This window comes from Spea bombifrons, chromosome 2 (assembly GCF_027358695.1).
Source record: "Spea bombifrons isolate aSpeBom1 chromosome 2, aSpeBom1.2.pri, whole genome shotgun sequence".
Lineage (NCBI taxonomy): Eukaryota > Metazoa > Chordata > Amphibia > Anura > Pelobatidae > Spea > Spea bombifrons.
This window is the reverse complement of record NC_071088.1, coordinates 94355245-94599037: the sequence shown is the minus strand read 5'-3', so window position 1 is coordinate 94599037 and position 243793 is coordinate 94355245. Positions and strand designations below refer to the sequence as shown.

Below are 243793 nucleotides of genomic sequence, written 5' to 3'. Positions count from 1 at the left end.
CTTGTAATCATGTTAAGTACTGCAAATAATTAAACTTGGGCTTTATAAGAGGTTGAGTGGTAAGGAAAGTTAACAAAAATATCTGCATTTAAGACTTGAGTGTGTACACAAACATAAGATCTCGGGTTAGAAAAAGAAAACAGGCTGTAATAATTGTGTTTTATCCACAAAGGGGTATAACCAAAAATACAATGCGCCAGGGCTTTTGAACAGATAACTTTATAGCCACTTATAAAGTGTACATTTACATAATTTCAGAGATTCTCTTTCTGGTCATCTAGTTCCCACGTAGAAACATTGCCTCTGTCCTTTAAAAGTAGAAAAAAGAGAAATGATTAACTATAATATATATATATATTTTTTCTACAACAACCAGAGCATTTTGGGCAGTTTTCTTGTGTCCGTTCTGCCATAATTTACCACTTTACGATTTGGTGCACTCTCTCGTTAAATATTAGTTCTACATGCCGGGACTAACATATTCTGATATGATAATAAACGCACACACAACTGAAGAAACCCCAAAATATATTCCTTTACTGTTGCTGATTTGGAAACTACCCCGTATACGCAGGATTTTCATCAATATTGCAAATAAGGCAAATACAAGGTGTATGTCAATTTGGTATCCTGGGACTGTCATTTCAATAGCTGTCACAGAATCCCACAAATAAGTTTCATGAGGATTATTTTACAACCACGCTCTTTGTGGAAAGAAAAAAAAATTGAATCTTTGATCTCCTGAACCAGCCAATATACACTTATTGTATTTGAGAAGCCGACCACAGCAGCTCCAAAGTTAAAAGCAAAACTGCTAAAAACCCCAAAAATTGGTGTTCAGCAGCATCCCGTGCAGATGACAGATGCCTCGCAGCCATAGGTTTGTCATGTTTTTGGGAATGCTACAGTATTTTCAGAGATTATTTTAATGTACCCATATCCTCTTTGGTGAAATTTAGGTAATATAAGCTATCCCCACCGCCTCAGCATTATATTGCCCTACAATTCTTCATTAAATAAAACTGAAAATATTTCAAAATGTTGTCTAAACTAATACTCCAAAAAAAAAAGAAAAGCAAAAGTCAGTACAGCAACTATGTGGAACATGTGAGAAATAGGTAGTTTCAATGGCAAACTTGCTTTAAGTGATCTACGGCATAAGATGCTTTACGATCACTGCTGGAGACTTAATTTTCAACACTGACTCGGCTGAATGAAGTGACAAGTGTGATTTGTAGATCTGCCTTAGTTCTGCACCAGAAACCAATGTACAGCACACATGAAACACGCCAGATGTATAAATTAAGCTCTATACTGCCCTGATGGTCCTAAAAGGGAAAGGCCTGTGGAAAAATGTTCTCTCTTTGATCATAAAATGCACTGCTGCATCCAGGAATGAGAAAAACCACTGAGAAAAAACGGTTTAACCCCTTGATGACCAGACCTATTTTTCTTAAATTGGTGCAGAAAGACCAGAGCTCTTTTTGACATTTTTGCTCTGTATGTGATTAACTGTAACTTCCCTCGTTTAGTGCACCCACAAAAATTATATATGTTTTTCCCCCACCCACCTAAAAAAACTTAAACCTGCCTAACCCGCCCATCACCCAAGCCATTTTAACCCCTTTAGTACACTAAATTATGTAGAGAGTAAAATGTAATTAAAAAGACTGTAGAGTCAACAATGTTTCTCAGCCTCTCTTGCCTAACAAAAGAACCGTGAGTAAGAGAGAGGGGTAGAGCTGCAGCGAAGTCGCACAAAGTTGATCGCGCTAAAGACGTTTAGTAAGGCTGTTCCATGCCGTCACGTGGTCGGCATTGCATCGAACTACATGACGGCAGGAAACGTCCTTCCGCCGTCAACAGGTTAATCTTGTTGCAATAGACCTCCTCTATCTGCAGACTTGGATGCTCTCATTTTGGATGACTTTTTCTGCACAATCACCACACTGAGCTGATCATTTATGAAAAATGCTAATGAAGTCCTTTATTCCATAGACTTTGTGTTCCACTGATAAACAATGAGCCATTGCATTGTCCACTACAGGAAGATATGGAGTCGGTTCGTCTAGTAGATTGGATGAGGTATGGGTTCTTGGCCCACACATGTGAAGTGTTAAAACTCTTCTAAGTGTGCAGTTTGCTACCTTAGCCATTCATTACAATACAGCAGTGCATTCAAGAAAAGTTTTAACTAACCTTAATATTAACCCCAAAGCCAGCAAGATCTTGGCGTAAAGCATCACAGGCCTGTAACAGAGGCTGTTTTTCCTTCAGTATCTTTCTTCTCCTCTCCTTCCATCTCTGTCTTTCTTCCAGAGACAGCATGGCTGCTTCTGTCTCAGTCACAGCGTCATCTGTACTGATGGCATAGCTGCGCACCTTGCTTCTAAAGGTTACAAGCTCTTCTAACACGTTTTCAAGAAGGGCAGAACTATTGTCTTCCGTAGCCACCTAATACAGAATGTGCAAAGAAATAAACATCAAGGTCCCATCTTCCCGCATAGTTCATAGGGGCTCATAGTTTTATCAGGGGCCCATTCTCCAAGAACAACGGTGTTAGGCCTGTATAACTTTATTTCAAATGTATAAAAGATTCTGGCAAAAGTATGGACTTATCACCATAGCAACCAATGTAATGCTCCTGCTGAAGAGGCTATTATATAGGCTGCTTTGGTGATAACAACAGTTCATACCTAAAACCCAGTGCTTCTCATCATATTTTGATGTAGCAGAATCTTCACAATCAAAATATAATGGACAACAAGCTTTGTTTCATTGAACAGCCTCCCCTCAGAAGCAGCAGAGCCTAATATAGTGGGGGAATTTAAACATGGCTGGGATGGGCATAAAGCGACCCTGAATCAAAGACAAGAAAGAAGACCGAGGGTTGAGTCTTTACAGCAGTACCAGATAAAATGTGTCATGCAGCAAAATAACATATAGGTTTACGCAATAATATAAGGGATGAAATTGCTCTTTGGCAAAAATCTGAGTATCGACTGTTTACCTGTCCCACCTATATAATCTACATACATAGCTTTACTTGGACTTGTAAAAAGATTATTGAATTAAAACATAGTTAAACCCCCTTACCGGTTTGTGTTTAAAGGAAATTCCCATTGTGTCCAAAAACTGCTCGATGTAAGAGACTATGGCAGCGTATACCAGAGTGCTTCGAGGAGCGTAACTGTCCTGTAACAGAAAACACGACAATAGTCAGCACCCAAGAGGTGTCTGAATGCAAGTACCAAAGTGGATTAACTTCACAATCCATCATGGGGGTCCAACATCTACTTATGCCTTAGGCAGGGTTACGCTGAGGATAAGACCTTTTAGGAACGTCCTCACTTTAACTATACATGGTTCAGGGTACTACAGCACTTCGCGCAGGAAGAGCTCACTGGACCTTCATAATGCTGAGCAAAATGTTCGACTTACCTGCAAACTGGGTGAACGCACCTATTCTTCTTACAGTCACCATCAAGTAATACACCGGACCTGATTCTAACATAATTTCTAAGCTTCATGAAATATACCCTGGCTTGTAACATAAAGTTCTCTCAATACATTTTCTATTTTATTATCCAGTATTTCCTCCAGGGTGTGTATGTCAAGGATGAATTCATGTTTTTGTTCAACTTACCTTCTTAAGAGAGAGAGAGCTTTTGAGAGTTTTCATCTCTTCTTCAGTCTTGAAGAGAGGAAAACTCTTGAACGCTTACCTTTTTAAATATCATATTAGTCCAATAAAAAAGGTATCGTTGCATACTGCAATACTGGTTTTTTTATATATATATATTTTTTTTTAATAAAAAGCATTATTAAAATGCTATATTCATCCCAACAGTGCTTTATCACCACTTGTGAAGCAGAAGTGAAACACTAGCAAACGCTGTGGGGGGGGGGGGAACAGTATTCACATCATAGCAACATAATTACCGAAAAATCATCATCCACATTGTTAGAGGATGGTGTATAATCGGACTCGGAATAATGTTCAAACTGTGGGGCTTTTCATGAAACGATCTCAGCTGCTAAAGCATATGACATGGCAGGAAGCAAAGATAATGTCTGGGTGGATGAATGCTCAAAATAAAAGGCATACTGGGTTATTTTGTACGTGTGGGGCATAAAAAAACACAAGTAATGGTTACAGTGCCTAGAAAAGAATTCATCTGCGGGCTGGATAGACACAACAGATCTACGAGTGCTCCCCCCTTCCAAATTACAGATCCACGGATGTTACAAAAGCAAAAAATGAATTCAGAGCAACATACGGTGTATCTTTCTGATTGCTGCCGAGTGGACAGCTGCCATCTTTAGATTATACCCTGATGGGTTACCTTGGAAACAGCCTTAAGCTGTCTGTTGCCATGGTGAATGAGGTCCATAACTGCATCGACAGCTCGTGGGGTGTCAAAGTCATCAGCAAACGCAGCCTTAACATTTACTTTTGTTTCATTCAGGCTTTGATGAGAAAGAGACATGGTATTAGCACGGGAACACCGGGATATTTCAGACACTGTGCCTTGTTATTGTGTAGCATTTTCAGTGATTGGCAGTAACAGCATTTTATTCCATAACTGGCATCATAAGGAAGGTAACGAGACCCGAAAAGTGCTTTGTAACTCTGGAAACTAATTGGGTATCACGCACAAATTGTGAGCAGTAAATCATTTCTAGCAAAATGTAATAAGTGGTTAAAGAACAAAACATAGCAACATGTGGTTACTCAGCGGTAACTCCAATTTGAATGCTGTAACCTAAATAAATAAAAGTTTTACAGAAATTAGTATGCATAATATGGTAAAATATTCAGTGTATGTGGCTGGTATGAATTCTGCAGTGATACTAATAGTAAAAGCCTGTTTCTTTGGTAATAACACATTTCTATACTATCACAGCTCTACAGATCTAGATATACTGATATATTTTGCATATAGCACACAGGCCAAAACTGCCTAACCAGTTTCAACAAATTAAATAAATAAGGAATATTTCATTAAATTAAAAGCTGATCAGGCTGCTTACACAATACAGTTGCATGCTAGACCTCTACATTCAGTAAAAGCGGCCAGGTGTAGGAACGTATATCACGGCTGGCTTGTACAGGTGGCTTGTACACACTGGCAATTTTGAGAATGGACAATGATGAACTCCATTGTCACTAGGCAAGGGAAATTAATGGTGCGTTAAAAGGTTCCTAAATACCGTGCCACACTTTTAAAAACTTTTAGTGGCTGGCCTTAACTTCTATCTTTCATATAAACAGATGAACAAACCTGGGGACAGACGACTATGGCACTTATGTGTTTCTTAAAATATTAGAGAAGGCTCACACACAATGGCTTATTGTGCCCAGACTTGGCTGAGGTGCTTTGCCTGATGTTCTGCTGAACAACACAACATTTTCACAGATTCAGTGTTGCACAGTAAGAAGTCTTTAAGCATTCTGTTGGTTCCATGGATACAGTAATTGATCCCCAGAGAAGGTGAATGATAAGCGGAATAGTAGAGGTTAATACAGTGAAATGATTGAGGTTAACACAGTGAGGGGATTTAAACATGCATAGGATGGGCATACAATGTCCTAATTATAAGACAAGACCAAAGATCTAATAAAGTTAGGCAACTTATAGCAGCAAGAAATAGGCAATCAGCTCTTTACTACCATAATGACCAATGTTTTTATCGTTTCTAATAGTGAAAGATCTAATAAAACCAGCCAGTGTTACATCTAAAAACACACATTTTTTCCCCATTCTCTCCATGCTTCCATTACAGCACTCTCATTACTCCTTTTAACAACTTTCTACACAAAAACAAGCAACCTCAATAAGTTCTCAGATGATAATCAACCCTACGCCCTCTATGTTTACACTCTGTTTCTCATGTTGTAGCTTCCGATTTGTTCTGTAAGATTTTCCTTAGATTTTTGTAAACTATGAAATTTAAACAATTAAACTGTTGTCTGTTATTTTGGGTTCTGGGTTAATATCCTACCCACCTTGCATTAAACAAACGTGCAATACTACACCTTTATGACTTAGAATTACCGTAGATGAAAATATAGTTCAGACACAAAAATCAAATTACAGAAATTTTAGCGTGGTACAAACAAAGGTTTAAGCACCTGTTACCTTTCCCATAGTATGGCTTCTTGTACAGGCTGGCACATCAGCTGGCCTTTCACATAAGAGCGTGCATCATTAAGAAAAGAGGAGATAGTCTGCAGGGTAGTTATTGAGTCCTGCATGGATTCCTTGCTGTACTCCACGGCTAAAAATACAATTAGAAAATATTCCATATACATTTTAATTAATGGTGGGCACATTTTTATATATGGGACAAGCATAATGAGGTCAAGGACAGCAGGGCTGAGTTTTAAAAAAATATTTCCAAACTAATGCACAATATGTAACTAAATGTTAAAAGAGAAAGTGTTTGAGCCATAGATTTTAATAATTTTTTTCTTGTTTTGTATATTATATATTATATACACACACTGTATATGCTTTAATGTTCTCTTATTCACAAATGATCTATTTTTGAAAGCTTGTACCTGATTGATATCTGGAACGCAGACAGAACATTCTGAACTGGTCAGGAGAAAATGACTTTAAATACTCCTGTAGAGAAAAAAAAACAACTTTAAAGCTCATTTGCTGCAGTCTTCTATTGCACACTTTCCTGAAAATGATCTGTTTCCATACATACTGAATGCTTGTTGCTCACTTTGGACAAATATTGTACTTACTACACACACAGTAAGTTCTGAACCATATGTTCAGCCGAAAAGGATTGCTGATCAATATTCTCATTATGCAATTATGCCAAATACCGTTAACGAGCCTAGCATCAAAATCTTCATTCTTTGAAGAAAAAAACTGCAGTTTGCACACAAACACACCAGCGTCTCTTAGGTTTTGCACTTATCTCGGATTTTAAGAGATAGATCCCTATTTGCTCTCCTTGACCCAGTATATGACCAGATTGTTATCATTATGTGTACGTATTTAAACATTTATTACTAATCACTCGTGAACTAATAAGGAATAGGTAGCCCTTCATGCTAACGTTGGCAGTGCTGGACTGCGCACAACACTGGGATGCTGAGAGTCCCAAATCATCCCTGGAAACTAGAGCTAAGGGTTAGACGAGTCCCATATTCAACACATTTATTGCTTACAGAAAACAGAGTTAGAAAGTGGTCTTATCACCATGGCAACCAATGGCATAGTCCTATTGACCAGGACTTTCATTGTTTTCTATGATGAGAGAATCACCTTTTCAAACATGACCTTCTTTATGAGATAAAATATAAAACATTAGTTAAGTTGCTCTCAGAAAACAAACTATACCTTAACAGTGATGTAGTTTTTCAAGGACTTTGACATTTTTTCTTCATTTCCCTTCAAATGTAAATGTCCTAGGAAGAAAAAAAAATATCTTCATCTGGAATAACATTAATTCTTTTTTAACGGCTTAAAAGTAAATTATACAGCGTTGGCCTTTATTCGAACAAAAGGACAAGTACTGGGAAACATTAAAAAGATGATAAATGAAAATGATATCATAGACTGTGAAAAAAGGAGAAAAATACAAATTAGAAACAAGGTAATGAAGGGTCATGAGAAAACACTTAAATGTGCAGTCATCTCAGGAACCAGGCAAAGAAACTGTGTCCTTGTTTCTGTCAAACATTGCTTGGCCCCATGATGGCAACATTTCTGTAGATTAATAATTTCAGTCAGGAGCTGAGGAGTGGGCTTGCCACTTGTGGCTGGGCCTATGTTAAGCTCGGTGGCACTGGCACCCTGTCATACAGATCTGCAGAGAATGGCGGCATATTGGAGCCAATGGATTTAACATAAAATGTGTTCCTTCAAGAAGCCAAACCTAACTGCTGCAGGAAAAAGACATTTAATGAAACGCTATTAACAATCAGGGACCTCATTAACAAACACATCTTAGTCCAGTGCCTGAGACTCAAACCTTTCTAAGTTTTGTAAAACGGATAAAATGCATACAACCGTTTGAGGCTCAAAGCTTCTGAAGTAAGACTGAGTCACACAACCGTTAAGCTTGAGACACCAGAAATCTTTTCTTCAAATGCAAAGATGCATACGTGTGGCACAAGTAACATCGCTGTAGTTCATATTATTACCATGACTTGGTAATAAACTATCTCCATAATGATAGCAACACAAGAATGATAATGATTCAGCTACTAAACAGAATATTCACAATCATTGCCCTCAGAGAGAAAATGGTTCCTCCTGGTGGTCACACATATATATATGTATACACATCAATTAAAAATATATATATATATTCTAGTAAATGTTACACAAAATACATTAAAGAGCAAATATAAGAAATATTAGAAGCAAGAAATACCGCCATCTTCTTTTTCTTCTCTTTAAAACGCTGTAAAAAGAACAGCCGAAATATTTTTACATACAGTCTACATGGCGGTTTGCATGTCTCTTTGTTATGCAATAAACACAAATGAGTTATAGATTCAATATGTATGCTAATTAGCAATGTAGATCATTAAGAACATTCACATGGACTGGGGTTTACTAATGTACCCAAAGGTACAGACTGAAATAAACAGATGACATAACATGTTATATCGGACCCACCGGTGTACTTACCTGAGTGAAGGAAATAATTCCCCCATCCCGTGCTCTGATGATAAGCCTCACATTGGGCAATCTCGTTTTCATGATGCGGGAATGCTAGATCGATCCCTCCCGTGTGAATGTCAAGATGCTTCCCAAACACGGAACTACAAGAAAGAAAAAAAAAAGTAAAACAAAAGAAAAGAATATTTATTTTTTATGCATGTCACACCAATTTGTGTAGTACATACATGGACTTGCTACCTGGTAGAGATGGCATGGCCAATTTCAGCATGAGAGGTGTTAATCTGATTGTATAGGCATGCTGGGGCTCCAACCAGGGCCCTCTGCAATGTGTGAAATGTTACAGATGAGTTGCCTCTAAGTCTAGCTTCAATGTAAACTGGTTGACTAATCCACAATATGCCTGGATCCCCTCATAGATAGTGGGTTCTTTTGATATGCTAAGTGACCATTTCTTCCAGGGCCATATCCAAAGCCTACATCAATAATAACCCAAACATTCATAATCATATCTCCTTTAGTGCACATCTAGAATGGGGAACGCACACCCCACAAAAAGAATACAAATATGGCTAGTGCAACGTAACCTGTTTGGAAGAAACTGTTAAGTGTTCCCTTGATGGTTGATCTTTGTTCTCCGATAAAACTTCACACCTTGCGGATTCCCTTGTGTTTATACAAGTATTTACTGTAGTGTTAGTCAGTGTGTAAATGTATCGTGCTGGAGTCAGTCTGTGAGTGTGTGTGTATACTGTAGCAGCGCCGTGTATGTGTATATATCAGTGTGTGTCTGAATGTACAGTGCCAGAGTCAGTATGTCTACTGTATTGTAGTCCCAGATTCAGTGTGTATGGGTAAATAGTGTTAGAGTGTGTGTTTATATATGTATGCGGTTAGCCTGTCGGTGTATTTTGTTGGATAGTGTATGCATATGTATAAGAGTGTAGCATTAGTGTGTATGGTGTTGTGTACGTTACAGTACGGCATTAGCATATGTGTGTGTATGACAGCATATAGTGTGACAGGTGTTAGTGTTTGTGAGCATAAGACGTTAGCATGTCTTGTTCTGTATGGTGTTAGTGTGTGTCTTTATAGTGTAAAATACCCCTTGTCATGAAGGGGTTTACTGCAGTACCGTAGAAAGCGGCGCAGCACTGAAAAAAGGTGGAATTTATGTTGCATTGTCCCAAAAAACATGCTTTAACTTCAAACAAGGAGGTAATAAATCTACATAAAAATAAGTTGCCTAACTCCTAGATCCAAATTTGTCAACTTCTGGTCTGTAGATTTCCAGCTTCAGATTCTTTCCTTTTGTTTTCCTTAAGATCATTTACCACTGTACTCCTTATGCCATCCATGCAATCATTATCTTTGTTGGTTATAGCTTTACTTTTGTAATTAATGTCAATGTGATCTTTCCCAATCCATACTGTGTTACTGTTAAGGCGTGCAAACCCCCAAATCCATTGCATATTTCCCTTACGGCAGAAGAAAAATCCCTTGCAGAAGAATTCTATGAGGCTTCTGGACAGCTGCTTTATTACAGTGACCTCAGTGCCATTGGAGTTTCTTTTATTTACGGCCAAAAATATGTTAAAGGCTCCTATCCTTACAGAAACAATTTATACTTATCTCAGTAAAGCATTTCAACACTAATAGTAAGTATTATGGTCCCTTCAAACCTAGGTTTTCGATAAAGTTGCCCAATGAAGGACAGAAAGGCATTCAATTGCATTGATTTATTAATCTTGCAACAACTAGATTTGTCTTTAATGTTTGGGTTTGTTTCTCTTGGTTCAGAACAAAGAATGCTTTAATCACAGATTTAACACTAAGTGAAAAATTGGTGCAATTTTTGCAACATTAGTATTATGGCAAATGTCTATTAGTGTTAGGAAGATGCAACCACTGCCATACTTAACAATGTGTCTAAAAGATGCCTTTAATTCTATCCCAGGGGCATGATGTTTATGATTCAGATCGCCATAGACAGAACTTTAAAGCTGGCAATATAAGCCCCAAGTGTAAAGGGATCAAAGCCAACAGAGATCCCATTACTGCAGATAATGAACACCCAAAGTTGCACCCGTAATTCTGTACTAGAACAGGCAATATGAGGGCATAAGCCAAAATGTACCACTCGTTACTGACCTTGCAATTGTGGAGCATTCAATGTGCCAACCAGGTCTTCCATTACCCCAAGGAGAAACCCAGAACGGCTCTGCAGGTTTTGATGACTTCCACAAGGCAAAGTCTCGGGTTTGTCGTTTATCACTTGTAACTGTTAAAAAAAAAAAAAATAGTTATAACAAGCGTTGTTAAACTGACAATGCTACTATTCCATTATTATTATTATTATTATTTATAAAGCACCAAGAGATACTCTGGAAGACTGTACAACAACCAGATCATAAACAAAAACAAAAAAAGAAACAAGATTACGCAGTCAAACGTACTTGGACATCAGCCAGTACAAAGACTGACAGGTCAATTCCACAAAAAGGTTTTTGATTCTATTAGTCAACTCCAATTATCCATGTTTCTTAAACTAGTGAGGTACCTATAGAAGCTTTGTCTATACAAACACAGAAGGGCGTGCTAAATGAGGAGGGAAAGAGAATAACTGCTCCTAAAATACTGCAGATAGAGACCAATATATCTTCCTGGCTTCTAAAAATAAATATAAATAAAAGGGAGCATAATACATTTATGCACAAATTAAAAGGACAAATACTGACATGTTTCTCCCGTAATGAAGGGCTGAGCAGGCCCCACATAATGTATGATTCAATCAGTAAGAAGACTGAAGAAATCTCACTGATTTAATTTTACATTGTACAGGGCCAGCCAAACTCTTCCTGCAGCAGAAGCTCACTGGGATTAGACCACAATAACACATAATGAAGTCAATGAGTTGAAACCAAACCCCTACCCCCACCCCCACCCCTTGGTAAATAAATCCCAATGAACGCTTAAACGCTCATTCGGATTATACCATTCCTAATTTTTTTTTTCCTTTTTTCTGCTTAATACCTGAATCATTTCCGCCACTGGCTAATGCACCCGGAAATTTCCCGTATCTTCCTCCGATTGACTCGACATCAAAATAAACATTCCCTGGAAAAGAGGTCAAACAATTGGTGATTTCACTTTTCTGATTTTCAATTAAAATATGTGAACAATAGTACTTCCTTCTTAAAGGAACGGACATAAAATGGGACACTTTAATGAATAATCTTTCTTCATGGTGAAGGCACCACATAATAAAGCAGGACCACACTTGAGAACCCATAGTCTCAACAGAGTCTGGAACAGATTCCTTAACATTCTGCAATGTCTTAATAGGAAGAGTCAAATGAAACCACTGCTTGAACACTGGTGCATTAATTCAGAATATCTTTACCTCTTGGCATGTCGTGGTTTTTGCTATGTGAGGCCCCCATAGTACCCCATGGGGGTAGTATTATTGTTGTGCGATGCCACACATCAGAATGGTGACGTTTAGTGGTATCACAAAGACATCTGCATTGCCGAATGTTACATTTATATACTCTTGCAGCTCGCTGCCTCATCCAGCCGGTGGCCGCACGCTACAGAACCCAACTTGTTGTGTGAGATGGCCAGTCTGGAGTAAAACAGGGTCACTTGAGGGCTGTCTGCCCCATACAGTGCTAGGCATGGCACATAGGGGCAGTGAAATTCTAGTTCAATGGCAGGGCTTGGCTTGTTCACTTGGGTCAGAGTAATAGTGGAGAAAAAGTAAATGAGGAAAAAAGGGGGCATTGTTTAACTATGAGATTGGTGCAAACCTGTTAGTTATTTCACAAATTATTTTGTGATGATCGCAGCCAATCATTGGACTTAATGTCATGCTCAGATTTATCTATAAACATCTATTTAACATGCATCAATTCTTTTTATTAAGCACAAAAAGTCCCAAATGTATCATAGTAGGTCTGGAGCCAGGTACACAAACATAGCCTCTGCTCATGGTAGGAGCTGTGCACAAGATGTCTTTGCCTATATTTACACTCAAAAAAAAGTGATTACTTGGTAGAGGTCTGGGAAAAGGGGTACACTATATGACCCCCTCCTAACTATTTCGTTTATGAGCTTATGTGTTTCAACCACATCCATTGCTAAGAGGAGTACAATGCACATAGGCAGCCATCCCTATAGACAAACATTGGCAATAGAATATGGGTCATACTAAAGACCTCAGTGACTTTTAATATGGCACTCTCATGGGATGCCACTTTTACCACAAATCAGTTTCAGTGCCTCAGTCCACTGTAATAAGTGATATTATTGTGAAATGGAAGCATCCAGGCATAACAACAGCTCAGCCACTAAGTGGTAGACCACTCACACTCAAAGAGCAGGGCTGCCGAGTGCAAACGTGTGTACAAACTGTCTGTCCTCTGTAGCATCACTCACTACAGAGTTCCAAACTGCCTCTGGAAGCAACATAAGCACAAGTACTATATGTCGGGAAAATGTCGGGAAAATGTCATGAAATGGGTTTCCACGGCCCAGCAGCTGCACACAAGCCGTAGCACCAGAACTAGCGTGCTTTCCAACTGTAATTTTGTGCCACTTGCCTTTAGAACACATAGTTCGAGACAATCCCCGCACCTTTTGTACCCTGCAGTCTAGGCATAACAAATGAGTTAGGATAACTGCAGTTTGAACTCACTCATTTCTTTTTACATTATAAGTTACCATCCCTGTCATGTTCCTCCTGCAGGAAGTAATTAGCTAGCCCTGCACAATGCACTGGACCATCACAGATGTTACTTGAGAATGCTCACGTATGCAACTATGAATTATACACTGCCAACCAAGCTCCTGCAATTTCACCTTCATAACGCACATGAAGAAGGTGAGTTGTAACATGTGAATGAATGAACCCCTTAATATAAACCTCCATGGAACATGGCACTGCTTATGTTATCAAAGATTACCTTCAGGGGTTGTGTAGGCATGCCCATTGGCCACAATTTGCTGTATAAAAGATATGATTTGTGGAATGTGCTCAGTAACTCTCATATATAGAGTGGGAGGGAGGACCTAGAAAGAGAACAGACAAAACTGGATGAAAAGTCAGCGCTGCATACAAATACACTCCATTCTTCTGGATTGTCCATTCACACACTGTGTGTACGTGATGTTGGCAAACTATCTACTTAGTTAAACAACATGCACTCACCAAATCAGGGTAATTGTGAGTAAAACTGGAAAACTTCAGAAGCCATAAACTGATAAAGGCAGTATGTGCCCAGTGCAAGTAGAAGTTTGGGCTGCTTTTGCTTATTGTTGGGACAAATTCCATTAAAGGGGCAATGTATTAGAGTCCATGCTTTAAAAAATAACAATTGCATGACAACTGCTGCATGTATTTAGTTACTGGGGTTAAATGAGGCTTCTGTCTCATGTCCTCATCCTCTTGGCTGTCTCTACTGAAGCCAGGAAGCGGAAGCATACTTAAGTATACTTCCTGCACATCAAAACCGATTGGAATAGCGTTCAATCTAGTTAAACATCTAAAAGCATGCATTTTGGTTTTTGTATAGAGAAAGCCAGGAGGAGAATGAATTATGTATTATGGTAGTTTGCAGAGATCTGTAATTGTTGAGATGCCAGGCATGTATACACAGTTAAGTATACACCGGCAGAATGACATTAAGGACGTCACGTTAGATGCAATGCCAAATCTCCAGAGCGTCCTTAACTCATATAGAGTAAATCAAATAATGGCTTTCATACATAATTTTGGATACTTATTGAAAATAAGAATTTCTCTCACAGTTTGGATAGTATCTTTGTATGGACTGTGGTAAGGCTGATCAGAATTACAGACCAGCAGAAATATTTGCACAGAAGCAAAAATATTAGTAAATATAAGTAGCTACTGCTAGATAATTCACACTCCACGTAGATCCCTAGGATACCTTCAACGCCGCCATGTCCTGTTTAAACTCCTGTTCATAAATACGAGCCAGTGCCACTGGGGATATATCCAGCTGTAAACAAAATAGGGATAGGATTATGGCATTAGTTACGCTGGTCCAAATCACTAATATTTTTACTCCTGAATACAGCATCAGGAGGCATAGATTATTTATTTATCCTCTATTAATTTAAACTGAATAATTAAAATTATTAAGGCAAGTTTTTCTTTGTTTTAATATTTGTCCTAAGATAAGAAATAAATATCCAGTGTTTTTATGTTTTCTTGCAAATTACTATTGCAAAACCATTTTTGTTTAATCTGGTCATTCTGTCCCCATGTCCTATTTGGGACATCCTTGAAGCAGGTCAGTTCAATTTACCCCCATCAAACCATATATGTTTGAAAACTAGACACACCAGGGTGCACTAATTCTACTACCAGCCTTTCTCAAACTTTGTGATAGTAATTTTTGTAGTTTTTTTCGCACACATTGTACTTCAGGTATGAATTTTAGGCTGCTGGTATATGTTACTATGAAACAACACCTCAAATTGCATTCAGCAACATCTCCCACGTACAGTAATACTACCCATGCATAGGTTTGTTTGGTTGTCTTGGGGCAAAAAGGCCAAATTTGGGAGATGTGCATTTTTTCTGACTTTTGACATCTGATCTTATCTGTGCCTATATCCTACATGGGACATCTTTAAACCTAGCCAATTCGATTTACCCCATCAAATCATAAAAGTTGTAAAACTAGACACCCACGGCTATTTCAAATGTCAGTATTTTAACTCTTTCCATTTTTTTGTGAAGATAAAGCACTAATTTTAGGACTTTTTTCATAGGAAGTAAGAGTACGTCCTAGGGTCGCGAAGTGGTTAAACCCAATCAAATATTTATTTTCCTTTAAAACAACCTAAAATGTCTAACGTTACCTCATTGGCTCTCTTGATTATTTTGTCATCAATATCTGTAATCACCATCACCATGACAACATCAATCCCAAAGACTTTGGTTAAAATTCTGTGAATGTTGTCAAACCGAACATATGAACTGAAAGAGAAAGAAAAGTATAAATAAGCATGTGTTGAGTTATGCACTTTTAATTCTATCCCTTCGTGTATCTTTAAATGTCAGCAAAAGACAGCAAATAGGGACTATTAGCCTTGGAGACTGCAATTTATTGGTGCAACCACTAAAATATTCTGCATTCATGTCCCCACTTCTTTGTATCCTGCAAACCTTATTATGCTCTACCTATAGATTTTTCCATGCCAAGTGCATTTTTATACATTTATCAGCATTGACTTATTGTTGACCATTCTCCTAAAATAGAGGTGCATGTTAGGACTCCAATTTTTTTTTTATCATTTCAGAACCTGTCATTTTCCCAGGACCTACATTTAAGCATTTTAATGCTTCTAATGTTTAAATCTCATTTTTGTAGAACATTCAAGGTATTGTGTATTTTCCTGGGTTCAACTCAGTAACCTTATTTGCATTAAATCCCAACTTCTGGCATTTAGTAGGGGGAAAAAAGAAAAACAAAAGAAACTTTTTCTTTACCGAACCTAAATGGCCTACCATCTTCTGGCACAAGCAGCACACTGCAACTTTATAACACTAACACTCACAGTAACAGTAACACCAAGATGTGTATATAACTCCCAATAAATCACTACATAAGGCTGTGTTTCAATTCACCCAAACTGAATACATGTATATTGTAAAATCATTTGTGATTTCAAAATTGGATCCAAGGCACAAACCATCTAATTACAACTTACCATGCATGTCCCAAGTGCGAGTGATCATACACTGTTGGTCCACAGCTATACCTATGAAGAGGAAAGAAATAACATGGTTCTTTAGAGTAATCTGGTTTCTTAGGCGTACCCCACCGTGTAAAGGAACATTGAATTCAGTCATTTTAGGCTACTGTATTACATTTATATAGCGTTTACATTACAATCAGTGGAATACTTTAAAGTCACACACATACTTTATATGATCACATGACAATACAATAACAAGTTGAACAGTTCCATTGAAACTAGGCACTGGGCTGCCTTTGATGACTTTACCTAAGCTCAAATGTTCAAATTAGTTTACAATTAATTTAAAAAATGAAACTGACATACATCAGTCATGCAAAGAGTAGTTTGTCTTTTATTTATGTTCATGGATACAGGAAAATGAATAGATCAATATATATATATATATATATTGTGTTCCTGTATGCCCAACTTGTTATGTTACACACAATTGTGACAATTGTTATGTCCTGTTTACCCATTGTACAGCTCTGTGGAATACAATATGTCTATAAAACAACATATATAAATACATATTATATGATCCTCTAGTTTTAGTCCTCTTGTTCTTCCTTGCATTCTTGTATGACTTTTTAAACAGTAGTTCTTATCTCATATTGTACTCTTTAAAAGAACTATTTAACTACTGCTAGTTACCCATTTAATAGTAATACACACTTCTAAATAAAGAATGGTGCAGTGCAATATACAAAAAAGACAAGCTAGTGTGCTGATGGGCTAACCATGTTGCCATGGACGGGTTCTGCAGTATTAGGGGCTCCTTCCTCCTGCTCAGGCTGTTGTACACCCGGATTCCCGTGTCATGTCCGCTAGGTGGCGCCCAGTGTCCTGGAGCAGAGGCGCATACACTATGGGTCCGCGTATTCCCACTTGCTGCCCCCCTAGCAGGTAATTTAGGAGCCGCAGGAAGCAGTCTGCTGCCGAACCGCACCAGCAGCCGCATCCTCCTGCCAATCACTGCTGGGCTCATCTGGAAGGAGCTCTACAGCCCCTCAGCCTGCGCCTGTCAATGACAAGAGGAGGCAAATCCACATGCAGTGAGCTCCAGCTCCGCCTCTTCCTATGGCCCGCCCCATACACCTCATCATGCGGATGCCTGCTGCTGTGGGCTTAATAGCTCCGGTAACGGGGCGAGCCGAGAACACGCTCATTTTTATTAAAAGCATGGTGTGCTTTATGATTCATATATATGTGATCATTAAAGCTATTTCTGTATTGGCCCCACTGACTAGATCGGCGCATCTCTCCCTGCAAGTGCCGCACTCGGTTGTATGTTTACTACAAGTGAACACAGTATGTGAGGCTGTCTGTGCAGTTGCAAGCCCCGCCTACATGTGGCATTTCAGAGCCGGTAATGGGCGGAGACAATGTGACAGACAGCAACACCAGACTCACACTGTAGCTACAACCATCTCCTGCTGTGGGTTTGTGATATGTGTGGCTGGAAGGAAGTGGCAAGGGAACTTTTACTTGTAGAACACTACCCACTGGACAAGCTCCAGTGATTGCAATAATAGAAATGTATAAGCCCAAAGTGCGGGGGAGCTATTGCATCTAAGGCTTCAAAACATAAATCTGCACATTACCATTTCTTTAACTTACATAAATATATGAAACTATTGCAAGAAATAGTTCTCAGCCATCATACATACATCCCAACTTTGCAATGCATACCCTTTAAAGTCATGTCACCAGTTTGACTATGTATTGTGCAGGGCCATGTCAACTCTTCTTGCAGAACAACCTCCCAGTGTGGGATGATCATGATGAATAGCATCCAACCCATATGAAAGCTATTCAGTGGATAGTGTGCAGGTAACCTAGCTTCTCTTCCAAAAAACCTCATGGGTTTAAGTCCATCTATAAGTTGCCCCTGTCATCATAAGATAACATTATTGCATTTGGTAAATTTTATATCCATTAGGAACTCAACCACAAAGGTTGCAGGGAATGCAACAGAGAACTGACCCCAAGTACAAGAGGGCCATGGCAACTTTTTGCCCTTTGCCTGATAAATTTGAAAGGTAAAAGTAGCAGTGGTGGAGACCAACATCTTGTGAGATACATGCCCCCTGTGCCTTAGTTACATTTATGCACATTAGCCGAATGACTACTTTACAGTTCCCAGTGAGTATTACATGAGGACCACTGTCCATAAAACAATGTCTTACCAGGCTTGGCCCTTCATTGTGCATAGGTAATACAATGAGATGGAATGTTTTTATCTCAGATCAGCTAAAAATGAGGTATTTTGCACTTAACCCCTTCGTGACAATGGCTGATTTTATTTTTTGTACCCATTGTGACAATTATTGAACCCACATAAGTTATATATTGCTTTTTTAGGACAAGAAGGGCATTTTTTAGATGTCGTAATTCTGATTGTATCATATAATTTACCATAGGAAAAATATGGTGAAAAAATGAGAAAAAGGGACTTTTTCTGACTTTTACTTGAAAAATATTTTTCTAGATATATCACAAAAGCTGCTAAATAGATTCTACTATTTGTCCCGAGTTTAGAAATACCCAATGTTACGGAGCTGGATAGCTGACTTGTGCTCCCCTACCCGGTTTCCCAGTCACTAGCCGAGACTCAATGTAAGGTATAAACAAAATAAAGACTGCTTTATTTTTCACACACATGGCTGGATATAGCCAGCAAAGCGCACATTAACATAAATCAAGATATTGGGATACAATAGGTACACAACCGCCCACTTAATATGCCTCCCAGAGACTAATTATTAATACAGGATTAATACAGTAGGGTCCCAACCTCCACTATCTATTACTGGCCGAAATCAGTTCCAAGGTTTGGCTGGGGTAAATGTCTGTAGTGGTTGAACTGGGGGGCTGACTTATACAACATATTATTGCACCATGGGGGGAGTCTGACATTAAACTGAAACAATGGCGGTTACTCCCTTGTTGCATATCCTGGCTGTCAGCAGATACATCCAATTCAATCCTGTAATATCAAATATTCCCAGGATAGATCCAAGGTTTAATATAAAAGGTATATGCAGGAACCCCTTGACAGGTAGGCTACAAACAGTTTTAGTGGGTTCTCTAGAGCTCTGGATGAAAATATAAATTGTCTAGCCCGGACATCTACCAATGGTGACTAAAGTGTTCCACGAAAATATATATTTCTCCCGTCAGTTAAGATTGCATTGAAATCCTCTTATGATAACTGATAACACAAATTATTGTATTGTTCTTTTCCACATTGAATACACAATTCAAGCATTCCGAGTGTGACATGGAAAATGTATGTGAACCCTTAGGCTAATCACTTCAACAAAAGCTAATTGGAGCAAGGAGTTTGCAAACCTGGAGTCCAATCGATTAAACAGGATTTGTGGTGTGTTTTGAAGCTACTTTGGGACATTACAAAAATAACAAATATTTTGAGTTTGCTATTCTTAAGAAGCATCAGCTAGTGTGAACCATGCCTCACAAAAAAAAAAAAATCACAGAAGACCTACAATCAAGTATTGTTGGTTTGCATAAAGCTGGAAATGGTCACAAAGTAACCTCACAAGTTTACATATTCATCAGTCCACAGTTAGACACATTGTTTAGAAATTGAGACAATTTAGTACTAAATGCCAAAGGAATCATTGGAACTGGTTAACATTTCTGTACATAAATCTATCATACGCAAATCATTGAACAGGCATAGAATCCATGGCAGGATTTGGCTGTTGCTTTCCAAAAAAACTTTGTTGTTCGCCTGATGTTTGCCAAAGATTGCCTAGACACTCCACCTATTACTGGGAAAATGTTTCTGGACTTCTACAGCTCCGCAGAAGTTGGGAGATGCAGCAGGACAATAACATTAAACACTGAAGTAAATCTACTACAGAATTGCTTAAAAGAAACAAGAAAATCTGCCTTTTGGAGTGGCCCAGTCAGAGCCCAGACCTTAACCCGTTAGAGATGCTGTGGAATGATCTCAAGACAGCAGTTCTCAGCAGACATCCTAAGAATATGGCCGAGCTTATGCAGTTCTGTAAGGAAGAATGATCCAAAATTCCTTATTGCAGACAAAATGCTTAAGCACATTGTGTTTGTCTATATCCTTAATTAAGTCATTAATGCAGAGAACTAGGTAATTTACTTTTTCTTGCCACTGTGTGTGTGTGTATATATATATATATATATATATATATATATGTATATATATATATGGTAAATTGAGCAATCACCCACTACAGTGCTTAAGGTGTCATATATATATATATATATATATATATATATATATATATATATATATATATATATATATATATATATATATATATATATATATATATATATATATATATATATATATTGGCCGGCTTCAAAGATGTCCCAAAAAGTACATGGGGCAGAATGACCAGATTTGGGAAAAAATGGTTTAGAAAATGCAAAATGCTACTTGTACTTATTGCCCTATAACTTGCATAAAAACATTGGGTATTTCTAAACTCAGGACAAATAGTAGACTCTATTTAGCAAGCTTCTTCATTAGCGTTTTATTTTTCAAATAAAAATTAGAAAAAAGGGCTTTTTTAAAATTTTCAGCATATCTTATTTTTTTTTATAGAAAATTAGATATAAAAAAAAAGTATCTGACAAAAGGCCTTCTTGTCCTGGAAAAAAAAACAAAAAAAAAAAAACTTGTGTAGGTACATGTAACGGGTTCACCAAGAGAGCTGTAGTCACTCCCAGAGATCACCTAAATGTATCCTCCGGTTGCCCCCGAAATTGCTTCCAGCACCAGTCAGCAGGGGAGGACTTGCCTGGGAGGCAAGTCTAGTCATCTGGCCCATTGCACCACCGAATCAGCCCACCATCCATGCCCATCTTTTCCTGATTTTCTAATGCATATTAATATTATGTGATGGGATTGGGAGAAATCAGTACACTTAAAAAAAAAAAAAAAAAAGTAATCATACACGGAATGCCTGAAGCACAATTTACTGCCACTAATCCTTTTTAATAAAATATGCAGATTGAAATAGAGTAAATAAAACAAAACCTTTACATTTCATCCCACTGATTTCTGCGCCTTGAAAGTTTTGTCCTCTGAAGTGACTACACATTCAGGAGGGCGTTTTATTTCTGGGTAACTGGGTATTTCTGAGTAAATTAAATTTGTTCAGATTATTTCTACAAAAAGTAAAGTGCCAGGAAACAGATGACCAAATACACACCAGGACAGGCTCTGCCACACCGACACCCAAACACACACACACCAGGACAGGCTCTGCCACACCAACACCCAAACACACACACCCTGGTAACTAGAAACCTCAGGGCCCCGGTGCAAGAATCTGTTAATGATCTGTTTATGCATTTATGCTCCAAAACCCTTGTGTATTGATTTATGTGATGTCCCCATCCAGCCCCCCCCTTGTGTATTGATGCCCCCTTTTGTACCGGTTAATGTGTCCTTTGTGTATTGCCCCCAGCCACCCACCCCTTTTTGTGTATTGATTTATGTGATGCCCCAACCACCCTGGTATGTACTTATACCCCCCAGCCACCACCTTTTTGTACACAACTATCTTGAATTGAGTACAGCAGGAATGAACATTTGATTGAACAAAATATAGCATATTTATTCTCAGAAACATCAAGACAACAGCTAGGTTTAACATTTAACAATGTTGTTACCACGCTCCTGGTTGCTAGAACGGCCCTCATGGGCCTCTGTCAAGCATCCCATCCACTCGGTGCATATGGGGTGAAATTCTGTACCTTAGGCTCTGATACTGACAACAATGCCGCTCTGATTACCTCCTTTGGAGGGGCCTTAACGACAACCTCACCTGCAGAGACCTTCCTGACAGTCTGGAGGAATTCATAACCATGTGTTTTCAACTTGATAACTGCATCCTGGTGCAACACGTTCAGAAGAAAAGGAATGGATGGCTTCCTCACCAGTCCTCTCCTAGTCACCCTTCCATGTCCCCAGTAAGTGTATTGTCCCTACTACTTACCTCATCTGAGAAACTTATGGCGTTTGTTAGTAAAAAACATCATACAGAGCATGACAAAAGACACGGGAAGGAGAACAGCCTTTGTGTGTTTTGTGGCGGAAAGGATCTTCGAATATGTCAATGTTGTCTACAGCCGGGAAACTACCAAGATTAGAGTAAAATGGGGGAGTAATTCTAAGCACATACCTTTTAAGTCCATCAAGTTCAACCCTTCTATCTATTATTCCCGCTTTTGATCCAAAACAAGGCAAAAAAAACCTCAAAAAGCAAATACGCTATGTTTCAAATTTTGTAATTTAGGAGGAAGTAAATTTCCTTCTTGACTCCAAATGGCAATCAGATTTCTACTTGGATCAAGCTCTAAAATATTGATGTTACCGTATTTGCTCGATTATAAGATGAAGTTTTTTCCAGAGCAAATGCTCTACGCGATTCGCGTAAGCTCTACCGAAAGGTGTGTACGCGAATTGCCTAGAGCTCTACACGCTGCCCGGACTAAGCACCGGGGACTCAGAAGCACCGGTAAGTTTGGAGGAGGGAGGGAGTGTTAAACGGGGGGAATAAGGCATTTCTAGACGCAGAGTGCTCTGTGAAATGCCTTTTAACCCCCTTAATGCCACTCTGCCTCCAGAAATGCCTTTTAACCCTCTATACGCCACTCTGCCGCCACTTTGCCCCATAATATGCCTTTTAACCCTCTATATGGCACTCTGCCCCCCTATATGGCACTCTGCCCCCCTATATGCCACTCTGCCCCATAATATGCCTTTGAATCCCCTAAATGCCAGAGTGGCATATAGGGGTATAAGGCAATTCTGGAGGCAGAGTGGCACATATGGGGTCAAAAGGCATATCATGGGGCACAGTGGCATTTAGAGGGTTAAAAGGCATATTATGGGGCACAGTGGCATATAGGGGGTATAAGGCATTTTTGGGGCAGAGTGGTAAGCCTGGGGGCAGATGTGCATAACTGGGGGGGGCAGGTTGTAAAAAAGGAAATAAAAAACAAAATATTTTTCTCAATCATAGCTTTTATTAACAAACAATTGTTCACATAGTTTACAAGAATTAACATTTACTGGTAAGGGTCGTCTTATATTCAGGCTTTTTCTTTTTTTCCTAAATTAATATTCAGATTTTGGGGGGTTGTCTTATCATCGGGCAAATACAGTATATTCCACACCAAACTCATCCAACCATGTCTTTTTGGATCTTGCTTTGTGCACTGGGGCACCCGCATGCTGGAATAGAAAAAGGATGACCTATACCCTGACTGGGTACACCCACAAAATCGTGCTTCCTTCTGTGGAGACACCAGTGGTTAACCCCTTTAGCGCTGGATGATACTAGCATTGGCAAGAGGAGGCTGGACCACAATACAATGGAGCCATGCTGGCAATGCGGCTAGCCAGAGCATAGCTGCAAAGCGCTAGTATTGTCCTGAAAAAGACAATAAGTTGTCATAGCAGCCCTCGTCAATCATCAGACAGAACTAATGTTGATGTGGAAAACACAAACTAGTCCACACTGTAGCTGGGAGTTCCAGAGCTGCAGCTCGGTAAACTCTGGTTCTAAGGATTGGTAATAAAACCAGGTTTCCCAAATGAGCTCCCTTTCTGTAACCACCTCCCATTGTGACCCACCCGCCACACAGTTCCATTGATTTTCTGCTAGGTCCTGGTCAGGCGAATGGAGCATTTACGGCCATCTAGAGCACCCATAGCCAGCTAGTCCATGGGAGTTGGTTAGGACAGGTTTTCTGGTCACCCTGTGCCCCCAATGAGTCTAAGGTGACTTAGACACAGGGGGACTGGACAGGCAAAGAGCCTCCCGAAGAACCCATCAGTGTACCTCCCAAACTCAAACCTACTCCCCATGCGTCCTCAGACTCAGGGGATTACCATGACAAGGACCTTCCCAAAACTGTTCCCACAAGGCTGGAAGCATAGCATTGTCCAAAATGTCTTGGTATGTTGTAGGGTAAGGCCCTTTTCTATTCCAGCCCCAGTGCACAAAGCAAGGTTCATAAAGACATCGTTGGATGTGTTTGGTGTGGAAGAATTTGACTGACCTGCACAGAGCCCTGACCTCAACCCCATCGAACATCTTTTGGATGGACTGGAAGGGAGGTCGTGAGCCAGGCCTTGTCATCCAACATCAGTGTCTGACCTCACAAATGCTCTACTGGATGAATGGGAAAAAAACCGACCAAAATCTTGTAGAAAGCCTTTCCAGAAGAGTGGAAGCTATTATAGCTGCAAAGGGGGACCAACTACATAATAATGTCTATGTTTTTAGAATGTGATGTCATAAAAGTCCCTGTTAGTAAATTATTCAGGTGTCACAATACTTTTGTCCATGTTGTTTATATGCTGTATTTTTATTGAACAATACCTGCCCATGTTGCTGGTGCACAGGGTGGAATTCTTTTTTCCTGGAGCGGCCGCAGGTCCTGCTCGAGTCCTGCTCTGGTATACTCAACCTCAGCCTGCCTTGACTAAGATTCTTACTTGCCCTACATTGTGGGTCCTTATCATGACACCTATACCTGGTGTGACAAACATATATGGGTTTGAAAGTACTGGAGCTATTTTTACGTCTTGTTTCCATGAGACTAAAGAGAGGATTCCGTAAAAAAAGCCCACATCTGCTCTACATATCTTAATATCGGTTTGCTTCAGTCAATGGTGACAAAATTAGCACCTTCACTGTGAACTGCAAGAACATTATTTTCATATACTGTATGCCGAGTGTTTAAAACATTAGGATTCATTAATAATTTTCTTAGCGCTAAACAGGCAATGTTTCACAGACAACACATCTGGGTCTAGTGTGCATACATATTCACAGCGAACACACAACTATGTGCTCCAGCGCATGTTAGCATAATGGCTGGGCCTAGGATTGAACTCCGTCACTCTAGCCTCATAAAGAGGTTAACAGGCCTTCACACTTACCGTATATTCCGGCGTATAAGACGACTTTTTAACCCCAAAAAATCTTCTTAAAAGTGGGGGGTCGTCTTATACGCCGGGTACTTACCAAGCCGGAGGTTCCCACGAAGCCACCAATCTCTCTAATCACTACGCGCCGGCTATTGATGCCGAGCGCAGGGATGCCGTCATGTCCCGGCGCCCGGCATCAATTGCCGGCGCGTAGTGATGAGGGAGCAGGGAAGCCGAGGTCTGAAGGGCCAGACCTCGGGCTTCCCGAGGTCTGGCACTTCAGACCTCGGCTTCCCTGCTCTCTAATCACTAGGCGCCGGCTATTGATGCCGAGCGCAGGGATGCCGTCATGTCCCGGCGCCCGGCATCAATTGCCGGCGCGTAGTGATGAGGGAGCAGGGAAGCCCGAGGTCTGGCACTTCAGACCTCGGCTTCCCTGCTCTCTAATCACTAGGCGCCGGCTATTGATGCCGAGCGCAGGGATGATGTCATGTCCCGGCGCTCGGCATCAATAGCCGGCGCCTAGTGATTAGAGAGCAGGGAAGCCGAGGTCTGAAGTGCCAGACCTCGGGCTCCCACAACTGGATGGAAGAAAGAAGACAGAAGATAAGGTAAGAGATGGGGAGAAGGGGAGAAAGGGGGGAGAAATATATATATATATATATACATATATACATATACATGTGTGTGTAAAGGCAGGGGTGTGTGGTGAGGGCAGTGTATAAATGTGTATGTATGGACAGGCATATGTGTAGATATATATATAGATATATATATTATATATATATCTGTGTGTGTGTGTGTGTGTGTGTAAGGGCAGTGCATGTATGTATATGTCAGCAAATCAACCAGCAAATCACCGGTAAGGTACATCGCTTGCCGTGATTGGCTGGTTGTTGTACGCTGGGTAGAGGGGTAGTCTTATACGGCGAGTATAGTCCAAACTCTATATTTGGACTGTAAAAGTTGGGGGTCGTCTTATACGCCCAGTCGTCTTATACGCCGGAATATACGGTAACTAGACAGGGCCCTGCTGATTGTTTTAATTAAGGTTAGGTGGAAACAAATAGAATTCAGCAAACAAAGCAATAACGGTATGTCAAATACATATATTAACAATTTTTTGAGACTACAGAAGCCTTCCTACTTTAGCATTTTCCCCCCAAAAAAATCAGGGCCGGAGAAAATGTAGTAAATAAAAAACTACATTCCTCGCTAAAAGGAGAGTTAGTGTTTCAATTCCTACTATTCTACTACTTTAATTATAGAGTACGACCTCTGGCAGGTTTCCCCAACAAGAATGCCTGAGCTGCCCCTTCATAATTCAATAGATGAGAAGACTTTGAAGAAATCTCATTGATTTAACTATACATTATACAAGGCAAGCAAAGTTATTCTTGCAGCAGAAGATTTCTGGGGTTGTAATGTATAGTAAAGACTCTCTTTTTTAGTAAATAGATCACATTGTGTAGTAGTTTATCTGAACATGATCTGTCCAGCATCTACTGCAGGTGATTAAGGACTTCTTTGTGCCAACTGATGAAGCTAAACCTAGGCAAATATTTACTTATTTTCTATTGATTATATATGTGTCAGGTTTTTGCTTATCACAATGTATAACTATATTTCAGTGGCTTTTGCACTGTGGGATACTAGCATGACTGAATATTTTTAAATATCAAGGTATAGTTCATTCTGGAGGGTTTGAACCAAACACAAGTGTGGCCCTTTCTTTAATTATCCAGTCTTGTTTCTCTTAGTCACTTGCACTTAGGGGCGCTCATGTAGGGTATAGATATAGGGAACAAGAATAAAAACAATGGTGATAGTTTTTGTTCTTGTTCCCTATATCTATACCCTATACAAGCGCCCATAAGTGGAAGTGATTTTATGTTTATCCGCATTCGGAAAGTGCTGTTTTAAGGTGGCAGCTGTGAAAGGGGAAGTATTATCTTAATTGTATACTAGTTGTATCACTATATCTTGTAAATACTGGTGCTCTTACCTCTTACTTTTTACCTTGTTTCTCTTAGTGACTGGCTGAATCTCTCCCTACAGCAGTAGACATGTTCATTAATCTCCGCCACCTGATGTGTCATACCTTCTCATTCAGATCAACATTGCTTTGCACCGAGGTCATCTGTTTAGAGGAAAGAGCTCTATCATTCCTATCTGCAACTACATTTGTGTTTCTGCATTCTGCATGTGCCTCAAAGTCTGTCTGAATCAAGTGACCTGGGTCTTTTGCTCAATATTATTTCTACTATAGAAATATTCAACCAAGCAACACTTCCAGTCATTAAGTTCCCCAAGTACACATGCTACATTACAGGGTTTTAGATCCCAGTCTCTCAATAAGCATGGTCACAAAGAAAAGGCATCAGGTGCTAACACTTTCCAAAGCGGAAAACTGTTTCAAAGCACCATTAACAGTGGAGAACACATCATTAGGATACTGTAGAGCTACAATATTATACATGTATCATTCATAATCAACACTCTCTAGTAAACAATGAGTGGTACACGTTGGGCCCCTTAGTACCAGTTGAGTATTGTTTAAACACGTCAGCCTACCCGAGAATTGTTGCTGACCATGTCCATCCCCTTATGACCATAGCGTACCAATCTTCTGATGGCTACTTCCATCAGGATAATGCACCATGTCACAAAGCTCACATAATCTCAAACTGGTTTCTTGGACATGTACTTCAATGACCTACACAGTCACCAGATGTCAATCCAATAGAGCACTTTTGGGATGTGGTGGAATGGGAGATTCGCATCATGGATGTGCAGCCAACAAATCTACATCAACTGCGCCATGCCATCATGTCCATGTGGACCAAAATCTCTGAGGAATGTTTCCAGCACCTCGTAGAAAGTATGCCACGAAGAATGAAGGCGGTTCTGAAGGCAAAAGGGGGTCCAACCCGGTACTAGCAAGGTGTACCTAATAAAGTGGCCAGTGAGTGTATATCTTAAGACACCAGTACAACTCATTACTTGATCTGCTCTTGTTCTTATATTAAAATGACAGTTATGCATGGTCAGCACCATAATCAACATATTTCACTCTCATGTCTGACAATAATAATTGCCCAGGAATCATGAGCTGCATCAATAAGTTTGTTGCTTGACCCTCCCTTGTCTTATATGCATATTATTGATCCTAGATATGCTTATGACAAGTACAGAATCTCTGCACATGTTCTTTCAACGTCTATTGAACATTGAGTAATAAATGTTCTTGCAGGCTTTTAATTGGAGGGCAGAAGGTTTTGATATTTTCCCATACTAGCAGTCTCACCTATACTATCCATTATAATTTTAAAAGAGATGCCTTTGTTCAGTGCTGGCAACCACCTTGGGGGGGGGTAACAACTTAATTTTGAAAAAATGGGTTATGGAGAATTGTGCACCCATATTTTCAATAACAAAAAATATGTCTGTCATTAATTTTGCTTTTAATATGAAAAACATTGAAGTAGAGGGTATCATCTAAGCTTCTGACATGACACAGAAAAATTATCTGTATTTATATTACCTTCTTATAAATTCCATGAAGGATCAAATAAAAAGAGTAACCAAGACCCCACTAACTCCACATTGACAGAGATCTGATGTCTAATGCCCAAGTAGTCTATGGCTACTTAAATATGCATTGTTTAAAAGATTGAAGAATAACAAAATAATAAAGCACTTACCTGAGGGAGAAGCTGAAGCTGCCCATACTCCTCTGTAATCCAACAGTTCTCACAACTGATTGGCTGCTAAAGGAAGGCACAGGAGCATGCTCTTGTTAGAGCCACAACCTTCACTAGCCAGTGATGGAGCCAACTAGCCTTAAGTATATCACACTGCAAGAAAAGTGTTCAGTCATATATATCTTGCATGGAGAATAAGGGGGTTACTAATGGACATTCTTTCCACCCTTCCTAAAGTATCTGACTCGGTTTTACATTCACGTTTTGTCTGGGAGGGGATGTTTTACTAAGTAAAAAGCTTTTCATAATAAATTACAATTATAGGCCTTCTGTAGCTTAAGAAGCATTGCCCAGTTACTCCTATTTTAGAACAGTTACGTATTTGGAAATATAAGGGCTACTGTTCAGTCTTGGGGTACTAAAAGTCAGTCAATTTGAGGTATAGAACAATTTAAATTGTTTCTGGGAATGCTTTTTAAAATGATAGGGGAGGTTAGCTGCTGTTATTCTAACCACAACAAAACCAACTTTGTAATCAATAAAGTTCCACACATGATACAATCAGACCAAACGGTTTAATTATTTTTATTGAGTATGACAAATTCTTACCAGAGTACAGCCCAAGGTTGGTATATGTGAAAAGGCATCCCTACAACCACAGCAAGGAATATTTTATTTCTAAGAACAAAGCGACAAAGCGGTTATTGCTTCACCGATGAGAATGATAAACAATGAGAAAAACAAATGGACCAAATTTCTCTTTTTCAACTAGTAAACAGACAGCTGGGCGTCAAGAATAGTTATGATGGGCTTGACATTATGAGTAACTGTTATAGTGGACAGTACTATAACGGTCTGACTCAAAAAAATTATATATTTTTTTTAATTTACAATTTAATGTGGTTGTTCCCAGCACGTCAGACATGACAACCCAGTAGTTGCTTGTTCTAAACAGTAAAGAAATAAAAATGTTAATAATACACTGCATTACACTGGAGCTCCCAGTACTGCATTAAAGCACACTGTCCAGGAACAGTTACTCCAATATAATCCCCAGATTTTGGCGCCGAGCATCAATTACTCATATCTTACATTTTAGTCAAAAGGCACCAGAGAAGCCAAACCCAAGGAGTACAGGGCAATGATCCCGCTTTGACACGGCAACTATTAGCCGTGTGACAGAAGGTGAGTGGTTAACGGAGAAGGCATTTCTACTCTATTTAACATGTTCACAAATAAGCCCAAACTCTGCATCGCCGACTAACAAGGAAACGAAAAAACATGTATGTAGACACACAATGACCAAACGTTTACCCCTCCGGCTACGTCATACCTGACTTAATCTGGCTACGCCCACCTTGCCAGAGCCCCTTGCGCACGACTCGTCTAATCGTTTAACTCGTACATATTTACTTACGACTCGTAAGTAAATATATACAAATTAAACGATTCGTATCGGTAAAGAAATTAAAAACCTCAAACGCCTCTCAGTTTGGAAATTAAACTTAAATGCCCACTTAAGGGAAGAGTACCGGAATCGACTTTCTCAAGTGTTTAGCACTCTTCATTTCTCAGCCCACACTAACGTCAAAAGCGCTCAATTCACGCGATCACGCGCCCTCCGAACCCGCCACAGAGCGGGCACGCGGACAGAGCTGTTGGGAGTTGTTGTCATGGATACAAAGGAGGTTGGAGAACCACGCCTCTCAAGAGTTGGATCACGCCTATTTAGCTTAAGTTGACTCCGTCCTTTCCGTGAGTCCACGCCTTTTCCCCTAACATAGCACCGCCCACTCGCGCGAGCGACATTTGCGCAGTTGGCTTTTCGCAAGGATGAGGTGGACCGCCTTCAAATACTTCCCCTAAAGTGGGCGCGGCGTTGAAATACGTCCATTTCATTGGCTCGGGTAACCACCGAGTCATTCTGGGACGTGTAGTTTTTCAGGTGACAGCAAACACCAAACGAACATTTCCTCCTAATGTGTGTATGTATGTATGTACGTACGTGTGTCTTCAGCGCACAACTAACAGCTGTGTACTGCATTGTCACCGAAACTCGAAAATCTGTGTGTAACTTGTACTGTTCACATCACACTCATAATCGTTGACTTGCACATGGCGCAGATTCTCGTAGATGGGTTAAATAACAGACCGTGGACACCAGTGGTAGTTACTTAGCCCACAGAGTGACGGGAAAGCGTACAGATCAGAGTCTCTGAGTGGCAGTTCTGATGATGATGATGATGGCTCCCTGTCCCTACTGCGCATGCTCTTGACCAGAGCTTAGCGACGAGGTGAATGTTTCCCCAAGTGTTCAGAACTATTATTTGTCTTTTCCACGTATTGTATGGGGGAGAATAAAGCATGTACGAGATTCACTGGGGCAAACACTGCGATCAAATACAAGCCCATCGGGTGTGGAGGTAGGAAGGGCACCTGTAAACCACCATCAATGCAGGAGCACAGAGCGAGTGGCCACATCGATCACCTTGGCCACAATGCGGGTACATTGTGACCGCTAATCCCAGCACCTCCCGCAGCACTTTCGTTTTTATTACCGGGATCGGTAAAACCACTTGCTCTTCCTGCCTGCTGCAGTTGCCAGTGTCTAGCCCCCACCTCTTTCCCCACCCCCCTTTACACACAGACTCACATCCCACAACCTCCTTTCACTGTCTTGTTCCCGAGTTGTGCAGGGAGACAGCCATTCAATCAGCTGCTGCTGCTAGACTTTTTTTTCCCTCCCCACCTTGAAGTCATATCAGCCTTGCACCTCTCTGCAAGCAACTCATCTCCTCGTAAACCTTCCCTTCGGCGAGCTTCATGCTAGACACACACGGGCTGTCATCCTCAGCCCCGATCTCCTTTGTTTTTGCCCCCTTTGCACTTCGTGTCACTGTAGACGCGTGTTTAGTGCATTTTTAGTTTTGGAGGTGGTTGGGGAGGGGGCATTTCTTTATTTCTTGAACAGGAGGGAGGGAGGGGGTGGTGCTGCTGCCGCCGCTGCTGCTTTGGCAAGTGCTTGCAGAGGACAGATCGTAGAACTGGCAGGAACCCGGTGGGTTTTGTGCTGGTCATAACAGCTGCACAGAATGTTAAACCCGGCTAACGGAGAGCACACTCACATGGTGAACTATGTAGAGGATTACCTGGACTCCATCGAATCCCTGCCATTCGACTTACAGAGAAATGTGTCCCTGATGAGGGAGATCGACGCCAAATACCAAGGTAAGATCTGTTGCCTCAGCATGCTGTGTCTTTGATCTTAAACCTAGGGTAACTTTCCACCCTCTTTTAGCTTTTGTATTTGTGATCGTCAGATCTCCACATTCTTGCCGTGTACCCCCCCCTTCTGCATTGTGTCCCCTGTCTGTGATCATCCCTCTCTACTACCGATCACAGACAAACCCTTGGCTTTTCTAGCCCATCGACCAACACAATACGAGTCTATTGTATTTTCATGTCAAATGTATGCAGTGTCGGGGGTACTTGTGCGTTTTGTGCAATGTTTAAGCTGCTTGTCATAGGGCGGAACAAAAGGTCCCCTTGCTCTCTTTTTTCACGAACAGCCCTTTCTGAGTGTACTATGGATGTGTAAAGAAATACAGAAAACACAGGGGGTCGTGGAGTCACCTGAAATAAACCCTTTGTCAGCTCTGCTACCTACAGGGGGAAAGCTTAGGGGGAGATGGAGGAGTGCATGTATTCCTTTATGTGTTTGAAGAGGTGGCTATCTGCTGTTGTTGTGTTGTAATCTCCGGGGCTGCTAAAAGGCAACAACACTGAGGAATGTACAGTCATCGGGATGGCTGTAGTAGTAACTGCTAGTAAGAAAAGGTTGTGCTGTAGTGGTGGGCAGGGTTTCCCTTTTTTCATTTTTCTCATTGTGATTGCTCTAATCTCATTGTAAAAAGAAGAAAAATACAACCCAGTTGCCTTGATCTCCTAATGTATTTATGTTGTTTAACAAACAGCTTCCACCCGCAGTGTAGCGACTGCAGTTGTCTTGTTCGCCCCCCTTCTCTCCTCTCCCGATCCATGTCGGTTTCCAGTTCCTGATCGGTGTGTGTTGTGATGCATCGTTTCCCGTGTATACATTTATCAGATGTGTTGAGTGCTTTTCTTGAGCAGTTGCTGCACTTCATGGTTTCTCCCACAGCTGGAGAGCTCTGCATTGTCCTACATAGGCGGAAAGTCAGCGGTACGTTTCCCACATCCCTCCCCGGTGGAAACAATCTGGGTGACAGGAACAGGCGGTGGACGTTACATAAAACACATCGGTTTAGTATGAAATGGGGGTGCTGTGACACACACTCCAGTAGACTAGTTGTTGTTGTGATGGGAAGTGTTACAATGGCACAGGCTGGTTTTGTTGATCAACCGGAGTGTGGACCCCGTGCCGACTGACACTTGATATATTTTGTCAGGGCCGCAGTGCGCTGCCTGCACCCCTCCTCCTCCTCCGCACCGAGTACCGGAGGAGGAGACACCGGAGACGGTCACTCGGTTACCTCACATCTGCTATCCTTTAACCTTGCTTTGTCGTTGGATTTTTGAAGCCACACTACAGCGGCTTGACCCGGTTCGATCTACTCGCTTTAACGCAGCAACTTTGTGGTTAAAGGACCGTCTGGCCAAGTGTAGAAGTGCCAATGGCGCACTTACTGGGTGTAATTAAACGTAAGCGAGCGGTGTCTGTAATATTTATTATTGATTCGGATGAATGCGGAAAGTACGAATAATGTTTATGAAAAGAGCGGGTATTTTGCTTTAGGAACACACACTCACAAATCAAACAGCGCCAGCCGCGCTTTAACCCGACTTGAGCACACACTCCATGTTTTATACTACGGGCCTACCTAACGTTCAATGAATGGCAACGCCTCTATGCTTCGATTGGTTGCTATACCTGGCTTTTGGAACGTCCCGGGCGCCGTCTGTTTTCTGATTTGTTGCATCTGTGTGACTCCGCCCTTCACAAGCAAGTTATCCGCCTCTACTTTTTTCATTTTGTCCACGCCCCTTTGGAGTGATTTAAATGTCTTTTCCCACCCGGTACTGCTGATAGGCTGTTGTTGGAATGTAGACGGTCATATTCTGGTTAGAGGCGTGTTTCACGAATAGCCACGCCTACTTAGGTGCTACCCAATAGGAATGCAGCTCTGTATTTACATTAGTCTATGCTAATGCTTTATCCTCCATCTTTGGTTTGGGCATGAGGCCGGCCTTTGATTCCGTGTTGGCGTATTAGTTTCGCACATTTATAGAACAGTCCATTTTATGGGTGCTGCTCTATATGACGCTTATTTTTACCTCTAAGTTGCCGCTGGTCATGACTGAACTAAGCATGGCTGCGTTTTTTCATAGGAGCCTCTGGTATGTTTTATTATTTTTTTGTGCCAACTGAGAATTTGACAGAATCGTATGTTAGTCTGCGGCCTTATAGTGTTGTTTTGTTTAATAAACGCACTGCAGATGGAAATTCGTCTTAAAGCACCGCCATTTCACATTGTCAATTTACCTAGATTAGGATCGGACATCCCTAGTGGTTCGGCCTTATGTATTGAGTTGTATAGCGCCGTCGTATTCCGCAGTGCTGTACAATAAGTAGTGCATCCTGACTTACAAACTGTAAAGGCCCTGTTCTAAGGAGCTTACGATCTACAAGGAGTTGGGGATATATTACTCACGAGGTACAAAAAGTGTGCTAACCCAAGTTGCCTAATGCGTAGATTTCAATTTCTGGTGAGCGTTTGCCCAAAGAGGATATCAAAAACACCTCTCTCCTTTGTGCCTTTGCATTGCGAATGGCAGTCTGGGCCAGGTAGATGGCAACCTTTTTGTACCAAGTTACAACTGCAGGCATCGGTCCATGCGATTAGGGTGGCGTCATAAGACTGGGTATCAGCATGTGAATCTGAGGCCAGAAAGACATAAACCTCTTCTATTCTGTGATACATTTCATGTAAAAAATATATTCTACCCTATCAATCAATTCCCTCTACCCGTCCAACTAACTAAGGGGGGGATCTGATTTTATGATGTCACATATGTATTATAACATATGATTATATTTAACCAATCCAGGACACAGAAAAGTAGTAGTAACAGCCTGAAAAACATCCATGAAGAACACGGGATGTTCCATTACCTCCTGTGTGCCAGTGAAATCTGCCTGCAGATCAGCAAATGCAAAGGGAATATGTTTAAGTTAATGATATATATTTCAGGTCATCCATGTGCGCCGCCAGCGCAGCAACCTCATCAAAAGGAGGTCTTTTGTGCCTGAAATCTAAAGTCCTATTGTATGCATTGACCTTGTGCCACCTTTCTGATCTGCATTGGGATTATAAAATTCCCAATGCTCCGCAAATATGCTGGGGGAGCACAAGCTGTGTTGGTGCTCATGATTCATTCAACACTTTTAACAAATTTACAAATCAGTTCTCCAGATTTCACAAAATCATAGTTTGCGTTGTGTAAATGTTACTTTTGTTTGGGTGAGGTAATGGATCTTACGGTACTAGGAAGGATGTTTCTAATGCTGCATTTGGTTACATTAAGATGAGCTTTAAGCAACATTGCCATACATCCTACCACCTATTGCAGTGATGGCGAATGCCAAGGCCTCTGTTGTGGCATGTGGCCAGGTTGCAGACTGACCAATTTATTTTTTAAATTGTACCCCCGCCAAGCATGTCAGCTATTGATGCTGAGCGCCGGAATATGATGTCTGTAGGAAGAGACCTTGTGCTCCCACGGTGGGCCATCCACGTGATGTAAAAAAAAAAAAAAAAAAACATCAGACCAGGCCACCTTCTTCCATTGCTCCGTGGTCCAGTTCTTATACTCACATACCCATCTGCAGCTACACAGCCCCATACGCAACAAACTGTGATGTTCTGACACCTTTCCATCAGAATCAGCATTCACTTTTTCAGCAATTTGAGCTACAGTAGCTCATCTGTTTGATTTGACCACAAGGGCCAGCCTTCTCCCCTAACGTGCATAAATGATCCTTGGCTGCCCATGACCCCTGTCCCCGTTCACCCCTTTTCCTTCCTTGGACCAGTTTTGATAGGCGCTGACTACTGCAGACCAGGAACACCCCACAAGAGCTGCAGTTTTGAAGATGCTCTGACCCGGTCAACTAGCCATCATAATTTGGCCCTTGTCAGCGTGGCTCAGATCCATACGATTGCCCATTTTTCCTGCTCCTAAGGCTTCAACTTTGAAGACAAACTGTTCACTTGCTGCCTAATATATCCCACCCACTTACAGGTGCCATCCTATAGATAGTAAGCTTGCAAGCAGGGCCCTCTAACGTATGTTTTTGTCTTAGTCTTTCGATATTCGTTCTATCATAAACCATTGAATGTATGTACTGCAATAAGCGCTATATACATAATAGATAACTGGTATAGAAAACTTCCCTGTGTTCCAGTTTCATTAAGAATATTTTTTTTCTTTCATTTTTTTTCTAAATTAGGCACATGGTGAGCAGTCTTTTCACTGGGTGCTGAAATAAATAGTTTTATTATGTATGTGAAATGGGCTGTAATAAATGTCTTACAATCTGCTTGCATGAATCCACCCTGATAAAACGTGTCAGATTTCACTAGCAGAGCATGTGTTTAAGAAATACACATCCTGGTCACGCTTAACCTCCGGTTTATTACTATTTGCCGTTACATTTTGAAAATGTTTTCTTATTTTAATAAACTGCAGATCTTATTACATCTAAATCCTTGGTAATGTTTTACAGTAATCTCTTATGGAAGGGGATAATCAATTTTGAAAGAACGTATTTTCTGGGAAAATAAATTTTTCATGCTTGGATAAATAAATCTTGGCTCTTTGGATCGGATAGGGTTACACCATTTTCTTTTAGAAATTCTGTTAAATCGGTTCACAACGCGATTGCGGGCATGAATATCCAGCCCTATCAGCAGCTGTATTGTAGTTTGTAATCTCTACCTGACCTTGTCACCTTGTACTCTCCTTCAACCTCCTATTAGAGTGTAAGCTTGCAAGAGCAGGACCTTCTTATATTGTTCCACTATGTCTTAAAGTGTGTTAATGTTATTGTCAATGTCCAGTTTCCACCTTTTGTAGCTGCTCTACAGAACTTACTGACATTCTATTAATAAAATGTAACAAACGTGTAAGAGAACCTTATGGCACAAAAAAGACCTGGTAAACTCTCTTTGTTCACATTTAAGAAAGCAATATAGTAAACCATAGATTTATACAAAAGGTACATTTTGGAGAATCATTGTGTGTCAATAAAAGAGGAACTTTACTTACCATTCGCCTATCCCACTGTTTTCTCTTGTTGGCAGTATCTATAACATGCAGTCTGTTAAACCCACCACCCAATTTGAATGGTTTCTTGTAGTAATTTTTGTATAGCATGTAACTTTTTGTATAGCATGTTTCTAGATTTACATAATTTCTGATTGAGACATCTAGTGGAAGATGATGTATTTGGGATTTATGTAAGCCTTTCTTTGTTTAACATACTTTTTTTTTTATTGTTGTAGATATCCTGAAAGAACTGGATGACTATTATGAAAAATACAAGCGTGAATCAGATGCAATACAAAAGAGGCGACTCCTCCAGTTTATCCAAAGAGCTCTTATTCGGAGTCAGGAGTTGGGTGATGACAAAATTCAAATAGTCAGTCAAATGGTGGAGTTGGTTGAGAACCGGACAAGACAAGTGGACAGTCATGTGGAACTGTTTGAAACATGCCAGGACTTAAATGACAGCACTAGTAACAGCAGCAAAAATAACCAGGAAAAGTCCAAAAATGAGGCTGTTTCTCAGACTGAAAAACCAAGCAATAAGAGATCAAGAAGACAAAGGAACAATGAGAACCGAGAAAATGCGACCATCAATCATGACCATGATGACCTCACTTCAGGTACACCCAAGGAGAAGAAGGCGAAAACAGCAAAGAAGAAAAAGAGATCTAAAGCTAAAGCAGAACGAGAGGCATCCCCCGCAGACCTTCCCATTGATCCTAATGAGCCAACGTATTGTTTGTGTAACCAAGTTTCTTATGGTGAAATGATTGGTTGCGATAACGAAGAATGTCCAATTGAGTGGTTTCACTTTTCTTGTGTTGGACTCAACCATAAACCAAAGGGGAAATGGTACTGCCCTGAATGCAGAGGGGAGAATGAGAAGACCATGGGCAAGGCTCTTGAGAAATCTAAAAAGGACAGAGCATACAATAGGTAGTTTTATAGAGGATTATCAAAGGGATGGGGGGAAAAATAAAACATATTTATTGTCCGAATCACCTTGTGATGGTGAAAGGATTGCTAATTGTATATCTTTTTTTAAAAAAAAGAGAAAACCGCTTGGTGTGACCCATTCTTATCACAGTGATAGCAATAACACCTTTCTTGAAAATGTGGCAAAAGAACCATTTATGAGCTAAGCTGATCACCTTTAGTTTCAAAATGTCCCATGCATCTTTCCATATTCCTATACTTTAGGGTGCACTGAGATCAAAGAACTATTATTAATCATGGTGAGTCACAAAATGTTGACTTTGAAAGCACTATGTCCATCAGAATATATGTGTTTTGGGGTTTTTACTGGCCCTCACCACTTGGCAAAGATGCTTTTTCAAGACATTTGCAAAAGTCATCCTGTAAATGTTTTTCTTCTGTTAATTGTCCTTTCAGTGGCAATGGAATGGCTTAATGATAAAACAAAAAATGAAGCAGATCGAATGCTCCAAAAAAAAAAAAAAAGAAAATGTGCAGATTGTAGTCCAACAGTTGACAACTGAACACCTTAAATACAGAGGAATATTTTTTAAGAGAAATGTAATGGGTTACATTTTACGTGGCAAATATTTTATACTGTATTCTGGCCTCTTGACCAAAGGAGGTCATTTTAAAACAACTGATTAATTTTTTTGTATAGAACCAGATAGTTGGTTTAGTACGTTTCACACAAATCAAGCTTTATAACGTGACATTTTGTTTGGAGCAATCCTTATTTGTATAAATGTACATTTTAAGTGGAATTGCACTTAATGTATTATAATTGGAAATGCAGCCAAATGCCATTGTATATCCAGTGTGCATTTCCTTCTGTATGTATGAACACTTGTACAGCTGTGATACTTTAAAATAAATGACAGATCTATGGCAAATCATTGGGGTTTTGGATTTTCTTGTATTCTATTTTAATTTGTGTAATTGAGTTTTTCAATAGCAGGTTTGATTTACGTTTACAGAAACAAAGTATTTTAGCACAGCACAGAAGAGTTTCAATAGTGCTGATAACCCATCTGTGCTTGAACAAGTTCTGATCCGACGTCAGACCAGTGTTTTAATGTACCGGTAAGTGACATCTGTAGGGTTCAGAGATGGTGGTAGATAAATATTCATTATAGCGGACCTAATTGCAGGATAAACAGCATCGGTAAACTACAATAAAAATTGTGTCCTGCTATGTAACTTTTATAGTACCTCAAATATATCTTGTGTATTTGGCATTGTCCGCCAATTCTATCCAAATATTGCTCTACGTTACATAACTCATAGTGGCTTATTGTTATTTACAAGAACACCTTTTAATTCTGAATGTGATAGGGAATATATGATTTCAATATATATGACTCGTTCATCTTCCGCTTTTATAAAGATCATTTTGAGAAAGAGGTAGGTAGGAGTAATAAAATTGATTTATTGGCTTGAATTAAGCCTTTAGTAACGCATATATACCATTTGCATTCGCAAAGCAGATTATACATCCACTAATAAGAAATACATAAGCAATGTTACCAAGCAGAGTCTCATGTCTGCCCAAGGTTAGAATACCTTATTACACTTCTTGGGTCATTGACATAACAACAGTAAACAGTTAACTCATTAAATCGATAAAAGTGAAATCATGACGAGCAGGATATAGAAGTATTTTAGTTTCATTGAACGGTATGTAGTATTCGAGAAGTCTCCAGAAAGAGGATTGAGAAGATGCCATTGGCATGCTCACAAGCATGAGGAAGAAAGCTGGCGTTAAACAACTGGATTTAGTACTGTGGTTACTCTCCCCAAACCAAACAAGATGACTCAAAGGGCACAATGCAGAATGCCCAATGAGGTAAAAAAAAAAACACTAAAGTAACAGATAAAGGCCTGAAGGATTTTTTGGAACTGGTTAACATCTCTGTTCATGAGTCTACCATGCACAAAAGATTGAACAGGCATAGCAAGACACCACAGAAGAAGCCGCTGTTCTTCAAAAACAGTGCTACATTCCCAAAGTTTGCCAAATAGGCACTCCACAATGCTAATGGGAAAATGTTTTGTGGACTGAAGAAACTAAGGTTTAATTGTTTGGGAAGAACAGGCAGAACTAGTATGCCAGCTGAATCTCGGTAGAAGCTGATTGATGCAGCAGGACAATGGCTTTAAAGTCAAAGTTTATCTACTACAGAATAGCTTAAAAAGAAAATCCACCAGGTCCGCTGATTTGCAGTTACGGGAAGGGCTTGTTTGAGGTTATTGCTGCCAAATGAGGTTTGACAACTTATTAAATCTAAGGGTTCACTTACTTTTTTCACCAGCGCTGTGAATGTTTAACGAGTATGTTCAATAAAGGCATTGATTGTTCGTCTATACTTGTGAGTTAGATGTACATCAGATCCCATTTTATGAACAATGAATGCAGAAAACCAGGTAATTCTAAAGGGCTAATTTACTTTTCTTGTCACTGTATCTGTAGGTCAATGTCTGGAAGCAGAGTGGCATATAAGGGGATAAAAGGCATATTAGGCAGAGTGACAAATATGGGTAAATAAGGCATATCTAGAGGGCAGAGTGGCATAAAGGGGGTTAAAAGGCATATTAGGGAGGCAGAGTAACAAATATGGGTGAATAAGGCATATCTAGGGAGCAGAGTGGCATAAAGGGGGTTAAAAGGCATATCAGGGAGGCGGAGTGTCATATAGGGGGTTGAAAGGCATACCAGGGAGGCAGAGTGCCATATAGGGGTGTATAAGGCATATCAGGGGAGACGGCGTGGCATATATGGGAGTACAAGGCATATCTGGGGGCAGATTGGCAAATATGGGGTTAAAAGGCATATTAGAGAGGCAGAGTGGCATATAGGGGGTTAAAAGGCATATCAGGGAGGTAGATGTGCATAACTGGGGGGTAGAAAGGCAAATAAAATGAGATAAAAAACAAAACAGTCATTTTATTCCATCATAGTTTTTATTAAATAAGAAAAAAAAGTTTACATGTGAAATACCGTATTTGCTCGATTATAAGACGACCCCGATTATAAGACGACCCCCCAAAATCAAAATATTAATTTAGGAAAAAAACAAAAAGCCTGAATATAAGACGACCCTATAGGAAAAAAGTTTTACCAGTAAATATTAATTCATGTAAATTATTTTTTCATGTTTAATAAAAGCTATGAGTGAGAAAAATATATTTTTTAAATTTCCTTTTATTTGCCAACCTGCCCCCCCCAGTTATGCCACTCTGCCCCCAGAAATGCTTTATACCCCCCTATTTGCCACTCTGCCTCATGATATGCCTTATACCCCTATATGCCACTCTGGCATATAGGGGGTTAAAAGGCATATCATGGGGCTGAGTGGCATATAGGGGGTTAAAATGCATTTCTGGAGGTATATAGGCATATCATGGGGCTGAGTGGCATATAGGGGGTTAAAATGCATTTCTGGAGGTCCAGAAATGCATTTTAACCCCCTATATGCCACTCAGCCCCATGATATGCCTTTTAACCCAGCATGTACTGGCTGCCTTGGCTTGATAGGAGTGTGATTGCTGTTAGCAGTTTGATATATATATATATATATATATATATATATATATATATATATCAAACTGCTAACAGCAATCACACTCCTATCAAGCCAAGGCAGCCAGTACATGCTGGAACCTGGGGATGATAGTAGTGGGATTACAGCCTCCCTATGCCATGCTACAACCCCCACCCCCCTTACACATCCATGCTATCACACACAAACACATTTAAATACTCATTCATTCCATTAATCACACATACTTCACACATTAAACACACATTAATCACACATACTTACCCAAAAACCCTCCCCCACCCCCTTACCTGAACTGCAGATCTCTCACTCGAAGACTTCTGCAGGGGACCGGCTGTAGAGCAACTTCTCTGGCCCCGCCCCCAGAGGAGGGAGGGGGAGATAGAGCTCTGTGAGGACGCTGCAAGCTTCCTGTCCTCCTGCTTCTAACAGAAGAGACGCTGCTCGCGACCGGTAAGCAGCATGGCCCCAGCAGACATTTTTTGGGGGGTCTGAGAAGACGACCCCGATTATAAGACGAGGGGTATTTTTCAGAGCATTTGCTCTGGAAAAAACCTCGTCTTATAATCGAGCAAATACGGTAATATTTATAGTCAGGCTTCCCCTCCCCCTAAATTAATATTCAAATTTTGGGGGGTCATCTTATAATCAGGGTGGTCTTATAACCGAGCAAATTCGGCAATGATGGAACTTTTTACTATATAGCAGTGCTTTGCGTGCTGGGGGGCATGGCACATTTTTTCCCTGGGAGCTAGAGCAATTTTCATAGTTTTGCTATAATTATTTTTAAGTGACAACTTTATAAACAGCTAAATATAAATACAAGAATAGGCTGCTTGACAAAAAAGTACATCACAGATTGTTTTAATACATGCAGCCATCTACATACAAGGAGTGACGGTAAAATAAACAAACACACACAATACATACCACTATCATGCAAGTGAAAATAGAGTAGATCCCCCACAACATTTCAGTAGCACCAGCCATAAGTGGGAACTCACCAGGTGAAGCACTGCTTTCCTTATTTTCTGGGTCACTATGTTCTTTTTCTGGGGTATGAGAATGGTGTTTAACCAAGCCCACTCACCACTTAATTCCCTTCCCACTCCCATTGCATTTTGTACTAATATAGGCTAGCTACATCACAAAGTCAATTCCCCACATGAGAGACAGCTCTGTGAAATTCCCAGGTGCGCCCCCGATAACGTTTGTAAAAGGTGAATCTACCCTGCTAAACTATGACACATTGTGTTACATGTGATCATGCTTATTATTGACTATAATGTAATGCAATATGGTAGGGCTGCAACAACTAATCAATAAAATCGATAATAATCGATAATGATCGATGTTGCCATCAAATTTCGATAATCGGTTAGTAGAATGCTCTGAAAAAATACCTTTTGTCTTATAATAGAGGTCGAATACTAACACTAAGATCCAGATCCCCCGCAGCGCTGCAGGGGACCCGGATCCTCCTCTCTGACAGCCGGTAGGCCTCTATGCAATGCGTGCAGACAACCTCCGCTACTGTCCTCCACTTCCGCCGGGGCTTCTATGACAGAGCACCAGTGTGACGTGACCTTCCGGTGCTCCACCATAGAAGCCCCGGCGGAAGTATCGGCCAGCACAGCGGAGGAGGTCTGAGCGCAGTTCGCTGGCTGCCAGAGAGGAGGATCCACCGCAGCGCTGCAGGATACCCGGATCATTCTCTCTAGCAGCCGGTGGGCGTCTGTGGATGCGTGGAGACAAACCCGCTACTGCCGGCACTTCCACTGGGGCTTCTATGATGGAGCACCCGGTCATAGAAGCTCCAGCAAAAGTGCTGGACAGAAGCAGAGGTTGCCCCTACTAGACACCAAGGAGTCTGGAGCACCAAGGAGTCTAGGGGGTGCATATCAAGGGCACAGTGGTATATAGAGGGTTATGTGGCATATCAGGGGGCAGAGTGGCATATCAGGGGCAGAGTGGCAAATCAGGGGGGTTAAAGTGGCAAATATGGGGTTATAAGGCATATCAGGGGGACACAGTGGCATATAACGGGTATAAGACATATTTGGGGGGGCAGAGTGGCATATTTGGGGGGCAGAGTGGCACATCTGGCGTATAAGGCATATCAGAGGGCACTATGGCATATACTATACTTACACAATTCACTATACTTATTCAGTATCCGCGATCATGGATGAGTATGTTCATCATGTAGTCATCATTTTTGTATTAATACACACATGAAAAATAAAAAACATTCTAATTAAATCTATTTTATCAAAGCAAATTATCTTGCAAATTGACAATATTGAGAGGTCAAATATCAGAGTTTCTCAAAAAATAGTTTGTACAGTATTTTTTTTTCAATCTATATAGCAATTAAGTGTTCACAGCATGAAGAACACACATTTCTCATCTGTGAATATGATCTGTATACGGTCATGATGTACCAAAAAGGTTAGACTGCTAGAACGTACGGACCATGACAACTGGCTTGTCAGATGACCTCCGGTCAATCAGTGATGTTTGTAAAACCTCAGTCATCAATGATCTAGCATGCCTCTGAATGGCACACTGCAGGAGACAGGGCTGCCAGACACTGGGACTCTAAGAGAAAATTACTACAATTTCTTCTGACAAGGAAAGATTGCTGGGAAAATCAAAGAGTATGGTGCTGTACTCACTTTCAGAAACTCTCTGCTGGGGATGAGAGATCCAGCAAGAGCCCTTTCACTCAGTCTCCACACATCTACTGGGCCCGTCAACTTAATGTGAGTGCACCAACGCTCCACCAGGGGCACCAAGGACAAATTTGACACCCAACTATATATGATCATCACCAGGTTATCCAAAGAAGAGCAGTTGATACTACTGGGGACTTCAATGCCAGGGTGGGCGCCGACCACGGCCCTTGGCAATCCTGTCTTGGAAAGTTTGACATTGGGAAAATTAATAAAAATGGGCAGAGACTTCTGGAACTATGCTCATAACAAAACCTCAGCATTAATAACTCATTCTTCCAGACAAAGCCTCTATCTTGGAGACACCCCTGCTCTAAGCACTGGTACCAACTCAACCTGATAATCATCAACTGTCTGCCTTGAAGTGCGTCCTGCTTACTCACACCTTCCACAGCTCTGATTGCAACACTTATCATTCACTGGTGTGCAGCAAAATGAAGCTTCAGCCCAAGAAAACTACTTCTGCAGTACACAGGGTAAAGCCCATATCGATGTAAGCAAGATCGTGCTCTAGTTCTCCTAATGGCTGTACCAAGGAGAGATAAGATCACATCAGGGACACAATACACAGCACAACCATGAAAGTCTTTGGGAAGAAGCAAAACAAATATCAAGTTTAAGGCCATCTCTGCTACACACATACAGCCATAGAAGAATGCTATGTTGCTCACTTGGAGTACAAGCATTCCCCCCAGGCAGAAGACTCTGCAAGCGTAGAGGCTAAGAGGTTAGCAAAGCAGTGTGAAAATGACTACTGGCTCCAAGTCTGCTAGAGGATTCAGCTTTCAGCTGCCCCTGGAATCATCAGGGGGGATGTATAATGGCATCAGGAAGGCCATATGACCCACAAAGAAGTTGACTGTGCCACTGAAGTATGCAACTAATACAGGGGAATTTCTCTTCTGACTGTTGTGGGCAAAGTGTTTTGTATGAGTTATCCTGATCAGACTGCAAAAGATTATTGATTGACACACTCTTATTCACAGAAGAGTGGAGGCTATTATAGCCACAAAGTAGGGGCCAACTCCATATTAATGCACATGGTTTTGGAATGGGATGTCCAGCAAGGTCATACAGGGGTGATGGCCAGGTGCCCGCATACTTTTGGTCATACAGTGTATTTCTAGGAACTGCATTTCTGACACTTGTCATCAGATGGCAGTAGTTTTCTATTTTTCCAATGGTTATTTATACTTTGTTCTTGTATGAATATATTTGTTTTATATTCTTTCATTCTCTAGATCCCACACCCCCTATGTATCTTCTTTAACCCTTTTGTGACCAGGGGATTTATAACCCCTGTCTCATTATGACTGGAGCATTTTTTGCCATTTGACTGTATTTTGGTTGAGTTGTGATTCCCCTTTTTCATGTTTTGCGTACTCATTTTTAATTTTATGTTCTTTCTTTTCACTTTGATCTACATTACATCTGATAACAAAGTGACCTGCATTTCTGAGGGTGAGGGTCTGGATAGATCTTCTGACCATTATTTACTTCACCATTGTTTTAGGTGGTTTCAGGCATCCAAAGCATGTGTTATAGGCATACCTGGGAACTTCTGAGCTCCGGCTACCCGGAGCCTTCCCTTGCAGGACACGGCCAGGACTGCCCACTGACGTCAGCAGAAAAACACCCCCATTTAAGGGGAAAATGGGCAGGGAGCAGGGCATGTCAAGAAGCGGAGAAGGTATAGGAGGTATAGGCATACCTGGGAACTCTCAGGTCTCACCCTGAGACTCAAAACTCCAGGTTGAGGGAGCAGCATTGTGACATGCCCTACTCCCTGTCCATTTCCTCCTTAAACAGTGCTGTGTCCCGCAACATCAGCAGAAATGGCCGCCATCAGTGGGGCCTCCCACGACATCAGCAGACCGCCCACTGAGGTCAGCGTGAATTCCTGTCTGCATTCCGCAAGGAAAAAGAGGGGGTTCCCGGGTAGCCAGAGCCTTAAAGTTCCCAGATATATTTATAGGATGTAATTGTATGTCCTATGGTCATGTATGTCCTATGGTCATTAATTAAGTTGGATGTGCAAAATAGTCACCTTGCAGACATACAGGCCTGATGAACCAGGTATCTCAAGCCACCTAGTGGCTTCCTTACACAAAACGATATTGGCATAATTATATTGACATACTTGAAGCCCCTCTAAAATACTTGATGGGTATACCAAATTGAGAAACTATGCTGTACAAGATAAGAGCTTCAAAATACACTATATGACTAAAAGTATGTGGACACCTGACTACAGTGGTGTATTTACCTTTTGGGTCCGCCCTTGGGCAGCCCCCCCAACCACTCCCCTCTCTGTGGTCAGCATCTCCAGTACAACAAAAGGCACTATGCGCCTTTAAGGAACCGCACTTATGCCGTTCTACCACCAATGTTTGTCTTTGGAGATGCCTGCCTATGTGCTTGATTTATTACACCCGTTAGCAATGGGTGTGGCTGAATCACCTAAGCTCAATCATTAGGAGCGGTGTCCACACATTTGGACAAGAGCTGAATTTGGAAAAGTGTGAGGTTTTATTTAAGATTATATGGTGGGTGGCTGATTAGATGGGTAAGAAATGACATGGGTAGTTGCCCAATGAAGGCCTTAAGAATGACTTGTTACAATTAATAACTTCTACATAGTCTTACCTGCAAATATAAGGAAGAGTTGCCAGGGGGTTTTAAGGAAAATTGTAGAAAACTGTGGAACCGTGGAACGAGGGGCACCAAAGAAGGAAAAAAGGAGACAGGAGTTCTGTTTTTACTCAAAAAATGGATACAGATAAATCTACAATTAAAGCAAGGATCTAGTCTATTGTTTGGTCCTGAAAAAAATCTGAAAATGTTGTAGTGTCCAGAGTAGCCGTCTTGCACACCATGCAAATACCTGGTGGGGTAGCTGGCCAACAGCACACCATGTTCCCAGATTTCCTAGCTATGGGCAGCAGGTACAAACAAGGACTAACCAGACCTCAATGGTTACATATTGCAAATGTTTTGGGCAAAGCACATTTTTTTGTTATTATTTTTTATTTAACTAGGAGCACATAAGTATGTTTTATGCAGCTGTTTCCTCAAGTGTGGTTAAAAAAATATGCATTTTTCAAAAAGAAATTGCAATTTCACTGTATAAATAATAATAAAAAAAAACCCTCACAATGTAACATCCTCCAAGTTTAGAAAAAACCCACATGCATAGGTATATAATGTTTATGGGACATTACAGAGTATAAATTGGGACAAAACCAACAAATACAAGTGTTTTCTTATCCATTCTAATAAATAGATTTTGGGGCTTTAAGAAAGCATATTTATAGTGTATAAGTAAGAATACATTTCTTATATTTGTATAAATTAGATCCTTGGGGACATTAATTTATGTAGATTATAGCCTTTTCACTAGATTACGTAATTTTATTTATCGATAATTATCTATTATCTTAAAAGCAAACATATACTAAAAAGAAAATTAAGAAATCTATTATTAGGACATAAATGTAGTTTAAATAGAAGAAGCCAGGAGTTTTTATGGACCTGTGTAATTTGTCTTTTTCTTTTTACACGAAGCTATTTGAGTCTCTACTTCCTGAAGTTAATGTGTGTGACAGAATGACCTGTCATACAGGGCCCCAAGGTACTCAGAGATGGCTCCAGCCTGGCTCTCATACAAAGATAGCACAGGTAGGAACTCCATTGTTTAACTAATCCCAATAATAGGATTGCTGCCAGGGGAATTAAAGGTTGGGTTGTATACATGTATCTGTTTATCTATGTTAATGCAGTTCTGTGGATATATGAGGCTATGTTTCACAAAATGTTAATTCTTGCTGTACTCAATTCAAGGTAGTTGGGTCTACTTTTTGGGTACACATAGCAGGGTTCCAAGTTGTCCATGCTGACTGGTGCTGGGAGTGATTTTGGGGACAACATGAGGATACATCTGGGTGATCCCTGGGAGTGACTACAGCTCTCTTGGTGAACCCGTTACAATGTGTTAATTGCATGGTTTGTGTTATTAGCATAGTGTAGGTATATTTATCTTCCTAACACACTTATACACACACATATATACTCAAACACACAAATATCCATGCTAACAAACACTTATATACTTCCTCACTCATTCCCTTACCCTCTCACTTTCACTAACTCCTTTACCTTGAACTTTCTTTCTGGCGGGTTCACTTAACATTGTGTTGCCTAACCCTTACCTGTGTGAGCCAGCTCTTTTTGATTAATTTTGCATCCTCTCTGCTGCCTGCAGAAAGATTCATTCATCGTTTCATACTAACAAAGAGATTTGAAGATATTTCTGGTTTCAAAGAATCCTACCATCAAAGGTGTGTTTTTGAAAATAAAAAAAAAAAGTATTTGTAACACTATTATTAATGCTTAATAAAGTTTAACATTCTCAATACCCTTCAACAAGCTACCGCTATCTTAAAAACGTCAATTCTCACAAGAACAAAAGTGCTCTTAACTCGTTATCTATATATGCCCATTATATATATATATATATATATATATATATATATATATATATACTCATTCCATAAATACATTTTACTTCTCACACCTAAAGCCTCGTCGTGGAGTTCCAATGATCATGAGAACGGTGAGGACTCAGAACTACATGGGAGAATCTCGTCAATGATCTCAAGAAAGCTGGGACCATAGTCACCAAGAAAACAATTGGTAAAACACTACGCCGTGAAGGACTGAAATTATGCAGCACCCGCAAGGTCCTCCTGCTCAAGAAAGCACATGTACAGGCCCATCTGAAGTTTTCCAATTAACTGAACAACTGGGTGAAAGTGTTGTGGTCAGATGAGACCAAAATCGAGCTATTTGGCATCAACTCAACTCAACGTGTTGGGAGGAAGAATGCTGCTTATGACCCCAAGAACACCATCCCACCGTCAAACATGGAGGTGGAAACATTATGCATTAGGTGTGTTTTTCTGCTAAGGGAACAGGACAACTTCACCCAATCAAAGGGATGATGGATGGGGGCATGTACCATCAAATCTTGGGTGAGAACCTCCTTCCCTCAGCCAGGGCATTGGAAATGGGTCGTGGCTGGGTATTCCAGCATGACAATGACCCAAAACACACGGCCAAGGCAACAAAGAAGTGGCTCAAGGAGAAGCACATTAAGGTCCTGGAGTCGCCTAGCCAGTCTCCAGACCTTAATCCCATAGAAAGTCTGTGGAGGGAGCTGAAGGTTCGAGTTGCCAAACGTCAGCCTCAAAAACCGTAATGACTTGGAGAGGATCTCCAAACATGAGTGGGACAAAATCTCTTAGATGTGTGCAAACCTGGTGACCAACTACAAGAAACTGACCTCTGTGATTGCCAACAAGGGTTTTGCCAGCAGGTGCCAAGTCATGTTTTGCAAAGGGGTCAAATACTTATTTCACTGAATAAAATGCAAACCAATTTATAACTTTTTTGAAACGCATTATTCTGGCTAAAATCACAGACTGATCATGTCTTTATCAGTGGGCGAACATACAAAATCAGCAGGGGATCAAATAATAGTTTCCTTCACTATATAAAGGTTTAATGAGATGTGAATGAATTAAATTTAAGCATGTTAATGCATTTTAACGCAAACTTTAATATATTAATAATTTGTCAGCTATTGGATACCAACTCAAAACCATGCACTTTTTTCTTCAACTCTGCAGAGACCACTGAATAAAAAAAATATTTATAACACTTCTAAAACTGAGGCCTCACCATAATTACAATGCACTCAAACGCATAGGGTTACTGCACTGTGAAAGTAATGCCAGCAGTAATGGCAGACTCTGGTCGAAGGCAAGCACTGTTAACATGAATGAATGAAGCACTGTTAACATGAATGATGTTTTGATTTGTGTCTTTTCCCCAGATATATATATATATATAGATATATATATAGATATATCTATATATATATATATATATATATATATATATATATATATATATATATCTAACGCCATTAAGCATCAAGTGATCATTAAATATGAACGATCACAGATCCAATGCTGAAAACTCATCGCCTATAAAATGCCTGTTTGTGGCATTGGATCAGGCAGCTGTTTGGCCTCCAGGTACTAGGATCAGCCCTGTTTTAAAATACTGATCATATTAATATCTATTAACCAGACGGCAGTAGCATTGAACAGGGTAAGTCAGGGGAGGATACCAATTGCAAAGATTTGCATTCTATCTAAAGTATATTGTATTCCTATTAAGTGCATAACAGACCAAATCAGGAAGATGATTCATGAGTCGTGGAAAGTTTTGCCTGCCAGGTTGCAGAGGTTAATATCTACTCACAAACAGACAATACAAACATAACAGAAATCACTCTTTGAAACAAACTGCTCTTAAAAGGCAACTTACTTTTATTTATATACGAAAACAAAAAAAATTGAGGGTACATGCTTTCCCTTTGTAATGTTTGAATAATGCATTTGACAGAAATAAAATAAAAATAAAAAATGAAATAAAATGAAAATTTTATTATGTCAACAAAAATGCTTGTGCCACTAACTCTGTGAGGTGCTAGGTGCGGTTCAGAATGGCAGTATAGATTTCAGACACCTATAATAAAGCTATGGGATAAAAAGAATTTGTGATCCACAGCAAAGAGTCAGAAGACTATTACCGCTGCACATCTACCAAAACGTAGATCACATTATCGCCAATGATGTTAATGGAATGTGTATAAATTAAACAATTTGGTCGCCAGGTTATATGCAAGTGCAATTAGGTTTTATGGACCCAGATCTATATACTAAAGAGCTTACTTTGCAGCTGTACTAGCTCCGACCTATTCCAGCATAGAGTTAGTGGCAAATCGCTTATTACAAAGCAGCGATGGCAGCAATACAGATATACAAGTTTTTTTTTTTGTTTTTTTTTTTACACAGTACTTGAAGCCTTTAACAAAAGCGAAGCACAACAAAACTTTAGTCAAAGGCAATTACAACGTTATCCATATGTAACTTGAATGACATTAAACCAAAGGAGCAAAACTAGGACTGTCATGCTCCATTTCATTTGCATTTTTTCTGTTCACACCTAGATAACGCTGCACATGTAATGGTGATGTGAAATCCCATCAACACTACTACGTATTTTAATGCTAGGTGTGATTTACGCTTAAATGATTAGCTGTTTAAACTTAGCAACCCATGTAACACTGGCCAGGAATCTATTTCACCCAACAACTATGATAAGAGATCACATAAATAAAAATAAGAATGCTAAATAGCGCACATGACCGTGTTTGATATAGTATGTGTATGGGGGGACAGATGGGAAATTAAAGAGCCCTATGGACATTTAAGTCTGTTCCCTCTCAAAGAAAACGTCCCGAAACATAACCATTTTAACAATTACATGTTTTTGTTTTCCTTGCTATGAAATACTGAATGGACAAAGAGGTGATAACTGAAAGCAATATAAAAACATCTGGGGACTGTCTAAAAACAACAAAACAAAAGCACTTTGCATAAGACAAAATTTAAGAAATACAAATGCCGATATTTTTGAAGCAAAATACAACTTTCACTTGTGTCAGTATTTTGAAGGTCCAAATCCTACTCTTGAAAGTATACCCTTTTCCTCCCAAAATTACTGGATTGATTTCATCCAGGGTCAATTATATATAAAAAAAATATTCAATTTACAAAAAACGTTCCTTTCAATAAGACCCCTATATATATATAGATAAAAAATGTTACAAAACTGCCATTTTGAACTAGAAGAAAGTGAAATATTGCCAACCATCCAGCGCAAATAATAAAAAAATGCAGCTTTTGAAATATAATTGCAACATAAAATTTATTTTTTTGTTACTTTAGCAACTGTTCCCTACTTATGAGCACATCTGTCTATCTTAGAAGCCCTGATACTGGTGGAGTGTGCTAATGAAAGCGCTGTTGTACGTGAGCTCAGCGCTCACAGATGTGGAATGCTCAATCACGCTACTGATCTCCGGCAAGCTCTCCGCTGTATCCCCAAATCCATGGTAATGTCCGTACTGTAAACTTTCCCCAACACCATCAGACCATGAAGGCCTATGAGATACCCAGCTAGTGGGACTGCCATTAACATGCAATGACCCGCACATTGAAGATTTGTTTTCGGTGAGATTTCCGTGGTCATCTGCATTTTCCCCTATCCCGTTGAACGCCTTGGGAGATGCGCGGCACTTGGCTGGGCTTGTTTCCATAGTGCCGAGCTGTGCCACGGCTCCATTTGTTGCTTGTCCATTTGTTAAAGTACTGAAGGGTGAGCTACCGTTCATATCTGTATTAAGAAATAATCCTGTCACAAATTTGGAAATTATAACAAAATATTTTTTTCAAGTCAGTCAATTGCGTTACTAAATTGTGTTTTCGATTAGCGCTTACATTTCATAAGCGTGTCAGAATTTCATCTACTAAAGCTAAACATCTGCTGAAATGAACACATTTTGTGTGTAAAAATGTTTGCTTTATTATACATACCTTTAATATTGGTGCAATACGCGATACACCCAGGGACTGTGACACATTAAATGTGTGTGTGAATTACCAGAAGATTTGACTATTTCAATTCCCAATATTATTACACCTTATAAACCCTTATGAGCTCCTCCTGAGAGGGTCTTGGGTCTTGCAGTTTATAGTACCATTCAAGAATTTCCTCCACTAACTTTACAATACAGAGGGCCAGCTCGGCTCAGGGCCGGCCCTTCTTAATGCAAAATGATACCAGGGAGTTTCTATAAATCCCTGATCTAGTAAAAACTTTAAAACTTACCATTTAGTATAATAGTCGTGGAGATACTTGTGGAGCTACGAGACCCATAACTTTCCATCAATTATATATTAAAAACATAAAATGTAGTTTTGTCAACTGAAGAGAACAGAGTGGCTAAATCAGATATAATTAAGTTACAAGCCATTAAAGTCACTGAGTAAAGTAAATGTGAAGTTTGGGAGAACTTTCTCTTTCAGGCCTATGGCAGCAACCCCAATAACTATACCACTGATCCCACTGTAGTTCGGACTTCAGTAACTTGTGCTTTGCTTATCATAAGTAATCATTTGCTGGAGTGTGCGTTTCAGAGAATGATCTGTGCTTATGTGGGCAGATCCTAAACATCTACAGCGTTGGTAGAGTCAGTGAAGAGGAATCTCTGGCATACAGACTAAGCCATACTGGTTACAAACTTACACACACATTAAAAGAGAACTGTAGTGAGAAAAGAAAATGTTTCTTTAAATTCATTAAGTATTAACACCAACATAAGTGCACCGAAATGAAAATTCTGGCCCACAACCGAAAATGACCCCCCACCATTAAAGAAAACAACCCCCCCAAAAAAAACAAAAAAAAAAAACCCCACCACACTTTTCTTAAAAGAAACATACCAAAATTGCAATAACAAATTCATATCGTTATTGAATTTTTCCGTCCAATTTTGGTGTGTTACTTTTATTAAAAGTGTGGTTAACACACCAAAATTGGACAAAAATATTTGATATATATCTAAGCAGCAATCACACTCCTATCATGCCCAGGCAGCCAGTACATGCTAGAAACCAAGCATGATAGAAGTGTGATTACGGGCTCCATATGCCATGCTTTTTTTTTTCCTCACTACAGTTGTCCTTAAATTAAACAATTAAGGAACAAAATATATAGATCCATAAGTCTGAAAAGCAGAAACCTAAGAAAAAGACACAAATTTTATTCCTATTTCCAAAGATACCAATGTGATTATGTTTGGATTCATTTATTTTTATTTACATACTACCATACATAAAAATTATTGACCTTTCAAACAATTTATTAAACTTTGTGAATAATACACAAATATAGTCATAACTTGCATAAAAAGGGTCTGTTACTGGTAATAAATCGGACCTGTATCAAATTGTTTTTATGTAGAGGACTAGACCAAGTAATCCTAAAACCACTAATTATTTTGTGTGTATGTTTCATGTCAAACACTAACATTACAATAATTTATGTAGTATTGTTTCACTATACAAGGAGTTCATATAGAAACAGGCACACATTTACTATATTCCATCCTTTTTCAGTAAATTATAAAAATTATATATATATTATATAGTACATTTAATCTACTGATCAGTAATGTAACATTAGATGCAAACCAACATTTAACGGGCCATTACTAGGGAATAGATAGAAAGATTATATATATATATATATATATATATATATATATATATATATATATATATATGTATTTATATGTGTGTGTGTATTTTAAAAATGTTAAAAGCTGGGATTATTTTCATTAAGAGTGCAATAAAGACTACGCCCAAACTATTTTACTTATTTGATATGAAGCCATGGTGCAATAGTTAATGACTAGGAAGGTCTGTACCACCCCCCCAACGAAAGGACATTTTAAAAATAAGCATATTGACTGATGCAACGAAAAGGAGTTTGCATTGCAGACAATTTGCAAATATCAGCATCTGAAGGTCTAATAGACACTGTCTCCTGTGGTTTCAGATCTTCAAGCATCTGAGTCTTGCAGCAGCTGTCAGCAAGCTGCCCAATCCCACCTGATATCTCCACCGGGTGATTTTCTACATGCATGCTCTCAACATCATCCTCCATGTGCCCTGTCACAAGTGAATATTCCACGCCATTTACTAAAGAGAAGGGAAGAAATATGAACAGTATGAAGGCAATCTTCATTTATCAACATGAGAAAGACTGCTTGTATCTGTACCATCAAAAACTAGTTTTGTTCTCTATATTATGCATGTTCTATGATACAATTTATTTGACATTAGTAGGGAAGACAGGTTCCAGAGAAAAAAAAAAAATGGATCTTACACAAAAACCTTTTTAAAATAAATACATATAAAATGAATGGTTGCCCCTATACCTTACAAAAAAGTACCATGATCTGCATTTGTTTTTAGAACTTTCAACATGATGGTAGCACTACGAACTTTATAAAAAAAACAAAACAAAAAAAAAACAGAAAGATCAACAGATAAACTAACACGCACCTTCAGTTCTAGGTTTCTTAACAGATGAAGCCTCCACAGCATGGAAAGACCTTTTGCGATTGGCTCCCCCATTGAAATGGTTGGACGACACACTCTGGTGCACCCCATTTAAGGAGCTACTAAAATAGAAACCGTTGAGTTGACTGTTCTGGAGGTTTAGGAGGAACTGAGCACACTCTTGAAAACCCTGGGAGTGTGCAAGGTCAGCTGCAGTCAAGCCACTGGCATTCCTAAAGCTGTGTAACAAAGACTTGAATTAGATGCTGTATGTCGCATGATGAAAGCCATCAGTGGCTATCTGAGAGCGAAGCGAAACAATAAGCTTTACAGAACTCTCCTTTCCTACTGGAGGGGCCTCTAGCCAAATCATCACTCATTAGTAGGCTCTCCAGCAGCAAAGGGGCCTAATTGCAACTGTTTTCATTAAAATACAGCTAGCACCTAATGCTGCAACATAATTTATAAAATTAATATGCTATTCTCCAAATTACACATAAAATCAAAGATTCATTAAAAAAGTTTGAAGACTTCCCCTAATATTCTCAAAGATGCCTGAAGTCCCTAGTTTTAAAACACACTTCAGACAACAGACATTATGTTTGCTTTGCTCCTACCACTACCTAGCTACTTACTAAGCAAACAAACACTTTGTATGCAGAACTGTTAATGGTCTATGGTATTTATATGGCTTTTTTTTTGTGGTACAATATATAGTCTTTGACATCATTAATGGGGGAGTATATGAGAGTTGAGCCGTCTTACTGTAGTAGCAGTGCAGAAGCGCGCCTCAATAGAAGATGCTGATTGCAAACCAAGCTCATTGCATTGAAACAGGGAAAAAAAAAAAAAAAAAAAAAATCAGATGGACAGAACGAAACAAGGAATGAACCAAAAAGATTAAGAAGCTTTAAAATTAAGGAATTTATCTTAATCTAATTTTAGTAGAAGCACAAAAACAGCCCCCCCCAATATGTTTAGCTCATTAAAAGAGAGACTGTCCATCTGTAGGGTAAGAGAGTTGATTGGCTTTTCACTGTTGGCACAGATGTGCCTACAAGATAAATCAATAAGATTCTTTGGCAAATATGGGTAAAACGAATGGTCAGAGATGAAACAGTAAGGAATGATGTAGAGCAGGCAGTCAGCCGATGCATGGATTCCTATTTAAAAAGGACATTGTCTCCACAGGGTAAATAAAGTTTTAGATTATGAGTTTTGCCCACAATCATAGCAACTGCGAACTAAAATCTCAAAGTAGATGACCGCTTATTATAAAGGCGGCACTAAAGGGGGCTAGGGCACAAAACATGACTTGTTACAATTGTAGGCTGAAAATGCAACGGGGGAAACGGGCATCTTCCACATGAACTGCTACACCTCGTGTAAATAAAATGCTCTATGGACTGTAGCATGGCTGCTTAGGTCCTGGCTACACCCGTTATCGAGTGCCTGGTCATATACTTTCATTTCATCTTAAAATAGTTAGTGAACATGAACGTTTGCATGGTTGGTACTGCTTCATGTCACTGTGCTGGAACAAAATCTCAGCACGTCGTGGAATTTCCCTTTAATATGAAGACAGGCGTAAAAGAAACAAAAAGTAAAACCAACCCTAAGGCTTTATTTCCTGGACAGAATGAAACCTTCAGCAACTGAACATCTTTTAACGGAACCTTAAAAGACTGTAACTGCAGGTTCAGTTCAGATTATGTTGCATTTCTCTACTCCGCAGGTTCACAAAATTCTCCATTTCAGGGTCCACTGGAAATACAGAAACACTTTGAGAAAAGCCCAATTAAAACTATTAAACACTATTGTGTTATAAAAGGAATTGCACTTGTTTTTGCCTAAAGAAAATTCTTGTGTAACCCTGAAAAATTACTCAATGTCCTTAGCAATGGAAAATATCAAAACTATTTTGGGGGCTCCAGGTAATGGGGTGACTGCCACAGGAAGGAAATAGACTAAATCCATCTAGTATTGCATGACCTTACAAGACTATGAGCCCTCAAGAAAAAGAAATGAGTGAATCTTCAACTAAAACGGTTTAAAATGGACATTAAGAATGCATGATGGGTAAAGATTGCATGTGCCAATTATAAATTGATATATGGAATAATTTGTACAGCCATCAAAGCAATAGTATCAGCATACACCCCAAAATAAAAGAAAATATTGGCCAATCAACAAGCTCGTATTCTGTAATTTAATCTAGTGCCAATTATTTTTGTAGTATACCATGCACTAGTTGCTCGGTTTTACCGGAATATTTGACGTAAGCAATCATTTGTCTATTTTGTCCTTCCAATAAAGTATAAGTAAACTTAGATTTTAGCAAGCATACAATTCTATGTTTTCATTTTTCTCTCTCCAAAGGGGAAGCTTAATTTATGCACGGTCAGATTTTTGCAGCATAAGAAGGAGAGGTTAATAGTGAATTTAACATGCACGGGGTATCCGAGGACATCTTAAAATTTGAGTTTGCCTTCAAATCCCATTTCTATGTAATTACAGAAAATACAAAGTCGGTGGATGAAAAACAATTGAGACTCAGTAAGACAAACAACTTAAAGACAAAATTAACGGCTTGAATTTGTGGAAGGATTTTGAAGGTGTTTACATTACAAAGCATCAGCATTTTTTTTTTTATTTGCTTGGCTGTGTGCGTCTTAAAAGCAAAAAAAATTGTTTATGTCAATCAGAATAAAGCATGTCAGGAAGATATTATGGCCAAAACAATGGTCTGGAGTGTCTTATTGAAATAGGGAAGCGAGCAAAGAGTTAGATTCTCACTTTTTACAGCAAATAAGATGGCTTTGATCTCTAGATCGGTATAATAGATGGATGTAGATGATCTAATGAGTTAATGAAGAATTAAATGACTTTGATTTGGAGTACAATACACGGATGCAGATTATCTAACAAGCAAACATCTTTAAATCACAAAGATGAAGAAGCTTCAAGCAAGAAGTAGTTTTCACATACAAAACCCCCAAAGGACTGGCATTCTTGCTTGCAGGTCATTAGTAGCCAGGCCAAGCTGTCAGACCATAGTAAGACTGTGAAATGTACATATTTAACAGGGCGTCCCTCATTCATGATGTCAAATCCACATACCCAGAAACAAGGTAGACCACAAAGAAAGCCAAATCAGAACTCTTGTTAAGTTTTATCCCCCTGCCGTACGGACCTCGTAAGATATGAAATAGTTACACATTAGTGCATCCAATATTAAGCTTCATTTCATTATATTGTATATTAACTTCAGGAAAAGGCAAAGGGGAGCAAAGTAGCTCTTTTCAGTCTGATTCAGGCATGGATCATTGCTCACTAATGTCAGCGAATATTTCTGAGTGCTTTCAGACAATTTAAATAAAAATGTACCACATTTGCCTGCTTTTACATTAAGAATCAACGAGATAAGGCTACTCTGACCTTAGCAGTAGTTAGTTTAACTGATACAGTGGAGACTGTACTGTATATTAGGGTAACACATGCATGCAAAGTCTAAATTAAAATTCTAGAATGGAATTCCTAAATTAGCATTAAAACCAATCACCGCAACAAATACCTCAACAGTATGCCTTGTGTGCAGAAAGGAAGCGATACTGAACACTCATTGCCACAACTGTAAGGTTTTCGGATGAGCACCTGTGGCAGTTTCAGCAGTTTCTATTTGGGATGCTCCCCTTTCTAGGATTACTTGAAAAAATCAAGTCAATTCGAATTACGTAGCTGTAAAACATTGACACGTGTAGTTTTCACAGTTTAAAAAAAAACCTCTAGTTTAAAGAGGGACATGGCAAGTTACAGAAAAAATAAAACAGGAAACTTATCATAGAAGGGATCACATCATTCCAGGTAACATTACGATTTCAAAGCACATCTGTATACACAAAGAGTGCCCGGGTACAAGCAACAATTGTGTCTAGTAGTCCAATGCGACCAACTTAAAAAGGTACCCCCCTCCCCTTTTTTGGGTTTAAAACACTGGAAACGCTTGTGTTAACTGAATATGTACATTAACAATTAAGAGCACTTGCTACGCTTGGAGCGTTCATTGTTTTGGATTAAGGAAAAACACAATTCTACCCTGATCAAAGCTAGACTGTGGAGTTAGCAGGATATTCATAGGGAATTGGGGTTTATTTCAACGGAGATATACAGAACAGTGATTACTCCTGAGATTAATGCTGCAAACACAGTGTACGAGTTATTTGGTGTCAAAGTAAGCGTGATGTAAATTTGACACAGACCGTGTAATATTAATGCTGGACAAGCTGTGTAAGAGAACATGGCTGCATCAGGAGGAATGAAATAGCCCCGGGAATAACGAAGATATGTACCAACACGACCCAGCCGCACCGCGCGAAAGACAATGTTGGAATCAAAAAGGATGTTTAGGAACTTTGGATGAAGAGTGAAGAAGGAAAAACCCAACGGGTTATATAAATGGTGCGCTAGTTAGCTCTTTCTGATTTAGTGAACAAGAAATCTTCGTGCCAGGAATAGAAAACTACCATAAAATGCAGCAGTTCAAAAATGCCAAACTCCATAATATATGAAATTACGATGAAAATAAAAATATTGTAAAGAAAGCAGAAAATTATTTGCTTTTTTTCCCCTTTTTTTGGCACCAAGTAAAGGTGGGAACAAGATTTAGATTTTAGTGTAAAAGGACAAGATCAAGTGAAGATAAAACAGACCATTTTATGGATATAGTCTGGTCAAAACCATGAAAAATAACAGTGTTTAGGGCAAAGACACAGAGGAATCCATAGCCAGAAGATGGGATGACTTGGCTTGGAAGACGAAGATGCAGTGAGTAACAAGGAAGTGTTCTAACATCTATTCAGAGGAAGTAGTTCACAAAGAAACCACTGCAAAAATGCACACTAAGAGTGTAAGGATTAGTCTCTACACTGAAACAAAAACAAGAACGTCCTCATTAAGAGGCAGGGATTTAACCTGCAACAGCCATGTCCACCTATTGGATGAGCCTCTGGATACTCAGATGCAGCAAAGAGTTTGCCAACTAACAGACAGTAGGAGTCTACAAGCGAGGAAGTTCTAGGGTCAAGACTAGTTAGACTGTGACATTGGTAGTTTCCTAACTAGACTGTTCCAAAGGAGCGAGAAAACTTGTAGTCAACGAAACCAAGCCCAAAAGAAGAATAGCTGGAAGGCCAAACCAAGGGAGTCGGAAGGAAACTAAAATTGCAGCCAAGGTCAAAATGTAGAACGCCATAAAATAGGACAAGAGGCCCTTGATTGGGCACCAAAAATGAAAAATGGAGACCGAGTCCTGAACAAAAAAAATGGACAAATCCAATCAAAAACCATCCTGATTGATGGACATGAGAAACATATGGCATAGGTGTCCCACGTTTGTCCTCTGCATGCTTCTGATGGTAAAAAGCTAAAGCCGCCAGCCAGCAACAGATGGGCATATTGTTGTCCACCTTGAGAATCGAGTAGCTGACCTCTTTCGCAGCTTAGTGGTAAGCAAGGGTGGGAACAGAAAGTAGAGACATTTGCCCGGGTAAGTACTCAACAGACTAGTACCATAGCATTCGGTTTGTAGGGGTACAAAAAAGGCTCGCAAGGGCAAGAAGAAACTGCAATCAACAAACTGATCTGAATCGGGCAAGGATAAAGAAAACAAGGGATATAATGAGAAACGCTAAACCAGAGCTCTCAATTAGAGGAATCCATAACATAGTAAAATTCAGAGCTTGGTGGCTGAAAAAGTGCTTTCTCACAAGAACAGAGACGAAATAGAAACAAATAAAATTAGATCTTTGGTTACTTTTTGTTTTTCTTTAATGCAACAGAGTATATTTCTAAAATGAGAGTATTTGCAAGTAGAGACAAAGTTGTTAAAAAGCCAAACAAGGGTGGGGAGAGTTTATATTCCCGCGCCGGTTGTTTTAGTCTCTGCAAATAAGGCCCTTTTTACCATTTCTCCGTTAATGATAACTTCTATCTTGCAGGTGTACATATTTTTTGAAAAGCACACACAGCATATGTTGTGGTGGTGGTGATGGAAAATCACCCCCTATATATTTTATGGAAAGTATCATTAGTGAAAAGGTATTTTACACCTTAGTTATAAAGATTTATAAAGATTTAACATTTGCCATGGGCATTTTAGATGGCTTTCATATTTAGAAAAAAAATTGTGTAAAATCAAAAGAAAACCAATAAAAAATGTTACGATAAAGGAGAATAAAAATCTCGAAAAAAAAATAATAGAATGCTATGCAGATGAAGTTCTTGTTTTCACTTGTAATTCCTATAATTTCCCCCCTACCAGAAATTTCCAATAAGTAATCAAAATTTACTTGAATTCTGTGACATCAGAAAGAGCATAATATAGAAGAAAAAAAATTAATGGAAATACAACTGGGGAAAAAAAATATACCGCAGCCATCATAGATGGTAAGTAGAAGTCCAAGAACACAGAAGTGAAGTTGTTTTGAAAACGTTTCCAGGAAAAACAAATTAGAATGAATTAGGCGATTTCCAGATAGGACAGCAGCAGCCAATTCTCTTAAATTAAGCTATGTGCAGCATTATTGCTACAGGAAATGCATACGACCTGCGTGTTAAACAAAACAAACAAGAACAAAAAATGACTCAAAAAAAAGTCTCCAAGTTTTTGGTTATTATGTTCTAAGAGAATACAAAATAAAGGAATTTCGTAAAGCGCTCACAGCAATTCCTGAAGCCTCCGTTGCTTGGGAAATATTTGTAAATGGCGTAAAACAATATTATCCAGTGTCCTCATGTTAATATAAATCACTATATTAAGCCTGCCTGTGGACTAGTGAAATTAAAGGTTCCAAAGATCTCTTCTTTGAATGGGTCAGCACTACAAATTAAACAATTAAATGCATAGATCGAATAAAATACAGGATGAAAGTTTATTTCAAGAGGTTTTAGAAGCTTAACATAAGCACGTTTTTAATTTATTAAGTGTGTGGTGGATAAGTGCAACAGTGTCCCAGCAAAAGTGGTAGAGCCTTAATACAAAAAAAGGGATTTAAACATGCATGGGACAGGCATATGGCTACGCGGAATCTGAGACAAGAACAACGGCTGATTAAGGTCCGAGTCTTTACACGTCTGGAAATAAACGGGCAGAGTAGATGGGCCGAATGGCTCTTATCTGCCATCAGATTCTATATTTCTAATCTTGTCAATAACACTAGTGTGACAGCACAACTGCATATAGGTTTTACAAATGATATTATTTTGAGAAGGAAATTTGGTTCCTTTTGGTATTTGGCACAATGGCCCCTGCCCTAGAGTTCGACATCATCCTATAGATAGACTTTTTATTATTGACAGGGTGGTGTTTATATCAATATAATGATTTATTACGCAATCCTCATTAGGGGGGGTATTATTCACAAAATAAATCTTGTTGCCTATTGTCATTTACCAAAATGTGACAACACAGAAAGCGAGACCGTGCACGTCAACTGTCAATAGTGATTTAAGCACTTTTATTATATATATGCTTAATTCATTAATAAAAGTGCAACGTTTGGATGTTTTATGCATGAAAAGGTAAATATAATCACCCAAATTAAAGTACTCTGAGATTACTGAATTACAGTAGGTTTCAGAGCATCAATAAAAAAAATCCCTACTAACAGTAAAAGTGAGAGGCTGGAATTGCATGAACACTTCAGAAACGCAACGCTATGCCCACCCAATGGACCACAGATCCAAACCATGAACAAATACAAAACAGCTCACTGTGTGCCGGTATTCTTCAAATGTTTGCAGCATTAATGAGGAGAAAACATGCACTGTGGTTCTATCAATATTAATGGTGGTGTTCACAAATAGGTCTAGAAACCGGTCACTATACAAGCTGCTGAAGGAGAAAAGCACATGTAATGTGAAAAAAACACATAGAAAATACATCAAGATGACAATGCTTAAACAATATATAGATATATAAATATAAAACACATTACTTATACAGTAATGCATGTATCCTAACTATTAAGGAGATCGGGGGACTTATTTTAACTCCACTCCATGTTGGCAGGAGGAGGAAAGGGCTACAATCCTATCTATAAACAATAAAGGACAGGGATGTCAGACTTCGGCCTTAGTGTTTGATCAATCCCCTGTTTGTATGATCAGCTAGCCAAGAAAGATGGCACTCGTAACCCAGAGACAGTTGAGTGGCCGCGGTTGGCTAGCGATATACTAGAGACATTATACACTATTTTATTAGGTCCAAAACCTTAGTCTAAATTCAGGGGGAGAAGTTACGTGCATCTTAATGATAATAAATATCTCTGTGTGTTTAGGCTAATTTTGGTAATATAATATAAAAGAAAAGGAAAAAAAAATTAGTAAATCAAAAATACATACTTGATTTGTGCTCCATTTGCCACCAGGGCCTTTAGGCAGTCCATACTACCAGCCCTTGCTGCTTTGTGTACAGGGGTTTCCCCTACATAATCCTAAGAAGAGAACAAAAAATATGCAAGGTGTAAATTTGAGTCTATTCACTAAGGGGAGAGTTGACACGATAGTTCTCAGTGCAAGGACTTCATTACACGTTAAGGTACAAACCCAATGAGATTTTTTATGCAGGAAGAGCTTGGCCGGCTCTGTATCAAGAGATAGTACATCGATAAAGTTCCTCCAAAGTCTCTTAACCCATTCATGTATGCATTATAGGGCAGACTCGGTCCTTCTTATTGGAGAAACTCACTAATGTTGGCCCTTCACAATAGCTCTCACATTTAAAACTACATAGTCCACCATAAGCTGCCAATTCTTTCAACATAACAAGAAAGGTTGATATTAATCAACATGCAAAAGGGATGAGTAACAAACTCTAACAAGACAGCCTACTTTCGATTAACATCACAGCCAGTTTACTGCATAGTATTATTATTATCTTTTATTTATATAGTGCCAACAATTTACACAGCGCTTAATACAATACCTATATTCAAGGGGTATGACAAGACGAGAATTGACAGACTCACCAGGTTTTCACTCACTCAACCGCAGCAAAAAGAACTGCCGGTTTAAGTACAAAGTATCTTTAATATTATCTGGAACAATATTACCATATAGTGCAAAATAAAGGCTTAAATCATGTACAGAGGCAAAGATCCAAGGAATATTGTCAGCGGTACTAGTTGTAGCACTCCATCAAAATAACAGTGAGTAGTGACAGCTCATCAAACACGTAAACATGGAGAAAAAAGCATTTCAGTGCATTATCTCAATCCGATTATATATATATATATATATAATGTTATATGCAAATATACAGTTTAGTCCTTCAAACTATTATTTTTTTAAAATACGAGCTTGAGTTCGATGAGACTGGGGCATGCATTCTTTAGTCACAGCACTCAAAATATTCCCTGGGCTGGGGGTATTATTATTATTATAATAAGAAGATGCAGCTGCTGTTGTGCAATATAATACCAAACAGATGATATACTCCACACTCCCAATAAACTACAGGTGCAACTGCCAGATTTAACTGATATAACATATGAGAAGATTCTCAATGCACCTTGTCTTGTTATTGAAGTTAGAAAACGAGGCTTCTGTCTCATGTAACCCCTTGCCTGGCTGCCTCTACTGAAATGAGGAGGGGATAGTCCATACCCCTCCTGCACATGCTCAGTAGCACGCCCTTTGAAATGAGTAGACGTAGCAGCAGCCAATCAGATGCAAAATGGACTTCTGTAATAATTTAACATGAAAAATAAGGCTAGAGTGTCCGTTTAACAACATTAGAAGATCCTAAACATCTGCATTAATAATGTACCTGTTTATTTATAAGAGCGCCAGCTTGAATCAGCCACAAAAGGCAATGGGGATGGCCTCCAAATGCGGCGATGTGTGCAGGAGTTTGGGCAAACCGTGTGGTGCTGGCATTAACCGAACAGCCGGCTCCGACAAGTTGAATAAGGCACTCCAACTACATGAACAAGACAAAATGAATTAATTGATAGGGCTATAAATGTATTTTCTATGCATACAAAGGACAGCTGGACTCCTACAAATTGGGGCCAACAGTAACATTCCATTACCTTTTCCCTGAAGGGCATTTCAACTGTTACCATCTCAAACATTCAAATTTATTACATAAGTGTTTTTTTTTTATGAATACAATAAACAACAACATGTAGGATTTAGTAAACGCAACCAATACTTTCTGCAGAAGACTTTGGCTAAGAAAATATATCATGTTTAAAAGCAGAGGTAATAGTTATAATATTAACCGTATATAACCCACCAAAGCCAATTGTTAAAAACCCCATTATTTGGGAGACAGGTGACAGATGCGCTATGATTTTACTTCTATAGCATGGAGTTAAGAGCATGTTGGTTCTTGGACTTCTGAATAAGATTTTCATCAAGTGTGAATGCTGTTTTAATCTGGTCTTCCATCAATATGGTAATTGAGGAGAATTAATGGTCAGGGGGAGTGGAGGCAAACATTCCTGTGAACGGAGGAGGACTGGAAAGCCCCGCTTGGAATTTTAGTAAATACAGACAGGAAGCCATGACTAAACTGGCACAGGTCGAAAGCTTGTAGGATTCCTACTGCCACCGAAGGTTCAAGATGTTAATGCCACGCGAGCTCTCCAAACATAATAAAGTCGGTAGCACATGGGTGGAGATTTTCCGCAGCTTTTGTAGCAAACCTGGGGCTGCTTTAACGCTATACAGCATGTAACGTAATAACATAGATCCTGCACAGCCACCATCTGCAATCACAGAACACTTTATTGGGGCAGCGAAGACATTAACCATCGCTCGTCTATTCTTGTACTGCACCGATCACGCTCATCGCACATTATCCTCCCCCAGGGCCACATTTTTGTTTTGTTTTTCATTCCCTCTGAATAAAACCCATTGACACTAATATAGTAACAGATTTGAAAGAAAATCATAACTTTACAAATGGGCCATACTCAAATGCAAAATACAAGAATAATTAAATGAGGGCACTAAAATAGAAAGACACAATGGGGTCTATTCACGATAGGAAGAGTTTACAGGAAAGAAAGATGCTTAGCTGTGATTTAAGTTATCCTTTACTGAGAGGGTGGCAGAAGAGTGGAACAGCCACCGAGCAGAAGCGGTAAAGGTCCGAGTCTCTACATGAGGAACAACGGGCAGACTCGAAAGACCGACTGATTCTTATCTGCTGTCAAATTCTATGTTACTGTTTCTGCTCGCTGACTTTGTGACATTAAGGTCCAGTTACAGTGAGCTTCATAAGTTACAGTGACGCGAGTTAAACCCACAACTCTCCTTTTAGTGAATAGACCCTAAAGTCCCTCTGCTTTAATTACCATCACGCCTTAATTACAATCACACATCTTTATTTCCCTATAAAGAATGTATTCCCCTACTTTGTCTTAAGTTCATCGATACTTAGACCCCCCCCCCATTTTCATTGCCTAGAACCCCCTTCAACACACCCATTAACGCTATTGTCCCAATCCATGCCAGCTAGCAGTCTGCCTTTGTCTCCCATCCCTCCTCCTTCCTCCCCAGCGGCTACTGAGCCTGATCTCACTCCCAGTACATGGCAGTGGGAACACGCCCCTCCTTGGGCCACGCCTCCCTCTTCTCTCCTCCTACTTTTCTTTGTTTTACTTGACCCTGCTCACGGCCCCTCCCCTACTTATAACTGTCAGGATTAGAACCAGAAAAAATGGCGCTAACTCCGCCTACTCGCCCAACTATTCCCGCCGCCACCGTCTTCAGCCTCTATAACCTCAGTATCCAGTCTACACCCAAATCCCGGTGGTCACCTTCCCGAAGTGCGCGGCCCAGTGTATAGGGGTCCAGCCGTAGCAGGAGTCCTCCTTGCCGAGCTGCTGCGCCGTGTTCCCAGGCGGGCCTTGCAACAGAGAGGTGAGGCAGTGCAGGTCCCCATCCCGACAGGCTCGGTGCAAGGGAAAGCGGAGGCTCAGAACCTCCTCACTGGAGAAGCCTGGCTCCGAGCACACAGACATCATGACTACCTGCAACGGACCCCGAGCGCACACTCACACACACCGGGGGCGGGAGGTGGAGCGCTGCTGGTAACGCCCCCTACTGACTGTAACCCAATCACTGCCAGGGCGGGAACATACACAGCTCGGGAGTAAACACAGCCACAGTCTCGGCGTGGTTGTTGGCGCATGCGCATTAGTGATGGGAAGTTCGGATCATTAAAGTGAATCGGATCATTTCGATTCGTTCACTGAAATGATCCGATTCATGATCCGGATCTTCGGATCACTCAGTGTGTCTGCACGGAGTTACTGTTTTCCAGTAACTCCGTGCAGGCACACTAACGATTGGCCCCGCCCCTTTCATTATGAATCCTCCCCCCTGCCTCCAGTGATGTCAATGAAGGCAGAGAGTCGTTCAAAGATTCGGATCTTACAGGGATCCGAATCTTACAGTGATCCGGATCACTGTAAGATCCGGATCATTGTAAGATCCGGATCATTGTAAGATCCGGATCATTGTAAGATCCGGATCTTTGAACGACTCTCTGCCTTCATTGGCATTGTAATCATTCAGAGAATGTCACCATACTGTTATAAATAAATACATTCATAATCACTGCCCCCAGGATTTACATTCCCCTTTACCTGCAACTGCACCTTAAGCTAACTTTATTAAATTAATTAAATTAACTCTCACCATTAAATTAACCCTAAACACCCCATCAACCATGACTGCCCTAAAATTAACCCTTAACACCCCATCAACCATGACTGCCCCTAAAATTAACCCTTAACACCCTATTAACCATAACTGCCCCCAAATTAACCCTAAACACCCCATTAAGCATAACTGCCCCTAAATTAACCCTAAACACCCCGTTAAGCATAACTGCCCCCAAATTAACCCTAAACACCTCATTAAGCATAACTGCCCCTAAATTAACACTAAAGACCCCATTAAGCATAACTGCCCCTAAATTATCCTTAAACACCCCATTAAGCATAACTGCCCCCAAATTAACACTAAAGACCCCATCAACCATACCAATTTATTAGGTAATTTATCTGGAGTACATGCAATTAATTTAGGGGCAGTTATGGTTAATGGAGTATTAAGGGTTAATTTCAGGGGCCGTTGTGGTTAATGGGGTCTTTAGGGTTAATTTCAGGGGCCGTTATGGTTAATGGGATCTTTACGGTTAATTTCAGGGGCAGTTATGGTTGATGGGGTATAAGGGTTAATTTTATGCTGATGATTGAGGGTTAATTTAATTAATTTAATAAAGTTAACTGTAGGTGCAGTTATAGGTAAAGGGGGGCAAACTCAGGGGAATCTAAATCCTGGGGGCAGTGTGAACATTATTAATGTATTTATTTATAAAAGTATGGTATCAGTGATTTTCTCTGAATGATTCGAATCTCTGTAAGATTCGGATCCTTGTAAGATCCGGATCCCTGTAAGATTCGAATCATTCGACTCTTCGGTTCATTCGACTCTTCGGTTCATTCGACTCTTCGGTTCATTCGACTCTTCGGTTCATTCGACTCTTCGGTTCATTCGACTCTTCGGTTCATTCGACTCTTCGGTTCATTCGACTCTTCGGTTCATTCGACTCTTTGAACGAATCTCTGACTCTATGAGTCATCGTTCCTGTGAGAATTAATGAGCTGTAACCTGACCCCAGAGTGCTCTGCAGATGACTCACAGCTCTAGGATCAGGTTACAGCTGCATGATGATTCACAGACTGAACCGCTACAAACGAATCGTTCAGTCTAGTGAACCGACTCATCCGGATCACTAAAAAGAACCGGATCAAATGAACGATTCGTTCATGATCCGGACATCACTAATGCGCATAGCACCGGACTCCATTAGCGTGATGTGTGCGCTGTGTATGCACGCAGCTCGACACCGTGCACACACACGCACAATGTGAAGACGGCATGTTCCTGAATGCAGGACGTAAAACTATGAAATTGACTATGCGTTGCATTGAGGTTTTTTCGCTATCCGTGTGATGAATGTTTGCAAAACCATTCGTTTCCCTGCACTTTGACTATGCCATGTGGCCGCGGGCGTTAAATGATTTTTACGTTTTATAAGGAAAAATGTTTAAAAAAAAAAAATCAGTTTCCCATTAATACCGTCATGGCTCTCCACACTGGTACCTGTGTAGATTTTGTAGATTCACAGCCGAAATGGTGTTGAGGGTCCTGTAAGTATAGGTCCACAAAACCTGGTTTTTGGTTTAGTGTTAACAAAATGCTGGAAATTTTAAGTTTTTGAGCATATATTAATAAATTTTATGGTATATGCATTGGCTATTCAGTTAGGTGGAAGCAGCGTCAAAGGTGGAACATATAAATCTGGATTCAGTTATGCCTTTATCTGAAATGCCACAGTTCTTTAAGTGCATGTATATTTTATATATATATATATATATATATATATATATTTTGCGCCAGGGAAACAGAATTTTACCTGAAAGTTGTAAAAAAAAATGTTAATGTTAAGAATAGCTTTTTATTAATTTAAAATATTAAAATAAAAAATAGCTTCAATTATTATGGGCGGGTTTATCGGAAATGAGATCGCAACAGGAGTTAGGGTGTGGATGTTTGCATAATAAACTTGTCAGTTGACTCCCAATTTACTGACTACTTATACCGTAACAATATTTATATTCCCGGTTTCATTTTAAAGCACGCCTGTTATTGAAACTTTGGCATATTGTTCTAGCTGACGGACAAGCAAATGTATAGGGGACATTCAAATTACTTCAAATCCTAATTCACCCTTGATAATCCTCAAAGCCAGCATAGAAATAAAGACAGGTCTGAAGTAGTCATTGGACACACCTATCCATAATAGTTAAAACGGACACAAAAAGTGTGTTTTGTAAAGGATTTTAAGCCTTTCCTTAAATTATAATTGTTTTTCTTTCTCAAGAAAAATAGGACTTTCGTTGAAACAAGGCTACGTTCATCTCTTATCTCCCTATAGGGTAGTATTTTTAATGGGGTTTACTGGTATTGAAGGCGGGTTAAAGTTTTTACATGTAGTGCTAGCGCAATGAGATGTCAGGGATTTTATAATTTTTATTTTTTGAACTGTTAGTGCAATGTGGAACGATATCTTGTACATCGTGTATATCAGATGTCACAATGACATCACTGAGCTCACTGTCTTGTCTTATCTTTTTTCCTTTGTTGGAAGAGGGAGGACCATTGTTTGTCACTCTCTTCCCTCCTTTCTCCCTTGCACTGATCACACTGTGATCAGCCAGCAGGGGGAGTAATCGAAAATCCCAGCAGAGTCTAGAAAGACCCTGCTGGATCTCTCATCTTCTCCAAAGAGCTTCCAGTGGATGTCCTTGTGTAACATGGTACCTACAAAATGGGCTACCCTGTCCCCTCCTATTCCACGCTTCTGCTGCCCAGCCCCATATTTCCAGTTCAAGCCACCCAGCCTTTTCCTTGGATATGGGCCCCCAGGCCAGTGACAGATTCAAGAAGCCAGGGCTCCCTTTTTGCCAGGTATTGGTTGTAACATTAAATTTATATCTCACATACACACTGATATATATACACACACATAAAAAATAATTGATTGTGTATTGTTATTTCAATGATTCAGCAGGCAAATGCGTAATTAGTGGGAAATTAGTGGGAAATGCAGCCCTTAAGTCTTTAAGTAATAATTTTAATATTAAAGGTATACGTCAGTGTTCAATTTAGCCATTTAAACAAAGAATGTGTATTAAAGTGTTACATTGGGAGCACTTTCTGTGCATGCACATGGAGGTCATATTAGATCCCACTGCAACTCTCACTGAGCAAGTAGTGACTGGCTGTAGGTATACCATGTGTCAGGAGAAACACATTTCCTGGTAATTAGCTGGTGATGAAAAAGGGGCAGATGAATATTGAGGTTCTCTGCAGAATCCTCCCATGCATTTTCAATGTGGGAATCATGAAAATTTAAATTTACCAAAATGTATGTTATGGCTAGTGTCCCTTTAAGAACTGTAAATATGAACAGACTTTTTTTTTTTTAATTTGGAGCTTTTACCTACATATACAGCTAGGTGGGGCTGGAGGGCTCACAATTATTTTCCGCATGCTCCTCATTTTCTGGTTTATACTTCTGAAAAGCTTAATCAGTACACATGCGTATTTAAATCATATTCATTACCCATGTTTGAACAAACAAGACAATTCCGCAAGAACTGGACTGTAGTATGGTAAAACGGGGATCCCAATCGGAGCCTCTATTCTGATGGCTGCCAGCTATGGCTATAAATAGAAAGTGGGTATGATGTCATCCCTGCAGAATAAAAATCCGACTGCTTGCTAGTATTTGGCCAGCAGGTGGCTGCTGATGTGCAGCCTGGTATTTGCATAGGCATTAGATGTAATTCTTTATGAATGCTTCAAAAATAGACCATTTGTAGATGTAAATGTTTTATTATTTCTTGATTATAATATTTGGTATTCTGAAGATTACGTGAAGCATCTTTTTATACAATCCGGGCAGACGCGTAAGGACACGTATCAAAATCAACACTTATGTAAAGGTTGCAAAAAGCCTTTTTATTGACAAAGACCTGAATTATTGAATGACTGCACAAGATAGTGTGAATTTCTTGTTTAAAATTGAGCCATAACGCATATGTGTGCCTTATCAATGGGCACTAATTCTTAGTCCATGTTCTAACTGAAATGTCTTTTGATGATTGTATTTGATTGTCATGAAATTGACACAAGGACAAAATTAAGCATGAATAATAAACAGAGACAGCATTAAAAGTCTGCAATAGAGATGCAGGGTCATGTTTCTAGACAGTACTAATGCCAAGAAACTAAAGCTTTCATTTAATACAATGCAGATTTAGGGAGTCATGAACATGCACAGTCGTGTGAAAAAGAAAATACACCCTCTTTGAGTTATGTGGTTTTACATATCAGGGCATAACAACCCTCTGTTCCTTAAGTGGTCTAAAAATTAGGTAAATACAACCTTAGATGAACAACAACACATGACTTATTACACAGTGTCATGATTTATTCAACAAAAATAAAGCAAAAATGGAGAAGCCATGTGTGGAAAAAGTACATCTTATGATTCAATAGCTTGTAGAACTACCTTTAGCAGCAATAACATGAAGCAATCCTTTTCTGTATGACTATCAGCCTCTCACATCATTGTGGATGAATTTGGGCCCACTCTTCAACGTTGCTGCAGCGCCGGCCTATCGGTATTTCAGGGGGGGGTTGGCAAAAGTGGCCAGTTTACAGGGGGGGTCACGTAATGCTTCCCTTTAGACATATAGCTCACCTATATGAGCTTGTCAGACACCCTATATCACAACCATTGTGAATTAACATAAAGCGCATGGTGAGGTCATGTTGGATGAGAAGGCCTGGCTCATATTCTAATTCATCCCAAAGGAGTTCAGTGGGGTTAAGGTCAGGGTTTGTGTTTGCATTTAAATTATCATATGAGGGAATGTCTAAAACTGGAGGGTCAGAGGTTAATGTGTAATGTAAGTACATTTTACTTACATTTACTATGCATTAAGCTATCTTGAATCTAAGACAAGACCAAAGACTGAGCAAAGTCTGCATCGCTACATCAGAAAAATGGACAGACTAGATAGGCTGAACCCTGAACACTAAACTCTATAAATGTTCATCAGCCAACGCTGTGATGATGGATCAGGCATTATCAGCAAAATTTAACAAAACAGTAGACAAACATACACAAACCTGCAGTACTAATGCACACTGAATGCTAATAGTGTGGTTAGATGGGAAAAGGAAATGCAGCTCTATTAAAACATTTCCTGTTGATTGACAGTTGGGCACCGAGGACGGTAAAATCGGTTCACCAATATGTGACAAAGCATCAACATCACCGCTTAAAATAGACTACAGAATCTTGAGTCTGTAGACAGCCCGTGAGTCATAGAAGCCTCCCCTTCCTGAGCAAACTTGTGCAAGATGGGAAGATTGCCTGTTCCAAAGGGAAACATGATTCTGATAATCTACCATTGAGAATTTTAATGATGGTATCCTGTTAGAGATCAAAAAATGCTAGTAATGTGGACATGTGCAGTAGCTCAAGGATCCATGTCTCACATTTGATGGCATTGTAAAAAAAAAAATCTAAATGACATGGTCCAAAGTATTTCATATAATCCAAGACATAACTGGATTGACAAATCCATCACTATTACAGACTGCTTTATTGCATTTACATTTGCAAAGATTAATGAAAAAGGATAGAATTTTGATAATACATATTTTTATGGCTCTTAAAATCATCATTATGAGGAAATGGAGACAGAATGCTGAAACATATAGGATACATTTTGAAAATCAAATCCAGTATCAATGCACAATGGAAAAGGGATATTATTACAGCCTAAATAATTTAAATGACTAAGCAAATTTGGACACCATAGCTAAATTGGTTATTTTTTAAAAAAAGACCTAACCACTCTTATTACAAGTACATGTCTTATGTGTTGTATGTGTTAATATAGTCTGGGATAACATTACGGGGATATTGTGTGAATGTTTTTTTATGATCAGTCATAACATTATAACCACTGACGGGTGAAGTGAATAACGCTGATAATCTTGTTATCGTGGCACCTGTCAGTGGGTGGGATATATTAGGCAGCAAGTAAACATTTTGTCCTCAAAGTTGATGTGTTAGAAGCAGTAAAAATGGGCAAGTGTAAGGATCTGAGTGACTTTGACGAGGGCCAAATCGTGGTGGCTAGACGACTGGGTCAGAGCATGTCAAAAACTGCAGCTCTTGTGGGGTGTTCCTGGTCTGCAGTGGTCACTACCTACCAAAAGTGGTCCAAGGAAGAAAAAGCGGTGAACCGGCGACAGGGTCATGGGCAGTCATTGATGCACATTGGCGGGGGAGGGGGGGTTGAAGGCTGGCCCGTGTGGTCAAATCCAACAGATGAGTTACTGTAGCTCAGATTGCTGAAAAAAGTTAATGCTGGTTCTGATAGAAAGGTGTCAGAACACATAACGCATTGCAGTTTGTTGCGTATGAGGCTGCGTAGCCACGGACCAGTCAGGGTCCCCATGCTGTCCAATGCCGAAAGCGTCTACAATGGGCACATGATCATAAGAACTGGACCACGGAGCAATGGAAGAAGGTGGTCTTGTGAAGTTCCCTCTTTTGCCGGCATCCACGTAATGTGAAAACGTGATTCATCAGGCCAACGGATCACATTTTTTTTTTTTACATCACGTGGATGGCCGGCAAAAGGGGGACCTACACAATATTAGGCAGGTGGTCATAATGTTATGGTTGATCTGTGTATATTTATATAAAAATAAAGGAAAACATGCCAGTGATGCCCCTGGAATCCCATAAAGCACCCAGGCCCCAACACCAGGGAAAACATAAGGGAGCCTAAGTCTGCCCATGACGTGTCATCTTGTGTGGGACTGTTTGGGCTAGAGAGATCATATTTAGATGCTCTGAATCCATATGACCACAAAGGGATATCTTGTTTTTAAATAAAGATTTTATGTAATTACTGTTCCATTGACTATATCACTTTTAGGAAGGAAACATGGGTGCCATGTTTGTATCTTGTTCAAGTGGCTTTACTCAAGCTGTACCACCAGAGGGAGCACCCCAGTTACACTGCAGTTTCTCTGATGCGTATTGCTCTGATTAAAGTTTTTATAATTTCACATAGGTGATGCTAACATTATTATTATAACTGTTTTCTATAGCACCATCGTATTCTGTAGTGCAGCATTAAACTGATTAAGTAGCTGTGTAGGGCCCCTAATGATCTCTACCCTCCCTCCCTTCCAAGTGGGAAAAATCTCTGCAAATATGCCACACATTCCTATCATTGCTGGATTGTGTTTTTTTTTTTTTTTTTTAAAATAAAGATATCTTTTGGGATCCTCAAATTGGCTAAAATGTAATCTACACATAGGTAATCTAAAACCCGTACATTGCTCTAGAGCTAACTGTGCATCTACAGGTTGGCTATTCCATTCATTGGAACCAGATTTGACCTACCAGGACACCAATGCCTTTGTTGCACCCAGCAGTACATTGTTCTCCATAAATACGTAATCTGGTCACAATTTGTTATCCGCAAAGCAATTTCAGGTTTCTTGAGGCCATAAGCAAGAAGATTTTATTCAAGTCTCAGAATTTACTATATTATGCTAAATCCTAATTCTTTTACCTATTAGGGATGCACCGAAATGAAAATTCTGGACCGAAACCGAACATTAGGCATTCACTTGGCCGAAACCAGAAAATGACCCCCCCCACACCTTTAAAAAAAAAAACGAAAAACAACCCCACTTTGATTGAAAATAAGTAACACACCAGAATTGGACAGACAAATTCAATAACAATATTATGTATATAATATAATATAATATATATGATTGCTAACAGTACATGCTGAAACCAGGGCATGCTAGGAGTGGGATTACAGCCTCCCTATGCCATGCTATCCCCCCAAGTTACACATCTATGCTAACACCCACACACATTCACAGTTGCCAGGGAGGAGGGGATCAAGGGAGACTAACACAGAAGTGAACCGAAGAACCCATATGGAGATGCCGGACCAAAAGTATATTTTGTATGCAAAAGTACTGCATATTTTCCCACAGAAATTAAGATCAGAAGAAATATTGAGGTATATTGATAGAGACACACATATGTATTTGTATCTTTATAAAAACATTATGGGTGATCAATAACTTAACACCCTTTACCACTTGATAGATTGATTATAATTCTGTACTGAATGATTCTGACGAGCAGATTAGATGAACTCAGCCTGTTTATAACACTAAGAATCATTTTACATCCAGTCTGTGTACAGCAGGAAAGCACTGCAATGTGATATTTGCAATACATTTGCCATTTCAGGTCCTCCCAACCCGCCACTATCCATTGCCATGGCAATATGAAGATTAGGCTGTGGTGATGACATATGTGGCCTGAATGCCTAATTTGGATCTTTTTATTTATATATATATATATATACACACATGCAAAATGAATATAGTCTCTTTTTTTTGGACAATATATACATATATATATACACACACACATTGATTTCAATGGGAGTGCAATCCTGAAACGGATTGGTTGCTTCAAGCAACCAATTAGTGGCAACAATTTTTGGACCATGGAGGAGGTAAATGCCCTATTATTTTTGGTTTTGTGATTTAATATGCATGCTTCTTTAGTGGGGCTGTCCCTTTTAGCAGTTCAGCTGCCTGATACGGTTATCAAGGGCATAGAGTAGAGGGCATCTCCTGCAGGAAGGTCTGAGTTACCAGAAAATGCAGAAGAGCGGTGGAGTGTCCCTTTAAACTTAGTGATTCCGCTAGGCATTATAAAGCACTAGAGCTTGGCCCGTCTTCCAAGAGGAACTCACTGTGGTTTGCTTTTCTGGTGAGGTAAGTTAGGTAGCTCTTCTGAGTGCCCCCCTCCTCCAATCGAGTATTCCAGTGGTCCGAACCCTTGTGGGGAAGGACCAAGAAGATCCGGCCATCCTGCAGGCCTTATGGCCGGGGAGGGAAGGATGGGGCAGGATATCCGTTGGGAGTGCGACCCCCGAAGAAAGCGAAGAAGGGGACCTGCTGTCCACTGTGGCCCTATGGTACTTTGGCCCCGGCACTTTTTTGTTTTTTCTTCATAGCGAAGCATGAACCTCGGAGCTTCAATAAAAAGTGATATTAGAGAATTGATGTTCCATTCTACTGCAAACTTCCTCTTTAGTGAATAGACTATGTTGTATTTTTGTTTATTTTCTTATGTCAGGAACCTATAGGCATTATACCTTTGGGGTCATCTTCTGAACAAATCCACACAATCTTAATGCATAGAAAATAATATTTCATGAATTTCAATGTGTAGTTAAGTTGCTATTATACAAGAAAACAATGTGTGTATCTAATGTTACCATTTTTTCTTTCCCTTGTGGTGGAGAAAGGGATAAGTTAGCAATTATGTTGGCATATGATTTTGGGGGCCCATAGTTTTTTCATTACTAAAATAATCCTAGTATATTAACAGTTCCCAAAATTATTATTAACCACTTAATAATTTAGACCACTTATAAAATGCCATTTACAGGGGAAGAAAAATCTAGGTAATAAAGCAAAAGTAAGCAGTTAATCTTTGGATCAAAGTTTGATTTAGAAATGGTGCCTTTTTATTTGTAGATTTTAAGCTCAGTTGGGCAGGGCTCTGCTTACCTATGGCGTCTTTAAGTTAAAATTCTTATGTTATGCACTACTGTCCTGTGTAAAGTGCTGTGGAACATGTTGGTGCTATTTATCTTTGTCGTGTATTGTTGTTCCTCTGTGTACACAAAACCCAGCAAGCTTATTGTATTCATTCATCACACTGCCTTATAAGGTTAAAACACTTTATTTTTTGGGGCAATTCCCAAGAGCTTTCTCTCCCTCTAAATTTAGAAGTCATTAAGCCCTTTGTTCAGTGTGTGTGTATTGTGACTTAGTGAGGCCGAGCCCATTCAGTGTGTGTGTGTGATGTCTGCTTCCTCCTGCAGTGTCTGTGCCTTGTAGCAGCTCCAGTCTCATAGGATGCTTGGCTGGTCCATCCAGTGGATGCAGTGCCAGTGATCTCTGGACTGGGCACTGCATGCTGCCAAGGCTTAGGCACCACTGCAGGCTGCGTGTGCAATCAAAACCCACTTGACAGCCTGCCAGAGAGCCCAGCACTGAGAGAAGGGGAGGGGGGGAGACAGGAATAGGAGGAGGAGGAGGGGGCCAGGGGAGCGGACCTGCTGCATTTCCTACAGCAACGAGGCGTCATCATCTGCATCTACCCGGGGAAGGACGGGCCAGCAGACAGCAGCAGCCTGAGCTCCAATGTGAAGACACGGGCACAGCGACACAACCCATAGCGATCTCATCCACACAGTGGGGGAGGGGCTTTATTTAGGGGGATCTGGTACTGGCCGCCCCTGGACCCCTTAATTCTCCCAGCCTGTGCATCGCTGCTGAGCCATGAATTCGGCAGAACAGACTGTAACATGGCTTATAACACTCGGGGTGCTGGAGTCTCCAAAGAAGACCATCTCGGATCCAGAGGGCTTTCTGCAGGCGTCTCTGAAGGACGGGGTGGTATTATGCAGGCTGCTGGAGAGGCTGCTCCCTGGCTCCATAGACAAGGTAGGTAGAGGCTTGAGATATATATATATATATAACCTACCTTGCCAAGCTAAGAGAGGGGGGAGGGGTGGTTACAATGTTTTGGTTTAGGTCTGTCCAGCAGATCATGGGTTAACGTGATCGACAGCTGGAGAAGGAGGCGTCCTGCTCATATACACAGGGGACACGGCGCAAGGGGCCAACTGGTCTGGGTCACTCACTCAAGGAGAGGAGGCGGTCTGTGCCTTCTGTACACAGCAACGTGCTGCACCCCCATAATCATCTGCAGCCATCATAATCAATCCAACAGGCTTATTATATACATGTACATGTGAATAAATATATTATATTATATTATATATATATATATATATACATATATATTATACACACTATGCTACAGATGTACATACACATATAGATATATCTATATCTATCTTTCTCTCTCTCTCTCTATATATATCTATATATCGACAGACCTTTAACTAGGGAAATATATATATATATATATATATGTCTCTTTATATATATGTCAATCTTTTTATAACCAGAACACACTGTTAGTGACCTAATGTTGGGTTTTGGTGGCAGTGTATTTTGGAATAAGATATGGTATAGATAGTAAGCTTGCGAGCAGGGCCTAATGTATCAGTTTGCCTTAGTGGGTCAATTCCAGTTTTGTCATTCCCTTTGTATATATGTGTTGTATAAATTAAAGATAGTAACATTAATAATAACAGTAATAGTAACAGTAATTAGTAATAACAATACTTTTGGGTTGCCAAGCTCCCCAGGCAGCTGATAGCGTTGACAGCTTCTCCCAGTTCTTTGTCAGTGTGGGAACTTCACAGGAAAAGGTTCCAGTGCCCGCCTTTTATTCTTATTGGCTGGAAGAAAATCATCCAGCCAATAATGACGGAGGATATATAAAGTCAGCTCTGTGGCACATGCTCACTTGAAGTAGAGTGTGGAAACTGGTTTGTTTCTTTGATAAAAATCCAAATCATGTGAATCTTAAACATAAAATATTGTTGCGTTTATACATACATAGAGTATGTAGTATACATATAGTATGCAATTGCATGCTGTGAATCCTACTCTATCTCCTGGCAGCTAAATGCGGTGTACATAAGTGACATTAAAAATGGTCCTAGACCTCGGGTTTGGCACCTTACTTCCTTGGACAGAGGCATATAGGGATCAGCTTTATGGCGGAAGATAGGTAAAAAAAAAATCTTTACAATTACACAGAAATGCTCTACAGGAGATAGAAATGCCAGACAGGAGATGGTATACAAACTCCTTACTAGGTGGTACCAGGTTTTCTCGGATCTACATAAGATATTCTCCGAAAGATCAAATAGGTGTTGGAGGTGTCTGGTGGATCGGGGATCGTACTTACACATCTGGTGGGGTTGCTCGAAACTTAGATCCCTTTGGGAAGTTATAATTAAAGCCCTGAAAGCGTTGGAGACCCTGAGTTTGAGGCAAATCCAGCTTCGGTTTTGTTGCACAATTATAAAAGATTGCCGACAGTCCACCTGCTCAATGCGGCAAAAGCTGTCATACCTAGACATTGAAAGCAGACCTTGACCCCCCACTGTGGGAGAGTGGGTGGAGGAGGTGGATAGGATATGGGTGATGGAAAATATGGTCCAGACTTCAAGAGGTGCGGGGGGGGGGGGCAGATAATGAGATGAAATGCCTTGTGTGGTGTCAATTCATGGGATCGGGACAACTAGAGATTATCTAAGTAGGACACATAGGAGGGGCCGGTGGTGTCCTTGGAGTTGGATGTTGGGGATGTGGATTAGGCCATCCAGTGTATGATGTATACAGGGTAGAAGATGATTTGGGAATGTTACGACATTCAAAAGGCAACACAAAGGTTTTCTGTATTTTTTGGTTTTGTTTTATTATTGTTTAGTTTTCATGAGTATTATATAAGTGGTAAGCTCATGAAAGAATATTCCGGCAGTAAAATGTGATGTATAATGCGTGGTGCTCACCATCAAGGAGTCATGTCTTATGCTGGTATGAATATGATGAGAACAAAATAAAAAGATATAATAAAAATGATCCTAGAACCTTGGGGACTGGGTGTGCAAGTAGCAGATGAGGTTCAATATAGAGAAATGCAAAGTTATGCATTATGGTAAAAATAATAAAAATGCAACCTATTCTTTAAATGGAATATACTTGGGGGAAACTACCAATGAGAAGGATTTAGGAATAACGGTTGACAACAGACTTGACAACAGTGCGCAATGCCAGCAAGCAGCTGTGAGGACCAATAAGGTTTTGGCATGGATAAAAAGAGGTATTGATTCAACGGAGGAGGATATCATCTTGCCCCTTTACAGGTCATTGGTAAGACCTCACCTTGAATATGCGGTACAGTTCTGGGCACGGGTCCTTAAAAAGGACATTATGGCATTAGAAAAAGCGCAAAGGAGGGCTACGAAATTAATAAGGGAATTGGGAGATACCAGTTATGAAGAGAGACTAAAAAAGTTAAAATTATATACGCTAGAAAAACGGCGTCTCTGAGGGGATATGATATTATATAAATATATGCAGGGCCAATGTAAAGAGCTCTTCAGTGACCTGTTCATTAACAGAAATATACAAAGAACAAGATGTCACCCTCTGAGACTGGAAGAGCGCAGGTTTCATAGACGACAAAGGAAGGGATTCTTTACAGTGAGGACAATAAAAGGTATGGAATTCACTTCCAAGGTAGGTGGTGTTATCCAATACATTAGATACCTTCAAAAGGGGCCTCGATATTTTCTTAGAAAGGCACGATATACAGGGATATAAATAGAATAACATTAATATTTTAGAGCTTCTTGATCCAAGGAGAAATCCGATTGCCTCTTGGAGTCAAGAAGGAATTTTTCCCCCTGATGGCAGAATTCGAAGTAGCTTAATTAGGGTTTTTTTGCCTTCTTTTGGATCAAGAATACGAAGGCTAGGTAGAAGGGTTGAACTTCATGGACTTAGGTCTTTTTTCAACATTATGAACTATGTAACTATGAACTATGTTACTATGTAACCTCAAGTTAAGTTTAAAGGAAACTGTAACCCAAGGGCATGTGACCTCAAATGAATATATAAATCTGACATCTATAACAAATACACCAATTACTATGCTATATTTAAAATTAAAAAGAAATAACAAAATGATCAGATAACACCCAACATAGTACTCATAAACCATAAATATTGCTATATAAACTACACTGGAATGTCCCTCATGATCAAGTGTACTTCAAATGGCTCTTTGGGAAGTAAACACCAAACATCCTGCAGAGACCCTGTGATTATCAATTGAACTCCAAACTAAGAATGGGTGAAAATTATATGCTCTATTTAGAATGTCTACATTATATATATATATATATATATATATATATATATATATATGTTTTAGACTTTCCTTTCCAGGATCAGGTCACAACATTACCATTGGCTCAACCTCTTTTATTTTTATGCTTTATTGTGTTGTGGTGATAGAATATGGAATGATAAATCATATGCTGTTTCAGCTAGCTAGTGTGATGACCTATACTGCTGCAACAAGGGTGTCATAAAAGCTAGAGATACTGTACATATGTTACACGCACAACAATGTGATCTTGTTATTGTGAATTTGAGATTGAGAAATTATGAGAATCCTCTAGGGCTGCAACAACTAATCGATAAAATCGATAATAATCGATAATGAAATTCGTTGGCAACGAATTTCATTATCGATTAGTTGAATCGATTATTATCGATTATAAAATGAGGGTTTTTTCAGAGCAAACGCTCTGAAAAATCCCCCTCATTATATAATCCGTTTAGTCTGACTCACCGTCTCACAGCAGCAGCTCCTACTTACTCCCCCTCCCTGTAATCACTGTGACAACTGGCCCCGCCCCTTCCTTCTCCAGGCCAGAACCACATGGCTGTGACACTCATCTAACTGTAAGTATATGTATGTATATATATATATATATATATATATATATATATATATATATATATATATATATATATAATGTGTGTGTGTATATATATATATATATATAATGTGTGTGTGTATATATATATATATATATATATATATATATTTGGGCTGCTGAAAGTTAGGGGAGGTGGGGGTTAATTTAGGGGCAGTTATGGTTAGTGGGGTGTTTAGGGTTAATTTAGGGGCAGTTTTGGTTAATTGGGTGTTTAGGGTTAATTTAGGGGCAGTTATGTTAATAGGGTGTTTAGGGTTAATTTAGGAGCAGCTGTGGTTAATGGGGTGTTTGGGGTTAATTTGAGGCAGTTGTGGTTAATGGTGTGTTTAGGGTTAATTTAGGGGATGCTGTGGTTGATGGGGTCTTTAGGGTTAATTTAGGGGATGCTGTGGTTAAGGGGGTGTTAAGGGTTAATTTAGGGGAAGTTATGGTTAATGGGGAGTTTAGGGTTAATTTAGGGGAATCTAAATCCTGGGGGCAGTGAAGTGACATGTGGGGGTATAAGGCATATACAGTATATAAGGCATATGTGGGGAGGGCAGTGTGGCATGTCTGGGGAGGACGGAGTGGTGTATCAGGGTGTATAAGGCATATTTGGGGGTAGAGTGGCATATCTGGGGGTAGAGAAGTGGCATGTCCGGGAGGCAGGGTGGCATGTCTGGGGAGGATGAAGTGGGGTATCAGGGGATATAAGGCGTATCAGGCACAGTGGCAGATGTGGGAGGCAGCGTGGAGTGGCAGATGTGGGAGGCAGCGTGGCATATGTGGGAGGCATTGTGGAGTGGCAGATGTGGGAGGCAGCATGGCGTGGCATATGTGGGGAGGGCAGGGTGGCATGTCTGGGGAGGATGGAGTGGTGTTTCAGGGGGTATAAGGCGTATCAGGCACAGTGGCATGTGGGGGGTAGAGTGGCGTGGCAGATGTGGGAGGCAGCGTGGAGTGGCATATGTGGGAGGCAGCGTGGCGTGGCAGATGTGGGAGGCAGCGTGGAGTGGCAGATGTGGGAGGCAGCGTGGAGTGGCAGATGTGGGAGGCAGCGTGGAGTGCTGTGGTAGGCAGTGTGGCATATGTGGGGGGGCAGCATGGCATGTCTGGGAGGCAGCGTAGCAAGCCTGGGCTCAAATGTGCATATATTGGGGGGCTGGTTGGGAAATAAAGACAAGAAATGTATTATCAAAGTTTTTTTATTCTGCTGTTTGTATTTAACATCATTTGTTTAGTAAATTATTTTAAATAAATGAAAAATTTACATTCATTTTTTTTATACGATTAATCGAAAAAATAATCGGCCAACTAATCGATTATTAAACTAATCGTTAGTTGCAGCCCTAGAATCCTCAGAATTAGAACAAGTTACCCTGAGCATGGGAGACCATTCTCCTACTCATGTTGCCACCAGGAGGGTCTGTGGTCGCTGGGATTTCTCCTGCCCCCTGCTATCCTTCTTCAGGTTCCTGACACACTTCTGGCCAATCTTGTAATCAGTGGCATTTATATACTAGTGTTCCTCCCAGCTCAAACATTGCACTTCATGGCCTTGCAGTATTATTTGTGGTGCTACCTGATGTGTGCATTCTGGTTGTCATCCCTGTATCTGGACTGGTTTTCATCCCTGTCTCTTGATGTGGCATTGTTTTTGGATTATTGATCATCGGGTTATTTGACCTTGGACCGTTCATAGTTTATGCCTCCCTTTCACAGTTTGACCTTACTGTGTATGACCTTGACTTGCCAGTCTCCCCAGACTCCGCTGCCAGTTTCCTTAGTCCGTCTGCCAGTCTCCTGACTTTGACCTTAGTCCGTATGCAAGTTCCTCAGTCTGTCAGTCCTCTTGCTATAGATAATGCCTACAAGAAACCTATAGCTGCAGCAGAGAGCCGTCTGCAACCAGGCACATCTATACCCGCCTACCTGCCTCACACAAGTTTTTGGGCCTGAATCTGTCCCTGCACAGAGACTCTCATCTACCCTCAGAAGTCACAGTAACAAAGTGCTCCAGGCCAGACCTCTAATCACACACCTTAAAAAAAAAAAAAAAAAAAAGTATCCCACTGGGCTTTGCTAAACCAGATTCTGGATGGAAAATTGGAGTGGGTCAGAAGTCAGGTCCCATTGGCTGAATAGAGTGGTCTCCAAGCTCACTTGCATGTTCAACAAGCTTCCTCACAACCTAGGAATCTCTTTAGAAGATGGTCATGTCTTCTATGTAAAGTGTCGTTCTCTTTCTGGTGCAACGATCCCTCTGATCTCAGAGCACAATGTAGTCTGAACCCAGAGGGGAGTAGTTCCTAACACCATGCTGCAAAGATCAAGGTATGCAAGGTTAACATAGGGGCAGAACATCTACGAATACCTGGCCCATAAACACATGACAGAAAAAGATGCTTGCTTCTGCTCTAGGTAGCTCAGAACTAGTGGTTTGTGTCCGTGAGTCTGCCATTCTGTGGCCTTGGAAGGTTGTCAGCACCTGGAGCCCTACCTATCCTGATGTATTTGGCATCAGAATGCAGATCCTTGGTTGTCAAGGGGTCACCAATTGCTGCTTTGCTTGAGGATCAATGGGGTTAGCATGATCTGATATCATTGGGGGGAGTAGGGATCTCAACTATAGTACATGACCTCCTACTTCCCCAGATGTACTACACCTTGGCTATTTTGCAGCTCCATCAGTGGTGCTTGGGTAGAGTGGAGGTTCACCCATCTGCATGTTCTCCACCTTGGAAATGTATTACAAATTGTTTTGGATTTTCTTCCACTTGCTGATCCACGTCCAAGCAGCACTGTTGGAGGCTCAACAGAGGTAGTGTTTGTTGATGAGAACATTTCAGTCTAGACTCAAAATGTATTTAAAAAAAAAAAAATTGTTGAGGAAGAGTGTCCAAATGCTGCTTGGAAATTCTGTCTAACAGAGTGGCGAAGAAAAATAAATGCAGTTTATTTTATCGATTCCTGAAAAACACTCTGGGCATAGCGGTTTCTTTTAAAAAGAACAGTAAAAGTCCTCTGTAAGTGGGAGAAGCAGTGCCATGCATAAAAATTAACTTGATTAAAATCAAAATATCTCATAATAAGAAGAGGGTCAGAACGACTTAAGACAAGTGTTATAGTAAAGGTTGTGGAGAGTAGAAGATAATATGTTGAGTAAGGACTTCTCCAATGTCTCATGTCTAGTGTCCCCATACAGCCGCTTTTCACAATATGGGTTATGCGTCATGACTGTTGGCCAGGGAGATGCAAATGGAGAGGCTGAGAGACGCTTCTCTCAGAAATATTTTTTACTATTTAATATTCTGTCTCTGTGTTAGGCTAGGTTTCCACTTGTTTTTTTTTTGCTAAAAACGCCCATAAAAACGCCAATTCAGCCACACGGCGTTTTTTTTAGTGAAAAAAACGCTGCAGCCAGATGTTAGCTGTTCTTCAATACGAAATCGCACAATGCCATATCCACTTGGCGTTTTTCTGTTTGGCGTTTTTTCAGTCCTCTTTGGCGTTTTTTTGCTTTTTTGGGCTCTGTGGCAGTTTTTCAAAATCGCAGCATGTTGACACTCTGGCGTTTTTTGTAAGGAAATCTTGGCGTTTTTCTTCAATAGAAGTCAATGGGAGAGAAAAAACGCCATGAAAAAGCCATGTGGGTTTTTTGCCTTGGCGTTTTTTATGGCGTTTTTTTCCACAGTTACAATGCAGAGGATGGACCCAGTACCTGTGTGTGTCCTACGAGAAATAGGCTGGAAACAAACAGTTTCACACAAAACAAAGTTCATATTGAATTTTACACCATTTGGAACAAACATGCCATTACAAACAAACATACCCAACTGGATCCTGCGTGCCAAAAGCAACAGCAAACAATTTGCACCATCATTTGGGGCCAATCTTCCTAGAGGAGCAGATATTCGGAATAAAGCATGCCTTAAAAACCACAGAAAAGAGACAAAAGGGTCCGCCGGGGCGTTTAAGTAGAACTCTACCAAGTAAATGACATCAGGAGGGGGCAGATACTTGCCATTTATCCGAATCCCTTTTAGCTGGGTGAAACTTCTAACTTGTAAAGGCTGGAAAAACTGCCTAAGGTAAAAAAAAAGCAATTTCCACAGAAAGGCTAAAACGCCAGAAAAAACTCCAGAAAAAACGCCAAAAAGCAGGAAAATGCAGTGGCAGTTTTCCTGGCGTTTTTCATTAAGAAAAAAACGCAGGACAAAAACCCAAGTGGAAACCTAGCCTTATAGTAGCGCCATGATTTATTTGGCTCAGTTTTTTTAATTAAAGATGGAAGGCTGCTTTGCTTTATGTACAGCTAAAATATTTTACTTAATTTATTACTTTACAAAGTTTCCTTTGAGGTCCGATATGTTGAGCTTGGAAAAGAGACAAGGTTAGGAATGTTAAAGTACGTTAAGTGATTCAACATATTTCTGGAGGGACATATAGTTAAATGAAGGAGAAATGCCAGGAAAACAGGTCGCAGTCTGAAACTGAGAATCCTTGATTTTACATGGAAAAAGTATAAACTTAACTGAAAGGGGGAGGGCAGGTAGAATAATCTATACTATGAGAATATACACATAGGTCTGCTAAAAACATAAGAAAAGACCTGTAACCAAATATGTCTTTGGGCAGTGCCCGGAGACCTCTGTGACTTTTTTCTGTCTCCTCGTTCCAGTTCATAATCGTTAAGAGGCCTTTTCTGACCTTGACCGAGCCGGTCCAGTTTAGAAGGGCCCTTTCTAAACAATTTTGACCTCGCACAGAGAGACAGGAACACAGTGATGTCACATTACAGTACTGTACCTAAAGCTGCAGGAGAGGTAAGGGGGTGCGGGCAGTATGGGGGTTTGTGTGCATGTGAGCATGAGTATCTATGTATAAGCACATGTGAGCATGAATGTCTGTGTATAAGCATGTGAGCATGAATCTGAATGTGAAAGCATTTGTATGTACGAGTATGAAGTGTTGAAGTTACTGAAGTGTAATCATTAAAATTCTGCAATCACAATATCAAGTAGTACATTTGCCTCATTGGCAATATGAGTTAGTTTTAATGTCACCCTGTATTGCTTGAGGAAATACTACCAAAGGTGGAGTTCCTGACTTCCTTGACTGGATTTCCTGTCTTCAAGCAGAGACTGCTGTCTTAAAGTACAGAAAATGCTGGTGCATCAGCGCTATTAACATCAAATTATTGTAGAACTTGATTTTATGGGGTTAATATTTTAAGAGCAATTATAGAACTAAGTGTTAAATATGATGTAGTCACTATGACAACTGATACAACATTCCTGCATATTCATGTTTTACTAATTTGTACCAAAAATGCCTTTTTATTTTTACTTTTTCTCACAACGCTCCATCCCAGTACATGAGAACGGGATCATTACCCATGACTCCCCCTTATCAGATTTACCAGGTTCATTGTGTTTTTGTCATTCAAGAAACAGCATTTTTGTTCGCTCTTAGTATCTGAATTAGAGTCTTTCTTATTTATGCATTTCATTTTTGGCACACATTGTACAAGTTGTCACTGTATGTTGTGATTCATTAACAGCCAAAGAACCCCAAAATTATTTCCAAAACAAGTTAAATATTACTATGTTGCAAAACAAGTTCTAATGCCAGCCTAACCCCTTGAAGATCCAGTACCCACCTTTAAACCAGTATGTTGGCTTGCAAAGTATATGATGTTTACAAAAAGTAACTCCATACAAGTAGAGAATTTAATAAAATCATGATCTCCTTCTTTATGCCAATGTACTGCCCCAAACATTTTCACCAATCATAAATGCATGTTATAGTGAGTATTTTTATTTGCATAAAAACTGTAAATGATGTTTCCTTGTTACAGATCAACTGCTTGGAGCTTCAGTTGTAACAAAATAAAGTACAGAAATGGTAAAAAAAAAAAAAAAAAAAAAAAGATAAACCAACCATGAAATATTATTGTAAAAATATATATTTTATTCACATTTTTGTTACAAAATATTCATTAACAGTTATGGCAATATACTGTAGTAGCAGTTGGAATTTTTTTAAAAAAAAAGAAAAATTGGGTACTAAATCACTATATATAATGTCATTGTAGCTTTAGTAAAGGATAGGACCGGGGGGAAATAGCCACAGGTCCCAGGTTTCGGTGTCAGAATGCCCTAATTGAATACGAGCAATGCAAACTACTCGTTTTATATTTAATGTCCTTGAAGCAGCAAAGTGTAAATGTAGATGTATAAATGGTTCTAATAAAATAAGTACTACATATATTTAAATTTTTCCTAATTTGTCAAACAGAGGTAAACATCTAGGTGTCATTGCTAGCGGTGGTGGGACAGTGACTACATTCAGAAGTATACTGTATCCACCAAGGGAGCAAAGCAAGAGAGAACATTTGGGTCTCTCACCTGATTACCATAAAGAGGGTATCAGCAGGGCTGGTCCTCCAGACAAGAAGCCTTTTTGTCGCCCCCTGTTTCAATATGCCATGTTTTTTTATATATTTAGAATGCCTATGTAAATGTACATATATTTTCTATAGTGGCTGCTGGTGCTCCAAGGTCCAAATACCCCAGGCAGCTGCCTGACTTGCCTGGCAGTTAGATCTGTCACTGGGTCATATATTACACCCAATGCAACTTCAGTGGATGGTGTATATGGCAACAAATTGAAAGAAAGAAAGAATGGAATACCAGTTTTCTTAGGTTTCTGGGAGATGACATATCATGCTTACTCATTTTTTTGATAAATACCTAAACAGTCTTTGGCGACTGTCTATGATTGCCTGACCTGTGATAGCATGGTACCTTGACAATTGCCTTTGGGTAACTATTTGGCACTCTTAATCTCATTACTAATGTCAATGAGGAAAGTGCACTTAAAAATAACAGCCCCAGAATTGTAAAACATGATCAGCAAGAGGTCAGCTATGCTGTGGGGGATGGGGTGTGAGTAGTGCCTTTCATGGACAGAGACAAATGTAAATCAAGTATTTGCCCTTTTATTGCCAGGTTTAGTGGAAATCATATCATGTGAACATATTGTACGAATTCTTACAGTAGGGTGACCACATGAATTGTTTTTTTAAATATAGAAGCATATGTGCACGCACGAACCTTGAGGTGCTTGATAATGCCAGACTGAGTATGTGTGTGTGTGTATGTAGATATATATATATATATATATATATATATATATATATATATAGATATAGATATAATACTCGCATCTTATGGTGGGCATAACAGTGCATCCTGCAAGGCAGCTATGGTTTTGCAATGCGGTATACATTTTTCTTATGGATCACCTAGGAAAAAAGGAATCCCTGGTCACATAAAAGTGTACGAGTCTGGTTTTAGCTGCTACTTTAAAAACTAAATGTATGTAAGGGTTAATCGAACTGGAGCATGCACAGTGAGCTATTGACACTACTCTGTCCTCCCAGTGGGAGGAGGAACCGATGCTGTTCTTTATACATCATTCCCTGAGCATTCTACTTCCTAGTAGGAAAAAAAAGATCAGAGCTGAAGGGAAAGATACAAAAGTAAACAAATAAGAGGTGAGAAAGAAAGTAAAATGAAATAGCATGGTAATTAATCACCTTGCCTTTCACTATATGACAGTATGTGCGGACTGTACAAAGTTGCATTGGGTTAGGAGTTCTGTTACTTTTGCCCTGTTTACCTGTGACACCCCCAGTGTAAATATGTGTTTCTGTTTGCTTGCAGGTGTATCCCGAGCCACGGAGTGAGGGAGAGTGTCTGGGAAACATTAGGGAATTTCTGAGGGGATGCAGCGCCTTCAATCTGGAAGTGAGTCCTGCTGGTTTTGCTTGCATGCCCTGGTTACATCCTTATGTTATATTCTATTGCACTACATGAGGAAACTGGAAAAGGATGCAAAGTCTAAACATTTGATAAAATATACCCTGTGTTGCCTTCACATTATTGTTTTTCCTTCTTACAAATTCTGCAGAATTCTCACTATGCATTTGCCTCTTTCTCCATCCTAGGCTTACACGAGATGTGGAGTATTACATCTTCTGTTTGCCAAAGTGCATGTATAGTATAGTATGATATGGCATGTATGATAAGCTCACTAACAGTCACACATGCAATGAGAACACTTTCCCTTCCACTGATTGGCTGCTACAGCTCTGGAGTTGCATGTTCTCCTGGAGACAGGAACTTGTAAAATATGCACATATACACACTAGATCATGGAAGCAGGCAGCAGCTGTCAGAGCAAAAAGAAGGGCATCAGCGGGGCAAGCACTGGTTGTCTGATGCCTGTAAAAAATATGCATGTGGACAGATGCAGGTAGCAGAAATCTGAAACCCCTTCCTGAAGTACTAGTGAAGTGCTTGAGTGTTTACATACTTGGTGATTCTTGACACTTATATATAAAGAGAAAGCACCATTGACGCCAGTGGAATATGCCTGATGAAAAATCCATGCTAAGAACTTGCCGATGGACTGCTCTTTACAAATTCTGTTTTTAATTAATAATAAATATTTATTATTATTATTGCACATCTACAATTTAATGGGATATTTATGTATATATATGCGTGTGTAGTTCCAGTGCAAATGGTATAATGGAGCAATCACCATAGGAAACGATGGGATATTTGTGCCGTTTGTACCATTTTGCGCCTGAACTGCTATTTTATGCATAACCCCTGTAGTCTCTCAGCCGACGATATCCTGCCGATTAAATGAGTCACGAGTCATAAGAAGTACTTGATACTGTGTATCGCTGTAGATTTTCATATTTACAATAACTGCAAAGCCACATAGAATACAACATTAACTTAATAAATTAAGAACTGTTAGATTTGCAACGTGGTTTGTCTGATGTAAATTGTTTCCTAATAACTCTTTTGGAATTTCATTAATTTAGAAAACTGCTTTTGATGAGCAGAGTTAACACAATAATTACATATATACACATATTGTATTAGCTCTGTGACCTAGGTTTATGCTTTAGTAGGGAATTGGTGGTGTTGATATAGTTTTTCTTATGCAAGTGAATTATTTGATATTGATATCAAAATATTGCTTTTTCGTATTCTTCTTTGGGGGGTATGTAACGGACAGCTCTTAAAACTGAAACTACATCTCCCATGAACAATTCTGTATACATACTCCCTATGTCATTTGTTGGTAGACCATTATTAGCGTTGTCTAAAAGACGGAGATCTAGCGACCTTACGGCTATCAATGTGCTCTATTTATTTATGTACATATATTGCCAGTAGAAGGATATATGATAAGGCAGTAGAATTAAAATATAAACTGTAGAACTCAGATATATGTCAGAAATGTCCCTGTTTAAACATAGCCCGTGAACAGACTGTTCCCCCTGGTTAAATGACGTTTCAGAATGTAAATGTGTATATATATATATTGTAAATTTGGCTTGCGTCGGGGTAGTGCTTATTAACACTCAAAACCTTCATATGTTTTAAGTGGTTGCCCTTGCTCCCTGGTGCATGGTTTTAGTATACGGGATGGAGTAATGTTAATACTTTTCATTGAACCTAAGTGAGTCACCAGAACAATAGTTGAAAATGTAACCTATATCTTAAGATTTAAGGTTCTTCAAATCTTTAAGGTTATAAGGTTTTGTCTTGACCATGTAGTTCTAAATGTATACATATATGAAATAAGTATTAGATTTCATTGTGTTTTGTAGTAGGCGACAAACTGTTAGTTGTGCCTGTGGATATCCAAAAGGTTGTCTTTAATATAAGGCAAAAGTGGCAGCTGTTGGACCAGGCTAACCTCAGGGTCCCACGGCAGCCGTCCCTTGGGCTTTCTCAGACCACAGATGGAGATCCGTGCAGCTGTCAGCATAGAACTCTTCACTAATGCTTTCTCCTTCATGACCTGTGCACTGCCTGCTGGTACAGAGCTCCGTGATATGTCGTCATATTCCGACACACAGCAATAGTTGGCATGCAGAAAGCGAAGGAGGAAGCTTTAGGGGGGAGAACTGTGATGACAGCTGCACAGATGGCCACCTCCATCGAACACCGCATTCAGTTGTGATTGGGACGGTGGTGTGCCCCATGGAGGGGGAGGGGTCGCCTTAGGCCCCATTATTTATAAAGATGGCCCTGATTATCTAAACTGAAACTGGTGTTTACTGAGCAGGATAAGAATTATAATGAAATGATCTCAATATGTAGAGCTTGGAGAAGAGAGATGTGATAGAAATATTTAAATACATAAAAGGGATAACAAATTGCAGTAGTTAAGTTTATTTCAAAGGAGAGGAAATGTTAGAACATGATGTCATAATCCTAAACTAGAGGGTCAGGGGCTTAGATGTACAATAAGGAAGTTTTACTTTACAGAGAGGGTGGTAGAGAAATGGAACAGTCTCCCAGCAGAAGTGGTAGAGGCTAATACAGTGAAGGAATTTGATCATTCATGGGATCCTCTAAACTCATTTGGGGAGGGCCCTCATCACTTGTGGTTCTTTAAGTCCAAATTGTTGTTTTATACTACTTGTTATGTCCTTTCTACCCATTGTACAGAACTGCAGAATATGATGACACTACATAAAACAATAAATAATAATAGGCATAAACCTATCATGAGTCTAAGACAAGACCAAGGACCGATTAAGTCTTTACATCGGGAAAAATGTGCTGACTAGATGGGTAGAATGATTATTATTTGCCATCAATTTCTATGTTTCTAAATAGGACAAAAAACACATGTATATAGTTTTGTACACTAAATAAATGAGAAGGAAGCAATAGTACAGCACTGTATAGTATAAAAATATAAACAATTTACTACAAATGCACTCACAAGTAAAAGATCCAGCTCAGGTGCAAAAAACGCTTTTGTACGCAGGTCACCGGTACACTGTCTCTTTAAACAGAGGTATAGATGTTTCTCAAATAAATGCCTCACAAGCCATCAGTGTCCAGTGGAATTTGAAGCAGGAACCATGCATACAAATAATCAAAGTGGTTTTGCAGGGTTTTAAAAAGTGCTGGATCTGCGCCAAAACAAGAAAATCATAAGATCAATGCCCTACGCGTTTCATTAGTAACTACTGACTTCCTCTACACAGGTTGTGCTACAATACCTGAGAAACCTCCCATTTGTCAAATCCCATCCGTTACGCAGTTGAAAAACGGGTGTTTCTTATTCTTCTTGCGAATAAGATAATGTATTACTGGTTTCCATGGGAACATTATACGCATTCTCAAGACTTACCGTCTTGCGGGATCTTTCATGTTTCGTCTGTTCAATATAAGCGAATTAGCGTTTTTTCAGGCAGCTTGTGTATAAAGGCGATAGGTAGATATGCTAGTTCTACCAACTCTTGCCACCAAATTTGACTTCCCTTAGGTAAAATAGCTTTTCACCTCCAATATAATTACATATGTTAACTATAATTAATTCTATTTATATAAGAAGCACTCAAAAATAGATAATAAGACATGTACAGATTGATTTTTAGTACGGAAGTATGTTTGCCGCGAGCGCTTAAATGTCATGGGATACAAAAGTAGGTACCTGACACCTGTAGGTTGTTGCCATATAAACTAAAAACGCCCCCCCCCCCATTCCCATTGAATTATGTCGAAAAAAGACATATCTACCCACATTAGAGAATCAGATTCTAACGAGGAATAAAAATTAGTATTGCTGGTTAGGGATTTGTGTAATTAATTAAGCAATATGTAGTAATCTCAGGGAGTTTTCTTTGGTTTGTTCCTGCTAAAGGCATAAGAACGAGATCTGTCACCAGACTCTGTGGAAGCAGCGTAACTGGAACATTTTCTGCATACAAAGCAGCATGTTTCGTTCACACACATTCACTATTACCAGAAAGCAGCTACTCGTTTATTCCAAATGCTTCCTGAGCGCTCAGAACGCAGGACAGATCCTCAGAGCAATAAAATTCTGAGCTATTAAAAAGGGAAATCATGGAAAGCTTCTGGGTACAGAAAAAAGACGCAAACTACCCAACACGCGTTTCCCTGCTAAAACGTGAACACGATTCCCCTTACAAAGCTGGCATTTTGCAAGCCGAATGCGCGTCGAGTAATTTGTTTCTTTTCTCCCTACTTTTCTTCTAGGAAAGAGGCGTTAATCCACAGAAGTATGCCTCTCCAGATCTCTTCAGCTCGTAGGCTACAATTTATATGTTTGTACCCAGAAGATTTCACTTTTTAGGCAGACAGGCAGGGATGGGGCTTAGGTTGCAGGTATATAAGTGTATTCACTTACCCCAACCCCTAAATACCCCACTCTCTGCCCCATTTTTAACTTCTTGTGTGCCATTTACTCTGTTGCATATCCCTTATATTGCATATCCCCATTTTTAACTTCTTGTGTGCCACTTACTCTGTTGCATATCCCTTATATTGTTTATAAAGGGCGATCAAGTTTGTTTTTTATTTCTGTTATTTTGTTTACTATACCCCAGATTTTAATTTGTATCTATTAAAAGTTAGTTTTCTATTCTCCCTTTTTCCTTTCGATATTGGAATAGAGGAGGGCCTTCGCCAAACTCCACAGAACACGTTTCCACTACTCCAGAGCTCAGTGGCGGCGTGCTTTACAGCACCCGATCCGATGCTTGGCATTGTACTTGGTGATGTGAGGCCTTGCATGCAGATGCTCTTGCCACACATTTTTTGCGCTGATATTAATGGCAGTGGACGTTTGGAACTCCTGAGCTATGGAATCAGCAGAGCGTTGGTGACTTTTACATACCATGCGCCTCAGCACTCAGTGACACCGCTCTATTACTTCACGTGGACTTCCGCTTCATGGCTGAGTTGCTGCTGTTCCCAAATGCTTCCATTTTCCAATAATATCCCTTACAGTTGACCATTGAATATCTATCAGGGATGACATTTCACAAACTGACTTATTGTAAAGGTGGCACTGAGCTCTTTGGGACGACCCATTTTTTCACAAATGTTTGTAAATGCAGACTGCATGGCTAGGTGCTTGATTTTATACACCTGTGCCAATGGGTCTGATTGAAACCTGAATTGAATAATAGAAGCGTGTCCCAATACTTTTGTCCGTGTAGAGTATTGTCTATAGTCGTATATGTGAGATTTGCCATCTTGCAGATGCTTGGAATCATTGTATCATTGTATTGCTCCTAGATTTTTGCCAATAGCTTCATCAAGGAACTGCATGACTATCTATATGTAGAGGTTATATATCTCTACGGAGTAGAGTTGAGGAAGTGTCTTACAGTGTCCTGTGGAAGCCGCTAGGAGGATTCGAATGCAATCTCGACTGAATAGTCATGGCAAACGATTATGTGGGCCGTGCCTTTGTTGAATGCAGATAGGATGAATGATTATTATTTATTGTTTTCCATAGTGCCATCAAATTCTGTAGCGATGATAGATCCAATATGGGAGAAACCTAAACCAAAATGCTATAACTGCCTGATACGTAGCTAATGATTCAAGGGTCATAGAGTAGCGGTCACATGGGTGGGTGTCCATGCATATGGCTAAATAAAGTCGGACTGTAGCCTACTATTTGGTACATAGATACAGTATTGGGTTCACCGCCATCATGATTAGAAAAAGTTTATTGAAAAAAAAGTTGCCTCCAACTTTGGATTTTTTATTTGCGATATTGGCAACCCTGGACTAATAATGCCGTAGGATATTAGCTTACGCCTGCTGCTCTTAACTGTACGCACGCACAAGAAAACGTACGAAGAAAACAGTAACTCCTACTGTGGTTTGTTACTTTTTTTGTATTTCCTTTCTCTCTTAACCATGTAACTGCGACAACATTTTTTTTAGGGAAAACCCCCAAACTTTGCAAACGTTTATTATCTTGTTCCATAAATTACAATCAGCATTCAGCACTGGTTAAAATGGAGTCAGAAATACTGGGGGTAGCCATGTGTATTTCGTTCAATGAAGCCAAGTATGTTCTGTGATCCTAAATCCAGGAATCAGAAGAGCTTGACAGGCCCTGTATAATGTATAATAAATTCTCCCCCAATGAATTACCGGTATTCATTATGAAGGCTCTTGCCAGTGTTGGCCCCGTATAATGAACAGATCCAATGGAGAGAAAGTAACAGAACCTACTGGTGTCATTTAGTCTATTCAGATGTTTTAATATGATAACAAATCCCAGCCATTGCTTTATAACTTTTTGCTAACCTCTGAGAGGCGGACTAGCCTGCTGCAGAACTCCTTGGGTGTTGCTGGGCTTCATTTGGCGCTTGTTTTGCATCTGGAGACGCAGGAGGCCGGGCAGACATTCACCTGGATACGGCGTATAATATGGCTTCACGGATATATTATTGGCTTTAGACAGGAAACGAGCCCAACCTGTAGGCTTCAGGGCTAAATAGGCGGTGACGTCACGGCACCTCGCTGTAAGGCCAACCACTTGTCCCAGGGCTCCGATAGCAGGAAGTGAGGTAATGGGGCATCAGCCCGTCACTCCGGAGCAGGGCTAATTACGTCACTTCCTCCTATCGGAATCCCTACCGGCCACCGTCAATTGACCCGGTGAACGATAAGGCAGGTTCTAGTTGGATGCTGGAAGCATTGTCAGTGAGTGGAGGACGTGCTTTGTAACGCGCCGTAGAGCCCGGGGGGAGTCAGGCGACAGGTCTGTCACCTGCATGCACAGGAGTCCCCACAGATAGGTACGGATGTGGGCTCTGATCACTGGGGCGGCGCACTGGGGCGGCGCACTGGGGCCCCACCGGCAACTCAACCCAGCCCTGTGTAATGTTTACAATAATAAATGCCACCCGCCTCCTGTTCGTTTCTTACGGGGGTTGCTTGTCTCGGCACAATCCCTCACTTCCTTTCGCATTCTACACAGTCCTGCTTGCAGGCTTTGGCGATTTGATAAGCAGCTGAGCTGAAAGCTTCCTTTTATTGTTAATGGATTCCCTGAATCTTTGGGGAGTAGAAAAATCAAGAGCTGGTTCCATGGCTTTACAATAGGAACACCCACAGTATGCATATGCCCAGTTCATATACATAATGTGCATCTCTATATATCTTATATATATATAAAATATACAGGTGCCTTAAGGGCTGGTTTCCACAGAATGGAGTGCGCTCTCCACCAATTGCGTCGCTCCGTATAAACCAATCTTCCTGTCAGGAAATCCCAGAGAGCTGGAGTATCCTGTTATTCATTTTATTGCTGGACGCAAATTGGTGAAGAGCTTCTCCTCATGTCAAGAAAATCCACAATGAAGGTCTAGTGACATCAGCTTAGCTTTTATATCTGCGCCGTTACGTTGTTTCCATTTCCTGCTTTGTATTGTTTTTCTGTAAATAGCTAATGACTTATTATAGCTCTCACGTAAAGTGTCTATCCAAGTTTTCTTTTCATGTTACCTTCGTTTGTTTATGTTTATGTCTGAAGGCACTGTTGGTAGGGCTACATCTTGAGTATAATGCACTTGTATGGTTTGATGCTTGTGTAATAGAACGCGGTTCTGTTTGTAGGTCTCAAGGGCTGGCCTCATGACTGGACAAATGGCATGAGCCACGTATAGATGGCTTCTAAGATTTTGTTTTTGTTTGTTTCTTTGTTAGTCTCAGTAGAAAAATTCCTGCCAGAATCCTAATAGCCGCCTGCTAGAATTTTCTGTCTAGATCTGGAGTTCTGGGTAGGTTTGCCCAGCCGCGTATAGTTATTCACACTTGATTATATCATTTTGAATACCTGTAAAGTCTTCTAATTTGCTTAAACATAGAACTTGACGGCAGACAAGAACCATTAGGCCCACCTAGTCTGTCCCTTTGTCCTGCCGTAAAGATTAAGTGGTCTTGTCGTAGATCCAGGATCTCTTTATTCCGACACCATTGGTGTTTCTATTCCCTCACTGTATCCGCCTCTACCGGTTTCGTTTATCTAACGTTCTTGCTGTTATATGTTGTCTCTGAAACGTAAACGCTGCAAAATAATAACATCATAACGTTGTTAACGCCTTAATGACAAAGCCCGTACATGTACGGGCTCAAAATGCATTGCTTTCAATGGGTTTAGGGACCACCCATTGTCCTTAAGGGGTTAAATGGAATCCTTAGTAATGTTTCTTTTTGTGAAGAGGCAGACTTTGTGTTTTTACTATTTCGTTGCACCATCCACTCTCACACGCTCTTACCCAAGTTAGGGATTTGCTTGTGGAAAATGGACTAAATGAACTTGCTATTGTATTGTATTTTTATTTTATTTTTTTACAAAATGTATGCCTTTTCATCATATCCTTGACTTATATGATTTTGTTTTTCTTTCAGACGTTTGATGCAAATGACCTCTATCAAGGGCAAAATTTCAACAAGGTGCTAAATTCACTCGTTCTTCTAAATAAAGTCACAGCAGGTAAGGCATTACAATACTTTGGGATAGACCATTGTTTGTAGTAGAGACTGAGTTGACATAGGCAATTCTGAAACGGACAATTCCATTAGGTATCCACGCTAGTTAGATTAACATTAAATTTAGTCATACGTGTTCTCCGCTTCACAAAGTAGTAATTGCATATTTAATTATTTCTGTGTTAAAGAGTTGATTTTTCTGTGTTGTCAAATCCCTCATATGTCATAAATGACTCTGCTTGAATGTCTGCTTCTTGTGTAGTCTGTTTTCTCTGTGCTAGTATTTGACTTCTGATAGAAGACACTTGGACATCTGATCTCGGTGATTTGCGTTATTTGGGTCCCGATTCAATTTAAGGTTGCAATTTAAGTTTTTCCGGGGTGTTCTGAAATATATATTTAAAAACATGTTTTCCAAGAACTTTTTTAGTGTACTCATAATTTTGATAATGTAAGTCACAGGCTTTTTTTTTGGAATTGCTCATCCCCATTGGGCATTCCTTTGAGCGGTTCATTGTTGCTTTCCAGCTGTTTCCTCTTTGAGCAGCAGGACTTCACTAGTTGGAATACGGTGAACAATGTAAAGTAAGTCAGGGCAAATTGGGCTGGTGGAAAACGGACATCCTTTTCATCTACTTCCTTAGAGAACGCTTTATCTGTCTTACTGGACATGTTAACTCTTTTGTTCCTTTCCATTGTTCCGTTTTGGAGTAATATGGTGTTTTAGGTAGTTTGGGGGAGGACTTTCCTTATATTTATGAATATAAAATAGTTTTCACAATATACAGTACTTAATAATGAATCCTTTGCAGTAAATATTAATTTAAGGCTTAACCTGATTATACTGTTATTATATGGGTCCTAACTACTTTAGGAAATGGTGTATTTGCTACCAAGATGGCAAATGTTTGTAGTTAGCTAGTACTTGACATTTAACATAATTTCGAACAGTTCAGGAATTGGAACTCAAAAGTGTGGCCACTGACATTAAACAATATGGTCTCACCTCTACAAATTGGCTTTACATTGTTGTAGAGAAGTCATCACGTCGACAAAATATGCATATGTAGTTAAGAAAGAAAAAAAAAAAAGATAACTGTGGAACAAGAAACTGTAGTTTAATAATGTTTACACTCTTAAGTGTGTTGCATCGCATTCTAAGATTAATAGTTTAACCTTTGGAGAGCCTCCACCTTCTGCAAAGCTGAAGGAGAAACAATAGACCAAAATAGGATTTAAAGTATTTGGATTGCAGCTAATAGCAAAAATATGTAGGCAAAATAGTAGTTTATTACAGCATACATTTTTTCCTCCGGGTCGCGGGAGCGGGGTCTTGACACGCCCCCCTCCCCACCCATTTTTCCTTTAAATGGGCATAGTGCCCGCTGCCACGTCCCGCGAGGGAAGGCTCCAGGTAGCCAGAGCCCAGAAGTACCAAGGTATGCCTCTCATCCTTTGCACCCAAGTTGGTAAAGATTTGTGGTTGTTAGTAATGGAAGAGACTCTAGAAGTCTTTGAGAAATCAGTAGCATGTAGTGTACATGTGTGTGTGTAGGATCTAATTTGCTTTTGATCCATATCACTCCCTTGAAATGCCAGATTGAAAATACTGCCTGTAAAAATTATCATTTGGTAAAACTAAGAAATAATGGCATAACAGGCTCACTGAGCAGGCATTTCAGTTTGGAATCATTAACTGGTAAGGATACGGAGAATTTCAGACCAGTTTGGGGCCATCAAGACCTGGAGTTGAACACCACTGTCTTTCTAGAATGTTTTGAAGGAGAGAACATATGGGTAGTTTCATTGGCACAAACAAGGGCAAAAAAAACCCTTGTAGATGTATCCTTCATCTGATAAAGCCTCGAGCGCTAATGTATTTCGATTACTGAGCTTTATGTATATTTCCATCAAATATGTTTAAACAAGATAAAAAATAATTGTAATGTTTTTGTAATAAGGCAGTTGTCTTGGGTACTTTGAAAGTGACTTATGAACCAGCATTTATGGAAGGAAACAGGTAGCTGAACTTTGCCAGAAAAATATGTCCAAGAGAGGCATCAAAGGTCTTCTACATAACCCGGTACAAAGCCTAGCGCTTATCTTTAGTGCCTCAGCAACATTCAGCCGAGTAGATTGCAAACCTTTTGATTTGTTTAGCTGCTTTCTACGACATTCCATTTGGGAAGTGATTTTAATTTGCAAGATGTTTCCATCCCATTATCTTCTGATGGGGGTACTAGTACTTGTGGACTAAGTGTATACTAATGTTTGTTTGTGGCTCCTAGCGTGTGAAAATGTTCACGTTCCGGTTGTGCAATATTCTAATCTCCCTCTGTGGTGTCCTTTCTCTCCTAGATATTGGATTGGGAAGTGACTCTGTGTGTGTACGTCCTTCTTCTCATCGGATAAAGTCCTTCGATTCCCTTGGCTCCCAATCAGCACTTAGCCGCTCTTCAAAATTATTGCAGGGTCAATATCGAAGCCTGGTGAGTTTTAGTGAAGAAAATAGAATTTCTTGCTGAGTTGAACATGAAGGGCCAACTCTTGTGAGTTTCTCTTGTATGAATGGCTGAGCTTTCTGGCAAGTCATCTCACAGGTTTAACTATGCATTATACATGGCCAGACCAGCCCTTATAAAATAAAAATTATAGAACAGGGGTGTCCAAGTTTTTTCTGCAGTGGGCCACTTCATCAGAATTGTATACGTGCGCGGGCCGCACTCATTTTTCACTGTGACAAAAAATATGGCCTTTAATAAAATATGCAGATTAAAATAAAGTAAAATGACACAAAACCTTTACTCTTCCTCTCACTGATTTCTGGGCCTAGAAAGTTTTGCGACTACAAATTCAGGATTCCCTAGATTTATTCTAGGGATGAACTAAAATGAAAATTCTGGACCAAAACATTCAGGGTTCACTTAGCCAAAACCGAAAATGACCCCCATCTTAAAAAATAATAATAAAAACTCACATTTTTAATAAAAGTAGGTAACACACAATTGGACAAAATTAGCAATATGACTTGGCAACCAGTAAATGCTGGCAACCCAGGCAACCAGTAAATGCTGGTTCCTAGGCATGATGGGACTGTGCTCGCTGTGATTGCTGTTAGCAATCACACTCCTATCATGCCAAGTCAGCCAGTACATGCTGGTACAGGGTGGCTGTAAGTGATGTGCAGACCCCATACTGCTGGCAGCGTCACTACACAAGGGGGGCAGCTAGCTAGGTTTCAGCATGTACTGGCTGACTTGGCATGATAGGAGTGTGATTGCTAACAGTAGTCACAGTCCCATCATGCCTAGGTTCCAGCACTTACACATCCTTCCAGTAAATACTGGAACCTAGGCATTATGGGACTGTGATTGCTGTTAGCAATCACACTCCTATCATGCCAAGTCAGCCAGTACATGCTGGTACAGGGTGGCTGTAAGTGCAGACCCCATACTGCTGGCAGCATCAATACACAAGGGGGGCAGCTGGCCAGGTTTCAGCATGTACTGGCTGACTTGGCATGATAGGAGTGTGATTGCTAACAGCAATCACAGTCCCATCATGCCTAGGTTCCAGCACTTACACATCCATGTTATCACACACACACACACACACTCATTTATTCATATAATCATTCATTCACAGATTCATTCCCTCAATCACACACACTCATTCAAACACCCTCCCCACCTCCTTACCTGCAAGGCAGCTCCTCGATGCCGCTTACAGACTTCAGCAGGGGGCGCGGCCTCCCTCTGCCTTCTCTGCTAAAGCACAGAGGAAGTAGGATGTCACGTGAACTCCGCTTCCTCTGTGTGCAGTCCAGAAGACCCTCCCACAAGTAAGTAGCAGGGCTTGAGGTGCGGCTCGCGTAAGATCGGTTGCCCTGGCTGCCGATCTTACGCGGGCCGCACCTCGAGGTCTCGCGGGCCGCATTTGGCCCGCGGGCCGCATGTTGGACGCCCCTGTTATAGAAGAATGTAGACGCATAATGTCATGACTTCTGGACAGTTACAATGTTTAACTCTTTATTGATAAAATAATGGGTATGCTGGAGTCCCTGAATAAGCAAGCATGCAAGGTAAAGACACTAAATATTTATTGCAAGACGGATAAAAGCTTGCAAGCCGATCCCTCTTTACCTAATGTATCATTTTGTCTTAGTCTGCCAGGTCTAGTCTCGTCATTCCCCTTGACTATATGTATTGTAAGAAGCGCTGTGTAAATGTAACAGGAACAGAATGACACAATATTAAAATACATTTTGCATGTTCAGTGAGCATAATCTTAAACATTCAGAAGTTTGTTCTCCTTCTGTACAGTCTGTTCTCGTGATATGTCCCTCTAAAGCCATACATTTGCTGTTTTTACTGGATGTTAATAAATGTAGTGTATTTGTTGTGCCTGCTCGCTGTGTAGAGCATACAAATCACAAAGATTATATCTGTTTCGGATGACTATTAATATCAGTTTCATGATTTTTCCTACCTTAGGACATGACCGATAACAGCAACCATCACATGGTGGTGAGGGCCAAGTTTAATTTTCAGCAAACAAATGAAGATGAGCTGTCTTTCTCAAAGGGCGACATAATCCATGTTACGCGACTGGTAGATGGAGGATGGTGGGAGGGCACACACAGCGGCAAAACAGGATGGTTCCCAAGCAACTATGTTCGAGAGATCAAGTCATCTGGTATGTTATTTGCTCTTTCTAATGTTTTAAATTAGTTATTTCACTTTTTTTATTTTTAATGAAGAAAAAATAACATTCTGAAAACCTTTTATCTGTGTAGACAGGTTTAATGTAAGGAAATACCACAGAACCAAAAGAGACTTTGGCAAAGACGTTTATAAAGTAGTCTATATGCCATGTAGGACAAAGCCTTATGTTCTATTGTCCTGGATTGTCAACAGTTTATTATTGTGCATCTACTAGGGCGCTCACAACCACCTTTCAGTGAGATATATTTCTTTGGGAATTTGTTAACGCCCCCCCTCTGACCTTTATGCCTCTAATCACTCAGACTCTAGGAGAGAATGGAAAGACTTCAATTGTGTGTCTATGGTAGTAAGACTTCAGCCTTAGTCAAGCCCGTAATATCTGGTGTTTGGCGATTTTTAGATCCGCATGTTACCATAGATCTCCAAAAGCACGAACGTGCACGGCTGATTGTTTTCTAAACTTGGTCATATACCAATTGTCACTGTACTAGTGTAATACAGGATTTAAACTTTTAAAGGCTCATGGTGTTTTTGTTTACAGTTCAGACACATTGTATGAACAAGGTTTTTATCCCTGTTCCTCCACTGTACGGGTGCACCGGTACAGACAGTGGTCAATGTAGCAGAGAATGCTGTAGTTCTCCTCTGTAAATGGCAACGTCCTGATGCACTGTCCCTCACTAGCCAGACACGTAGCAGCCATCCTATTAAAGGTTTAGAAGCTAAATGCTCCAGATAAATAGGATAATTAAACTAATACTATAATGATTGGTAAAGGATAATAATTTAAGGCCGCTTGCCATCATAATAATGTGGCAGTGTAAGCTGCTAATGTTTTTAGAAACCCTAAATTACCTTGAAATCCCGTGTGAAAAAAGCATTCCTTACATTTGCTGTCGGTTACCACGTGTTACCCTGTGCTATATAATAGTCAACCATTTACTGTAACTGAAGCTTCTGTCCCCAGCACTCAGCAGTGTCTCTAATGCATATATTAGCATTTGATCTAGTGGGTATTGACCTATTTTGCCATAACTACCGCTTCCCTCCTCCTGAACACCTATACTAAATACAATTACGAAGTTGTCTACGAAGCCCATCTGGAATTATCCTTCACTTTTAACCGGTCTGATCTTCTCCTCTTCTTCCCCTTTTTTGTCCATGCCTAATTTACTATAATATAGTATGTGTTTTTACCTTTTCTATGTCTGGATCTGTGTCTCTACTTGTATTTTACAGAGCTTTTTGTCTTAATGGTTCCTGATGATATTGTGATTGTTGCTAATGGCTCCTCTCTATTCCATAGAAAAACCTGTATCTCCCAAGTCAACCACATTGAAGAGCCCCCCAAAAGGGTTTGAAACATCTGGAATCAACAAAAGCTATTACAATGTGGTGAGTGAGGTTTTTATTTTGCTGTGACTTTAGTGACAATGTGTGGTTTTTTATGTGACTGTTATACATTTCTGCTTCAGTGCTGTAATATGAAGCAAAGCTGACAAAGTGTTGTATGTAAACTTTTGAATCACTTCTAATTGCTACTTTATATCGTTTGGTGGGTTGTTCAAACTATACCTCTTCTGTCATTGGTGTGCTACAACTCCTATGATCCTCGGCCAGTATTTGGCTGTAGATTTTGGGATTCCAGAGTTGCCAGTTTAGCTCATAATCTAGATCTGAATGCACCACATTTAAAAGTTACATCACTAGCTAATTGTTCTTTTTGTAATCCATTTATACCACTTAAAAATAGCATAGCTTCCGATTTCATGTGCGTCATTGTATCGTTTGACAAACAGGAAACGTGTTTTTCCCCCGCGTTATCCTTATGTTTGCACTTATTCTTACTATTCCTCTAATTTATACTTCTTTGCCTGATTGTTGCAATGTGTGAGAAAAGTAAAACTGGGTCGATGTCACTGCAAAAAACCTCCCAACCACCCATGCTGGTTCAAGCATTGTGCATCAATTTAATGGCCACAAAGTGACATCTCCTGTATTATGCCAATTTAAAACATGTCACTCTATTCTTCCCTTTCAGTTACGTACACTTATGGTTCAGTAACATACTGGTAGACAATGTCCGGTCTATGTATTCTTTTATAGTTCTGTCTTCGTCTACCCATCTGATTGAGCTTCCTTTGTTTCACAAACATAAGCCATGTTGTTGGCCCCACTTCACTATGAGAGACAAGATGGAGACTTGTCTTGAAATGAGACATGACGAGCGTTGCTTTATAGGTCACTGCCTGAAAGCCGCATCACTAGCTTGCCACGGAGAGTGTCTACAAGAGGGAGAAAAGCATATCAGTCGGCCTCCATCCGTTTCCTCTGTTTACAGGAAGAACCACATATCATTATTCAAGCTGCAAAAATAGGGAAAGATTATGGATTATCTCCTTAAGGATAATATTCCTGGCCACTGACCTACTACATGTTGGCTAAAGAATATTTCCAAACTGCTTATCTGTTGTCTGCTCGCTTTTGATAATCACTTTCTTTGTCTTATACGATTGATTCTTCTGTTTCTGAAAAACTGTTGAGGCCCACCCAATTTTATAAAAAAATATATATATATATATATATATATATATAACGTCAGGTGTTTAATGTGTATATGTAAACCATGTAAAGGTGAATTGAAGTGGTTTTCTTGATGGTAATATACTATTGCCTTCACACTGAATTGAATGACTTACACAATCATTCCAGCCTAGAGCACAACTTTTTTAGGAAATATTCAATTTCACCTGTTACCAAAGGCAGTAGTACTAAGGAAATCTGTATTTATTAAACGTTCCCCTTAAAAGGCCCATGTAATGGACTTACTATTTTGTGACAGCTGTGCACTTACACAATCCTGTCCTTTAATAAACCTGGTCCACCAACAGCCCAGATTGTTTTAGTTCCCCTGTTGGAATAGAATGTGGTAATAAATTAATCCTGTCCTGTTGGTGCACTTTGAGTTCTGGGTCGGGAACCTCTGTGACACTGGAATTTTTTATGGATTGATTTGCTGCTGCTTATCAGGTGGTGTCATGTAAATGCAGAAATCCCTTTGTCTTCTCCACATAGTTTATTAAGCTTTAAGTTGTTAAAATATTTGTCAAATATGTATTTGTCCAAAATATGGTGTAAATGCTGTTCAACTGTTATGCACAGTGTACTTTATGTTTTATATATGTGCCGTTACACATTTGCGGTGGAAATATAATGGATATGGGTTGGGAGGTTAGGGTGAAAATTAAAAACAAGTTGAAGAAAATAAATTCATGCAGCATTATTATTAATATTCTTTGAAGAATGGTGTAAGAAGAGTTTTGTATTGTAGGTTTCTATAATAAGAAAAATGGATATAGCGGTATTTGCCCAAGAGAATATGGAGTCTTTAGTCGAAGTAGAAACCCTAGAAAAAGATGTAAATAATCTGAGGTCTCAAAAGCTAATTTAGCTTTATATCTTCTGTTGACCCCATGTATTAGTTGTGAGGTATAACATGTTCATTGCCTGTTTACTGATTATATTGTTATGGACATTACAATTCAAGTAGGAATTTGACAAAAAAATAAATCTTGTGCGCGTGGTGATGGCACCATAGCTTTAGTGTCTAAATAGCTTTAGTGTCTTCACTGTAGTGTCATAGTGGGATTTGCCATTGGTATTCTGCCTTAAGGCATTGCTTTATACTGTTTGAAAGAAGCGAATCGCCAGCAGAGGTTGCGTTCATAGATTCTCTGGTGTGGATTGTACAGCCGGTGCTATAACAGCAGGGCTCTGTTTTGGGGCTCTGCAAATTCTTCGCCACGCTAAAGGGATGAAGACGCAAATCTTACTGGCAGAGCTATGGGGTCCTCTGGAAGCAACCAAAATAATCCAGTCAAGGGCTTGTGGATAAAGAAAGGTGGACGAGAGGTAATTTTACGTGTTTCACTTGAGATCCTCTTTACTTTAAATATCACAGAGTCCCTCTGAAATATATTCTTTGGGGCAGGTCCCCCATTTCCTTCTGTACCAACATTTCTTAATGTGTGTTAATCTTAATACGAGTTAAACACGTTTTTGTGAATGGGTTGCCACAGAGGGCTTAGTTGATAGAAGGTATTACCGGTATATGTCACTGCATTATCTGTAGAAAAAAAGTAAACATTTTTGAATAATGAAAAGATACTCGGTCGATTAAAGGCTGTAGTCATTTTAAGTTCATTTTTGGGTCAGTATCCATCAGTCCATCTACTCATACATCTGGGTATATGCACTAGGATTCTGGAATCTGATGCAACGATAACTGTTTTAGAATAGATCTGGTATTTTATAGTGTAAAACAAGTGTACTTTTTATTGGGAGATGGCATTTCCGTCCTTTTGTTAATAGAACATGCTCTCATGGAATTCTGATAATATCGTTCCAGTGGACAGAGTGTATGCTTAGCTGGAGTTTTGAATTCAAGGGCTCCATTAAAGTCACTGCTTTTTTGCTGCGTGCATCTGTAAACATAATGATTGGCACGGTTAAAGACCAGGAAGGAGAGTTCCGGCTCTGGTCGCGCCATGTTTGCACATCCTCTGTTTTTTTTTGCTGTGTTTAAGAATTCATAGTTTTCAGTGTAACTATGTGTGCCACGTTGAAGTTGTTGTACAATACTATACATCCTATGTCTCCTTAAACCTCTATAGGAGCTGTGAGGCTTTATCTTATTGGCACTGAAGGAGTTAAGACTGCATGTACCATCAATGCTCCTTGAAACGGGCTGCTATGGGATAATTCAGAATCACACAGGCATGGTAGAATTAAAGACAATTTACTGTTGAAGTCAACAATTAGGTTCCTAGCAATGAATGGACTTTCAAAAAGCAACAAAAATGCTCTTTTAGATGGAAATGAATAGGCACATTGATGGAAGATGCCAGTCCCTGGTGTACTGTAGAAAGACAGATCAATGCGTCCCTTCAGTGTCCCTGCTAAAAAAACCCATTCAAGCTGCAAAATATTCTATGAAACCATAGGAAAGAATACCTATCATCATGCAAGTTTGCCTCATGTATTACAGCACAAATAATTGCCATGATGGTAAGGATGCCAAAGCTTGGTGCTTGTTTTGTTGTTGTGCTAGGTAATCAAACATGGAGTTTTAAGGTGTAAACATGTTATTGCCCCGCCCATTATAAATCTAACCCTGGCTTTAAACAGTTGCTGATGTTACTCTGGCAAAGCTTAAGTTGCCAAACCACTGTCCTCTTGACCAAATGAAGGATGGTAGTGACTCTATCCACAAATGCCTTACATAAACTCTTCAACTTCATCCAGGAATTCTCATAGAGATTTACCTTGATACATCTCTTTCCCCTCATCTAAACATCAAACACGGTATACATGACAGAGTGGCAAGGTGGTAACTGTGGCTCATTAACAAGAACATGAATACATGTTTAGACGGTGCCAGACTATCGATGTATGAGTTCAAAGTGGAACTTTTATGGACCTGGCTATATTTTAATGGGCTCTGTTATTGTCTGGCCAAAAATACGTAATGCGTTCCAGATATATATATGTGTGTGTGTGTGTGTATATATGTATATATATATATAACAAATGTGTGTGTGTGTGTATACACAGAAAACTCATGCATCAAACTGAAACTTGCCTTCATTCTCTACCACAGACCTGGGCAAAGCACGGCCCGCGGGCCACATCCGGCCCGCGGGCCACATCCGGCCCGCGGGCCACATCCGGCCCGCTGAATAGCTCGGACCGGCCCGCAAAGAGTGTCCTGGTGACTCACCAATGAGTCCGGTGTCCCCCCCCGCCCCGGTCACTTACCTTAAACTCCTGTGTTGGAAGCGTTTGTCTCGGGTGCCGGCGCTTTACGCTGGGCGCCGGCATATGACGTCAGACGCCGGCGATCAGCAGTGAAGCGCCGGCACCCGAGACAAACGCCTCACGCTTCCAACACAGGAGTTTAAGGTAAGTGACCGGGGCGGGGGGGGGAGATCCTGAGAAGGGGGGGTTAGGGAGTTAGAGGGGAGATACTGAGAAGGGGGGGTTAGGGAGTTAGAGGGGAGATACTGAGAAGGGGGGTTAGGGAGGGAGGTCTTACTGTGTGTGTGTGTCTTACTGTGTTTGTGTGTGTGTGTCTTACTGTGTGTGTGTGTATCTTACTGTGTCTGTGTGTGTCTCACTGTGTCTGTGTGTGTCTTACTGTGTCTGTGTGTGTCTTACTGTGTCTGTGTGTGTCTTACTGTGTCTGTGTGTGTCTCACTGTGTCTGTGTGTGTCTTACTGTGTCTGTGTGTGTCTTACTGTGTCTGTGTGTGTCTCACTGTGTCTGTGTGTGTCTTACTGTGTCTGTGTGTGTCTTACTGTGTCTGTGTGTATCTTACTGTGTCTGTGTGTGTCTCACTGTGTCTGTGTGTGTCTTACTGTGTCTGTGTGTGTCTTACTGTGTCTGTGTGTGTCTTACTGTGTCTGTGTGTGTCTCACTGTGTCTGTGTGTGTCTTACTGTGTCTGTGTGTGTCTCACTGTGTCTGTGTGTGTCTTACTGTGTCTGTGTGTGTCTCACTGTGTCTGTGTGTGTCTCACTGTGTCTCACTGTGTCTTACTGTGTCTGTGTGTGTCTTACTGTGTCTGTGTGTGTCTCACTGTGTCTGTGTGTATCTTACTGTGTCTGTGTGTGTCTCACTGTGTCTGTGTGTGTCTTACTGTGTCTGTGTGTGTCTCACTGTGTCTGTGTGTGTCTTACTGTGTCTGTGTGTGTCTTACTGTGTCTGTGTGTGTCTCACTGTGTCTGTGTGTATCTTACTGTGTCTGTGTGTGTCTTACTGTGTTTGTGTGTGTCTTACTGTGTCTGTGTGTGTCTTACTGTGTCTGTGTGTGTCTTACTGTGTCTGTGTGTGTCTTACTGTGTCTGTGTGTGTCTCACTGTGTCTGTGTGTGTCTTACTGTGTCTGTGTGTGTCTTACTGTGTCTGTGTGTGTCTTACTGCGTGTGTCTTACTGTGTTCATAGCTTATTCAGTTATTGTAATAAATATTTTAGCCCATTTTTTAGCTCAAAATATTTTTTCCTTTTTTTTCTCCTCTAAAATCTAGGTGCGTCTTATCAGCAGGTGCGTCTTATAGAGCGAAAAATACGGTATGCACTCCGAAGCCTTGTTCATTTTGTTCACTTCTGTGCTGTGCTAATAGTTATTCAGGCCTTACTTATTCAAGCACCTCTACCAATGACGTAGGCTTGAATAACTTTATTAAACAGCACATAAGTTAACAAAATGGACAAGGCTTCGGAGTTTGTAGTTTGTAGAGGTCTGGCCCTCTAAAACCATTCCAATTTCTCATGTGGCCCCATGGGAAAATTAATTGCCCACCCCTGCTCTACCACATAGTTAATCTATCTTTAGAGGCATTTTCCTGGTAATAGGAAAGTTGTATTATAATTTACTGCTTGGAAAAGTATATACAAACACCCTGCAACCTTTGATGCCTGGAACTGGTGCAGCTTTGGCCTAAAACACAATATTGGTACCAGTGTATTTTGAGCCGTTTTCAGAATTAACGACATTGAGGGTCCAGACTGTCTTTAGACAGATTGATGTCCTATGCAGCGGCAAGAAGAACTCCCTGTCACTGCAAAAAAAAAAAAAAAAAAAAAGGCTGGACTGTGACATCCTAAGAGCCATCTTGTCCATCATTTCACGGACGTAAGTCTATAAGCTACCACCCAATTGAAAAGCTGTGCATAAACAAATGCCTGCAAATCTCAATGAACTGAAGCAGCGTTGTAGAGGAATTTTGTTCCACTCTTCTTTAAACCATGTGAGAGATTGATAGTCCTTCAGAAAATGATTACTTGAAGTTGTGTCTGGTAATGGTGGTTCTACAAGCTATTGAATCATAAGGAATACTTAGTTTTTTGCACATGGCTTCTCCATTTTGGCTTTATTTTTGTTGAATAAATCATGACACTTTTTGTAATCTGAGTAAGATAAGTATACTTATCTTGACAGAAACAATAAACATTCACTTATACACCCAAGTGATTTGTTTTATATTGGTGTAGCACCTTACCCTTTTCCTTACAAAACCTTTTTTTTTTTAGTGCAGAGTATGGAAGTACCCACAGTCAGTACACACAAAGCACTGAACGCTGGCAACTTATCAAGTGTGAAATCGTTTGTATCTTGGTCGACCTTCAGCATTTAAATAGAAACTAACTAATATGTGCTTGGGGGCTTAATCCTCTTCCTGTGTACATATTTTCTTTGATGTTAACTAATTTTGTTATATTACTGAATAAAATAACCTAGTTCACAGCATCCACATCTAAATTCTTGTGTAATGTGACGTAGGTTATGAATATATTGCATTTTGCCACATATCATGGGGAAACGGCACTTATGTGCACCTACGTTTATTTCTAACAAGTCTTTGTTTTGATATTTCAGGTGCTGCAGAATATTTTGGAAACAGAAAATGAATATGCCAAGGAAATCCAGAACATGCTATCCAATTACCTTCGGCATTTGCAAACCAGTGAAAAGTAAGAGAAGCTACATTCTGTTTTCTATTTGTGATCTATTAATCACACTTAATAATTAACCTATAGCTGTTTGATTAGACAATTCCATTAGTGGCATGCTAATTCTCCAACTTTAAAGAAGAATCCCTTTGTATAGATAACACCGTATGGACCATAGTTTCAGGAAATCTTACCTCACTGAGAGGGTGGTAGATAAATGAAACAGTCTCCCAACAGAGGTTGTAGAGGCTAATACAGAGTCAGAATTTAAACTTGTATGCTATAGGCATTAAGGTATCGAAGACAGGACCAAGGATTTATTTAGGTCAGAGTCTCTACATTAGGAAAAATGGGCAGACTAGATGGGCCAAATGATTCTTACTTACCGTATTTGCTCGATTATAAGACAAGGTTTTTTCCGAGCAAATGCTCTGAAAAATACCCCTCGTCTTCTAATCAGGGTCGTCTTCTAATCAGACCTCAAATAGAGGTCTGATTATGAGACTAAGATCCAGATCCCCCGCACCGCTGCAGGGGACCTGGATCCTCCTGTCTCCCCCCCACATTTAACACTCCCCCACACACACACTTACCGAGGCAGCGGGTTGACGTCTACGCGATCCGCGTAGACAACGTCCGCTGCAGCCGGAAGGAGGTGTGGCTAGCAGCGGGGGTTGTCTGCGTCCGTCTCGCATACCTTCCCCGGCTGTCAGAGATCAGAGTTCCCCGCACCGGTGCCGCACCAGAGTGGCATATAGGGGTATAAGGCATTTCTGGAGGCAGAGTGCTCTATACAATGCCTTTTAACTCCCTTAATGCCACTCTGCCTCCTGGAATGCCTTATACCTCCCTATATGCCACTCTGCCCCATAGTATGCATTTTAACCCCCTAAATGCCAGAATGGGATATAGGGGTAAAAGGCATTTCTGGAGGCAGAGTGGCACATAGGGGGTCAAAAGGCATACCATGGGGCACAGTGGCATATAGAGGGTTAAAAGGCATATCATGGGCCACAGTGCCATATTGGTGTGGCAAGCCTGGGGGCAGGTGTGCGTAACTGGGGGACAGGTTGGAAAATACAAGGAAATAAAAACAAAAAAAATTTTTTCTCAATCATAGCTTTTATTAAAAAAATAGTTTACATGAATTAACATTTACTGGTAAAACTTTTTTCCTTTAGGGTCGTCTTATATTCAGGCTTTTTCTTTTTTTCCTAAGTTAATATTCAGATTTGGGGGGGTCATCTTATAATCAGGGTCGTCTTATAATCGAGCAAATACGGTACTTTTTATATTCTATGTTTTAATCGTGTAGATGCTTTACATATTCCATGTTTTATGCTAGCTGTACACACATCATTGATTGAGTTTTGTTTTCTGTTTAGACTCAGCCCCACAAGTATTTCCTATTTAATGGGAAACCTTGAAGAGATCTGCTCTTTCCAGCAGGTGTTGGTGCAGTCGCTAGAAGAATGCGCAAAGTAAGTCTTCCACAAAGTGTAGGTCTGCACCCTTCATTTTAAGTGTAATACTTGCTTCCTCCTCACCCTGTAATATATTAGAAACATGAATTACCATATTTTCCTGATTTTGGTTTGCACCCAGTTATAAGCTGCACCCTCATAGTTTGGTGCCATTTTAAACAAAATAACCAGTTTAAGGGAAAAAATACACATTAGTAGAAGTGTAAAACGGTAATTTCTCACTCTCTCTTACTCTCTCGCACTCTCAGTTTCTCATTACCTTCTCCACCGACCCCTTGCATGTCCCACTTCTTCTCTCACCTTGTCGTGTTCTTCTGTTTTCTTTATACATCTGCTTCTCCTCGGTATCAGCCCTGTTAACCAGACAGATTCACAGAGAGAAAGAGGCGCAGAAACACTTCCCTTTCAATCCTGCTGAAGTATTCCGGCCTTTTGGAGTACTTCCACAAATCCACAGAGCCGTGGCACGCACCACGGGGACAGGCTGTGTCGCCCTTTGCTCCAATCCGGAGAGACGGATTGGATGGACAAAATGTGTTCCTCACAAGAACACAAAGTTCTAATGAACTTACCAAAAGCTTTTCTCCATCAGTCTGATGTATGGTGAAAACATGCAGACTCGGTGGCTTGTGATTGTGTTATGTGCTTGAGCTGCACAGTTTAGAATTGATTTCATTTGCTCAGTCAGAAACCCATAAGTGAATTTATGGGTTTTCAGGAACTGTTTATGTTAAGTATTTTAGTTGGGTTTATGAGAGCAAGCTAGTTCGTAAACTGTAAGCGATGTACATGTTTTGCACAATCTGGCTACCATTAAGAAAAACAAAACACTCAGGATCTTTCTGCTGACCAGCCCAGATTTAGCCCTCTTCGCCATTTATACCGTCTTGTCTCAAAAGATGCGGAAGCTGACACGGTAGAAAATAGTTTCTGCTACGTTCATTGAATCCTCACAAAATAAACCTGATTTTCTAGAACACATTAAATATATGTTTAAATAGGTGTAGTATTTGAAATGCGCGCCAGTTTTTTTTTTTTTTTTTTTTTAGACATTGCGTTTTGACCGTGAACAGGAAAATAATGAAACTAAATAGCGCCATCTGGTGGTTGGTAATGGACCACACGTAAAAGAGTCTTCATAAGTTAAAGGGTCTATTATGCTTTTGTTTTGATTTCAGGAATTTCCCTCACTGATCACTGTTTTTCAAGGAAATCTGGCCAGTCTTTTACTCGGAAATGCTGTCCGTTCTTCTCATTAGTCACTCAGCAATGTTGCGTATCTGCAATGCATGCATCCACAGGGGCAGCCATTGTGGGCTTACAAACTACCAATACATTCTTCTGTAGACAGTTTGAGGTTTGATGTGAGACGAGAAAAGAATAAATAACACTGCAAACGTGGATGCTTTCGGCAGAACATATCTCTTGCACGGTGGTTCGGTGCTGACTTCAGCTCCAAGGGGTCTAGTGAGACCCCTCTATGTGCATGTATTGAAAATACATGATGATTTCCACGGGACTGCTTTCCTGACAGTGATTGGCTACTTGAAGGAGCCAAAACTGGTACAAAATGTGAGGATTTTCACTGGGTTGTAGTGTCTATTCTACAAAGTATTTTCATACACGGTATACGTTGGTCTAATAAAAAAAAATCATTCGCGATTTAAAGAGAATAATTAATTATGAAAAGTCTGACCCCCTTCACACCAAAAAAAGTCAGAGATGAGTAAATAATATAATGGGCCAAGTTTACAACATATTTTATCTTATTAACCGCTTTCTGATTAGCTGAAGGGTTACAGCTTTCAATAATAGTATGAAAGCTATTTTATGTAATCTGAGCTTATTGTGGCGGTTTTGGCCGCTATGCAATATCTTAATCACTATTTAATACCATTGTTATTGTGTTAACGGCTCTGTAGCACAGGTTAGCGTGTGAGCTGCAGCAAACTTGTGATGAACCACTAGAGGTCAGTAGAGAAAGTGTGAAGAAAGTGCTGATGGGTCAGCTAAGGTTAGAGCTGGTTTGGGTTCTGGATTACGGTATATACCTCTTAGCTGTGGCATATTGTGCTCTCTATAAGGGAAGGAGAGGAGGTTAAAGCTTTGCACACCTAAAGGGGCAGAAAACATATTATAAACAGCCATATGGAACAGGCATATGTAAGTTTTTGTATGCCAGAAGCTGTAGAAAATGTAAGGCTTTGACCTTGCAGGATAGTGTATATTTTTATGGAGGTTAGGAAACACACTTGCACTTTGTCTGTATCCTTGATGTCATAGATATGATGCCGTGGTTAACCTGAATCTGGTTTTAGTTATTTATGTATACTGTGCAAAGGTTAAACTACCTGGGTCTGTGAAATTGTGAATGTAGAATTTTATTGTATTTTAATTAATCTGTTTCTTTTAGGTTACCCGAAGGTCAGCAAAGGGTTGGAGGTTGTTTTATGAGTTTAATGCCACAGATGAAGAGTTTGTATCTTGCATATTGTGCCAACCACCCTTCGGCAGTCAATGTCCTCACACACCACAGGTCAGTTTGTTCATTAGTACACTTTTATTTTCATTTTAACAATGTAATTTACACCTGGTAGGTTTATTTCAATCATGTTTTATTTTACTAATTATTGTGTTCAAAATATGAAACTCCACACACAGCTCTAACTGCATCGGGGTATATTTTAGTTATATATAAATTAAAGTAGTAACGTTTACAGAATTTGTTTTTTGTGACCATCACACGTAGGGCAGACCCCATCTTGGTTGGCAATTAGAATGTATCATGCAAGTTAGTAACAAGTATACTGCCTTCTCTCATCTGCATTTGAACCTACAAAGCAGACCGTTTCCTTTGTTCCTCTGAGACACCGTGTTACGGGAAGCAGAAGTACTAATGGAACAAACTACCTGAGGAGATGGAATCTATTCTTGTTGCTCTTGCCTCATTTTCCCAGAAATTTCTCTGTTTCTAATATCGTGGCACACAATGCTCTCCCTAGTCACTGAAAGATTATCAGCATGCCGTTTTACAAAAAGTGGAATGGCTCAGAAAAATGTGACCACTTTGGTCTTTTCTTCCTCGTTTTTGGTATATGCGCAGAAAGTGTGCACTTGATGCTTGTTTAGGCCGCACTAAGTGCTTAGTTATGTGTTCACATCGCGATTGACTTCTGATAGGGACCTGAACTATTGTTCCTTGATTTTCTGCGATTCATTGACCTTCTGGATATTGTTACAATTGAACTACTCAAGTATTTTGTCTGTTGACTTGCCTTGGATGCTCTACGGGTTCTGTATCATTGCCAAAAGTGTATGTGATTTTTTTTTTTTTTTTTTATTTAATATCCACTTTATTACCACTCAATATTTTCCTAAGATGTTGACTATTGATGTATGCTAAAATAAGCTTTGTAAATTTGGGTCACATTGTGTTGGTGAGGAACGTAGAATGGCTTATTTGTTTTGAGTAGTAAGTAAATATGACAGTCAGGTGTCAATAGATTATTATAGATTATTATAACATTAGTTGTATTTGGATATTGACACATACTTATAGTCTGTATCAAAATTCCATGAATGTGGATGTCTGTAAGATCATGTCACTGTACTTATTGATGTAATTAGAAACTCACTAAAATAAAAAAAAATAAAAAAAAAAAAATAAATAAATAAAAAAAAAAAATATATATATATATATATATAAGCTTTGGAAAGAAACAAAAATTCCACATGCTTTAGTTTTTGGCAGTGTCGGTTAGGGCATTTTATTGATCCTTTTGTGACTGATTCTCATACAGAGGAGCCCTCAGGGTTTGACCTAATCTCAAAATGAATTGACAGACTGTCGATAATATGCAAATATATCACATTTGGTGCTTTACTCACTAGAATTTTAAGATTGCGAGCCACCTAATGTGTCGGTTTGTCTTTGTCATACCCCCTTGAATATATGTATTATATATCATATGTTATATATGTTTGTGTGCTTAATACATATATTCATTATATATATATATATATATATAATGAATATATGTATTAAGCACTGCGTAAATTCTTGGCGCTATATAAATAAAAGATAATAATAATAATATAATTTGTTTGCAAACAGGTGATTTGATTCAGAATATCGTTATGCCTTAATTATTGCTAGAACCATTTTGGTGCCACTGTTGGCAAGTCAGTAGAATTGGATACTGGCAATGGATTTTTAAGCATCATGGTCATTTTATTTGGAAAGTCTCTCAGGTATGGATGTGGGTACCCGCAGATAGCAGTTCACACCAAGTTTGTGTGTGTTTTTTTTTTTTTTTATGAAAGATGTCACTGTGCCCTCTTGGTTAAAATGTGCATCATCGTGAACCAACACGTGCAAAGAATTGATTCTGTTAACCGTTCGTGACCCCAGCATCCAATGAATTAGTATGTAAAAAAAGAATTTTACCCCTTCCACTTACACGATATTCCATTTATGATAAACATCTGTTACTTGAGCACAAACATTTTGTATCTAGTGTAAGTGGTTTGTAGGGAAAAGCTTAAAATAGTTTCTGTCCCGCTGCTCAACCTGATAACTGAATTATCTTTGTAGTGATTGCGGTCGAGTGTATGTTATTGTAAGGTAAGCATGCCTTGCTGCAGGGTAGGTCTTGCTGAGAATAACTGGAGCATGGATAACAGTGGTGGAGTTCTTTGTGCCTCCTGCACACTGCCTCCCATGAGCTTCAGACAGTAGGAATGATGTCATACCCCATCAGCCGCACTCGAGAGAGAATCATCCCTCCAGCTCCCGGGAACAAACTGCTCAAAGTCTCTAGCACCGCCGTACAATGCGCTGCCTGTGTGCCGTCCTGAGGCCTGCCAGCACTGAAAGCTCCTGCTCCATTTCTTACAAGCAGAAATCGGCTCCAGAAGTGTGAGTCCTACCTGTGTGTTCTGCGGGCTCCATCGTACAGGCGTATTCTGCATTCTGTAATGAGATATTCCTTTGCTGTAGATCTGCACTCCGGTAAAGAGTGCGGCAAACAAAACACAGATTGCTTGTTTGCTTTATGGTTATCTGTAGTCCTAGGAAAATGCTATGTAAGTTCAATGCGTTATGTTGACGAGTAACTTAACTCAATGCTAGCATGGGAAGGAAGGAACGTATGTCACCGTCGCCGTCGCCATTGAAATGGTTAATTGTGGCTGACTTCCAAGCTGTGATCACTCTTTTGTGTTAGGGTTTCTTTTGTGTGTGTCTGCACCTTACAATGCCTCTTAGCCGAGTGCCGAGGAGATTTAATGTGCAGCACTTACGACAATTACAACTGTCTGCATAATGGGACTTTTGTCTCTTGCAACGCAGCTGGCATCGCAGAACTATTATAAATAACAGGGTCGCCGTGAGAAATGCGCAGAGCTAAACGTTGGGGAATATCGAAAGTCTCCTCTTTCTCTTCAGCCGATATCCAGTTTCGGTTTAAAACCTGTTTATATATTGTATTCAATGCCTAGCAGACTAAAAGGCATTTAGTTGGACTTGGAACTGGTTCACCTGTTTTAAAACAGGTCCCACCACCGAAGCATTTTGGGATCATATAAAAAAAACCTGCGTTCTTTTACTCCCTTTCAGTGCCCTACTAGTGTGTGGCCTTCTGTCTGTCATAGTTATGTCTGTGTTCTGTTCAATATGTTTTAAAATGTTCTTTAGGCTTATGTTGGTTATAACTTTCGCGTTACTGGGGGACTAACAAACAGGTGGTACTGTATTCTAAATCTCATTGTGGAAATGTTATGGAAATTAAGACAATGTCATTCCATCTCTCACAACAGGAACTAGAACGGTCAAGAACTTCTTTTAGAATTATTATACAATAGTGTGTGTGTGTGTATGTGTGTATGTGTGTGTATATATATATATATATATATATATATATATATATATATATATATATATATATATATATAATGTGGTTGGATTGGCACAACTTTTATTCCTGCGGCTTGTACGAGATAAACCTATGTTCCTGTTTTAAGAGTTCATTATTTATTCAGAAACAAGTAATTTCTTGTAGGTTAAATTTTTGTAGCTTAACTGAGCCGTCGTATTTAACATTAACAATATGAACATTCTATTGCCTCCCACTTTTGGTGATGTTGGCAGCTCAGTCTACGTAATTGTTTAATACTGTTACCAAGGTACAGTAACATGATTTTATATATTTGGGGTTTTTTATGCTCACATGCTTTGTCTCTGTTTCTTTTGACTTATTAGCAGAAGTTTCCCTCTGTTAGAATATTTTACAAGCTGTTACGGCAATATTTCTGTAATAATTACAGTGAGGAACTCGGAGAGTTCATGGAGATGAAAGGTGCCAACAGTCCTGGAATTCTTGTGTTGACAACAGGCTTGAGTAAGCCTTTTATGCGCCTAGACAAATACCCAACGCTGCTTAAAGAACTAGAGAGACACATGGAGGTATTTAACAAAAAAAATCCTATATATATATGTGCCTGGGTGACTTGTTCATGCCCAAGCCTGCTATGCCAGGTGTTAGAAATGTTACGGGTTTACAAATGGCAAAACGAGACAACCTCAAATTTGTAAAATGAAACACATTTTCAATTACAATCTGGCATTAATTAACTCATGCTTTATTTTTTGTTATTGGATCTAATTTGTTTAGAGCATGCTTGTTATATCACCGTTTTATTCTTAAAATACCCATTCCAATATATATAAGTGAAAAAAATGTTTGCTTCTAAAGACTTCATATTTTAAACAATGATTAACAATTTGCCAAGATATTTAGCGGTCTCATTATTCCGTTGGCATACATGAACATAGTAGAAATTCCCACTGTTGGTTCCAAATAGAACTAATACATATAAAGTGTTTGTGAAGTTTTATCAGCCTAGTAGTTTTTTCCCTCATAAATGTATAATCTGTTGACTATATAGTAATTTTGAAAACTGTAAAAACCTTCTTTTTGTCTCAGGATTATCACCCAGATAGGCCAGATATCCAGAAGTCCATGACTGCGTTCAAGAATCTTTCGGTAAGTATAATAGAAAAGTTGGAAAAAGCTTCGTTTAAAGTTTGCTGCTTGCTGTCAGGTTTCTTGTGCATCTGTACATAAATACAGCAGAATAATGTTTGGGATGGATTTTTGAACCGCTAACCCATGAATAACTGTTTAGTGCATACCTTGTAATCTTACAATTGCTTCCCTCCAGCATTACCAGCTAATTTAATTGTTTTCCAAGGTGTCACTGCAATGAATAACATAAAACATGTTGCATTTAGGGATTTAAAAAAAGTTTGTTAGAGTAGTGCTGCTTATTTCATCCATCTCTGTGTTGCTTCAGGGGTTTACACTAACGAGTCACGTATCTCTCTGATTATAGGTACAATGTCAAGATGTGAGAAAAAGAAAGGAGCTGGAACTGCAAATTCTGAATGAAGCCATTCGCGGGTGGGAAGGGGAAGACATCAAGGCTCTGGGCACAGTGTTATACATGTCCCAAGTTATGATACAGAATTCTGGGAGTGAGGTAATAATACACGTTAAGTACATTTGTGTGTCGTAAAATATAGTCACACCCTGTAATCTGAGCAGTGCAGTGTTTATTTGTAACCCATTGGTGCCCCATTGGGCCCATTCAAGTAATGCATGAGTAGTTATGTATTAAAGTGTGCAGTCGATCAGTATTTGAATACCTATGTGCTTACACTTCCATGACAGCAATGTTTTACTTTTATAAGTGCACGGTCACATCCCGTAATTCAGAGACTTGCACACTTGTGTCCATTGTTTTTTAAGGTGTTAACAGGAATCTGCATGTGATGTGGGTGCAATGTCTGCATGACAGCATGTTAATGATCTTAGCTTGTGAGTCTGGGCAGAAATTTTGCGATATGAAAATAACTGATGTATGGAGCCCGTTCACTGGGCTCCAAAAGAAGCTATGTAGAATGGTCATTGAATTGACATCTTAGTAAATCATAGATGTAAGTCACTAGCAGCCAGACAAAAGTGCATGAGAATTGGGTTTTGTGTTTGCTTCTTTTGTTTTTCTTTAAACTACTTTAATGTCTTCAAATTATAGAGTAATTGCCCATATTTATGGAGGTTTGTTCACTAAACTGTCATTTTTTGTAGGTATGTAGAAACCTTTCTTCTCTACAGCTTTATTATTAATTTACAAAGGGCCAGACCCAATTAGTTTATTCCGTTTTGATGGGCCAATGTAGTACTATGCAGTACGTTAAATATAAGAGTTTTACTGAAGGTGCATTGTGCACGACCAACTCAGCAATAATTCATATAAAAACATGCTTAATAAAGTTGAAGAGTGGAAATGTTGCAACACACCTACTAACTCATGGTATGGTTCAAAACCATTCTATGAGCATACTCGCATACAGGCTTCTCAATCAGTGGAGAGATTGAGCGACTAACATTGAGGGTTTGGTGTCAACATCTTTTTAAAGAGGTGTTTAGTTACCATTGTGCTGTAAGAAACAATACAATGGAATACCGGACCCCTGATATCCCAAAGACGACTTGGTTTTACGTCACAGAGGAAGTGATTATTTTTAGGTAGCGGTTGCAGTCATGCACGGTGCAAAGTATCAGCTGAAGACAGTTATGGATTTTCTCATAGACCATACTTGTCAAGATCACTTTAAGTGATGTAGAGCAGAGTCAGTCTTATCTCCAGCAGCTTTACGGTCTATTATACGTAAGACTATATGGAAAGTAAAAACTGTGGAAATTTGGGGTTTATTCGCTAAATGGAAAGTGGCAGGTGAGTTTTCAGGACAGTTATTTTTTCACAGATACATAGAATTTTGGCAGCAGATAAGAACCATTCGGCTCACCCAATCTGCCCATTTCTAGTATGCTCCTTAATGTTGCTTTACGTTATGAAGAGCCGTACCCAATTTGCTTCTTCTGCAGGAAAGGCTATGCTGGCCCTGTATAACATGTAGTTAAAAGAGCAAGTCTCTTTACGCATTGAATTATACAGGGCCTGCTCATACTGGAGAAACTGGCCTATTTTAGCCTTGCATAATGAATAGTGAAAAGAGAGAGAGTTAAAATGCCAACTCTCCCTTTAGAATAAATCCCAGCATCTTTAAAAGTTTCAGAGGTGCTTAAACATATCTTCTAGAAATAAAGAAAATGTTCTATTCATCATGCAGAAGATCAATCTTAATGTTCACTTATTGTTGAGCAGATAAGTCAGTATTTATACCTGATATTTTGTCGGCGTACATGAACTGTGTGTAAATACAGGTCTTTGCAATGAAACTGAATTGGCTGAGATGGAAAGCTAATGTGAATTATTATTTTCCCCCGAAGGAGAAGAATGAAAGGTATCTTCTGCTGTTTCCTAATGTGTTGCTAATGCTCTCAGCCAGTCCAAGAATGAGTGGTTTTATTTATCAGGTAAGCAGAGTAACAATTAATAAACCTGTTTTCTTGTGTGGTTAAATGTACACAGAAGAGACTGTATACGTAGGCGTTATGTGAAGCAATGTCAAATGCTATTGGAATTGGGGCATGTTGAAAATCTATTATTCTTTTCATTTTTTTGCATAAGCATTCCCTTAAATTATTATTTCATTTGTTTTGTGATTGTTTCGCATGTTTTGTTCGGCTTGTCTTTAAAGACATTTTGCAAACATGGTTAATGCGTTTATTGCATTGTGCAGTGAGAATGTGAAACATAAGGCTTTTATCAAAATTTACGGTAAAACATAATTAACCCACAAACTTTGTCAACAATCCAAAGACCTTTTTTTGTGTTGGCTAAATGCTAAATGCTAATGTTCTTTGATTTTTTTTCTCAGGGAAAAATTCCACTAACAGGAATGTGTGTCACTAAACTAGAAGACAATGAAAACCATAAAAATGCATATGAAATAACTGGTAATGTTTTCCTTCTTGATCTTAGATGGGCTTTTGTAAAGAAAAAATGCAATGAAAATTACAACCAAACTGTATTGTTTTTTTTTAATCATAAAATATATTATACATATGATAGGTGTACTTTTAAGACCAACTTGTGGTTTTTATTTAACAAATGTTGTGTTCAGTAATACATTTCAACTTCAGACATAACAATGATTGGGCAAGATCTGTATGATAAAGCATAGCAAGAAAAACTGGTATATAGTTCACACGCAGCTGAGTTTAGCTACAAGAATTCTGTGTACATGTAGAATGGCTGGGACTGTGACTATATTTATTTATAGATCACAACAAGCACTATTAGAATAGGATTGAGTGAAAATTTAAAACATTAAAACTGAAAATAAACAGTTTGACAATAACATCAACACATTTTAAGGTATACTGGTACATAAGGATGAAAAAAAAATGCCCTTCTTACTATCTCAAAACCTATATATGCTTAGAATCTGCTAATGCTCAGGCAACACTTGCAAAGATTGTAGGGGGATTACACAGAAGTGACTTGGGGAATTAGAAGCTGTGTCTTTGAGATCTAACTGCCTGGTTAAATAAGATAATTGGCTCTCTTTTTGTTGAATTATGTTTCCTGCACTTGAAGCTGTCCACAAATTCAGGACATACTGTTAAATCCCATTCCCGCCTCCCTGGGCCGGTCCAAAATTTTTCGTAAAGAGCTGGTCTGGCCGTGTATGTGTGTGAATGAAGGTTTAAGCGTTTGTGTGCTAGCATGGATGTTTTTGCTTAAATCGTGTGAGAGGGAGTGTGTGTTAGTGAGTTTGCATACGTTAGTGTAAGTATATGTAAGCATGTATATGTGTGTGAGAGTGTGTGCATATTTTGGGGGTGGGGGTCAAAGGGCAGATGAAGCCACTTTGTTTTACTTGCCCCCTGTACCCCTCCCCCCAAACAAATCTGCCCAAAAACAGAAAATGTAAGGGGTCGCTTTCTCCCTACATAACCTAAAACTGTGCATGTAGGATATTGCTGTACTTGGGGGATGTTAACATAAATTAGGGATCTTTTAGCAGCTTTTTTTTAAAGGTTTTCCTAGGTAAAGTGTAAGCTATGACATTTGACCTGGCCAAAAAAGTGTCCTGACACCCTCCACTCAAGGATAAATAGTAAGACAGGGGAGCTTTTGTATACTACTATAAAAATACACAGGCTTCCGTAGGTATAGTATAAGTGGTTTATAATATTGTTGCCTGTATATATCTGTATGGGAAAATTGTGGCCTCACAGGGAGAAAATATGTCCAGGCCCCCGAATACTAAAATGGTTAAGTGGACTTGTAAATACATTTACTCAAGCAACAGTAATTAAGTAGGAATGTGCTAATTTTTCCCCTTGCTGTCATACTTTTATACAGGTAATATGATTGAGAGGATAATAGTTTCCTGCAATAACCAGCAAGATCTTCAGGAATGGGTGGATCATCTCCATAAGCAAACCAAGTTCACATCGCTGACAAACCCTCCAGTGAAGCCTCACTCTGTGCCCTGCCATACGGTAAGTGTCTGAAAGAGGCTGTACTCATTCCTACAGACTGTTTCTGATTGTGTGAATGATACTTAAGGTAAACCATCTCCCATTACTGAAGAAAAGAAAATAGCCTTTCAAGAATATATGATGTCGTAGTGGTTTTGAGTTTCTCATTTATTCCTGATTTTATTTCTTTTTCATTTCAGCTTCCTTCTCATCCAGTCACCCCGTCAAGCAAGCACCCAGACTGTAAGCCTGCGCCTCTTACACCTGCCTATCATACTCTGCCACATCTGTCACATCATGGAACTCCGCACAGCACTATCAGTTGGAGCCCACTGGAGCCACCCAAAACCTCAAAGCCTTGGAGCTTGAGCTGCTTACGGCCTGCCCCGCCACTTCGACCGTCTGCCGCGTTATGTTACAAGGAGGTATGGGGATCCAAATATTCTATACTAATTGCAATATTTTATTTTAATCAACATATTTGCTTTCGGGACAGTTCCTTTGAAAAGTTTCTTTTTGGCTGATTATCCAACAGAGAATCAGTATTTTTACTAGTAGTGAAATTAATTGTGTCTGCATGCGTGAACTTGGGACACTTATTCGTTATAATGAATACACATGACACAGGAAGTCAGTTGTCTTAATTGTAGTTCATTAATTGTAACAATAATAATCTGCATAATAATGGCCACTAGCTGAATATATAGTACTCATTATAGTACACAGCTGTTGAAGTAAAAAAACATAATACATAAAAACTATGACCCGTTTAGTATTTACTTAAACTGGTCTTTTGTATGCTCATTTAATGTGTTTTTGCTTTCTTGTTCAACACTTTATTAGAGGATGTCTTGTATTCTTAAGGTAAGGGATAGACAACTGTATGTTCCCTTGGAATAGCATGTCATAGAACAGATCCAATGTTCACTGTGCTTCTTCACCTGTGCTAGAGAACTCCTACGTCTAAAAAAAAAAAAAAAAAAAAAAAAAAAAAAGACAGCTTGTTTCCAATTTATGGTAAACAAAATGTGTCAAATATCCCCCTTTTGAGATCCTCACTCTGCGTTTCTCCTGCCCTGGTTCCACAGTAGTTCTACCGAGGGGGACTTTCCCTCTTTACCCACATGCCCTTCACCAGTTCCCCCTATAATAGCATGGGCCAGCTTTGGTGTAACGTGATGAACACATTCACAGCAGGGTTTATTAGTGTAAATGAGAATTTGCAGGAGGATTTTCCCTTTTAACTAACAGACAATACTACACATCATCAGGGACCTGCCTAGTTGAACGTCTGAAAGAAGAGCTTGGTTGATCCTGCATCATGTATTGTTAAATCAATAAGAGTCTTTGAAATATAACTTGCTTATTGAGCTACGCATGGCCACAGCAGCCATCCTTGCTGGAAAAACTAGCCAGGGGTGTCCCTTCATAATGGATAGTAAAGTCTGTGAGTTAAAATCACTACTTATCTGTTTAAATACTTCTTTAGTGAATAAATAGCAATGTTTAATAACTGATGCACGGAAAGCCAACGTGAAATAATGATTTAGCAAATCTCCCAATTGTGTATGATTATCCACATTAGTTTCATCATAATCTTTCATGTGAGTAGAATTACTCAATAAAGCAAGCATATTTGATCCCTCTTTTGCAGTTTGCGGATTTGTAAGGTCAAACAGTGAAAACAGAACCTGTATCCTAGTTCTTTATGGATAAACCACATGCATTGACTGCTACCTTTTTTCCCCATCAGGATCTTAGCAAAAGCCCCAAAACCATGAAAAAATTACTTCCCAAGCGCAAACCAGAAAGAAAACCTTCAGATGAGGAGTTTGCGCTGAGGAAAAGTAAGTTACAAAGGAAACATTTTTGAAGGAAGAGAAAAAGCAGTGGGCAAATCTATGAACTAACAAGAGGTTTAAGCTTCCAGTGTTCTAGCGTATAATACACAGCTTGCAAATGAATTTGGACCCTTAGGGTTGTTTGTCACAAGAATTTACTGTGAAAAAATCATTTTCAGGGATCAGATCTCATTCTTCTTCTTTTTTTTAAATACACACATGCCATGTATGAGTACATGTATGTTTTTCTTTCATTTTAATTTGCTATTTTGGCCCATCAGAGCAGTGGACTTTGCTGACCCTTTCAACATTGTTGGGGGCAAGAAATTTGCTCAAAGTAATGGAGTTAACCCCTTACGCTTCTGATGTTCTTGTAATGAGGTCACTTACTCCTCTGTCTTTGCATACAGGTACAGCCGCACTAGAGGAAGACGCACAGATTCTGAAAGTTATCGAAGCCTACTGCACCAGTGCCAAAACACGCCAGACGTTAAATTCCAGTGAGTGCGCTTTTTCCATGTATTTAAAAAAACAAAATCAGTTTCCCCCCCCTCCCATAATGTAAAGAATATTTATTCTCATCAATTCTTTGCAAATCACTTTTTGCTTAAATTTAGACATGATCTAGCAATTTAAACAGCCAATATTTTATTACATGTATGTTTTGCTGTATTTTACCATTTGGGGTGTTGGATCGAGCTGTGATTTGCGGAACTTTGGAAGTCTCTGGTTCATACACAGGACAAAAACCTTTTTCTGCTTTCATAATAGTCTCAGGATGGCCTTTTTCCTTAACCTTTTCAGTCAGTTTAGTTATTCTTAATAGTGGTTTATGTGCTTCTGCTAAAAATTTGTTATTAAATTGCTTGTTTCTCTGTGCCTGAGGTGCTTATCCCCAGCCCTCAAGTATTCCATTTATTAATAAGCCAAGAACTTGAGCTTCGACATGTCAATTGTGACTAACTTACCAGATGACTACTAAAGACACTAGAAGCTCTGAATATTCGCTCGTTTGAGAATTTTTGTAGTCCATTCAAGGAATGTCCTGAAGCTTTAAAATAAGTTAGCCTTACTCTCTTCGGGACCTACTCCTCCATTCACAAATCTTACATTATCAGCCTACATGATGGGCAAGCCCAGCCAAATGGCTCAATTTCATTCCTCGTGTTAATGTTGCATAACTCGAGGGATTCCAGTTAAAGGAATACTAATTCAATACCATCACGCTATAAAAAATGTAAAATTGACCAACAAAATGATTTACCCCTTGGTTGCCTTGATCCGTTGCAAAACCATGACACAATCCTAAATTGCAGAAGGATTGTTCCAGGGATACTGTATTATTTACAGAGTAATCATATGATGTGCAGTTACCAAAATAATTTAAAGCAGACTATTTCCGAAGAAAATAAATAAATGCAGATTTGTATTTTCACAGTTTAAAGTATATTTTATACACAAACTAATCAGTGTAAAATCCTTAGAATAGTCATCTCTGGAGTTTTCAGTGTAAACATTCTAGAATATGAGGCTGTTATTGCAGGTTGTTGTCTATTGTCACCAGCAATACATCAGGGCTGAAGAACGCCAGTCCACAAAGGTTGCAAAAGGGCCAAGAACGCAGTGCATCTTTGCCTGTAAGCAAGTTTAGTGACTGTTCAATTGAGATGCCCACACGACCCTTGAGGACTGGAGTTACTATAAACTAGAGGTTGTGCAATAATCGTGAGAATAGTTTAAAAAATATATTTTTTCTGGTCCTACACAATAAGACCCACAGAGGGTGTATATTTGTGATTTGTCATCCTTCATAATGTTGCCTGGATTGCGTTTTCTGACCCGGTGGGACGGATTTGTTTTTTTACAGTTCTGTTATGCAACAGGTAAGATGAGATACCACTGTCCTGACACCATTAAAACAACATGTTTGCACGGATTCCAGGCTGTGTTCTCCATAACTGCGTTTTAAACAGTAGCTATGTTTCTGTTACTACTTCCTGCTGATCTGCTTGAAAATTCACACCTGAAGCTGCTTTTTCCCATGTGCTTTGCTGTTGAGCTATATTTGATCTTTTTTTGACAGAAACAAAATGAGTAAGCTGTTGCAGCCTCAGAATTATATATTTCAAGCTTTTTTCCCATTCTGCTTTGCCTTCACATTTAAGTGTTTCTGTCCTGCAGCTTTGTAGCAGAAATATGTATCTTAAAACCTGTATTTATTTTTTTTGTTTTTACTTCCCTCAAATCCACGGTTTTGACATCTGATATTTAGTTCATGAGGTCATGGTTCATTTTTGACTTTAAGAACTATCCAGATTTCTCATTTATGCCACTTAATGTTTCCTCATCTAGATTAAGTTAATAAACTTGCTTTCCTGCAGTACTAACAATATGTATCGTATGTTAAAGTATTCATTATAAAGGCACAGCTTCAGTTAAACTATAGAGAGAGTGTGATGACTTGTGGTCATATTGTGCTGACCAAACAAAAAACAGGCTTTAATCCCTAGTTTCCCAGACTTTAATCACACTCCATGACCCAGTGCAGTTTTTGAGGACATCACTTTTTCGTATAAGAGACAAAAGAATGCCACAAGCCTATTTTAAGTATAATAATTAGTAGTTGTTTATAACTCTTGATCTGAGTTATAACTCTTGAACAAGTAATGCAGTAAAGCCCAACAACTTGGAACGTTAGTAAAGATTTCAGTAATTTTTTATGTGGAGCCTTCTCCAAAATGCATTTTCAACTAGCCACTGAACATTCACAAAATGCATTCGCATTACACAGGTTTTACTCTTGGCTGCACAAACTTATCTCATAAACCAGAAACTAATGAAATCTGCAAACCTTTGGTGTCCTTTTTTAACAATCTTTTCTTTTTTTCCCCCCTCTCTTCCCATCACCTTTTTTTTTTTGCTTTTTTTTTTTGTTTTGTTCCATGTTACTTTTTGGTTGTGGCTACTCCTGTCCTGTTCTCCCTCTCCTTTTGTTCCTCCTTCCATCTCTGCCTCTCCTCCATTTGCCTTTTCATTTCACCCATACATCCTTAGCATGGCAAGGCACTGACCTGATGCATAATCACGTCTTGGCTGATGATGACCAATCAAGTCTAGACTCCTTGGGTCGTCGCAGTAGCATTTCTCGTATGGAGCCTTCAGACCTCTCCGAAGACTCTGACTATGACAGTATATGGACAGCCCATAGTTACAGAATGGGGTCTACTTCTCGTAAGAGCTGTTGCTCATATATCTCTCACCAGAACTAATGCACTTCTAAACTTTTTTCTTTCTTAACAAAATGCTTGTTATACCACAACCTACTTTTTCTTAGATGTTTACATGTGTTTCTTGTCTCTCTAATGTGATTGTTTAAGTACTGAGGTAGTGTCTGGTACCTTCATACATGTGGATTGAGGTTCTTTTTTCCAGCATTACCTATGTTAAAAAGAAAAATGTCTACAAAAGGTAAAATGTATATTCGTACATATAATGATATACCTCACAAACATTCTTCTAATGCTTGCGGTGAATTTTTAATGATTTTATGTGAGGGAAATTATTTTGCTGAACCTTTGAAGATCTGTGCTGGTTCAGTTACAAAGATCTAATTTTGTACATAAGTTAAACATTTAATTATGTTTGTTACTGAACCATGATATGCGATCATACAGCGATCCTGTACAGAACATGAAAATGAACTTGATCTCCTTGCTTCGTAGCCATTAATGCTCTCATAAGCACTGTTTTTTGTTGTCTTTTCTCTTATATTTCTCAAATTTGTCTCACTAGTTATTTTCACTTGGTTTTCTCCAGTTTCATTCAATGTAACTATTGAAAGGTTTGTTACTTTGTAAATAATCCTCTACCAGACATTTATCCTGAGGCGACCTCATCGCAGCACATCGTATGGCACTAACTTTTTTTTTTTATTGACTAGCATACTAGGTTGCATTTTCTATGGGACTGCTAGTGCAAAGGTGTATCATCTTGCCTCCTACATTTTGCAATATGTAAGGGCCAAATGTGCCCTTTTTTTTAAGAAGAAATTCCTGCAAATTTTATTCCACCTCATTAAACAATTCTCAGGCGCTCATGGTGTGTTTCAGTGAAATCTCCTGCATCTAACGTTCTAAGAGAACTTTGAATTTGTCTTTTAAGAATGTAGAGGTTGGCCCTTCATACTGCACAGTATGGGTTTTATTTACTAAAGGCAGAGTCCACACAAGATTCCTGCTGAGGTGTTTTAGCTGACTTCATTACACATTATAAAGCTCCAATGCCAGGGAGTTTCTGCTGCAGGAAGAGCTTGGACGGCCATGTATAATGTGTGATTTCACCCTCTGAAATATATTGTACAAGGCCGGCTCAGCAGAAGAATCTTAACCAGTGTTAAACCTTCATAATGAATAGTGCAATGAAGGAGTTGTAACCACAACTCTACCTTAAGTGAATTGACCTCATTAAAGTAGCTTGCCTTCAGGCAAATTCCTACACAAGACCTACATGCTAGTCAGAAAAGAATTCTAGGCTAGCTAGATAAGTTATTCAGACAAAGAGCAGGACCCCTAATTAAAAATCCAAGGTATGGTCCCTGTATGCACTCGTTAAGCTGTTTTAGTCATTTACATGATGCGTTTGTCTCATGACCAAGTATGAGCCTGCAAAGGTCTTCTTTAATTCTGTCAGTGTTTAGGTATAGAGCGTTATTAGAAACTGTTGGGTATCTGAAAAGGGAGTTTCTCTTTTATGTTAAAAAAAAAAACACAAAAACCTCCCTGAAATATTTTAGTTTAATTTCCGGATCCCTGTTTCATAAGGATCTTTATAATTTAGCTACTCTTGCATAAACTGAATTGTATATATATCATTTTACAATAGTCCATTTTATAAAGTCCTAACCTTCCAGCAATCCTGGATTTATGGCTATGTGGTGGCATTGATAATCTGCTTTAAATAGTAGCTAATATGCTTCTGTGCTCTTGGTGTGATTTTCAGTAAAAAAAAAAAAAAAAAAAAAAAAAAAGAATATATTGACAAATCATTTTCCTTTACTAAGTTTATTTTCATTAAGCAAATTGTGCCAAGGTAAGCAACAAGTGTAATAATTTACTTTTGGCTAAAGCACTTAGAACAGTATTTTCTCAGATGTTCCCTAGCAGTTGGAATGGTGGCTCATGTGTTCACCGCTGTCGGATTTACATCTCAGTTGCCACCTGTAACACAACTGAAAGGTTAATCACTTTAAAAACTGTAGAAAAGAGTATGATGGATGATTTTTTCATATAAAGTTTTAATGTTTTTAAGTGGAGATCATACGCTTTACCCAGCCTTCACATGCAAAAAAGCTGAAAGGAATGTAACTAAGCAGTATTTTCTCATAGACAGGAACAGGGAGGCCAAGAGGTATCTTGTAAGAAATCTGATGTGGTGTGATCATAGTTTCTTCTCTAATAAGGGCAACCTTTCTTGAAAAAGAAATGAAAAGCCCAGCTTAACAAGATCATTTTCTCACTTAAAGTGGACTTGTCTTTTGTAAACGCTTATAAACCTAAACATTGTTGACTGGTTGCTTACTTTATGTGTATACCTTGAAAGCACAGTCAAGATGCTTCCTCGCCAATGAAGAATGCATATTAAAGTACTTTGTAAGCATACCACCCCCTCCAATGTCCAAATTGAAATCAATGTGAGTGTTTTCTGTACACGGGGTGGAGGTCTAATTAACCTCCTGCAAACTCAAGTGAGTGAGCGACGGTGGTGACGGTCCCACTCATGCATGCAACTGGCAGGGGGTTTGTTCAGTCACACATCTCCTCCAAACCAAGGAGCTTGGGGCAGGGAAATGCACCAAATATATAGAGAGGATTATGCATGTGGTTGCAAATAGGGTGCTCAGCTGCCATGCCCATCACATGACTGTGGTGGCTTTATAATGGGGACCTGTAACCCATCCTGCTTTTTAGTAAAAACAAAATTGATTTGTTTTTCAGTGTAGATGTTTTGGAGATATTTAATTTAAAAAGGCTGCCTAAATGGACAGCAACAATGAACCTTACAAAACAGCAGCAATAACCTGACGGGGTCTCTCCTACAGAGACTCGAGAACATGATGTTGATAGCTGTGCCAATGGTAGATCGGGTTATTTTTAACACACGTATTGAATTGTAAATTGTAGCATTTGTTGGAAATGATTGATTCTTGCATGGCTGACCAGATCTCCTCCCCCCAACCCCCCCCCCCCCGGAATAGTATGTAAGTATTTGAATGGTGATGTAAATATTGAAACTCAGTTTATTTTTAACTAGGCATTCTTCTTCATGTCTTCCCAAAAGTATTTTAGAATCCATAATTTTAAGGAAAAACTTTTCCAAAACGTTCACCTCTTAGAAAGTGAGATCATCGGCAGCAGCTTGTAGTGGGCATTATCTGATTCATTATATTACTGTTCTCTTCCTCACAAAGGCTGCCTTAACCACTTACCTATTGAAAGGAGGGGGGCTTAATGAGGTGGCATAATCCTGTAGATCATGATAGAGAAGTTAAGGTATGTTTTTCCTCATGTATGTAAATTTATTTTTTTTTAATACTTTTTGTCATATAGTGTACATCTGTATGTGAGCACCTGAACATTGCACCTATATGGTCTTTTTAGACATCCCTTTCCAAAGCCAGGGGATAAATATGGAACTGTCCCAATTTGCTGTTGGAAAGGCTTTCCGACGGATTTTGGAATGTGTCTGATAATTTGCTCCATTCATCCAATAGAGTATTTGTGAAGTTGGGCCCTGTTTTGGATGAGGGCTTGTCTCAAATTTGGCTTTCCCATTCATCATAAAGATATTCAGTGAGGTTTAGGTCAGGGATCTGTGCAGACCACTCGAGTTCCTCCATGCCAAACACTTCAAACATATCTTTGTGTACCCTGCTTTGTGCACAGGGGCACAGTCATGTTGGGATAGGAGAAAGTCTTTCCTAAACTGATGCCACAATGTGGGAAGCATACAATTGTCCAAAATGACTCTGTGTGCTGTAGCATTTACACTACCCTTCACTGTAACTAAGGGGCCCAAAACCTGAAAATCAGCCCCAGACCATTATCCCTCCTTTACAGTCGGCACTGTGCATTCCGGTAGGTAGCGTTCTCCTGGTATCCAACAAACCCAGATTTGTTAATCACTCCAGAGGACATGTTTCCACTGCTGTAGAGTCTGTTGGCAGTGGCTTTACATCCCTCCAGCCACATAGTGAACTCTTTAGTGAGTGCAGCTCCAAAGGACAGGCAATGTTTATGCACTCAGCAGCCCCGATCTGTGAGTGGTCCACCACTTCGTGGCTGAGCTGTTGTTATTCCTAGACGCTTCAACTTCACAAGAATAGCACTTACACTGGACCAGGGCAGAAATTTCACAAACTGACTTGTGGCAAAGGTGGCATCCTATAACCATTCAAGTCACAACTAAACTCAATAATTAAGAGGGGTCATACTTTTGGGCATATAGCGTATGTATGGTTTGTTTTAATCCCTAAACACCATTACATAGGAATATTTGGTGTATACAACTGTAACAAATTACTTTACATTTTTAAATCTTAAAGGGGTATGCATCTCTGTGACTTAGATCTTGTTATTTATAAAATGGCAATTTTGGGCTGGAGTTTTAAAAGTTCTCTTATCAGATAAACCAATGCAAAGTCAACACGAACAGTACATTTGTTGCTATGGTAAGAAGACTACTCTTAGAGTTCTGCATTTGAATTGGTCTTTATTAATAACACACACTTGGTTTTTCTCATTAATAATACATTGCTTATGTGACCTGTTATTGTTAAGATAACGTTTGGAGTGTGATCACAGTGTATCATGCAGCTTTGCTCAAAAAGTTCAGTTTGAAACATTAACTTCACTGATAAAATATATTTAGTAAACTTCATATGTACATTCATATGATAGCAGAAATAACATTCATATCTTACGTTATGTGTTGAGATGGTAATCTCCCTTTTGGTGTTAGGCCTCCAAAACGTCTAGCCCTGTAGTAGATCCAAATAACCACCCTAACCATCCATTTAAAAATGTTCCTGCAAGAAGCACAAACTGCTAGAAAATGCTGGACTGCAATTTTAGTTATTGTATTGGTCTTTCATGCATGCAGAGGTGACATTTATATTTCTATGAATAGCTTAAAGGTGCTGTTAACAAAACATTAAGTGCATTAAGCAAATAAACCTTTTTATTTTTAACTTGATTAGTCCTGTGATCCATTTAGATACTACATATGGTACCATTTACCATGTCTCAAATGGCATTTAATTACAAGTGTCACATTAAGCAGTGGAGATTGAATAGCACCTTTAATAAATAAATACTAAAAAATACAACATTGTCACTGAAATAGTTATGCTTTTTTATTTTTTATTATAATTTCCATGCAAGCAAGGATGTATTTGTGGATCACAGATCACAGAATATAAATTACCTTTGAACTGATATGTATGGTGCCATAAAACAGCTTAATTTATAAGTGTGCTAACTGTAACGTGCCATATGGTACTCAGATATAGGAAACAATATAACTTTTTTTTGTTAATTTTGTGGTAGAATGACTTCCTTTCTTGTCTTTAACTATTGTCTTTAACATACTAACTATTGGTCAGTACTTGTCCCCTATAGCAGTATTTATGACTTGCACACTGAGTAGGTCCAGCTAGCATTCTCATGGATCTTTACCAGTTATGCTACGTTCCTGTTGTAAATATCCCTATTCATGGGAACTTTGGGTAAACAGGCTTGAGAGTCAAAGGCTTGGTAAACATGTCTTGACCAGGAGTTCTTGGTTCTTAAGATGCCCCAGTGATCTAAGTATCTGTCCATGGAAGCGAGGATCACCGTTATTGCCTGAATGTTAATATATGTTTAGTGTAAGCAGATAACGTAATCTAACTTTTGCCATGGTATCCTTCTCGGAAAGATTTTATAATGGTGAAAAAAGGCTTTTTTTCTTTAAATTAATTTACCTTCCATGGTTAAAATGTCAATATATGGTTGAGTATTATGAAATGGTTCAAAGAAATGTAAAAAAAAAAAAAAAAGTACTTTTTCTTTGTTCTCTAGTATTTCAATTGAACATCAACAGTTGTGATATTACAAAAGTTTTAACATTTCTATTTTTGTGACAGTTAGGTGAACAATTTATGTTTATGCAATTCTGTAACATATATACATATATACCCATCCTTGTACATAGATATTAAGGATATTAAATTTAACGTTATATCTTTCTAACGCCTTTCCAACCAAACGTACTGGTTTTGTAGTATTGAGTATTGCCCCTTCAGTATAACATGTTCCTGTTATGTATGTTAGTATCCACTGCAAGATACAATACACCATGCACAGCAGGTAAATATTTCTTCTCTGAAAGAGGACAAGCCATGTCTGGTGGCATATTGCAATGTTAGGCTTAAAAAAATCTGAATGTTGTACTGTACAGTATACATATGCTTTGTGGTTCGTATGACATTAAAGTATTTGTTTTATATATATAAAAAAGAACAAGTTTCTGTTATGTACAGTTTAAATAAATTTTGCCTTTGATAGCCTGTGCCTTCAACAGTGGAATTATTATCTGTGGAATGGATAGCCCCACATCTCACTTGTGTTTCCCATCACCATAACAGTGGCAAAGTCCTTTGAAATTTGGCACCATAATCAGTGTGTCAGTATTGCAATATTTTATTTTCCCAAATGGGTTTTTTAATGTCATTCTGCTCCCATGAATAAAGATGTACAGCATGGTTAAGGTAGATAAAACTGTTTAGTTAAACACAATAACATGTTATAGTCCACGAATCAAATAGAATTACTACATTTGCTAAATTTTTTTGGCTGGCAAGCCTTACATGCATAGCATTTCTATTACTAGACCAATTTTGTGTCTGACCTACTACTGATCCCCTAAAGATTATTTATTCCAAGGGGGCAGAAGGTAGATAAAAATTGCTTAACAACAATGCATGCGTGTGCATTATTGCCTCAATGCATATGAACTTTAACAAAATAAACACCCACTTTTATTGCAATAAATCAGTCTAACGTACTGAAAAATATATATGCAAAGAACTCTTTAGAAGTTTTGAGCTTTGAGTAACCCCCAAATAAATGATATCCCCAAATGAGGAACTGTGGAGACCAAACACACATTGAACTTTAAGCCAAATTAAGTTCTTTGTAAATCTCTCAAGAGTTCATGTGTTTGTTATTGGTAGTCGGCACAGAAGTGAGTGCCAGTGAGTTGCGTGTGTGGTTTGTTTGCTTGGGTGTTTTTTGTGTTTTTTGTTTTTATACGGTATACAGTTATACATTAAACTCTAATGCAGACCACTTACTCATTTTATCAAAAACTTAGAATTTGATGGCAGAAAAGACCCACTGGCCAATCTAATCTGTCAATAAATGTGGTTATAAATCAGGTAACTACAAAACACCTGTGTATGTTTTGAAGTCCTTTACAATGGGCAAACAAGCCATGAATATAGTAGGTGACATTTACAATGTTAGAACCTTTTTGAAAGACAAGTCTGTTTATACCTACACAATGGTGTGTGAATGGGATACAGCTAACTCTTACAGATAATGTTTTTGGTTTAAAAAAAAAAAAAACACAGAAACCTCATTAAAAAGCTAAAATGACAAAAAATAACCGTCCATGGGTTTTTTTTATTTCTAAAACACTGTGTGTATTATTATAATGTACTTTTGTTACTCCAGCCTTAGTACCAACAAGATAAGACCTTGTTGTATCTGCTGCGTTAGATGATGTTTAGAGGGCTCTGAAAGGTTAGGTCATGTGACACACTGTGAACTGGTGGTATTGGCAGCAGTATATCGCACTTTCAACCCTGTCCATGGCCTCGACAAAAATTATGTCGTCACTTTCTAATCCTAGGCAATGCAACTAAAACTTCTGAGGAAAGCCCTACTGATGAAGTAATACTCATAACATGAAAGTTAACTGGGTCTCTGAATATTTGCCAGTAAACTTCACCAGTGTTTAATTATATTAATAAAGCAACCAGAAGTCCACAACCTATGGTGCAATAAGTGACAAGCCTGTTCTATGTTAATGGATGTTTGTGTGCATGTCTATGTAAGCAAGCCCTCTATACTGCCTGATTTGACTAGTCCGCTGTTTGTAATAACATTTGTTTTTGCACATTTTTGTTTACCTTTTCAATTGCCTGTTTTTAGGTAAGTCTTTTTAAATGTAAATCATATCGTTGTTGTAAAGGCTGTTTTTAATGTTTGTGGACTGCTCTCTGTAGTACTGAAATCGTATGTTGGAAAGCCATGGTACTGATATGAATTCTATGTATTTATTTAAAAGATTTCAATGCCAGCTTTTGCTGAATTTGGATGTGCTCTGGAAGTCCTGTGTGTGTAAGCTTGTTTAAAGAAGTAATTGCTTGTTTTCAGTGTTTGGGCCAGAAGTGTCCACACTTTAGCTTTGCAAAGTATCTGCTCTGTAGACCCACTCCCGTTGTTAATGTCCTTCCAATAGATTTAGTATGGGTGCTCCTATATGCAGAACCTGCTTCAGTTTTCCCTTTTTTTGGGATCAGAATAGTACAATGGTTTGCACGCTTGCCAATGATGGTAAATCTGTACCTAAAACTATTTTTTCATTTATGTATATAAAATGCTGCATATTTCCCATTTTATTTCCATTCTTAGGTTGCCGCAAAGAGTCCGCTCCACAGGTATTACTTCCAGAAGAGGAGAAAATTATTGTAGAGGAGACCAGGAGTAACGGTCAGACTGTCATAGAGGAAAAGTAAGTTCCGTCTGTAGGATTTATTTTAGTGCATATGAATCGAGAGCAATCAATGTCTACCTTCTGGAACAAGTCTATATAATGGCACTTTAAGGTTGGGATGATCTGTAGTTCAGTTTAAGAAATGTCTTACGTGAGACCTCTGGGCGCTGTCATTAAAAACAAAGCAAAAAAGATGCATGATTAATGTATTGCAGCACAAAGAACAGATGACAACCTAACGGCCCTCACAATGAAAATAAGTGCATTGGCAATAATCAATAAAAAGTATAAAGTGATTAATTAATTAGAATATGACAAGATTTTAGTTTTTCCAGTCCACAAACTTCAGAATGTTAACATATATTGACTACTTTTTATTGAGATCGTACATTGTTAACACTGTTCTAATAATGACCCTATTAAAATATGTCTATTTTTTCAGATCGTTATTAGTACTCTTGATTACTGACAACTTAAATACAATGTTGTTTTCTTTTTACAATCTAGGAGTCTTGTTGATACCGTTTATGCTTTAAAAGACGAAGTTCAAGAACTTAAACAGGTTTGTGTTTTTTTTGTTTTTTTTTGTTTTTTTTTTATTTATGTCACATACTTTACAACCCTTACTCGCATGCATTCAAATGTATTGAAGGTGATCCACCAAACGCACTTGAACTCCGATGCAAAAATGCTGATACTGTATTGTTCCTTGTTCATGATGTAAGGTGATCCTAAAGGTTATGAACATTTAGTTAAGCTTCCTAGTTGGGTCCATTAGCTTTGGCTAGTAGGGAGCAACGCTTCTTCAGCATGGTCAGTTCACTCACAGACCATACAGCTATAGTTCTTTGTAAATGCATATGTACTGCCTGCTGTTAGTAACTAGTCTAGACTAGTGAGGTAACTAGCATGCATATATTTGCTGGGTAATTTTAACTGCCTGTAGCTGAAGGAAACTAACATTAAGGAAACTGGAAAATACATAATTGTGTTTATCATGCTAATAGATTGGGCATGATAAACACAATTATGTATTTTCCAATACAAAATATTTTGCTAGGAGAATGGTATGCAGTAGAGCTCCAAAAGGTAAGTAGCAATAAGTTATAAACACCAGTACGGACTATTTTCTAGCTCGTTGTAACTCTTCAGGCTCTCCTTCTCCATAATTTGTGAATACTACATGACTGAATTTCTATTCTTAACAATTTTAAGGTATATTTATGCTTTCTTTTTTGTCATGTACATGCACTGAATCATACGTTCATGACAGTAACACCTAAATATGAATATGTAGTTAATGCATATTTACAAACATAAGCCACGGATTGCAACTATAGCCTGTGATTATACTATTCTAATAATGCCAGTGCTGTGAGTTTTGCTCTTTTCTATTGCATGTTGTAATGTCTTTCTGTGTTTTGTTAAACCATTTTATTGTTGTCTCAAATAGGAGAGCAAAAAAATGAAAAAATCTTTGGAGGAAGAGCAGAGAGCTCGCAAGGATCTGGAAAAACTCATCAGGAAAGTCCTAAAGAACATGAATGACCCCTCTTGGGATGAAACCAATTTATAATGCTGCATTCTGTGGCCTCGTTTTCAGACCAGGGATCAAAAAAGCTTGGATCTGCTGTAATATGTAGGTCTGTGTAAACACAGAAGCACCAAGTATGATTTAACTGGATCTCAAAGACTCACCCTTGTACTGTATTGAAACTACACATAGTCAACTGCCTACAGACATATTTCAGAAGCTGCAAGTGTAAAGCTCAGAAATTCATCTCGGAGAGATGAACAATACCAAATCTATAAAGTTTTCCACTTTACACATATATATTACCTCATTTTTGCAGAAAGAGCGGTTGCTAACTCAAAAATCGGATTGTTTCCAGTGACTTTAAAAAAACAAAACTACAGAAGAGTTTATTTTCTTGTATATAGTGTATCAGATGAATATGTGAAAGGCACTTGGGCGGCTAAATCAACTTTTTTTGTTCTATAAAGTGGTCACATGTAAATATTTTTAAATATGTACCGAAGGGAAGGAAAAAAAACGTGATAGGAGAAAAACTGACCATCTCAAATGCTTTTACACAATGGGCTAAATGCAAAATAGTTTCCTACATGTATTTAAGTAACTTAATTGCCTTATTTATGTTAAATGAAACAACTTAAAGGCGTTTTAAAAAGGCTATGAAAAAACATGGGAAGCTAGAACCATTTTTTGGAAAAATGCTCACTTAACAACCTATGACCTGTGTTTATGCATAGATAATATAAATACATATATATATATATATTTATTGTTTTCCCCCTAACACTAACGTGAAATATTTTGTTGGATGACTAAATATGTATATATGTACTTGCAAGTTTTTTTTATTCCAATTTTCACTGTTACCAATTAACTTTTTATGGAAAACCGTTTGAGTTAATGCAATTATGCATATTTGTTACTTGACTGTTTATCATTGCCATTAATTAAATATTGGCTACAGTGTAATTTTTAAACTGGGCTGCACTGAAATTCTACATTCATGTTATAGTATGTGGTGTGAAACATTGTAAACGTGAGTTGGCTTGAATTATGAACGTCCATCGTGCATTCCCATTTCTCATAAAAGTTTTATTATGCAATACCTTGTGGCACGTTCACTAGCCCGAGCCATAACCTTTTTGTTAAGTGTATCTGCCTTGTGTTATATGAAATGAAACATCTGTGTTATTAAATATTCCACAGTACCCTATGCATGCCAAGGGGTGAGCACCCCAGCGCTTTGTTCATTCCCTGATTCTGACTCTATTAAAAGGGTTCTCGTTTTTTTTATTATTATTGATGATTTAATTGGATAGTCATGCAGTCTTTTGTAGCTGTAAACAATACAAAACCATACTAGTAGTATTTGTGTTGGCACAATTTGTGCATGTCTCATATGTCTTTTGTAACCTGCCCGAAAAACTAAGCTAAAGCAAAGACCAAAATAAGTTGCAGTGTAGAAGCAGGCAAAACTCGCAAGTACACCTTTAAACGGTGTTAACATTTCCGTGAACATTTTCCACCACCGTAACAATGTGCTTTAAGGGTTTCAATCAAATACTGTAACTATTCTGTATGAAATAGGCACATGCTTTCATACATATAGTTATATAGTGTATTGTTATTGAATTGGCATTTAAAGGACATTCATTTGTAAAACACATAATTTCTGTTAACATTTGAGGAAGCTTGTCTTTTAAATTGAGTGTTGGCCCAATAAATTATATAATAACCAAAATAAAGGTTTTTAATGATGAATGATGTCCATTGCAGACTGAAAATATTTAACCCTTAAATGTATGTATTTTGATTCTGGGGTCTTTCCTATGATTAACTTCAATGACCTGTCTAAAATCAAATCATTAAGCATAAAAAATATGCAGCATATTTTTGTTTACAGGTGCACAAAAAATAGCCCAAAATCATTAAAATTATGCCTAGCATCCACCGGAGCCCTCTCTGGCTGTGATTTGCTAGCCCAGGCTGACCGGCCTAAACATCCACTATCTTCAAGTGTCCTTGCCAGACCCAGCTAAACCAGATTCTGAAAAATCTCCCCAGAAAAAAACCTAGGTTTAAGCAGGCAATGCCACGCTTGGCTCAGGGATCCTTAGGGCCTCTCTGTGTCCTGGGAGCGCAGGAAAACATTTTGGTCTCTCCCCTCCAGGTCTCTATGCTTGTGAGGCTTCAAAGGTTTAAACGTCAAGCATCTGCACCAGGTTTCATAGAAATCTTGTACTGGATCCTGCTGGCATCCAGTCTAGGGCAAAAAAAAAAGTGTTGGTGCGTTAACCCATCCTGCTGTAACATTATGACCACTGAGAGGTAAAGTGCATAACACTGCTGATCTTATCATCATGACACCTGGCAGTGGGTGGGATATATTATCAAAGTTGATAGAAGCAGGAAAAATGGGCAAGCACAAGGATCTGAGCGACTTTGACAAGGGCGAAATTGTGAAGGCTTGACAACTGGGTCAGGGTATCTCCAAAACTGCAGCTCTTGTGGGCTGTTCAAAAGTGGTCCAAGGAAGGTAGTGGGTCGTGAGCGGCCAAGACTCATTGATGCATGTGGTCAAATCCAACAGACGAGCTACTGTAGCTTAAATTGCTGAAAATGTTAATGCTGTTTTTTTATAGAAAGGTGTCAGAACACCCAGTGCATTGCAGTTTACAGCCATAGCTGCAGACCAGTGAGGGTGCCCATGCTGACCCCTGTCCGCTACCAAAAGCACCTACAATGGGCACGTGAGCATTAGAACTGGACCACGGAGCAATGGAAGAAGGTGGCCCGGTCTGATGAATCATGTTTCCTTTTACATTACATGAACGGCTGGGTGCGTTGGAGAACACATTCCACCAGGAGGCATCGATGGAGGCCCCAACACGCAAATTACAGGACTTAAAGGATCTGCTGCTAACGTCTTGGTGCCAGATACTACAGAACACATTCAGGGGTCTAGTAGAGTCCATGGAATCCAATTTAGCTTCCATTTATTTTCTTTTTTAAAGTGCAGAAACCAGATGGGTCATGGAATCGATCCTAAAGTGTGAATCCATATATTAGCAATGTTAGGTATATAAAAATACCTGAAGCATTTCCTTGCTGATCCCTTCCTAGTTGACGTACTATAAAAGTGACAATTTTATTATCCTTTAAATTCAGCTGTTATATTAAACCCTTCACGACAAACTCGTTCATGTACGGGCTCACGATGCAATGCATCCGCAACAAAGCCCATACATGTACTGGCTGGTGTCATATACCTGCGGCTTTGCAGCATCCACTGAAGCCTCACAAGATTGTAAGCGAGCAGGGTCCTCTGTACCTAATGTATCAATTTGCCTTAGTCTGCCAGTTCTAGTTTTATTATACGCCTTGAATATATGCATTGTATGAAGTACTGAATAAATGATTGGCGTTATATAAGAAAAAGATCATGATATAATACTGAAATGCCATAGGAGTGAGCAATGAACCATTCCTTATCAGAGAGACTGGTCCCACACCTCTTAAATGTGTTCTGCGGGATAGTTATAGAGTATTAGGAAGGGTCTGTCTTTCACATCTTACCACAATACTGTGTAAAGGAGTGATAAACTATTTTTCTATCTCCAGGAAGACTGATATCTTTAAGTCACTTGTCATTGCCACAATTTTGTTGGTCACACACAAATTCTAGGTTATTGAGGCATAATTAATATTTTATGAATCTCATGTTATTAAAATCTATTGCATAGAAACATCTTGCTAAAATATATTGCTCTTGAGTTGCAAAACATAATTATAACTAAGTTCTTGTTTGTGTATCTGGTACATAAAATGCCACTTTCTTGTGTTAAGGAGAGGAAGTTCAGGTGGCTTCCCTGTTGTTACCATTCCAAGGACAAACAACATAAAAACTGAACTGAAATCATGGCTCCAGTGTTCATTGTTGCGACTGATTGTTGAGTACAATTTGCAGGAAATTGCTCAAATTTGAAGCTAAGGGAGCTACATTTAAATGTCATTCTTGAATAGTAAACTGTTTTGGAAAAATTGATTATTGCATTTCTTAAAAGGTCAATATGCCTGCTTATCTACAATGCAAACATACAATTACTTGCAGTCTCAAGGGAAATGTTGATTGAAAAGAATAACAGCATGGGGAGTTTTATAAACATTTATAAGTATCATATCATTTTAATGTCAGGCTTTGGGGGCACACATCAAAATGCACAGCACTGAATAAACCAGAACTAAACGCTCCTTACTAAATATTGGGGCTAACAGGTTGCATTCAGTATATTGTCAAAAACAAAATGTTCCCCACTACTCTGAAGTAGATATCAAGAACATTACACCAATACCAGAGGAGAAGGAGAGCTGCAGAAAGGGTGAGACACTTTAAGAGAGAATGTGAGTAAGAGTGAGAGAGCATGAAAGAGTGAGACTTTTTTTTATATAAAAATCCCCACTTCTGAATTTGAAAACTAAATAATGGAGGGTGTTGAGTCTGAATACTAAAATGCAGCCTCTCTTAATGATGCAAATTATATGGTTTTAAGGTACTCAGCTGAACTAGAGGACATTCAACTTTTTTTCAATACAATGTTGAAACGCCATAATATTTCCAGTAGTATCAGGCAGTCCAATACACGGCTTTCTTTTTCCTCTCATTAAAGGGTGCATCATTTTTTCATATTAAGGCTGAAATAACTTATTAGTGACGGCATGAAGCCAAGAATAATCTGAAAATCAGGCTACTTTAACACTGAATTAACATATTTCTCTGAGGGTATTCTAACTCCTGGGAGTTATCACGTAGACCTGCATGAATTCTGAAACCCTGTCCCACTCACTTTCAATATATTTATAAGCAGAAGATGACATTTATTATAAAGTCGGATAACAGTGTTCAAATATTGCAATAAAAACATATATATTGCCTTAACTGCATTTGGGATACAGGGCAAACACAAAGATTTATATGGCCAGTGTTGGCTTTAAAATTACACATCACGACACCGCTATACACATCACATATTTTGCACAATTGTATTTGTAAATATTGCTTCTTAATTGTTTGTTTTAAAAAAAAGTTTTTAGCATTAACATTTTCTCATATTGAATGAAAGTGAAAAAGCAACAAAATGCAAACATTAATTCAGAGCTTTGTTTTTGTTTGCTTTGTTCGGGTTCCACCTCATTTTCGGCATTCATAGAAATTTGGACAAATCTGAATGTACCATTTGAGGGAATGTGTTTTCTGTGAACTAACCAACAAATTTTAAAAGTATCCATGATCAGGCAAAACAAAACTTACCCATAACCACCTTGTAACATACAAACTTAGTATCAATGTTAATTAATACTACACATATTTAATGTTAGTTCAATGTGCCTTACCTATTGCGTGTTTTACACCCAGTTTCAAAGTCACTCTCCAGTATCAGGATCTTCCGCCTGTCCCATCATGATTTTTGTTAATATTATAATTAGTATACAATACTAATAATTTAGTGTGCAGACTATTTGTTTAATAATGAATACCAACTGGGATGTGACAAAAATGATGGTGATGCAGAAGCTGAAACAACACCCATTAAAATGAGAACCTACATCTCACGGTTTACTCATCGCTATACAGATCCGTACCCGTGCAGAAAAAAAAAAAATTTACTACACCCATTGCCCGGTGTGTAAATGGGCATTCTACATTTGACATGTTGGTCTAAAATATGCTGAACAACATGTCGAAGGTCCACCTCTGTCAACATTCTTTACAACTAATAAAAATGTTACATTACTAAATTTTCAGTAAAAGTTTTGTGTACTTCCCTTGCTGTTAAGCACAATGTCTAATTTGCAGCTACACAACATGCAGGCAGGCCAGCTGTTTCTCACTCTGCCAAGAGACGACTTCTCCCACTAGGACGACAAACCACCGCAATCCATCAGCAGTATCCCCAATCAAAGTAAAGGGATATTGCTATCCAGTACCCAAATAACCAGACAAGACTAGTCTTTAGGTACAACAAGAGGAGAACTGATTTATTTTAGACACAGATGGCTGGATATATCCAGCAAAATAAAAACAAGACACTGGGATACAAACCTCCCCCTTAATCTGCCTCCCAGAGACAACAGGGGCAGTAAAGGCATTAACAAAACAAAAGGACACAGACACCACTAAAATAAGGAATACACGTTCTTGATTAGATTATCTCCCAGACCTTAGTGTGCTGTGTGCTGTTGCCCCCCCCGCCGAATTTGGAACCACCCAGCGGATTGCCCAGGACAGTCCCACAATGGGACTTTAAGTCCCGAGCAACCGCTCGGCCCCCCTCAGTCTCCTCCACGAGGCCTCTACCTCCATCGCGGTGCCGACGTTTCATACTGAGCGCCGGAATATGATGTCATATCCGGCGCTCAGCAGTGAAGCAGTGCACCCCACGGCAGCGAAGGAAGACAGAAGTCTCATTCTCCCGCAGCAGGACTTAAAGGTGAGTGAAATACAAAGGGGATAGGGTAGATAGTGAGTAGGGAAAGAGGAGGGAGAGGAGTTAGAAAGTGATAAGGGAGGCAGAAGGGGTAGAATGTGATAAGGGAGGGAGAAGGGGTATAAAGTGATAAGGGAGGGTAAAGGGGTATAAAGTGATAAGGGAGGGGGTACATAGTGAGAAAGAGGGAAGTAAGAATATTTAAATAAGTAAAGTGTGAATGAGTGAGTATGAATTAATGTGTGGATGCATTGTGTTAATGAGTGAGAGTATGAATTAATGTGTGAATGAATTGTCTGAATGAGGGAGAACATGAGTTAATAAGTGGATGGATTGTCTGAATGAGGGAGAGCATGAGTTAATAAGTGGATGCATTGTCTGAATGAGGGAGAGCATGAGTTAATATGTGGGTGAATTGTCTGAATGAGGGAGAGCATGAGTTAATATGTGGATGAGTTGTCTGAATGATATAGAACATGAGTTAATATGTGGATGAATTGTCTGAATGAGGGAGAGCATGAGTTAATATGTGGATTAATTGTCTGAATGAGGGAGAGCATGAGTTAATATGTGGATGAATTGTCTGAATGAGGGAGAGCATGAGTTAATATGTGGATGAATTGTCTGAATGAGGGAGAGCATGAGTTAATATGTGGATGAGTTGTCTGAATGAGGGAGAGCATGAGTTAATATGTGGATGAATTGTCTGAATGAGGGAAAGCATGAGTTAATAAGTGGATGCATTGTCTGAATGAGGGAGAGCATGAGTTAATATTACATAGTTACATAGTTACATAGGCTGAAAAAAGAGATGCGTCCATCAAGTTCAGCCTTTCCTATATCTGTTAATTTGTTGCTGTTGATCCAAAAGAAGGCAAAAAACCCCGGCTTCGCTCTTTCCAATTTTGCACTAACCAGGGAAAAAAATTCCTTCTTGACCCCAAAATGGCAGTCAGATTTCTCCTTGGATCAATAAGCTGTTTCCCCATAATTAAAGATTATATCCCCGAACAATGGGTAGACAGGACATAAGTAGTATGTAACATAACAATTTGACTTACAGAAACAACAGGTTAGGAGGGCCCTGCTCAAAGGAGCTTAACATCTAGAGTGAGTTAGGGTGTATTACACAAACGGTAAAAGGTAAAAGGGATTGCCCAGCCACACTAGTGTAAATATTGCAGGAGAGGGAGTGGGGAAGATGAGCTAATTTAATATGGGAGGGTACAAATGGATACACTTCAACTCAAGCTGCAGGAAGATCGAGAGAACTGTGGAATTTTTAAGAGTACCGCCCCTATAGTTTCACATAGACAAAGGCAGTGAAGCCACTCACCATGTGCGGTCAGACCCGTCTAGTAGACGCAGTCCCTTAAAGCTAGTGGGGTTCCTATGGGAGAGATAGACAGGGAGCCTACTAATGTGCTGATGAAATTAAAAACAAAAATATGTGGGTGAATTGTCTGAATGAGGGAGAGCATGAGTTAATAAGTGGATGAGTTGTCTGAATGAGGGAGAACATGAGTTAATATGTAGATGAATTGTCTGAATGAGGGACAGCATAGGTTAATATGTGGATGAATTGTCTGAATGAGGGAGAGCATGAGTTAATATGTTATATGAGAAGGGGTAAAAAGTGATAAGGGAAGGGGTACATAGTGAGAAAGAGGGTAGTAAGAATATTTAAATAAGTAAAGTGTGAATGAGTGAGTATGAATTAATGTGTGGATGCATTGTGTTAATAAGTGAGAGCATGAGTTAATATGTGGATGAGTTGTCTGAATGAGGGAGAACATGAGTTAATATGTGGATGAATTGTCTGAATGAGGGACAGCATGAGTTAATATGTGGATGAATTGTCTGAATGAGGGAGAGCATGAGTTAATATGTGGATGAGTTGTCTGAATGAGGGAGAGCATGAGTTAATTTGTGGATGAATTGTCTGAATGAGGGAGAGCATGAGTTAATATGTGGATGAATTGTCTGAATGAGGGAGAGCATGAGTTAATATGTGGTTGAATTGTCTGAATGAGGGAGAGCATGAGTTAATATGTGGATGAATAGTCTGAATGAGGGAGAGCATGAGTTAATGTGTGGATGAATTGTCTGAATGAGAGAGAGCATGAGTTAATGTGTTTGTGTGTATCATAGATGTATAATTGTGGAAGGGCAAAGATGGCACTAGCAGGATGTTTGAGCCTTGGGGACCAAGATGACACAGGCAGGGTGTTTATGGGACAAAGATGGCACAGGCCAGGCTGTTTGGGGACAAAGTTGACTTGTGCTGGGCTATTTGGGGACAAAGATGGCAAATCTTATGTGTGTTATCTGGGTGCTGGCCATGTTCTATGTGGGCAGTGTGGGCGCTAGGGCTGACTTTGGGGTGTGCAACCTGTGATCGATGCCTGTAATTTAGGGGGTTTTAAATATACCTTTATTGCCGTGTTTTTATGTGAATTACAATTGATCTTTACCTGCAAAGATGGGTTTTTGTGTTATTCTGTAGATCCATATCTGCTATGCTATGTTTCCATACATTATTTATGTATAGCTGCAAATACAGCTGATTAATACCTGCAATGCTGTTTCCATGTACCGTATTGGCTCGAATATAGGCCGCACTTTTTCCCCCCACTTTAAGTCTTTAAAGTGGGGGTGCGGCCTATATTCGGGGTCTAGCGCCCGACGCCCGGGACATGCAGTCCCGGGCGCCGGGCAGGCAGCGGGGTTAGGATACAGATCCCCCCCAGCGGTGCAGGGGACCTGCATCCTACCCCCCGATACGCTCAGACAGCCTCACCTGCCACCACTTCCCACGGGGGGGGTGCCGGCACGGGAGGTTGTCTAGGCGCATCTAGGATGCGTTTTACCTCTGCCCCCCCCCAGACTTACCGGAGCAGACTCCCGGGTGTCTTGCGGGGCCGGCGGGGGACATCTACGCAATACGCGTATACAACTTCCGGTGCCGGCACATCAAGTGCCGGCACCGGAAGTTGTATACGTGTCACGTTCTGCCCAGGCTGCGGAGCTGCATATCTGTCCTGCTGTAGTTTCTCTGCTTTGCTTTGATCCATTCCTGGATTTCCTTTTGCTTTGTTCTATTTTCCATTCCTTGCTTCTGCTCCGGCTCTTTGCTTCAGCTCTGCTTCCTTTATTAGGTGTGCCCCACCTGTGTGTTCTGTTTGTCTCAGTCTGCAGTCTTCAGTCTAAGTCTCAGTGCTGTGTGTTTTGTTTCCATGTTTGGTTTGTTTTGTATCTTTGTCAGCAGGGATTAGAGTTAGGACCCACCGTCATTGGAGTACTTTGGCGTAGTGGTGGGCTAAGCATACTATGGCCATATCATGTGACGGAATCTCCAATAGTTTTCTTGTAGTCCTAGGCTAGTTTCTGTATTCATGTTTGTCTGTCTCTTATGTACCTTTGCCCTTCTTCCTTGAATCATCTGAGGATTCCGGTTCCTCTCTCCTCTCCCCATGTCCCAGTTAAGATTTCCTATCCTTGCTTAAAGGAAGAAGCGTCCGAGGGTTCCGGCTCCTCATTCCTTCCCCTGTGTTCCTTGCCTTCTTCCCTGTCCTTTGTTGTGCCCTGTAACATGTATGTCTTGTCTGGTTATGTTTATTCCTTGTCTTGTGCCTGTTTATTCCTTGCTCTATTCATGTCATGTTTCTAGCCACTTCTCGTGTATATCTTATATCATGTTTCTTGCCTGGTCTCCCTTTCTCTTGCTTGTTATGTGTCTGCTACATTAACCTTTGCCTAGCTTCCATTCTCCCAGCCTGCAGCATCCTGCACGTGATTCAGTGATATGCTTCATGCCTGCTCCAGGGTGCCTGCAGGATTCGTTTTGTTCTGGACTTCATCTGCTGCCATATCAGGGCGCTGGTGTTTGGCTGCACTAACCTAGGTGCTCAACGCCTGGGCGAGTGTGGTCACCCTGCAACCAGGTCCTGCCCCAGACTCCACTGCTGCATCGTGACTCCTGCACACAACCATCGGGCGTGCTGGGTCCTTCCAGCCATCAGCTTGGACCCAGTCCGTGACACATGGCCACAGGTAAAAGGCCAGGAGTTTGCGGAGTGGAGTTTGCAGCGTCAGCCCTTCCAGTGGGCCTCCGTACCCGTCAGCCCTTCCAGTGGGCCTCCGTACCCGTCTGCCCTTCCAGTGGGCCTCCGTACCCGTCTGCCCTTCCAGTGGGCCTCCGTACCCGTCTGCCCTTCCAGTGGGCCTCCGTACCCGTCTGCCCTTCCAGTGGGCCTCCGTACCCGTCTGCCCTTCCAGTGGGACTCCGTACCCGTCTGCCCTTCCAGTGGGACTCCGTACCCGCTTGCCTGAGCCTGTGCCTGTTCCTGCCTGAACCTGTGCCTGTTCCTGCCTGAGCCTGTGCCTGTTCCTGCCTGAGCCTGTGTCCGTTCCCGTACCCGTGCCTGAGCCGGTACACATGCATGATCCACTACCTGAGCTTATGCCGGTACCCGTGCATGAACCAGTTCACGTGCCTGGCCCGGTGGTACTCTGTTCTCGTCCGCCCTGCAAGAGGGCTTCTAGCCATGCCGTGTGCCCTGGAAGAGGGCTTCTCCTTGTTCCAGTACCTGCCTTGTTCCAGTACCTGCCACGTTCCTGAGTTGCGGCCAGCGCCCCAGTAAGTGGACTCCTAAGTCGAGTACCCTGTAAGTGGGCAACCTGCTGTGTACCCTGAAAGAGGGTTTCCTGAGTTGCGGCCAGCGCCCCACTGTGGACTCCCAGGATGAGTGCCTGCATCCGGGCTACCCTGGTCGAGTACCCTGCATGTGGGCAACCTGCCGTGTGCCCTGCAAGTGGGCAACCTGTCGTCTGCCTGAACCCGTGCCTGTGCCTGAACCCGTGCCTGTGCCTGAACCCGTGCCTGTTCCTGAACCCGTGCCTGTCCTGTCTGCCCAGCAAGTGGGTTACCTGCCGTATCTGCCCCATCAAGTGGCTTATCTATTTTACCTTTGTCTGGACCTAACAGTCGGCTAGAGACTACTTCCTCATTCCTGTACAGACATTCTGGGTCCTGTTTTTGGAGGGATTGGTCTACTAGCGGCAGTGCTGGTCATCGAAGGACTCCTACGTTTTTCAGACTCCGTATGCTGGTTCCTGGGTTGACTTGTTTCTTCAGTCTTCCGTCTGGAGCGGGCCTTTCTTCTGTTGATGTTTGTTCGCGTCCAGAGGCCGCTCTTTCGGAGGGGGATTGTGTCACGTTCTGCCCAGGCTGCGGAGCTGCATATCTGTCCTGCTGTAGTTTCTCTGCTTTGCTTTGATCCATTCCTGGATTTCCTTTTGCTTTGTTCTATTTTCCATTCCTTGCTTCTGCTCCGGCTCTTTGCTTCAGCTCTGCTTCCTTTATTAGGTGTGCCCCACCTGTGTGTTCTGTTTGTCTCAGTCTGCAGTCTTCAGTCTAAGGTATGTCTCAGTGCTGTGTGTTTTGTTTCCATGTTTGGTTTGTTTTGTATCTTTGTCAGCAGGGATTAGAGTTAGGACCCACCGTCATTGGAGTACTTTGGCGTAGTGGTGGGCTAAGCATACTATGGCCATATCATGTGATGGAATCTCCAATAGTTTTCTTGTAGTCCTAGGCTAGTTTCTGTATTCATGTTTGTCTGTCTCTTATGTACCTTTGCCCTTCTTCCTTGAATCATCTGAGGATTCCGGTTCCTCTCTCCTCTCCCCATGTCCCAGTTAAGATTTCCTATCCTTGCTTAAAGGAAGAAGCGTCCGAGGGTTCCGGCTCCTCATTCCTTCCCCTGTGTTCCTTGCCTTCTTCCCTGTCCTTTGTTGTGCCCTGTAACATGTATGTCTTGTCTGGTTATGTTCATTCCTTGTCTTGTGCCTGTTTATTCCTTGCGCTATTCATGTCATGTTTCTAGCCACTTCTCGTGTATATCTTATATCATGTTTCTTGCCTGGTCTCCCTTTCTCTTGCTTGTTATGTGTCTGCTACATTAACCTTTGCCTAGCTTCCATTCTCCCAGCCTGCAGCATCCTACATGTGATTCAGTGATATGCTTCATGCCTGCTCCAGGGTGCCTGCAGGATTTGTTTTGTTCTGGACTTCATCTGCTGCCATATCAGGGGGCTGGTGTTTGGCTGCACTAACCTAGGTGCTCAACGCCTGGGCGAGTGTGGTCACCCTGCAACCAGGCCCTGCCCCAGACTCCACTGCTGCATCGTGACTCCTGCATACAACCATCGGGCGCGCTGGGTCCTTCCTGCCATCAGCTTGGACCCAGTCCGTGACAATACGCGTATTGCGTAGATGTCCCCCGCTGGCACGCAAGACACCTGGGAGTCTGCTCCGGTAAATCGGGGGGGGGGGGGCAGAGGAGAACAGTGGCAGAATATCTCGGGGGGGGCAGAGGAGGACAGTGGCAGAATATCTCGGGGGGGCAGAGGAGGACAGTGGCAGAATATCTCTGGTGGGGGGCGGAGGAGGACAGTGGCAGAATATCTCGGGGGGGGGGAGGAGGAGGATGACAGTGGCAGCATATCTCCGGGGGGGGAGGAGGACAGTGGCAGGATATCTCGGGGGGGGCAGTGGCAGGATATCTCGGGGGGGGGAGGACAGTGGTAGCATATCTCTGGGAGGGAGGACAGTGGTAGCATATCTCGGGGAGGGAGGACAGTGGCAGCATATCTCGGGGGGGGGAGACAGAGTGGCAGCATGTTTTTTTGGTGCTTTTTTAAAGAAAAAAACTTTTTCTTTAAAAAAGCACCAAACTTTTAGGGTGCGGCCTATATACGGGGGCGGCCTATATCCGAGCCAATACGGTATTTGTTTGATCTATACCTGCAATGCTATGTTTCATATATTATTATTGTATACCTGCAAATACAGGATTTGTATGTCTGATTCTATTTATTTGATATCTATACCTTCAGTGCTGAGATCACAAGTGAATTTCAATTGAACTATACATGCAAAGCTGGGTTTGTGTGTTAATGTGTTGATCTATACCTGCTACCGGCAGCAGGGTCTTATATTTATATATATATTTATATATATATCAGCAGCAGGGACTAATATTAATATATATCGGCAACTGGGGCGAATGTTAATATATATGGGCAGCAGGGACTAATATTTATATATATCAGCAGCAGGATCTAATATTTATATATATCAGCAGCAGGGTCTAATATTAACGAAACTGCCAGTTCAGCTGTAATTTTGAAATCATGTTTCCATCATAGTCTTTACTTCAAAGAGATAAGTACTCATTATGTAGTTAAAAATGCATGTCTAACGCGTGTATGTGATGGGGCCATCAAATAAATCAATAATAAAGGGAGGGGCTTGCTGGGGGCATTAATACAAATAGTGGTGGCTGGAGGCAATCATACAAGGGTGTGGGGGCACCACATTAATCTATACTAAAAGGGTGCTAGCTGAGGCATCAATGCACAAGGGTCAAAAACACTAAGGGGGTATAAACGACAATGCAGTGTGAAAAATCCATCCTGATGTAGATGTCAGTGACATAGATTGTGTCTTGCTGTTTGTGTGTTTTTGGTTATCAGTGTAGCAGAGCCTTTCCTTGGGTGTGTCACGGACTGGGTCCATCCAGATGTCTTCATCGACCCAGCGCGCCCAAAGATTGTGTGCAGGAGTTACGGTGCAGTATGCGGAGTTGGACAGGGCCTGGTTGCAAGGTGACCACACTCACCCAGGTGATGAGCACCTAGGGTTGTGCAGCCACATACCAGCACCCTGACATAGCAGCAGATGTAGTCCAAAAGGAAACAAAGTGATATCCTGCAGGCACCCTGGAGCAGGCATGAAACCTATCACTAGAATCATGTGCAGGATGCTGCAGGCTAGTAGTATGGAAGCTAAGCAAAGGATATAGCAGAAACATAACAAGCAAGGGGGACAGGGAGCACAAGGGGAACATAGCAAGGAACAGAGAGACCAAGCAAGAAACAGAACCAGACAAGACATAAATACAGGGCACAACAAAGAACAGGGAACAAGGCAAGGAACACCCCGCTGCCGGGGATGCAAGACGGGACACCCCACTACCGGCGGTGCAAGACAGGACACCCGCTGCCGGGGATACAGGACAGGCTAAGGTACATAAATACAGAAACTACCCTAGGACTACTTGATAAGTATTGGTGATTCCGTCACATCTTATGGCCATAGTATGCTTAGCCCACCACTACGCCAAAGTACTCCAATGACGGTGGGTCCTAACGCTAACCCCTGCTGACAAAGGTACGAAACAAACCAAACATGAAATCCAAACACATAGCACTGAGACATACCTTAGACTGCAGACTGAGACAAACAGAACATACAGGTGGGGCACAACTTATAAAGGAAACAGAGCTGAAGCAACGAGCAGAACTAGAAGCCAGGAATGAAAGATCAGAACTGAGCATATGGAAATCCAGGAATGGATTAAAGCAAAACAGAAAAACTGAAGCAAGATAGATATGCAGCTCCGCAGCCTTGGTAGAACGTGACAGGGTGTGTGTGTATAGGTGTTGGTGTGGCAGAGCCTGTCCTGGTGTGTGTTTGGGTGTTGGTGTGGCAGAGCCTGTCCTGATGTATGTGTTTGGGTGTTGGTGTGGCAGAGCCTCTCCTGGTGCCAGCCTGTCCTGGTGTGTGTGTTTGGATGTGGGTGTGGCAGAGCCTGTCCTGGGGTGTGTGTTTGGGTGTCCGTGTGGCAGAGCCTGTCCTGGTGTGTGTGTTTGGGTGTTGGTGTGGCAGAGCCTCTCCTGGTGCCAGCCTGTCCTGGTGTGTGTGTTTGGGTATCAGTGTGGCAGAGCCTGTCCTGGTGTGTGTGTGTCTGGGTGTTGGTGTGATAGAGCCTGTGTTGGTGTATGTGTCTGGTCATCTGTTTCCTGGCACTTAACTTACAATTGGAATTATTTCATTTATTATCCAGAGATAAAATGCCCTCCTGAAGTTGTAGTGACTTCAGGGGACAAAACATTCAAGCCCCTGAAATCATTTAGTGGAAACGTTAAGGTATTGTGTTATTTACTCTATAATATTTATTTCAAGCATTAGTCGTACTAAATTGTGGCTTCAGGCTTCCTATGTTGAATGATCAATTATTATGTTAGTCCAATAACAAAAGTATCATTCCATAGCACATTACTTTGGCAATATATATGATTTAATGGTGGAAATTATTAATGCCCCCCAGTTTGACTATGGTATCTTGTGTGCCCCCCCTATATATTGTTTCTAGAGTCGCCACTGGCTGTGTGTAAATGGTTAGGAAAAGAATTCAATAATAAAATAAGATTTTATTAATAACACACAAAAGGATAACATTAACTGAGGGGTAGGGTAACTCTAGGAACCGTCATAGTCCCAGAATGCAGGAACCCCAAATCTGTTTCCGAGCTCCACAGTATTTAGAGTCTCTTATGATTTGGATAACATGGCACTCCTTACCAGGGCCAATAGTCTGTAAGAAGGAGGCTGGCACTCAGTCCCCTCCAGGAGCCCATGGCAAGGAGGCTTCTGTGACACTTGTATTTCAAAAACTTACAAAATCCAGTTGTTGCTGAAAGGCTATCTGCTTGATTCCTGGCAAGGGAAGATTTGAGTCTCATATGTCTCGGCAGTGCAAATCAAGCAATTTTACAATCATGTCTGTAAATGTTATGTCACAAACATACAAAAATGTCTGTGTAGTGATGTTTGTACTCAATGCTACCGCGCAGAACGCATCTACATCAGATGATCAGTGCTGATATTCCCCATGGCGGATATTTCCTAACATAATGCCAACTCAGTTACCTGTTTTAAATCAAGCAGCAATGGACATGTAAGCAGACTCTTTATGGCACAGAATGAGTAGCATTGAATGGCTTTATGAAAGTAGGACAGTAAGGCTACCTGTAGCACTTTGGAGTAATCCTGTTTTTAGTTAGCACTACAAATGGGATATTTGATTTTGTTTTATGTATTTGTTTTGTGTCAAACCTATTTCAGCATTTATAGCAAAATCTTTTAGGAGTCCAAGCGTCATGATTCCAAAACTCCTAAGAAGATATTACGCTATCCAGATGAGTATGGCTTATAAAAACAAGAAAAAGTAACCAAGGAAGTTAATTCACCATGATGCGTGCATATAGCTGATAGCAAGTTTTGCCCATGACATTCTGACTTTGGCGCTCAATAAAAAGGAAGAGAGGAGTCAAAGACTAAGAGGACGTTCATTTAATTGGAAAGCCAACTGAGATCTAAGGCAGCTGAAGCAGAGGATGCAACTTCTCTCTGCACAATGGCATTGGTTGAAGGTTGTATATAAGGTGGCCTTATTAAAGTGACAAGGCAATTTAATTCTTTTGTGCTCAATGATTCTACTTCATTGATTTACAATAGGAAGGATATAATTTTGCTAGTGTTGGCAAAAAGCTCAAATGTCAGGCTTTTCAAATTGCCATACTTGCCTTGTTTGGGATGAATAATGAATAAGTCACCCTTTGTCTACTGTTAAATATTCTTGAATAAATACAAAGAACATAAAAAGCCGAAATGATTGTCTGATTTATATTTAAAATTAAGATCAACATTGTGATAAATACACCTTTCGAAGTAATTTGACTTTTTGGGTAATTGTGTTATCCTTTAATCAATAAGTTAACAACGTTGCATAATAAAAACGAGTATCTCATTGTTATGCGCTGTAATGGAAAACCTCTGTTAAACTGAAATGAACAATATTTTAACGGTGCTTAATTTGCTGAATATTTTTGTGCTCTGTGAAATTGCAAGAAAAATTTACATAGAATTTTCTTATCTATAATAGAAATAAATTGGAACTTAAGCAATTGGATTGCAATGCAAATATCAGTTTTGCACTGAACAAGCTGTGTGACAACTAAATCCTGTTCTTGGGATCTGCATGGTTATTTTTCCCCATTAAGGTACTTTACTGCTTGTCATGGATCTGGCTAGTCCGACCGACTACCTCCCCTGCCTTGTGCTCCCTTAGCCTGGGACAACACACTTTCCCCGGTTCCTAAGTCACTAGTCGAGACAAAGTGTAGGGTAAAACCAAACGAAGACTGATTTATTTTAGACACACAGGACTGGATATATCCAGCAAAACACACATTTACATAAAATATTGGGACACAAACCGCCCCCCTTAATCTGCCTCCCAGAGACAACAGGAGCAGTAACGAGATTAACAATACAATAGGGGGGAGACTGATTTATACAATATTAAACTGAAACAATGGTGGTCACTCCCTGGTGGCAGATCCTGGCTGTCTGCTGGAGATAATCCCCTCAGCCAGTGATGAGATGATACTGCTGGGGGTAGCCACAGAAGCCTTTACAAACCCAGGGCCCATAGTCAATAGGGAGGAAGCTGGCAGTCAGGCCTCTCCAGTGGTCCCAGTGATGGAGGGTTCCGTCACACTGCTATTTTTAAGATGTCGATTGCTGTTGATTGGTTTGGGAAGCCTTTTATAGGGATGATGAAAAGCAGGGGCGTAACCAGAAAGCATAGGAATGTTTGTACTGGGTCTAAGGTCTAGTATAAGCCTAAGGTCTAGTCTACTCAAGTGACCCATTGCGCCACCGAATCAGCCTACCATCCATGCCCATCTTTTCCTGATTTTGTAATGCATATTGATGTAATGTGATGGGATTGGGAGTACATCAGTACACTAAAAAAATTAATTATACACGGGACACCTGAAGCCACAATTTAGTGCCACTAATCCTTTTTTAAAAGATATGCAGATTGAAATAAAGTAAATAAAACAAAACCTTTACTTTTCCTCTCACTGATTTCTGGGCCTAGAAAGTTTTGTCCTCTGAAGTAACTACAAATTCAGGCGGGTGTTTTATATCTCCATAAATAGTTTAATTTATTCCTACAGTAACTAAAGTGCCAGGAAACAGATGAAAAAATACACACACTGCAGGACAGGCTCTACCACACTGACACCGAAACACACACACCAGGACAGGCTCTGCAACTCTGACACCGAAACACACACACCAAGACAGGCTCTGCCTCACTGACACCCAAACACACACACCAGGACAGGCTCTGCAACTCCGACACCGAAACACACACACCAAGACAGGCTCTGCCACACTGATGCCCAAACACAAAAACCAAAACAAACTCTGACACACTGACGTCCACATCCGAACGGGCTAAGCTACAACAATAAACAAAAGTATTTTCCACAATGCTTTGTCGTTGACCCCCCTTTTTGTGTTTTTTGCCCCCTTGTTTATCATCCCCAGCCAGCACTATGTGTATTTATGCCCCCAGCCTGCCCCTCTCTTCAGTATTGATTTATGTAATGGCCCCAGCTGTGCCCTTGTGTACTGATGCCACCAGCACAGATAAAATGCTGGCCTATAGTATGGGGGATGTATAGCTGACTTCCATGAGTCTATACATCCTCCATACTGCAGGGCAGCATTTTACCATGGCTGGTCAGCAATATGTAAAAGTTATGTTCTGGAAAACATGGCCAATGTGGTCACCCTAATGCCTTCACACCCTTGTATATTACCCCAAGCTAGCACCCACCCCCCTGTGAATTAATGCCGCCCTTTAGTATCATGTCAGTCCTGGTACCCTGATTGCATCCACAGGATCTGCCCAACACCCAGATTGGAAGCATAGGATTTGCCACCTTTGCCCCAAACAGCCTGCCCGTGGCACCCTAGCCTCAAACAGCCTTCCTGTGCCATGCTTTCCTCCCACTTACACATCCATGATATCACACACATATTAATTACTTTACTCATTCACAAACATTCAGTCACTCATTCATATACTCATTCACAGACACTCATTCATTCATTCACAGATACTCATTCCCTCATTCACATATACTCATTAATTCCCCCAATCACGGATACTCCTTCATCCATAGGGAAGGTAGGCTCAGTTTTCCAAAGTGTAAATGGGCCTGTGGGGGGAGATCAATTAAATAGTTTGTCACATACTCATTAAGCAGTGGAGCCCTGGTTGCCTTATTGCCCATCAGGGTTGTAATAGAGGGGTGTCGCCCTAGGCCTGCTGCCCTAGGACTAAGGAATACCTGATGAGCACTTAAGAGTCAGCCATAATACATTAAGGGACTCTTCATTCATTTAAGTGACTGAAGTGTGGAATTTAATCATGTGATGGTGGTGACAATTATGTATTAATTGCCCCAAGACTAAGCCAGAATACACCGCTGAGATAGATAGATAGATAGATGTACCTTAATAAGGGCATCAATTAAGCACACACTTATCCCTATAAAGAAAAATGCAATACTGCATCTCTAAATACATTACAACACTAACCAGATGTGCAATATACAATTGTTTAATATACTTGTGTAACAATTATCCCATGGCCCCTTTCAGGAGGAGCAGAACAGCCAATTCAGAACAACAGAATTTTTTAAATACTTATTAATTTTTGTATTGACTCAGGGAAAATAGCTGCAGAAACAGCGTTAACTATGTAAATGCAGGATGATGATGAGGGGTGTGCTGGTAAAATCAGACTGGCAGACAATTACTGCCAAGTTCTGCTAAGTAATAATGCAGCCCATAACACATTTGTCAGACAGTACATTAAATTTGCAGATGGTCCAAAGATGCTCCAAAATCTTGGACAAGACTTATTGCTCAAGCAGTTGTCCTAAGCTTGACAAGATACTGACAGATTCCCTTCTTGCAGGTTGTGAAGCCAGGATTCTTAAAGTGGGTGTTCACATTTATAGATTATTATAGATGCTTACTTGCATAATCCCATTTGTTCTAGACTTGTGCATTTGTATTCGGGCGAACATGAAAACGAACACGAAGGGCCAGCTTCAAAATGGCCAGCTTCAAAATGGCCCAATTAGGACATGGGGGCAGAATGAACAGATTTGGAAAAAAATCATTTTGAAATAGCAAAACGCTACTTTTACTTATTGTCCTAAAACATAAAACATTGGGCACTTCTAAACTCGGGACAAAATAGTAGAATCTACTTAGCAGGTTCTTTCATTAGATTTTGTTGATGAGTAAAAGATTTTTAAAATAAAAGTGATAAAAAGTGTTTTCTTTTAAATTTTTCAACATATTTGATTATTTTTGTATAGGTAATTAGGTGATATGATCAAAATGGTATCTGACGAAAGCCCTTCTTGTTCTAAAAACAACAATATATAACTTGTGAGGGTACACTAAATGAGAGAGAAGAAAACTACAGCTAAACACGAGCACTGCAAAAGTGTTAAAACAGCCTTGGTCATGAAGGGTACAAAAAAAATAAAAAAACATCCTGGTTCTTAAGGGGTTGACCAGTGTTAAAAAAAATAAATAGTGTTTTTCTTTTGTATATGTTTTAGAGTGCAAATTGGGAGCAAACCAGTGACCTCCAACAAGGCCCATTAGCTATACATCTTTAGCGTACTGTTTGCACTGGGATTGATTTACGGATCATGTAGGCAATCAGGGCTGGCCTTAGGACTACACACCTCTCTTTTCCTTCCTCCCTGTAGTTCAGGTATAGATCAAATAAACAACACATGGAAACAACACTTGTGTGTGTAGCATTGCAGGTATAGTCCAAAAGATTAACACACAAACCCGGCAGGTATAGATCAACCTGAGATCACATGCAAACTCAGCACTGAAGGTATAGATCAAATAAACAACACATGGAAACAGCACTGCAGGTATTGATCAACTAAATAAGATCTATAAACCCTGTATTTGCAGATATACATAAATAATTTATGGAAACATAGCATTGCAGATATATACATCAACAGAATAACACACAAATTCGGCTTTGCAGGTATAGATCAAATGGAAATCACATTTCAACTCAACATTAAAGGTATAGATAAAAAAGAAATTGCAGGCATAGATCACAGGTTGCACACCCCAAAGCCAGCCCTGGTGTCCACATGGAACTCGACCAGCACCCAGATTACACACACAAATTACAGCCCACCCTGAGCCATCTTTGTCCCCAAACACCCTGCCTGTGCCATCTTTGTCCCATAAACACCCTGCCTGTGCCACCTTTGTCCCATAAACACCCTGACCATGCCATCTTGGTCCCCAAAGCTCAAATGTCCTGCTTGTGCCATCTTTGCCTTCAAATAACTTATACATCTATCATACACACAAAACACTTATACAGTCACTCCTTCAATCTGCCATTTACACAATTCCTTCACACAATTAATTCTCTCACTCATTCACACAAATCAGTTACACATATTCATTAATGCATTCTCACCATTCATCGACACATTAATTCATTAATTCTCTAATTCATTCATACAATTCATCCACACATTAATTAATTCTCTCTCATTCACACAATTTATCCACCCATTATTTTATACTCTCACTCATTCATGCAATTCATCCACACATTAATTCATTCATTATCTTCCTAATTCACACAATCCATACAGACATTAATTCATTTATTATCTCACGCTTTTACACAATTCATCCACACATTAATTCATTTATTGTCTCACACATTCACAAAATTCATCCACATACCAATTCATTAATCCTTACGCATTCACACAATTCATCCAAATTACCGTATTTGCTCGATTATAAGACGAGGTTTTTTTCAGAGCAAATGCTCTGAAAAATACCCCTCGTCTTCTAATCGGGGTCGTCTTATAATCAGACCTCAAATAGAGGTCTGACTATGAGACTAAGATCCAGATCCCCCGCAACGCTGCAGGGGACCTGGATCCTTCTGTCTCCCCCTCCCCATTTAACACTCCTCCACCCCACGCACACTTACCGGTGCTTCTAATTTCCTGCTGTATTGCCGGGGCAGCGGGTTGACGTCTACGCGATCCGCTTACGCTGCAGCCGGAAGGAGGTGTGGCTAGCAGCGGGGGTTGTCTGCGTCCATCACGCAGACCTTCCCCGACTGTCAGAGATCAGAGTTCCCCGCTGCCCCGGCAATACAGCAGGAAACTGGAAGCACCGGTAAGTGTGTGTGGGGTGGGGGAGTGTTAAATGGGGGCATAGGGCATTTCTGGAGACAGAGTGCTCTATGAAATGCCTTTTAACCCCCTTAATGCCACTCTGCCTCCTGAAATGCCTTATACCTCCCTATATGCCACTCTGCCCCATAATATGCCTTTTAACCCCGTAAATGCCAGAGTGGCATATAGGGGTATAAGGCATTTCTGGAGGCAGAGTGCTCTATACAATGCCTTTTAACCCCCTTAATGCAACTCTGCCTCCTGAAATGCCTTATACCTCCCTATATGCCACTCTGCCCCATAATATGCCTTTTAACCCCCTAAATGCCAGAATGGGAGATAGGGGTATAAGGCATTTCTGGAGGCAGAGTGGCACATAGGGGGTTAAAAGGCATATCATGGGGCACCGTGGCATATAGAGGGTTCAAAGGCATATCATGGGCCACAGTGCCATATTGGAGTGGCAAACCTGGGGGCAGATGTGCGTAACTGGGGGGCAGGTTGGAAAATACAAGGAAATAAAAACAAAAAAATATTTTTTCTCAATCATAGCTTTTATTAAAAGATGCAATAGTTTACATGAATTAACATTTACTGGTAAAACTTTTTTCCTATAGGGTCGTCTTATATTCAGGCTTTTTCTTTTTTTCCTAAATTAATATTCAGATTTTGGGGGGGTCGTTTTATAATCAGGGTCGGCTTATAATCGAGCAACTATGGTAATTCATTAATTCTCTTACTCTTTCTCACTCTTTCTTTCAAGATTCTTATAACCTCCCTTTCTCACAATCCCACCCCCTTCTCACTATCTACCCCCTTCTTACTATCTACCCCCTCTCCCGCTTCTTACTATCTACCCCTCTCCCTCCCTTGTTACTATCAACCCCCTCTCCCCCATTCTTACTATCTACCCCTCTCCCCTTCTTACTATCTACTCCCTGGCTTTTCAGTACTATACTTTAGTACTACTGGGCACAACATTGATTTTTACTGTATACACAGACCACAAGTCATACTTTTACTGGCTTCCACTACTGGCATAAGAACACCCACCTACTGCCTTATCTTTTAAATACAGAGGTTTTCACTGATTCCTGAAGTTAGTGAGAGGACTAATGGCCCAGAAACAATATGGCCACATGCAAACCGGCTCACTGTCACACAGGGGTGTAAATAACCTCTTCCATTTTCCTCTTCTCTTTTTTCCTTCTCCTTTCTTTTAAAGTTAAAGTGGAAGACCTGTTTAAATCCTTGGAGTTGCTCCATGTGTATACCCTTTTTACATAATACACTTTAAAAAAAGTATGGTTAAATATCCATTCATACTGTGGGGTGGTGGTGGTGGTGGTGGGGATTCCGCTCCAGGTGCACCTGATTGATTTATCCAGTAAAACATTGCACACTTACCAACAATGCAGGGAAAATACTTCTTCCTAAGCATACCATAGTTTGGGTATGCTATGCCCGTTCCATTTTAACAGACCTGGATGCTCACTAGCAAAATGATCTAGATTATTTTATCATACATTACAGGGGACCCCTACATTCCATGAGTAGACTGTTTAATTTCGCTAGACACAGATTTGCCTATTGCGGACTCTACCCCGGGCATTAGATATTTACCTACTATGGCTACTCTTTTACCCAGGACATTACTAAGGCTACCCTAATAACTGCCCTCAAATACCTTCCAGCATTCTCATTTTTGGATGAAAATTATTCATACAGTATATAATTCCTCACAATGCCAATTCCATATGGGAAGGCAGGACAGCTCATGCCCAAGTTGCTTTGCCGCATATGCTGACCTCTACTGTTGCTTTTTCTTTCTGTATGTTCTTTCAGTATGAGACATAAAAATAGTAATTTTTCTTTAAAACCAGAAACGGTTCTCTTGGGATTTTGTTGGGTGTTCCCAACTTTTGGAGACGAGAACACACATCATTTCAGTGGCAAATATATTTTTTTTTTACAAAACTGGATAAGTGACAGAGCACCAACAGGACTTTAAACAAAGGCTTTTTACTTGTCTCAGATGGACTGGGTAGCTGCCTCTTAAGCTAAGGAAGCTAAAACAAAAAAAAACTTCATCATATATTACATCATTAGGCTCCTCATTAAGGATGCAAATTTACACTTTATTCAAATATACCTCATGTACACATCCCAAATTGTAAGTGGTTATAAACCCATTTTACAGATAGCACAACTGGAGGACCAAAAACAATGGAGTGAGGCTTGCACATCATCCCTACAATAAGGCATTAAGCTTTCTAACTGACAAATGGGAATGGCTGACAGAGCGATGGAGAGACAATGGATTAAAGCAAGGAGAGTTGGTTGGAGGATATTAATAAGTGAGGAAGTCGTACACTAGTTATTTATTGTTTTTGTTTGTTTTTTGTAGTTTATTTTTCCTTTGCGTTACATATTATCTGGGTTGCAATATTGTAATTTTGCAGCCTGCTGTAATATTGGGGATGTCACTTGTACACATCTCTCCCCATGCCATGGCAAAATGCTTTATAATCCTTGCTATTTTTTTTTTCTTCTGAAAATCTTAATAAACATATTTTGAAATAAATTTGTCCTAAAACCCATCATGTAAGCATTGTTTCCATTCTCAATTATTGTTTTTGTCAATGAGTTGCCTTAAAGGATGTAGATGATAAAATACTAAAAAAAAACTTTTTCACTGGTTGCGAAGAGTTTGCAAAATCTTGACCCCTGCTTTGAGTGTTATTCTGGATGTAGGCCAAGGTGATATAAAACCTTTGACGTTCATTTTTTATGATAATTCTCTGTAAATTGTTGTGCAATAAACTCCTTGGGTTGTCTCTCTTTTCAAAGCCATGAATCAATCAGCTGCAAGCTCTTTTAGGTCTTTTCAATGTACAGTGATCATTTAGATTTGACATGTATTGTGAAACCTTAGCTTGGCTCCTCTTGCTGATCTATCATTAATTCTAGCCTGTACTGTTCTCAAGTACAGTGAAAGATGACTGAAAAATCATTGGGCCTCTTCAACTCTGTTATGGTACAAAATAGCAGTGCAATATTTTTTTGTCAGTGTTGTTTTTTACTCCAAGTGCTTCCTGCGTCAGGTTTCAAAAGGAAGCAATAAAGGCTATTGAACAGTATGAATAAAAATCCTTTGAGGTTTCGGCACAGACTTCTTTTCTTTAGCTAGTAATCAAATTGGAGCTGAAACGAAATTGAGTTTTCTTATGAAAATAGCCTTTGTTGCAGGGAAGGCTGGTAATTCATAAACAATAACCTGCTCTTTTGTGCGGATAATAATATATTCATGTTCTTTCAGCAGAGTAAAAGCCAGTCCTGAAGGATTGTGGTACAGTAGAGAACCAGAGAAAGGAGCTTTGCTGCAGTAATCTTAGAAGGGCTTTTCACTTTCCTGATGAAATTGTGCTTTTCTTTTATTTAACGCTGAGGTGTTAGATGTTGATTTGTTGGTACCACACAATATTTGGTTAATTATAAGAGATCTCAAGCTGTGCTCATCATCCTATCTGGAAAGACTACTGCCAGCTGCTGGAGTCAGACTGATGCTACATGACCATTATTCAGAGAAGCAGCTTGTAAGCACTGCATACTTCACACAACTGGACAGCTGAGCACATGGAAACAGACTGCCCGGCTCTCTTTCAGGTAAATGACTGCTCTTACTTTTATTAACAAGCTTGTGGAATATCAGCGCCTACTTATGCAGCATTGCATGGGGTGTGACATATTGTGTTTTGGAACATATTATCATTTACACTATGTCTTAGAGATTGGTGTGGATGTTGAAAGTGCAGGTGGCAGAACTGGAATGCCAGGAGGACTATTGGCAACAGAATCAGTTTAAAGCATTGCTTTAACTCTGTAAGGTATTTTAAAGGAAGGCTGTCAATCTTTTTTTTGGTTAGATCTTTGTTTTGATTAACTTTAGGAATTACAAAATCAATATCTCACATATACTATGACATAACATTCATAGTATATATACATATATAGAATATGATGGTAGAGAAGAACCATTTCGACCCATCTGGTCTACCTTTAGTCTGCTGTTACGGTTATAATTCTTATGTGTCTTGTCTGATATCTATGATTGCCAAGAGTAGCTATGCTCATGTTCCTTCTCTTTAATAACCACTTCTGCTAAGAGTCTACCACTTCTCAGTGAAGTCAAACTTCCATACATTATATTGTAATACCTATGTATCATTGTGGTGGTGTTACACATAGGAATGCAATGTGTGCTTCATTTGTATATAAATTGTTGTAGTTATGTTTAGCTTCCTGATCAATGATTATTTATAAAAAAAAAACCAAAAAAAAAACATATTTGTTGTCTTTTTTTTTACTAATAGTGTCAATCAGAGCATTGGCAGGGTGGTAAAACGGATTTTTAGTGGACAATTGTAAAACATACAAGAGATGGCGATAGCACAAACAATATGTTTTACATTAAAATGTATGGTTTACATTATCGTATAAACTTTGGAACTTAGATAGTTTGATTGTGACCAGTATGGATAGCTGTGGAACACATCAAATTATTTAGGGAATCTACATTTTAATGTTTTTTGTATGTTTTAGTTTTTCAGTAATGTTATATTGTTATATATTTACATGGTTTACATTTTTCTAAGCACAAACTAATAAGTAGATTGATATACCTAAAACTGGACTTTTTTTGTTCTGTAGCTTTATTTAAAACTACATTTTAAATGTTCTGGAGCAAAATGAACAAGGTTTATATTAATGATTTCATACCCTAAGTGAGATGGCCAGGTGAAGTCCAATATTAAGAGCCTCTTTTGCAGCACACTAAGGTCCATTTAGTTACTTGATGAAGAGAATACCAAGCGATGATTCATAGTTTGTGTGGTCTTTCTTATTACATAGTGTAAGAACATACAGAGATAATTGTTGTACTGTTGTATATTTAACTATAGCTTGACTCTCAGGAGAACTGGGTATTGTAGGGTATAATCACAAAGCCTAAACAACGGCGTTGTTTTAACCTGGACCTAGTAAATTAGAACATGAATAAGCTGGACACTAGAAATTGGAATTGACTTAGCTCTCAACAAAAACCTGGATGCTGGCAGACAGCAAATTCCATAGTGCTTTAACAACAGGGTGCAGAGGGAGAAGCACAATATGTTAGCAATTTTTGAATTCATATAGTCAACTGTTGTTGGGGTTATTTAGAAAGAGTGGTTCTGGTGCAAAATGAAAAATATTGAACATTATCCATAGGAACCAATGGAATGACCCTGCTCATCGCTTTACTTTTGTAACAGAATTGCTGTTAATATACCATATATATTTAACTTTACTGAGAAGGTAGTGGATAGGTGTAACAGTCTCCCAGAAGTGGAAATATTGAAAAAGGGAAGAGAACGAGATTGCTTTTTTGGGGTATCTCCCACAGAAGCAATGACTAGGGCAGAAACCACCAGTTTCCACCCACTGACTATAATTTTCTGAAATGCATTGAGATGTCATGAGAGGTCATTTGGCAAATGTGTTGTATCCCTTGTGATGTATACTTCAGCAGAAACATAACCATGGAAACATTTTTTCTGAGGCACAAAGATCCTACTGTCAAAATAGGATTAAGGGGATCATCTCCAGACTTAAAAGCAACATCATCAAGACATATCCCTTTTAATTCTGGGCATTCACTAACCTTGGTCATTAGGACCATTATTTTGCTTGCTATAGTGATAGGGCTATGTTTCAAACTTTAATATAGTCACTAGGTGACAATGCTATTCGACTAACTTCTGGTTCCTGAAAGCCCATGTAACAATGTTCTACTAAGTTGTCCTAATACAAGCTATCCACATTTACTCCATTTTCTCCTTAGCTAATATGGCTATCCACTCCATTTCAAACAGCTCAAGGTATTATCAAGAAATAAAGTCCAATTTCCTGTCTGTCATACTCAAGGCCAGATTAACGACCTTGGGGCCCTGGAGCAGTCATACAAAACTGTCCCGTCTTTTCTTGTGCCTAACTATTTTTCTCCTGTCCATGTGCCAAAAGTACTACTTATGCCTTGTTGTTACAATTTATATATCGAAAGTTCACAATTGATACACATTATCCTAGTTTTGGTGTATGTATGTATGTATGTATGTGTATTAACTCATTGTTAAAATGGTCAGAGGCAGGAAGTATGATTACAAGAGGGACCGAAGGCAGGATCACCAACCAATCCTATTTATACTGAAGCAGAATGCAACGATATGACTCTTCTGTAACCCATGGACAAATGTTTTCAAGATATCTATTAGGCACTGATGAGAGTACCTTGAAAAATCCTTATTATTATTATCTTTTATTTATATAGCGCCAACAGTTTACACAGCGCTTAACCCCTTAACGTCCATTGCCGGGTCAGGCACGTCATGCAAAACGGTCACTTAACGACCTATGACGTACCTGACACGTCATGAGACTTAAACAAGCTTAGAAAGTGATCAACGATCACTTTCTAAGCTTAAACGGTGTTGCTGTAATGCCTCGATGTCGAGGCATTCAGCAACACCGAGATCGGCATGATGGGCCATGTCTGGCCCCTCCCCGGGGCGTCAACAGCCGCCATACATTGTATGGTGGCGGACGCCCGTTTTAAAAGCGTTTAGGAGGCGATCAACGATCACCTCCTAAACGTCAATGGTGTCGCTGGAATGCCTCGTTCAGGAGGCATCCAGCGACACCAAACACTTACCTCTGGGTGGGCTGTGACCGCTCCGGAGAGCGGTCGCAGCCGCAGCTGCACGTTGTCTTCGCCATCCGCAAGATGGCGGCGGCCCGGGAAAAAGAATTATAAAGTTTTAAAAGTTGGCTAGACGGTCTCCAGACCCTCTAGTGAACTCTGGCTCCACTTGCAGGTTGAATACAGGTACTGCATTCAACCATACAAGTCAATGGAGCCCAGCTTTCTAATCACTATGTGATTAGGAAAATATTAAAAAAAAAAAAAAAAATATTAAAAAAAAAAAAGGAAAAAAAGAAAAAGCTTAAAAAAAACATGGTAACATTTAAAAATTATTATGCTTTAGAGGAACTATCCAGTTCCAGCAAAATGTAAAAAAAAAGTCCAAAAAGAGTAAAATAAATAAAATAAAAAAATAAAGTTTATTATTATGAGCAAGTGCTAAAATTAGCACTGACATGGAAAAATTTAAATAAAAGCATTTCAAATACCCAAGGGGTGTCTAATTTAAAAAAATGAATGGTTTGATGGGGTAAATTGGAGTGGCCGGGCTCAAAGATAGGGCATAGGCACAGACTGACCGAAATGGGGGGAAAAAAAAGCGCACTTACAAAATGTGGCATTTTAACCCCAAACACCAGACAAACCCATACATGTGGGGTATGACTGAACTCGGGAGATGTTCCTGAATACATATTAGGGTGTTGTTTGATAGTGACGTATACCTGGAGCTATAAATTTATACCCAAAGTATAATTTGTGTGAAAAAAATACAAAACAAAATACTACCACAAAGTGTGGCAAAGGCTGGTGGTAGAATCTGATGCATGGAAAGGGTTAAATACTACCATTTTAAGTACCTTGGGGTGTCTAGTTTTCAAAAATATATGGTTTTATGAGGTAAATTGTAGTGGCCAGGCTCAAAGATAGGGCATAGGCACAGACTGACCAAAATAGGGGAAAAAAAGCGCACTTCCCAAATGTGGCCTTTTAACCCCAAACAGCAGTCAAACCCATGCATGGGTGGTATCACTGTACTCGAGAGATGTTGTTGAACACATATTAGGGTGTTGTTTGATAGTGACGTATACCTGGAGCTATAAATGTATACCCAAAGTACAATTTGTGTAAAAAAAAATACCAAAAAAATACTAACACAAAGTGTGGCAAAGGCTGGTGGTAGAATCTCATGCATGGAAAGGGTTAAAATACTAGCATTTGAAATACCTCGGGGTGTCTAGTTTTCAAAAATATATGGTTTGATGGGGTAAATTGAATTAGCCGGCTTCAAAGATGGTCCAATTAGGACATGGGGGCAGAATGACCAGATGTAAAAGTTCCAAGTTAAAAAATGTGCACTTCCTAAATGTGGCGTTTTACCTCCCAAACAACCCAACAAACCCATGCATGAGGGGTATGACTGTACTCGGGAGATGTTGCTGAACACATATTGGGGTGTTGTTTGAAAGTGATGTATACCAGGAGCTGTATATCCATACCTGAAGAGCAATTTTAGCGATAAAAAAACACAAAATAAATTACTACCACAAAGTTTGACAAAGGCTGATGGTAGAATTAGTGCATGGAAAGAGTTAAAATTGTAGCATTTGGAATACCTTGGGGTGTCTAGTTTTCAAAAATATATGACTTGATGGGGTAAAATGCATTGGCCGGCTTCAAAGATACCCGAAATGGTACATGGGGGGAAGAATTACCAGATTTGGAAAAAATGGTTTTGAAATAGCAAAATGCTACTTGTACTTAATGCTCCATAACGTGCAGAAAAAAGCAAAAAAACATAAAAACATTGGGTATTTCTAAACTCAGGACAAATAGTAGAATATATTTAGTAGGTTTTTTCATTAGCTTTTTTGGATGAGTAAAAGATTTTTGGGGTAAAAGTCAGAAAATGTGTTTTTTTTTTACATTTTTCATCATATTTTATTATTTTTTTTATGGGAAATTAGATAATATGATTAAAACAATGGTATCTGAAGAAAGCCCTTCTTGTGCTGAAAAAAACAACATATAATTTGTGTGGGTTCACTAAATGAGTGAAGAGAAAATTACATCTAAACACGAACACCGCAAAAGTGTTAAAACAGCCTTGGTCCCAATGGTACAAAAGGTAAAACACAGCCTGGTCCTTAAGGGGTTAATACAATACATAAATTCAGGGGATATGACAAGACGAGAATTAACAGACTAAGACAAACCGATAGATTTGTTTTATTCAAACAAGTGCTGTAACTGAGGACCACCATATAGATATAACTACTTGTGTAGAAAACATTCACATAGTAATTCTTCTGAAAGCTTCCAAAAATGAAGACACTAGACACATAGCAGACAGGGTTCCGCTGTCTAGACAGAGATAAGCAATGTCTGCAATCAAGTTAACCTCTGAATATCTGCAAGACAAGAACCGTCTTGTGATGATTTTAACCTGTTTATCTGTGGCTTTTATCTGCTCTTACAACCTTTACGGTAAAAGCCATGAAAGGGGAATTCAAATTCAGAATCTGTCCATGGTTGTGATGAAATATATTAAGTTACTATTATTTTTAAATCAATTTTAAAAAAAAAATATTAAATGAATAATATTTATTATTTATTGGTTTGTATAGCGCCATTATAGTTTGTATAATGGGTAGAATCATAATAGTAACAACATATTATGATTTAAATAATTTTAAACAAAACCAGAATTAATGACCATTGTGACTCTAATAAATGAATTATCTAGTATACCTTTCTGTAGCTGAAGATGGTGATTTGAAAAGTTAGTGTGAGTTGAGAATAGTTTAGTGCGTGCTTAGATAACAAATAAGAGACTTAAGGAAGTTAAGGAAGTTGATCCTCACGTGTTTCTGTAAGTTAAATTGTTATGTTATATACTACTTGTTATATCCTACCTAAGCATTATACAGCGCTATGGAATAATATGGTACTATATAAAACAATAACTAATGATAATAATACTGTATATGTTTTCAGTTTACAATTTACATTTGCAAGGTTGATTCTTTTTCTATGAATTTGTGATCCCAAATTAACTTTCTTATGGACATAATGTGCGTTTCCATTGGCAATTAAAGTATACTGTTAAATTTCAATGTTTTTTCTTAATTTATCAATTATTTATCATATCTGTGATGTATTTTTAGTTGTGTCATCAAACATTTATGATGTGGTTTGCAAAACATTTACTTTTAAGAAGAAATTCTGTAATATTTTCCTCTCCTGAAATTATCTGGCTTCTCTCCCAACCGTAGAAAGTCTGCCTGAACCAATTAGCGACAATCAGCATCTGAAAACAGGGAATAACTAATTTCATGGGGAAGAATAATAATGCAAATCCCAAATGCACATAACTCAGATAATTGGTTGTGGTTTCTTCAAAGCTAGGAAAAGAGACAAGCTTCCGGGGGGGGGGGGGGGGGGGCTGGGGTGTATATCTACCTTATGTTGCTCTTTGAAAGGGCTATGTGGTGGTCTCAAAAATTTGTGATAATTTTAATATTTGGTATTTTAACATATTTATTCTAGCTGTTACATTCTAGATTAATCTACTTCTTGAAAGGTGATTTTGCAAAAAGATTAAAAAATAATAAGAGATAATAAGATAAAAAGAGAGATAATAAGAAAACAGGTCATGTGAAGTTTGATAAATACTGTAAAATCTGAAGGGGTCAAAGCACAAAACGCAAAGTTAGGCAAATAGGAATTTAAAAAAACTGGTCCAAACATTACTAATTTTATATTTGTGAATTGCTAATTTGCCCTTTATCTTTTCTTACCTGTAGTTAGTCATTATCATCCTCTATTTTTTTTTTATTCTGATTACAGCCACAAGTCGGCCCAGTGCATTTATGAAGCTCAAGCAAATAATACATTTTTATATCCTCATTCAGGACATCTACAAATAGCTTGTTATTTATGTCAAAATAAAATTGTTAAAATCCTCTATGAAAATCAAACAAATAAGCAAATTACAGTTTTAAGTTGCATAAATGTGCCAATCTTTTATTGGTCACCATGTACACATTTTATATTTGGTAAATCATATCTCTCTATCATGCTTTGCTGTCTCGAAAAGAAGTTCGCTTCGCATGATACCGATTTTCGTCTCCCAAAGTATAGTTGGAGTATCTGTAACTATATCATAATTCTTCATATACAAAATTTTCATTTAATTTCCAGATAGGTCTGTGTTCAGGAGAATTACCTCTGCAAAGCCTTGTAAGTGATAGAACCATTTCAATAACATTAAACAATACATTTATAACTGTTATTATTATCTTTTATTTATTGAGCACCAACAAATTACCCAGAGCTGTACAATTTAAATGGGGCAGTTAACACATACATAACAAATATACATTAATACATACAGATACATCAGGAGTTGAGAACCGTGCCTGTACACTTTCTACCCAGCCTTATGGTACTTTTACACACAGTTCCAGGCAGAAATGGTGGGCTTTGGAGAGCCCTATTCATAAGCTTAAAATCTTCAGCATGAAATATCCTTGCATGATAGATTAACAATATAACCATTCCTGAATAGGGATAGTGAGTAGGAGATTAAAAAGAATAATTCTTTACACTTGGATAACAGTATATTCATTCGAAAGGACAGTGTAATGCCTGCTATATTTGTAATGTAAGCAGTGTAGTAGTTTTCTGGACTTCTTAAGCACCTTAAATTATGTGGGTATATAAAAATCGAGTATTTTGATCAGTTTTATACCGTTCTAGCTATCTAAGAAATTCACTCACATAAGTCAGGATAATGAAAACATTTGTTTAGAAACATAATTATGACTTAATATAATTTAGTATAAATTTGGATCACCAGATACTAAAAACCCACAGATAGATTTGCCTGGTTTATTCTCATAAAGCTAATATCCTATAAAGATATTATGAAATACTGCCTTGGAATATCTGTAGATACTTTGGGTTGTTATTGTCAGTTTGAGTTTACCAGACCACTTGGCAAGACTTGGGCTAAAAGGAGCCAGTTATGTACATATGGTATATACTGCATCAAGCAATGCATGAATTGTCAGTATGTAAGTTAATTCAATTATAAAGAAGAAATAAAGAATTATGTCTAGCTTCCCTTATTATGTGTAAGGTTAAAGCTCCATCTAGTGGATCAGTTGTGCTTAGCCACTTAAACGTCTGGGTATTTTTAATAACTTTATAATCTGAGTAAAATAACTTTCTATTATATGTATGTTTTTTCAACTGTATAATTTTAGTTATTTCTCTTGATTTACACAACATATAACCTTATCATTATATAGTCTTGTTTGGGCATCAGTGAATACTGAAGTATCAATTTAACATAAATAAAACAGAAAAAATAATAGAGAATTATCTTGTTTCCCCAAAACCAAACCAAAAGTCATTACAACAAGATTGTAGTTTAGCCATATTGTGGACAACCATCTGGTTTTACCATATGTTACAGAATATAAGATTATTTGATTTGTAGTTACATAAACCACATTTATGTTGAAAAAAAGTACACATTAACAAGAGTGATTTAGCATGTCATAAAGGTTATTTCACCTTTGAAGAGATGTTAAAAATACTCTATTGTGTCTGGTGGAATACCAGATGTGCTGATGGACATTTCTTCTGTCTCAATTGCACAAATAAGCTAACATTTAAGACTCTTTTAAGTCAGAACTTACTACAAGGCAAGCTATTAAAGTATTTTCCATTCTCAGCAGAGTGTAAGGGCGGCTTTAAGTCAGGCCCCATTCAGGCTGCGGAGCTGCACATCTCTGATTTTCCCTGTCTTGCTACAGTTCCCCCTTTGCTGCGATCCATTCCTGGATTTCCATATGCTTTGTTCTGTGCTTCTGGTTCCTTGATTCCAGTCCTGCTCTTGGCTTCAGCTTATAAATTGTGTCCCACCAGTTATGTTTGTCTCAGTCTGCAGTCTCAGGTATGTTTGATCTCTGTTCTGTGTTTAGATTTCATGTTTAGTAATTCTGTAGGCAGGGTTTAGCATTAGGACCCACCGAATATTGGAGTACTTTGGCGTAGTGGTGGGCTAACCATACTATGGCCATATGATGTGACAGAATCTCCTATTGTTATCTTATAGTCCTAGGCTAGTCCTGTATCCATGCGCGTCTGCATTTTGTGTACCTTTGCCTTACCACCCTGAATCTTCTGAGGATTTCGGTTCATCTCTCCTCTCCCCATGTCCCAGTTAAGATGTCCTATCCTTGCTTAAAGGAGAAGCGTCCAAGGATTCCGGCTCCTCACTCCATCCCCTGTGTTCCTTGCCTTGTTCCCTGTCCTTAGTTGTGTTCTCTACCAGGTATGTCCTGTCTTCCTATGTTCCTTGCTCGGTCTCCCTGTTCCTTGCTCTGTCCTCTTTGCTTGCTATGTGTCAGCTGTTTCACTGCTTAGTTCCGAGATCAAACAAGATCGGGCACATTCAGGGTTGTAAAGTTGTAAAATGGCCTAAAATATACTGCACTCGTCATCAATCTCAGGATAGAGTGAAAGATAAGAGATGGGAAGAAAGGGGAGAGGTAGATACTGAAAAAAGGGGAGAGATAGCGAAGAATAGATAGTAAGAAAATAGAGAGATAATGAGAAAGACATAAGAGAGAGATAGAAGGGAAGAAAGAGAGAAATGTTAGATAATGAAAAAGAGGAAAGATGGAGAGAAAGGATAGTGAGCAAAAATAGAGAGGTAAGGATATAGAGGAGGGGAGATAAAGAGGACAAAAGGAGATTAAAAAGGTGAGAAACAGGAAAAATAAAGAGGAGGAAGATAGATAATGAGAAGTTGGGATCAAAGAGAAGGGGGAGAAATAAAGAGAAACAAGAGATAAGGAGAAAAGGAAGAAATGAGATAAAGAGAAATGGGAGAGGTAAGGAGAAAGGGAAGGATCAAAGAGAAGAGGAAAGATAAAGAGAAAGGTGCGAGATAAAGGCAGATAATGAGAAAGGGGAGAAATGTGCAGAAAGGGCAGAGTTAATGAAAAAAAGAGGGGAGAGCGAGGGAAAGAGTGTTTTTGTGTTTTGAAAGTGTTTGTGTATTAGGGCAAGTATCTCTAAGGGCAAGCAATTGGGTGGATGCCATATGAGTGCTAGGGCAAGTCCTATGTGTGCCATCTGGGTGCCAGGGATGGCCATTGCAGTGCGCGATATGTGATCTATGTCTACAATTTAGGGTTTCCATGCATTATTTATCTTATCTAGACCTTAAATTCTGAGTTTTACATGTTGTTTTGTTTCAGTTGATCTTCACCTGGAATTATATGTTTTCATGGTTTACTTATTTTCTCTATATCTGCAAATACATGGTTTATATGCCTTATTCAGTTTAACTATACCTGCATTATTTTCCTTGTGTTTTTTAATCTATACTTGAACTACATGGGGGGGGGGGGTGGCAGAGCGAAGGAGGGAGATGATGGAGGGGGATGTCTGAACAACAAAGGCTGGCCCTCACCTCCTCACCTGTATTGTAGTGACAATAAATTATTAGAAGTTTCTCTAATAGAATCTTAACCTTGGTTTCTTTTGAGCCAAATTCTCCCTTCTCATCTCATTACAACATTAAACCATTGTTGTCTGGTTAAAACCCAGGTTCTTTAACCCAGACCAAGTTACCATCATTATTTCTCATAGCTTGTGCAAAATAGCTCACAGCTGATTATTTCTTCCATACTAAAAATAATGATACATATTAAAAATCCTGAACATGGTACCTATTATTAGTCAGTATTGTTTGTATGTAGGATAACATATTATATGGTACAGATGAAGAGATTTATAAAAAAAGAGAATGTGACTAAATTGAAATTCCTCCCTAATTAAAATAATGACATTTAAAAAACATGCAATTGTCTACTGTTTTAATCAGTTGTCTAGAGCAGCCTCTTGTGGAACAAAATGAGAATTGCAGTAAAACACATGAGAATATTTAACTGCATTTTAAGCCCCACATGGCCATAAACATGAGAAGTGTGTTTCATTAAATGTTATTGAGCATGATGGCTATAGAATTTGATATTGATAATATATGGTGCAATATATATTTTATAATAAAAGCAAAAATATGAAATATACATCTGAAAAAACTGAAAATCAACAAATCTCAATATTTTGCATAACATCCATTTGGCATTTGACTGATTTAATTGACATTGATTCTACAGGTATGCAGACTGTTACAATGATTCCAGCACTCATTGAGAGCATCTCAGAAAATGTCCAGAGATGTCACAATATGTTTCCCCAAAACCAAACCAAAAGTTTCACATTTTGATTAATCAAACAAGATGTTATTCCAGCCTTCCACTATGACATTTCTGCTTGACCCATGCTAAACCTTTCGACTTAGTAGCCTCCTCACAAAAGACACACTTTGCCAGTCATCTATTAACTGTGCTTTTTTCAGTTTCAGAACTTGTTTGGTTCCATGAAAGACAATAAAACAATGACAACCAATAACACAGAGAGAATTCTTCACATGGAGACCAAGGAACCTTATACAGTAGCAAATTATTTTGACTGTGCTTTTGCTTATTGGGGTAGGATGTTGCTGATTCAGCTTGGCTTTAATTGTGTGTCACTTTTAAGCAATGCTCAGTTGGTATTAAGGGGCCCAAAGAGAAAATGTCCCCCACACAATTACACCAGCCTGAACCGTTGATACAAGGCAGGATGGATCCATGTTTTCATGTTGTTAAAGCCAAAGTCTGACCCTGCCATCTGAATGTAGCAGCTGGAATGGAGACTCATCAGACCAGGCAACGTTCTTCGAGTCTTCCATTGTCCAATTTTGGGGAGCCCGTGTGAATTGCAGCCACAGTTTCCTGTTCTTAACAGACAGGAGTGGCACCCGGTGTGGTCTTCTGCTACTGTAGCCCATCTGCTTCAAGATTTCATGTGTTGTGCGGTCAGAGATGGTATTCTGCATATCTTGGTTGTGAACTTTGTTACATTAAATTAAAGTAAAAATAGCTGGTGATCTGTGGACCTCAATCTACTAGAATGAAATTTCAGCCGGCACTACTGCTCTGGAGCATAAGATTTCCTGAAATTAACATTGTATTGAATATAAAACTAATGTTGCCTCACTTACCTACCTAAAATATGATATAATCCTAACTTAACTACAGAAGTTAAACATCTAATACTGAGTAACGTGTAAATCATTAAGCCAGATGCATTTCCCTGTGACCGTCATCATGGCTTTGTCCCATCCTTTAACCATATTTAATAAAAGCTGAAATACTGTTGCCTTGCACTTCTATAAAGAACTAGTGATAGTTAAAAAAAAATGTACAATTAAAAAATGATTATTGAAAGAAGGGGACACAATGTCACGGTAACCGCCTGAGACTGAGGATGCATGAGGAGACTCCTTATCTGCCTGCCCAGTCCCCTCATGTCTAAGTAACCCTGTGCTCATTGGGGGGCACAGGGTCAACCAGGACCTTGACCAGGACCTAGCCGCAAATTAATGGAACTTTATGTCGGCTTGGAACCACGGTGATGCCCGCTAACAATTGGAACTGCGTCGCTATGGACACTCTTTGTACCACGATGTCACTCTTTTGAGGTTAGATTAAGCTTGTGGTGGGCAACACTTGGTAGTGGTAACAGAGAGGAGGCTCTTTGGGAACTCTGGTTTTATTACCAATCTTTGGGACCAGGTTTTACTCAGCTGCGGCTATGGAACTCTGGCCTGGCTACCGAGCGGACTATTCCCAGGGAAGATTCTGACGCTGTAGCTCAGGGTCCCGATGACGGATCACGTCACTTTTTGGACCATAACATCCTCCGACCCATTGGTACGGTGGGATTGACGCCTCTCCCTCGGAAATACTGACTATTTTTTGGCTGGGCATTGCTGGCGGCGCCGGGGTTTCTGGTGGTTGATGAGATTATACCCCTAATCCTATCATGTGCTGTCTTCAATAAACTGAGTTCTGTTTGTACCCTACACTAAATCTCGACTAGTGCTTGGTGGAATATGAAGGGTTAATCTCTTGAACAATTGAGCTTTCAGCAGCAAGGAGGATCTCTATGGCAGAGCTACTCAGTCCGAGTATGGGTCTCTGTCACATATACCTTAATTATTTAATTATTACCGGTTTCCCCGGGATTATATCTATACACAAAATAATGCATTTTGAGTAAGAGGCCTACATTCATTGTATAGATTTTCAAATGGTAGAAAGAATAGTTAAAATGTGTGCAACAATGTATAGTTTTCATGAAAAGGACATTACTAATTTTAATAAGTTATGTTCATGTTTTTACTTTACCCCTTTGCCTAGACACACAAATGCAAAAGAGGCACAGGTAATGTACATACTGGGGAACTTTCAACATGAGCTGACCTTGAAATAATAAACCTTTAATAGCCCAGCATGAAGATTCTATGTAGTTACTCTCCAAATATGTTACCCAAATGGATCCTCAATCAAAAAGTGAAATTTCAAAAACAAAACTGGATAATAACTAGCAAATGCCCATATAGGTTTACTGATTGGGGAATCAACAATAGCTAGTCATGTGAAAAACAAAGTACCCCCTCTTTAAATTACATGGTTTTACAAATCAGTACATAATAAAAATCATCTGTCTAAAAATTAGGTAAATACAATCTCAGATTAACAACAGCACATGACATATTATACACTGAGTAATGACAGTGTCATGATTTATTAAAAAAATAAAGCCAAAATAGAGAAGTCATTTGTAAAAAACAAAGTACACCGTATGATTCAAAAGCTTGTAGAACCAACTTTAGCATCAATAACTTGAAGTAATTGTTTTCTGTATGAATTTATGAGTCTCTCACATCGTTGTGGAGGAATTTCGGCCCACTCTTGTTTACAACGTTGCTTCAGTTCATTGAAGTTTGTATATGCACATCTCTCTTAAGGCCCTGCCACAGCATTTCAATCAGGTTGAGGCGTGGACTTTGACTGGGCCATCGCAACACCTTGATTCTTTTATTTTTCAGCCATTCTGCGGTAGATTTGCTGTGTGCTTGGGATCATTGTCCTGTTGCATGACTCTATTTCAGACAAGCTTTAGCTGTCATACAGATGGCTTCACATTTGACTCTAGAATACTTTGGTATTCAGAGGAGTTCATGGTCAACACAACAACTGAAAGGTTCCCAGGTCCTGTGGCTGTAAAATAAGCCCAAATCATCTCCCTTCCACCACTTTGCTTCACAGTTGGTATGAGGTGTATGTGTTGGTATGCTGTGTTTGGTTTTCACCAAACGTGGTGCTGTGCATTATGGCTAAACATCTCCACTTTGGTCTCATCTGTCCAAAGGACATTGTTCCAGAAGTATTTTGGTTTGTTCAGATGATCCTATGCAAACCTAAGCTGTGCTGCCATGTTCTATTTAGAGAGAAAATGCTTTTATTTAAAACAAACAAACATATTTGTTCAGTCTTTTTCTAATTGTACTGTAATAAACTTTAACGGTTAACATGCTGATCTCTTTAGAGTCTAAGATGTTTTTTTTTGCATTTTATCTTACTATTGGCAACTGTCTTGAATGTTTTCCATTTTTGAATAATCTTTCTCAATGTAGTTTCATGGGCTCCCAGATTCATGGGCAGCAACAATTGCTTCTCTAAGATCATTGCTGATTTCTTTCGTACTTGACCATGTGTTAACACACACCTGAATGTTCCAGACCAGCAAACTGATTAGCAGTAAGAGTGTTTTTCACACATGGCTTCTCCATGTTGGCTTTATTTTTGTTGAATAAATCATGGCACGTTGTAATATGCCATGTGTTTTTATTTATCTGAGGTTCTATTTGCCTAATTGTTTAGACCTGCTAAGGATCATATGGATGTTATCATGTCCTGATAGGTAAAACAATAGGGTGTACTTTCTTTTTCACACAACTGTAAATTATCACAAACTCTACCATAAAACTCAATAATAATAATGTAAACCCATTAATAGCCCAGTGTGAATATTCATCTGATGCATATTTTACCTTAATCTTGGCATTTACATAAACCAAAGTACACAATATGTGGTATATGTTCATGTGCCGCATGTGTAGGTACCACCTCATACATATTGTATGATATGATGACCTTTTAAGTAAGATATTTCAGTTTCACTAGTATTATTCTTTGGGAAGGAGAGGAAGAGATAAAGTGTATATTGTATCTGAAGTTGTTACCCAAACTATAAAAGATTTTCAGGCCCCCAGAGGGGCAAATATGTCCAGCCTCTGCAACTGAGATTGTTAAAAGCCTCAGATAGGCTTTGAGTAATTGCTTTTTCATTAAAACAGGTGTGTGATAAGAGCTCAATTAACAATTTACTCTTTATTTGTCCAGCTCTATTGGGTATATTGTCCTGCTGCCATCCAAATATTCATTCCAGGAACCAAATAAAGTTTGGGTAGCACAAACTACCAGGGCTTCAAAAAATTGTGGTCAGTGGGATCAGTTCACTAAAGGATAATTATCAGGAAAGTCTGCAAGAGAGTTTAGTTGTAACTCCCTTCCTTCGCTATTTATTATGAAGGGCCCGCACTGGCAGGTTTCTCCTGCAAGAAGTACTGAGCTAGCTGAACATGATGCTTAATTCAATGCATTAATTTCACTGATAAATTACTGATAATTACAGGCCCACAAAAGCTCTTTCTTCTATAGAAGTTCACTTAATACATAAATGAATTCCATATTGTTTTGGTTTCTAATTCACATTACATAATTCTTAATTGTGCATATGGTCCAATTGTTAAAGCGACACAGTTAAACGATTCCTCCTGGCTGGGCTATACCCTAACATGCTGTTTTAAGTCTGGTCCATGCAGGACTTTTTACATAGCTTTTTGAAACTATTTGCTATTGTTTTACCCAGAGGTTTACATAAATGGTATTGTGATAATCCTAAACCAATTAATTGATGAATGAGTAGACTAAATTAGTAGTCCATTCTTAAAGAAAGAGACCAAGAAAACAGCAGTCACAGATCTGCACCTTTATGCAGATTAGCAGCCATCTGAGATAAATAAACCATGTTGATTTTTAATTAACAAAAATTACTTAGGACTTATTATTTTAATTATAATATAAGTTAAATGAGCATAGGGAGAATTGTAAGTTTCTAGTAAGGCACTGATTTGTAAGCTGTTTAGTGCCGCATTATATTTGTATTATCAGAGCAGAATATTCTCTATATCATAATTATATTGTCACTTGTTTATATACTGTATCATTGTTGCATTCATATGCAAATGTTTCTACTGTATCTCTTTAGTGTATATGTATCTGGCTGTTTATACCTATTCTATCAGATTTCTTTTTGATACAGCGATAATGCATTTGAAGAGAGTATCAAATAGCTTATTTATCTGAGAATGCATCCTACAACGGTAGCAATTACTGTAATGGAAGCATCAAGTTGGCAAAGTGGACCCAGGAGGCTGGCAATGTATCCAATATGTGGTGGCACTCTGAGGCCCCTCAGCAAGAAAATACTTTCTGTAGTACAGTGGGGCTGCCAATCAGGAGCATTTATACGCACCTCCCTGAGGTATTGTGATTTAATGGTAGACACAAGACTTCTGTTATATACAGAAAATCTCTCATGTACAAACAGCTTACAGCACCTGCTCAAGATGAGGAGAAAGTTGCAGATTGGTAGGGCTTCTGTTAGTATAGCTACCTGACATCATGAAAATTTAAATGGAAAAATAAATATATATTTACTGCTCTATAGTTTAACTTGTCAGCATGCAGGAACAATTCTCTGTTTCACAGTTAACATGTGTTCTGACATTGAGACATCACCAGTGCTACCCACCTGCCAACCTCCCAAACACATAGACATTAATTATATGTACAGGTTGTGTAAAAATATATGTCAAAGGAAGATGAACTTCAATGGACTACAACTCATGACCATGAGCCAGAATGACAGTGAGTGTCAAAAAAGCTGATTAACCAGAGGTTGTGAAATGTGTGTTTTATTTCTAGATTTTGACAGTTAACCCCATCTTTTATATGGTTACCCAACAATACATTGTATACTGTCACCTACTTGCACTAAAATCTTCATGTATGTGCAATCACATCTATTGGATGCATTTTCTAAGGGGAAAATAATATTTATGCTATTGTTAGATTTTTCTATTATATCATTCAATGTTATGTTGTTACCTCTTAAATTATAAATGGCTTAATATGGCTTAACATGTCCTCAAAATACAGGCTTCCCAGGTTAATATAAGAAAGAAACTACTATGCAAATTAGCTTGAACTCCCAGAAGGCACCATTGTATTAAAACATTTTGAGGCTGTTAGGCCGCTTGGGTACACACCTATAAACTGTACATACACAAACATACATAAACTACTCTCATTGCTTCTGAAGTGAATGGCTCCTCTCCTGCTCCCATGTGTGTGGAAGTGCTGCACTTGCTTTGCAGGATCATGTTATGGACCACCTCTGAGTTTAATAACCTTCAAAATCACAGCTACTGTTCCACTGGTGGTGGATTATGCATTCAAGTATTGCACACCACCCACCCCCCCTCAGACCTAGAGGAGAGCATTTAGGACTGTGGCTGGACAATACTGCACAAGGGGATACAGGTTAAGAAATGTATGGTCTGCCTAAAAATCCTTTAGTGACTCACTAGGATTGGGGTGTCTAAGTGTTTTCTGCAGTGGACTACTTCATCGGAAATGTATGTGTGCGTGAGCTGCATTCCCAGACACACACATACTCTACCAACATACTCAGACACACACTTTAACCAAAATACCCAGACACATGTCCACACACTAAAATACCCTCATGCATAACAAAATACCACACACACTAACACACACTTTCAGTAATATACGCAGACACAAAAACACACTAACATACCTAAAGACACATGATTACATACTAAAATACCCACATCTACAAACATACCCACACACGCACAGAGACACACAAAATTACCCAAAGACACATGTTAACACACTGTCTTATGCCCCCCACACATACTAACCTATCCAGACACACATACATAGACACACACGCAACTTACTTTTCAAAGTCTCAGTCCGTTTTTAATTCAGCTCACCAGGCAAGTTGCCGAGTCAATGCGATGTTGGCTGAGCCTGCTCGACCCTGCCTCCTCCAGGAAATTAGGGGGATGAAGAGGTCAGTCCAGAAGTCAGAATTGACTTCTTATCCCTACTCCCAAAGCATTGCCCTTGATCCGCCAATGGTTGGAGGTGCGGTTACTGTTGCAGATCTCATGCAGGCCGCACCTCAATGTTCAGCAGGCTGCATTAGGAAAAAAATCTGTGAATGTTAATAGATTGTCTTTTACCCGGATTTATTTTGTACCTCCGATAATTTGCTCATGGGAGACTTAATTAATATGGGAGGTATCTCATCCATTGTTACAGCATACCAAAGTACATTAAGTTTCCTGTAGGATCTTGGTTGGGGACGTTATATTTCCAGAGAAGATTCAGAAATGTGAAATAAATTGACTAGAGTCTTTCATGTGCATAATATCTTCCTGGTTGGATTCCTCATTATGAGTTAATGCATTGTTACCTCAAAAGAAATGGCAAAGAATACCAAATAACACATTGTAAAAACATTTGTAAAAAACAAACAAACCACAGACGTTAAATAAAAATTGTGTTGGAACATATTCAACTGCATACAAAAAAAGTCAATGTCAAAAAATAAAAAAATAAAATAAAATAAACTCAAGATTTAAAAACGAGCTTTGGCTTAAAAGACATGTATCACTGTGTGAAAGAACAGTCTATAACTTCTCTGATAATTACAATTAAGACTTGCCTCACTGTTAATAGTGTGTGGGTAGAAGTCACCTGCTGGTTTCCTGTTAGCAATGGCAATATTATTCATTCTATTAAAGGTCTAGGTAATCCCTATGAAATATACTTTAGAGTTTAAAATCTTCCTTAAGGTACATATGGAAATAAAATTCAAAATTAGTCTTGTACAATAGGATCATTTTCTGGGTAACATTTTTTTTTCACCTTCTCATCCAGCATTTAATCATCAGTGTGTACATCCATACATAAAACCTCAAACCTTTCTTGGTCCACAATATATCAGAAATCATTTAGGTGCCACTGATGAAGCAAAATCCCCTGAATCAAATAATACCCTAGATGCGTAGGTTTTTCATTTTATAAAAGGGAAAAAACGCAGTCATTACCATTTTGTACCTTTTCATTTTTTGTATTTCTTTTTATTTTTTATTATTTGGTTTACTTTATAAACATTATAGGGACTGTATCCTTTGTGATATCATAGTGACATTAATTTATTATTGATTCAATTTTATTCAATTTTACTTTTAAGGTTAAAACTGTTTAAAGCATTTTTTCTTTCCCCACAGCAGCTGATTACCCACTAGGACCTCTTTTATCCATTCAGACATTCTCCAATTTTCACAGCTTTAATGTTGAATGCCATTACACTCCAAGGAAGCAAAAGCCATAGGACGTAATAGTATGGCTGCGTAGTGCTTAACTTCTGCTATGACTTTTGCGTGACAGCTACAGCTGCCGCATTTATTTAAAAAATATATTTTTTTCATGAAGATGTCAAAACCTTTGTTAATATGCTTCATGACTTTCTGATCTGGATGGAGCACCTCGCTGAATGGGAAGAAGTAATGCAACTTTATGTATTACTCTTCACTTAGAGGCGTATTAAAACAAAGTGCATTAAGCAGAATAAAATGTCTTTACATGTAGCTTCTTAACTACTATGGGAAAACAAAATCAATGTTGTTGTCCTTTGATAGATTTTCTTAAATAGTCTATATTACTTGAAGGTTCCTTGCAAAAATGATAAAAAAAACATTTTTTTTGACGATTTAAGGAAAACCAGTAAAACGAAAGCCCGGCAAGGTTCTAATGTTAATTCTATGTACAGCTATCTTAAAATAACGAACATTACAAGAAAACCTCTATTTAGGGCTCAGTGCATCCCTGTTGATAAGCTACAAAGTTAACCAGGCCATTCTAACACATTATACTCGGTATTACTTTAATTTAATTTTCTACTGCCCATTGCTCATTTTGTCTGCCCACTTTTCACTTTGAGAGATTTGCTTTTTTTTTTTATACGAGAACAAGGAGCCCTGACGCCTAATGCTCTGCATACTGAGTTAAGCACTTAATCATTTCTATATGCATTCACATAGGCTATATAAAATACTGAAAGTACAGTGCAGCTGTGTTTAAGCAGTGTATTGTTTCATGTAATACCATGTGTTTTACTTTAGTTAAAGCTATTATAATTTGTTAATCTTATATTTTGCTGTTCTTTATTCTCATAATTTATGTGTTCTTTCTAATAGACGCTTTAAACTGTGCCCTGGCAGAAACTCAATGTAGTCTTGCTGAGGGCTTGGCTGCACATGGACACAACTGTACTTATGTACAGTTCACTTCCCTGTACTTCTATCATCTAAGTTCCAACAAGCGCATGATTCACTGGCACATAATGCATCCCAATGATTATGAACCCAGTGGGAGTGAATTGTTTTGTTTAAATAGAATCCTCAGGGTGGATCAACAAGATAGGTACAGTTGGATGTTGTTCCGAAACCATATTTATCACACCAAGAAGTTTAAAAAGGCATTCTTGATGCAGCTCGGAAGATGTCAACTTGTTTTGTGTTTACGTATAAAGAAAATAAGACTCTTTACCATAAATGTAATTGTGACCAATTGCCACTAGATGTCACTGGCACCCCTCAATAGTGTTGTGCAACCTGACTGATACTGGCCTGATTTAGAAGACAAAGTTGAAAAGAGAAATTCTATTAATGGGTTTTCAGGTTTTTCCACAAACTTGCCAATTCTAAACATTATTTTTAAAGTAAACAACAGCTACTACAAACTCTCTGAACTGAAGTTTGATCTTACCACCCTTTGGGTTCTTTGCTGACGCTGCAGAAATAATTCAATGTTATAGTAGAGACCACTTGGTGCCTGTACAAACTCTGTTGTGGAATCTGGTGGTTCCTGTTGCTGATCATGCTCTTACTTAGACAACAGTACAAAAGAGTTTAAAAAAGTAAAAATAATAATAAATCCTTAAAAAAACCTCATATTATACCCAGCAGAAGTATAAAATTTGAATACAAAAATATATTTAGAAAACCCATGCATAGCACACCAACCCACTAATATTTTTTTTTTTAAAAGGAAAAAAAAGTGTAGTGTGTTAAGGAAGCTGTTTGGACATAAAACCAGTGCATGCAGGGTATTCTTTTGTGGATATTACTGAAAAAATATCTTTCAACAGTGGCACCAGTCATGTGAAAAAGATAGTACATTCTCTTTGAATTCTGTGGTTTTACATATCAGTACATAATATCCATCATCTTAGCAGCCCTAATAATTAGGTAAATACAACCTCAGGTGAACAACAGCACATGACATATGACACCGTGTCATGATTTATTCAATAAAAATAAAGCTGAAATTGATCCAGAGACCCTGGGAAGCAATGCTTCACCTGGAGTGTAACCCAGAGTGTTCAGTGGTGTATTTTTGCCTAGGCCGACTAATGATAGGCCGCCACTTTCAGTTGGGCAATAAGGCTCCCTGTTGCCTTCACTTATCTTTGGGCTGGTCTGGAAAATCAGAGATTTCCTTTGTAATCTTCACAGCTGCAGTTACAGTGACTTGTATGTACTTTCAACAGTATGAAGTAAAGAGAACATCAATAACAGGTTCTCAAGATTTGGTAAACCAACAACAAAATAATATTTAATCTTTGGATTCAAGTCTCTTTTCTGGAAGGCTGAACTAATCATGTAAGGCTTCAAATGTGAATCTCGCTCTCTCTCTCTTTCTTTCCAATAAAAGATCACAAGTCTTTCTATGCGTGTCCTAACAACCTATAAAGTGAATACGAACAAATTCATTACAATTGCATTAACAATTACTACAATTGCTTTACAATTTTGTCACCTAATAAGAACAGATTAAACTGTCTCACTTGTATGTTGATTGCTAATCCATTAGTAACACTAGGGGCATAATCAAGGGAGAATGTCTCCATAATAAACTATGGAAGCAAGATCATTTGTCGCTTCTTCCCATGAATCGATGAGATCCTGTGCTACCCCTTGCCCCTTCATTTTATGGAAAACTAGTGTCATGTGCATTTGAGACAGTTTGAGTTGCATCAGTTATGCATCAGTGAGGAATGTACTCAAGGGTTCCTTTTGAAAAGTGTTTTCACAGGATTACATTTTAATAAAGCAATTATGCATTTTTATAGTACAATGGACATGTTAAAATCTGAGTTATAGTAGAAATCTCATACTATTTTGAGAAAGTATCGTAAATGTAACGGGTTCACCAAGAGAGCTGTAGTAACTCCCAGAGATCACCCACATGTATCCTCCTGTTGTCCCCGGAATCACTTCCAGCACCAGTCAGCATGCGCACCTTGGAACCCTGCTATGTGTACCCAATAAGTAGACACACAACTACCTTGAACTGAGTACAGCAGGAATGAACAGTTTATTGTAGTAAAACATAGACTCATATAGCCACAGAACTTCATTAACATAAATTAACAGATACATGTATTCAACCCAACCTTTAATCCCCAATCAGCAATCCTATTGTTGGGATTAATTAAACAATGGAGTTCCTGCCTGTTTGGCAGCCAGGCTGGAGCCATCTCTGAGTACCTTGGGCCCCTGTATGACAGGTCATTCTGTCACATATCTCCCCTTTTAAAAAAGAAGACTGAACTGGGGCCAGACCCCAACCGGGTCTGCATCCAGTTCAGTCCGACAGCACAGCTCCGTCGCTCCTGGAGTTGTGGATGCAGGGGGCTGGCAAAAGGCACCTGTCCCACTAACCAGTCCTGGGGTGCACTTAGAGACTGGGGAGTTCGGGTCCCAGACAAGGACAACAGTCCCACTCGCCAGGGCAGGGAGACAGGGTCCATAATCTGTGGGTAGCAGGCTTGCTTTCAGTCCTCTCCAGGGGCCCCAGTGATGGACAGTTCCATCACACACTCCATCACATATCTCCTTTTTCTGGGGGAGACTGACGTCTGATAAGACCCCACACTGTTTGACTCTGAAGTCAGTCTGTATATCTGGACCACCACTGCCAGCCACAAATTGGTACTCCCCAAAACAATGTAACAAAAGAGCAGTACTCACCCGCCTGCCCTCTGCCTCTCCCGACAAATATAACTGCCGCTGGAGAGAATTGACAATTGCACCTTCTCTCTGGAGTCTTCTCAGCCGCTGGGGAGATGACAGGGTAGCGGGGGCCCCTTCAATCAAGGGTTGGGGATCCGAGCCAGCTGTCCAGCAATTCTGGGGACCACAGGTGGCAACCACAGTCTCATCCACCTGTATGGGATACGTGTTCCCCAGTGCTGGTTTTGTACCATCCTCTAGTGGAGGGACGTCTGATGAGGGAGGGCAGAGGCCAGCTGCGCTCTGACCAGGAGAAAGCTCTTCTATAGGGTTTGCGGGCACCTCCGGTGCTGGTAGAGAGGGGCCGTCCTGCCTCTCTCCTGTTGCCAGTATTTTGGCTGCGGTGGTCTGAGCGGGCATTGCGGGAGAGTCATGGTCAGACTCCGGAACAAGGGGGAGGGGTGGCCAGAGACCAGCATCACTCTGCCCTGTTGCCAGCGCTTCTGCTGGGGAGTGTGGATCTGGGCCAACTGCCCAACATTCTGGGGACCCAGGTGTGGAGACCGCAGTCCCATCAACCACCACAGTCTCTGGGGCTGCCTGACTGGACCCTACAAGGTTGCTTCGGTCAGGCTCGGGAAACAGGGAAAGGAGCAGGCAGAGGCCAGCGATACTCTTCCCCGATGGCAGCTCTTCTGCTGGGTGGGTGCTTGTGGAGACCGCTGTGCCATCTACTACATCCAGAAAACGTTCTTCCTTTCTCTGGGAAGGGAAGTCAATTGCAAGCCCTCCTGGACCAACATCCTCAGATGCCAAATCAATTAAATCCACAATCTCTGGATCCGTTTGTGGTGTAAAGTCACATAGTTCCGCTATCGGATCTGGGTTAGCTGTCCAGTATCCCTGTGACTCAGGGGCAGAGACCGCAGTCCCATCCACCCCTCCTGGGTCAACATCCTCAGGTGACCACTCAGTAAAATCAATGAAATCCATGGTCACTGGGGCATACTGTTGCACATGGTCAAATAACTCTTGATATGCATGTTCCAGTTCCCATTCTTGTGTGACCAAATAATCCAGGTCAGCCCACAGCTCAGGCACGTATGGGATATCCTCCTCCCTTCGCTCCTGGACGTCTTCCTCCCGACACTCCGATGCACTACCCAAGTCGGGATCCCTTCTATAATTTCCAATAATAATCCCGGGCCGCCGAAGCCATAGCCCTCTGTGGGACCTTTATCCTCCAGCCCCAGGCACAGCTGTGCTGCGTACCACCGCAGAGCCCGATATCCATCGTCCAACCTCAGCTCTGTCTGGACCAGCACCTCCAGCTCAGCCACCCATTCCTCTTTGGGCAAACCCAGGAGCCCTCAGGTGAGGCTTCCTATGCTCATTACTGGGGATGAAGTCTTACCTGAAGGCTCCTGGGTTTGCTACCGTGCCTGGCTGAGGAAACCAGGTGAGATATATATCCACCACTTTCCCATACACTTTACCACAATATATATATATATATATATATATATATATATATAACTTTCTCGTTAAGGAGTCACATAAAAGTGATTTGTTTGTTTAGTTTGTGAGATGTTTACAGTCTTTTTAACATTCTATTATCTGTCATCCTTTGTACTCATTCTTTCACCTTTTCACATGCCTCAATGTCAGTATCATATCACTTAGAACAGAATTGATGTGCTCAAGTGCTCTATGTTATCTAATCTTTTTACTAACATATTGCTTTGCACAACTACAGGTAATCAGATAAACACTTTCACTCTGTTGATAAAACATCTGATCTTAAATACCTTTTTAGTCATAGAGCAATAAACGGATTTGCAGGGTAGATAAAGGGATATGCTTTGAAGTTCCCACATCTAAAAAAGCCCTTAATATAGAATTTTAAGATCATTTATTTTTCAATACCTTATCAAGATGGGAATGCACCAGACTGGCCTTTAGGTTTCAGGCTCTTCTGGGTGTGATAATTATCCAAACATAATCACAAATACTCCGAGTTAAACCATTCGGTACCTGGTAAAGAAAGACATTGCCCAGGGATGTAGCATAAAACGAAACTTTTAATTCATCAGTATAATCCACGGTATGCCAGCAGGTTACACGATCAAATAATTCCCCTGACATGCAGACTTAATCATAGGTCGAGTTGTAGCTCTTAGTGTAAAAAAGTCCTCTTTATGATTACAGTTGCAACTAGGGCACAAATATTGGCTTACAGGTATTCAATTTTGTAGTGCTGGTGAATGTAATTTATAGATATTTAATAAGCTGCTGGCACTGGGTTTACAGTAAACTTTACTGGAAATTACATTTGCTCTCTCTCCTGATTTGTTAATCAAGAAACCAAATCTCGGTAGGGTCAATTACTGAGGTAGGTCAAAAACCTATATTGATAGGATTCCAAAGTAAATATTAATTTCATACACATTATATGTTATATTTAAATCAGTATGTAGGATCACTATTTCCTCCCAAATACAAGTTGGCATGCATAGAAGCATGCTCATAGCCGTGCCTTAAAATTGTCAATAGGTTTTACGATTAAGCAGAATGGTTGTGTGCCAGAATGAATGTTAGTAATTCAAGTTCAATTTTATGGGGTTCCGGGTGCTTAACATGATTTATTTGCAAGACCTCTATATCTAAGTGAGGAATGTTATGTATGCAGGTACATCGAAGAGTGAAAGTGAGAGAGATGCACGTTAAGTGAAGTGAAAAAGGTATGCTGGATGTAGGGAAATTTGGAACTTTTTTACTGATTAGGTTGTTATGCCTACTGGGAATTAGATATTATTTTAATTCAACCCAAGACTGATTTGTAGGCTCATGATCATGAATAGTTTAATCCTCTCTTCAATAGGCATGTAATAGTCATAATACGGTATAAAACAATATATTTTTCGGTTTGGATTATAGCCACATTTGCTTCTTTATATAAGGGTTTTATTATAATTGCTAATATGTTTGCGATATTAAGCAGATTGTGTTACAGATTTTAATTAGGATCTCACCCTTAACAATTTAGATATATGCCATAACCAATTTTAGGAAAAGATCAATGGGTTTAGTGCAGAAGGAAAATGTACTTGATAACCAAAGGTTACTAAATCAACTCCTGGTAGATCCATAAGTATCTCAAAGCACTCTCTACATAAACTGTAATGATACAAAGATGTGCTTTTATGTTTAATAATTTTATTTCTTTGTGTCTTTCTGCTGTGTAAACTGGGTATAATTTACTGTCTTAAATTTAAACATTTCAAGGGATCACGGAAGTGTGTAAGAATTTATTTTGATGTACAGTATATATACAACACTTAAAATCTGTGAACACTTCTTAGTGAAGATAAAACCCTGTTTAATTGCTTGTAGACGAGGTCAAGACAACTTGCTGAAGTTCAAACCAAACATCAGAATGGGAAAAAAGGGGATTTAAGTGACTTTGAATGTGGCATGTTTATTTGTGCCAGATGTGCTGGTCTGAGTATTTCAGAAACTACTGAGCTCTAGGGTTAACAGAGAATGGTCAGAAAAAAGGAAAATATCCAGGTAGCGGCAGTTGTCAGAGGAGAATGGGCAGACTGGTTCGGGATGACAAAAAGACAACAGTAGCTCAAATAACCACTTGTTTCAACCAATGTATGCAGAATACCATCTCTGAATGCACAACACGTATTCGCATAGGGAAACCACTATAAAGAGATTTGAAAGTAAGAATCAGGATTTTGAAATGGAACCTGAAGTGCACAGGAGGCCAGTGAGGAGCAGCGGGGACGGCCGTGAGGGCAGCGGCGTGGGAGCTGGTACCCACGGTCGGCGGGTACCCAGGTGGGTCGCTTAGTTGGGGTTCTCTCCGTGAACTCTGACAGCAGGAGATAATGAGGGCATGAACTTGTGTTAGTGGCATTTTGTGTTTGGAAGGGCAGAATGCGGGGAATGTTTTTTAAGATTGAGACGGCAGATATTTGAAACAGACTGGATGTGAGAGCTTAATGAGAAGGAAGAGTCAAGGGTGACACCGAGGCAACAAGCGTGAAGGGGCAGGTAGTTGATTACACCATTGACATTGAGGGAACTTGTTGAGGTAATGTTAACATTAGAGAGAAGATAAGAAGTTCAGTTTGGAAAGGTTGAGTTTTAGAAATCGTGTAGACATCCAGTTAGAGACAGATGCAAGGCGGTTAGTTACACGATCTAAGAGGGCGGGAGGACAGCAGGAGGACTGCAGATATTGCAATTTTGGTAGTTTACATTTTCTTATTGAAGTGTGGCAAAGTCAGAGGCAGTAGAGCTAGTGGAAGTGGTAGTTGCGATAGGGCGAAGAAGCTAACTGAAAGTATAATAAAATAAAATAAAGGGTTAAATGATAATACAATACACAAACACAGTTTACATAAAAATATACATTTTCTCAAGTATGGCAGCCTTTTGCTTTTCTTGTGCACCTGACCTCACTCTTATCATCATCTGGGCTGAGGGTGATGGGTGATGTACCCCAGAGAGCCTATTTATAAAAAAATATTTATAAAATGCAAGTATAGGGTATTTTTCTCATTTTTTTCCCATTTGGGATTTATTTTACTGATTTAATTTTCAGGTGGGGGAGGCTGGCTGTACCTTAATGTTTGATCTCCTTCATGACAGCAGGGATCAGACAGTTTTTTCAGTGTGCCAGGCTGCTGATCTAACTTTTAGGCAGGGATCATTTTTTAAACTTTATTTTTTAACTTCTCTCACCATACATGAATGGAACATGGAGATGTGCATTCATAAAAGAAGCCTCACGTGATCATGTTGGGTAGTGGTGTGGATGGGGGTGCACATCGCTACTTTATTCATAACATTCTATGCCGTCAATTTAGATTTTTTGGCACATTTTTTTATGACGGCATAGAACGTCATAAAGGTTTAAAGGGATTATAGTTATACTACACATAGTCTGCATTTTGTTTTTGTTTTTGCACAATGAACTTAAGCAATGCTGTAAAGAAGAGTGGGTTTCTCCACAACCAATGTGAGGAACTGATAAAGTACTGCAAATGCTCTGAAAAATATCCCTCGTCTTCTAATCGAGGTCGTCTTCTAATCAGACCTCAAATGACATCTGACTTAGATCCAGATCCCCCGCAGGGGACCTGGAACCTCCTGTCTGATAACCTCAGCTGCTGCCGGCACTTACACCGGGCGTCTATCACCGAGCAAAAGTGCCGGCAGCACCGGAGGTTGTCTACACGCATCGCGCATACCTTCCCCGGCTGTCAGAGAGAGGAATTCCCCGCAGTGCTGCAGGGAATTCTCTTCTCTGCCATCCGGCGAATGTCCGCTAGATGAACGCAGACAACCCCCACTACTAGTTGTACTTCCACTGTAGCTTCTATGACACATGACTTTCCAGTGCTCATAGAAGTTCCAGCAGAACACCCGCTGTCCCCACCAGACACCAGGGAGTCAGAAGCATTGGTAAGTTGGGGGGGGGTGTTGTATGGGTGGCATAAGGCTTTTCTGGAGGCAGAGTGCCCCGTGATATGCCTTATACCCCCTAATATGCCACTCTGCCCCATGATATGCCTTTTCCCTTATATGCCAGAGCGGCATATAAGGGTATAAGGCATTTCTGGAGGCAGAGTGGCATATAGGGTGTTAAAAGGCATTTCTGAAGGCAGAGTGGCATATAGGGGTTTAAAGGCATATCAAGGAGGCAGAGTGGCAAGCCTGGGACAGATGTGCATAACTGGGGGGCAGGTTGGCAAATAAAAGGACATAAAAACAAAAACAATATTTTTCTCAATCATAGCTTTTATTAAATATGAAAAAATAGTTTACATTAATTAATATTTACTAGTAAAACTTTTTTCCTATAGGGTTGTCTTATATTCAGGCTTTTTCTTTTTTTCCCCTAAATTAATATTCAGATTTTGGGGGGTCGTCTTATAATCGAGCAAATATGTTAAGACAGAAAACAATTACTACAAGTTATTGCTGCTAATGGTGGTTCTACAAGCAATGGCATCTCCATTTTGGCTTTATCTTTGTTGAATAAATCATGACATTGTGTAATATGTCATGTGTTGTTGTTCATCTGAGGTTGTATTTACCTAATTTTTAGACCTGCTAAGGAACAGATGATTGTTATAATGTCCTGAAATGTAAAACCATATAATTCAAAGAATTATGTACTTTCTTTTCCCCACAACTGTACCTATAAATGAAATACATCAATTAAATCATTTAAAAGACTTTCATGTACCACTAATATTTCCAGAATTTTCCAATTTGAAAATTTTGAAATTGGCCATGAGATACTTTGAATCTGGTCATTGTATTGTCAGTCAGAAACCTAACTTAATTGCAAAGAAAATGGTTTGTACGATTTCACTAAGGCAGTTTGCAATCATTTTAGCTATCATTTTAATGTTTGTGTTAATTAGAGAGATGTTATCTATTAGTGGGTCTCAGAAGGCAATGGGAAATCGAATGGAACATCCATCTGGTCCAGGAGATTTGCCAAATCAAAGGATATTAATTAATGCATTTTCTTCTCACATAATGCAATGTTTTCATTTTGGTTTTAAACATTATTAATATCAGAAGTGTTAGAATCAGTTCTATCATGGTGCTAGTTGTATTTATTTTTTATTTATTCCAGTTTGATAACCATGTATAACATGCTTAACCAGATGAAACTGATGACATTGATAACTGTTCCTTTAATATAATAAATATATCCATAAAAACAGTTATTCAAATTTACACAGTCCTCACGCTATGTCAGTGTGGTTTATTGCATATAATATATGCTATATGAAAAGCAGACATCTAGTCCAATGCAGGAAATATTCCAGTATCAATGCCAAACAAACTAACTCAGTTCAGATGTATAGTAACATAGTAACATAGTAACATAGTTCATAAGGTTGAAAAAAGACCAAAGTCCATCAAGTTCAACCTATATACATATTGTGTCCCTACCGTGTTGATCCAGAGGAAGGCAAAAAACCCTTATGAAGCAGATGCCAATTGCCCCATACCAGGGGGAAAATTCCTTCCCGACTCCAAATATGGCAATCAGAATAAATCCCTGGATCAACGTTCTGTCCCTATTAATCTACTATCCATAACTTGTAATATTATTGCTTTCAAGAAACACGTCCAGGCTCCTTTTAAACTCTTTTATTGAGTTTACCATTACCACTTCCTCTGGCAGAGAGTTCCATAGTCTCACCGCTCTTACTGTAAAGAACCCCCGTCTGTGCTGGTGTAGAAACCTTCTTTCCTCCAGCCGTAGAGGATGTCCCCTTGTTATAGATACCGTCCTGGGTATAAATAGGTCCTGGGAGTGATCTCTGTACTGCCCCCTTATATATTTATACATAGTTATTAAGTCCCCCCTAAGCCGTCTTTTTTCCAAACTAAATAACCCTAATTCTGATAATCTTTCTGGGTACTGCAGTCCTTCCATTCCCCTTATTACTCTGGTTGCCCGTCTTTGAACCCTCTCCAGCTCCACTATATCTTTCTTGTACACTGGTGCCCAGTACTGTACACAGTATTCCATGTGTGGTCTGACTAGTGACTTGTACAATGGTAGAATTATTTCCTTGTCGTGGGCATCCATGCCCCTTTTGATGCACCCCATGATTTTATTTGCCTTAGCAGCAGCTGCCCGACACTGGTCGCTACAGGTAAATTTACTGTTAACCAAGACTCCTAAGTCCTTTTCCATGTCAGTCGTCCCCAGTGTTTTCCCATTTAATACATATTCCCAGCCTGGATTTTTCTTCCCCATGTGCATAACCTTACATTTATCTGTGTTGAACCTCATCTGCCACATCCCAGCCCAAGCCTCCAACCTATGCAGATCCATTTGTAATCGTGCAGTGTCCTCTATTGTGTTAACCACGCTACAGAGCTTAGTATCGTCTGCAAAGATTGATACTTTACTATACAATCCCTCTACAAGGTCATTAATAAATATATTAAAAAGAATAGGACCCAAAACTGACCCCTGTGGTACCCCACTAGTAACAGTCACCCACTCAGAGTATGTACCATTAATAACCACCCTCTGTTTCCTATCACTGAGCCAGTTACTTACCCACATACACACATTCTCCCCCAGCCCAAGCATTCTCATTTTATGTACCAGCCTTTTATGTGGCACCGTATCAAATGCTTTGGAAAAATCAAGATATACGACATCCAGCGATTCTTCCCGATCCAGTCTAGAACTCACCTCCTCATAAAAGCTGATCAGGTTAGTTTGACAGGACCGATCCCTTGTAAACCCATGCTGATATGGAGTCATACATTTATTTTCATTGAGATACTCCAAAATAGCATCTCTTAGGAAACCCTCAAACAGTTTACATACAACAGAAGTTAAACTAACAGGCCTATAATTCCCCGGGTCACTTTTTGTCCCCTTTTTGAATATTGGCACAACATTTGCAATGCGCCAGTCCTGGGGAACAGACCCGGTCACTATAGAGTCCTTGAATATTAGAAATAGGGGTCTGTCTATTACATTACTTAACTCCCTTAGAACGCGGGGGTGAATGCCATCTGGACCTGGTGATTTGTCTATTTTGATTTTTTTTAGGCGGCACTGTACTTCTTCCTGGGTTAGACAGGCGACATGTACTGGGGCATTTATCTCATCCTGCTGTATATTACCTGGTATTTCATTTTCCTCTGTGAATACAGCAGAGAAGAATATATTTAATAGATTCGCTTTTTCCTGATCCCCGTCTATAACGTCTCCCTCATTACTTTTTAAGGGGCCGACGCTTTCATTTTTAACCTTTTTACTATTTATATAGTTAAAGAACATTTTGGGGTTTGTTTTACTCTCTTTGGCAATGAGTCTTTCTGTCGCCACTTTTGCTGCTTTTATCTGATTTTTACATATTTTATTTTTTTCCCGATAGCTTCTTAGTGCTTCCTCACTGCCTTCCTGTTTTAGTAGCTTAAATGCCTTTTTTTTGCCATTTATTGCCACCTTTACATTTTTATTTATCCACATTGGTTTTCTCTTGCTCCTGACACTTTTATTCCCATACGGTATGTACTTTTCACAGTGAGAATTTAAGATATTTTGAAAAATCTCCCATTTAGTATCTGTGCTTTTGTTTTTGAGGACATTTTCCCAATTTACAGTGTTAAGGGCTTCTCTTAGTTGATCAAACTTTGCCTTCCTAAAGTTCATAGTTCTTGTGGCTCCTCTAAGAGTTCCCTTATTGAACGACAAGTTATAATGTATTATATTGTGATCACTATTTCCTAGGTGCCCTCTGACCTGCACATTAGTTACTCTGTCAGGTCTGTTGGTTAATATTAAGTCCAGTAGAGCGCCCCCTCTGGTTGGGTCCTGTACCATTTGGGACAGATAATTATCTTTACTTATAGTCAGAAAGCGGTTTCCTTTATGAGATTCACAGGTCTCGGTTTCCCAGTTTATGTCGGGATAGTTAAAGTCCCCCATAATAACCACCTCATTGTGATTTGCTGCCTTGTTTATTTGCTTTAATAATTGATCTTCTGCTGCCTCAATTATATTTGGTGGCTTATAGCAAACCCCGATCAGTATTTTATTATTTTATTATTTTTCTTACCGTATAATTCTTTTATTCTCTTATAATGTTTATTCTATTTTTTTTCAAGAAGCCATCTGCTCCACCAGGTATCAGGAGACCTGTGTTCTATGGGGGTTGTGTATGGTGCCTGTCACAGAGAAAATCGCTTTGGACACTGGTGGGTGGGCATGTAAGTACCTACAGCTTTCTGGTCCCAATAACCTCCGTCAGTAGTAGAAGGTAGTGGCAGTTCTTCAATGTAAGCTTTGACTATTTCAGAGGTGCTAATCTGGCTTTGGGAAGATTGGGATCTAGCGCTGCTGCTCTGCATGGGTGCAATGCATTAGGATTTGTACATATGGGTGGCCCAACTGCCACTATTGCTGGGAATTTCCATTTCCAACTCCTGCAGTTCTGCTATGCTTAGCATGTCCCCTTTGTGCTGCATCATATGCACCTTATGGAAAAGTACACCCCTCCCTTAACACTCTGAGGTGGCTTGGCAACCTGTCAGTTTACTGATCATTGTGTCAAATTCCACATATAATCTAACACCCAGAAAGACCTCATTTTTTTGTATAAGGTAGGTAAGTATGGGGATACCCTGGCCCAAAGTGGCACTGCTCTGGCTTACATTTTCAGTCACATCCCTGAATGGCTTCATGATCGCCACCACCTGCCCCATTAATAACCTTTCCCCTCTGCTCAATGGGCTGGACATCACAATGTTCTCATCAGAAGACATGAAGTGATTTGCTGCATTATGTCCAGGGTGGAGTTCCAGTGAGTGACTACGTCCTGACGTAGACAGTGGTGGGGTAGACCTGTCTTGACTGCTCCTCCCTCACCTGCTGGCTTGCCTTCACACTACAGTGAAAGTAGCATACAATCTTATAGCATGTTTCAATCAGCCTAGACTGCCCTTACCACCAGGTGTAGTATATGTGCTGTGCAACGCAAACCCACAAAGGCTATTATCTCTAACTGCTTTCACTATGTTTGCTGCCCCATCAGTTACCACCACTCCCATTTCTACTGCTGTGCATGCCTGTGATCCAGTCCACTGGACAAGCCTCCTCATAAGAGCTGCCAAAATGTGAGCTGATGTGTGCTGTTCTTCCGTAACCTAAGCATGGAGTAGAAAGATCTATAACCCTGCTGACCTTCTGCCCCAGTTTAACCTCTTCAGTCACCCTGTGGGCCTATGCCAGCTTAGTGGTACTGGCTCCAAATATTTGGTCAGACATCAGTATGCCGTCAGTAAAAGAAAGGCATGCTGTACATTAGTGGCATGTCATTTGTCAGAGGTGAAGTGGATGGTTTGTTGAGCTGCCTTGGACAGCTCATCCTTCCACAATAATACACAGGACAAGGGAAAAAACTACAGTCCTGCTGAAAGTGGTGTGACAGGGGAGGTGGTAGTGAGGTGCGGAGGGGAGACAGGAATCCTGGACCACAGAGCTCCCTGGTGGTGATACTGGTAGGTACATGGTCTGCCATGCTCAGGATCACTGATTCATGTCCCATGGTTGATAATGTAGACCTTTCCTCTTCTTTCTTCTGGACCAAAAAGGGATGCACTCCTATCATTTGATGGCGGTTGGTTTTATTCTGTGCTTCATCATAGAATAACTTACAACTTTTAAGTTAAGTTAAGTTAATAGAATTAACTTACAATCTTTTGCCCTGGATCCCACCAAGTCACCAGCACATGACCCCTCCTTGGTAGCAACTAAAATTGCGCATAACTGTTGTAGGTGGGGTGGACGTTAGCACTACTAGAGTGAGGATGTTTGGTACTGATGCTGCATGCGGCTTGTGGTAGTTCTGACACCAAGCAAGAAGGCTTCAGTCTACTTGGAGAACCACATAAAAGCAAGAGGCGTTCATACATAAAAGGAGAAAAACATATACATTGTTACTCACCCATCTGGGCAGAGGATCAGCCTCTGAGGACTCCACTTTGGCGCCTGCTCACTATAGTGGCTGGCTGTGGTCTTACACGCAGCTGCGCCACAACCAAGGTGGCTGCAAACGAAAGGCTGAAGTGGAGTGGAATCATGGCTATTCAAATTTTCGCTTCAAATCCCTAGCTCTCATTCCTAGCCCTATATAAACCCCAATAGACCACAACACCTTGTCCTTTGATGGTCATACCTATGCTTGTCATAATGTATCCTGTCCTAGTGCATTATACTGATACCTATCCCTGTAGTTGACACAACATGACCCAGATTGACCCCGGTTATTTGATTTCTGGCTTCCTGACCTTGACTTGATATATTGTCTATTCTAATCCCTGTTTCCCTGACCATGGCTTGTTTGTTTATCCTGCATGTGCATCCCTGAGAGTGTCCCCAGTCTCAGAGGATCATCTGAAAGTCCCACGGCTGTTCAAACTTGAAGGCTCAACCTGAGAGGGAACCGGTTGGAGGGTGAAGAACTCTTCTGGGATTGATGGGCTTCTCTTGTGGGTACACATTGTCCTATCCTGCATCAGCTCCTCCTCCAGTACACTGAGCATGACATACATAGTGCAAATCCACATAAATATTATGAAAAATATATAAAAATCTTCATAGAATGGGTTTCTACGGCTGAGAAGCTGTATGCAAGCCTCAGATCACCAAGTACAATGCTAAAAGCCGGATTCTGTGGAGTGACAAATCAGCCTTCTCTGTTTGGCAGTCTGATGTATGAGTCTGGGTTTGGAGATACCAGGAGAATGTTACCTGTCTGACTGTATTGTGCCAACTGTAAAGATTCGGTGGAGGAGGAATAATGGTATGGGACTGTTTTTCAGGGGTTGGGCCCCTTACTTCCAGTGAAGGGAAATCTTAATACTTCTGCATACCAAGACAGTTTGGACTGTGCCCCAAGTGTACAAAACAAGGCCCATAAAGACATGTTTGGATGAGTGTGGTGTGGAAGAACTTGACTGGCCCTTACAGAGCTCTGACTTTGACCACGAATGTAATTTCCGAATAACCCCCCCACAGGTGAAAACGACAGAGTGGCCGCAACTTTAGTCTGTGGCTTTGGCTTACCCCTTGATTGCAGCTGCGGCCTTATCTGTGATTTTTATGCTGCTCGAAGGGCAAGAGAGGAAAACCATGTGAAGTAAGGGCCAGAAGGGCCTGACACATACACACAACCACAGGTTAGTCAAGTAGATGCGGGTTGCTTATACGTTTTATGAGTTACCCGTCCCCTTAACAGGAAACAAACTTAAAGTTGCAGGCACTCACAAATAACTTGCATCTTAGTGAATATGGTAGTTATTATGAAAGTGCTGACACACAACTTCCGTTGAGTGTGGTTAAACCAGTTAACCCTTCATATTCCACAGTTTCATATGTACGTGCGTAACTTGATGACCTGTTTCATTTTTGACAAGTGATGGCTTGTTAGGAATATTCTGTTTATTTGCAAGTTACAAAAAAGTAAAACATTTCTATCAAAATTATTTACATACATGCATGACATTAAAGGAACTACAGTTTTTAGTAACGGCCCATCATAAATAGAGGCACGAACTCTGGTTGCACGTACAGTCACAGTGTAATAAATGCACAGACATAGCATTATTGTGCAAACAATATTTTCACTTTCATAAATGAATGAAAAAGAGAAGCCAGACTACATATGTCTACAGTTTTCTAAAGCTCTTTTGTTCTCAATTTATCTATGATGAATAGTTCTAGAAGGGCTATGGAAAGCTAATATAGCTTTGAATCAATTACAGATTGATACTTCAGCTTTGGCCTATGCAGGGGTATTCGTGGGTGTAAAGTATGAAGAAAACAACGTTGACGAATAATACAAAATATAGACCGTTAAGAATATCCCACTAATGATGTCTGGATCATAGTTAAAATATGTACAAAAACAGTTTTGTCACTTTTGATTTCACTTATATGCAATATGGAACTTACTATACAAATTAAGTCTATAGTGGGGTGGGATATAAAGAAAGGAGTGTGTGTGTGTGATAACGGATGATAATAACATAAAACAAGCCTTTATTCTAGGTAAAGCTTTTTTGTTTTACATTTGATTAGTGTATACAGTATAGGAATATTTGTAAGTATTGTAAAGTAATAATAAAAGATAAATCAAACCTTTGCTCTTGAGATAACTGAAAAAATATATCATTCATATTTCCATACAAAAGGTGCGAGAAAAGATTGTTATAAAAGTTGCAGACCAGCAGAAAAGAACCTGTAATATGGATGTGTGATCATCAGTCTGTTTGGCCTATATACGAACCATGACACCATACACAAACAAAAGTTTTAGATTTTAAAATGAGAATATGTGTAAAGGAGTCACTATCGGACTGGTGCCATTTTAATGGGGTCTAGGAGAAATCGGATGATTTAAAAGTTGAATTATTGAAAGTAACAGAAAATTGTATTAGGCTGGTCAGTAAGAGCAAAAAAATTAAAGAAAACACTGTGGTACTCTGCAGAAGTGGCCAAAACCGTAAAAAACAAGAAGTTAGTTAGTGAGGAAGAGAGTCATATAAGATTAGGCAGAAATAGGCAAAGCAAGTTATAAGAGCTGCCAAATCACACGCAGAAGAGAGAATTGCCCAGTCAGTAAAATAGGGAGATAATTTTTTTTTTAGATATATAAATGAGAAAAGGAAAGTGAAAAATGGATCAGTTACATTAAAAACAGAAAAAGAAGGTATGTAGAAAATGATAACGGTATAGCTGACTGCCTGAATTAATATTTCTGTTCAGTTTTTATAGATGAAAATTAAGGAAAGGGAGCACAGGAAAAAAAGTAGTTTGATTCATTTAATTTAAAAGTCTGTAGGAGCGACTCTATTGGTCGCTCGTACAGACTTTTAAAATCCTGGTGCTGTAACTTGGCCAGGAGAGACCACTGGACTCCCTGCTGCAACAGTTCAAAGTCCGTACGAACGACCAATAAAGTCGCTTGTACGCACATTTAAATGATAGAGCAGGGAGACCAGTGGTCTCTGCTGCAAGTTGCTGCATTAGGATTTTAAAAGTCTGTAGGAGTGATTCTATTGGTCGCTCATACAGACTTTTAAAATCCTGGTGCCATATTGATTTTTTTGATTGGGTGACTAAAGTAATTGATCAAGGTGGTGCAGCAGACATTGTGTATACAGATTTCAGTAAGGCTTTTTACACTGTGCCACATAGAAGACTTATCAATAAACTGCAATCGCTGAGTTTAGATCCCAATGTTGTTGAATAGATTAGGGAGTGGCTGAGTGACAGACAACAGAGGGTTGTAGTCAATGGAGTATAATGGGAGCAAGGTCTTGTAACCAGTGGGGCAACTCAGGGATTGGTACTTGGACCCATTCTCTAATATTTTTATTATTGATACTGCAGAAGACAGGGTTTTTGCCAGATAGATATAGATATGTTGAAGAAAGTTCAGAGAAGGGCTACAAGATAAAACGTACCGAGAAAGGTTAAAGGGTCTTTACATAGATAGCCTGGAAGAAAGATGTGAACAAGAAAAGGAAAGCATACCCAAAAAGACATTTAAATTAGATTTTTGTACATATTTTAGGATATTATTTCAGCTGCACTCCACAATCAGTCATTATAAATCATTAAGTGATGTGTAAAGTACGCCACTGGAATTGTGGTATGTAGTAACAGACCAACATCAGAATCTGCTTTCCTAATATTTCCATAGATTAATATAAACAGGCATAAAGCTATCCATAAAGCTGACCAAGGGCTGACTAAGGTCTTTACATCAAGAAAAAGTAGGCAGACTAGAAGAGCCAAATGGTTCTTTTGCCATAAAATGATATGTTTCTGTGTTTCTCATTTACAATGATTTGGGGTAGAATGGCAACTTGTACATCCATGTTTTTCCCTTATATGTTTAACCATGTAAGATGAAAACCATATTGATATATTTGAAAAATGATTCAAATGAAAACGTTGATTAGATGTTTCAGGATTTAGATGGAATCAATATGTTTGTTGTGGTTTTGTAACTTGGCTCAGAAACATTTGCTTCGGAACAAGTACATAGTATGCGTGAATGACAGTCCTAACTAATTTATTTACTCTATAGAACTGTATATTGAACATCAGTTTTGTGCCAACATGAGAACCAAGCTTTTGAAATCCTAAATGTCAGAAAAACAGACAACAAATAATAAAAACACTTTTACCAGAATAGATCCATTTTACAAAAGCAACAAGGCACTACAGGGCATGCATTGTTGTCCTACAATTACTCTTCTCAGGTGGTTGAAGTGACTTGGCCTTCGGCCTCGTGTCTCGCAACACACCTGAGGTGTGTAATTGTAGGATAACAATACACAGCCTGTTGTGCCTCATTGCTATATGAAAACTAAATACGAAGAGAGGAAAAAAGGAACAAATTGCAGGAAAGATGATTCAGAAATAAGCATTGTTATCTATTTGAGCATTGACAGCAACAGTTTTAAGTGGTTTTCTGAATGTAGCATGTTAGCATTGCTGTACTCTACCATTACTGAAGTGATATTTAACCAGTGTGGCACCACAGAGCTTTCTGCATAACACCTCTATACAGAGGCTAAGACATTGTGCTTTAGATACATCTCATTTATAGCTTAGGAGTTTAGATATGGAAGAAAAGGCTTATTATCATTAGAAAGATATCTATCTATATATCTTTCTAGCTATCAATCATCTAACAGTATGTCTCAAGAAGGGTTTACCCTTTTATTAGTCTACCAGATCATGCCTACAGTGGTCTTATTACTGTGGCAACCAGTGGACTGGTCCAATGAGTAGAAGCATACAATTGGTTGATATGGTCACAACACCATCTTACACAAACATAACTTAAATATAACTAGGTATTGAGAATGGAAAGGAGGCACTATACACTAATAAGCCATGCAGTTATTGACACAGTTTTTTCTCAAATTAAAAATGAAAGGAACACTCTATTCCCCCATGGAGCCCCCTAAATAAACAATATATATATGAAAGTACTTGTAAGTACTTTCACATTCTTTTAAATGTGCTTACCTTAGGGAATAGCTGCAGCTGCCCACCCCTAGCATGGCCCACAAGTCTCACCACTGATTGGTTGCTTAAAGCAGCCATTCAGTGCCAGGAAAGTGCTGCCATTAAATTCAACAGGGACATAGGGCACACATTCGTAAGGGGGTCTCAAAATACCATCATCTGCAGCATTTACCGAGCTAGCACTGCAACTGATTGGCATTAAGTATATCATGTGCAAGAAGATGTGTTCTATTGTACAGAAAATAGGTAGGAGAGCAGTGAAAGGAGCAAACACAAATGGGGGGGGGGTCTGCAGAATCCCTCATGCATTTGTAAGGGAGACGCCATGTAAGTTTAAAGAAACCTCTTGACTATCATATGTATTAAAGTGCATATGATGGCTGGGGTGTCCCTTTAGTTTGTGCCTTGGATACTAGATTAAACCATACCTGGGAAACGGCTACCCAGAGCCCCCTTGCAGGATGCGGGGTAGGAGGTCTCCCTGACATCAACGGGCGGGTCTGCTGGCATCTGTGGGTAGGTGGCCCCAATGGCATTGCAGACAGTCCGGCCAATGTCAGTGGGCGGCCCCCCTGATGTCAGTGGACGGTCCCACCAATGTTGCATGACACACTCTATTTTTAATGAGGAAGTAGGTAGGGAGTAGGATGGGCTGCAAAGCTGCATTTGGGGGGAGACAATGACGTGCCAGAATGTGACACTGTGATCATAGGCAGAAGGACTACAATGTTTTTTTTCCCCTAGTGTAAGTAGGTTCTCAACATTTCAAATGAAATAAAAAAAAACACTTTTGATAGATGTGTTAAGAGGCCAGGCTAAGGCTTTAGTAAATCAGTTTACATACTGTTGCTGGCTATTTGTGAAGGATTTGTAAATAATCTGTTTTAAAGTAAACACATTTTTCTATTGTTTACGTACATATTATTGTGGCTTTGACTGTAGAGCACTATGATACCTTTAAACATTTTGAGCTCCTAGAGAAAAGGACATGAGAGGGGATTTGGTTAAAAAAGGGCCACGGAGATATGGAGTAAAAACCGGTGTGTGATTCCCTGTGCTCAGAAGCAGTCCAGCTGCCGTAGTTTGTCGAACATAGTTATAGGAACTTGGTTGCTGCTCTCTGTTTAGATCTATTGTACTTTCCACTAGGAAGCTATAAACGCACCCTGTCTCTAATAAAAGAGTTCTAAATCATGTGCTATTATGGCTGTGGCATACCTCAAAAATATACTTTTGACTTATTGGCTCCTATCGTATGTGTGTGGCATCATTAAAATGTTATTTCATTGCTAAGGTATCATTAAATAGGATTCAGCATTATGGGAGCTGAAAGGACTATTGGACTTTTGCGAGATGCTAAGATTGAAGTGCAATACAGAATTACCGTATTTGCTCGATTATAAGACGACCCCCCAAAATCTGAATATTAACTTATGAAAAAAAGAAAAAGCCTGAATGTAAGACAACCCTATAGGTTGTCTTGTAAATGTTAATTCATGTAAACTATGTGAACAATTGTTTGTTAATAAAAGCTATGATTGAGAAAAATATTTTGTTTTTATTTCCTTTTTCTTCCGCCTGCCCCCCCAGTTATGCACATCTGCCCCCAGGCTTGCCACTCTGCCCCAGAAATGCCTTATACCCCATATATGCCACTGTGCCCCATGATATGCCTTTTAACCCTCTAAATGCCACTGTGCCCCATGATACGCCCTTTAACCCTCTATATGCCACTGTACCCCATGATATGCCTTTTGACCCCCTATGTGCCACTCTGCCTCCAGAATTGCCTTATACCCCTGTATGCCACTCTGGCTCAAGCAGAAGTTGTCTACGCAAATCACGTAGAGCTCTACACGCTGCCCGGACTAAGCACCGGGGACTCAGAAGCACTGGTAAATTGGGGGGGGCATAACACAGGAGGATCCAGGTGCCCTGCATCTCAGTCCCCGGTGCTTAGTCCGGGCAGCGTGTAGAGCTCTACGCGATTCGGTGCAGCGGAAGTTGTCTACACAAATCGCGAAGAACTCTACACGCTGCCCGGACTAAGCACCGGGGACTGAGATGCAGGGCACCTGGATCCTCCTGTGTTATGCCCCCCCCAATTTACCAGTGCTTCTGAGTCCCCGGTGCTTAGTCCGGGCAGCGTGTAGAGTTCTTCGCGATGCAGCGAAAGTTGTCCGGAGTTCTTCCGGTGCAGCGGAAGTTGTCTACACGCGAAGAACTCTACACGCTGCCCGGACTAAGCACCGGGGACTCAGAAGCACTGGTAAATTGGGGGGGGCATAACACAGGAGGATCCAGGTGCCCTGCATCTCAGTCCCCGGTGCTTAGTCCGGGCAGCGTGTAGAGTTCTTCGCGATTTGTGTAGACAACTTCCGCTGCACCGGAAGTTGTCTACCCGAATCGCGTAGAGCTCTACACGCTGCCCGGACTAAGCACCGGGGACTCAGAAACACCGGTAAGTTGAGGGGGGCATAACACAGGAGGATCCAGGTCCCCTGCATCTGAGTCCCCGGTGCTTAGTCCGGGAAGCGTGTAGAGCTCTACGCGATACAATCGCGTAGAGCTCTACACGCTTCTCGGACTAAGCACCGGGGACTCAGAAGCACCGGTAAGTGCATAACACATGAGGATCCAGGTCCCCCGCAGAGATCTTAGTCTCTGGATCTTAGTCTCATAATCAGACCTATTTGAGGTCTGATTATAAGACGACCCTGATTATAAGACGAGGGGTATTTTTCAAAGCATTGGAAAAAACCTCATCTTATAATCGAGCAAATACGGTATTTTATCAGTACACACTATGTTGTTTTCTTTGCTTTATTTATAGGCTGTTACAACATCTTATAGGAGAACAACATTTACAGCTTTTTGCACATCCGGTTACATATCATTTTAGTTGTTTACTTAAGAACAACATATATAGCTATTTGCACATCCAGTTACATATCATTTTAGTGATTTTCTTATTAAGTTATTTAATTATTTATTTAATTATATTTTTTCTCCTCATTTCTCTTGTGAACTTCAGATGACTTCCACTTTTTTAATAGTCCTATATGACTATTATTTTTTTTACACTATTGTATCAATGAATCAGTTTTTTTATATTTATATTATACATCAGCAGTCTCACGTTTCTGAGAGACACATTATCTCATATTGCTTGAGGTGTATGATTTCCTTCTTTATGAATTTTGCTTGATAGATGATGTCTGGATGGTACATCTATTACGCTGTTCTTCATCTAAGTGACGATTCCACTACACTCTGTGTTTTGATTTTTATTTTAACTAAGATTATTTAAAAAATGTGTAGTATGAAGCATGTTACTCCCTTATAACGTTATCGGGGTGCTTTAGTTGTGGGGAAAAAAATCCTAACTAAAATAGCAATATTTTCCACACATTACTACTAAATACTAGTTATACTAAATGTTGGGCCATAAATTTAAATGGTGTCATAGGAAAGCCCTATGTGTCGTTGAAGAACCAATATATACATTATCTAGATACACTAAACATAACAAAAGGGGATTTGTGTTATGAACAAATTTAAGGTAATTGTAAAGGCAAAGGTTTCCTTTTAGATTTCTCTCAGCTACACTTTACACTGCAGGCGTTTTAAAAGTCTGAATGCGTTATTGATTATAGCCTCTTGTATTGCCTCTTAAAATTGTAAAAAGGAACATTAAGGGTTAAAATAGCTGCAACAGAATAGTGGGGGCAGCACTTAAGATGATATAAATAATTTTAAGAGGAATTCTGCATTTTGGGTAATTTTATGTTTTCAGGTGGAAGCTATTTTCATTGAATGAAGACAATACTTGAAGGTTAGAAGCAATGTTGAATTATGGATCTATCCAATGTAATCTAACTTGATAACACTTGGGCCAGATAACCTGTTACACTTGTCAGAAGAACTGCAAGTCAATTACGCGTTTCTCATGGGAATCCTGATTGCCAAAATATTTGTGTAAATGCTCACCTTTCTCGACATTTTTCCATTAATATCCATAAATTCCACTGATTTTTGGATCTTGGAATTTGAATTATTTGAAAACGCCAAATAGTTATTGGACATAAAAAGACAATCTTCGGCTGCGCTTGGCATGATCAGTGTTTTTTTTGAAAGTTATAATGCTTTGTACGGAGTGTATCGCTAATTATTGTGCAGACAAAAGATGCGATTTAGTAAAGGAAAGAAGGTTTTAATAGCTGTTCTTCCTTTACATAAAATTTGCATTATTTTCCATTTACTAAGTAGCACTATACATATTATTAACTTTCAAAGCAACGCTCAGCTACCTCAGTGGGAGGGTATTAAATGACCCATAATAGACTGAATTATTTTACATCCTTTGGCATGCAACCAATTTAAATTTGGAAAGGTGATTTCAATTCTGAAGTAATATTGGGTATGGATTGTAAGACCTTGTTCAACCTACACCCTATAATATACCTCTATGCTACTTATGGTACCTATTGATTAGTCATTACTTTTTAATATTAATAGTGAACCTTTACTATAAAAAATGTTTCTTTATTTTTTAATAAACAGCACCATAAATTCCTGCCTTATTGTGTTTTGTGAGAAGTACTAAAATAGGTATTTTCATTTAGGCTTATTTGTCTTCTAAACTCAGTGTTAATGTTTCTTTTTTTAATTGCAGAAGGTAGAAAAAGGTTTTTTGAACGTTATTTTTTGCATTATCTAATACCAATATTAACATACATTAAAATCATTAAAAGAGTTGATTAGAAGAATGACATTCACTCATTAATTACATGCATAAATGAAACCTTACAATGTTAAACGTAACTTTTCAAAAGAAAATGATACATAAAGTTAAAGATGTGTTTTAAACAAATGCAATATATCTTCCAACTTTTCACTGAGTTATTTACTTTGTGGTTTACTTTGTGGTGTACATTATTTTCACCAAAAAAATAAAAAATAAGTGAGGAAAAAAACCAAGAAAAAGGCACAGTGATTCATAACCTATATTTAAATATAATGCGTATAATTTCAGAGAGGCTTTTTTTTTGTTTATATAGGTGAGTTTGTAAATCATTTTCTATGTATGTTTGTACATACAAACCTCAGGTTCTAGACATTATTAAACTAAACCAATACAATTTATAAATTCCTAAAAAGTTTTAGCTGTGGACTTTATCCCCTTTTTTTTGTCTTTTTTTCTGTCTGTCGCCACCCCCCCCTTCCACTGCCATTCACCATACCCCCCGCCTCAAATTCTACTCCCATTTTCAGCCGTCTTCAATTTGCCATTCTTATTTTTTTAATTGCAGAACTGCAAAATCACAGAAAAGGGAGTATTACTACTTCTGCATTATAATGGCTCTTTGTTTTTCTTTCTTTTGCTATTGAGGTAACAAACAGCGTGAGTACTGTATGAGTTTTGTTCCTGTACAGTGGCACAAAACGAGATCCCTACAGAAAGGAACAGAGCAGTTTGATAAGAACAAAAATTGTCCCCTGGCCTCTTTTATGTCTAAATAATGAATTAAATAACTGATTAATGCTTTAGAATTGATCTGAATTTTATACCAGGATAAATGTACATTCAGGGTCCTTGTTCCTTGAATCTCACTTTGTCACACTTTTCATTCCAAAAAAACTGATTAGGACATTGCACAATAAAACTGTAACAAAGTGCATGCAGGGACAAATTGGTCTTTAAAAAACATCAGGCATGAATGGAAAAAAAGACTAGACGAAATTTCCCCTTGCTCTCTGAAGCCTTTATAGAAGAGCTGGAGAATGAAGGCCAGACCAGTAGCTGAAAATTATATTTACGTTTTTTTACTTGGAAAATTGGAAACGAAAAGGCTATTTTTGTGGTATCTCAAATATGATAAAAAAGGAAACCATGTACTGCATTGCAGTGGATATATTATTCACACATATATGGATTATGGGGTCCACATCAGATAATTGATCTATACAAAGTGATTGCAGATGCATAGATAGAATTGTATTTCCCCATTTTTCCCTTGGTGAGAAAAACTGCATGTGCATCTATGTACAACCAACATGTGATGTGTGTAGAGAGCATACATGACACAAATTGATAAACTGGACCATTTTTTTGAATTCCAAAGGCATAAAGGTGTTCCTTTAGAGAGTACTCTGTTTTTTCAGAGCCTGTGGATTTCTTCTTAAACGGAGCGCTGTGGCTGTATAAAATGTATTCTTCAAAATTAAAAAATAAATAAATAAGACACTTGACACCTGACCCAGACGTTGCAACTCTGTTGCTGCAGCTGCCCTCCTCTTCTGTGGTCTGACATTTCTTACCACTGATTGGCTGCTTCAAGCAACCAATCAGTGGGAAGAAAATACTTCTATTGAAATCAATGGGAGTGCGTCCCACGTATTTGCATAGGGTCTGATTAGACGCCTACCAGCCGCGTTCGCTGAGCCAACACTGATGCTGACTGGCTATAAGAATACCACATGCAAAATTGCGAAAGGGAAAGGGCAAATGCACATTGCAAAAGCAAAACCAGGGAAAGGAGCACAAAGCTAAAATATGCAGTTAAGTGCATATGATGGCTGGAATGTCGCTTTAATGATGATACTACCCTATACTACAGTATTTGTAAACATTTAGCTTACTATCGTTCAGTTTTGCTACATAAGTTGGTAATTTACCAAATAATTACTATTTATTAGTATATGCAAAATGGGCTAATACTTTTTTCGCTATATACAAATGAATAAAGGAAATGTTTCCGTGTAATTTCATGTAGGAAACTTTGACCGCTTAGATGGGAAATGCCCTGTGGCCAGTTTTCTGTTGCGAATGATATATCTGCCTTTCTTCAAGTCAGATAGAGAGCATGGGAAGACCGGTTTCTTTACTTGACATGATTCCTGCTAGACTACCTTGGACTCAGTTAAGCCACACTGGACATTTTGTTATGCAGAAATGTTAAACTTCATATAGCTTAGGATTAAGTCACCTTATAATTAGGACAAAATATTAAATATAATATTTAATTCTTATTGAATTGTCACTTCATGCAAAATTTATGTCATTGTATTTTTTTTAAATGTTTCTATTAAATTTTAAGCATTTCTAATACTATTTCTAAATGTTCACAAATGGTAACAAGCACTTGACTTTTACTTTAAAGTTTTGCCCAATATATGATAACATTTTCTTGCATCATTTCTGTGTTTTTTTTTATTATTTTTATACTCAAAGGCTACAGATTGAAAGACGTACACTTCAGAGCTAAACTAACTTGATTTCTGACAAAGATACATAATCAGTATCTTCATTTTTAATAATTGGCAAATAGCTCATCATTGGACTGCTTGACCCCACGTCTGCAGTATATTCTGTTGTCCACAATTCATATGATTATTTTAATCACAATGGCTGCTGATATAAAACACGTGGTGTATAAATAATATTATGGCAAATGGAAGCCCCAAGACTGGCAAATTAGCATTAGATGTGTGTTTTATGGTACCTTTTTAGGTTTTAGTGAAACATACTGTTCAACGATTTTTGCTTTACTATTAAACTTGTAGCTGAAATGGAGTACATAAGATGGATCCTTAGCTGGAGAAGAACAAAAAAAACCCGCCTTTTTGGAAGGAAGCAATTGTGGGTTTAAGCAGCTGTTTGAAAGAATTCCAGGGAGACAATAAATAGGCATATGGAAGGAAGCTTTTGGTACAGGTGTAAGCTATAGTTGCATACAGTAATATTGAAGGACATATGCTAATAAACACAATAAAACAATACCAATTTAATATATACTAAAAAGTATAATAATTATTATTTTAAATGGAAGGTTTTACATCCTTGGCTGTATCCATATACTCATATACTCATTTGCTGTAAGCGCTAGCTTAACTAGAGGGGTCCTGGTGTGACCCCTGTGACCCTTGTTCATGTCTCTTCGTACTGGTTCAAAATAGTTTAGATCCAGATCAGAATTTGGAACTGGCACAGGGAGACAGGAACGTGACTCCGCGGTGAAACCGAGGCTGTTCGCACAGTGTGCAAGCAGCCGGACAGAAAGCTGCAGGAGTGGTGAGAGGTAAGCGGGGGCGGCCAGGATGTTGGGGGGCCCGGGGCAATTTTTGTACCCATATTAGCCCTTGGCTGTAAGTTTTTATTTACATAGCTATTTCTTAAAATCTGCACTTGTTTATTTAAATTCAAAACAGTAACTCATTGTGCATTAATATTGTTTTATGGTGATTCAGTTTCCATTTTTCACGTGCTTGACAAGACGAGGCAAGAGAAGAAGCAGAGCTGCGTGAAAAAAAGACAGGGATACAAAAGTGTTCGGCAGAGAAGGTAGGGAGATATTTAGAGAGATAGAATTTCCAGGAGACTTGGGACTTCTGCATGCCAGTGTAGCACCCTGGGAGGACCCCCCGCTCCCCCAAAGTACACCACTGCTGTAGGGGCAAACATAAGATTGCTATATTGCCTCTACATGCATCAAAAAAAAATTGTTCACAATTCAAAAATGAGGTTAAAAGGCATCCATAATTTGGAATTTCTATCTGTTTTTTTGCCATTCTCAAGTACATAGATTTTTTATGCATTCTGAACAATGGTATTGTCTCTTTCGAACAGTCAAAGCTACTGGGATGAGAAGGGTTTCTAAAAAAATGTGAATGTCAATTACTGAAATGTTCTTAGATCGTGAATGTAATAGAACAATTACTGTAAATCAATCACAAAAGAATGTTGGATATTGTGATATTTTACTTATTCTGTTTACCTACTCGAGGTTCGGGATACGTGGGTATTATATATTATATACACCTATATATATATATTTTTTTTTTTCACTGATCGCAGCAGCACAAGAACAGGCACTAAGGACTAGATCCATAGAAGCAGGGATCTACTGCACAAGACAGGATCCAAGGTGCAGACTGTGTAGAGAGGCCTATGAGACAGTCCAACACAAGGTGGCAGAGTGTAAGATGCACACAGGAACAGCATACACTGAACAGCATATGGGCTAAACCTTCCCACGCTCAAATTGGGCATTCCACAGCTGGCCGTGGAGAATAACAGGGCTAAGATCAAAGTGCTCCATGTGGTCATAGGAGCACTCAGAACTGTGCCTCCTAAACTGAGAGATTGGCACCAACAGATTACAGGAACAACATTCGGACACTCTGTCAAAAAGAGTGGGGTGCTAGGGACAGCTAAGATACTGTGCAGAACTCTCAAACTCCCTGGTCTGTGGTAGAGCACACAAGGTTGAAGAAGACACAGACAACCAATAGAGATGAGAAAAGGAATTCTATATATATATGTAGAAAAGCTCTATGCACTTCTCCTAGGTTGGAAACTCAAAATATCATGGGAAAAAAAAATGAGGCACTCACAATAAAAGCAAATTATATTTTAAATTATTAGTCACATCACTAGTGGCAACGTTTCTGTCCCGGCCCCGGAGACATTTGCCCTTAACACAATGAGAGGTAATGTTTTAATGGATGCCTGTCACAAATTTGATGCTGAAGGTCCTTTGGCCAGTCTTCTGTTGAACTGAGAATGATATCTTTGCCCTTAATCCCTCATTTTTCTTTCATAGAGGGGAAGGAGGTTCACCAGAAAGAGCAGGGCAAGATGAGTTTCTATAGTATGTCATGCTAGACAACTGGGGACTCTAGTAAAACAACACTGCTCCATGACCTCCATTCATGAACCTTATGACATTTTACTATGCAAAAACTTTAAACTGACATTTAGCCACTTTTGAATTATCTTTTATTATATATTGAAAAACCGCATTTATTAGATACTTGAATAGTATACTTGTCAAAATATTTCATGTGCCATTTCATGCAATATTAAATTAGACCAAAAAGGTGTTTCTATTAAATTTGTTAATATTTCTAGTAGCATTTGAAAACATCATGTTTACATGCACATAATTCAACAAAATGCTAACAAGCCTATACATTTTCCCAAATATATAAAAACACTTTTTTTTTATATTTGAAAGCCCTTTACTGCTGTAACAAAATTATGTACACTTGAGAGCTATAGTAACTTGTTTAATGGAAACATATTTATGGCTCATCATAGGAAATGTTTGACTTTGTGTCCACTGCATATTATTACAATATTTAAATAAAAACAAAACTTACATTATGCATTATACACAAATTATATATTTTTTTTATATATTATGTTGCTTCAGAGAGATATATATATATATATATATATATATATATATATATATATCTACAAAGGTGCAATTATGGTCATTATCATGGCATGCAATGTGTTAAGTGCACATACATCTAGAATACAATCCTGAACGACACACACAGAGCTATTCCCAGCATCTGGATGTTCAGGATAAGGGCTATGGACATTACAGGCATAGATTGCTTTTTCTGATTAAAAGTAATGGCTATACTTTGAATGAAAACAATGCAAGGGTGACTTTTGTCTGAAGTTCCAGAATGCATTCAACTCCTAATCTGCTCGACAACGTGTTTGATTCTTATTTTATGTGAAAAACCTGCTAGGTAATTGAAGAACAGCAGATAAAGTCTTCTTTAATGTGGCAGCATAAATCTAACAAGAAGGTGACATGCACACAATGCGTGTACTTCTTTTCCATCAGGGTGTCCAGTGTCTGTACTATTTATTAGTCAAAATGTGAATAGGCAATGAAAGGCCAATTTATATGTTACAGCAGGAGATGTATTACAACTGCATTGCACATTGATTTCCTTGCTTGGCCTGTTTCTGATCGGTATATATGCACACATAAAATAGCAATAATGTGGGGTTCCCTTATCAGATCAGAGATATTTCCTGGGTCTGTCTGCAACATTTAACCTTAAGCATTATCTGACTTTAGTGATTAGTATAGGGCACATAAAAACATACTGATAGTTTCTCTTTGGTTAGAATAGCAAGTTGAATTATTAAGGGTTAGGTTTTTGCTGACTCTGTGATACAAATGATAGTGTTAAGCTAGTAGCGTGAAATTGCTAATTTGTCATTTCTTTCATGGTACAGTCAATGATGTGGTACTAATGAATGAGGCACATAATTGTGCAGTTCTGAATTGTGGTTTCTTGCATGCCTATATTAAGAGACACAGAATGTCATGACTGTCTTTGTTTGCTAATTCACTTTTGATATCCATTCTGAGCAAGAAGATGGTCACAAATGTTGTTCCTATTTATCTTAAAGCTTTACAATAGAAAGTTCTTAGTCTAGCTCGGCTTTGTTCTGCGTAATAGGAATTTTAAAGTGGGGCATTGTTCACGGAATTAACAATTTGTCTAGATTAGTTTTTAGTTACACAGCCAATAACAAAGTAAATTTTATGAACTGTTGGAAAAAAATAAAAATACACTATACACTTAATATATAATAGTTATATTGAATCAGAGTCCTATGTATTGCAGGAAAAAAGAGCATTAATCTTTTTAGCATTTTTATATCTGTTTCAATGTCCTTGAATCCATTCAACCCCCCTTTTAAAGTTATGTATCTTGTATTTAACAATGATAAACCTCTACAATTTTCTTCATCTCATAATGATGTACTTTCCTTTCTGGCCACTCTACAAGCACAGGAAAATAAATAATAAAAATAAGGTTCTATAAATAAAAGCATCTTAGGTTAGGTTTATGTGGACTTGGATCATACTATATTAGTATTTGTAAATACTAAGTTAAATTTACAAAAAGATCCAAGTTATTGTAAAATGTTAGGTGGTAATGTAAGGTTAAAGGTAAGAGGAAAAAAAAACATTTTAAGGAACAAATGTCTCATGTATCCAAATAATGTTTGTTATTAAGGCTATAGCTGGAATTAAGAAAGCCGCAAACCACCATTGAAAAGGTGACCTTGAGTTAAAGTACACATTTATTCATTTACCTAACAATATTGTCTTGTTTGTGCATAACAGCTATAAGGCGAAATACACATTTTTATTTTTTCATCCCTATAACAGGAAATAAAGCACAAACAATAAACACGATGTTTATGAATTTTCCAGTTTTGAAAAAAATACAGTATTCAAAATAATCTGTACTCGCAATTTGCAGTTTTTTACGCTTTTTAAAGGTTTAGACTGTATAACAATGTGTGTCATTTCTGAAGGCCTCTTACCTTGAATTTTTGTTTTCTCCTAACAAAGTTGTGCTTAGACAAGAATAATTGCTTTGTTCAGTATGAAATCAAACCTTTATCTTTTTTTATCGATAAAGTACAGCAGATTATCACACAAAAACCTCCGTATCTGCTGGGACCTATTAAAAAGAATTATATTTGCATTCACAAATTAATGATGTGAAAAAGGCACAAGTGCCAAATGTTCAAATTATATGAAGAAACCCCATTCCTAATTATGGCCAGTTTCAGAGCCAAATTCCCTCTACAGTATACTGGAAAAAAAGTGAAAAAGTAATGTTTTTAAGTGGCGCCTAACAGTAGGTTTGCTTTTCTCTGTACTCTGCAGTATTTCAAACATTTTCCTTTATTTTTTAATAAACTTATTAAGCCAGCTCAGGCCTATGCTTTACCTACACTAGCTTTTATTATTTTTACATTTCCTGGGGCAACTAACCTTTGTGCCCAAAGTTGTCTGTAACCTAGATATTACTCTTATTCTACCAATTTTAGCACAAATGTTCTAGTTTCACATATGAATAGCCGCTATGTGCTTAGTGTAAATAATTACACAATTTGGTAATAAAAGTAAACTATATATTTATATATATATATATATCTATATATAGATATCTATATATATTGTTTTTACAGTAAAAAAGTAGACTTTTGTATACATATGCAAGCTGTTTTATATTACATGACAGGCATAATCGATTATCCTTAGAAAATAGTCAATTTGATATAAGCAAGGCAGCTATGTTAAACCTGTAGGTTGTCTACAACGAGACATTGAATAACCACATTTGGTGATTTTGTCTCTACAATATCTTCTTTTCCTAGTGCTAGTAGCCATTAAAAAATGAAAGTAAGGGAGAAAGAAAATATTTCCTCTAATGTGTAGACTATTTTAAAGCAATGTATGAAATGACCATATCACAGACAGCTTAGTGCAACTAGCCATTTTACAGCAGAAGGATAGCAGTTGGAGGGCTGTTAGTACTTCCACTGATAGTGGGAGCCTGGTACCTCCTTGGGTAAATGTTATTGTATCGAACTACGTATGCTCTTTTTGCCTTGATGAGAGTTTTCTGCCGAACAGCACTTTAAATAAGTGGAAAATGCTCTGTTATCACCAAATGTGAAAGGGATCAATAATAATTTAGTAGTGTCTGATAATTGTAGGAGCTGTTATATATAAGAGCTTGCATCTCCTCAAGTGACTCTTATATATCTATTGTCTTTTATTATGTAATAATGAGACTGAAAACATTGAGAAAAAAATTCTCTCTTTAAGTCAACCGTTGTTATTATAGAAAAACACTGTTTAATGTGAGAAAACTACAATTTTTTTATGCTTTTGGCAGAAAACCAATCATGCTCTATCGGAAAAGATGACACAGGCGCTTTATATGCATGTGACGTTTTTTTTCAGGATACAATTATTTGCTATACAGGAAAATGATATGTATGCTCAACAGACTTACATTTAGTTTATTTAAAATGGAAAATAAAGTTTAGGTGCTCTCAAAGGTACAGAATGAATCATATTGGGAAGTTAAGCAATTGCACATGTAAATGCATTGGTAATAAAATAATAATAATATAATAACTTATTTTCTTTTTATTTTGTGTTTGTTTCTTTTTACTTTCTTTTTTTTTTCTCCTTCCCTTGTGTTACACTCTTGTCAATATATTTGCTTTTTTCCTCCCCTTAGTCTTTCTTTTGATTTTATCTTTCTCTCTCTACATAGTGAATGAATGTTAGCTGGGGAACATTTCATTTAAATGCATTTTCATCACAAAAGTAACTCAAGATTTTATTAGGTTGGCCAATGTTGAACTAGTGTTGTGCTGGAAATCCTGAGCACTCATTTCTCATACTGTCCTTCAAAATGTACATTCGCAAGGTGCACTTTGGATCATAATTTGTAATAAAATATTTATGCGTTATTATAAGACATATGTCAACTATTGAGGAAGTATCCGTCTTCTGCTGTAAAAAAATTAAATAGCATACCCACTGAATGAATTTAGTTTTAAATGGTTCCTTTATTCAATCAATTAATGGTATCTTCTAGTTATTGTATGCTAGGTAGATGTCCATAAATAAAACAGCCATCTGATCTGCTGATTGAATCCACTTATGCAAATGTTCCGAAGTTAAAATCCCTTCTGAAAAAGGGATGTACAAAAATGACAATGGAGACACGGTGCATTAGTGAGCGTTGCGGATGTGCTGCTGGTTTGACATAACATTGTAATATGCATAAAATACCCTTAACCTGTCTACTGTCCTAGAAGGATGCACAACACATACTCCAGTAAAATGTTTTTCAAGAACACACGTTATTATTCAGAATGGTATTGCAGAATTGTATTTTGAAATCAGATTATTAGATTTAGTAATAGCAAACTATGCAGGATAATATTCAGAAGCTGTATTTTTGAAATCACTGTGATTCTGGTTTTTAAGGCGATCATGGAAACCTGTCCTCTTCTAGTTTTGCCTTCAGCAGAACCATATAATGACAGAGGCTATTTGTGCAACTGTAGATATAACATCGCGAGGCCCTTGTAGAAAGAAAATTTGATTATTAGTGGAAGAAAAGAAGAGAGATAGACTGCAGTAGTTGTGTGTTATTTCTTTTGTGAAATAAAGTCTGAGTTACAAATAGACACATAATAGGAGAATACCTTCTGAAAATGTTTAAGCTAAATAAACCATTTCCAGCATCTGATTAGAGCAACCGTTTATAAACCTAAGGCTACTAATGTAATTTCACAACGTCAGACATTTATCCATCAAATTATTTCATATGACATTAGAATACTATAGTTCATTTATGTAATTTCTGTGGGCTGTAAGTTTTTACAAAGTAACTGAATAACAGTAACTATTTATCTTAGATAAATATTTGTATTGCACATATATAAATAATTTGCAAGAATTGTTTTTCTTAATCAAAATTCAGACATAGTAAAAATTTTGTGTTTTGAGCGTACAGAAAAAAGCAATATTTTTTAAATAAATATTTAAGTAATTCTACTGCATTTGAAATGCTATATTTACATGTTCATTTTTAAAGGTCATATGAATTATATTTGGCTTTAACATACATACCATTTTTATCTTATTTTCACAAACCAAAATATGAGATGTGTAGTTGTAAAAACTGTAAATTCCAACATCATATTTTTAGAAGCCTATGGGAAAATAATTGAAAACAATACCAAGGATACTTTTAAAGGACAGGGCATTAAAATATTAAGATATTTGAAATTTAGTATGTAAAATATATGTAAAATGTAAAATATATGCTTAAATAAAGAAACTAATTTGATATTATGAATAACTCTTCAATCATATAAATATAAATGCAATTCATGCATCACATATATAATATTCCTATTATCCCTAATTAAAAAAAAATCATACAACCCTGGTTGAAAATGACACATGAATTATATACAAACGTGTATTCAAAATTCTGTTACAATACACTGTTTTTTTTTGAGAACCATTATTAAAATAAATAGATCGAATAATTCAGATTTTGGGAACTGCCAATCCTTTAACTGTTATTTTTCCTAATTGTATGTGTGTTATATTTTGTACACCTTGCTGGCTAGTTAGTATTCATACTGTTATGTATTATAACATAAATACATTATTAATAATGAATAAATAATAATAGTAATAATAATAATATTTTTCTGTTTTGCTAAACAAGCATCGATATTAACCACTGAATGGATATGAAACATTCTGACTGAAACAGAGTGCCAGTTTACAGAGATGCTTAGTCCTAAAAGATGAGTGGTCTTTCAAATTATCAAGAAAACAATAGTGTGATTTTTGATGTAAGTTCAGAGAAAAACATGCTAAAAATAAAAATATGTGGTTTCTATTGCCCTTTGAATACACGCCTACCGTTCCTAATTTTATTTAAAAAGCCAATATTTCCTCAATAACTAATAATATTTTTAGTCTTAGTGCTGGCACAAAAACAGGCTGTATGAAAAAATATTACATTATATGTAATAAACACATAAATATATATAAATATATTTTGGAATTTTGACAGTGCAAATTATATGATTTTTATAATACACATGTATTTTAAAGATAAAATGTCACTATTATGTTAGTCATATATTAATTTCTAAAATGCAAGCAGTTCTCCCTTAATATTTCCAGTATCTAAATAATTTTTTATTTATACTGCAATTCTCTTCTTGGCAAATAGGTGGCACTTTTGACTTGTAAAGGAACCACAATTTTGTTGCTGTAGAAATAAATTCCTGAAAGAAAAATCTTTTGGATACAAATTTTATTGGAGCCAAAAAGTATTTTATTTCTCTTGTTTCCATGAGAAAAAAAATAATTGAAATAACCAGTATAACTAATGTATGCAATGTTACCACTTAAAATAAAACAATAATAAAAAAAAATTGCCTACATGTACAGATTTATAATATTCATAATGTCCTCAGTTTGTTTAAAAATAGCTGAGGATATTTCCCATTATTAGGAAAAATCTTAATAAAGATTGTTTAGTTTTGCTACTGCCATGTTCAAAATGTTTCCATTAATAACAAAGCCAGGACCACAAAGCATTTTAATTCCCCCTCCTTCAATAGTTTTTTTTTTTTTTTTAGTCCACACTCATGCACGCTTAGGAAAAAAATCTGCCTGTTGTCTTGCAAGTGTTACTTATCATATTAATTAAAATCTGGTGACACGATAACACTAGCAGCTGTGTGGGAAAGCGAGGGAAATTAACAAACGTTTGATTTGTTGTGTTGCTAATGTGACACTTATTATACGGGTCAGAGTAAAACAATATCACAGCCAAAATATGCAAATGCTGTCGCAGAGCTGGTAAGAGTTGTAAAAACATGGACGCTTCAAGATAATACGGAAACCAAATATATTTGTTTTGTTAAAATGGCTGAACTGGTTTGCTGATTCAGGCAATTGCATGGTTCTTTGGATCTTGTAGTCAGCAACCTCTATATTTTTGAACTTTTCATCCAAAATAGGCCAGTAAAATAAAACTTGAAGACTTCAGCTAGACAACGTTAAGAATATATTTCAAAAAAATGTTAAGGGATTAAAAAAAAATATATGCTGAAATAAGGAAATCAAGGTTCGTACATTAATTTGACTTTAATTAGGAAATAGATTATTATATGGATTATATAAAAATAAATGATACGATTATATTAATGTATAGTTATACTTATTTATCACATAGTAAGTGATGGTTCTTTTAGTTCCAAATACAGGATTGAAGTAAGGTCAATCTCAGCAGCAGTCTTGAAAGAAACACTAGACTATATTTTATGAGATAAACGTGATTTGCATTGGAATCTTTGTTATATACAGTAGATTTGCTAAACTTTCCTTGAACTTAAAATATTTAAACACATTGAATAAGAGGAATACGAGTCATCTAATTTTTATTTTAATTTTCCTATTTGTACTTTTTTATTTTTTTTTTTACAGCCAAGACTTCTTGAAACTAATGATTTCACTGATTTTTTTTTTTGTGTGTTTTGATCAGGTTATTGCAAAGGGGTGTATCGAGTCATTTCCTTTGACAGGCTGACAACAGATTATGTAGATTTTTTTTTTCTTGCAGAGCCCTAGTCATTCAAAAGTGTATCCTGAAAGAGAAATCAGGAGCAAAGGTTGAGCATCAGGGTTCACATGGGGACACGTTTTACCTTACCATTATAAAAAAAAATAAAGTATGACCAAGAACTGAAAGGTTAAAATAGAAGTGATTCAACTCCACAATATTTACAGCAGAAGATTGTGCTAGAGTCCTTTTGAACTCCTGGCACACACAGCATGAAAAAAAAGATTATAGTATTTCACAACTCTGTTACGAAAAACTGCTATTTGTTGTTCTGATAATGACATAGCTAAATGTATATTTTCCCTTGTACCTCTTGTCAGTGACACTTATAATGATGGAAAGGGTTGAGAAGGCAAAATATATCAAAATAACTTTATATGTTTTATTGTGATGGAGGCAAAATCATTTTGTGTACTTGTGTGTTTTTCAACATCAATGTTGAAGGTCAATAAGAATAATACATATCAACATATCAAACAAGCAACCATGTCACTGTGCTATTATTACAAACAATGTTTTTTTCATAAATAATATTTGCATTACAAAAAAGTAGAAAATGAAAAAAGTGAAATTCGGTATTTATCCTAATTTAACACAGCAGTGGCCACTGACCAGGGTTGTCAAGCAGTTACTGGATTGTCATTCCTATAGCCAACTTCCACATTACTTTTTACTAAAAACATGTGAGTCTTTATCCGCATCTTATAATGAAAAATGCATGTTGTGCACATGCATCAAGGTGCACTTACAGTCTAGGGGTGTGGAAAATATATATCATTTTGAAATCAGTGCCAAGAATCTAAAGGAGTACACGTCGGCAGGTAAACATCTGCCAAAGGTATGCTTCTCTGGACTCACTCATTTCACAGGGTGGTGCCAGAAAAAGAGTAAAATTACATCAGATGAGGAACAAACAGTAAAGAAAGAAATTAATGTGGAAAAGGTGGATGATTTCTTTTCAAAGAGAAGCTCATCAGTAGACACTGAAAAATAATCATAATATCTACTTGTGAAGAGATAGCTTAGAATATCTACCGGGTGTTTAGTACATTTTTTACTATATGTGTTTTTTTAAAAATGATTATTTATTCATTTTGCCATATTTTTAGTTCAATATGAATAGAGATCACAAGGATTTAACTGAGCTCACTGTATTGTTTTTTTTGTTTTTTTTTGTTTATATTTCCCTTTTGTGGGAAGAGCGAGAAACATCGTTTCCCACTTTCTTCCCTCCGATCTCCCCTGCACTGATCACACTGTGAGCTCTAGGGCCAAAGGGGGAATAATCAGAGATGCTGGGCATATCCTGTGCTCCACCTGGAGGTGGGTGGCATTATTGACATCTACGGGAAGGAAATGCCCAATCTTGCCGAGTGCTGTTACAAATGATTAGTCGGCAGGAAGTCCGCAAAATGGCCTGATGCAGAAAAAATCAGGACATATTGGTACATCCTATAGGTGTTCTCAGCAAAGCTTCTCAGGGAGTATATAGTTTGTTATAGTGGATATAGGTTGGTAGTAGCCATGGAGTAGTAGGATGATCAGGCTCCTCTATAAGGAAGTCTGCACCTTGTTATACAGCTGCTGGCCCTTGGAGCTGCTGCCATTAAGCTTAGGCCAGAATACATCACTGCTTGTAAACACATTGATGCTATATTTCAAAAGCCATATATGTGCTGCCTTACTTTATTTAGCATTGTCATACGTTTTCACTTGTAGATAAATAATTAAAATCAAATGCTTTCGTTACAATACAATGACATGAATATAATAAGGGTTATGCTTAAAAACGATATTTCATTGGAGGCTAAGATTTGTGGCTACATGTTACATAGCCAGCATTGTCTAAGCAATTTCCTGTCCTGAAATTCTTTCCCTTCTCCTTACTTTGCGCCCTTACAAAGGCTACCTGAACCAATCAACAACTAGTAATCACGCAGGTATTTTTAATACATGTGATTTGGTAAAAAATCTCAGATCTGCGTTAAGATTTTTTTTTCTGTGTCCGAGTCTATCTGTATTTGATTTGTTGCAGCTATCTCTGTTGGTTGAAATAGTGGGTTATGGAAACCTGTTTTCATTTGTATTGCAGAGCATGGGAACCCTCTGTCTCCCAAATAATGCATTGAATGACAGGATGATCTTTTGTATGCAATATTAGACAACATTTCAAAATGCACTCTTGGAAATTCCATGGAAATGTAATCCTATATTTTATAACATCTTCAATTAAAACAAGGAGATGGATGACAATACTTTTAAACAGCAGATACAGTATACTGTGAAGCATATTGTTTAATGCGACCTAGCAGTTTAGATGAGAACCATAAAAGTATTACATCCAGCTCCATGTCTCAAAAGTAAGATGGTAGCCAATGCTTGTTCTCTTTATACAACATTTAATAATAAACTCTTAGGGATCTGTTCCCTTAGTTATATTGGATTGCCAAGCCTTTCCTTTTAATTGTTTCTTCTCTTTATCCATACCTGATGTGCTAGGTCAAAATAAGATCCGCTGAGCTTAAATTATCCTGTGTTATACTTGTGGATCATTGAAAATGATGGAGATTTAAATTCCATATTAGACATTACATACCCCTATGTTTCATGGCGTCTTTCTGAACTGTCAACCAGTAATTGAAAGTTAGCTTTTTTAATATTCCAGTTCCCTGGGCAGAAGAATATAAGGATGTTACAACATCAGTTGACAGGGTGACATTGAAGTTTTGATACTTTGTTAATGATAATGGACTTTTAATTATGCAGCTTTGGGACCAGCATCCTATTGCTCACACAAGCCCTTTGTCTCCCCTGATTTTAAGAGAAAAAGGTATTCCATTGCAGCATTCTACAAGAACAGTTTAATAGTTGACACTTATAAAAATTGCCCTTGGGGGAAACGGAATTAAACACTGCAATATGGGCTGTTTTAGACTGTTTTATTCTTTTAGTATAGTGGATTTTAGTTTTAGTTAGTGGATTCTGCAAGATACGTTATATCGGTTCAGTGTTGTATTTAATTCAGTTCATGTTTCATATAATTTTTATTTTATTTTATAGGTCAAATAATGGGTAACCTGATATTTTGAAATATGGTTATTACCCTTCCCCTGAAAAAAAAGGCAAAACAAGACCAAGAAAAAGCCTATACATACAAAAAATAAATACGAAAATAGATACAACATATACATATTCTTTTTAGGCTTTTGACACAAAGGCTATTAAAGTAATCATTCTAACTGAAAAAAAAAACAATTTTCCATTTTATGATTTCTGAGGTATTTTATTCATATACGTTATGAGATTAGAAAAAAAAAAAACAGGCAACATATTATTATATGCTTTAATGTCCGTGAAGTGCATCCCACCCACGCTCTCTGAGAATTAAATATAATTTTATTTCTTAACTACAGGTTTAGATAGGAAAACCAGAGTGCCCAAACTTACCTTTGGTTGGATTTACGAATAACTTAGCCACTCTTGGGAAGCTTAACATTCAGAAGGCATTAGTTATATGGAAAGTCATATTAGAGGTTTAATGCATGTTTTAATGGAAGGCAGGGTAACTGGTTGCCATAAAATGATCTGACATTCGCAGCATTTCAAAAACATATTTTAAAGTGAATCAATAATTTATATCCAAGGTCTCCATAATACTGTCATATTATGCTCATTATTTTTAATAAATGCCATAACACAGCCACTGTTAAATCATTAAGAAAATAAGATCTTTGTATTGCTATTAATTAGCCCTTACCTATCCCTCAAAATTAGTAAACATCACATTTTCTTATTTATTTATTTATTTGTAACAATGCAACCTGTGCCACCTATTACTGGGATGCTGTGTTAGACTTCCTTTCCAGATTTGTGACATATTTCATGAGTTGTGTTGACATCAGTTAGTTCAACAACAACCAGAGAGTTAATATCCAGTATTAAAAAAAATAAAACATTTTTTATATACTTATTTTTATGAACTGAGCTGTGAGTAATTGGCCATCCAATAAAATGGCTTGGTTATAAAACACATGCCGATGGCTAAACGGACTTATCTTGACAAGAGCTCCTAAATGTGAATAACAATTGTACTGGGTATCTCAACTAAGTACATATATGTCAGAGATATTTTCTTGCACAATTACATTAATATTTGTATAGTTAAAATGATACCATTTATTTAATTGCGAGCTTTCGAGACCAAGTTGTTAGGTCCCTTCCTCAGGCATTAATGAAGTTAATATTTGTGACATTAAGAAGAGGTTTTTTAACATATCGGAAACTTTTTTTTTTATTTAAGTTAAACACAACCTCACGTTAAGTTGTATTCTTTAAAAAAAGGTGTTTTGCAGGAGAGATGTGGTTTTAACGTACTGACTTTGTGAAGGAAACAACCTGGCACATTTCTCTTGCAAGGGGTCTCAGCTGGTCATGCATAGTGCATAGTTCGGTCAGCTGTTACTGCAATAGGTATGTATTAGGTTAACAAATAGTGTCGGAGTAATGTTGACTATTTTTGGGGAGAGTTTCTCCAGTTTAGAAACATAGAAAAATAGAATTTGATGGCATTCAGCCCATCTAGTCTGCCCGTTTTTTCCTGCTTCCACTTATGTTCCTTACATTGCATCTAAGCCTCTGACTCTCTAGTTTAGCCTCTAAGTTGCTTAAGTTAGTTTGGCCACCATTTGTGGACCACCATTTTTAGCATTACAACAGATTCCGAAGGTGGGTTGAGGTCAGCACATTGATGAGCTGGTATGGGCATTTACATTTGTGTTGTTAAGCTACTCTAAACCTTGTTTTGGCTATGTGTTTGGAATCATTGTCATGCTCAAAGGTGAATTTGCCTCCTAAGCTTCATTTTTTCCCAGCGTTGTTTGACAACCAGTGGTAGGACCAAAATGTTGAGACCAGTGATTGGATTAGTATCAAAACCCCTTCAAAGGCAAGCATGGTACAAATAATTGTACTATTAATTGTACTATTCCTAAAGGTCAGGGCAAGTGGAAATAATCAAAGTCCAGTACATAAGCCAAAGGTCACAGGTAACAGAAGTGGAATCCAAAATGTTAAACTGGGACTCCAGAAAGACAGTTTGGGTGCTAAAGAACCAAACTGCTGAATAGTTCAGCAGGTTTATATAGCTGACAAATGAGAATGTGCTACTAATACTTGAAGCCATATACAATGCTGCTAATGCATATCTAAACAGAACAGGCCATGCATCTAACAGGTCGCATTTTGAAGGTGCCTTGGTGGCAGGTGGCGGCCAATAGTAAAATAATTGTGTCCTCATTAGCATAACACATTTTTATGTACATGAGAGCTTCTAGAACACTTACGCAAGCAGCATGTTTTAGTTTTGTACAATTTTACAAAACCAAAACCAATAGTCACCTTACACTGACTGTTTTTTTAGTTTTAAAATAAAATATTGTACAGAATGAAATATCAATGTACCATTTTAATATTTTTGCAAGCCACAGTATACTAATCTTGACTTGCTATTGATTTATTTTATCCATGGAATGTTTTTCAAATAAGCTATGCTTTTCATCCGCCTCTTAAATTTACTAATGTTATATCCACAGAAAGTAATCACTCAAGGCAATTAGTGTTCACTTCTCTGAACATAGACTCTATGTAAAAGGTGGTTGTTCAGTTGGGTGGATATTTAGTTCCACACTGGGTCTTCCAAGCTGTTAAACTGTTTGCAAAAAAGAACCTTGGCACATTTATATACTACTTACAACTGTAGTAGCAACCTACTGAGCTGACTACTACAGAAAAAACCCCCAAAGTGAATATAGTGTTAGAACATTTCTTTTCTTTGAAATTAAAAAAAAAAGGTTTTTGCTATTTTTAACTACTGCTATGTATTAAATGATCACATGTTAATTCAGTTTGATTGACACCTTAAATAAAATAATCTATCCTATAAAGCATAAAACCATGATTTATTCAATACTTACATGTAATCCCTTTAGAGAATACTTTATCTATTTGTAATTCATATAAGACATCATGGTTGGACAGTAAAGTGTAGTCCTATCATCCCAAAGCTTTTTATTATCCATTATTTCACTTAGCAATAAATGTATAAAGTCCATTTACCTGGAAACCACAGAAATGTCAGAGCTATAATTTTTCAAATGAAACAAATTTCTTAACATATAATTATATACATTTATTTAATGGATTGAGTATTCATACTTGTATTTGAAACCATAAAACTGCTCATCTGTCAAGGTTTCAAGGCTCAGAAAAAAAAGTTTATAGGGAAATTCCAGTCTCCAATGCAATTTTTTGTATGTTAGTATATGCAACATTACAGCTATTTTTCTTTTAACCCATTAACAACTTTAGGACATGCTATTGTATGTGGCCTGAGGATATTGCATTGACAGGGATACCTGCCTCCTTATACTCAGGAGTCCAGGGTGTTTTTGATCTAACAAATTAAGAGCAGGGGCTTAATTAGGATGGTGACAGCCACGGGTGCTCTCTTCTTAGGGATACGAGAAATGGCAGCCCCTGTGACACTTAACTAGGGGGTGATCTATTTGGCCCGAAATCACTCTGCCGTTGATGTCCCTCATTCCTAAGTGCTCAGAATGTTTGGTGCTTATGACTGTGTCACAACTAATTGAATAGAGATCATTCCTTACATTACTATGGAAAACTGAAATGAAAAAAGAGATATATTGTTCCAGAATCACTAAAAGGTGCAAATGTTTTATTAATACAAAATAGACTGAACTGGTTTTCTTGTCTAATACTATTGTTTCTAACACAGTCTTCTACCCAACAAAAGTAGACTTGTGGGCAACCCAATTGAGTCATTTTCTATAAATCCAAATCATCAACCTGGAGCCTGGGATGGGTGAATGTGAAATGCTGGATCAACAAGGTACCTAATTTTTTATATATAGGCTCCCTCACCTGCCTGCCCTTTCAACTGTTGCCAGGTCAGGTGATGGAAATTTTCCACAGATGAATGTTGTTTTAATAAAGTTGATGCTGCCCCCCCAAAAGGTGATACTGTCCCCCTGACCTCTAAATAAAGTTGATACTGTCTACCTAACCTCTAAATAAAGTTAAAGCTGCCATGTTATCTGTTGCTTGTGAGATTGACTTTGAAACATTGCAGAAGGACTTTGCTAATGCTAAAGCTAGAAAAGTCATTTTTTTGTGAAATGATGCTTGAACAGCTCAGAGATCAAAGATTGGCACTTGCGGTATTGATTGTATTTAGGCTTGCCTTGTTATACATTGGTTTGCACTATTTTTATTATAATTTGCACTTTAGTTTATTGACCCATATTTATTTTTCTTGTACTATATTTATTGAAATGTTAGAAACATTGTTACTCATTAATGTCTCTCCTATATCAAAGTGCTTGTCATTTTCTGTTTTTTTTTTTAGTATTATTTAGTTTACCATTTGATATGTTTTATATAATTTTATTTATATTTTAATTTTATTTGTGGGAATCACGTTGCCAGATGATGCAATCTGCTATGTTATGTTTTGCATATACATTTTCTTTTTACAGTTAAAATCTACTGCATTTTTTAAAATTATTTGAGCCAAAAGCTTAATTGGTGGGAGAACTGTAAAATATCCAAAATAAGCTAATTAGTAAAGTGTTGCATGCGATATTAGTCACCGTGACAATGACAGGCTGTCCTCTAAATTTGCCACAAGAAACATCTGTTAATTATCGCAAAAAAGGAGCTTAGGTAAAAATCACTAAAAGAGGTACAGTATGTGGGTGGGGTAAATGTGGGTGGGATACAAGGGGTGGTGCCAATGAGTTGGCAAAATGATGTCTTGGCTAAGGTGGCAGCCAGCCCTGTGTATGGAGTGATGTCAGGCAACAGCCGAGGTCTGAAGTGACGGACCTCATGCTCCCTAATGTTGGGCCGGTTAGAGGAGGATTGTGGTCTCCCCAGCCTGCCTAGCAGGCTGCAGCTCCTGATTGGGAGGCTGTGCCCCCCCTCGCAACTGCACCCTAGGTGAGTGCCTTTCTCGCCTCACCCTTCCTACAGCCCTGTACCAGATGGCTAGTCCAGGCCTCGTGTGGAATATTCAAGTGGGAGTTTGGTTAGAAGCGAGTGTGTTAGTAGTTTAATTTTACTCAAAACATAATAGTCCGTATATATAAATTATGATAATACCTGAATTAAGTTGAAAAATTAGTGATATCAGTAATTAACTTTCCTACCAATTATGTTCAGATAATGAGCAAATAAGCCTTTCTGTATTTTAAAGTTTGAGATAAAGATGACTATGGAATGTTACTGTAGGATTAAAAACAGAAAGCAAATTGCACATATAAAGTGAGAAAAAAATAATCTCCTAAAAGGAAAGGGCATGCGGTAATAGATGATCGGATACTAGTAAATTGTTGAGTACTAAAGTGGGTAGTTTGCGTATTTAGCCTTTAATTGTTATGTATGATGTGATGTATGATGCAATAGGTGAAATAGTACATTTAAAGTTTGTTAGAACAGAATGCCCATAATTTCAGCATGAATCCTGTTGCACGTGGACTAAATTCCCTTAGAGCTGACAAACCAAAGTGTAAGAATGATAAACAGCTTTGGCCTTGATAATTTTTATTAAGCACTAAATGTCACATTTAACCTGCATTACTGAAAGCAATTACCCATTTCTCAGCAGTCAAACCGTGCAGTGTTAGTCGCCTGAAGCTGTGGTATTATTCTCCATCTGGGAATAAGGATTTTCAATTAGAAGGCAAATAGCTGGATAGGAGATCAAGTTCTCTGTTGGTTCCCAAAGGAGGTCTGCGAGCAGTAAAGTCTTCATATCTAAGTAATCGCACACAGTGTCAACAGTGCATTCCAAACCATCTGCTGCCAGAACAGCATTTACTTTATCAAATCTCAATATTTACAGAACGCTGATCAGCTCCTGGGACCAGGATGGCTGTCTGCCAGAGCGTTGTGGAAATTTTTTACTAAGGTGTGTTTCATCAGGCTAATTAATGTATAAGCACCTGTTTCATCACTGGAAGCTGTTGGCACAGCAGATGAGCAGCAGAGGGAGAAGGAGACTTTTTATCCAAGCTAAATAGGTTTCAATTGATTTGAATTTGCCAATGGCATGGATGTATGTTTAATATGATCTGATCCCAGGGGTCTATTTATTTTTCCTTTCTGTACACCAATTTATTAGCTCTTCCACGTGTGGCTTCTCCACAGATCAGAGGTATTTCTCAGGCATTAGTTTTTAAATAAGGCACACCGTCCAAATCGCAAGATCATAATTCAATTGCCAATCGATCTGTACAGGCTGGAAAATAGATGTAATGGATAAAAAAAATCAAAGAATTGATGTGTACTGTCACATGTAAAAGTATTACTTCTTCAAAATTACTCACATTTATTACTGCCCATTTGCACATCTGAGAAGTGAGACCTGGGTCTCTGGGAGAAGCGCTGTTCCCCGGATCTCTCTCCTCTATCTCAGGGCTGCCCAATGCCCCTCTAATTCCTAGCCCATTCAGTATTATCTGGGGCTAGCTAACTATACCCTTATGTGTGACTAACCCCACTCCGTCACAAAGTCCCATATATGCCCATATACAGAATAAAGTAGTATTGGAAGAGGGTTTCGTTTCATGTTGACCAACTGTGCAATACAAATAGTAGTAGCTACTTTAGTTATTTCATCTCTTAATTACATGTTATAGTTAGAAAATAATGGCATTATTAAAAGTCACAACATTAGAAGCATGGGTAAATTTTACAGCTGCATCAAGCTCCATTGTTTGTAGTCTACAAGCACAGACATTTAGCTACCTATAACTAGGATATTTAAATTAGTGCTGATTTGGGGTATATTCATGAAAGAACTGGCAGAAAAGTTGATGTTTCATCTCATTACCATCGCTTTATGTGTATATCCTGGTTAGCCTCTCTTTCATGAAAAGCTTGGATGACCTTGTATTAAACACATTTAAATACATGAGGATTCGTATTGAATTGATTACTTTTTGAATCATGCATTATACAGTGCCAGCTCACCTCTCATTGCAAAGAAGCTGCAGAGGTGGTTCTTTATATGGTATAAGGAGATGTATTTACTAAAGTGAGAGTTACCAGGAGAGTTGTGGTTTTAACCTCTTGTCTTTAGTACTCATTATAAAGGTCCAATCCCAGTGAGCTTCTGGCGCAAAAGAACTTGGCTGGCTCTATATACTGTATAGGTGAATTAGTGAGATTTGTTAAAAGTCTCCTTGACATATACATTATGCAGGACAATATCAGTCCTTAACATTGGAGGAACTTCTCAAACCACAATTCTGCAAATCCTGCACTAACAGGCCCCAAAGAGTTCAGGGGACTGAAACCACAACTCTCCTGACAATTCCCAGTTTAGTGGATAAAACCTGAATGCCAGAAATATATTAATTAGTATGGGTGTGGGTAATTTTGGCATCCATTGTCAATGGATTCACTTGCAGAATGAGTGTGTTTGATTGTTTTTTCCAACATTACTATAAATAGTAAAATAAATAGAGCAGGTATAGGACGCTTAACAAACAAGAGAACTTCACTAGATAACCAACAACCATTGAAAAAAACATCTCTATTTGTCTTAATATAATAGACAATATATTGGGTTAGATGATATAATGAGTAATGTGTCGATTATATATACAACATACACACTCCTGCTAACACCATACACTAACATATACACATACCCTCTAATACATATTCTGACCATATTCTGACATGCACACGCATGTTAACATCCATCCCCACATGCATGCTAATATTAAAAACTAATACACACACCCAAAAACATAGAGTTGCACTGTGTTAGCCATAGAATGAGAGAAAGCCAATTTGATGTATAATGGATTTGCATTAGCTTTTGAGACTATCCATATTACAGATATGGTACCAATAACACATACAGGCCTATACCAAGTTAATGGTATTTTCTTGTGCAAGTCAATGTGGTAAACTTTATAATGTGTGTATTTGCTGCCTCAATTCTGGACTATACGTAGGTAAAACAGGCTAGACCCTAAGAAGTCGGATGAATTCACATAGACATAATGTGAATTGGAAAAGGACAGACACGCATGTAGGAGACTAGTTCTGCCAAAATGTACACAGCTTCAAAAATCTGAGGGTCACCATATTAATGGGGAATTTCCAGACACAGAATGGGACAATAAACTCATGAAAAAAATTGACACATTTAATTCAGGCCTAAACTGTGATAAAGAATGTATGTCACACTATCCCCAAAAACCAATCCTACACATAGATCCATAGTCTGTGGTCGTTTTCAACATTATAAGAGACTCCTGGAGCCAATTGCTACATTTCGCACCAACATGATAACAGCACATTTGCATTTCCTACAGGAATAAAATCTCGTTTCACAATCTCTATACCTTGCTGTGACTATCTGCATGTTATTTTTTAAATGCATAAACAATTTCTGCTTCAAATGTATAATATGCCTGAGGAAGGGACCTAGATAGTCTGGAAAGCTTGCAATCCATATATCAGTTATTAGACTTGGGCCCCAGTCAACTCCTTGTATTCGTCTTCTTGTTCGTCTTTGTGGGGGAAAAATCTTCGTATACCACGTTCCTATGTTCGGTTCGGTCGAATATCCGTGTACATTCTTCATGTTAACGAGGTACCCACTATGCAGCAGCTTTGGTGCCAGGATTTTAAATGTCCATACAAGCAACACTATTGGTCGCCGGTAGGGGCCTCCTCTGCCATCAACCAATGAAGTGCACCTGTACTTCATTGGATGATAGCAGAAGAGGTCCGTGCTGGCGACCAATAGAGTCGCTCGTATAGACTTTTAAAATCTTGGTACCACAACTTGGAAAGAATAGAATAATAGAGTCGCTTGTACGGACCTTTAACTCTTTGAGTGGGGCCGTCCGAGTGAGTCTATTGGTCGCCTGCAGGGGCCGTTAGCTCCTGATGAGGAACTTGGCCTGTCTCACCTCTCCAAGAGTTAAAAGTCTTTAACTTCTGACGGCGAACCTACGGATTTCCGCTACCATTAACCCCTGCGATGCTGTGTAAATAAGGTAGGCTAGATGGGGAAGGTACCAGGGAGATTAGTAAACAAAGACGGTTTTGCCACTGCCATGTTCGTATGTTCGGTATTCGGGCTCAACAACAAACACGCACCCCTTGTGTTCGTTTTCATGTTCGCCTAACACACACCTTTAACATACACACACAAACACACTAGACCATACAGTAACATATACACATGCTAACAGGATCCACTCACTCTGACTTTGTACTGTGTCTTGCCTGCGCTGCAGCTCGCACTCTCCCATGCAAGCTGCTGCACTGCTGCCATGGCAGGGTCATGTAACGTGAGTTGTGTAACTCTGTTGGGCACCTTGGTTACCGAGTGCCCCAGTTACTGGGTGTCATGGGCCCATGGCAACCACCAGGTCCTAGGCCTGATTATGCAGTGATTACATATAACAGTAATTATATAAGTGTTGTTTTTTAGTAATTTAGGGGTGACTATTTTTATTACTCCATCCTGTTTTTTCACGGCTTTCCATTTAACCATTTTTTCCCTTTTCCCTTTGGAGCTTCTTCTCCATTTGAACACTTTTGTCCCTCCTACATTTTCCCTATTTATCTCCTCTTACAAACCTTCCAGCCCTTTCTCGTTAATTCTCTTATCTCTTTTTGCCTTCTGTGTACTTTTAGCACTTTCACTCTCATTCCCTGTTCCGTAACTCTTTTCCCTATCCCTTCCTGTTAACCCTGCACCAATGTCCCATCAATAACTGTATTTTTCTTCTTTCTCATCACTTTAGCCCCATGTTCTGCCACCAATCCCTTCGCCATTTTTTCCCCTAAACCCTAAATTTTGTATACTTTTTTGTTCATCTCCATTCTCCTAACTCCTAGCCTCATTTTTTACAATGGCCCTCTATGCTTACTATTTCTTTTTCTGGTGTTTTGGTGGAGAACTCTGAGATGCGTTCTTCTTGTTTGTGGAGTATCAAAGTGCAATATGCCAGGTTAAAATGCCTTACCCTGGCACTATACAGTGTGAAACAATGTGAGCACTACAAGGGAAACATGTATCCCTGCTTAGGATGGTTAGGATGATCATCTTTACTAATGCCACTCGCACAGAGGTAGTGTAATTTTGTGGGACTGCAAGCCAGGGAGGCATGTTTTGAGATATTAGTAACTAGCGTTGTAGCTTATATTTTTTTTTATATTTTTCATATAGAGTTGTTTTATAATTACCATAACTAGAGGCAATTTTGAAACTTGTCATGACCTGAAATATTTTCAGCAAATCTCAATACTACCACTGTATATATAAGAAGAACTCAATAAATCACTCAATTATGGTATGAATAAACGTAAGGTGCAGCTGATTTTTGTTGTGAAAAAAAGACACCTAATGTTATTCCCATTAGCTAGGCAACAATTATTATCTGACTGATATGTACCCACCTTTTGAGGTATAATTAGAGGGTTATGTAATCGTAATCATTAAAATCACATTTCTGTACAACAGTCACTGCACTTATCACTGTTCCACCAATGCACATAGAATCTGAAAGCAGATTGATGCGATTCTTGTTTCTTTGTGTGTGAAAAAAAGGATGGGGGTTGGTATATTTTCCAGGGGAGATCTCAGACTGACTAATTACCATCAATTGATGAATATAATTTACCTTTCCTGCTGGTTTCAGTAGCAACGTTAGCAGACATGTTGGTTAATATTATTTTCATCATTTTCTTAGGAAAAACTTTACAAATATTACTTAGCATATTTTAACATCCAGTTAAAATGCACTTAAAACATAGACTTAGATATTGTTAAAAACAATGACCCTAAGTCTACATTGTGTAGCCTATTTATATTAGCTACAATTTTCCACAGACGTGAAATTAATTGACATTTAGGTGCACAAATACTTCCCCATATGTTCTAGAATTTCTTTAAAAACTTAAACATCATTACCTCTTTTTAAACCTAACAATTACAATTTAAAGTGAATCTTTATTTTAGTTGATTGGGAAAAAAACTTGCATATGTATATGAATGCATATATTTTGCTACTTTAAAATTGCAGACCACAATTATAGACGAAAACTGATAACCTTTCGTATTGATATTTTTTGCTATACAAATGTGCAATCGCTAATAGTACAAAATATACGCTTGCCAAGTTTTGCAGTGCTGTAAGACATCAGGAAAGCAAAGAGAACTTACCCAGATGTCAATACACAGTAACAAACCCATTACGTTTAAAACTATTCTCTTTTCCGCTCCGCTTGCTATTTTCCACCTTCTGTCTAGTTTATCAGAAGGTCACTGGGTGACCCAGTGTCATTCTACATACTGTCGGCTGTCAGACTGAATGACTGTCAGCTTAAATGGTTTATATAACAATACCAGTATGTCTTGTCAATTCAGAACGATTTGCCACAATTCCGGTTAACAATCGGTTTATTTTGGCCCTATTTTGGTGCTTTCCGATATTACAAATATTTTACTGTATGCCTTTCTGTCACAGTTCCATAATAAACAAGAATGCTGATTCGTTCCCTAATCAATAAATATTAGAGTTTAGGAGTTGATTGTATCCTAAGACTTATAAGCACAATTTTAAAATGATTTTAATAAAAAAGTTCCTAGCTCTCACATACTACCAGAATATTTTTTACCCACAATTTTTTATCAACATAGTTTGTACACACAACATCGACAATAAATCAGTGAGCTCATTAAATGTCTGAAATAAATGTTGTTGTTGTGATGTCACAGAAAGAGCGAGGATACTCTCAGTGAGATGCTATGCAGGCATGCCGTGGCTGACTTTGTTTTGCTTCATATTTTCATTAAATAGTATTTGAGTCTAATGTTCCATTAATAGGTAACATGGAGTACTTCCCATCAATTAAATAAACAACTTATTTTATTTATTTCCCTTTATTTCCCTTTATTATCCGGCCTACCTCAGAGACACTAATGTGTCCCTAATCAATAAATATTAGAGTTTAGGAGTTGATTGTACCCTAAGACTTATAAGCACAATTTTAAAATGATTTTAATAAAAAAGTTCCTAGCTCTCACATACTACCAGAATATTTTTTACCCACAATTTTTTATCAACATAGTTTGTACACACAACATCGACAATAAATCAGTGAGCTCAATATTTTTTACCCACAATTTTTTATCAACATAGTTTGTACACACAACATCGACAATAAATCAGTGAGCTCATTAAATGTCTGAAATAAATGTTGTTGTTGTGATGTCACAGAAAGAGCGAGGATACTCTCAGTGAGATGCTATGCAGGCATGCCGTGGCTGACTTTGTTTTGCTTCATATTTTCATTAAATAGTATTTGAGTCTAATGTTCCATTAATAGGTAACATGGAGTACTTCCCATCAATTAAATAAACAACTTATTTTATTTATTTCCCTTTATTTCCCTTTATTATCCGGCCTACCTCAGAGACACTAATGTGTCCCTAATCAATAAATATTAGAGTTTAGGAGTTGATTGTACCCTAAGACTTATAAGCACAATTTTAAAATGATTTTAATAAAAAAGTTCCTAGCTCTCACATACTACCAGAATATTTTTTACCCACAATTTTTTATCAACATAGTTTGTACACACAACATCGACAATAAATCAGTGAGCTCATTAAATGTCTGAAATAAATGTTGTTGTTGTGATGTGACAGAAAGAGCGAGGATACTCTCAGTGAGATGCTATGCAGGCATGCCGTGGCTGACTTTGTTTTGCTTCATATTTTCATTAAATAGTATTTGAGTCTAATGTTCCATTAATAGGTAACATGGAGTACTTCCCATCAATTAAATAAACAACTTATTTTATTTATTTCCCTTTATTATCCGGCCTACCTCAGAGACACTAATGTGATTAATGAGATGGGCACGATTTGCAGGTAGAACATGAGTAAAAAGGGAAAAAGACATTCTTTACAGGAGTATGGGAGAAGTAGTAGTGGGTTGAACAAGTTGCTAAAGATTAATAGAGCTGGTTAGAGGTAGGATTGCAACCTTTCTGTCAAAAAATTAGACACTTCCAATAGTAACAGTAACCACGTCATGCCAAATTTTTACCTTTATTATTGGCAATTCTTTTTGTATAAATACATGTAATAGTATAGTACCTGCAAGCTCCCTTTTCAGAGAGTATTCTGCTCTCGGGTACAACAATGCACTTCTTCATGCATTCAGAGTTTGCTCTCTTTTTCTCCTTGACCACACTCAAAAAAGTAGATTAACCCGATGTGTACATGATGGCCTATTTTAACCTGTGGCTGGCATAGCAGTTTTGTATAGCCTCCCCTTTATATAGATACAATCTGTTTCAGGAAGCAACAGGACAATTCGACAAATGGTGACAGTTGAGGAGCGTGCGCAGGATTCAATCCTAATTTTGGCACTGACCCACTCCCCAATTGAGCTCTGTATCTGCAATATGGGTGAGGGAGTTCTCTAGGAACCGCAGTAACTATTCTCATGCTCAAAACACTACTAATATTGTTAATATTAACACACATAACTTAATATTCAGTTAGATGCCTCTTTGTCCTTCTTCTTTTTCTAGTCCTCCAGTTACGAAATTTAAGATTTGTGATTTTACGTCAAAAATTTGCCAAATGTATTCCATGAGCTTAGATGAGTTGTACTAAATGAATATGGAAAACAGTCATATTAGCCCAAGAGATAATATCTTTATTGAAGTTGATAATTTTTATTAGGCCAACATGGAAAAAAAAGGTAAAGTCACATAAGCTTTCATAACCTCAAATGTCTGGAAAGCGTATGTTACTGTACTTATTATCTTATTACTTATAAATATTAGCCCAGAAAAACAATGAAATATAAATCATCACTACCAACAGGTGATTAATTCCCTGATCCCAGATTCCTATTTGTTTATTTTACCCTCTTGGAAACCTTATGAGTAATTTGTGGATTTTTATCTTGGTACGTTGTACTGCCGTTGTCCATTTCACTTCCATTAGATAGTTGGTACATGCTGTACTCATGAAATATCTGTTGATGTCCTTTCAGAGACCATTTTTCGGCATTATTCACGAGAAATAGTTACCCACTAAAAGTCAGTATGTATGGTGCTTATATACCAGTGTTGTAGATGGCTCTTAGAGACACCAGTACTGTTTTAATTTAGGGAACAGCTGCTATTATGGTTTTGGTTAAAACAAGGTTGACATTAGGAGTACATTCTGTTACTAATGGTACTTGTTTGTTATAAACTATAAGAGTAACACTGATCTAAATTCCTACTTTATTCGTGATTCAGGCTACTAAAAAATAGCATAATCCAGAGTACCTTTGTCCAAAAGTGCACACCAACTATTAACAGTTATATATCCACCTGTCTGTCTATCCACCTATCGAACCTGCTGGCGCTCTATAAATAAAATCCAATATAAAGTAATATACCTGTCTAATATTTTTAAAATAAGCATTAGCTAGCAGATACACTGGCACTGAAAAAAGCCCTTTAACAAAGATCCGAATTATGTAAAGCATTTTGGAAATAATAGTAGTATGGCTGGGGAGTATGCTTACTTACTGTGTGTTCCCATTGTCTTTTGTACTGTGCTGCTAATTGCATTTGTGTTTTAGACAAGTGTCTCTCAGAGCTGATGTAAGAAGTTTTGTGAATGCTTTGCCTGAAAATTCTACAACTAAACCTTAAGTTAACAGGATCTGACTTCAGCAGACCTGCTTAAAATAAAGAGGGTCAAATACTATTCCAATGCTTAGGCTAGGAGGTTGGTGCTATCAGATTAATGAAGAACGTTTTCGTATTTTGGGTTGGTTGGCATGGTGCCATGGTATCTGATTGTGTACATATAATAAGTTTAATAACAATCACAGCTTCATTTGTGGTGATGCCTATTAGACATATCAAATTGTGGGGGAATGGGGGTGCTCACAAATTATCTCAGCAAAATGTTATTACTATGCAGAGAGTATATCTAAAAAAAGATATATTTAAAAAAAAGGGAGAAACAAAAAAAGAAAATACTATACTATGGAAAAGTGAAGCAGATGTTTGCCATTATATTAACATGTGTATTATGGTGTATCATGTAATGGTACACTGTGGGGAATCATAATGAATAGTCTGAAATACAATAAGATGCATTGTTGATGTTTGTTAAAATAAAGATATTCAATTTATAATAAAGGGATTAAAAGCTTAATTCATGGCTATGTTAATATTTGTCTGCAACTACACAGATAAATGGCAGTGCACCTTATCACATTAAACACCTGCACGTACAAGTTCTTCTGCTGAGATCTCTGTGGGATTGTATGTTTTACAGCGCTTAAACTTTAATTTCCCCAAATAATGATATCATTCATTTACAGATATAGATAGGACCTCCTCTCTCAAACTCTATCCTGAAATGAGTATTGTGGTAGCAAGCAGAATAAAAAAAAAACACATGGCATTAATTACCAGAGTTATGCTACACTACAATTGGATTGCTCACTGTTTGGCGAAAGAAAATGAAATAATTTGTTTGTCTACAGAATTTGTTGGATTTAAGTATATGCCTTTATCAGTCGCACCTAATGGGAAGTGAGATTTACCTCACGGGTGTGTGTTTCCCAACTCTCCACAAGCGTTTGAGTCTCCTGTAATTAAGATTAAATTTCCACAGGTGGAAAGAGCCTGGGAGACAAAACAGATGTAATTCTCGTGATAAATATTTGCAGATCCATTTTATGTTCCTCCCAGCATCTCATTAACTTTTCACATTCCTGGAGGTCTTGTACCTCAGCTGGTGCTTGCAGTGGAAGAGCATCAAGGGATATAGATCAGTGTTTGCTTGTGTAATACCATGCGATAACATCTCCAAGCATTTAATTTTACTGCTGTTGGCTTCCCAGTAGGGGTGGGTTGAGCCTAACTTAATGAGGATCAGAATCAATATGCATCACAGAGTCCATGTTGTCAAAACTGCTAGATTAGTAATTACTTAAGACTAGATAGATGGAAAAAAGCACTTATTTAACAGTTCCTGCATTTTTAATTTGCTTTAGTTTCTCTATTATGATGGTAAAGCAAATAGTAGATGGTGGTGCATAGTCACTAAAGCTACTACTGGATTATAGCCACTTTATGCCAGTTAAGTACAAAGACTATAAAGTATACCCTTACATAGTAAGGTAGTAATGGAATCAACCAAGTTTCCTTGATCATTATTAT

General features: G+C 38.9%; 4 protein-coding genes across 6 annotated transcripts; 2 read left to right on the top strand and 2 right to left on the bottom strand.

The window, feature by feature from the left end:
* Positions 1-203: 203 nt before the first annotated feature.
* Positions 204-17460, bottom strand: CARS2 (cysteinyl-tRNA synthetase 2, mitochondrial). The gene is made up of 15 exons (XM_053455258.1): positions 17168-17460; positions 16398-16448; positions 15546-15663; positions 14606-14677; positions 13619-13724; positions 11688-11771; positions 10806-10935; positions 8664-8797; positions 7365-7432; positions 6566-6632; positions 6144-6282; positions 4347-4470; positions 3097-3195; positions 2200-2454; positions 204-308 (listed from the first exon to the last, which is right to left on the bottom strand). The coding sequence occupies exons 1-15, from the start codon at positions 17413-17415 to the stop codon at positions 255-257; spliced, it is 1749 nt and encodes a 582-aa protein (XP_053311233.1). The 5' UTR covers positions 17416-17460; the 3' UTR covers positions 204-254.
* A 14357-nt stretch (positions 17461-31817) lies between these two features.
* Positions 31818-39265, top strand: ING1 (inhibitor of growth family member 1). The gene is made up of 2 exons (XM_053455257.1): positions 31818-32318; positions 37634-39265. Exons 1-2 carry the CDS (start codon positions 32183-32185, stop codon positions 38335-38337), a joined length of 840 nt encoding a protein of 279 aa, XP_053311232.1. The 5' UTR covers positions 31818-32182; the 3' UTR covers positions 38338-39265.
* A 12812-nt stretch (positions 39266-52077) lies between these two features.
* Positions 52078-67860, bottom strand: ANKRD10 (ankyrin repeat domain 10). Its single transcript, XM_053455256.1, has 6 exons — positions 67535-67860; positions 65533-65685; positions 64107-64198; positions 55710-55945; positions 55254-55343; positions 52078-52974 (listed from the first exon to the last, which is right to left on the bottom strand). Exons 1-6 carry the CDS (start codon positions 67739-67741, stop codon positions 52562-52564), a joined length of 1191 nt encoding a protein of 396 aa, XP_053311231.1. The 5' UTR covers positions 67742-67860; the 3' UTR covers positions 52078-52561.
* A 10731-nt stretch (positions 67861-78591) lies between these two features.
* ARHGEF7 (Rho guanine nucleotide exchange factor 7) lies at positions 78592-141156 on the top strand. 3 transcript variants are annotated; one of them, XM_053455253.1, is made up of 22 exons: positions 78592-78944; positions 90643-90726; positions 99205-99289; positions 101644-101774; positions 103779-103980; positions 105316-105404; positions 112446-112540; positions 113905-114000; positions 116417-116539; positions 120328-120466; positions 120987-121046; positions 121396-121542; positions 123357-123443; positions 123848-123926; positions 125341-125480; positions 125660-125884; positions 127213-127306; positions 127711-127800; positions 130355-130531; positions 139036-139135; positions 139625-139685; positions 140576-141156. In XM_053455253.1, exons 1-22 carry the CDS (start codon positions 78780-78782, stop codon positions 140663-140665), a joined length of 2559 nt encoding a protein of 852 aa, XP_053311228.1. In that variant the 5' UTR covers positions 78592-78779; the 3' UTR covers positions 140666-141156. The 3 variants fall into 3 exon arrangements, with proteins under 3 accessions (XP_053311228.1, XP_053311227.1, XP_053311229.1); XM_053455252.1 differs by having other exon boundaries at positions 78593-78944; positions 139625-139679; positions 140571-141156; XM_053455254.1 differs by lacking the exon at positions 130355-130531 and having other exon boundaries at positions 78597-78944; positions 139625-139679; positions 140571-141156.
* Positions 141157-243793: the final 102637 nt, after the last annotated feature.

Bases quoted from the DNA above. Each gene is read 5' to 3' on its own strand.
- ANKRD10 (XM_053455256.1), bottom strand. From the start codon at position 67,741: ATGATGTCTGTGTGCTCGGAGCCAGGCTTCTCCAGTGAGGAGGTTCTG. The intron at 65,686-67,534 runs GTGACCACCGGG...TTGTTCATGTAG, and splicing joins GGGCCGCGCACTTCGGGAAG to TTGGAGTGCCTTATTCAACT. The intron at 55,344-55,709 runs GTGCGTGTTAGT...CCTTCTCTTTAG, and splicing joins TAAGAAACCTAGAACTGAAG to TAAATGGCGTGGAATATTCA.
- ING1 (XM_053455257.1), top strand. From the start codon at position 32,183: ATGTTAAACCCGGCTAACGGAGAGCACACTCACATGGTGAACTATGTA. The intron at 32,319-37,633 runs GTAAGATCTGTT...TTATTGTTGTAG, and splicing joins GATCGACGCCAAATACCAAG to ATATCCTGAAAGAACTGGAT.
- ARHGEF7 (XM_053455252.1), top strand. From the start codon at position 78,780: ATGAATTCGGCAGAACAGACTGTAACATGGCTTATAACACTCGGGGTG. The intron at 101,775-103,778 runs GTGAGTTTTAGT...TTCCTACCTTAG, and splicing joins AGGGTCAATATCGAAGCCTG to GACATGACCGATAACAGCAA. The intron at 125,481-125,659 runs GTAAGTGTCTGA...TTTTCATTTCAG, and splicing joins ACTCTGTGCCCTGCCATACG to CTTCCTTCTCATCCAGTCAC.
- CARS2 (XM_053455258.1), bottom strand. From the start codon at position 17,415: ATGAGCCCAGCAGTGATTGGCAGGAGGATGCGGCTGCTGGTGCGGTTC. The intron at 14,678-15,545 runs GTAACGTTAGAC...TTTTGTTTACAG, and splicing joins TAATCAAGAGAGCCAATGAG to CTGGATATATCCCCAGTGGC. The intron at 3,196-4,346 runs GTAACCCATCAG...TTTCTGTTACAG, and splicing joins AGCTTAAGGCTGTTTCCAAG to GACAGTTACGCTCCTCGAAG.